The 245,387-nt window shown below is 56.7% G+C and overlaps 13 protein-coding genes and 1 non-coding gene across 24 annotated transcripts; 5 read left to right on the forward strand and 9 right to left on the reverse strand.

Annotated features, from left to right (window-relative positions):
- Window positions 1-200: 200 nt before the first annotated feature.
- Window positions 201-29,722, forward strand: MARK4 (microtubule affinity regulating kinase 4). Of its 3 annotated transcripts, XM_037516779.2 has the most exons (18): window positions 201-561; window positions 4,730-4,930; window positions 7,500-7,553; window positions 7,642-7,690; window positions 8,386-8,451; window positions 8,538-8,608; window positions 9,958-10,014; window positions 12,017-12,253; window positions 15,199-15,318; window positions 15,765-15,864; window positions 17,120-17,229; window positions 17,336-17,495; window positions 20,427-20,644; window positions 22,668-22,771; window positions 24,245-24,523; window positions 24,705-24,784; window positions 25,669-25,713; window positions 27,111-29,722. In XM_037516779.2, the coding sequence occupies exons 1-18, from the start codon at window positions 511-513 to the stop codon at window positions 27,173-27,175; spliced, it is 2,067 nt and encodes a 688-aa protein (XP_037372676.1). In that variant the 5' UTR covers window positions 201-510; the 3' UTR covers window positions 27,176-29,722. The 3 variants fall into 3 exon arrangements, with proteins under 3 accessions (XP_037372676.1, XP_037372675.1, XP_037372677.1); XM_037516778.2 differs by lacking the exon at window positions 24,705-24,784 and having other exon boundaries at window positions 27,111-29,721; XM_037516780.2 differs by lacking the exons at window positions 201-561; window positions 24,705-24,784 and adding an exon at window positions 5,066-5,153 and having other exon boundaries at window positions 4,892-4,930.
- Window positions 29,723-31,231: 1,509 nt separating this feature from the next.
- On the reverse strand, window positions 31,232-39,924 carry CKM (creatine kinase, M-type). Its single transcript, XM_037516783.2, has 8 exons — window positions 39,893-39,924; window positions 37,868-38,079; window positions 36,631-36,785; window positions 36,111-36,243; window positions 33,951-34,122; window positions 32,643-32,766; window positions 32,080-32,269; window positions 31,232-31,655 (listed from the first exon to the last, which is right to left on the reverse strand). Exons 2-8 carry the CDS (start codon window positions 38,058-38,060, stop codon window positions 31,477-31,479), a joined length of 1,146 nt encoding a protein of 381 aa, XP_037372680.1. The 5' UTR covers window positions 38,061-38,079; window positions 39,893-39,924; the 3' UTR covers window positions 31,232-31,476.
- On the forward strand, window positions 32,126-53,655 carry KLC3 (kinesin light chain 3). Its single transcript, XM_054697245.1, has 13 exons — window positions 32,126-32,274; window positions 49,773-50,038; window positions 50,449-50,688; window positions 50,878-50,953; window positions 51,159-51,378; window positions 51,604-51,691; window positions 51,766-51,867; window positions 52,177-52,350; window positions 52,865-52,955; window positions 53,029-53,066; window positions 53,149-53,267; window positions 53,397-53,460; window positions 53,562-53,655. The coding sequence occupies exons 2-13, from the start codon at window positions 49,781-49,783 to the stop codon at window positions 53,631-53,633; spliced, it is 1,542 nt and encodes a 513-aa protein (XP_054553220.1). The 5' UTR covers window positions 32,126-32,274; window positions 49,773-49,780; the 3' UTR covers window positions 53,634-53,655.
- Window positions 53,424-66,773, reverse strand: ERCC2 (ERCC excision repair 2, TFIIH core complex helicase subunit). The gene is made up of 23 exons (XM_037516781.2): window positions 66,653-66,773; window positions 66,158-66,257; window positions 65,137-65,214; window positions 65,003-65,065; window positions 64,736-64,849; window positions 62,259-62,375; window positions 62,059-62,175; window positions 61,682-61,805; window positions 61,502-61,598; window positions 61,287-61,420; window positions 61,045-61,213; window positions 59,676-59,794; window positions 58,086-58,155; window positions 57,937-58,006; window positions 57,752-57,853; window positions 56,761-56,824; window positions 56,340-56,461; window positions 55,134-55,226; window positions 54,991-55,063; window positions 54,747-54,817; window positions 54,516-54,659; window positions 54,247-54,390; window positions 53,424-53,917 (listed from the first exon to the last, which is right to left on the reverse strand). Exons 1-23 carry the CDS (start codon window positions 66,655-66,657, stop codon window positions 53,825-53,827), a joined length of 2,283 nt encoding a protein of 760 aa, XP_037372678.1. The 5' UTR covers window positions 66,658-66,773; the 3' UTR covers window positions 53,424-53,824.
- An 8,102-nt stretch (window positions 66,774-74,875) lies between these two features.
- On the reverse strand, window positions 74,876-89,362 carry PPP1R13L (protein phosphatase 1 regulatory subunit 13 like). Its single transcript, XM_054697246.1, is given in 15 exon segments — window positions 74,876-75,442; window positions 76,239-76,438; window positions 77,710-77,876; window positions 77,965-78,098; window positions 78,194-78,325; window positions 80,453-80,907; window positions 82,080-82,578; window positions 82,850-82,941; window positions 83,017-83,115; window positions 83,199-83,249; window positions 83,252-83,353; window positions 83,356-83,701; window positions 83,945-84,087; window positions 84,193-84,269; window positions 89,334-89,362. Coding segments are annotated over 14 exon segments (2,514 nt in total). The 5' UTR covers window positions 84,248-84,269; window positions 89,334-89,362; the 3' UTR covers window positions 74,876-75,403.
- Window positions 89,363-90,054: 692 nt separating this feature from the next.
- POLR1G (RNA polymerase I subunit G) lies at window positions 90,055-94,386 on the forward strand. 2 transcript variants are annotated; one of them, XR_005126139.2, is made up of 4 exons: window positions 90,055-90,107; window positions 90,441-90,582; window positions 90,754-93,426; window positions 94,319-94,382. XR_005126139.2 is itself a non-coding variant. In XM_037516785.2 (3 exons), the coding sequence occupies exons 1-3, from the start codon at window positions 90,074-90,076 to the stop codon at window positions 92,168-92,170; spliced, it is 1,593 nt and encodes a 530-aa protein (XP_037372682.1). In that variant the 5' UTR covers window positions 90,055-90,073; the 3' UTR covers window positions 92,171-94,386. The 2 variants fall into 2 exon arrangements, 1 of the variants encoding a protein (XP_037372682.1); XM_037516785.2 differs by having other exon boundaries at window positions 90,754-94,386.
- On the reverse strand, window positions 92,251-137,193 carry ERCC1 (ERCC excision repair 1, endonuclease non-catalytic subunit). Of its 6 annotated transcripts, XM_054697247.1 has the most exons (11): window positions 137,151-137,193; window positions 134,954-135,062; window positions 103,837-103,948; window positions 102,572-102,787; window positions 98,919-99,022; window positions 97,999-98,098; window positions 96,985-97,061; window positions 94,364-94,463; window positions 92,933-93,004; window positions 92,646-92,714; window positions 92,251-92,365 (listed from the first exon to the last, which is right to left on the reverse strand). In XM_054697247.1, exons 3-11 carry the CDS (start codon window positions 103,927-103,929, stop codon window positions 92,312-92,314), a joined length of 885 nt encoding a protein of 294 aa, XP_054553222.1. In that variant the 5' UTR covers window positions 103,930-103,948; window positions 134,954-135,062; window positions 137,151-137,193; the 3' UTR covers window positions 92,251-92,311. The 6 variants fall into 6 exon arrangements, with proteins under 6 accessions (XP_054553222.1, XP_037372683.1, XP_037372685.1 ...); XM_037516786.2 differs by lacking the exons at window positions 134,954-135,062; window positions 137,151-137,193 and adding an exon at window positions 117,790-117,827; XM_037516788.1 differs by lacking the exons at window positions 134,954-135,062; window positions 137,151-137,193 and adding an exon at window positions 104,318-104,432.
- Window positions 137,194-138,136: 943 nt separating this feature from the next.
- FOSB (FosB proto-oncogene, AP-1 transcription factor subunit) lies at window positions 138,137-142,729 on the forward strand. Its single transcript, XM_037518180.1, has 4 exons — window positions 138,137-138,426; window positions 140,312-140,632; window positions 140,879-140,986; window positions 141,990-142,729. Exons 1-4 carry the CDS (start codon window positions 138,301-138,303, stop codon window positions 142,446-142,448), a joined length of 1,014 nt encoding a protein of 337 aa, XP_037374077.1. The 5' UTR covers window positions 138,137-138,300; the 3' UTR covers window positions 142,449-142,729.
- A 3,808-nt stretch (window positions 142,730-146,537) lies between these two features.
- On the reverse strand, window positions 146,538-146,624 carry TRNASTOP-UCA (transfer RNA opal suppressor (anticodon UCA)). The gene has a single exon. It is a non-coding gene; the product is annotated as a tRNA-Sec (tRNA).
- Window positions 146,625-150,622: 3,998 nt separating this feature from the next.
- On the reverse strand, window positions 150,623-169,911 carry RTN2 (reticulon 2). 2 transcript variants are annotated; one of them, XM_037516792.2, is made up of 11 exons: window positions 169,900-169,911; window positions 165,369-165,453; window positions 157,151-157,195; window positions 156,291-156,761; window positions 155,930-156,187; window positions 153,226-153,433; window positions 152,753-152,891; window positions 152,541-152,610; window positions 152,368-152,414; window positions 151,386-151,444; window positions 150,623-151,121 (listed from the first exon to the last, which is right to left on the reverse strand). In XM_037516792.2, exons 2-11 carry the CDS (start codon window positions 165,391-165,393, stop codon window positions 151,040-151,042), a joined length of 1,404 nt encoding a protein of 467 aa, XP_037372689.1. In that variant the 5' UTR covers window positions 165,394-165,453; window positions 169,900-169,911; the 3' UTR covers window positions 150,623-151,039. The 2 variants fall into 2 exon arrangements, with proteins under 2 accessions (XP_037372689.1, XP_037372688.1); XM_037516791.2 differs by lacking the exons at window positions 165,369-165,453; window positions 169,900-169,911 and adding an exon at window positions 158,819-158,882.
- Window positions 168,796-180,444, forward strand: VASP (vasodilator stimulated phosphoprotein). Its single transcript, XM_037516794.2, has 13 exons — window positions 168,796-169,141; window positions 175,282-175,453; window positions 175,546-175,711; window positions 176,737-176,818; window positions 177,271-177,336; window positions 177,445-177,676; window positions 177,815-177,912; window positions 178,453-178,504; window positions 178,671-178,707; window positions 178,929-178,974; window positions 179,130-179,217; window positions 179,776-179,833; window positions 179,958-180,444. The coding sequence occupies exons 1-13, from the start codon at window positions 169,137-169,139 to the stop codon at window positions 179,993-179,995; spliced, it is 1,140 nt and encodes a 379-aa protein (XP_037372691.1). The 5' UTR covers window positions 168,796-169,136; the 3' UTR covers window positions 179,996-180,444.
- Window positions 180,445-182,401: 1,957 nt separating this feature from the next.
- On the reverse strand, window positions 182,402-187,508 carry LOC119248660 (optic atrophy 3 protein homolog). Its single transcript, XM_037515533.1, has 2 exons — window positions 187,440-187,508; window positions 182,402-182,950 (listed from the first exon to the last, which is right to left on the reverse strand). The coding sequence occupies exons 1-2, from the start codon at window positions 187,506-187,508 to the stop codon at window positions 182,402-182,404; spliced, it is 618 nt and encodes a 205-aa protein (XP_037371430.1).
- Window positions 187,509-201,525: 14,017 nt separating this feature from the next.
- GPR4 (G protein-coupled receptor 4) lies at window positions 201,526-244,209 on the reverse strand. 2 transcript variants are annotated; one of them, XM_037516795.2, is made up of 3 exons: window positions 244,179-244,209; window positions 237,970-238,003; window positions 235,025-237,301 (listed from the first exon to the last, which is right to left on the reverse strand). In XM_037516795.2, the coding sequence occupies exon 3, from the start codon at window positions 237,118-237,120 to the stop codon at window positions 236,023-236,025; it is 1,098 nt and encodes a 365-aa protein (XP_037372692.1). In that variant the 5' UTR covers window positions 237,121-237,301; window positions 237,970-238,003; window positions 244,179-244,209; the 3' UTR covers window positions 235,025-236,022. The 2 variants fall into 2 exon arrangements, 1 of the variants encoding a protein (XP_037372692.1); XR_008552543.1 differs by lacking the exons at window positions 237,970-238,003; window positions 244,179-244,209 and adding an exon at window positions 201,526-201,538 and having other exon boundaries at window positions 235,209-237,295.
- Window positions 204,362-231,897, reverse strand: LOC119249447 (optic atrophy 3 protein-like). The gene is made up of 2 exons (XM_037516793.2): window positions 231,687-231,897; window positions 204,362-207,976 (listed from the first exon to the last, which is right to left on the reverse strand). Exons 1-2 carry the CDS (start codon window positions 231,826-231,828, stop codon window positions 207,579-207,581), a joined length of 540 nt encoding a protein of 179 aa, XP_037372690.1. The 5' UTR covers window positions 231,829-231,897; the 3' UTR covers window positions 204,362-207,578.
- Window positions 244,210-245,387: the final 1,178 nt, after the last annotated feature.

The raw sequence follows: 245,387 nt of genomic DNA on the forward strand, positions 1-245,387 counted from the left end.
GGCACCCTGCCGCGGCGTTTCTCTCGCTTCTCCTTTCCGGTGAGTCGCCCCTCGCCTGTGGGAACTTGCACCCGACGGCGCGCCCGGACCTGCCTCCGCCCCCGGAGCCCCCGGCGCGCCCGGACCTGCGCCTTTAAGGGCCGGCGGCGGGGGGCGGGGCCTCCCCCTGCCCCGCCCCCGCGCCCCACCCCCTGACGTCCCTTCCTCCCGGTCCCCCCGCCGCCTCCCTCCGCCGCCGCCCCGGCCGGCTCCGCGCCCCCTCCCCGGCCCCCGCCCGCCGCCGCCGCCCGCCCCCCCATGGAGCCCCGGGCCCGCGCCGCGCGGGGCCACTAGGACCGCGGCGCGCCCGCCCTCCCCGCCCGGCCCCGCTCCCGCGGCGCGAACCCCGGCGTCCACGGCGCCCCGCTTTTCAGCTCGCGGCCCCAGGCCGGCGGGGGGGAGGGGGAGCGAGGGGACCCCGGGAACCCCGCCCCCCCCACCCGGCCGCCGCGTCCCCGGGGCCCCGAGAAAATGTCTTCGCGGACGGCGCTGGCCCCGGGCAACGATCGGAACTCGGACACGGTGAGTGGGGCCCGGCCCCTGGGGAGCTCCGGCCGGGTCCGGCCGCCAACCCGGCGCCGGCTGCGACCCCGCGCGCGAGCCCCGCGCCGCCCCCCGGCCTGGGCCGCTCGCCCCGCCCGCCCCCCGCCCGGCCCCGGGCCCGCCGACCCTCCCCCACGCCTCGGCGCAGCCCGACCCCGGGGCGCCCCTCTCTCGGGACCCCCTCGGCCCTCGGCGGACCGCGTCCGCCGGTCGCTCCCTCCAGGAAGCCCCCTCCCCGCCGGCCGGCGCCCTCCCTTCCCCGGCGGGTGCCGAGCCCCTGCCCTTCTCGGCCCGCCGCATCCCACAACGGCCCCCTCCCGCTCTGCTGGGCTTCTGACCCCGAGGCCCGGCCCTGGCCCTCGCCCAGGAAGGCCCGGCCCCGTCCTGCCTCTGGCTTCGGCCTTCTCCGTCCGGCTCCGGGTGCCAGGCTCCCCAAAGGCCCCCTCCTCTCATTCCCAGCCCTCCCAGCCTCAGGGATCCTCCCAGCCCCTGTGGGCACCCCCCACCGGAGCCAGTTTCCACCTTTCCTGGGCCCAGAGCCCTTTCGGGCTTGTTCAAGGTCTCTGCACTCCCAGGCCTTGGTCCCCATCTTCTAGGCAGTCCTGCCCCTGGATTCCCAGCCCTCCCCCACATGCTGCAGGGGGACCCTCTCTGGTCGCTTCCTCTCCCCTAAGTCTTGGCTTCCAACTTCCAGGGCCCCAGGCCAGTCTCCGTTTTCTAGGCCCTGGACCATTCTGACTCCAGGCCTTAGGCTCCCTTATGCCCAGCTCAGGCAGCCCCCCTCCCCAAGCCCCCAGCCTCTGGATCCCCACCTTGGCCAGGCCCCTCCTCACAGGACATCATTTCTTCTAGCTCTCCAGATCCCCATCCCTTCTCCTGTTCCAAGACCTCCCTTTTTCTTTTCAGGGGGAGGGTAATCTGGCCTCTCTGGGAAACCCCCTCCTCAGCTTCAGCCGACCTCCCAGCTCACAAGGGCTGGCTCCAGATCCTTCTTCCAGAGGACTTCTGCACTCAAAAGCTCTGGTCTAACCCTTTTCTCCTGGGGACTGTCTGCTGGATGGCTTCTCCCCAAGTTCCTAGGCCTCTTAACCCCCACAAGGCCCAGCCTTTATTCCCTGGGAAACTCCTTCTAGGTGTTACAGGCCCCAGGCTTCTTTCTGGTTCCCAGGATTGTGCTAGAAACCCTCTCCTGTGACATCTAAGCATTTCCTCAAGACCAGACCCCTTGCCCAGCACCCCTGGCCCCTGACTTCTACTAACCCATGGGTATTGCCAGCTACCCCTCCCCACTCTGACACCACAGCCCAGAACAGTTTCAGCGATCCCCTCATTTCCCTTGCTCTGCTTACTCTCAGCGCTTCTAAAGATCCTACCACTACCATGGGCAGCCAGCGCCAGACTCCTCCACAGCTGGGATCCCGGCCCCTTCCCCTCGAGACCTTCCACTGGGTCCCTCCCCTACCCCACCCCTACCTTAGATCCCCGCAGGGAAGCTGCATCTCCAGCCCTTCACCCTGTAGAACCCTCCTACATGGAGATGCCCACCCTATCCCCAACCCAGCCACTGCCCATCATACTAAAGCCAGGCTAACTGGGTCTCTGGTGACACCTTCCAGTTATTATAGGAAGTGCCAGGGAGCCCCCAGCCTGGGTTCAGATCCTGGCTCTGCCGGCCCATTTGATTCTCGTCAGACTTCTGGTTCTCCCTTTACAAGCCTCAGTTTCCTGCCCTGGGAAATGGGGGCGATTACCTCTGAGTCCCCCAGAGGTTTACTGGAGACCGTGCTGGTGAAGCCTGGCACCCAGGAAGTGCCCGCACACTGGCTGTGAGTCAGCCGGCCTGGGTTCCCAGCCCAGGGCTGTCTGTCATTAGTTGTTGCTGGAGCTTGCAGATCCACTCCCTGCTGGGAGCCTCAGTTTCTTTATCTCTCTCTGAGTTTGATGATCGCGCCTCCCTGTTAGGGATGTTTTAAGGAGCGAGGAGCTGGTGTGAGTCAGATGCATACACGGGGCCAGGCGTGTTAGCTGCTGGTGTCACTGTTATTATTCCTTTGATTATTCAGATAAACTTGGGTTCAGATCTAGTTTCTGCCTCTCCCAAGCTGTGTGACCTCAGGCGAGTGACCTCACCTTTCTGAGCCTTGGTTTCCTCATCTGTAAAGTGGAGTGCATGCAAGGACTTCATCCTCCTTTTGTTCAGATTTGTGCTTGGTTGGGGACTCCAGGCCATCCCTGTCTCTCGCCTCCCAACACTATTTTGGAGGGACAGCTCTCCCTCTGGAGTTAGAGGTTGCAGTCCCTTCCGCCTGGATGCTATCATGGTGGCCTTGTGGAGTCGCATTCCCCCAGCCCAAGTTCCAGACCCCCTTCCGTCCAGCCTCTCTGGAAGTTCCCTAACAACAGGCCTGGTGTTGGGGCGCCAGCCAGTCGGGCGGGCGGGCGGGCGGGAGGGAGCTGGGCCAGCTGGTGGTGCTGGCCAATTTTAGCTCCCGCCCCCGGCCCCTGGGGGCTTTGCCACCCGCTGCCCCTTGCAGGGGTCCCTCAGCCTGCAGCCTTCGGTGGGGTGCCAACCCACCCCCAGTTGGCTCCTCTGGTGCCACCTGATGGGGATTCTTTTCCAAGCCCTCATCTCGGTGGGGGTCAGAGGCCTTATCAGCCAGCATGTCCACCTCCCTGCGGTCCCCTGGGGGGAAGCCTGGAGTAGTGAGCGGCCCTGGGTTGCGGGAAGGCCCTGGGCTGCGGGAGGCAGCAGACCCAGGTTAGACTCCCTCCACTGCCCTGTGACCTTGGGTGAGGTACCTGGCCTGCCTTGGCCTTGGGGTCGCCGCCATCACTGGGCCTCCGTGGGCGGCCAGGGTGAGGGCACGGTGGGCAGCAGGCGCATGGGTAGGGCCCCCGCGGCGGCAGTTCTCTGTCCACCCTTGTGAGTGAATGTGTGACCTTGACCCGCCAACTCCTTCCTCCCAGCCTCGGTTTCCTCTCTGGAACGTGAGGGTTCCGGCGCGACGGACTCTGGTGGGAACTCAGTGTCCATGAGGCCCCTCGCAGGCGGGACCCGGGGTGAGCCCGCTTCACACAGTGTGGGGCAGGATGGGGCAGAGACGGGGAAGAGCATCAGCTCTGGGGTCAAGGATCTGGGTTTAGCTCCAGACCCCAAAATGGAGGCTTTGGGCCTCAGTTTCCCTTCCTATGAATTGGGGCTGATAGAACATCATGAGGTTCAGCGGCCTGGCAGGTCCCCTGCCAGGTGCACATCTGGGCCCTCCTCGTTACCCACCCGCCTCCTCTCTTCCACAGCTCCCTCTGTCCCCTCGCTCCCCACCCCCAGCCCTGGGAAGAGCCCCGGGATTGGCTCGCAGGGTCTGAGCAGAGCTGACTTGGCCGGAGCCCATGACTCCCTTTGTCACCTGCAGCACCCTGGGCCCCGGCCCTGAAAGGGAGGCCCTGTCCCCGCGGCTGACAACCAGGGCAGGGCGTCAGGAGCGGGCAGGTGACCTTCGGGGGAGAGAGGCCCAGCAGGGACAGGGTGGCAGGAACGTGGAGGACAGTAGGGCCGAAGGCGTGGGAGCTGGGGGTGGCGTCTCCAGTGTCTCCTGGGTGTGGGGGGTTGTGCTCAGGCAACAGTGTTTCCCACAGAAGGCAGGAAACAATGTCAGGGCCACGGGACAGACCGTTGGCTGCAGGTTTGGGGGCAAAGAGACTGGGATGGGCTCAAGGGGGGGCACCCCAGGAGGACGGCATCGGCGTCTGGGTTTGGAATAGGGCTCGGGGGCAGCGCGGGGACAATGATGGAGGAAACAGAATGTTGGGAGCCACGAGGGTCCAGGTGTTGCCCCCGGAGGCTGTTTGCTGGGGTCCAGATCGAGGTCAACAGCGACTGGGGGTGGGGGCTGCAGTATTTGGAATAACTGTTGGGGCGCCAGTGGAGGTATAGTCATTAGAAGAGGAAGCTGGGGTGGGCTGAAGAAGAGGCTGATTGGGGATAGGGCGCCCAGAGTGTCTCTTTATTAGAGAGATGGGAGCCCAATCGCAGCCTCTCCCTGGCCTGGGGCCGCTGACCGTGGCCAGAGCTACCCACCCTGCCCACAGTGCCCTCAGGTGGGCCTGGCCCAGCGCTCCCCACTGCTCACGCTCCGTCTCCCCTTAGCATGGCACCTTGGGCAGTGGCCGCTCCTCGGACAAAGGGCCTTCCTGGTCCAGCCGCTCCCTGGGTGCCCGCTGCCGGAACTCCATCGCCTCCTGTCCCGAGGAGCAGCCCCACGTGGGTAACTACCGCCTGCTGAGGACCATCGGGAAGGGCAACTTCGCCAAAGTCAAGCTGGCCCGGCACATCCTCACGGGCCGGGAGGTGAGCAAGGGCGGGGTGGGCTGCGGCTGGGACAGGATCCAGCAGCAGGTGCATTCTGGGAGGTGGGGAGAGGCTAGGCTTGGCCCTCACTGTGCTGTGTGACCTCAGGTAAGTCCCTGACTTTCTCCGGGGCAGGTCACAGCGGCTTGGATTTTTCCGGAACAGCGCTAGTTGGGAGGAGAGAACCAATTTCAGGCAACCCTGAAATGGTCGGAAATCTCAGGTAACAGGTGGAGCCACGCGAGGTATTCCTAAGAGGAATTCCCGGGGCTTTGTGTCTCAACCTGGGCCGCCTCTCGATGCATGATAGACTTTGGGTCCACCAAACCTTCCGGTGACCGTGAGGTGAGAACAGACTGTTCCTTGCTCTCCCCACCTCTGGGGACATACTAAGGATTATTGCGACACTGTTGCAAAAAGACCTCATAACCTAGATTGACTGGCGAGATGGCCCCTGCCGGGCTCCCTGCCCTCACGCCGTCTACACCACACGCCAAAGATGCCTGGCCCCAGTGGTTTTTATGGGCAAATCCTGGCCACACATTCCACTGTTATGCCAACACCTCCAGAGACTAAAGAAAGGAGGTTCCCTGCCCAGCTCATGACAAGTGCGAGTTCAGAGATGAGAGCAAAACCAGACCCAAAGCGAAATGATGGGCTAGTGTGACTCAAGAACTTGACCGTAGTGAGCGCTGATGCAGAAATCTTCCACACAATATTAGCAAATAGACTCTGGCAAGTCAGTTAAAGGAAGCTGCGGGATGACAAAGCGGGGTTTGTCCCGGGAATGCACAGTTCTTTTCAAATTGACAATTTATTCATGTTCTTCGCCACATTTGCAGATTCAAGGAGAGAAACCATATGATCGTCTCAATACTGGCATAAAAAGTGCTTGACAGAATTAAAAACCCATTTGTGAGAATATGAGGGAAGGGAAGGGTCCCTCTCCCCCACAAAGAACACGTCAGCCCTTATGTGGATCTTGGACATGATTCTGGGGGGGTTTGAGAGGACCAGCTTCTAAGCAAACAAAGCCTCCTAGTGGAAGAATTGAAGAGGGAGGGTGGACAAGGAGGTTGGTGAATGAGGGGTCCCCCAGCCCCTTGGTGAAGCTGTAGACCTAGGTCTAGATGAAGACCTTTTGGGTTTTTTTGTTTTTAAAGAGTTATTTATTTATTTATACAAGCACTGGGGTACAGTCAGAAGCGCGGGAGGGTGAGAGAATTCACCAGAGCCAGAGCGGGGAGCAGAACAGGCAGAAGGACCGAAGTATACTGCTGAGGGGAGCAGCGGGCGCGGCAGGAGAGGTCTGTGCGCCATGTGGGACCCTTGCTGGCGCCCGGGGATTGAACCAGCACTGCAGAGGCTGCGGGCAGCTTCACAGCCCAGCGCTCAACCGCTGTGCCACCGGGGAGGCCCTAGACGAAGACCTTTTGAAAGCCCCTCACTCATGATAAACTCAAGGCCCTACTGTACAACAGGGGATAGTGGTGGACATGTGGAAACAGCATATGCAAAGGTCCTGAGACCCACATGTGCAGTCCACTAGTTTATCATTGGGGTAAAACTCAATTTTAACACCAAGGTGAAATTGAAATTAGGGGGGAAAAATTACCGAACTACAGGCTAAAGAGTATATAAAGAGAATTCAGTAACATTCTGATTTTCCACGATGAAAGTTCTTTCAAAATCGTGTGTGGGGGGCCTCCCTGCTCAGGGGTTTAAGACAGCACTATCAGACTGTCACCGGCCACTGAAGCACAAATTCGATCCCTGCCTGGCCAGGAACAACCCACTCGGTGCGGAGGACCTCTCCTGCCTCGCGTGCAGCTCCCTTCAGCAGAGTATTTCAGTGGATCCGCCTTTTCTGCTCCCCACTCTGTCTCTGGTGAATCCTCACACCTACCACCCCTACCCTACACCTCTGGCCTACACCCCAGTTCTTGTATGCATAAATACATACATCATTTTTTTAAAAATTGTGTGTATGTGCACATGCACATGCACATTTTCTTTTAATCAAGCTGCATGAGTTCAAATCCCAGCCCACAAACTTATTGGCCACATAACCTTGGCCAAATGGCTCTATGTCTCAGTTTCCAGAAAACATTTATAAAATGAGGTTAACCCTAACATTTACAGGGTTGTTAAGAGGTTTTAAAGAGTTCTCATGTGTAAAGCACACAGACTGTGATATATTGCACATATGTCCAGCTGGTAAATGTTACCTACAATTATTATTTATTTCCCATAGTTCAGCTATGGATAATTAATCTGAGATCGCAAAGGGCTCCCTTCAAAGTCTCAGTGACCCTCACACACAGGTCCTGGTGCAGCCCCACCCAGGCCCTACTGTACAATAGGGAAAAGTGCTGGACACATGGAAACAGCACGTTCAAAGGTCCTGAGGCCCGCACCTGCAGTCCACTAGGAATCGCCCAGAGTGGGGGTGGGGGACAGAGGGGAGGCAAAGGATGGCCATCCGAGGGTGATCTGAATCAGGGCACCTTTCCCAGCTCCAGAGCCTGTGGTACCTTGACCTTTTCCCTCTTCCTTCTTCCACTTGTAGGTTGCTATCAAGATCATCGACAAAACCCAACTAAATCCCAGCAGCCTCCAGAAGGTAATGCCCAGGGAGAGGACCAGGGTGGGACTGTGGCTGGGAAGAGGGTCCTGGAAACCACCAACCCTCATCTTTCTCTTCCTTCTAGCTATTCCGAGAAGTTCGTATCATGAAGGGCCTAAACCACCCCAACATCGGTGAGGAGAGGAAGGGCGTGAGCGTGGGGGTACCAGCCACAGCACTTGGGAAGGGGTGGGGAGAGATGGGCAGGAGAACTAGTGGTTATGATAGTTAGAGAGGCCTGTTTTCTCAGAGCCGCTTCGCTGCTCACTTGCTGTGTGACCCTGGGCAAGTCACTGAACCTCTCTGAACCTCAATCTTCTCTGGGACAGGGGTGATAAGAGGGCCTGCCTCAAGGGCCTTGTGAGGATTGGGTAAGATTGTGGGTGCAGAATAATGCAGAGCCTGGTGATGGGGCCTGGGCAGGAGCAGCGTTTATCATCTTTGTCACGCTCGCTAAGGCAGAGGGGAAGAGAGGAGGGTCTTGACCAAGAGAAGCGGAATTTAGCCTGGTCCGGATGTGAAGCCCTTATTTATTCATCGGGTAGTTCACTTACTCAGTAAGTGCACGTCGAATGGCTGATACATGCTAGACGCTGGAGACACAGAGGCGAAGAAAACAGATCCAAATCCCTGGCCATTTTTGTGAGAAAGTGGAAAAGGTGGTAAACTGGGCTTGAGGGGTTTGGGAAATCTTGCCTTCGGGAGGGAGCCATAGAGTGTTCTCAAGTGAGGGGTGTTAGGGTCGGTACAGCCACATAGTTCCAGACTCTGGGTAGGTGGGGGGTCTCTTCCTGTGTAAACCCCCAACCACCGCCTCCCACCATTGCAGTGAAGCTCTTTGAGGTGATCGAGACCGAGAAGACGCTGTACCTGGTGATGGAATATGCAAGTGCCGGTGAGGACCCCGCCCCGCCCCGCCCCACCCTGTGCCCTTGGCCCCTGGCATCTCACCCTGACCCCCGCTCGGCCTCTGCCCTGCAGGAGAAGTGTTTGACTACCTCGTGTCACATGGCCGCATGAAGGAGAAGGAAGCGCGAGCCAAGTTTCGACAGGTCAGGGTCAAGACTGTGGGCAAGTCTGGGAGGGGCGCCTCTGTCTCTGGACACTGGGCTTTGCGAGGTGGGGGTCAGTCTGGGGTGTTCCGGACTGAAGTCACTGGAGAGTTGGGCATGCAGGTGTGCAGATGCCCAGGTGTGAGAATGTCCAGCTGTCAGGTGTGGGTGCCAGGGTGTGCCCGTTTGTAGGAGGCGGCTGAGAGGACCTGCAGCTGCAGGTGTGCTGGTGTAGGAGTGCAGATTAGAAGGTGTATGGGAAATAGGTGTGGGTGCCTAGGTATTCAGGTGTGTCGATGTATGGGTGAAAGCGTGTGGCAACCTGGGTGAAGCAATGAGGGGACCCAGAGGTGGGGATGTAAGTTGGGAGGCAAGTTTGTACCATGTGTGGACATCGGGGATGTGGCAGTGCGGGGGTCCAGGTGTGTGGGGACCCAAGTACTGTAGGTTACAGGAGGAATATGGGTGTGAGGGTGCCCAGGTATGTGGGTGAGAGGAGGAATATAGATGTGAGGGGTGTCCAGGGGTGAGGGTGTCCAGGGTGAGGGTGCCCAGGTGTGAAGGTGTCCAGGGTGAGGGTGCCCAGGTGTGAAGGTGTCCAGGGGTGAGGGTGCCCAGGTGTGAAGGTGTCCAGGGGTGAGGGTGCCCAGGTGTGAAGGTGTCCAGGGGTGAGGGTGCCCAGGTGTGAAGTTGTCTAGGGGTGAGGGTGCCCAGGTGTGAAGGTGTCCAGGGGTGAAGGTGTCCATGTATGAAGTTGTAGGTGTAAGGGTGCCCAGTTATGAAGGTGCAGGTGTGAGGGTCCCCAGGGGTGAGGGTGTTCAAGTGTGAGGGTGCAGGTGTGAAGGTGCCCAGGTGTGAGGGTGTTCAGGGTGAGGGTGCCCAGGGATGAGGGTGCCTGTGTTTGAAGGTATAGGTGTGAGGGTGGCAGGTTCGAGGCTAAAAAGACAAGCAGGCATGAGGTGCTGGGTGTGAGGCTCTGCTTAGGTGAAGGGTTCCCATTGAGCGTGTCCATCTGGGACTCTCCAGCTGTGCTGAGTGTGGGGTGCTTAAGCCCTGGTACATTGGGGCACCATCCGCCTAGGGTATATGGTGTGCTCTGATGTGTTTGCAGGTGTGGAAGTCGGGGTGGGGGCGTCTTGGTTCTGATGTCCCTGCTGTGTGTGTCCTGACGTCCGGTGTCCGGGAGGGCATGTGTCTCTGCAGATCCTGTGGTATTTCCTGCTGTGACCAACTTGGAGTGGGAGGCCTGGCATCTGGGGGATCAGTTGTGAGTGGGTTCACAGGGTCTCTGCCAAAGGGTGAAGGATTTGGGGGCCACAAGTAACTGACTTTCCCTTCCATCCCCCTAGATTGTATCGGCTGTACACTATTGTCACCAGAAAAACATTGTGCACAGAGACCTGAAGGTGAGCCCCCACCCTGCTGTGCACTCTGCAGCTGAACCATAGTCCCCCACATCGTGGTTTCCCTGTACCCTCCACCACGTTCCTCCCTTTCTTCCCCGAGCTCTTTTCTTGGCATCCAGGTTCCCTTGATTTTTTTCCCCCAACTTTTGTAGCCAAAGCAGGCCTCCAGATGGGGGAGCAATTGGGAGGGGGTGGGGGTAGGAGGAGTTGGGAACCACAGGGAACGCAACAGAGTTTCTAGAACACCTGGCTGTCCAAGCATGCTTGACAAGGGCTCAGGAGCACATGAAGAGTCAGTCCTCTCCCAGCCTCCAGAGCTTTGGCATCTCTCAAACTTTCAAACATTCAGGAATCTTCAAGAAATGAGATATTAGAGCCTCAGAGCTGCGCTGTCTCATAGGTCTTAGAGTCACAGGCATCTTAGAACTAGACAAGGACCTTGGAGAGAGAACCCCAGAGGTGAGTGGCAGGTAGGGGAGAGACTGTCTCCCACACTACCTGTTGGAGCTCGTGGGGCACCCCCAGCCAGCAACTCTAGGTCCCCCAGGGCCCCTTTCCACATCTCACACCCAGAGAGAGCCGCACATCGAAGGAGTTCTCATCTCAGATGAGAGAAAAACATCCACCTGATTCGATCCAGTTGTCCTCATTGCCATTTCTTGAGCACCTACTATGTGCCACTTGCTATGTCCTTGTGTTAAGTAACTGCTTCTTAGGAGACCTATAGCAATAAACCAGGTTTCACTGTTTTTAATTTCAAATCTTTTGGAATTCTTAGATTTAAAACAATATAGAACTCCACTGGTCAATTGCTGTGGAGGGTTCTGAACACTCCCCCTGAACTCCCCTGACGGGCACACACCCTTCCCCAAGCCGGCACCTTAGAGGTTCTATTTTATCCATTTTAGCATGAAGAGTAACATGGAGAGGCTCGCCCCCTGGTGGAAGGTGCTGGAAAGGACAAAGGGAGTTTTGGTTTGTGGCCCTTGGACCCAGACTTGAGGCTGAGCTTGGGGCTGGCCTATAGAACCTCCTAGAGCCTCCAGTGCCTCAGAGAGAAATAAGCCAGGGTGTAGGGAGACTGTGAGGAAGGGGAGGCAGTGTTTTGAAGGGTGGATCCACGCCTTGATTTGTCGTGAAAAAGCTGGAAGAAGGACACAGGAGGCTCCTTTCTTGCGAGACCGTGGAGAAGGCAGCCTTTTGGGTTCCAGCACTGCCTCTTTCTTGCTTTGCGCAAGGGAGGGGGGCCTCTCCAGCCTCAGTTTCCTCGCCTGTGACATGGCGGTTTCACGCGGAAACAGCAGACTTCCTCTTTGTGCTTGCTGATGGGGTGCTGCCCAATTCATGAATCACTTGGCAAAGCCAGTTAGGGCGCTAAAAAATTAAAGTAGGCAAAACCTGATACCAATAATGTGTGACTTGAGTGCTAACAACATCCCAGGTGCCATGGCAGGCGCCGTGCGCCTTCCCCCATGGCCTAGGTGCACACACGGGGAGACTGAGGCACAGAGGTGTCTGGAAACCCATCCACAGTCACATAGCAAGTGAGTGGTGTTGCTGGGGATCCCCCCAGGGTCTTTCCTCTCAACCCCACATTGTGCAACCACTCACATGAATCAGCCCACCAAGTCCTCGTGCCGACATGCACAGTAAGTACTAGCGAAAAGGATTGTTTTCATCCTTACGGGTCTTGACTGGTCAGTTCTTTGTTGTTTTCTGCTTGGTCAACAAGTTCAGAGAGGGTGAGAGATTGCTGAGGACCCTCAGCTCTGCAGCCCACGTTGGGGGTGAGAGCGACGACGGATCGCCCTTCCTGGGCGTGAACTCTTGTTCTAAGCCTCTTTGGTAACTCATTTAAGTGACGTCACTGCCAAGGTCACGCAGAAGGGAAGGGGCAAGCTGCCGTCCTGGTGGGCCTCAGAGCCTGTGCTCCCGTCAGCTGCACAGGTCCGCTAGGGCCTTGGCCGCGAGTCCTACCCTCTGCCCGCTTCTTCCCTCGCAGGCCGAGAACCTCCTACTGGATGCCGAGGCCAACATCAAGATTGCCGACTTCGGCTTCAGCAACGAGTTCACGCTGGGCTCGAAGCTGGACACGTTCTGCGGGAGTCCCCCGTACGCTGCCCCGGAACTGTTCCAGGGCAAGAAGTACGACGGGCCGGAGGTGGACATCTGGAGCCTCGGCGTCATCCTGTACACCCTCGTCAGCGGCTCCCTGCCCTTCGATGGGCACAACCTCAAGGTGCTGGGCGGGGCTGGGTGGGACTGCCAGGCGGGGGTGTTACTCTCCTGGGGTCTTCTCCCCAGCCCCCACAGTTGGCCCCCTACTCTCCCCTCCACCACCTCTTCTGCAGAGGGACGGGGTTGGCCTGAGGTCACATGACAGGGCGGGGCCCAATGGGCACAAGCCTTGTGTCTGGCAGCCTTGGGTTCAGGCCCTGACTCCTTCGCTCACTCAGTACGTACTTGGCATCACCCAATCACATGCCCCTATGATAGTGGCCCCTGGAGGCTGCACCCTCCAGCGCAGGTGTCTAGGAGGCCGTCCATCCAGGTTTGCGTGATGGTGGGCCCCCCTCAAAAGACGTGTGGCTGCTCCCAGACCGCCTCCATTGAGGATGCGTGACTGTGGTTGTTGCCCACTGTTGATGGGTTCGCCCATTTTAGGCTTTGCGTGAACAAAAGAGGAAAAAGAGGCCCTGCCCTCACGCACGCTGCGAGCCTCATAAACACACCGAGTGAGAAAACAGTCACCAAAGGCCACTCACATAGGATCCCATTTCTGTGACGGTCTAGAACAGGCAGCGCCATCAAGACGGCTGATTCGAGGAGGCCCTGAGGGTGGGGCTCTGTTCAGGCTCTCTTGGAGTGACGAGAGTTAATCTAAAAGCGATTGTGCTGGTGCTCGCACAACCCAGGGGTGAGATGAGACGGAGCCCTCCTGAGCTGTACGCTTCAGACAGGAAAACTCCGGCCCTCGCAGACGCACGTTCCAGCACAGAGCCAGGCAGAAAGCAAAATAAGGAACGCAGCGTCGGTTCTGTCAGAAACTGGCCAGTGTGACGGGGGAGCAGCCCCAGAGGGACCTGGGAAATGCAGGGTGGGCTACGCGTGTTTTTTTCCCTTTGAACTTCTATGCTGCAATGATGGCCGCCTCCAGAAGGTCACAAGACTCGAAGAGCTGGCGGTTCCCTTCCCAGCAGCCCCAGCTGCTAGCCTTTGCCGCAACTGCGTGTCTGTCTGTACACGCTTCGTCGTCATTGCCGTCAGGACGTTGGGAGTTAGTTGCGTACGCCGCGTCCCTCTGTCCCTAAAGGCTCCGGTCGGCAAGCGTCTCCGGGGACTGGGCATTTCGTCCATGGCTTTGCGCTTGGGAAACAGCATGGATGAGGCCCTGGCCTCTAACCCACGGCCCGTACTCAGATTTCAGCGGCAGTTGCCCGGTCTCTTTAGTCTCCTTTCACCCAGAATGGGCGTCGGCCTTCCCCTCTTCCCGACGAGGCCTGGCTGGCGAGTTCGGGCCAGTTACCTTGCAGGCCCTCCCTTGTTCTGGGTCGTCCGCCTTTCCTCGGGTTCAGGGGGGGAATGGTGCCACAGGAGCTCAGTCCTGCTCCCTGTGGCCTAGAGGCCGGAGAAGTCCGTGGGGCTGGGCCCTCAGAGCCGAGACCCAAGCCTTGAGGAGGAGGGAGCCCCACCTTCACCGTGGTCTTGGCGGAGGAGCCGACCCCTGGGTGCCCGGCCGGACCCCTGTTCGGTGAGGTCTGGCCGTTGCCATCCTGGTAGCAGCTATTCAGAGATATGCTGAGATCAGACTTGCCCAGTGTGGCCTCTCACAAAAATAAGCTCTCCCAGCCCCACGCATGAAGCCAGGAGGCCAATTCAAAGGGCTGCCTGGCGTCTCACCTCCCCCAGGCCCTTGTCACCTCCTGCTGCCCTGGTTTGCCCTCCAGGTTCTCCAGGCCCGCTGGGGCAGGTCCCCAGCTGTCATTTCCTTGCTGAGCGACCTCATCCAAGGCCCTTCTTGGCCTCTGTCCCCACCTCTCTATGGGGACATCAAGGTGTGTGTTAAGTTGCACGCCTGAAATTTATATGTTGCTCTCAGACAATGTTACTTCAATAAATACTAAAAAAAATGAGAGCCCAGGTCCAGCCAGTCTGGGGGTAGAAAGCCCTCAGCCTCACCGACCCGGTTCGGGGGCCAGGTCGCCCTGGTGGCGTTGGTGGCCTGAGGACTTCTCACCACCGTGAGACGGGGGTGGGGGGTTGCTAGGGGTTCCCAGTGCAGCCCTGAGACCCTCTCGCCTGGCTTAGAGCCCTGGCTCTGCCTTTGCACAGTCCCAGCAGAAGTGACTTTGCTGCTCTAGGCCTTAGTTTCCTCTTCAGAAAAATGGGCCTCTCGCCCCAGCCTTCCGGCACCAGGAGCACAGATGTGATGATGGGTAAAGCCGGAGAACGCGGCCTGTCTGGGGCGTGCGCTCTGAACACGATGCCCGTCATTCTTCAATATTCATGACCCTTTGGCATCAGCTGCGGGCCCACAGGCTCCCAGGCGCAGGCCTCTTCCTGCCCTTGCAGGAGAGAGCCCCAGTGGGGCGCTCCTGGCACCCCCCACCCCCGCCTGTGCTCCCTCAGCCTCTATTCAGGATGGAGGGGCTCTCCAGGGCTGCCACACCATGGGGCATGCAGTTTATTTTCTCTTCTGCGGCCTTGGCAGGCTCCTCATCAAAGACCCTTTACAAAACGCAAAGGTCAGCAGTCATCCTTGCTTCCTCTGAGGCCGCCAGCACCGCCTGGCTCTTCAGAAGGGGGGCTCGTCTGGGAGAGGATGGGAAGGTTCGAGGGGTGTGGGAGGAGCCCCACTTTCTTCCCTCCATAAACCTAAGGTCTGCTCTGGGCAGACACGAGCTCAGCCTCTGATCCAGCACTCGCCCCGCCAGCCTGCATGTGAGGGGCATGTCGTGCTCCTGGTGAGGGGACTGAGGCCTCTATCTCCTGTGCCAAAGTTAATGTAGCTTCAAAAACTTCTTTTTTAATTGCTGCGTCTAGGTGGGGGGAAGCTGACCTGCTCAGGGCCGGGATGAGGAGCTCCTGTTGCCCTCGGGGGTTGGGCAAGAGGAAAGTGTGTGTGTGTAAAATGGGTGGGGAGCCGGGGCAGGAGAACCCCCCCCAGTAACCCTGTTCCTCCAGGAGCTGCGGGAGCGAGTCCTCAGAGGGAAGTACCGGGTCCCTTTCTACATGTCGACAGACTGTGAGAGCATCCTGCGGAGATTTTTGGTGCTGAACCCAGCTAAACGCTGTACTCTCGAGGTGAGCCCCGCGCCCTCCCGCCTCAGCCTTCTGGCCCTGCCCTTGTCCCCTCCCTTGTCCTGCCTCCCATCTCCTGCTGGAAGGTGGGGGGAGACAGGCAGCCCAGAAAAAGACTCCCAGCCCCCCTCCCTCCAGCAGCCTCGCCCACTCCCCGCCATGCCAGTAATTAGCTAATGAGCTCCTAGGATGATTACAGGGTGCCAGGGACCCAGATGATGCGGAGGAGGTAGGGTGGCCTCAGGAGGCTCCAGCAGGGGGGTGCAGGAGCGGGGAGGAGGTGCTGCCTGTGAGGCAGCCCTCAGCTCTGGGGTGTTAGCCCTTGAGGTGGGGTGCAGGCCCTGTAGCCCCACTCGAGGGCCCTCCTGGGAAGTGGGGAGCTGGGTTTTTCCCAGTTTCTTCTGACATCCGTCTTGCTCCTTTCACTGTCTTGCTCCCTGTTCCTGCAGCAAATCATGAAAGACAAATGGATCAACATCGGCTATGAGGGTGAGGAGCTGAAGCCATACACAGAGCCTGAGGAAGACTTTGGGGACACTAAGCGAATAGGTGAGGATTGCGGAGAGGGGGCCACAGAGGCGGGGGTAGGTGCTTCCCGGCACCTACCCACTTGGCAAGAGAGGCCTGCAAGGCCATGAGGGAGAGCAGACAAATCTGGGCTGTGACACCTGCACTGCTGCTTTCTAGCTGTGTGACCCTGGGCAAGTGGCTTCCCCTCTCTGTGCAACTCATGCTTCAGCTGCAAAATGGGATAGTCATAGAACCCATTTCATGGGGTTGTTGGGACCATTCAGTTGGTCTACATAGTGCACTTACGTCAGGCATAGGTGCTGACGTGTATTAGTTGTGATTTATTAAGACACAAAAATCACAGATCTCTTCTGGAAGAGTTTTGGCACAAGTCATCGGCAATCTGCTTGTTTGGGGAAACCCCCCCACACCGTGGCATGTGTGTCACCCACCACCCCCTTTCGTCCTGATCCCTCCTACCTGGAATCCTCAAACCCTTGGCTTTTAAAGCATTAAACTCTAGAAGAGTACCTTAGAAACCATCCAGTAATCCTCCATTTTATAACTGAGGAAACTGGGGCCTCAGAGCTGGTTATGTTAATCAGGACGTTCTTGGTTGCTACTAACAGAAAAGCCAAGCCACTCTGGTCTCATATACCTGGTAATAATAATAGGTTAAACCATATGAAGCTGCCATTTTTATAAGTCAGAAATTGTCAGCACCAGCAATTTCAGAGTTTACCTAATAATGTTGTTAGTCAGTCACACAGTTAAAAAGACCAGAGCATGTTCGCCTTCAGGTACAGCTGGATCCAGGTGCTCCCAGATGGCTACTGGGAATCTTCTCAGTGGTGGTGGCTTTCCCAGGCAAGCTGGCACAGCGTAGCCTAGTGACCTGGACACCCCCTCAGGAAGAGAAACCACTTTCCTAATGTTTCATTACAAGTTTCAGGTTGGTGCCCATTGGCTACCCCTGAACCCATCAGTGTGGCCTTAAGGGTAGAATGCTCTGATGGGTCAGAATAAAGGCATGTGCCCACACTGACCCAATCAGTGCGGCTTTGGGTATGGAGCACTCTGGTGGCCCAGACCTGAGGCCAGGGCTCGTCGCAGGCAGGAGTCTGCCAGGTGTTCTGTGTGATAGGGAATGTTCTTCTGGAAGAATCAGGGCGCTGCTGACCAAAGAGGGCATGACCAGCAGACCAAAGAGCAGGCGTTGCTGTGGGACATGCAGAAAGGTATAGAAGGGAAGGGTTTGGGGAGACTGAACCTCTTCTTCATCCCCTGGCCACAGAGGTGATGGTGGGTATGGGCTACACGCGGGAAGAAATCAAAGAGGCCTTGACCAGCCAGAAATACAACGAAGTGACCGCCACCTACCTCCTGCTGGGCAGGAAGACTGAGGTCAGAAGGCGCCAGGGATATTGGGATGCGTGATACCCAGGGTTGGGGGACTCCTGGGGCAGAGAGATCATAAGAGTGGGGATCCTTATCTGTCATCCTCCTTCAGGAGGGTGGGGACCGGGGCGCCCCTGGGCTGGCCCTGGCACGGGTGCGGGCGCCCAGCGACACCACCAATGGAACAAGCTCCAGCAAAGGCACCAGCCACAGCAAAGGGCAGCGGAGTTCTTCCTCCACCTACCACCGCCAGCGCAGGCACAGCGACTTCTGTGAGTGTTGGGCCATGCCCTCCCATGCCACCCCAGCCCCCATCCATGTTAGGGCAGGCTGGCGGGCAACAGGAACCTGCTCAAGCTAAGATGCATGGGCAGGAATGCACAGACGGGCTGGGGAAGGGATCAGAAACCAGAAGAGCAGCCAGATCCAGAGCAGACAATCTCCGTGTCTTACCTCCTCCCTGCTCCTCTTGTCTTCTTGCTTCCTCTCACTTATCTCACATTACCTTTTCTCCCCATCCGGATCTCAGCGCCTTCCTCGCTGGTTTGAGAGATCAGCCCAAATGGTAACTGGAATCTCTTTGGTCCACTTGTGAGGGATGAAACTTTGATACCAGGGCCCAGTGGGATTATTCCACTGTGACTGGGACACAGAAGGACACATTGTACAAAGTAGCTGCTGAGAGCTTGCCCTCTGGCCTCACTCTTCCACTCTGAGATGAGGGAAGACTTACTGGTAGAAAGGGACTTGGGCCCCTGATTGGAACCCCTGTTCTGCAACTGACAGCTAACTGCAGAAAATGAAAGGATCCCATCAACACCACCACCACCATAGATTAGGCCTGGAAATTTCTAATTTCTACACCCTCATCAAGTGTTAACCCTCTTCACTATTTTTGGATAGCTTTATTGAGACATACTTCACATACCATACAATTCACCCCTTGAAAGTATGCAATCCAGTGGTATTTCCAGAGCTGTGCCACCATCACTACATTCAATTTTAGAACATTTTTTTTATCCCAGAAAGAAACTGTACAATCCTTAGCCACTGGCCTCTGATCCCCCATGCACCCCACTCCCAGCCCCTGCTGACTATTAATCTACTTTCTGTCTCTACAGATCTCGCCCTGTGAGACATTTCATATAATGGAATCCTACACTACGTGTGTCTTGCTCTTTCCGCTTAGGTTAATGTTTTGCAGGTCTGGTTTTGTGTGGACTAGCTAGCTCAGTACTTCATCCCTTTTGATTGGCCAAAACTTCATTATGTGGCTGGACCACAATGGTGTATTCATTCAGCAGCCGATGGACAAAAGACAGCATCTGCCTTTGGCTGTCACAGATAACGCTGCTATGACATTCATGTACAAGTTTCCATGTGGACATATGTTTTCCTTTCTCCTGGGCACATGCCTGGGAGCGGAATTGCTGGGTCACATGGTAACAATATGTTGAATGGTTTGAGGAGCTGCCAAAGCGTTTTCTGACTCTCCTTTATTTCTGCCTGCTCCTCTCTAGCAGAACAGGCCTTTATTCTGGGGTGGGCACTGGCCTGGGGAGTGGGGTGTCAGGGAAACTCGGCATCAGCCCTGAGTAAGAAGTTCAGGGGTCCGGATGGTCAAGTCCTTCTCCTTCCCTGGGTACCCTTTTCCTATCGGGAAAGTAACAACACTGGGCCAGAAAATGCCTAAGAAGGGACTCCAACATCCTGTGTTTAGAACATGGTAAACTTTAACTCCCCTGCACACACACAGACCTCTGAGAGTTGGGGTTCTCAAGGTAAAACACTGTTGACGGGTGAGTGTCCATCAACAGAGCTGTCAGCTTTTGTGTTTGGGGAACTTTGAACATTAAGGCTTTAATATTCTAGAACACATTTAATTTGCTTGTTCTAAAACCGTCAATCCCTCAGTCTAAGGGACCAGATTTGTTTTGTTCTGTTTTTGAAATGAATACAGTCACACACTTCAAATTTTGAAAGTAGGAAAAGGGTAGAGATTAAAAAAAAGTCTCCGCCCTACACATCTCCCGGTACCCAGTTCGCCACTGAGCAGCCACTGTGACCAGCTTTATGTGTATTCTTTTGTTTTGGCTTCTTTCTCTTCTTTCTTTTTACTTTATATACCTTGGAGAGATTTTTATTCATAAAAAGGTAGATAGTTATCTGTGTAGGAGCAAAAAAGAGCTATATGAATATACTATTAATATGTTAATGCACTAGAAGTAGATTAGCTTCTCCCCTTGTAATGCAAGTGGTGGTGTTTTGAAGAAACATTATAAACATGTAGATTCAGATAAATCGATACACTGTTCCCCCGCTTTTAAAAAGATTTATTTATTTATGCATATAAGAGCTAGGGTACAGTTCAGAGTGCGGGGGCGGGTGAGAGGATTCACCAGACACAGAGTGGGAAGCAGAACAGGCAGATTGACCAAAGTACACTGCAAAGGGGAGCAGCGGGCAAGTCAGTAGAGGTCTGCTGTGCCATGTGGGTAGCTCCCTGGCCAGGGATCGAATTCGTGCTGCAGTGGCTGCAGATAGCTTCATAGTGTTGCGTCTTAACCCCTTGTGCCACCAGGGAGGCCCTGTCCCCCTTTTTTATACAAATCATAGCCTCTTATCTGACTTCATCTTTTGAGATGTACATTATATCTTGAAGATCATTCTGTATTGATACAGAAAGAACTACCTTTTTCTTCTTTATAGCTACATAGTATTCCACTGAGTGGAAATACCCTGGCTTATAGTCAGGTGTCACTTAGCAGCAGAGATACATTCTGAGAATGTGTCCTTAGCAGTTTGTCCTTGTGCCATCATAAGGCATAATTACCCAGACTGAGGTGGACAGGCCTGCCACAAACCTGCGCTGGAGGGTAGAGCCTCTCAGGACCCCCATCATGCATGCACTGCATTGTGGACTAAAACATTGTTAAGGGGTGCATGGCTGTATTTAACTATTCCTCTACTGGGGGCCTTTTGGGTGTTCCCAGTCTTTTGGCCTTTAAAAGTACAATGCAAGAATAACCCATATGTGTATCGTGTCATTTGTGTGCCATTTCTCGGTCATTGTCTGTTGTTCAGATATTGTCAGAAAGGCCTTTATAGCCAATGCAAGGAATTCTAAGGTTCCCGGGGTCCGCTGGAGTAGGTTTTGGCTTTTGCAGAGGATACCAGCTCTGATCATGTCCTCCCTTTACCAGGTGGCCCCTCCCCTGCACCCCTGCATCCCAAGCGCAGCCCGACCAGCACAGGGGAGACAGAGCTGAAGGAGGAACGGCTGCCAGGCCGGAAGGCGAGCTGCAGTGCTGCTGGCAGTGGGAGCCGAGGGCTACCCCCCTCGAGCCCCATGGTCAGTAGTGCCCACAACCCCAACAAGGCAGAGATCCCAGAGCGGCGGAAGGACAGCACGAGCACGCCTGTGAGTGGCCAAGGCTGGGGGCCCAGCCCCCAGGTCCCACCTGGTTGTCATTTTCACCCCCTGTCATTTCACATCTGCTCCTTAGACCTCCACAGGGGACCCCTGTCATATCTGCTCATTCATTCGACATTTTTTAAATTCTCTCTGCCTGAACTTAAGCTTAATGCTAGTATATAACTTAATAGTCAGTGTCTAAAAGAAGCATTAGCCTTGCTTCTGGGAGGAAGGATTTAATATAGGGAGTTAGGTGTGGTGCTTACCAAATTGTAGGATGGCCTGGAGGAGCAGCCAGTGGCTAGACCACAGGAATGACACATACACACAGCAGAACTGACCTGCCAAGGGAGCTGCCACCTCTGAAGCCACTTCCGCCACTGCTGAATTCAAGAACTCACAGTCGCAGCTGCAGTCCGAGAATCAGAAACCCCATCCTCTACCAGGAGGATCCCAGAGCTCTAGAGAACAGGCACTGGCGGCCAGCTCTAGCAAAGACTGTGATCTCAGCACCTTGCCTTATAAGCGGAAAGGAAAAGAGGGCAGCTGACACCCTATTTCCACCTTCTACATACTTGTGAGTGCAGAGACTGGCAGAACCCTTTTAGGTGCAGAAACTGAGCTGCAGAAGAGTCTGGGGAATGTGGGTTGGTTCTCCTGCTTCTGCAGCTTCCTGGAAATGTACAGTACAGGTTGTGGGAACCCAAATAGCCTCTACATTGGGAGACAGGGGTGGGAGCAGGTGATAGAGAGGTGGTCAGGACTTTGAAGTCGCACAGACCAGAGTCTGAATAACATTGATGAGCCGTGTAACCTTGAGTAGGGGACGTCACCTCTCTTCGCATCACTGTCCTACCCTGTGAAATGGGCCTGTCAAAGCACTTGGGTCACTGACAGGATCTTGGACAGAAAGTACTTCCCCCAGTGTTGGCTCAGTGGGCACTTGATGGATAGGAGCGATTATTCTTATTTAGGTAAACCACACCCGAAGATGCTAAGAAACAGTTAATTAGCACCCCCAAAAGTAGAAGGAAGGAAATAACAGAGACAAAGTCAATAATAAGAGGACATAGCTGTACGCTGAAGAAAATCACCAGAGTTACAAAATTGTTCTTTGAAAAGATGGATAAGAGCAGACCCCTAGCATGACCGATTAGGCCAAAGACAGCCAACACAAATGACCAGTATCAGAATTGAAAAAGAATTTTTTTCCTAATGTAAAAAGATGGGGAAAAGATATTAGGATGACATGTTTGACTACGTAGATGAAATAGACCAACCTTTAGATACAGTTTAACCAAAACTAACATGAGAAGAAATCGAAGACCTGAACAGACTTATATCCTTGTTAAAGGGATTGAATCTGTAATTTAAAACTTGCCCATAAAGAAAATTCTAGAGTCAGGTGGTTCCAACTGGTGGGATTCTTCCAAACTCTGAAAAAAGCAGTAATACCCATTTTAGGCAAACTTAGGAGGATGGAAAGAGAGGGAACCCTTCCTGATATCTTACTCCCCATCCTCAGAGTCCAGTGTGGGGTGGAGATGGATATGTGAACAGATGCCAACAATACAAAGTGCCCAGCCTGCAGTGGGCAGCCCTTGGGGGGCCCCTGGGGGTGATGAGTGGCAATGAGTTGGGGGGAGGTGATCACGCAGTTGAGACCGCCTGCACAGAGCCTAAGAGCTGCGTGAACACACACGTAGTCAAGTCTGATGTGACTGGGTGGTGCTGTAGGGCTGGGAGAGGGGTCCACCAGCCTGCCCCTGGGAACCTTCACTGACCTGCGACCTCTCGGTACCTGGCTCCCCTCAGCCCCAGTGGCCCCCGTGACCCTTAGCCTAGATCCCTGGGATGGCCTTTTAAGCCTTCCTGTGTTTGGGTGCTGTAGCCTCGAGCAACCATCGGTCTGCTCTGACTCAGTTCACACAGGCCCCTGTTGTTGCTAACAAGGGAGCCCAGAGAGGGTGAGGGGGCAGTAGGGTATCCCTTTGCCCCTTCACTCCTCTCCTGGCCCTGTCTCCCACAGAACAACCTCCCCCCCAGCATGATGACCCGCAGGAACACTTACGTCTGCACAGAACGCCCAGGGGCTGAGCGCCCGTCCCTGTTGCCAAATGGCAAAGAAAACAGGTACGTGGGGGGCAGCTGTAGGGAGTAGGGTGTGGGGGAGCAGGCCCTCCACCTACAATGAGAGACACTGGGGATGGGGTGGCACAGAGCCTAGAAAAGAGCTATGTCTGCCCCTCCCCTGGCAGAATCTACCCATGCCCCTCCAGCCCCCCTGAGTTCCTCCCCCCTTAATTAATTAGTCATCAGCTCCAGGAAAGCAGTACCCCTCCCCCACCCGCACCCCCTTATTCTCCGCCTACAAACCTTGGGAACCTGAGTTGATTTTCTTGAATGATCCATTTTTAGAACCTGAGAGAAGCCCCAGAATGTCGCAGCCTCAGCCTCCTCTGGTTGGCTGCCTGGCAGGCCTGCTTGCCTGGGTCTCAGCTGCCAAGGGAGGGAGCTCGTGCTGACTGGCTGGAGTTAAAAAGGGAATGAGTTGGTTCACATCATAGCTCAAGTCCAGGAGTGGGGAGCTCAAGTCCAGTAACAGAGGTGTTACTGCTTGGCAGTGGCGGGGCGGGGGGGCGGGGGCAGAGCAGGCGGGTGACTGGACCGTGACTGGCTGTACAGGTCAGAGTTCGACTCCTGCCTCTGCGCTCTGCTGGCAGGATGACCCCCGGCCAGTCCCTGAGCCTCCCCTGTAATCCGGGACTGATTCTCTTTGCCCCCGGCTTCCACTGGGGGCACCCAGTGTCTGTTGTGTCCCTAGCACTCTGTGAAGTAGATCCTCCATTTCACAGCTGAGGAAACGAGGCACAGAGAAGTTAAGTAACTTGTCCAAGGTCACACCTCTGATGGTTCAAGGAGCAGAGGCTGCAGACTGACCCAGAGTCTGTATTTGTCACCACTATAGTGCACGGCCTTCCAGGTCTGCTCAAGAACTGTAGCAGTTAGAGCATAGACTCAGCTCCTGGGAAAAAGAGACCCCAAAGTACGGTGGTTAAGTGAGGTGAGGCTTCGTCCTCGGTGACAGCCAGCCACCTCTCAGGCTGAAATGCCTGTTTCCTCTTGAGGCTGCAGCTCTGGGTCTGAGGCCACCGCCCTAGTCACCACCATTTCCCAACCAACAGAAAGGGTGGAAAAAGGATGAAGGACAAACCGCAGTCTTTTGGGGAGCGTGACCTAGAAATGGCACAAAACAATTCCACGTTGTCTGGTTGGGCAGAGCGTAGTCACATGACTCTTCAGAGTTGCAGGGGAGGCTGGGAAATGTAGTCCCTGGCTGGGTGGCCGTGTTCAACGCTCTTGTTTGTAGCGTTTGGGGTTACCAGGAGTAAAACAGGGAAGATGGGCGCCAGGGGGGCAGTTTGGTAGACAAATGGCCCGGGAGGGGAGAAGAGTTGGTAAACTCTTGTCGCAGGAGGGGAAGGGAGTCGTGCAGGGCGCAGCCTGCCTCTGAGCGCCAGGTGCTTGCATCTGCGGGCTCAGTACAAGGAGGGACCGGGGCCCTGACCTGCCTTGAGATTCTGATTTCTCCCTCTCTGCCCACAGCTCGGGTACCCCACGGGTACCCCCCGCCTCCCCCTCCAGTCACAGCCTGGCTCCCCCATCAGGGGAGCGGAGCCGCCTGGCCCGCGGCTCCACCATCCGCAGCACCTTCCACGGTGGTCAGGTCCGGGACCGGCGGGCAGGGGGCGGGGGAGGCGGGGGTGTACAGAACGGGCCCCCCGCCTCTCCCACACTGGCCCATGAGGCCGCACCCCTGCCCGCCGGGAGACCCCGCCCCACCACCAACCTCTTCACCAAGCTGACCTCCAAACTGACCCGAAGGTGAGCCCCAGGGAACATGGGGGGATGAGGAGGTGGGGTGGGGTGGGCGGGTGGGCCTAACCTGTCTCCTGCTCTGCTCCGCCTCCTGCACCTGACATCTGCCCTCCTCCTCCTCTTTCTCGCCCTCCTCCCCGTCGTCCTCGCCTCCGCCACACCCCTGGCCTCCCTCCTCACACTGCAGGGTTACCCTCGATCCCTCTAAACGGCAGAACTCTAACCGCTGCGTTTCGGGCGCCTCTCTGCCCCAGGGATCCAAGATCAGTAAGTTCCCGTCCACCCTCTGTGCTCCCTGGCTCTGCCTCCGGTCGCATGCCTGGTCTGTATGTGCGGAAGGTGGGGGGCTCTGTGAGTGGAGTAGGGGGTGTGTAAGTGGGTCTGTTGTTCATGTAATAATCAGTGATCTGGCCTCTGGGCCTGGGCTGCCCAGTTCAGACGTCCAGCTCTGCTGAGTGGCCATTAGCGTCACTCAGCCTCTCTGGGCCTCAGTTTCTTCTTCTGAAAAATGGGGCTGTACCTTCCCCATGGGGTTTTTGTGTGAACTAAAAATGGACTAAGCTTAGAAATTTGCCTTGGAAAATGCTTTCTAAGTGTTTGCTCTTATTATTAATATTCATTGAACACCTACTGTGTGCCTGGCACCATCCTAGACCCTAGAGTAGAGAGTGAACTAAATGCGTAAGGCCCTGCCCAGGCACAGCCAATTTTCTACCGAGGGACTAGATAGTAAACAAGTGACATATACCGGAGGTCAGGGAGTGACAGGTACTAAGGAGGTGCACAGAGCGGGGAAAGGGGAGTCGGGAGCCTGGGGAAGGGAGGGGCAGGTCTCACCGAGGAGGTGTCCTGTGAGCAGAGCCTGAAGGGGGCTGCGTGTGTGTCTCCTGCACGGAGGTGTGTGTCTCTGCCCGCTCCCCTTTCTCTCTTGCCTTCCAAATTCCTCCGTACCTTTCCTATCACCTGCACTAACCATTCCAGAAGGGGCTCCCTTTCTGGAACAGAGTGAGATCGGGTCCCGACTCAGCCCTCCCCAGCCAGCGGGGAGGGACCCAGGATGGAGACGGGCTGCCCAGAGTCCTGAAGGCAGCGGGAAGGGGAGGAGGAGCCCCTCGCCCCAACTAGACACTGCCCCCTCTCCCCTGCCCTAGGGTCGCAGACGAACCTGAGAGAATCGGGGGACCTGAGGTCACAAGGTGAGTGCACATGCCTACCCCTGGCTCCAGACAAGCCCCTCCTGCTGCTCAGACCCGTCCCACCAGGTCCTTGGCACCTGAGCCTCATCCCACAAGACCCACCCCTCTGCACCAGCTCTTACACTCAGCCCCCTGCCATGAATACCATCCTTTGACCATCTTTAACTTGAGCCAGTTCCGTCCACCACCACTGCCCGCCCTGTTGAGTCCACACCGCCTCTGTCTTCTCATCCGTGTGGCAGAACAGTTGCCAGCAGCTCCGGGCCAGTGGGTGGCAGGCATCTGCTCAGCCCCAGATGGCAAACAGTTTAGACTATCATAGCCGTTCGGCTGTACAGTTGCAGGGCAAAAGCAGACATAGTCAACACAGAAACAACCGGGCGTTCCAGAAGAGTTTGTTTACAAAAGCAGGCAGCACTGAATCTTGCCAAATCTGCCTGAGTTTGAGGCAACACGAGTTAGAGACAGACCCCAGTGGAAAGAGTCTCCCCAGCAGTGATGCCAAAGTCCCAGGACTGACTCTCATTGGCTGGGGCTGGTCACATGCCCACACCAGAACCAAGGCCGGTGGCCTGAAGAGTGCTCTGATTGGCTAGACCTAGTCATGTGGTCATCCGTGACCCAATCACGGTGGTCAGGGAGGCGGCAGGCGCTCACTGGCCAGAGCGAGTCCTGTGCTCACCCTTGGCGTTGAGAGGCAGAGGCAGCCCCCCCTAAACCGGAAGGACTGCGGAGCCTCGAAGAGGAACCGTTTCCGCACAGGATGCCTCTTTGTTGTGCCGGGCCCTCCTGGGCATTGCAGAACATGCGTCACCCTTGACCTCCCTCCCAGCGCCAGCCGTGCTCTCCACCCCAGACAGTGACACAGAGTCCCCAGAAACTTCCCGAGACCCCCGAGGGGCACTGCTGCTTGTCAGCGAGAACCGCTTGCCTAGCGTGGGGGGCGCTGGGCCCTGGGGGGTGGGGGTGGTCGTTGCCAGGAGAAGGTGGCGTTCGATAGGAAACAGAGCACCGACGGGAATACGTTTCTCGCAAACAAACCAAGTAGCAGCCAGGCCAGCCCGGCAGGGCCTTTGTTCTCACTTCCAGTCACGGCGAGCTGCTGGCAGCCGGACGCACAGGATGGGGGCCGCGGTTCCGGGGCGGGCAGCTCCCTTTGAAGGAGGCGATTCGGTTGCCCTTGCCACTTCCACGCGCATCCAGGATCTGGAGACCAGGCCGCGCCCCCTCGCGGGGGAGGGGCAGGGCAGGAGGGACACGCCTCCCGGGCAGGTGTGCCCCTCTGAAGTGGCTTGGCGCGACGGCTCTCGCGGGGACATCTAGGCGAGCATCCCAAGCCCGGCCGTGGGCTCCCGCCCCCTCTGTGCCGCCGCTGACCCTCCATCTGTCCACTGCAGTTGCCATCTACCTTGGGATCAAACGGAAACCGCCCCCCGGCTGCTCCGATTCCCCTGGAGTGTGAAACTGACCAGCTCGCGCCCTCCCGAGGCCCTGATGGCAGCTCTGCGCCAGGCCACGGCGGCCGCCCGCTGCCGCTGCCGCCAGCCACAGCCGTTCCTGCTGGCCTGCCTGCACGGGGGTGCGGGCGGGCCCGAGCCCCTGTCCCACTTCGAAGTGGAGGTCTGCCAGCTGCCCCGGCCCGGCCTGCGGGGCGTTCTGTTCCGCCGCGTGGCGGGCACCGCCCTGGCCTTCCGCACCCTCGTCACCCGCATCTCCAACGACCTCGAGCTCTGAGCCGCCACGCCCCGGGTCCCTCCTCGGCCGCCTCCTCGGCCCCCTGCTTCTACGGGCGGGAGAGGGGTCAGGGAAGGGGTCTCTTTGTCATCACTTCAGTTTTTTCCCGAATTCGATTTGGGGGCAGAGAGCATCCCTCCGCTGTTCTCCGGGGTCACTGGGCAGGAGACAAGAGTTGGGCGGCTCAGCAGGGGGAACTGGCACCCTCCTGGAGCCTCCAGCCCCTCCTGTCCCCCCTCGCCCTGCCGTGGCACACCTGAGGAGACTTTGGGGACAGGGTGGAGCAGAAAGGGAAACCGAGGAAACTCTCCTGTTCCTCCCAACAGCTCAAGAAGTAAGCCTCGAGCCTGGGCAGGAAGAGCTGCTGAGCCTAAAGCCTGGAGAATTGGGGGGGAGGGGCTGGAAGTGGGGGTCAGAGAGACAGATTCCTTCCCCTCCACCTTCCTCATGCTCGAACTCCCCTTCCTGCCCCAGGCTGGCGCGGGCCCCTTTGTACAAATCCCTGTGAATACCCCACTCCTGCCCCTCTGCAGAGATCTCCTGAGGAGCTGCCGCTGTCACCTCCGGTTTTTAAGTTATTACACCCCACCCTCCTCCTGTCAGCCTCCCGCCCCCTCACAGCCTGTTGCCCAATAAACTTAGGCGAGTCCCTCCCCGCCCCCCCACGCTGATCCTGGGGTTTCCTTCCCTGCCCTCACCTGCCATCCGACAGAGAGGAGGTGTGTGACCCGAGGCCAGCGGCCTCTCCTTTCTGAGCCTCAGTTTTCTCATCTGCAGAATGGGAGCAGTGGGGGTGTGAGGGTCAAGGGCGACTGTGGAAGAGGGCAGGACAGAACTCGGCCTCATCCATGAGGCCCCCAGTTCCTATCTCGGACCCCCCCATTCATCCGATCACAAGCCCGCCCACATGTTATACTGGACTCTAAGCCACTTCTTACTCCAGTAGTACATTTATTCAATAAACAGTCATTGACCGGTGCCTACTCCCTGCCAGGCCCAGCACTGGACTCGGAGACGCGGGGAGCCCCTGTTTGCGGGGGATCTGTGTTCCGACACAAATACTAGGGCAGCCGGTGCTTTGGGAAGCCCAGAAGGTGGGGGGAGGGGGGGAGCAGGTGTGGAGTCGGGTTGCGAAGGATGAGAAGGAGTTGGCCAGGCATTGGGTATGCCCAGGGCTAGAGTGTGCAAGTGTGGGGTGCATGGTGTGTCTTCACTGTGAGGCTCCTCAGTGTGGCTATTTTAGGGGTGTGGGGAGAACTGGGTGAGAAGCGCTGCGTTAGGACTACTAATCCAGCTACGGAAACAAAAGACATTAGCTTATGTTACACAATAGTCCAGGGGTGGCCTGTTTCAGGGGTGGCTGGATCCAGGGGGCAAACCATCCCGCCTGTACTTTGCGCAGTGTGTGTTTCGTTCTAGTAGTTGAACGCCATAGGCACTCCCTGGTGGGAATGAGGACCCCAGCGGTTCCAAGCTGCAGCTTTGTGTCTCAGCAGAAAGTTCCTCATGCCAACTTGCAGCTGGAGACTGTGGCCCAGATAAGTCCAGTGGCCCTCGTGGAGCCAATCACTGCAACTCTCAAGTGGCCTCATTCCTAGGGCTGGACTTAGGGGAGTTCCCCAAGGCAAGGTGTCGTGAGCAGGGGAAATGGACTGCGTGGACTGAAGCAGGAGGCTGTCGTACAGGAAGGCAGGGTGTGCTCACCCAGGATGGTGTAGGCCACAGTGAGCAAGCTGAGCTTTCATCTGCGGACACTAGGGACTCACGGAGGGTTGTGTGCAGGGAAGAGGTTTAGTCAAAGGTGTTCCTTGGTTGCCTGTTTGGGGCTTGGAAGGGTCAGCCCTTGTGTTCTTTGAGGGCTGATGGGAAAATCAAATGAGGAATGAAGGCCGGTAAAGATAAAGAGTGGTCAGTGTTGACAGCAGAACCACATGCTTGTCTTCTGAGATCAGAACGGGGGTCTGCAGAGACATGTAGTTGGGAGGGCAGAAAACGGGGTGCAGAGGTGGGACAGAAGCGCTAACCTGGTCTCCAATCTCAATTCTTAGGGCTGCCTCTGTGCCCAGCCCTGTGCAGGCGACATTGTGGCGATCAGAAGGCCCCAGCCCTGCCCCTCACCCCCAGGGCGCACAGTCTGGTGGAGAAGGCCACTGTGTCTTTAGTGATGACCCAGAGTGGTCAGGGCTGGTTATAGGGGAGACTGAAAGCTCAGGAAGTGCAAGGGGAAGGCTTCCTGGAGGAGGAGGGAGAGAATAACGGGCAGTGGCCAGCTTTGGGGTGGGGGGGAGTGGCTCAAAGGGGACTAAAGAGAACACGAGTCCCTCACATGGCTTACGATTCAAGGTGAGTGTAGAGTCTGCTATGAGAGACAAACCTGGAGATGCTGGCCGGGCCTTGACGGGCCTGCAAAGGGGCCTGGAAAGGGGCCTGGCCTTGCTTACTGGGGCACTGGGAACCAAGGCCAAATTGTGAGCAAGGGAGAGGCAGGGGCAGGTTGGTGCTGTCAAGAGTGAAAGAAGCACAAGAGGGAGGAGGCCGAGGTGGGACAGAAGGAGAGGCGCGGGGGGTGGGTTTAAAGTTTAGGAGGCGGTGGGACCAGGACTGTGGGTTTGGCTGGCACAAACCATCCCCTCTGGGTGTGTGTGGGCCTGTGAGCGTGCAGCGGGGATGAGGGATGGGGTCTTCAGTTGGGACAACACTGTAAAGGTCACCCAGCATCCGACCGGTCCGCACGCCTTCGCCTTTGGGGCCTCACCCTAGTTCAGTAATCTCTGGGCCTCAGTTTCCCTTCCGTAAACTGAGCAAAAAAAAAAAAAATCTCTAGGGACCTTTACACATGTGACCTAAGGTTTGGAAAAGTGCGTCCTGCAGGTCCCAGGGCTCTGCCCTCTGCGCCGCCTCATACCCTCCAGGAACCCCTCTTTGGAACTCACCTGCCGGCCATCATGGAGCGCTCAGCCTATTGGACTAAGTCGGGATGATTGACGTGACCGACAGCCAATAGATGTTCAGCTGCTTCTTAGGGTGCGTTCTCTGCCCCTCCCACTCCCCCCAGGCCTCCTCCTGCGCCTGCGTAGACCAAGCTCCCCCCCCCGCCCCCCCCCCCCCCCGGCCGACAGCACCGTACTCATGGGGGTGCTCGGGCCCGAGCCCCAGTCTAACGGTGGGCACAGCACGGGCAAGGACACTCAGGTGGGAGCCGCTGGCTGTGAGGACGAAGAGAGGAAGGAGCCGTGGGAAAGGAATTGGAAGATGAGCCTCGGCAAACAACACGCATTTCAGCTCGACCTCGAAGAACCAGGACTAGGAGGCCGCGCCCGGGAGGTGGAGGGGCGCGCAGGTGCCTGCGAAGAGGGAGGGGAGCTGGGGAGACGGGTCGCAGCTCCAGAGGGTGAAGGCGGACGGCACCGTCGGGAGCATAAAGGTGTCTGAGGTGAGGGGCCCTGGGAGGCCTCAGCCTGGGGGCCCCGGAACCAAATTCAAGGCCTCGACGTTTTGTTCCGTCCCCTCGCGGGCCCCGAGCTTGCATCTGCGCGCGACGCGTGGGGAGCTGGCGTCGGCGAGGCCCAGCGTGGCGATGTGACACTGATCGGTTCACTCTGGATCTCAGGTCCCCCTTATAATCTGGGGGCTACACTCCAACGTTGCTCCTTTTAGAGTGGGATGGAGCTCACCTGGCCCTGCCTGGAGAGGACACCCACCCCTTGAGGGCCCGAGGGCCCGATTGCAAAGTCGCTTCTCTGCCTCCTCCCGTAATAACCCCTGTGCACAACGCTAAGGCCACCATTGCTTTTATTTGTTGCTTTGAGTGGAGAAAAAGCTGGGGCCCCAGATGTGCCCCGCGTCCGCTCTCGGAGCTGGAGCTCCCGGTGGTGGGCGGAGCTCTGGAAAAGGAGAGGCAGGTGCGAGGGAGCCCATTGGTTGGAGCCAGTGTGACTCCCGGGAAAGGGGCGGGGCGAGAGGCGAGGGGGCGGTCCTCGCTGGAGCCACGCCCCCTTGGCGGCCGTCTGGGCGGGGCCGTCGGGACGCCTACTTCTGGGCGGGGATCATGTCGTCGATGGACTGGCCCTTCTCCAGCTTCTTCTCCATCTCCACCATGAGCTTCACGCCGTCCACCACCAGCTGCACCTGCTCTACCTCGGACGAGCCCAGCCTGTCGGCGTTGGACACGTCGAACACCGAGCCCACGGCCGCCGTGTCCACACCGCCTGCGGGAGCGGGAGGCGGGGCGTGAGGTGCGCGCGGGGCGGGGCCCGGGACAGCCCCGCGCGGGCCGTGCGTCCTGCTGGGCACCGCTCAGGGCACGCGGAGCCTCTGAAATGGCTACTTCAGGGACCTTCCCCTCGGGTAACCCACATGAGGGCGCCGCGGGACGGGCGAGAGTGAGCCCCGGAGCCGGGTGGCAGGGGCGCCCGACCACCCATCCCGCCCCGACGGCCCCGGCGGCCCGGGACAGACAGCGCCCGCCGCCCCGCCGGGCTGAGACTACGTGGGCTCCCGTGAGCGAAGCGTGCTGATGCCCACGTGGAGAGCAAGAAGCTGAGGCTCACCGAGGGGCCCCCCTCCGGACCTCAGAACGCGCGGGGGTGCCCCACCTCCCCCGGACGCCGCGGGCGGGGATGCGGGCCATACCTGTGCCTCGCTTCTGCAGGCGCAGGCGGGTGAGAATCTCCTCGAACTTGGGGTGCTTGCTCAGGTGCTCCAGCTTCACGTGCACACCGCCGCGCAGCCCCGTGCCCAGGTTGGACGGGCAGGTGAGCACGTAGCCCAGGTGCTCGTTCCACATGAAGGGGTGGCCGGCTTTCTTGAAGATCTCCTCGATCTAAGGTAGGTGGAGAGGGCCAGGGTCAGCGCCGCGCGCTCACCAATACTCCCGCAAACCAGACGGGGTTCCGAGCGAGGACGGGGTGAGGGCGGAGTTCCAAGGGGGCGGGTCTGGAATACTGGGCGGGATGACATGGGGGGGTTGCATCTGCGTCAGCGGTCACTTTGGAGCGGGCTCTAAGTGGGCGGGGCTTGGGTGTGGGGTGAGGCGGGGTGCCCGGGGGCGGGGCCTTGGAAAGCGGGTGTGGCTTGTCTTGAGGGGCGGAGCTGAAGCACATGCAGGGGCGGGACTCCGGGGGACGCGCCCCAGAAGGCTGCTGGGGGGTGCTGGGTGGAGTCGTCGGAAATCATCCGCACAGGCAGGCCCTCACCTTCTGCAGCCCCACGCAGAAGCGGCGGAAAACCTCCTTCATGTTGCCCCCCTTCTGCATGGAGATGACGCGGAGGTGGTCCTCCTCGTTCACCCACACCAGGAAGCTCTTGTTGTCATTGTGCCTAGAGCGGGGCGCGGCCGCAGGCCGGGGAAACGCTCAGCGGATACGCCCTGTCCCCGCTTGCTCACGGGCCCACCGCTAGGGGATGGCAGGCCTGCGGCGCAGGGGCGGGGCACGAGGTGACACCGGCTTCCTCAAAATCTGTTTACACCGGGCCTCCCTGGTAGCGCAAGGGGGTGGGACGCAGCCTAAGAGGCTGGCCGCGGCCTCTGCAGCGCGTGTTCGATCCCCGCCTGGCCAGGGAGCAACCCACAAGGTGCAGCAGACCTCTCTTGGTTCACCCGCTGCTCCCCTCAGCAGTGTATTTCAGTAGATCTGCCTGTTCTGCTCCCCACTCTGTCTCTGGTGAATCCTCTCACCCTCCACCCCCTCTGGCCTGTACCCCAGTTCTTGTGTGCGTAAATAGATCATAAAAAAAAAAATCTGTTTACACCTGCAGACGCTAAGATCACAGGACCTAAGTAATCTGGAATCCTGGGATGCAGACTTTGTTAGGGTCTAAGTCTTTGAGCAGCGTCATAGACTTAGAATGTCAGACTCTTTGGGGAAAAGATGCTTGATAGATTCTGGAACCCTACATCTGGTCCAGAGGGTCTCCATGACATTGTGACATCTCAGAACCAGGCAGTGAACCAGAAAACTTTAAGATCTAAAGATGTTTGAAACATATAATCATAGACTATGAAACTGGCAGAATCCTAGAACCTAAAAATATTTCACGTCTTGAAATCTGAAACTCACATATCTGCAAATCTCAGAATCTGGGCTCTCTAATTTCTTGGGAATCTAGGAGGCTCTTCACCCCTTTTTAAATCTCCGGCTGTCGGAGTCAGGGATTCAAAGATTCCGGGCAAGTCTAACCGGCAGCAATAGTTAGTAACCAAGATCCTCCCAAGGCCCGGCTGTGCCTGGCACCTGCTATGTAGGTACTGCCCTTAAATCAACTCATTGAATCCTCCCAACCACCCCAAAAGCTACGAGTTATTGGATCCCAGTTTATAGATGGGGGAGCTGCGCCCAAGGCCACACGGCTAGTCAGCAGCGGCCTAGGATCTGAACCCAGAGAGTCGGCTTCAGATGAGACCAAAGTGGAGCCCCGAGACCCCACAGTAGGTGCAGGGTGAGGGGGCGGGCACGGGGGAAGTGGAGCAGGCTGAGGGGAGGGGAGGGGAGGGGAGGGCTCACCAGATGCCACGGGCGTCGGGCCAGTCCCGGGCCATGCCCGAGGCCAGCAGCAGGGGAGACACGGGCTTGTCGAACAGGAAGTGGTCGTCGATGAGCTGCTGCTGCTCCTTCTCCGTCATGCTCTTCAGGGGGTAGTACTTGCCCTTGAACTCGCCCGTCAGGCTGTTGAGGGCTGAGGGCCACAGGGCCAGTGAGCAGCGGCTCCGCGCCCCCCACGCGCCCATTCCTAACGGTGCCCAAACACTCTCCCCCAGCACAGGTTCCTGACCTCGCCCCAAAACATATGGGGTGCTGAAACCAGAACCCCCACGCAGGCGCAGCTCGCCCCGGCTGGCGAGACAGGCAAAGCTTAGGAATATTGTTCTAGAATAAAATTATTCTGGAATAATTATCATAAATAATGTAAACAAATCATCTATTTATATGTAATATAGAGATTCATATAGTATATTGCATTATATACCATATAAATTTATATGTATACATTCTAATAAATAATAATAATAAAATTGTTATATAATATAGAATACATTTGTTGTCTATATCCATAGGTCTCATAAATATTATATGTATTATGTCTATAATAAAGACAGTTGTAGCGGTGCATAATACACATTTCTATAATCTGTACATATGTATGCATCTCATATGTTACATCCTCTGCTACATGATATGTTATATATCATGTGCTATAGACTATATTAAGTTGCTGAAAATAAATTTCATTCTTTATTACATTATGTGCATAAATTACATACTTAGAATTAAAGTGCACTTCAGGGGCCTCCCCTGTGGCGCAGCGGTTGACCGCTGGGCTGCGAAGCTGCCTGCAGCCTCTGCAGTGCTGGTTCAATCCCCAGCCACCGGCAAGGGTCCCACATAGCGCGCAGACCTGTCCTGCTTCGCCTGCTGCTCCCCTCAGCAGTGTACTTCATCAGTCTGCCTGCTCTGTTCCCCGCTCTGGCTCTGGTGAATCCTCTCACCCTCCCGCGCTTCTGACTGTGCCCAGTGCTTGTATAAATAAATAAATAAATCTTTTTTTTTTTTAAGTAAATTACACTTCAAACAAGGGCAATCCGTTCTCAAAACCATCACCTCTATTTTAGGTCTAGGGTTATCTGTGCTGTTGCAGTGGTTCCCAAGCATGCAGCTGCGTGTGGACAGAGCCTCTGGCCATCTCCTCCCACCTCTGTGACCTCCACCGTAAGCTAGAAACTGGCTGAGGTGGAATTTACACTGCAGAAATAGGCAGTTGCTGCCAACCAGGTTTTGTTGTTATTGTTGTTGTTGTGGTTGTGTGTTCGTTTTTGAGTGTGGTTGTTAAACCATGCCTCAGACAACACTAACGGTGAGCCTCGGACGCACCCACCCTCTCCCAGGTCGCCCCTCAGTCTCTCTGCCCCGACCTGGGCTGGAGTCTGGTCCCCACTCAGCAGTCAGAGGGCTGCATGCGCCTGTGTCTCCTCTGCCCAGCGCCCTCCGTGGCTTCTGTGTCCCTCAGGCCTAATGCCAGCCCACAGGTCTGAACACCCCGGGCACCCCACCCCGTCAGCCCTCACCACCCGCCCTCCTCCCCTCCCCCACCCTGGCCGTGCTGTGCCTCTGACTGGCTCGGGGCCTGGCATCTGCTGCTCCACCTGCCTGGAATTCTTCCCACTGGGCCCCACTGGGCTCCGTGTTCTCGGTGAGGTCTCAACCCCTCCTTTCTAAGGTGCCCCCACCATTCTCTGCCACCTTCCTCCCTCATTTCCTGGCTTCGTGGAACTTTGGCCTTATCTTGTCCTTTCCCGGGTTTCTCTATTTCCCATTCATCTTGGGAGCCCCAGCTGCTCCCCCAGGACCAGGGTCACATCCGTGTCTGCTGAGGGGAGGGATCCCTGAGTGGGTGGAGGGGGGAGGCCAGGAGAGAGGGTGGCGGGGTGGGGGACGCAAGGGGGGGAGCAGTGGGTGGATGGAGGGGGCAGGAGGGAGGGTGGTGCGGGTAGCCAGCGTGGATCTGTGCACGGCCCCTCAAGTCTTGGCAGCCCCCGGACCTCGCCCGGCTGAAGCTGCCGCTCCCCAAGCACCTGTGCCTGCCATCAAGCGCCTTTTGTGTTTTGGAAAGCCGGGGGCCGAGACCTGCCCGCAGAGGCTCAGAGTGGGGGGCGGTGGGGGGCTCACCTTCCACGGAGAGCTTCTCCACAGCCCTGCGCTCCCCGCGGGAGCAGTGGGGGGGCAGCGTGTAGCCCTTGATGCTGCGGCCTGTGCGGACGCGGCTGCTGAACACGTAGTTGGGGTCCAGGTCGTCTCCACCCTGGAGGGCGGTGGGGGGTTAGGATTCTGGAACCTTCCTGGGGGTTCCTGACCCCAACCCAGCCTCCCCCAGACTCTCTCAGCACTCCCTGACCTCAGTTCATCCCGCCCTCTCCCCTCAGCCGGGGTCTCTCTCTGCATCTCTCCATTCCCCCAAGTGTCCCAGCTTGTTCTCCCTCCCCCTCCCCCTCCCACTCTCCCCCTCCCCTCCCCTGCTCCTCCCCCTCCCACCCTCCCTTCCCTCCCCTTCCCTCCCCCTCCTACCCTCCCCCTCCCTCCCCCTCCCCGCCTCTGTCCTCTGTGTCTCTCAGCCCCTCTCTCCCCCATCTCCCGCCTCCTGTTTCTCCCCATCTCTGAGATTCTGGGTGACCCCGCCCCCCACAGCCACCTTGAGGTTCTCGTGGTTGAGGTCGGTCTTGTGCTTGTCGGTGGGCTTGTAGCCCCCGTGGCGGTCCTGGATGATGGGGTCAAAGAGGTCCTTGAAAACCTCGTAGGACTCCTCGTCACCGGCCACACAGCCCACGGTCATGATGAAGGGGTGACCTGGGGAGTCGGGCAGAGGGCAGAGGGGCAGTCACCAGCACAGAAGGCCTGGGCTCCGGGCGCCCGCGGAGGCAGTGAGTGTGTTTGTGGGGAGACACGGGGCTCAGCGCACCCGCTGGGCCAGAGGGGAGAAGGCTGAGGTTTGCCAGGATGGGGAGGGGGGCTGTTAAGGTGGCATCTGGGGCCTGGGGAGAACGGTGCCATGGGGGGGGGTAAGGTGAGAAGGGCCTCTGGGGGGCAGCACAAGGCACTAAAAGTATTAGCACTTCAGGGCCTCCCTGGTGGCACAAGCGTCAGCACTAAGCTGTCGCAGCCTCTGCAGCACGAGTTCCAGCCCCGGCCAGGGGGCTACCCACAGGGCGCGCCAGACCTCTCCTACTCACCCGCTGCTCCCCTCAGCAGTGTGTTTCAGTGGATCTGCCTGTTCTGCTCCCCACTCTGTCTCTGGTGAATCCTCTCACCCCCCACACCTCTGGCCTGCACCCCAGCTCTTGTATGCATACATAAATACATCTCTAAAAAAATTAAATAAAAATATTACCACTTCAGAGACCCCCCCAAATCATGGGGTCTGTGCCTAAAGATTTTCCGAACCCGAGACAGTCAGCCCCCACAGATAATAAGACTTAGAAGACTGGCTTATTGTCCAGATAGGGAAAAGGCGACCTTGAGAGAGGGGGCGGCTCCCCTCAGCCACATGGGTCTGGTTAGACCTGGAGCCTGGTTCTGCCCCCCAAGTTCTGCTCGCCCTGGGGGAGCCTCCTGTGCCCTGACCTTGCTGTCAGGGGCCCTCCCAGGCTGGCACTGTGCACCGTGTGCGCCTCCGCTGTCCTCACCGGGTGGGTCCCCATCTTCTGGGTGAGGGAGCTGCGGCCCAGGGAAGCTCGCCTTGAATAGCCTCCTCTGTGGAGTGTCTCCCCCTGCAGCCAGGCCCGGCACACATGCGCCCGAATGTGCCACGGTGTCCCGTGAGGAAGGTGCCCATGTGCAGACGGGGAGGCTGAGGTCCAGGCAGGTGGGGTTCCCTGGCAGGTGGAGCGCCCCAGCCCCAGCCCGTCCCTGCGGGGCTCCAAGGGGCTTACCTGGGTTGTCCACACCTGTCTGGATGACGTCATCCAGAGTGAAGCCCGAAGGGGTCTCCTTGTCCCGCAGCTTCTTGTAGAGGTCGGGGGTCAGCACCTTGGCCATGTGGTTGTTGTGCTTGGTGAGGTCCGGGTACTCCTCCTCCGGCTTGTAGTTCAGCTTGAACTTGTTGTGGGTGTTGCCGAAAGGCATGGCGGCGGCGTGGGGGGGCCTGGGGCGCAGGGGGGAGGGGGAACTGGCTCACACCCCGCAGAGACCAGCCAGGGAATGGAGCGACCTCCGCGGAGGGGTCCCCTCCCTGAACCCCTGCGTCTTGATGGGGTATCCAGCCTCTCGGGTGAGGGTCCCGGCTCTGCCGCTCCCCGCCAGGGGACCCTGGACTCGGAACCTGGCAAGGGGCTCATTTTCTCGGGCTGGAAATGGAGCGCGGGGGCCCTGGGGCCTGCGCAGTACGGGGGGCGTGCATGAGAGTGTGGCTTCTGGCACCAGACAGCCCGGGTTCGAATCCAGCTGTGCTGCCAGCACTAGCTGTGTGAGCTCGAGTGAGCTGCTGCACCTCTCTGTGCTTCCCATGTCTCCTCTGCGAAACAGGGGCCACCCTGGCCTCCCCCTGGGGCACACAGCGGGGCTTATCGAGCCTGGAGCATGACGGTCATTCCTTTGCTGAGCTCTTACTGTCCCTGTTGTTCAGGCTGCTTTATGCGCCAGGAGCTGGGAGCAGAGCAGCTGTTGCCCGGAAGGAGTGAGCGAGCGCAGAGGAGACTTTCTCTCCATCAAAGCTCCCGGGGCTCAGTCAAGGGCTGAGGGCCTGGTGGGAGGGCTCACTGGCTACCCCCACCCCTGATTGCTGACAGGGCTCCCCAGGACTCAGTTGGGAAGAAAAGCTCAGCCTCTGAGATCTACAGAGTGCGCTTCAGATCCCACCATTGCCACCTCCCTGCTGCGTGACCCCCGGATCAGTGTGTCAGCCTCTCTGAGCCTCTGTCTTCTAGAAACTGGGTCTTCTCCAGGAAGTGTGTTCGAGCTCAGGCAAGTGGCTGACTGAGCACAGAGCCTGGTGTGGAGCTGGGGCCGGGTACTGTGGGGTGGCTGCTGTTATCATCACATGTGTTCCCAGGACCCAGAAAAGAGGGGTCGCTCTCAGTGTGGGGGGCCACTCACTCCCAGTTGCAGCAGCGTGGGAAGCGGTTAAGATGGTCGAAAGGAAATCAGGACCCGGGCAAGCTGAAGATTGGGGGGGGCCCACAAGAATCTTTGGAGTTGCTGTCCAGGGTTGGGGAGTATTTATAGAGTCTGGCAAACTCTCCTCCCCGCTCCAGCTGCCACCTCACAGCCACCCCCCACATTCCAGAGGCTCGGTTTGCACCAAGTCAGCAGGCCCAGGACAGGTGGGCCAGGGTAGCCGGGAGGACACGCATCCAGGACTCGGGTTCAAGGGCTTCCAGCGCAGACACCCCTCTTCAGAGGCCGCCCCCCCCAGCCCTGCTAGGGACGTGCCAGCAGAGGACCTGAGATTCGGTGGGCGAGAGGGAGGCGCACACAGAAACACCCCGGGGGACACGCCACCCCAGTTCCCACGGCGTCCACCGCAAACACAGCCGCAGCTCAGGGACCCCCCCCCCAGGGCTCAGCACCCACGCAGGAGCCACACACAGTCGGACACAAGGGCGCACGGCTGGGGGCCGCGGCGGGACCCAGAGGGCCCCCGACCTGCAGCCCCTGACACTCCCAGCGCCCCTGGAGCTTAGACTGGGAGGGCCCCCCGAAGGCAGCCCCTGGCAGGGCTGACAGCTGACAGCTGGCAAGACCCCTTTTGTCGTGGGGGTCCCTAGACCCTGCGCCTCAGGTAACTCGAGTCTCAGCGGGGTCAGGGGCTCACAGTGGAGGGGGCGCCCGGGCTGGGGTCGACCTCCCAGCACAGTGACCAGCCGCACGCCCCAGGGGTGGGGGTGCGTGCAGAGCCCCCCAGCCCCGCACCCGTGGGCACCCGCGGGGACCCTCCCCGGCTCCCCCCGCGGAGGTACCTGGCTGGGCTGTGGCGAAGGGGCCTGTCTGTATCCGGAGGCGACACTGACCCAAAGGGCGGGCCTGGCGCCCCGGCCTTATATAGGGGGCGGTTGGCTCTCGGCTGGGCGGGGCCGCGGGGGCCCGGGGGGCAGCTGGGCGCTCACCTCTGCCCTGAACCCAGGCAGCCCGTGCGCCCAGCCCATGACCTTGTATGGGCCGCCCCAGAGGCCGAGGCCGGCCCCCCCACCCCAGGCCAGAGCAAGTGCTGAGTCGGGCTGGCAGGGGCAGCTGGCCCCCCGCCGGGGACACGAGCCGGGCCAGGCGGCCGCCCTACCTGGCCTCCTCGAGGCTGCCAGCCCCCCTTGGGCCCGGCCCCCCTCAGCCCGCGGCCCGGAAGCCCTGGGAGCAGCGGGCCCCGCGCCCTGACTCTGCGGGAGCCCCAGCGGCCCGGCCGGGGCCTGACAACCGGTTCCCAGAAGAAGAAACAGGACGGACACTCGGACCCTCGGACTCTGGCTGCTGTGCCCAGCTCCGGGGCAGCCGATCGATGCCAGGGGGCGCTGGGGAGTGAGCGGGGAGCGCAGGCCGGGCTCGAAGGAGATTCAAACCCAAGCTCCAGGCCAGGGGGGCAGCAGGGGAAGCCTTGGGGGCTGGGGTGACCCTGGGAGGTTTCCGGGGTGGGGGCACAGGGGCAGCCCGGCCAGCAAGGGAGTCTATTTTTAGAGCGAGCCGTGCCGTTGCTCCGCAGAGACCCGAGGCGCTGGGAGGAGAGGCGCTGGGGGGGCGCGGGGGCAGGTGCTGGGGGTGGGGTCGCCACGTGTCCGGGTTAATTATAACCGGGCATCTCGGGTGTCCCTGCCTCGCCTCCTTACAAGGGCAGCCAGGAAGCAGTGTCCACCGCGGGGGGAGGGGGCTGGGCAGAGGCAGCGTTCAGGGCGCCAGCCCCAGACTTGGCAGATGGGACTAGGGCCTCCATCGCAGCCCAGACCTCAAGGACTGATTTTGTGGAGGGCGGGGGGGCATCGCCCACTGTCTGTCTGACGCCAAGGCCCAGAGGGACAGCTCCTCCAGGGAGCACCCGGGATTGCAACAAAGAAAATAACATTCCCCCTTCTCTCTGGGCTTCCTCCCTCCCCGGGTCTCCATGGTCCGATCTCTAGATCCACCTGTCTGAGTGCTGTCCTTCACAGTGAGGGAAACTGAGGCCCGGTGAACTGAAAGGAACGGGCCTGGAACGGACGTCATTCTGGAGAGGTGTGGGATCCGGTGCGAGGGGAACTTGGGTTCCCTCTGAGAAGAGTTTCACCAGCGCTCCCCTTTCAGCGGCCCAGGACGAGTTTCCCCAGGAGGCAGCGATGTTTCGTTACAGCCCAAAGGACAGGTTTATTATAGAAAAAAGGAAAGACAAGAAAAACACGCCTGTGTAGACGGGAACTGCCTTTTGCCAGGGCAGAAATTGCCCTGATGAGGGTCCTTCTTCGGGGAGGGCTGCGTCCTTTGCAGGGTTGTTATCTGCTGTCAAAGTCCTGACTTCTGGGGTGGGGCTAGGTTGATTGGCTAGGACAGGACGGGGACCTCTATAAAGGCCTCAGTCTGTACCTCCCACCTCTGGTCTGTCCCTCCAGATCCTTTCTCCTGCAGTGTGACACCTGCTAGATTGGCGCCTAAGGAGTTGTCTTTTCTAGAGCTGGGTCAACCACTACATCTGTCCTTTCTACCCCCACCTCCAGCTTCTGGTCTTGTGACGCCTCTAGCCCAGATTTTCTCCGCTCCGTCTTCGTGGGAACCCTGCCTGTCATTGCAACAGTGTTTACTGAACTCACAGTGAAGTGGCAGCCCCAACCCCTGCCCTCCCGGAGGTGACATCCAAGTGCGAGTGAGCAAGGGATATGCTGTCGTGAGGGGAGCTGCAGCGGAATAAGAGTCGAGAGTGACAGCCCAGCCGGGGAGGTCAGGTCAGGCCTCTCTGGGGAGGTGACATCTGAGCAGAGACCCGAGAGCGAGGACGGAGCCAGCCTAGTGGAATCTGGAAGGGGAACAGCAGGTGCAAAGGCCCTGAGGTGGGCGTGGCTTGGCCTATCTGAGAGACTGGGCTGGGGCTGGGACCAGGGCAGGAGAGGCAGAGGAGACATTGGGAGGGAAAAATGAAGTGGAGATCTGGTGCTAAATGGGAAAAAAAAAAAAAAAGATACCTAAATGCACAGCCTTTGCCACCCAAATGCTGTGAGTGCACCACCTGCAAATGCAGTTGCTTGGGTCTCCCCTGGTGGCGCAGCAGTTGAGCCCTGGCCTGTGAGGCTGCCCGCAGCCTCTGCAGCGCCAGTTCGATCCACGGCCGCCAGCGAGGGTCCCACATGGCGCGCAGACCTCTCCTGCCGCGCCCGCTGCTCCCCTCAGCAGTGTATTTCATTGGTCTGCCTGTTCTGTTCCCCACTCTGGTCTGGAGAATTCACTCATCCTCCCGCGCTTCTGACTGTGCCCAGTGCTTGTATAAATAAGTGAATAAATCTTTAAAAACAAAAATGCAGTAGCTTAAAGGTGGGTGGCGCGCTGGGCTCGCCGGGGAAGCTCTGCTCCAGACCGCCAAGAACAAGAGCGCAAAACCAGAGTGCAGTCCCTCACGCTGAGGCCCACGCCACTGAACTGAGACTTAGCACCATGACAGCTGGGCTCTCCCAGAAATGGGACCTTAAAGCAGCCCCCCAGGAGTGCCCCGGGAGCTCGCGGAGCAGCCCTAGTTAGGAAATCTGCCCCCTGGGCTCCTGGCTCCCCTAAAGGACAAAGGCTGTCGCCCACCCGCTATTTCCCCTGCCGTGGCTTCAGCCCGTTCAAGTCTTTCATGTCTGCAGCTCCTCAGAGCTCCCTTTGACCTGCTAGATGGGGTCCCGCCCCACTGGAATCCAGTTTCACCCAACCAGACTCTGCAAAATTGTAATAACTCAGTTTCTCGTTTAAGTTGCCGTGGTGGGTTGTGGGCTGAAGGGGGCATCCAGGCGGGGGCTGCCTCTCCCAGGATGGTGCCAGATGCCAAAGGAGATGTTCAAAGCCTCTTGAGGGTCAAAGCCGAGGGCTGGCGAGACTGTCAGCGGTGGTCCTTGGCCAGAGCAAGTCACGTGACCACGCCCAAGGTCAGGGTCATCATCCCGTTGCCTCGGTGGCTGAGGGCTTTTTTTTCCTGCTCGCTCTCCCACCTGCCCTCCTACATTCACGCAGAATCCGTGTCCACGGACAGTCTCGGCAAGGATGTTAGAAAATGGTGATCATGTGTGCTTTGGGGAAGGACATCTGGGGACTGGGGAGAGACACAAACCTACTTTTCACTCTATAGTGTTTTTGGTCAACCTTTCTCTGATGGTGTTTCCTTTTTAAATTTAAAGGGAGGCTTTGAAAAAAATGTGGCCAAAGAGGGAAATAGAAAATTATTATTTTTGGAAAGATGTATTTACTTATGCCTACAAGAACTGGGGTGCAGGCCAGAGGTGCGGGGTGGGGGGGAATGAGGGGATTCACCAGAGACAGAGTGGGGAACAGAATAGGCAGACTGACCAAAATGCACTGCTGAGGGGAGCAGCGGGGAGACAGGAGAGGTCTGCTGCGCCATGTGGGTAGCTCCCTGGCCAGGGATCGAACTCGTGCTGCAGAGGCTGCGGATAGCTTCATAGTGCTGACACTTAACCCCTTGCACCACCCGGGAGGCCCTGGGAATAACTGTTAAGGTGGGTGTGAGGATTAACAGTTCAGGAGCAGGGGCCTGGTGTCAGGCCGTCCTGAGTAAAGACTCAGAAGCTCAGCCCTGTGGGATGCAGTCAGCACCAAGTCAGCCTAAGGAAGCAGACACCGTCCTTCAGGCTTGCTTCGTTGTCTCATTTCATCCTCAGGACCGTGCTGTGTGCTGAGGGTGATCATGATCACCCCGTTGTGGAGATGAGGAAGCAGGCAGGCGCCTATTAGCTCCTGCCCCAGGTTACTCAAAAAGGAAATGGCAAGACTAGGATTTGAACCCGGCTCCACCCCCCACCCCCACACATGTTCTAATCCTTCCGTGAGGATTACTCACTCATCCCACAGCGGCCTCACAGAGTAAGCTGGTCTTGGGGATCCCATTCCACAGACCAGGCACCCGAGGCCCAGAGAAGTGACTTCCTGGCGCAGGGTCGCACAGCCAGCACATGGCGGAGCCGGGATTCTCAGGTGAGCTGCGTGGAGGCAGCTGCGTGGTGGCAGATCCAGAATCAATGTCCTGGGTCCTGAGGTCAAAACAATGGTGGGGGGGCCTCCCTGGTGGCGCAGCAGTTGAGCGCTGGGCTGCGAAGCTGTCCGCAGCCTCTGCAGCGCCAGTTTGATCCCCGGCCACTGGGCGAGGGTCCCACATGGCGTGCAGACCTCTCCTGCTGCTCCCGCTGCTCCCCTCAGCAGTGTACTTCGTCAGTCTGCCTGTTCTGTTCCCCGCTCTGGCTCTGGTGAATCCTCTCACCCCCCGCACTTCTGACTATACCCAGTGCTTGTGTAAATAAATAAACAAATCTTTAAAAAAAAAAAAAAAAGACTACATGGCAGGTGGCAGATTGGCATCCTGTCTGACAGAGCGGGAGAGGCACCGAATCTGGGGCCCAGCACGTGGACCCGCGGCGCCCTCTGCTGGAAACATCCTGTAGTGCTGGGGACTGGGGCTGGGAAAGCTCCTGTTGGGCCAAGTTCTGTGATCCTGGAATCCTGGGAGCCAGGCTTGGGCCAACTTAGGTTTTAGAATCTAGCCAGCTGGTCACTCATCAAATATTTTTACTAATGTAATGTTATGTTAAAACACAGGTTTGTTTGAAGGATTTATTTATTTATGCATACAAGACCTGGGGTGTAAGCCCAGTTGCAGGAGTGAGAGGACTCACCAGAGACAGAGTGGGGAACAGAACAAGCAGACGCACTGAAACACACTGCTGAGGGGAGCAGCAGGGAGACAGGAGGGAGGGGTCTGCTGCACTATGTAGGTTGCTTCCTGGCCGGCCGGGAATCAAACGTGTTGCAGCATCTGGCGATAGCTTGATAGCACTGTCTTTAACCCTTGCGCCACCAGCGAGGCCCCTTAAAACACAGTTTTGGGGGTGCATCATTAACAATCAACGTGTGTCCACTACATTGAGCTCACCATTAAAAGTGCAATCCTATCCTTCACCACACAGTTGACCCAACTTCCTTACCCCCTCCCCCTCTGGTAAGCACCAATGGTCTGATAACCTAAAAGTTTATTTTTGTCTATTTAGTTCATCCGTTGTTTATTTTCTCTATCTACCGCCCATGAGTAAAATCACATGGTTTTGTTTCTCTGTCTGACTTCACCAAGCAGGACTTTCTCCGAGTCAATCCACGCTGCTGTTGCAAATGGCAGAATTATATCTCTTTTTCTAGCTGAGTATCAACAAATATTTATTAAGCACCTCACTGCTCTGTTCTATTACTGATTCTAGTGGAGGAGAAAAAGAAACCAATCATATATTATCATATGATCAGTAGTACCCCCTTATCCACCGTTGCCGTCAGCCACCTTCCAAAAATACGACATACGATGCATTTTGAGAGAAATGTATATGCAAGAGAGACCACATTCACATAACTTTTATTGCAGAGTATTGCTATAATTATTCTATTTTATTATTTGTTTTTTAAAAAGATTTATTTAATTACTTATGCATACTAGAACTGGGGTACAGGCCAGAGGTGCAGGAGGGTGAAAGGATTCACCAGAGACAGAGTGGGGAGCAGAACAGGCAGACTGACTGAAATGCACTGCTGAGAAGAGCAGCGGGCGAGACAGGAGAGGTCTGCCGCGCCATGTGGGTAGCTCCCTGGCTGGGGATCAAACGTGCTGCGGTGGCTGCGGACAGCTTCATAGGTTGCGTCTTAACCCCTTGCGCCACCAGAGAGGCCCTATTTTATTATTTGTTATGGTTCTCAATCTCCTAGTGTGCCTAAGGTATAAATTAAGCTTTATCGGTATACATGTGTAGGAACACACAGTGCATAAGGGTGAGTATTGTCTGAGGTTTCCGGCATCTGCTGGGACTGCTGGAATGTACCCCCTGCAGATGTAGGGGGGCTATAGGAACCATTAGCGAATATAGGCGAAATGCTTCCTGTCCACTAGCGCATCTAGTCTTCTCAGTCCTTGACTATACCCATGTAAAGATTGGGCTAACTGAGGCACAGAGAGGCCAGTTACTTAGCCCAGGCTTGCACAGCCAGTCAGTGCTGGAATCAAATCTGAACCACAGTGCAGTGCTCAGCCCCGCGCCACCTGGCCAGTAAAGCAGCCCCCAGAGCACAGCCGGGACATGTGTGCCATAAAGTAATGTCAGGCTCTGAGGTTCCCTGAAGGAAATCGAGCACGGAGATGAGGCAATGTGTTGGTGGGAGGGTGTAATTAAGAAGGGGGCTATGAATTTAGAGGGGAGACCTCTCTGGGAGGAAGCGCCCCTGCGAAGAGAGACCAAAGCACCCCGGGGGGCAGGACAGGGCCCAGCGCGGGACGCGGGGGGGGGGGGGGGGGGGGGGGGGGGGGGGGGGGAGGGGCGCAGACAAAGGCGAGGCCGGCCTCAGGCCCCCGTCTGGGATCCGACGTTGCCGTTTCCTCGATTCCCGCTGCGCTGAGGCCGCGGCCTCCAGGCCCCGACGTGCCCCGGAGCTCTGCCCGGGAGCGCGGGCCCGCGGGGCGGCGCGGCGGCGGCCTCGCGGCGGCGGTGGGCGGGGCCGGCTCACCTGCGGGGGCGGGGCCCCGGGAAGCCCCGCCCCCGGGAGCGTCCCGCGGCGCGTCCTGGGCGGCCCCGGGAGCCGCGAGACGGGCGCAGCGCGCACAGGGCCGGGCGCGGCGGGCGGAGCGGGCCGGGAGCCGTCGGCGGCCAGGTGGGTGCCGGGAGCGCGGCGGGGGCTCGGGGGCCGCGACGGTGGGGCGCGGGCGCGGGATGAGCGCCGGACCTGGCGCACGCGTGGGTCCGGCGTCCCGGCGACGGGGGCCAAGCCCGGGACCCCTGGACGCCACCCGCCCCGCCCCGGGGCTCCCCGGGGTCTGGCGGCCCGGCGGGGACCGCGCCCCCTCCCCCGGGCGCAGGTAAACAGGCGCGAGCCCGGGGGCGGGGCCTCGGGGGAGGGGGGGCGCTTGTGACGGCCGGCCGGGCGGGGAAGCCGGGTGCGCGGGCGGAGCCGGCCGGCCAGGGGCAGGTCGTGTGGTTTGGGGGGGCTGGCCGCGGGGGTCTCCCGGCAGGGGGTGTGCGCGAGCGCGCGGGCGGAGGGAGGGCCGCGGCATGGGGCGCTCAGGTGTGCGCGAGGCGGCGCGCGGGGCAGGTGAGCGAGGCGGGGCGCGCGGGCGGGCCGGGGCGGGGGGCTGCGCGCGGGCGGGGCGGGAGCCACTTCGCGCCGCCGCTTCCCGGGCGGGGAGCGCGGCGGCCTCCTGGGCGGCCGTCGGGAAGGCGCGAGCCGCGGGGTGGCTGGTGACGGCGAGGGCGGCGGCCGTGGTGGTCTTTTTGGCCTGTAAGATGCGGGGGGGCCCCGCGGCGGGGGTGTGCCAGGGTGGGGGACGGGTGGACGGGCGTGTGGGACGACTCTCGGCGTCCGCGTGTGGGGGTGCACGTCGGGGGAGCCCAGGGGAGGCGTTCGCTGCCAGGGCTGTCACGCGTGGGGAGCTGGGGTGTGTGGAGGACTCGGCCCGGCCCGAGGGACTCGCGGCTGCCGCCGGCTCTGCGCGTGCGGCCGGGCAGTGGCTGGGGGGCCGTGGCTCGTGGCCGGGGGCCAGGCTGCAGGCGGGGCGGGCCAGGCTGCCTCGGAGCGGCGGGCTCAGCTGTCTGAGACCACGCTGATGCTGTGGGAGGTCGCGTGAACGATGTTTGTGATCCGGCTGACTCCTGAGTTCACATGGGCGTGAGTGTGTGAGGCGCAGAACATCACAAATAGTGTGGTGGAGACATGGACCCAGTTAGATGTAGAGGTCGATGACGACAGAGAGCCCCAGCGTGTGAATCCAGGGGGTGACACACTGTATGTCAGAGTGGGCAGTCGGACCTCATCTTAGTGCATTTTGTTTATTGCGCTTTGCAGATAATCCTTTTTTTTATCCTTTTTTTTTTTTAAAAGATTTATTTACTTATGCATACAAGACAAGAGCTGGGGTACAGGCCAGAGATGCAGGGGGTGAGAGGATTCACCAGAGCCAGAGTGGGGAGCAGAACAGTCAGACTGACCGAAGTACACTGCTGAGGGGAGCAGCGGGGAGACAGGAGAGGTCTGCTGTGCCATGGGGGTAGCTCCCTGGCCGGGAAGGGCACTCGTGCTGCAGAGGCTGCGGGTAGTTCATAGGTTGTGTCTTAACCCCTTGCGCCCCCAGGGAGGCCCTAGATAATGCATTTTTTACAGGCCCCTACACAGCACAAAGATGACAGCTTGATGGCATTTCTTAGGGGCAAAGCCTCTGTGAGTAAGGTGTGTACATTTGTTGGGACATCCGGCGGCGGCACAGCGAGCAGACTGCGGCCCAGCGTGAGCATCATTTCACATGCACTGGCAACGCCCAGAATTCGCTGATGCACTTTACGGTGATACTCGCTGGACCGCGGCGACCTGGCCCTGGGGTGTGTCTGACGCCGACTGTGTGCATTGCAGCAGCTGCAGAAACCGCTGGGCAGGGGCGAGGTATGCCTGAGAGGGGGTGCAGCACCCCCTCTGCGTGTCTGCACAGCTGTCTGTGCCACGGGCACCCAGCGGGGAGTCCGAGGTCAGAGGTCATGTGTGTGTGTGTGTGTGTTTGGGACTCAAGTGTCTGGCAGGGCGCCTCATGCCAGGGAGACTCGCTGGCTGGCAGGCGGGCAGGAGAAGGCTGGAGGCGGTGGGCAGAGGGGGGCAGGCCACGGGGCGGGGCCGTCCTACTGGGAGGGGCGGGCAGAGTGGGACTTGGTCCCGTTTTCCAGGCGAGGGGAGATAACCCACCCGTGGTGGCTGCCCCTCTGGGAGGGGAGTGCGAAGGCTGTTGTGGAAGGACGTGTGGAAGAGCGAGTCTGTTGTGCGGGACTGCCAGGAGGGGGTGTGAGCGGGGGTGCCCTGCGGGGCCGCGGGCGCGTGAGCACGTGCATCGGGAGGAGGGCGAGCGCCGTGTTTCCCACAGGGCGGGCCGCGGGCCTGTTTCTCGGGGCGTGGGTCCGGCGTGCGCTCCCCAGAGGCACCCCCAGCGGGCCCTGGGCCCTGTCGCCCACACACAAGCGTGCGAAGTGACGCGGGAGACCCCACCCATTCCCGTCCGGGGCGCAGACCCCCGCCGTCCCCACGCTGCCGCACGTGTGTCCCGGCACGCCCGGGCGGGGGCCTGTCCGCGGCGAGGGCGGCGCCCCGTTCCCCCCGGGTCTGTCGACTCCTCGGGCCCCGGCGGACACCTGGGCCCCGGCCGGGCCCACCCCGCGCTGGCACCGCAGCCCCTCGGCCCTCGGCCGCCCCACCCCGCCTCCAGTGGCCCGACTGGTTCCCAACAAAAACAGCCGAGAATGAGCTCACGGCGAGGCCGCCGCCTCCACACGCCCCGCCTCGCGCCGGCAGACGAGGGCGCCTCCTGGCCCGGGTCACAGCTGGAGCTCGGGGCCGGGGGGAGGCGGGCCAGGTGGGCTGACTGAGACAGCTCCGGGCCTCTTGGGGTTCGCGGCCCACGGTCGGGGTGGAGTTGCCAAGCACGGGCGGGGGCGTGTCGCTTCCAGGCGGGGCCGGGCTGTGAAGGGTGGGGGGCGGCCCACCTCCCCAGAAGGCTGATGGGCGGGTGTCGGGGGAGACGGCTGGGGGGGGGGTCCCGCTGCTCAGAATGGGCATGAAGGCGAGGGGGCCGGCCTGCCTGGCGCGGCGGTTTCCCCGACCCTGGTCTCCCCCCGCCCCCAGGAGCAGCCATGTCGGTGCAGGTGGCAGCGCCCACAGGCGCGGGGCTGGGCCCAGAGCGCCTGAGCCCCGAGGAGCTGGTGCGGCAGACGCGGCAAGTGGTGCAGGGGCTGGAGGCGCTGCGGGCAGAGCACCACGGCCTGGCCGGGCACCTGGCAGAGGCCCTGGCAGGGCCCGGCCCAGGGATTGGCTTGGAGCTGCTGGAAGAAAAGCAACAAGTGGTGACCCACTCCCTGGAGGCCATCGAGCTGGGCCTGGGAGAGGCCCAGGTACGGAGGGGCAGCGATGGGGGGAGGACGGGGAACCTGGGGGCCGGGTAGGCGAGCGGGGACGTGGGGAGGCCTAGGGCAGGCCTAGGAGGGGGCAGGCTCTCGGCCAGAGAGGGAGTGCCCTGGGCAGCATTTGGGGGGTCGTTGTGTGTGACAAGGCCCCCTGCACTGGGCGGGATCCTTTGCGGAACTGTGGGTCCAAGGGTGGAATGTGCCACAGCCTTGTCCTCATTTCTGAGCTGGTGCAAACGGGAACCCTGGGCAGGCTGTGGGCACGTGTCTGGGAGCCACTGAGCACCCCTGGAGCCACTTTGTAGGGGTCTCTGAAGGACCTGGGGGACCCTGGGCAGGACGGGGCGCGCTGGTCTGAATGAGCCCCGGGCTGAGCGGGCCCCGCCCCCCACCCGCAGGTGCTGCTGGCCCTGTCGGCGCACGTGGGCGCGCTGGAAGCCGAGAAGCAGCGGCTGCGGGCGCAGGCCCGGCGCCTGGCGCAGGAGAACGCGTGGCTGCGGGAGGAGCTGGAGGAGACGCAGCGGCGGCTGCGGGCCAGCGAGGAGGCCGTGGCCCAGCTGGAGGAGGAGAAGCGCCACCTGGAGTTCCTGGGCCAGCTGCGGCAGTACGACGCCCCCGCGGAGAGCCAGGAGAGCCAGGTGCCCGGCCGGCCGCGAGCCCGCGTCCCCGTCCCTCCGCAGAGCCCCGCGAGCCCGCCCGCGGCTCCCCTCAGCCCAGAGGAGGACCCGGGCTCCCGCCCACAGCCGCCCTCAGACCCTGAGCTCCAGCTCCCGGTGTGTCGGCGGCGCGCCCGGCCCTGACCTCTGCCTCTCCCGCGCCCTCCGCAGCAGCCCGAGTCCCCCCCTCGCCGCGACAGCCTGGCCTCCCTGTTCCCCAGTGAGGAGGAGGAGCGGAAAGGTGGGCGTCGGCCCTGGTCTCCGCAGGGGGTGCGCAGGGCGGGCAGGGCAGCAGTAGGGGGAAGCCCGTGATGGGGGGCGGTGACAGGCAGGCCCCCCCAGGCGCGCCCCGCGTCCCAAGCCAGAGGAGGGCGGCGAGGCAGCCATGTCCTGGCTGTGCGGCCCCCCGAGGCAGGCTGGAGGCCGGGGGTGACCGCACCCTCCCGTCCCAGGCCCCGAGGCGGCGGGGGCGGCGGCAGCGCAGCAGGGCGGCTACGAGATCCCGGCCCGCCTGCGCACCCTGCACAACCTGGTCATCCAGTACGCCGGGCAGGGCCGCTACGAGGTGGCCGTGCCGCTGTGCCGCCAGGCGCTCGAGGACCTGGAGCGGAGCTCGGGCCACTGCCACCCCGACGTGGCCACCATGCTCAACATCCTGGCGCTGGTGTACCGGTGAGGGGCCGGGGAAAGGAGCTGGGGGGGCTCCTCCGCTCGGGCGAGGTTTTGGAGATCCTAGGAGAGTGGGGCCGAGGTCTGGGGGTACGGGGGCCCCATGCTAGACTCGGGCAGTGTGAGACCCAGAAGAGACCTGCCCCTCCAAAGGGAGCCGCCCATGCTGGGGTGAGCCTGCCCTGGCACCTCAGCCTGGCTGACCCTGCACCCCGGGCCGCCCCACAGGGACCAGAACAAGTACAAAGAGGCCACAGACCTTCTGCACGACGCCCTGCAGATCCGGGAGCAGACGCTGGGCCCCGAGCACCCCGCGGTGAGTGAAGGCCCGGGCGGGCCGGGGCGAGGGGAGCTGAGCCTCCCACGTCTGACCTGCGCCCCACCCCGCAGGTGGCCGCCACCCTCAACAACCTGGCGGTCCTCTACGGGAAGCGGGGGCGCTACCGGGAGGCGGAGCCCCTGTGCCAGCGCGCCCTGGAGATCCGGGAGAAGGTACCCCCCGCCCGTCTGTCTCGCTGGGCCCTGCTCACTGGGCCCTGAAGCGCCAATTCCATGACCCGCGTCCTGTGGTGCCCCGTCCCCGTGACCTTTACCCCCCTCCCCCACGTTTGGTGCGAGCCCTGCTCCCAGCCTCATGCCAGGCCCTCGCCCGCAGCGGCTTTGCCCGCGCCCGCCGACCACTCCTCACTCAGCTCGGCGGCCCTTCAACCCCTCCCGCCCCCCGGGACCGCCGTGACCCCAATAATCCTGCTCGCTGATGCCTTTCTACCCCCCACCCCATCTCCCTACTTCAATCCCTAGGTCCTGGGCGCCGACCACCCCGATGTGGCCAAGCAGCTCAACAACCTGGCCCTGCTGTGCCAGAACCAGGGCAAGTTCGAGGAGGTGGAGCGGCACTACGCCCGCGCCCTGAGCATCTACGAGGCCCTGGGGGGCCCCCACGACCCGAACGTGGCCAAGACCAAGAACAACCTGGTGAGGGCGCTGCGGGGCGCAGCTGGCACTCAGGCCTGGGACCTGTTCCTTCCCACCCTGGGGAGGCGCCCACTGGCTGCACCCCGGCATAGGAACCCCATGTGTGCCTGGCACTGAAGCAGGTGTCCCCCAAGACTCGGCTTCCACGCCGGGTCCCGTAGACAGCCCGAGTGAGGGGAGGCAGACGCTAGCTGGGAGCAGATGGCATCGCAGCCCTTTATTGAGTCCCCTCCATAGTATTCTCGTTCCTGTTTCTCAAAGGACCCTGGGAGGCAGGCGTTACCCCAGTTTGCACACGAGCAAAGCGAGGCCCAGAAAGGTGGTGTCACCACCCCGAGGCGGGCCAGGCTCCGAGCCACCTGCCCCGCGCAGGGAGTGGGCCCGGGCCTCAGCCCCGCCGCTGGCTGAGCCCCGTCTTGGGCAGGGTGCCGCACTGGTCCAGTTCGCCCTGCAGAGGAGGTCCCGGGGGGCTCCTCCAACTTAACAAGGTCACCCAGGCCACCCCCTCCCGCAGGCCTCAGCCTACCTGAAGCAGAACAAGTACCAGCAGGCAGAAGAGCTGTACAAAGAGATCCTCCGCAGGGAAGACCTGCCCGCCCCTCTGGGTGAGTCCCGGCCCTCGGCCCCCGCGGGCGCGCCACGTCTGCCGTGCCCTGACCGCGCTCGTTTCTTCCCCAGGAGCCCCCCGGGCAGGCAGAGCTGGGGATTCGGAACAGGTAGGAAGGGCGGCGGGCTCGCGGGGGCGGGGGGTGCCCTGGACGGGATGGGAGCCCTGAGCGCTGTCCCGGGACCCTGCAGGGCCTCCGGAGGAGCAGCTCCTTCTCGAAGCTCCGCGAGTCGCTCCGTGAGTCCATCCGGCGCGGCAGCGAGAAGCTGGTGTCGCGGCTCCGAGGCGAGGTGGCGGCGGGGCCAGGCGGGTGAGTGGGGCCTCGAGCTGTGACGGCCTCGGCGTCTGCGACCTCCGGCCCCCACTGCCCACTAACGCCCCAGCTCCCCCCTCCCTGGGGCGCGCCGACGCCCTGACTCCCGGCCCCCCGCGCCCGCAGGATGAAGAGAGCCGTGTCCCTCAGCACGCTGAGCGTGGACGGGCCCAGGGCCGCCGGCACCCAGGTGAGGGGCGGCCGGGCTGCGGGCTGGGGCGGGAGGACTGCGGCCTGGCGGTGTGGGGTGTCCCCTGCCACGCGCACCGAGACCATCCCGTGTGTCCCCAGTTCCCCAGCCGCCACCTGAGCGAGGCGTCGCGGACCCTCAGTGCCAGCACCCAGGACCTGGGCCCCCGCTAAAGCGCACAGGACCTCGTGGCCGCAGCTGCGCGGGGAGGGCGGGCGCGGGCACCCAGCTGTGGGCTCCGGGTGCCCGCATGTCCTCCGGGGCAAGGCTGATTAAAGCGGCAGAGTCACAGCAGTCGCGTCGTCTACCTGGGGCCTGCGAGGCCCTCCACACCCCGCGCGCACCGGCGGCGGCCACCCGGGGGCTAGAGCTGCTGCGCAATCTGCTCTATCCTCCGCAGCGTCTCCTCCGACTCCAGCTGCTCCAGGCTGAGCAGGGACAGGCCCAGCTGGTCCTCCTGGAGGGAGAGGGAGGAGGAGGCGGCGTCAGACCGGGCAGGAGGGGGCCGGGGGCAGGACGTCAGTTTGTAGGATGTAAGGAGGTGACTCTGCAGACAGCACAGGCCCGAGGGAGGGAGGCAGCGGCCGGAGAGCTGCTGGTGCCCTGGCTAAAGGAGGGTCTGCTTTCCAGGGCACCGTCGCCCCCACATCCCTGTCCCTGACTCCCTGGGGCTCCCCCATCTGGCATCTGTGGCCATCTTCGGGGCTGCAGAGAGAAGCAAGGGGCCTCCCTGGAGGAAGAGCTTATGGGGGGCGGGGCGGGGGCGCTGTGTGGCCTTGTGCTCACCCGGTGGAACGGCTGTGCCATCTGCCTCAGGAAGTACTTGGCCACCTGCACCCCCTCATCGACAGTGAGGTTGAGGTTGGCGTCTGTGAGGTGCTCCTGGATCCAGCGGGGCAACTTACCCCGCTTGTCAGCCCGGGCAAAGCGCTTTGAGCAGGAGAGAGAGGGTGAGGACCTGGTGGGGAGCCGCCCCTGCGCCCACATCGGGAAGAGGTCTGTGGGGGGCCCACCTGCGGGGGGGGGGGGGGGGGAGGGCAGTGCAGTGCACACACCTTGTCAGCAAAGACCATGAGGCCGTAGTCAGTCTTGCCCCGGATGGCCCGGCCCACGCACTGGGCGGCGTGGCGCATGGCGTCGAAGGTGAGGAAGTCATTCTCACGGATCTGGAACTGGTCTCGCAGGTACTCCAGCCGTGCCTGTGGGTGCGAGGGGTGATACGGGGTGATGAGGGCACCCACCTGCCCTCCAGCACGCCCCACCGCAGCCTGCACCTGCGCCCTCACCTTGAGGATGCGGCTCTGGGTGTAGACGTAGGGGACGCCGAACATGATGACGGCCCGTCCGTAGTGGTGCACTGCGTGGGCGGGGAGCAGCAGGCGTGAGCGCGGGGCCAACCTCAGCTGGCCCAGGAGGCGCAGATGTTCGGCGTGAGGAGTGCTGGGTCGGGCACCAGGGGACAGAGAGCACAGGCGGCCGGGAGCTGCCCCGTGGCGGGGGTGATGGCACCCAGGGGCCCTTCCCACTCACCAAAGTCGATTCCCTCTGACACTTTGCCTCGGGCTACGGAAAGCAGGATGGCGCCTCGGCCGTTCTCGCAGGCCTGCAGAGAGCCTGCGCGTGAGCCTCCCGCACCTGCGGGGCCTCTCGGCCCTAGGCCCGGCGGTACCCACCTCCTGGTACTTCTCCAGAGCCACACTGGTCTCCGCGCCGTCTTGGGTCTCAATAAACAGCAGCTTGTTGCGCTGGATGTTCTCCAGGATCCCCTGCAGAGGGCGGCAGGGGAGGAGACTCAGGCGAGGCGGAAGCAGGCAGAGGCACACAGTGAGACCGACACTCAAACATGGAGACCGGCACGTTGTGGTTTTTTGTTTTTCTTAATATTACATTTTTATTGAGGTATCTTTGGCTGACAACAGTGCATATTTTAGGGTGATAGATTCATTCATGGGGGCTCCCTCCACCTCCTACTCATTGTTGTGTGCAAAGAGCATGTTTGCTGTGGCATTTTAAAGTGGTGTCTCAGAGTCACTGAAAATACTTTGTGGGACGTAGTGACCGTCTTTCCCAAGCCGGGCCCAGGCCCACAGGGGGTATTTAGAAAGCGTGATGCACACAGGGTTGATTTCCATCCTGAAACAGGAGTGAAGGGTTAGCGAAGTGCGTTGATGGGTCCTGTAGCTGATTAGGGACCGGTGGGCTGAAGGAGCTTGTTTCACAGGGCCTGCCGGGCTTACGCCTCTTGCGTCAGTCTCAAGCTCCTTAATAGGTGGGCTAGAGCACTGCAGGCTGGAGGCCTCCCCGGTGGCGTAGGGGTTTAAGGCTCAGTGCTGTCAAGGCGAAACGGCCTGAGTTCGAGCCCCGGCCGGGGAACCTCACGCAGGTAGGGTGCGGCGGACCTGTTTCTGTTTGTCCGCTGCCGTGTAGAGTGTGCGTGTAGAGTGTGCGTGTAGAGTGTGCGTGTAGAGTGTGCGTGTAGAGTGTGCGTGTAGAGTGTGCGTGTAGAGTGTGCGTGTAGAGTGTGCGTGTAGAGTGTGCGTGTAGAGTGTGCGTGTAGAGTGTGCGTGTGTGTGCGTGTAGAGTGTGCGTGTAGAGTGTGCGTGTAGAGTGTGCGTGTAGAGTGTGCGTGTAGAGTGTGCGTGTAGAGTGTGCGTGTAGAGTGTGCGTGTAGAGTGTGCGTGTAGAGTGTGCGTGTAGAGTGTGCGTGTAGAGTGTGCGTGTAGAGTGTGCGTGTAGAGTGTGCGTGTAGAGTGTGCGTGTAGAGTGTGCGTGTAGAGTGTGCGTGTGTGGCTTATCTTCTTCCCTTCCTCCGCCTCATTGCACTGCTCCCCCTGCCATCTAAACACTTCCCTGGGGCATTCCGCGTACACCAGACATACCTGCTCGTACCAGGACGCCACGGTGCTCTCCATGTACTGGTAGCTGGTGAAGAAGGCCACGATGCCATCCGGGACCACAGCAGACATCTCCAGCAGGAGGTTGCCATAGTTCCGAATCACCGCTGCAGGGACGCGGGCCTTGGCGACGTGCTCCCGTGTCCCCACAGCTGTGCTGCCTCAGCCACCCTGGGACCTCCCGCTTCCCCGTGACTGTGTAGGCTCCTTCAACCACGAGCCCCACTGACCTCCCTCACGCTCATCCTCCCCAGGTGGAAACATGGCCCAGATTCCCCCCCCCCCCCCCCCACACACACACACACACACACACACTGCAACTCTGCCTTCACCCACTTCATTTTGTGTCCACTACTGCAGCTGCTCCCCACCCACCCCACCGACACAAGCCGCCGGGCCCGCATACCAATATCCTCCCGGGTCTCAAACTTGGAGCTGATGGCCACCTGGTCGTTGCCGCGGCCAATGATCTGCGGTGGGGGTGGGGGGGCGGTCAAGACAGCAGCGCTGTGACGCAAGTGCCCGCGCCACCGCGCTTCCCCAGACCCACAACACTGACGTCCCCTCCACTCCCCACTCCTGGGCCACGAAGATAGAGGACCCGAGGCTGGGAGGAGAGTAGCCAGCCCAAGGCCACCCACGAAATAAATGCTAGGGATGAAGGGACCCCACATCCATGTTCTTGTCCGGGAATTCCCACCCCGCCCCAGCCTGTCGCTTACAAGGTTCCAAAGTAAACCCTCTTCCCACCCTCAACTCTGCACCCCGGCCGATGGCAACCTCACAAAACCAGGGTGCAGCATCAGGTCATCACTGGACACCCCCCTCCCCAACCCCAGCCGCCAAGCCATCATGATCAATTTCAATGCCCAAAAACTACGGTTTTAAGTCTGGCACTAACAGCAGCAAAACCAGCTATGCCTGCTGCTCCCTGGGAGTGTCCCTACTGTGGTGCACACGCCTTGCTGGAATATCTGGAATATTCTCAATCCTAAACCACCTCTGGCCCAAGGGCTTTGGCCAGGGCACTGAAGGCCTGTGCTATGATACCCATTTTATAGATAAGGAGGCCAAGGTAGAGCGCCAGGGTCAGCTACCAAGACCACAGCTCAAAGGGGACGCGGGAAAAGCCATGTTGCCCAAAATTTTGACTCCCAGAGCATCTCCCTAGGGCAGGGCCCGGGGCCACATAAGCATTTCAGCCCCTTTATCGCACTAAATCCCCTCCGTCACCCCAGGAGATCGGGGAGGACACGGTTCACATCACAGAGCAGACGCCAGGTGCCGCGAACGCCCACCCGCCCACCCCAGCTCGCCGCACCCAGCCCAGACCCCAGAGCTCTCCGGCCTGAGCGGCGGAGGCCCCTTCCCTCTCCCGCACCCCCGCCCTTGCGCACCATGGGGCAGAGGCAGACCCGGGCCAGCGTCATGGTGAAGGTGGCCATGGTGACGGGGTGGAAGTCCAGGATCTTGGGGTAGATATCCAGCGGGGACAGCGTCTGCAGGAGGGACAGCAGCGGGCTCAGCAGGAGTGAGAGCCAGGAGCCCGCCGGGCTGGGCTGGGCGGGGGCCGGGGCCTCACCCCAGACGTTATGATGACAGACTGGAAGCGCTCGAACACGGGCTTGATGGCCAGCGAGGCATCCATGCAGCTGCAGAGAGCAGGGAGGGGGTGAGCCGGGCGGGGCCTGGGCCCCTGGGTCCCTCGCACCCTGCCGGGGCTGGTCTCACCTGAAGTGCAGGATGGGGTTGGCTATGGTGGGGGTCCGGTCGTCAAAGGGCTCAATGATGATGGTGAAACCTGCAACCCCGGGGAGATGCTGGCATCACCCATAACCACACCCGCCAGGCCACACCCAACTGCACCCTCCCTGCACCCCAGCCTCTCCTGCGGGCCCCCAGCTCCCACCCCTGCTCCCTTCATGGCCAGAGGGGCTGTGAAGTCAGGTCCCATCCCTCCCGTACAAGAAGCTCCTCCGACAGTCCCGCGTCACACCACAGAGTCCAGCAGGGTCTGGACCCCGCCCCACCGAACCCATGTCCTCCCTCCTCTCAGCCCACGCCGGGGCCTGTACTTGCAGGCCCCGCCACCAGGGCGCCTAAGTTCTGGTAAACCAGGAACAAGGCATTTCTGGGTCCCTGTCCCTCCCCTTGCGCTGGATGTACGCAGTGACTGACTGGAGTCATATGCTAGGTTTCACCGGGTTAACAACACTGTCGGGTCCTCTGTGCCCAGCCCTGTGCTGGGGACACTGCCCGGACAGCCCTGGCCTCACCCTGACGGCTTGCCGTCCAGTGACAGCGACACGATGCCTGGGCAGGGCTGCGGTAGGAGCCCAGAGGAGGGGTCCTAACCCCACCTAGGGCCAACACAGCTTCCTGGAGAAGAGCATCTCTCTACAGAGGAGAGAAATGATGGTAGCTGGGGAACACGGGCAGTGAGGAAGTCAGGGAACGGTGCTCAGGCCAAAGGAAGTGGTACTGGGGGGCAGGGAGGCGGGGAGCACTGTTCCAACAGCCAACCAAGGGAAGAGGGTGGGACGGGATGTACTCAGAAGGAAGCTTCCAGCAGCACTTGGTGGCTATCTAGCCTTGGGGAGGGGGCTGGACTCTGTGCTGTTGCCAAGGCCAGTCCAGGCCACAGGACGCCAAGCAGGCCTGACCTGCCTTCCTGAACAGAAGAGTAATCCCTGGGATCACACTGTGCCCTCAGCCAGCTCCAGGCCGAAGCCTGGACAGGATAACTGACCAGCACGCCCCGTCTCCTCAGCAAGCCACGCCCCTCTCCTCAGCAAGCCACGCCCCTCTCCTCAGCAAGCCACGCCCCTCTCCTCAGCAAGCCACGCCCCTCTCCTCAGCAAGCCCGCATCTGAGCGTAATCCTCTACTCCTCCCCACCCCCTAGGCCCCCACACCAGGCATCTCGCTCCCATACCTCTCCACCCCCTCCCTTCTCTCCTGCTCCAAGTCCCTGCCAGAAGAATCTTTCTACAGCACAAATATAGCCCTGCCTTCCCTTGCGCAGAACCTGCTGTGGCTTCCTAGTGCCACTGAAGCACAGCAACCGAGTCTACCCCTGCACATTGGCGGGACAGGAACATGGGCTGACCCCACATCTCTGGACTTATTTCAGATGAACCCCACCCTTCTCAACTCTGCAGCCAGAAGGGGCCTTTGAAAAGACCATCCCAGCCACAAGATTTGCTCCCCACTGCCCTACAGATAAAGCCCAAACTCCTGAGCCCAGCCCTACAAGGTCCCACATGTCCAGCCCTCTAGACGCTTCTGGAGGACCGGCCCAGGCAGGAGGAGGCAAGCATACCCTTGGCATAGGTGCTGACAAGGGTGGCAAAGTTAGCCAGGAGGGTGAGTGGGGAGAAGTCGGCCAGGTCGGAGATCTCCAGCGTGTGCAGCAGGGAGCGCAGGCGCTCAGCACAGAACCTGGGGAGAGGAGGCAAAATGGGGTCAAGGGAGGAAGCTGGAGCAGGAGGACCCCTCCTACCCCTGGCAGAGCACTGGGCACGTGTCTGTGCCAGGTAGTTGGATGCTCTGGGAGGGCAGGGCCTGCGTCTGTGCTGGTCACGTGTGCCCATGAGGTAAATGCCTTCAGCACAGGGCCTGGGCTGTGTGGCAGCACAAGACCCACCTAGCCGGAGGTCACACATCACACCACCCCACACACAGGATGGTTCTCCGTCATCACAGAGACCCACGTCCACACCCAGAATCCCACGCGAAGGGATGAAGTGACATGAGTCCTGGGAGCCACCAGCCAGCACACACTCGCTCGCACCCAGCCCGTCACTCCATGCGCCACACTCAGGCGCTCTCCATGACGCGCTCCCAGGGAAAGCCTCACACCAACATAATGCTCAGGCTTGGGGCGCACTCCCCAGGAACAGGTCACAGGGCGGAGCACCCGGCTTTGCAGCCAGGCAGATACTCAAGCTTAAAACCCTCCTCCCCAAAGCATTTCTTCAATCTCATTGTCTCTATGCCCATGCTGAACTGGGTGCCAGTTCTGGATGCCCCCAGCCTCCAGGCCTCCCCCATCTCAGCCCTGTCCACCCAGGTCAGCCCTGCCTGGGGGCAGGTCCCTCTGTCCTGCTGGACTGAACCCCATTTCTGCCACTGCTGGGTCCTGGCATCGCCCGCCACAGGGCCTGACGATAAAGACATGCTAACATGTGTGTACAGATGAAGAAACATGAAAAGGAAGGACAGCGGCCAGGGGCTCCTAGCCGGCTACTTAATCCCTCTCCCAGCAAGCCCCCTCCTCCAGGGAGCCCCCCATAATCTCAGTCTCAATCACTCACTGTCTCTTCTCCCAACAGTCACAATGTTGGTGAGTTGGGATCACCTCTCATTCCCAATGCATCCCCTCCTCCAGGAAGTCCTCCTGGTCCTCAGACTGAAAAGGTGCTCCCTTCATGTCCCCCCTACCCCATCCCAGCCCTACCCATTCTGGGTCATCCCGGCCAGGACAGGTCTGTCAAAGCCACTGACAGGTGAACCCGGGAGGGCAGGGAGGGTCAGAGCTGCCTAGGTCACCATGGTGTCCCAGCACAGACTGGGCTCAATCCCAGACTGGGCTCAACCTGTCAACCCCAGGCCACAGGGAAGACAAGAATCAGTAGGTGCTGGGCCCACACCCATCCATGGGGACCCCCAGCCGGCTGTGGGGGCAGCACCTGAGGGGCTTGCGCTGGATGCACACGCGCTGGGCCAGGCCGCTGAGGAAGGCGGGGGGGCTCTCCTGCACCACGTGCTGCACGCGCAGCCGCCACTTGACGTACTCCAGCAGGCGCCGCAGGAAGCCCAGGAAGTGCTCCGCCGTGCGAATGGAGCCGGGCACCGCCTCTGCGTGTGGGAGAAGGGTCAGCCGGGCACGGCCGGGCCGGGCCAAGCACAGGCACAGCAGGCAGCGGCTCACCCTGCAACACCTCGTCGGGCAGCACGGGGTTGGCCAGGTGGGCGTCGGTCTCTCGGGCCGCGCTGGCCTCCCGCAGCCCCTCCACCAGGCGCCGGTACTCTTCCCGCAGACGCTGCTCGTCCGTCTCCTTGATCCTGCGGGAGAGAGTGTGTGTGAGGAGAGCGGGGACCCCCGGAAGGCCCCTGGAACGAAGCCCGGGAGAGACCGGGCCGCACCTGAGCACGGTCTTCTGCAGCGTCTCCAAGTTGCTCTGGCACCGGTCGAGGGTCCGGCGGGTGAGGTTGACGCTCATGGAATCGATGCAGACATTGTCTAGGGGGAGGCAGGAAGGCGGGCGCGGTCAGGCAATCCCCCAAGCCCGGGGAGACTGCCTGCCCACCTGGTAGCCTCCTCACCGATGTTGTGGGCCTCATCGAAGACCACCACGGCCTTGCGGGCCAGTTCCTTGGACACGAGGTCGGCGATCTTGGGGTCCAGGAGATAGTGGTAGCTGTAAACCACCACGTTGGCGTGCAGGATCTGGGAGGAAGGAGGGCAGGGTCACCAGCTCCCCATGGAGCCAGGCCCCCCGCACCCCCACATCACTCCCGCACAGACCCAGAGCAGCGAGGTGAGGAAGGACAGATGTGAGCAGATGGATGCACAGACAGGCAGGCATAGACAAAGTGAAGACAGACGGGGTGGGCAGACAGAGGGAGATACAGACAGACCAGCAGAGACAGCAGGCAGCCCGCATGCCTCACACAGTCCCCCGCGCCCTGCAGCCTCTCACCGAGTAGCGGGCAAGGAAGTACGGACACCAGCCCTGGCGCTGCCCCAGGGCCTTCAGGTCGTCCAGGTTGTAGATGCCCGCAGGGAGGGGCACCTGGCGCCCATGAGCATCAAATTCCTGGGGTGGGATGAGAAGGAGTAGGGGGTCAGGGAGGCTGGCGTCCCAAGTGGCCCTCCCTCAGCAGCCCAGCCCGCAGGCACCTCGTAGAAACGGCAGTGGGGCAGGCTGGAGTCCTGCTGGAACTGCGCCCGCACGTACGAGGCCGTAAGGCTATGGCACTTCCCGTCCACATCCTTCCCAAAGCGCAGGGGCGTCACCTGAGGGCCAGACAAGGGGTGATAGTGCTGAGGGGCCCCATCAGTTCTGGAACCCAGGGCTCTGCTCTGCGCCTCACCAGGTGGCCAGGAGCCCATCCTGTCAGGGACCAGACTCTGGGATTTCCAGGAAACTCAAACCTCAAGCAGTTTCATTACTGAACGGTTAAGATACTTGGGAACCTTGGCCTCCCTGGTGGCGCAAGAGGTTAAGCACCACACTGTGAAGCAATCCGCAGTCTCTGCAGCATGAGTTCGATGCCCGGCCGGCCAGGAAGCAACCCACATGGCACAGCAGACCTCTCCTGTCTCGCCCACTGCTCCCCTCAGCAGTGTATTTCAGTCAGTCTGCCTGTTCTGTTCCCCACTCTGTCTCTGGTGAATCCTCTCACCCCCCGCATCTCTGTCCTGTTCCCCAGCTCCTGTATGCATAAATAAATAAATCTTTTAAAAAAAAAGGTACTTGGGAACCTAACTGCAGAGATACAAAAGCAGTGAGATCAAACAATGTTAAAAGAAATAAAAGAAGACAAAAAGAAATGGAAAGACATCCCCTGCTCATGGATTAGAAGAATTAACATTATCAAAATTACCCTCCTACCAAAAACAATTTACAGATTCAATACTATTCCAATAAAAATTTCAGTGACATTCTTCAAAGAAATAGAGTAAATATCGATGAAATTCACATGGAGCCACCAAAAACCCCAAATAGCCAAAGCTCTCCCGAAAAAAAAAAAAGAAGGGAATGGAGGTATCACACTCCTGGACTTCAAACTATACTACAAAGCCATAATACTAAAGACTGCATGGTATTGAAACAAGAACAGGCACACAGGCCAATGGAACCGAATAGAAAATTCAGAAATAAGCCCATAGATTTACAGTCAACTAATCTTTGACAAAGAAGCAAAGACTATGCAATGGAGCAAAGGACGTTTGTTCAATAAATGGTGCTGGGAAAACTGGGTCACTACGTGCAAAAAAATGAAGCTTGACTACTCCTCACACCATGCACAAAAACTAACTCAAAATGGATAAATGGATTAAAGAACTAGACATAAGACCTGAAACCATAAAATATATAGAAGGAAATATAGGCGAAATACTACATGACATACACCTCAAAAACATCTTTATAGACACATCACCTGAAGCAGTGATAGTGAAGGCAAAGATAAAGAGCTGGGACTACATCAAATTAAAGAGCTTCTGCACAGCAAAAGAGACAGTAACCAAAGCAAAGAGACACACCACGAATTAGGAGAAAAAATTTTGCACACAACACTAACGATAAAGGACTGATCACAAAAACCTACAAAGAGCTGACGAGACTCAACAAAAACAAAGTAAATAACCCAGTCAAAAAATGGGCAGAAGAGGGGCCTCCCCTGGTGGCGCAGGCGGTTAAAGTGCGGCGCTGTGAAGCTGTCAGCAGTCTCTACAGTGCTGGTTCGATCCCGGCTGGCCGGCAAGGGTCCCACATGGTGTGGCAGACCTCTCCTGTCTCGCCTGCTGCTCCCCTCTGCAGCGTATTTCAGTCATCTGCCTGTTCTGTTCCCCGCTCTGTCTCTGGTGAATCCTCTCACCCTCCCGTGTACCCCAGTTCTTGTATAAATAAAATAAATCTTAAAAAAAAAAATGGGCAGAAGAGTTAAAAAGAAACTTCTCCCAAGAGGACGAGCAAATGGCCAACAGGCATATGAAAAATGTTCAGCATCACTTGTCATCAGGGAAATGCAAATCAAAACTACCATGAGGTACCATCTTACACCAGTGAGAATGGCACATATTAAAAAAACTAGCAACAACAAATGTTGGCGAGGGTGTGGAGAAAAAGGAACTCTCCTGCACTGCTGGTGGGAGTGCAAACTGGGCCAACCACTGTGGAGAGCTGTGTGGAGGTTCCTCTTTTAACTCTTTGTATATGCTCAGGACTGTACACACCGTCTCTCACCTAAACACCTATATAAAGCAAGTAATTATCCCCATTTTACAGAAAGTCAACTGAGGCCCATTGAAGAAATCACCCACTCAAGAGTGTATACCTGGGGCCTCCCTGGTATGCAATAATAAAAATCGAAAAGAAAAAAAAAAAGTGCACAGTTGTAAGTTTCAGAGGCAAGAACCCAAGCCTGCACTCCAGAAACTGCCTCTTTAACTTTCCCTAGCCTGGGGGAAAGAAGGAAGGCTTCCTGGGGGAGGGTGCCAGCCTGGGCCCTGAGCAATGCACTGGAATTCAGCAAGTGAGAATTTGCTGCAATTTTGTGCGAGGCACCCGCCCACTGCCGTGAGGTCTGGTCTAGGGAATCTGGGCTTCCTGGATGCAAGACCTTAGGGTGAGGGACGGCCTGGGTACTCACCTCAGGATGGATACACAGGTTCTTCCGGGAGCTCAGAGCCAGCCCCAAAAATGGGAGCTTCTCACCCTCCTGCTTCTCGTAGAAGTTGAGCAGTTTACGGAGCTCTTCAATCACCTGTTCCAGTCAAGGATGGGTCTCAGCCTCATCGCAAGCACAAGCCGCTGCCCAGCCAGTCTTCCTCCAACTTCCCAAACACCCCCCCAATCTCTGAGGGGGGCCAACAAGGATGGAGAGGCGCGGGGGAGCACCAGGACGGGCCCGGCTCACCTTCTCAATCTCTGGCACAGTCCGTGAGCAGTAGATGAGCTTAGTGACCTCCAGGGGATGTGCCTGCCAACGACAGTGGCTCAGTCCCTGCTGGAGCCTTCCGCCTCCCACCCTGGGCCCGGCGGGTCCCTTACCCGCTGGTAGGCCATGATCAGGGCCAACAGGGACACCGTCTTCCCGGTGCCTGAGGGCATCTCCAGGACTCCATGACCCTGCCGGCAAGGGGCACAAGGCACACTCAGGGGCACAAACTCTGGGGACCCCTGCCCCTTTCCAGAACATCCCCATCTTGGAATAGGGCAGCATAACTAACTGTGGGCGCCAGGACATTGGTGCCCCACAGCTGCCATCCCTTTGCTGAGCGGTCTTCACCCCAGGCCTCAGCATCCTCCTCTGAACCCGGCCTAGCAGGCGGCTGCTGTTTCTCATCATTTTTTCCCTTTGCAAAGCAGCGGTGGCGGCTCTTTCTGCAAATCCTTGCATCTGTGCTTTCCCTAATGCACCTATCCTAAAACCAACAAGACCCAAGCCTCACAAACTCCTCCTCAGGGCCTGACTATGCGCACACTGGGGATTCCACACTCAGCCTCGTATCTGACATGCAGTGAGCGCTGCTTTTCTTAGCCAAAGGCCGTCCAAAGCACCAGCTCTGAGGCTGGTACTACTTTCAAGAGTCTCTCAGAAGAGTTTCTGAACCTCGCTCTAGGGACCACATCGTGGGGGGTGGGCTGACACTGGGGCTCGGGCTGTCCTGTTCAGCAGCAGCCGGCCAGGCCCGCCATCCACTGGAGCAGGACCACCAGGAAAATCTCCAGACCTGGAGGAGGCGGGGCGGGGATCCGAGTGGTCCCGGTGGCGAAGGGCCGAGTCTTCCCCAGTGAGCTATCGCCTGGAACCCTCCCGTTAACCGATGTGGGCGAGCGCCTTTGGCCGGGTGAACACGGGAACAGGGCGAGGAAGGGATGCACCCACAGTGCTGTTGTGGGTCCAGGACGCCCACCCAAGTGGCCGACTCCGAAGTTCACCCCTAACGACGGGCCACTGCGCTCCGGAGAACACGCTGGCTGCCTCGGGGGCGAGCGTTTCCCAATGTGCCATCGGAGACGCGCCGGGGCCGCCCCCGGACAGCTGGACAGCGGCGGGCCCGCCACCCACCTTGGCGTCCAGCGTGCGCTTGAGCTCCAGCATGTAGGAGAACTGCTCGGGGTAGATGTAGTCGTAGGGGAAGTGCACCAGCAGCCCGTCCACGTTGAGCCTGGCGGCGGGGAAGGCGGTCAGGCCCTGGTCAGCCCGCGGTCAGGCCCTGGTCAGCCCCTGGCCAGCCCCTGGTCGGCCCCTGGCCGGCCCCTGGCCAGCCCCTGCCAGCCCCTGCTGACCAGGGCGGAGGTCAGGCCCCGCCCCCACCCCCTCGCCGCGATCCGGCCGAGCGGCCACCGCACCCGCCCGCACCGCGGCTCCCCCCGCCCCCCAGGAGCCTCCGGCCCCCTCGGCATCCCCCGGCCGACCCTCCCCCGACCGCCCCGCGGCTCCCGGCGCCATCCCCACCTCGCCCACGCCTCCAGCCGCCCCCCGCGCGGCGCGGGCCCCGGGCACGCCCCTCGGCCCGCCCGTCTCCCAGGCCCCCGGCCGCTCCCCCGGGCCCCCGCTCACTTCATGGCGCCCGCCGCGCCGTGCGGAGTCCGCCGCCTCCTACATGAACACTCTCCGGGAGGCGCCGGCCGGCGGCTTCGAAGTTGGGGGTCCCGCCTCCGTCACGACGCCATTGGCTGACCCTGCCTGTCAGTCCACTGGGCGACGCCAGTAAGAGTAATGCGCGTGCGCGCCGCAATGCGGGGGCGGCGCCCGCGGGAGGCGTCACTGAGGATCGCCGAGAACGAGGAACTGACCACGGAAGAGACGGGAGAGGGTCGAGCCATTCACAGGATTCGGTCTTCCTGCCCCGGGTTTTCTGAGTAGCGCGGAGAGTTTCGGGGGAAATAAATGACAGGGGAACGGGGGCGGGGAGGGGGGGGAGAATAAATGACAGGGGAGCTGGAGGGGGGCGGGGCCCCACGAATTAGGAATGGCGTCGCAGCACATAGGCATTATTTAGAAAATGCCTACTGTGTGCTAGACTTCTTCGGGACAAGGCGCACTTGAAGGGGAGCAACACCTAGTGGTTTGGGGCCAGTTTTCCCCTAAGCCCCAGTTTTCTCAGTTCTCGAGTGGGGATCCCGGTACTGCTGGGGAGGCAGCTCATCTTTTTCTGCCGGAAAGGTTCGGCAGGGAAAGACGAGGAGGGCAAGACGAGGACGACAGAATAAGTTTAAAGGAGGCTTTATTGCGATCCCCGGCGAACTTCACGGACACAAGCTGGGGGTCGGGGAAGCCGCGCCTACTGTCAGAGGGAGTGAGGTTTTCATAGGATGGGAAGAGGGAAACCCGGCTTGCAGGTCAGGAGGACCAGTTGTTTTCTGATGGTATCAGCAGGTCCTCATTCTCGCCCTTAGGTGGGCTTCCCACCAGATGTCTTTTCGTCCCAGTCACTCTGGTCCCCGCCAGACCTTTCGCTGCCCTTTTAGGACCATTGATGCAGCAATTAAATCCATAGCCCTCCCTGCCTTGGAGATACAAGGCCTTCCCCTCTAAGTTGAGCAAGCCTTGCTTAACATGCTTAACGTTTTGCTTTTTTCTTCTTGCACACCAAGGACAAGGTGAAACAGTGCTAAACAAGGCCATATTGGGACTACTCTGTGACAAAGAGAGTGACCTTTAGAGGACAAGCCGCTGTCTGTAGGTTCTCTCTCTCACCCACACAAAATTGCAAGATCTCTCAGGTGTCGGGAATCAAAAATGGGAAACAGAGAATCTTTAAGGCCACAATGGCCAGCTTTCTCACCCCAGCTAGGGTTCAGTCCAGAAGTCCAAAACCAAATGCCACTAGTTCAAGATGGCACTGTCCTGTTGATGAGAGTCTGGAACGCGTGCACACTGGGAGGCAGTGCCGCATGGCCAGAAGCAGTGAATAGCTCTCAGGTGACCTGGACACAGAGTGCTGGACAGGACTGGCCAGTAGTGCCAGTAACCAGGAGGCAGCGTCAGAGATACCAAGGGTGAACCGCACTTTGAGTTGTTGGGCTACACCAACAAGCAGCAGTTCTTTTTTTGTTTTTAAGAATATTGGAGGGCCTCCCCGGTGGTGCAGCGGTTGAACGCTGGGTTGCGAAGCTGCCCGCAGCCTCTGCAGTGCTGGTTCGATCCCCAGCTGCTCCCCGGCCACTGGAGGAGGGTCCCTCAGGGCGCGCAGACCTCTCCTGCCGCCCGCTGCTCCCCTCAGCAGTGTACTTCGGTCCTTCTGCCTGCTCTGCTCCCCGCTCTGGCTCTGGTGAATTCTCTCACCCTCCTGTGCTTCTGACTCTACCCAGTGCTTGCATAAATAAACAAATAAATAAATCTTAAAAAAAATTGGTATTTATTTATTTAAAAAAGATTTATTTATTTATAAAAGCACTGGGTACAGTCAGAAGCGCAGGAGGGTGAGAGACAGAGAGGGGTACAGAACAGGCAAACCGACAAAATACACTGCTGAGGGGAGCAGCGGCCCGCAGGAGAGGTCTGCGCGCCATGTGGGACCCTCACCCGGCAGCCGGGGATCAAACCGGTGCTGCAGAGGCTGTGAGCAGCTTTGCAGCCTAGCGCTCAACTGCTGCGCCACCGGGGGAGGCCCTATTTTATTTATTTTTTTAAAGATTGATTTATTTATACAAGAACGGGGGTACAGGCCAGAGGCACAGGAGGGTGAGAGGATTCACCAGAGACAGAGCGGGGAGCAGAATAGGTAGACTGACCGAAAACACTGCTGAGGGAAGCAGCAGGCAAGACAGGAGAGGTTTGCCGCGCCATGTGGGTTGCTCCGCAGCCAGCGGGAATCCAACCAGCACTGCAGAGGCTGCAGACAGTTTCACAGCACTGCGCTCAACCACCTGCGCCACCAGGGAGGCCCTAAAGATTTATTTTATTTATACAAGAGCTGGGGTACAGACCAGAGGTGCGGGAGGGTGAGAGAATTCACCAGAGACAGAGTGGGGAGCAGAACAGGCAGATGGACAGAAAACACTGCTGAGGGGAGCAGTGGGGAAGACAGGAGAGGTCTGCCATGCCATGTGCATATCTCCCTGGCAGGCCGGGATTCGAACCGGCGCCACAAAGGCTGCGGACCACTTCTCAGCACTGTGCTCAACTCGCTGTGCCACTGGGGAGGCCCTCCTCTTTCATTTTTTACACTTTCTTTTCTTTTTTTTAATTTTATATATTATATATAAATTTTACACTTTATTTTCTTTTAAAGATTTATTTATTTTTATACAAGAGCTGGGGTACAGGCCAGAGGTGCAGGAGGGTGAGAGGATTCACCAGAGACAGAGCAGGGAGCAGAACAGGCAGACAATAGAAACACACTGCTGAGAGGAGCAGCGGGCAGGACTGGAGAGGTCTGCTGTGCCATGTGGGATTCTCACCAGCCAACGGTGATGGAACCGGCACTGCAGAGGCTGAGGACAGTTTCACAGCGTGGCACTCAACCTGCTGCGCCACCAGGGAGGCCCCCATTTTTTTACACTTTAAATGGGCAGGTTTATAGGAAAGGAGAGGCACCTGCACTCCCAGGCAGGCAGGAGGGCAGCCTACCTTCCTTTTTTGCCAGCCAGCAAATAAATGAGGCCACTTTCTTTCTCCTCAAAACTCTGTTCTTGGGTCTCCCTGGTGGCACAGGGGTTAACATCTCAGCGCTGTCAAGCTATCACCAGCCGCTGCAGCACGAGTTCGATCCCCAGCCAGGTAACTGTAGGGGTAAGTAAATGATATCAGGCTTTTCTGCCCTCCCGCCATTAGGATGGATCCCTGCGGTCCTGAATGCATGCCTGATGGCGGCACCTGGAGGAGGCTGTGGGCATGCGTGGGTGGATACACCTGTGCTGAGAGACTGGGCTTATGAGGGCGGCTCACGGGGATGCCAGCAGAGAGTGGAACCAAGAGAGGAGCAGAGAACAAAAGACAGAACGAGAGCGAAAGAGAAGCAGAGACCACCAGAGAAGGCCTGCCAGCCTCCCGGCCCCCCAGCACCCCTGCCTGCTGTGTACCCAGTAAAATCCCAATAAAAGCCTGAAAAGCCACTGAGGGCTCCAGGACTCCTCCTTTAGCCCATCCTCTTGGATCATAGAGATCCTACTCCGTCCCCTCCTGCCACTCCAGAGCTCACCCACATGGCGCAGCAGACCTCACCTGTCTCCCCCCTGCTCCCCTCAGCAGTGTGTTTCAGTAGACCCACCTGTTCTGCTCCCCACTCTGTCTCTGGGGAACCCTCTCACCCCGCACCTCTGGCCTGCACCCCAGTTCTTGTAGGCATAAATAAATCTTTAAAAAAAATAGCCAGCATGTCACTCGTGCGCATCCCAGGGCCCCACCACCCTTCCAGCAATAAATAAATGCCATTCCTGCCGTCACACAAACGAGAATGTCCTTTCAGAGTTAGGCAAGCAGGTCCCGAAAATTGGCCCCACATTTCTGAAAACAGGTCCCAGGGAACTAGCCGAACTGATCATGGCCGCTAGGTGGGGGCTGCGCCAGCCAAGAAGTTTGCTGCCCCAGCCCTGAGCCTTAACCAAGAAGCCTGGTGGGAAAAGCTCCACATGCACAGCTGCTCTCTGCAGCACCCCGTAGGAGAACCGACCAGAAGAGCAAACACGTGACACAGATGGTCAAGAGTCAATCCCAGGATGCCTTGTTTTGGAGACACTCATGCTCTCCAGGCCACGTTGCAACCCGTCTTGCTGCTTACACTCTGCTTTCTACTTGCCTGCAGCGTCACCTCCCCACCTTGTCCTGCCTCGCTTCTGCTCCTTACCTGCCAACGGCAGACGTGTTCCTCCTCCAGGAAGCCCTCCCTGACTCCTCAGATAACCTCCCTGGGCTCATCCATCCCAGTCTTGGTTACTCTATTAAAGTAGGGGGGAGGGAGGGAGGACCCCTTCAAACCATTATCATGGCACTGAGTACCTGACCCACCTCTGCCAGGCATTGCTCCGCACACTGCCTGGAGCCCCCCCACTCTTGTCCCCCAGCCACATCTGGCCTCCCGGTTCTTCTGCCAGGTACTGGCCTGCACTAGTCAGGTAACCTGCATAACAAATGAGCTGGAAGCCGAAGAACAACAACACGGATTATCTCCAGTGCAGCTGAAGTCATTTCGGCTTCATCTGCCAGCTCATCTGGCAAACGACCCACAGCTAAGCTCACCAGGTGGTGCCTGGCGGGATTCATTTCCTGTCTGACTGCAGGCAGGGGAGCCACCCTCAGTCCCTGCCAGGTGGGCATCTCTGGGGGTTAACTGGCTTCATCAAAGCCAGAAAGCAAGAAGAACCAGAAAAAGATTCAAACAATGGCAGCCACTGTCCTGTATAACCTGGCGTCAGCAGGGACAGTCCCTTCTTTGCTGTCTTCCATGTTGGAGAATGCACCCCTCATCCAGCCTGTCCTCAGGCCAGGGGTTGTGCCAGGGTGGAGACCAGGAGGCAGAAATGATTGGGGGTCACTACATGACCAACCCCAGCCTCCTTTGTAGTCTCTGCTCTGTCTGGAAGGTTCTTCTCCCAGATCTCTGTGTGGCTTCCTCCCTTACGTCCCTCGCCTCCTCCAAGGTCCTTTCCTCTGTGAGGCCTTCCCTCACCACCTTATTTAAATTGCAGCACTCTCTGGGCAGGCTGAATAGCGACCCCCAGAGATCTCCAGGCCATGCCACTGCCAGCTGTGCCACTGCCCTTCTGTGGCAACAGGGATTTGGCAGGTGTGGTGAAGTTAAAATCTTGAGCTAGGCAGGTGCAGAAGGAAACCCAACAGGGGCACAGAAACCCAGGCAAATAAGACCAGGAAGCATCATGCAGGCGGAAGGCCTTAAATATGGAGGGAGGGGGCTTGAGCCAGGAGCACAAGGAATGTGGTTGCAGAGCTGGGAGAGGCAAAGAAACAGACGTTCCCCTAGAGCCTCCAGAGGGAACACAGCCCAGGCCTACGACTGACACAATGACTTCGTCCAGGGACATTGACTTTGGCCTTCAGGCCTCCCGAACTGTAAGAAGATACAGCGACACAGTGTTTAAAGACGTTTCAATGACAGAACACAAATAGGATGGCGGTGGCAACAGGCCCTGTAGATGTGGCTCGGCCACCTGTTTGTCGTTACACTTCACAATTCACACAACGGTGAAGTTGCTGAACGATGCATTTCTCAGCAGGTATCTGTGCCATTAAACCAGGTGTGACTGACTGTAAATGTGTCCTTTTAAGCCACTGAGTCTGTGCCAGGTGTTACAATAGCCGTGGAGAATCATTAACTTACCAGCCTGGCCCCAGGATCCACGCCCCTGCTTTCATTCTCCCCATCTTCGCAGTCACCATCTGCTAGAACAGATTTTTTCCTCTTTTTTTTTTTTTTTTTTTAAGATTTGTTTACACAAGGACTGGGGTACAGGCCAGACGTATGGGGCGGGTGAGAACATTCACCAGAGACAGAGTGGGGAGCAGAACAGGCAGATTTACTGAAATACGGTGCTGAGGGGAGAGGCGGTAAGGTAGAAGAGGTCTGCTGTACCATGTGGGTAGCTCCCTGGCCAGGGATCGAACTCGTGCTGCAGTGGCTGCCGCGAGCTTCATAGCTTGTGTCTTTTTTTTTTAATACAAGAACTGGGGTACAGGCCAGATGTGTGGGAGGGTGAGAGGATTCACCAGAGACAGAGCGGGAAACGGAACAGCCAGATGGACCCAAGACACTGCTAAGGGGAGCAGCGAGCGAGGCAGGAGAGGTCTGCCAAGCCATGTGGGTTTCTCCCCGGCCAGCCAGGAATCAAACCAGCGCTGTAGAGGCTACGGACAGCTTCACAGCGCTGCGCTCAACCGGCTGAGGCACTGGGGAAGCCCATTGTGTCTTAACCCCTTGTGCCACCAGGGAGGCCTCTTCTTAGCCAACTTGCATCCCAACTCAGGAAGCAGAGGCTTGAATCCCAAATGATACTTACATTTTCAGCACAGTCAAATTATAATAAAGTGTGGGGGAGGTGAATGGAGATATTTAGTTGTGCAAGAACTCAAAAATATTTACCTCCTCTTCACCCTTTAAAGGGGACAACAGGAGAGGATAGTCTGCAAGATGAAGAATCCAAGAAAGAAAACAAAGACATAAGAGGCAGGAAATAATATCCAGCTTGAGGAAGCCCCAAGCATCAGCCTGGAGAGCAGCAAATACAGATTCAAATAGAAGAAAAAACACTGGGGCGGTGGAGGGGACTCCCTGTTGGCCTAGGAGTTAAATCTCAGAACTATCACCTCTACGGTGTGAGTTCGATCCCCGGCCAGGGAGCTTCCCACATGGCGCAGCAGACCTCTCCTGTCTCCCCGCTGCTCCCCTCAGCAGTGTATTTCAGTTGGTCCACCCGTTCTGCTCCCCACTCTGTCGCTGGTGATTCCTCACCCCTGCACCTCTGGCCTACACCCCAGTTCTTCCACATACACACAAAACACAAAACACTGGGGCGTAATGTCAGGTGAATGGAACATCAATGGAACATTTGAAAAATATAAAATGCAAGTGCATGTCAAGTGACAAAGGTAATTATTCATTCTCAAAAATGTTAGTCTGTGTATATGAGAAAATGTTGGTACGTTACATTGCAAAAATATTCACATAATCACACTGTGAAAATGATTGCTGACTGCAAAAACTATGATATGACTTCACTGGGGATAGGGGACTAGGCTCAGCACCCATCGTACCAGGAAATCATAGAGCGTGCCTACACCGGACTGGTCGAGGAGTAGCAACATCAACATGTTATTTAGAAACATGGTATTCCCTCAGCTAAAAATCAATTTACAAAGAAAACACGGAAGAAAATACCAGAAGAGGTGATCTCTGAAAGCAAAGGGCAGTGGGGAGAGAAGGCACAAAGATGGCTTTATTTTTTCCTGTGATAAAGATGTTAGTACCGTTATGGTTTTTAAAGTATATTCGTGAAATCACACAAAAATAAAAAATTACAGACAAAATATAATCAAGTATATTCATGAAAAGTGATCAAAAGTGGTAGAGGTCAGAGCTGTAGTTACCCTTTATTGGGGCAGGAGGGCACTTGTGTGTGGATGGGAAGAGGCACAGTGGAGCTCCTGGAAGATGGAAATGGGTATCAGTCCATCCCATAGAACTTTCTGGAATGACGGACATGGTCTCTATTTGCACCATCCAATATGATAGCCACTTGTCGCTACTGAGTCCTTGAGAAGGAGCTAGTGCGACCGAGGAACTAATTCTTGATTTTTATTGAATTAAAATGTAAAAGTCAATAGTCACGAGATGTGAGATGTTGGCGGCTACTGTATCCGACACCCCAGTCGAGAGGACGCTGCTGCCTGATGATGTGTCAAACGATACCAGAAAGAGAGGCACAACTGTACTTTGTCCAAAATCTTCCAGGAGCAGTTTACGACAAAGAAGTGGGCAGAAGCAAAGGGAAATCACGCTTCAGGGTCATGTGAGGCCGGGGGCCCTCCCTGCCACCCACCTGTGGGAGCCACACTCGAGACAACCAGCAAGCCCTGCGCCCCCACCTCAGATGACAGGATTATCGGACGTACATTTTAAGATGCTTAAAGACATAAATGAAGACTCCAAATCATGACCAAAAAGATCAGGATGCTTAAAAACCACCACCCCCACCATCAAGGAGGCCTCTTTGAAAGAGGACATTGGGACGTGCACAGGGAGGTGCCCTGATGAGTGCTTTGCCAAAGAGTAACCACGCGACGCCTTACTAAGCAGGAACGCAATCCAAGCAGAAGGACGTCAAATCCTGTGCAAACTACCTTTATTTATAAAGAAAAATCACTTCGTTATAAAACCAGCCCCGTGTGAAGGCACTTGATTGGAGAGGGGGTCAGGGACCCTAGAGAGACCAAGGCTCTCCCCTGGCCCCCAGGCTGCTGGAGAGATGGGGGCAGAGGGGACTTCCAGGGAAATCCAGGGGAGGTGACCCATCTGAGGCCCAGCTGGGATGCTGCTGGTGACTTGCTTTGTGGGGGTGGGGTCCGGAGAGGGTTCCCAGTAGGTGCGAGGCACTTTGGACAGGATCTGATTTGGCAAATGGGGGTGTCTCCTGACACCGAGCCCCACTAACACCTCCCCACAGCTAAGGCAGATTTCTAAACTTAAGGCTGGGGTCCTCTTTCTACCCTGGCTTCCAGGGGACCAGAGAACTGGTGGCTAGGACCGCGCCCCTGCAGGGCTTGGGGTGCAGGGGATGCAGCTGTAGCTGGAACATCTGGAGCAAAGGCAGGGCTGCTTCCTCCTGTCTCCCTTGGAGACGGGCCTCTCTCCAGCTACACCTTATTCCTCTGAGGCTTCACCCTGGGGAAGAGCTGAGGGAAGGCAGGAGCTTCAGATACTGGGGGCTCGCATCCTTTCATTCCACCCCCCAATCTCATGGGGCCACATAATCCCTCCCCAGACACATGGACTGTGTCCGCTCTCCCATCCCTGCCTAATGGACTCTCTCAGCCTCTCCCCAAAAAACCGGAACCCCCCCAAATCCTCATCGCCTCCGAGCACCAGACGGGACTGGGTGGATGAAATGGAATATTCCGGGGCCATCATAAAGGCCACGCCTCCCCTCCCTACCACCTCGACTGTCCCCAAACTAAAAGAATCCTCTCCTGGGAATAGCGGTGAGTCCTCCTGGTCTCCTCCACTAACCCCAGGGGAACCTCCCTCAATTCTACCATCATTTTATTAAAGAATCCGTCCTCCCGCTGCCCACCGGTACAGCTGGCTGGGCATCGGGCCTGCTCCCTGATTCCGAAACCCCCCATCACTGAAATGGGATCCTTCCTGGCCCCTCTAGCCTGAACCCGCCCCTCCCTACTGCCTGCCACCAACGTAACCTGGGGGCATGAGCCAATCACATGGCCAGTTATGCAGCAGTGGTGAGCACCCCACAAAGCACCACCAGCAAGGGACTCTCCCTTCCCTGCTCCCCCTCTTACCACAGCGGGTGTTTCCTCACCTTCCCGCCATCAACGCGGGGCTCCTTCCTTCCAACTCCCCTCCCCCAATACAACGGCCTCTTCCTCCCTCCCGCCTCAGTTGGTTCGTTGGTTCCTTCCCCCCCCCCCCCCCCCCCGGGGCTCAGGAGGCCGCGTGCACCCTGTGGCTCACCCCGAAGTAGTTGCGGGGCACGTAGCCCTCCTGGCCGTGCAGCGCGGCCCACCACCAGTCGGTCTCCTCCGGCCCGTCCCGCCGCAGCACGGTCACCGACTCGCCCTCGCGGAAGGACAGCTCGTCCCCGAACTCGGCGCTGTAGTCCCACAGCGCGTACACCGCGCCGCCGTGCATCAGCCCCATGCTCTGCTCCACGTCTGCAAGGACCGCGCGCCGTGACCCCGGGCCCGGGGCAGGGAGCCCGGGATTTGGCGCGACCCCGCCTGGAGCGCCCCGGGGGGCCGTGGCCGGGGAGGGGCGTCTCCAACACTGGAGCCCCCGGGGGCCCGTGGAGCTGACGCGAGTCCGTCACCGCCCCGTTCACACGGTGACAGCTCAGCGTCACCCCAGACGTGCTTCCGGCTGCCCCCGCGGCTGAGAGGGCCGTTTCCGGAGGACTCAGCCCCTCTTCTCGACGGCACAGCCGGCGCCCCGCGCCCCCGCGCCCCAGGGCGCATCCCGTCCCCAGGAGAGGCTGTTTCCGCAGAGGGGGGCGGCGTCTCCAGAGCGCGGGGCTCCCCAGCCTCCCCGCCGCCACGCTACCGTTTCCGTCGAGGATTTAGCCCCTTGTCCAAAGGGTATAGCACACCCGGCTCCCCCCACCCTCTTTCTCGGCTCCGTCCACCGTGTTCTAGACGCTTCTCTGCCCGCGAGCTGCGCTGTCCCCTCTGAACTCACCCTCACACACGCGCGCGCGCGGAGGCCGCAGACGCAGCTCCAGCGAGGAGGCGACCCGGCTCTGCCCCCGCCCCGAGGCTGACGGCCTCCCCCAGGGCACCCGAGTCCCGCTCACCTGGGGGGCAGGTCCGGGAGCGCTCGCCTAGCACCTGGGTGGCACCGCGGGCTGGCTCGCCCCCCTAGCGCCCCTCCCAAGCACACTGCCCCCCCCCATCTCCCGACCTCCCAGGCCCCAAGGCCCGCCTCGCTCCTGCTCTGCGCACTTAGCTCCTCAGCGGCGTGGACTCTGCACAGCGCCGCCCCCGGGCCAGCACCAGCTCCTCTCCCTCCAGGAGCAGGCCTGCCCCCCCCCACCCCAGCAGCCCCTTCTGCCCACCTGGCCACCTGCCCGGCCCCACGCCAGGTAGATGGGCCGGTTGGGACGTCCCACTCCCCACACCCGCAGGTGAGAAAGCACCTGAGCCACGCAGCTGAGGCCACTCTTCCCCCCACGGTGTCCAGCTGGCAGGCACAGTGCCCAGACGGGGGCGCGGGATGCTCCCCCGCACCCTGCTGGCACCTGCCAGGTGGGAGACCCAGGTGCTGGCGCGCTGGCGGTGCATCCGCCCCGCACCCCTTCTCTGCGATCCTGCCCCGCGGCTGCTACAGCCCTCGCCTCCTGCCCGCGGAGGGTGGCAGCCTGCGGCCGCCCCGCTCCCAACTGGGGCCTCCAGTCCCCGCGACCCCCGGGGCGCCCCAGCCCCGCCCGCACCTGCCAGGTAGGTGGCGCAGTCGTTGTACCCCTCGCGGTAGGGGTCGCACTTCTCGATGGCGGTGGCGCCGTCGCTGATGGTGGTGGCGAAGATGGCCGCGCCGTGCTGCACCAGGGCGGTGCAGATGGCCGTGTCGTTGCACGACGCCGCGCAGTGCAGAGGGGTCCTGCGGGCGGGGGCGAGGTGAGCGGCCGCCCCCCGGGGCGCCCGGCCCGCAGCGCGATGCCCGCCCGCCCGGCCGCGCCGTGGCTCACCAGCCGTGGCTGTCGGGGGAGTTGACGTTGGCGCCGGCCGCGATGAGGAAGTCCACGATGGGGTAGTTGGCGCCGCAGATGGCGTTGTGCAGGGCGGTGATGCCCTCCTCGTTGGGCTGGCTCGGGTCGTTCATCTGGGGGGCGGGGGGGAGGGACGGGGTCAGACCCGATCCTCGGCCCCCCCCCCCCCCCCCCCCCCGTCCCGGCCGGCCGGCTGGGGCGCCCTCACCTCCTTCACCGCCTGCTGCACCACGTCCAGCTCCCCGGTCAGCGCCGCGTCCAGCAGCAGCACCAGCGGGTTGAGGCGCGCGCGGCGGGCTTTGCGCGGGGAGCCCGCCTTCCGCAGCACCGAGCGCATCTCCTGGGGGGCAGGACGGGTGGGGGCGTCAGTGGTTTGGGGGACTGCTCATCTACCCACTACTTAGAGGGGGAAGCGGAGGTCCAGGGGACAGGCGGTGGCCACCTAGGGCGTCCCCCGGGACTGGAACCCCGGCGCCCTGGCGGGCAGCGGTTCAGTTCCACAGTCCTTGCTCCTCTAACGGGCAGAGCATCTGGGGATGCTGCGATCTTGGGCCCTGACACCTGACAGGAAGCTGGGAGACCGCGGAGCTGATGATTGTGGAAGCCAGATGGTCAATTCATCATGTTTCTTTAGGGGAAAAAAAAAAAAAAAAAGCCATGCCCCCACCCCCCCAAACGTCATCAAATGTTAGTTCCAGATGTTTGAAAGCAAAATATTGATCATATTCTTCCCTGGCCTTTCTTATTTTTGATTTTGTTTTCCTCCAAGATTCATTTTATTTTGAGCATGGCGCGTTGGTGATGCTGGGCTTTGCTGTCAGTGATTTCAAGATTCTGGAATTCTGAGGTCCCAGGAGCCACTGATTTCCCAAACTCTCTGATACTCGGTTATTTCAAGGTTCCAATACAGAGTGAGTCCAGAAATGCTAAGTTGTGCCATTTCAAATTGCTGAGGACCCAGGATGGGGCAGTCCCAAGATTCTATGATTTTGGACTTTGCTATTTTACAGGTAGGGCTTCATTCCATGCGGTTGGAAGGGATGGCCCCGGGTGTTCACTGGGGTTCTCTCTGGGGGCTGTGGTTTTATTCTACTTTATTCTACTCATCTCCATTTCCTCCGAGCTGCCTGTGGGGTTCTGTATTCCTTTCTAACTGAAAATATTAATATTTAATATAATTTAACCTAAATGTATTATCATGATAAATTACAATTTAAAACATAATTCAGTATTACAACCTGAGTGCCCTAAGCTGTGATTTACTGGTTTCATTTTCAGTGGGGGTGACTTCAAGATTCAGGAGTAGCTGGGGTCTGTGAGACGAGCCTTTTAACTCACGATCCTGTTCTTCAGACCCTCCATGCTCCGGGAGTCTGGGGAGTCCTTCCGCAAGTTCCTCCACAGCCAGGACTCTGAGGTTCCACATCGAGGCAACTACCACCTCAAACACAGTCATTCTTCCGCTCCTGATTTCAAGATCTTGAGCCTCAACATTTCTTGGCTCCATCTTCAGGAGGGCCTGGGAGTGGGCATTTTGGGGCGCCCTCCTGGCTCCCACTTTTTCTGCCTACTCTCATGGAATGATCAGGACTGTTCCATGTAAACACACACAGCGTCTACCAAGACGCAGGGATTGAACCAAGAACAGCAGGACGCCACTCCTGGTCAAATGATAACAGCAGTGGCTAAGAGCTGAGCACCAGGCACGTTCCTCATTACTAAGATGTTAACCCTCACAGTAACCTATATGTGCATACTATTATTCTCACCCCCGTCTCACAGGTGAGAAAACTGAGGCCCAGACAGGCTAAGAGCCCTAGGTTACACAGCTAAGAGTGGTGGAGTCGGGATTCGAACCCAGCAGCCTTGCTCTATAGCTGATGCACCCCACAGTAACACCCCAGCCTCAGAAACCAGGGATTTGCTCCTCAAAGTGGGAAGGAAAGAAGCTCTGAGTAGCGTCTGAGGACACCCTGGGCTTACACTGGGAGGACATTTGACTGGGTCACCTGAAGCCATGGCAGAGTCAGAGGCTCGCTGAGGTGGAAGAGGAGCGAGCAGACCCCCAGAGAGGCGCTCCCGTGAGCAGCAATGGTGCGGCTCCGGGGACAGAAATGGTGACTGCCTTGATTCAGGCTTTTCAGGTGCCCGAATAGATACGCTGTGGGGTGGAGACCCAGTCATTTCCAGGTTGAGACGAGTTCCTGAAGGGCTGCCCAGGAGCAGGATGTAGAAGTGCAGAGAAAGGCTCTGCGTGGCCAAGGTTCCTCTCGACTCGTCACCCCTGTCTCTGGAAGCAGGCACACCTACACTAAAGACTCCACTTCCCAGCCTGCTTTGCAGCTGGGTTCCAGGTGAGCCAGAAGCAGCAGAAGAGACAGGTATAATTTCCAGGCTGTGACCTCAAAAGGAAAGGACACATCCATATCCTAACGCATTCACCCCAGGTTCCTCCTGTGCTACTCACCATGCTCTGTGGCTGCTCTGGCGGGCTGCTCTGGGGTGGGGCCGGGGGTGGTATGGGAGCTGGCGGGGCAGGAGCAGGGGGCCCTGCCCTGGCCTCGGACCCCTCAGTGATGGCGGACAGCTCAGGCTCAGGCCCCCCGGGCCCTCCATGACGATGGAAGAGGCGGCTGATGATCTGCTGGTACTGCTTCTTGTGGGTGGGGGGCAGGGCTACGGCCGGGCTCTGCTCCATGGAGCCCCTGCGTTTGAGGGGCCGTGGGATCTCTGCCAGCACCCGTGCCACTTCCTCCAGCTCGGGCACCGACTGGGCCTCGGGAGGCAGCGCTGGCTGCAGCCGGGTGGGGCTGAGAGGCCGAGTCACAGCACCTTCATCGGCATCCCCAGCCTCCAGCACCGGCGTCAGCAGACTCTCCAGCTCTGGCTCTGGCTCTAGTTCAGTGATGGGCTTGGGGGCGCCTAGAAAGAACAAGAGCCTCGTCAGTTGAGGGTACCTTGGGAGCTCCCCCAAATTCCCTCCCTATCACTTCTAGGACCTGCAACCAGCACCTGATTTGCTGTGTGATCTCAAGGTAGTTCTTTGCCCTCTCTGAGCTACAGTCTCTGGCCCATGAATAATATACACTTATGCCATCTTCCATTTATCAAACACATAGCATGTACCTGGCACGTTATCTGCCCGTCTTATAGAGCTCTCATCACTACCTTGTGAAGTAGACATGGCTATCGTCTCCTTATTACAGAAAGGGAAACTGAGTCTCGGAGGGGGCGAGTCAGTTGCCCAAGGCCACCAAGTTGGTATTTGAACTCAGCTCTAACACCAAAATCTGTGCTCCTGCCATCAGGTTAGACTTGACATCTGAGATTCTAAAGATTTCTTCCAGCTCCTTCTGGAACTAGAATCCTGATGCTCAAGCAGCCCTCTCTCTCTTTAGTCCTAGCAGAGGGCCATTAACACAGGTAGAATCAGTAATGATTGGGCCTCCCCAGTGGCACAGCAGGTTGAGCGCCGCGCTGTGAAGCTGTCCGCAGCCCCTGCAGCGCAGGTTCGATTCCCAGACGGCCAGGGAGATTCCCACATGACATGGCAGATCTCTCCTACCTCGTCTGCTGCTGCCCTCAGCAGTGCCTTCGGTCTGTCCGCCTGTTCTGCTCCCCACTCTGTCTTTGGTGAATCCTCTCACCCCCCACCTCTAGCCTGTACCCCAACTCTTGTGTGCATAATAAATAATCTTTAAGAAAATTAACAAAAAACAAAGGTGAGAGGGGAAGCCTAGCTCTTGAGGGCTTACTCTGATTCAAACCCTAATTTAAGGACTTCGTGTGGCTGAAATAATGCAAACCATACCCCATCGAGAGGTTTCATCATTATTTACCTCACACAAGACAGGAAGGTGTGTTCTAGGGAGAGGAAGCGACGAGCCTGGGACCAGCAGCGTGGAGTTGGCCAGTCCGACTCCAGGCCACCACCACCCCCACCCCACAAGCTCCCCCTGGTGCCTGAGCAAACTCCCAAGCTCCTGTGGCCTGGCTCCCTGAGGTGGCAGTGTCTGGAAACAAGAACCTCCCCAGCAGGTCCCCAACCACGTGTCCTCCCTCCACCCACCTCAGAACCCCCATTGTGGACTCACCTTCGCTCACAGCGGGCCATGTCATTTGGGGGGTCTGGGGGATTAGGGCCGGGGGTGGAGGCTGGGCTGGAGGCTGGGGTTGTGGTTGCTGCTGGGGCTGGGGCTGTGGGGGTGGCTGGGGCTGGGGCTGTAGCTGGGGCTGGGGGGGCAACTGGGGCTGGGGAGTTGCTTGGGGCTGGGGTGGCAGCTTGGGCGGGGGAGCTCGGGGGAAGCCAGGGGCTCCAGGGAACATAGCCCTGCTGCCGCCATGCTCCCAGAAGGCATTCTGTAGCTTGAAAATCATGCTGAGGGGGATGGGGCGCTGGCGGGGGGCACCTCGGGGCTGGGGGCTGGAAGGAGGCATGGGGATGCGGCTGACAGGCTGCCAGCTGCGGGGCAAAGTGCCTGATGGCCCCGGAGCGCCCAGAGATCGGCGGTAGCTGCCCACATCTGAACGCCTGTCATTGGCCAGAGGGGAGACCTTGTAATTTCGGGGCAGAGTGGCGCTGGTGAGGTTGTCCTGGGGAGAAAAAGAGGGGCAGGGGGAGGAAGAAGGGGCTCAGGTGGGAGGAAGAGGGCGTCAGGGAAGGAAAGGTGAGAAGCGAGAGGGAGGTGAGAGGAGCCAGAACAAGTGGGGCGGGGGCGGGAATCCCCGGTGAAGAACTTGGGGAGGGTGAGGGAACTGGGGGTACAGCCAGGAGAGGGAGACCGGTCCTCGCGGCTCCACGCCCTCACCCTCCAGCCTCTCCCCAGCAGTCTCATCCAGCTTCTCCCCCGCACCTGCCCCTCACCTTGCCGCTGGCCCCCATCGCGTCCAGGCTGCTCTCTCTCCAGGGTAACAGCTGCAAGCCCGGGGAGACGGGCCGCGTGAAGGTATCCAGGCCTGAGAGGCGGAACCATTAGGGTCTGAGGGTGCCTTTCTTCCCGCTCCCCCACAGCCCTGGACCCCACGGCTCACGTTCATAGCTCGCCGCCTGCGACGACTTCTTCTCGTAAGCCACGTCCAGATCAGACTCGTTCCAGGCTTTGGGGGGCCGCCGGCGCAGCGTGAGGTCGTCTGGAGGGAGGCGGCCGGTGAGCGCGAGGAGGCTGGGCGCGGCCGAGCCCCCCTCCCTCCGCCGGCCCTGCGGGGAGCCTCACCTTGAGCGCGCAGCGGCGCGAAGGCGCTGCCGCCCGCGCCCATCAGGGGCCCCCGAAGGCCGCGGGCGCGTCGTAGGCCGCGGGCGGGCGCGGGGAGGGCCCGCGCTCGGGGAAGAAGGCCTGGGGGCCCTCGGCCAGGGGGCTGCCGCGGGGGAGCCCGCGCGCGCCAGGAAGTCGAAGGGCGTGGGGGGGCCCTGCTGGCGGAGCGGGCCGGCTCCGGGCCGCGGGGAGGGCGCGCGGCCCAGGGCGCTGCCCGCGCCGTCGTAGGCGCGGGGCCGGGGCGAGGGCGCGCGGTCCAGGCTGCCGTAGGCGTCCGGCTGCAGGTAGAGCGGGGTGCGCGGTGAGGACGGCCGGCCCTTGGGAGACAGCGGGCTGTAGGGGTGCAGAGCCGGGGCGCTCTCGGAGCGGCCAAATGTAGCGTCTGCGCCGTCGGCGGCCGCTTTCCTGGGGGACCCGCGGCTTGGGAAGAGTTCGGGGACCGGGCTGGAGCTGTAGCGGGTGAACTGTGGGGAGCCGGGACGGGACGTGAAGGGGTCAAAGGAGACATTAGTAGAGGGTCGGTGAAGGGGTTAAATGGGGTCATGGAAAATGAAGCCAGGGGCGCTGGGTCGGGGCTGGAGGTTCGGATACGGGGAGCCCAGACGAGGGGGTGCAGGGAGAGCGGCAGCAGACAGTGCTGAGGCTAGCCCACTCGGCCCGGCGCCCCTTAGAGAAAGGCCACTGTCCTTCTGAGGGCCCTGGCTCACCCGAGTGGTGACCGTGTGCTGCGACCCCGGAGGCGCCGGCGAGTCTGACCACAGCGACTCCAGCTGCTTGGTCAGTTCGTCCACCTTGGCCGCCGCCGTGTCCAGCTCCATCTGCTTGAGGTCCATGTGCTTCATGGCCAGAGCTGGGCGTGCGGGAACGGCAGTAAGGACTGGGGGGCCGGCTAGCAGGCCCCGCTTCAGCCCCCGACGCCCCACCCCGGCAAGGCCCGCCCCCTACCCCAGCTCACACTGGAAGTTCAGGTCCAGCAGGTCACGTGCACTCTGGAAAGCCTCGCTGTCCATGGTGCCGGCCGGAGCGGGGTGCCTGTTGGGGGGTTGGAGAGGTGAGAGGGCGTTCTGGGACCCCATCCCCAGCCCGGTAAGGGGCAGCAGGATGGAGACTCTCCTCTTCTCGTTCCCTCCACTGGAAGACGCCCCCCCCCCAACAAGCCTTTCCACTTACTCTAATGCCTGCTCCTTCAAAGCCCTCCTGAAAGCTCAAACCCTTCGTGGGACGTTTTGTCTAGGTCTATCTCAGCCCTAGTAAGATTTGAATCTTTCCTTCCAAAATTACCCACTGATCACCTACTGTGAGCCAGGCCTGGGTGTGACTACAACATGCATTAGTGAGAATGATCAGTTCCTGCGTGGCTAGCTAGGGACACTGCTAGATGCTTCGGATATTTTTTAAAATAACAATTGTGTTGCAGGACCTGGGCAATCGCCAGTTGCTTGAGGGCATCATGAAATAAAACAACCAGCATTTATTGAGGGGCCACTGGCCCCTAGACTTGTACCAAGAGCTTTGCACCCAGTACCTCATTCCGGGGTCAAAACCCCCATTCCAGGCAAGAAAGTGGGGCTCAGAAACACATGTTCAACACACCCTGCAAGAAGCTGGCATGCTAGGCTGTCTCTGGGACTGGAGTGTTCCCAGAGGGCAGGGCAACTCAGTTTCCTCTTCCCAGAGTCCCCACCAGAGGAGATGTGGCTCACAAGGCCCCAGTATTAAGAGGAAGAACAGGGAGGTGGCCAGTTGTAGCTGGGAGGCTGTGGTCACTGGCCCAGTGGGAGGGAGCCAGGCCACCGGGAACCGGTCAGGCCAGCACCATCCCCATCCCCATGGCAGCCGCCACGCCCAGCAGTTCAGTTTTGCCTCGACTGCTTAGCTTTGACTTGGTGGTACAGGCGTGGGCAGCAGGGCGGGCTGGGACATGCTGATCCCGACCTCTGTCTGGAAAGACTCAGAACAGAACCTGTTGGAGCTGGTGGCTCCTTTGGGTGTGTTGGGAGTGTGTGACCTTGGGCAACGAGTACCCGCCACTCCTTGGCCTGCAGTTTCCCCAACAGTGAAAGGAGGAGGCAAATCAGCCCTTCGAGAGGTCGCTTCAATCTCTCTCTGAAAGAGTAAGAACCTTAAGATTGGAGTTGAGGTTCTAGAAAGTCTAAAGTCCTCAGCTGGGGAGTCGACGCTCAAGATTTCACCCTTGGAACATTCTAGAATCCTCCAATCTGGCCAGTCTAGATTTCCCAGTCATCCTGGAACGGAACACAGATGTTGTTCTATTTGTCCCAGGAGTCCACTGTCCTGAAAGTCTAGGTGAATGTGTAGTAGAGGGCAGGAAAGAACACGAGCAAAAGGCCAGACTTCAGGGTTTGAGCCACAGATTCAGGCACCACCGTCTGACCTTCACAAGAGAGCCTCAGTGTCCCAATCTGTAAAATAAGGGTAAAGAACAGCCTCTCTCAGAGGACTGTTGTAAAGATGCAACGGGCCAGAAGTGCAAGAGGAATGAAGAAATGAACACTCTGAGAATTGAGGTCTCAGAAAGGAAGGAGCTAGGGACCCAAACTTGAGACTTTTGGAAGCTCAGAGATACACCGGAAACATTCCGCCTGTTAAAATATAAAAATGAACAATACTCTACAGCCTCCAGGGCCAGCATCCTAGCAGCGATCGCTTCTTTGGGGGATTTCACGATTCCCAATATTCTGAGACTCTGACATCCTCTGACTCTCAGGAAATGCCAAGCCTGGGCGTGGGGCCATCCCGGGGCTGGTGCGGGCTGAGGGGGGTCTCGGGGCCGCCAGGGGGCGCTGCGGGTCAGGGTCCGACCCCGGCCCGGCGGGCGGACAGCGCCTGAGCTCAGGCCCGGGGAATGCGCGGCGGGCCCGGACAGGTGCTGAACCTCGCGGCAGGGGAGTGGGGGCCGGGCGGGGCGCGAGGAGGCCGGGCGGGGCGCGAGGGCGGCGCGGACCGCGCCTCTGCTCCCAGACTCTGGCCCTCCGCCCCCAGGTCCTCTCCCTTCCAACCCCAGCTCCCGCCCCCACGGTCTCCCTTCCACTCCCGCGGTGTCTCTCCCACCCCCAGGCTGCCCTCCAACCCCTGCTCCCCCTTTTCCCTCCAGCCCTAGCTCTCCTTGCCGGCCCTCCCCTGCGCCCTAGCCAGTTCTTCTGCCGAGAGGATCCCACAGGGCTCCCTGGAGGGATCGGTCCTCAATAGAAACCAGGTCAGAGGGCCAGAAGGGGCTGTGAGACCCAGTTTAGAGTCCTCCAGCCCCGCAAACCCCCTCCCACTGACCGCGGGAGAACCCCATCCTCTGAGCCTCAACCTTGGGCTACTTATTCCCCTTCTCTGTGCCTCCGTTTCTTCCTGTGCAAGGGAAGAATGACTACCTTCACCGGGAAGCGGCGTGAGGTTTGAATGACAATTCATACACAGTGCCAGAGAATAGTACGGGCACGAAATAAAGCTCACACGTCCGGGATCCCTAATTACCAGTCTCCCTCGGTTGTTCATTAAGATAGCACAAGAGCTGAGGGCTCAAAACCCAAAGTAATTCCCCCCTAAGGGCCCTTTCAACTCCGAGCAGGTAAAAGCCCTTCGTTTTGTCCCCCAGCGATCCTGAGTTCTGCTGAGCCCCAGTAACTCGGGGACAGGGGCATGGGAACCCTGGATTTCACAGGAGGTGGCAAAAAGTCCAGGGTGTGTGCTGTGCCTGCTCACCAGCCTCAGTTTCCCCACTGGAGGAAGGAGACGTCATTCCCTGGGGTCAGCAAACTTCATGGGAGGAGACCTTTGGGTAGTTGCCTGAGACTTGTGTGGCCAAGGCGAACCCTCCCGTCTACCTGCCAGCCCTGAGCCTGGCATGCTCTGAGCTCTTGGCAGACAGTTACTATTTTGACTTTCGTCTCAGGCTATCACCAAATGCCCTTCAAGCACAAACATTAGGAAATTCTTCTCTCTTGTCAGAACCCCCTGTCTTCCCCACCCCCTCCTTTAATCCCCTCTCGCGATGCAGGGGGGCGGAGAGCAGGGGGAGACAGAGGGAGGGGCCAGACCCTGCCCTCCCCCAGCTTCAAGGACAGACACACACCTCCAGAATTAGCCTCTATTCCTGCCTTATCTCCCACACTACCTCAGGTCAGACAGATGGGGGTGGAGGTGACATTTCTCACCTCAGGGTCAGGGCGAGGAGCCCTAGGAAGGAGGTTAGTCAGAAAATCTGGCAGCAGCGGACGGAATCTGGTCCCCCAGAATACTGCAGAGGAAGGGGGAGGCCAAGTCCCGATCCCTAGCTCTGCTGTCTGTGTGACCTCTAAGCCTCAGTTTACCCCTCTCCTCTCTGTGTAAGGACTGTGTAGTAGCCACGCCACACAAACCTCCTAGAATCCAGCCCTGTCTCCCGAAATTCGGCCCTGGGTTCTAGAACTCCTACAAACCCCGGGTATTTCCCACCTCCAATGGGGCAATAGGGGTGCCCCGCCCCCGCCAGGGGGCGCCCTGGGACAGAGTTCCCTCTCCTGGTTAGGCAGGTCTGACGCCCGGGTTAATGACATGTTGGGCATCGCACAGCGGCACAGAGAAGGTTGGAGAATTGCCCGGGTTCCCCCTCCTTCGCCCCCACCCCAAAGGCGAAAAGTGGGGGAAAGGCTGGGTCTCAGCCTCTGGAAGGACCCCGGGTGCTTGTCCCACTCCATTTCAGGAACCCAGGTTCCCCTACCCGCCTCGCCACCCCTAACTCTGACCTAGGCTGGTGGAGAAGGCAGCAGGCGGCAGCAGGATGGCCTCCCACTCCAGAGCCTCAGAAGTTCAGAGCCCCTGCCTGACCCAGGGATCCAACACCTTAATTCTCAAGGACTCGGGCTTCTGGGAGCTCCCAAATCCAGAGATTCAGGAGTCCCAGCTCCAAATCCTCCCCGGGACCAAGGCGTCCGAAGCCTCCATTCCACGAACTCAAGAGCCCCTTTCCTTCTGCCCATAAGCCAAGTACCCAAGTCCTCTCCTTCCAAGAACCCTGGCTTCTGCGCACCCCCATCTCCGCCTTGGGACCCGATGTCCGGGTCCCCTCCCAGCCCTCCCAGGGACGCGGGTGTCGGGTTCCTCCAAAGCCGCTGGCCCCGAGGGGGGTGGAACTCACGGATCCGGGGCAGATCCTGGCACCGGGGGGCTTACTCCGGCTCCGGCTCCGGCTTCGGGGAGCCGAGGACGGGGCGGGGCAGGCGCCGAGAACAGGTTAGACGACGTGACTCGGGCTGGAGGGAGGCGGGTCCCGCGCGGGAGGGGGAGCTGGGGTCGCCTCGAGCACATTGGGACTTGTAGTCCGGGAGGAGCAGGGCGCAGGCTGAGCCCTTCCCATCCGGATTCCCTCAGCCTGCGTCCCAGGGAGAAGGGCCGAGTCCGGAAACTGACCGCGACACAGTCACAGAGACCAGAGTCCGGGCGCCCGCCGCCCTGACCCACGCCTCCAGGTCAACAGTCCCCATGGAAGGATGTTTTGGAGTAGAAGATCGGAGTCTGGGGGGGAGACGCTCGTGTTCCCCCACAGAGGGCTTTGCTACATCCAGAGTCTGGCGGGTCTCCAAGCCCCAACCACGCCGTCTGGGAAAAGGGCGGTTTGGCTCTTTACAGGACTTCCCCAGCAACAGCGCGCAACATCGGAGGCTGGAACTACAACCCCCAGCAGCTTCCGCGACAGACACCAGGCACCTCCCCGCCTCGGGTCTTCTGGGAATTGTAGTCCGAGCGCCCACAGGGGCTGCGCCCGGCTGTCTCGCCCCCGCGCGGAACTGTCTGGAGATCCCCGGCGGAGAGAACGTTCGCCCCCTTCCCCGACCCTCTCCCCGCTCTGGGATGGGGGGGCGCCCCAAATCTGGAGCGGGATCCGAAGTCTCCAGAGAGGGGGAGGGAAGGGACGCTGACACACCGACTAGGAATGCAGTCGGGTCACCCTGTCTAGCCGCGGTCCCGCGGCTCCGCCCGCCGCCCCACTCGGTGCGGTCCTTGTGGGGAGCCGCCTGGGCGCGTCCCCCAAAACTGCGGCCACGTGCCGCTGTTTACGCGCTCCCCGCGGCAGGTGAGGGGCGCCGGTCACGTCCTCGGTCTTACTCAAAGCCATCAGGGAGGTCCCCGACGCCGAAGACTGAAGCCTCGGGGACGTCAACACGCCTGAATGGATGCGCAGCCCCGCCCCCTGCCCGCCACGCCCCGCCCCCTGCCCGCCACGCCCCGCGTCGCCCTCTGGATGCCCCGCCCCTGATCTCTAGGCTCCTCCCCCCGCGTTTCCCGCGGTGTCCGGAGGCGCCTCCTCTGGCTGGCTCGTCACGCCCTCGGGGAGAATTACCCCAGTCCTCCTTTTAACCACTTTGCCCACTCAAATTCTGATTTTCCGAGGTATCTGGGCCTCCCTAGGTAGAATTCTAACCCCGACAGTACAGGGCTGCCGGCAAGACACTTACCTGTCTCTTTAAGAACTTCGGGCCCCTCGATCCTCCTGTCCCTTTAAGAGTTAGGGCCGCTCGGTGGGGCTGCCCCTTTAAGGCGACGTCGGAGCAAAGGATGTCCGAGAGGTGCGGGGGGCGCTCGCGGGACCCGGCGCGGTTCTAGTTCCCGCCAAGCCGCCAATCAGTTGCTTTCGGGAGCAGATTTTCTGGAAAAGACTTCCTCCTCGGTCGTCTGCTCGGCGCGAGTGGAAATGTTTCCCAGCTCTACTCAGAGAGCGCGCGGATCCGAGCGACACCCCCCGCGGCCCCGCGTCACATGGGCGCTCCCGGGCGAAGCCCCGCCCCCTCGGTCCACGTGGTCGGCGGCGGAGCTGGAGCGGCTCTGGCCGCCGGGTCTGCGCAGGCATGGGCCCCGGGATGGCGGGGACCCCGTCGGCCGGTGAGTTGCTTCGGGACGGGCCGACGGGGCCAGGGGGGTGGCTGGCGAGAGAAGGGGCGTCCAAGAATGTTTGGACGGAAAAGGAGCCCCCCAGACACAGGAACGGCGGAGAGAGTGTCCCCCAGGGGGATGGTGCGGAAGCGCGGGAGAGGGTGCTCCGGGAGCCTGCGGGGCAGAGGAGCGCGCCCCCAGGGAGGCTGAGCCAGTGGACGCAGGGACGCCTGGGGGGACAAGCGGGCAGAGAGGGGAAACCAGGTGAAAGCTCGGGCCGAAAGGCGCCCTGGGGGGCTAGGTTGGCAGGAGAACGTCAACGGACCCGCTCTCTTCCCGCAGGTGCTGCTCGCTTCTCTTGCCCCCCCAACTTTACAGAGATGCCTCCAGCCTCAGAGTCCACTCGTTTCTCCTTGGAAGTGTTGACGGGCCCGGATACGGAGCTCTGGCTTATCCAGGCCCCCGTAGACTTCGCCCCAGACTGGTGAGTGGCCCCAGGCCCCCTTCCGAGAATACTGCCCATCCCAGTGGCTGAACCGAGGGAAATGGGGGGGGGGGGCATTCCTAGGTATCCAGAAATGCTGCTTCTCAACTCCAGTCCCTTCATGCCTAAAGAATCTGATCAAGTTTCTGCCCTCCCCCTTTCTCCCTTCAGCCTCAATGGCCGACTGGTGCCTCTTTCTGGCTCCCAGATCGTGAAGGGCAAGTTGGAAGGCAAGCGGCACCGCTATCGGGTCCTCAGCAGCAGTGGCCCCCGGGATGGAGAAGCAACGCTGCTGGCCCCCTCAGCAGAGGCAGAAGGGGGACTCACCTGTGCCCCAGCCGCCCAGGGCAACCTAAGGATCTTTGAGGGTCCCCAAGACTCCCGATCTGGGACTGCCCTGCAGCCCATCCCAGCCAGCCCTGCACCACAGATTCCCCCTGGCCTGAGGCCCCGATTCTGTGCCTTTGGAGGTAGCCCACCAGTCACAGGGCCTGGATCAGCCTTGGCCCTGAAGTCGCTGTCCTCGAGGAAGAAGAAAAAGAAGAGGCACACGCCAGAGGCCTCAGTTCCTCAGGAGACAGTGAATGGACATGGGGACCCAGAGGTAGATATGGCTTTGGGGTCCTTGGAGAGAAATGTGGGAAAGAAGAAGAAAAAGCAACAGCTGAATGAACTGGAAGTGGTGGAGCCAGTGGCAACAGAGCCTGCATCTGAGATGCTGGAGCCGGTGGGGGTCCTGTGCCCATCCACCACCAAGAAGAGGAAAAAGAAACCCAAAGAGGCAGAAATGGGGATGCTGGAGCGAGAAGAAAAGGCAGAGCTGGAACTTGTGGTTAAAACAGAGCCTCTGGAAGAGACACTCCTCTCCCCACGCAAGAAGAAGAAGAAGCAGAAGAGGACAGAAGGGGCAAAGCCAGAGGAGGGGGCGGGCATTGAGGCTCAGCTGCAGGTGGAGGTGAAGCCAGAGGAGGAAACCCTTCCAGTGCCATCCTCCAAGAAGAAGAAGAAAGAAAAGGGGCACAACGTGATGATGGGGCCCAGGACTGAGACTCCGGAGCCGGAGATTCAGCCTCTGGAGCTCCATGGGGAGATGATGGCGCCTGACCTGCCGCTTGGGGTTGAGCCTCAGGCTGGGGCAACACCAGCATCGGCGAAGAAGAGGAAGAAGAAAGAAAAATGGCAAGACGCAACGACACAGTCCGGGGCAGAGGAGGTAGCATCACAAGCAGTGGGGGCGCCAGATGGCCTGGAGCCTCACATGGCGCTAGCATCCCCCAAAAAGAAGAAGAAAGACAGAGGACACAAAGTGACAGAGCCAGGGACTGAGATGACTAACTCCCCAGGGGAGATGGTGGCGCTTGAGCTGCCAGGTAAGGGTGAAGCTAAAGCCAGCGTACATCCGGCATCCACCAAGAGGAAGAAGCAGCGGGGCCAGGAAAGCGGGGTGTCAGAGGCAGTACCCCAGGGGGACACACCAGAGCCACTGCTGGATCTGGAGCCTGGGGAAATGGTTCCCACAGGACGGGAGAAAAAGCGGAAAAAGAAGCTGCAGCCGAATCCTATGTTGCTGCCTCTGGAGACCCCATGATGCAACTAAGAAAAGCTGCAGGTGCGCGCACACACCCAGCCATCAGAAGGCGAGCACCCCCTCGGGTGACTGTGCCAGCACAGCAGCCAGAGCCTGGGCCTGGAAAGCGCTTTATTCCATGAGGGTGTCCTGGCAGCGGGGTCATCTGGGAGCTTTCAGGAAGGGCTCGTGTAGGACATCGAACAGCCGCCGGGCCTGGGGGAGGGGAGAAACCTGACATTAAATGACCACTTGTGTGCCAGGTCTGGAGTGCACGTTTCCTTCTCCGGGTTTGGAGGGGCACCAGGAACTGAGAAGTAGCCTAATCTGGACCCCGCCCCACACTGGCTTGAGGTCGAGCTGGTCCCCGCCCTCTCTGGGCCTCAGTTTTCCCCATTGGTAAGGAAGACATGCAGACTTTCTAGAGCTGTAGAGCTTTGGGACCTGTGGTTCCATTGATGGACTCATGCCTCAAGTCCATTCCCAGAGCTCTTACCTTCTGGGGCCCCAGGCCAGGACACAAGGCCAGATCTTCCCTCGATGCCGCGATGAGCTGTTCCAGAGACTGAGAAAGGGAGGGAGGGTCAGCACAGGTGAGCAGGAAACAGCCCACCCAGCTGATCGGGGTCTGCGCCATCAGAGGTGAGGCCAGGTGGGGGGCCAGGAGAAGCAGGAAGGGTGGGAGGAGGCATGGAGGTGGGAGGAAATGGGTGGAGGGCTTCCTAGAAAAGGCAAGGGGGCAGAAATGCTTGATCAGGAATAGGGAGGGGGGGTGTTCCTTACCCCAAAAGTGGTCAGGAGGGTCTGACTGTCCGTCTTGTTGACCGACTTCACCGTGGTGAGACACTCACTCACCTGGAGTGGGGAGGAGGCAGAGGTGTTCGATGAGGACCTTTGTTTTTTTGACTAGAAGGTCACCTCAGAGTGACCCCCAACTAGCCAGGTGGTGTGGGTCACGTGGTGAGAAGACAAATACCTTCCATCTTGAGCAGGTTCTGCCCAGAGGAAGACTAGGCCCTGGCTCAGATACACTGCTTGCTCCCGGTGCATCTCTGGTCAGTGGCCTCACTACCCGGGACCTCTGCTTCAGGCACTTGGAGAATATGTTCTAAGACCCTCCCTCAGCAGATCACCCCATGGATACTCTTCCTGTGTGTCAACTGTGATGAAGGTTTATAAATTCATAAAGTAGGCACAGCCTGCGAATGTGCTCATTCGCTCAAACCATCTTTTTTCTTGCAGCATTTTTGGACCTTGGGTAACTGGAGGCACAGAAGGTGAGCCCGTTAGGGGGGACTACTGTATCCACCTCAGGGTGGCTGTGGGCACTGCCAGCACAGTGGGTGACCGTAAATCTCTGAATGACACCAAGTGGCCTGGGGATTGGCCGGCTCCGTTCAGATCCCAGTGCTGCTAGATCCCAGTTGAAGGGCGGTGGGCAAGCCCTTCCTTCCCCATCTCATGGGAGTTATCAGAATTGGGGGAGCAGGGGATAATGTGAACTAGGTTGTTGAGCTGATGTACCCAGCAGGGAGTTAGTTTCACACTTGGGAGCTGCTGACACAAGGCCTTGACTGTCCAGCAGGCCCAGCTATGTGACCTGACCTTAGAAGCCCCAGGAAATGCATCAAAGGCAGGGGCCATTGCTCTCCTGGGACCCCAGAGTACACCATTCAGTCAGCAGCTGCTCCCTGAGCACCCACTGAGTGATGGGTGGGGCTGGGGACCAGCAGAGACAGAGGCTGCCCCAGCCCTGCCTCCGGGGGCACCCAGTCCAGCGGGAGAGACAAGTCTCCTGGAGTGGGGGAGCCCAGTAGGGGCACTTGACCCAGCCTGGGGGTCAAAAAGAACTCCCAGGTTGAGAGCATCAGAGCTGAGATGTGAAAGATGGGGTTCCAGGAGAGGGAGCAGAACACACAGCAGGAGGGGGCTGGGCCTGCAAGGAGCAACAGTGCAAGGGCAGGGTGGGATGCAATTGGGCAGCATGTGGTGAGAGGACAGGGCTCCCCCTGAGGACGCTAAGAGCCCTGGGAAGACTTGGAGCTGGAGAGCAGGAGCAGCTTTGCTTAGGAAGACCCCCTGCTGCCCTGTGGGTGGAAGAGGGGAGACAGGAAGCTGAGGGTGGGCTGGGGTATGACCTGAGATCAGAACTGACTCAAGCCCCCCCAGGAAGGAAGTGGGGAGCAGCACGGACAGCGAGACGAGGTGGCTCACCCGGGAGACGAAGTCCTGTTCCAGCTTCTCCATCAGGAGGTCTGCTGGCTTCTGCTCATAGGCCTTGTAGGTCTCCAGGTAGTGCCCGGCCTCCTCGGGGCTGGGGTGAGAGGGCATTCGGTCAGCGGGGTGAGGGGGTCACGTTTTCCATTCACTTCATTACGGCAGCAATAATTGCTGACACTCGGGCCTCCCTGGTGGCGCAGGAGGTAAAGACAGCGCTATCAAACTATCGACGGCAGCCACTGCAGCATGAGTTCCAGCCCTGCTGGCCAGAGAGCAACCCACATGGCACAGCAGACCTCTCCTACCTCGCCCGCTGCTCCCCGCAGCAGTGAATTTCAGTAGATCTGCCTGTTCTATTTCTCACTCTGTCTCTGGGGAAACCTCTCAACCCCCAAATCTCTGGCCTATACCCCAGTTCTACACAAAAAAATATAGCTCAACTTCAAAAGAAAAGCAAAGGGCACTGATTATTGAATCTAACAGACATGACAGGATTTACTAATGGCCGGTAATTTTCACATCGGGCACTATTTTTTTGGACATGTCATTAGCTGTCTCAAAGGCAGCTGAAACAACTAACTTATTAAAAGGGCCTGTGCGGGGTGCAGGGCAAAGGAACTCAAGTTCATTGGCATTGGAAACTGTGGACCTTTTTTCTCTTCGGAATTTGAGAATAATGAGTGAAGTCAAAATAAATAAAGTATTTGTATTGAGGCATTTTTTGAGCCTTTGAGATCCAGCTAGTAAGTCATGCTGGCTGATGAAATGACAATTTCTAGTCTTGAAAGATAGACTCATCTTCCTAAGTTTACTTTTTTCCATGAGACAGACCTCGGTACTGTTGCCCGCTGCAGCTGACATGCAAGGATGGAGCTGTTGTGTTCTGGACACCCCAAGTTAGCACCCCACGGCCAGCTCCATGATCTGCTTTGATTTTTGCCCTCTACGCTATAACCAGGATATCTTTCCACATCAGCTGACACTCCCCGACCTCCTTTACTTAATGATTGCAAACTGTGCCACAGTTTGTAGGAAGACACAGAATTCCCCGGGTACGGGCCTGGCTCTGCGTTAGCCATTGTCCTAAATCCATGTGCAGAAGACTCCAAACTGCCCAAGAGATCCCATAAGGCAGCTATTATACAGAAGACCAGAGGGGTTGAGGCACGTGCTCAAGATCACAAAGCCAGAGGGTTGGAAGGGTAAGGAAACAGCAGCCTATGTGGATCTGACCCCCAGGGCTCTATCCACTGTGCTGCTTCCCATAAAATACAAGTGATTTACACCTGCTTTTGCTTCACCATACAAGTAATGAATAAATATGTTTCCAAGTTGTCAAAGAGTATAGAGATACACACCCTTAAGGAGGACAGAGATTACAAATACATTTTTCCTTGGGCCTAAAACTCCATTCCTGGGGTCCAGGGCAGAGGCAGACATGTTGCTGGTAAAAGAAAAAGACTAAAAACTCCCAAGTGATCACCCACTAGGGGGTCCTGACCTGGTCCATCCAGAGTGGATGGCGGATCCAGAAAATGGACTATTAAAACAATGAATGACCAAGTCACAAAAAGACATGGAGCCACCTTAAAGCACACCGCTAAGTGAAAGAAGCCAATCTGAAAAGGCCGCATACTGCATAGTGGTCTCCACGGGTAACCCCGCCTAGCCAAGGTGTGTGGTGGGTGGTACTATGTAGATTTGTGCAGTTATACTCTATGGCATTCACGTCTCCCTAAGTGACATGTGATTGTACACACACACACACACATGCTGTGTGTGGATAGCATCTTTAATTTGCTTTTGACTTGTGAACGCCTTATGAACACATCACCTGTTCTTCAGCAAAAGAAAATCTGACCATTATAGTCAGGCATCATTTAACAACGGAAAAATGTGTGGACCTCCCTGGTGGCGCAGGGGGTTAAGTCGCGCCACTATGAAGCTATTCGCAGCCACTGCAGCACAAGTTCGATCCCCACCCAGGGAGCTGACCCATCTGGCGCAGCAGACCTCTCCTGTCTCCCCGCTGCTCCCCTCAGCAGTATATTTCAGTAGATGCGCCTATCCTGCTCCCCACTCTGTCTCTGGTGAGTCCTTTCACCCACCATATCTCTGACCTGCACCCCAGCTCTTGTATACATAAGTAAATCAATCTTAAAAAAAGAAAAGAAAAATGCAGGTCAGGCAGCTTTATCGTGTGATCATCTTACTGCGGAAGTCTATTCCTACCCCAGGACAATAAAAATCTTTTCCCATTAGACTTCTTAACTCTTTCATTGCAGTTTTTCTTCTCATCTCTAGAATTCATCAGGATTTATGTGTGGTTTGTGGTGTGAGGAAGGGATGTCTTTTTTTTTCCCAGCTGGGAAGCCAATCTAAATGGTCTTTAGAAACCTAACCATGGGGAATGAATTAGTCAGCCAGATTGGATGTCTAACTCCTTAGTGCCTACCATGGTCCAGGGAATTCGAGCTACATTACCCTATAAGATATTACGACCCTACTTTACAGCTGAAGACACTGAGGCAGAGAGAGGCTGTGCCCCGAGCAGGCTCACATAGGGAGTCTGTGGGAGAAGGGAAGGGCTAGGATGGGAGACACCTCCCTCTCACCTCCAGGCAAGGATAAGGGTGCACTCGGCCAGGATGCACATCTTAGCCAGTTCCTTGAGGGCCTGCTGAGGATCTTTCTGGGTAGAGAAGAAAATCAGAATAAGAGATCGGGGCGAAAACAAGGAATTATAGCCTTAAAAATATATTAGTATAGAACTCCAAGAGCTCTTCACTTAAACAATACTCCCTAAAGCCCTGTGGGTGCCCAGCCTACACAGAATGGAGACCTAGATTGTCAGGTGCCTTCCCAGGGCTCAGTCTGATGAGAGAGACAGACCCACCCCCAGACAATGATGACCCGGAGTGGCAGGGTTGAAGTGAGGGAGCCAGAGGAGTGTCTACCCTTCTTGGAGTGGGGAGGGAGAGCTTCCTGGAGGAGGAGACATTGAGCTGGGACCTGAAGGAGGATGAGAAGTGAAGGTAGCAAAAGAGAGCAGAAAATTCCAGACAGAGGAAACAGCATGAACAAAGGATGGGAGGAAAAAGAGGGCTGGAGGAATTGCAATTCTCTGGAGGATGGGAAATGAAAGCATGGTCACATGGAAGCCAAGAGGTGAGTCTGGAAAGCTGGGTGGGGTCGGACCATGGTCGCACAGGGCCTCATGGACCGTGGAGGGCACCGGGGAGCTGTGGAGGGGTTTTGACATCAGATCTGGGCCTTAGAAGGCCCCTCTGGCTGCTGCAGGGATGGGAAAGGTAGAGGCCGGAGGCCAAGAGACAAGGGAAGAGGCTGGGGCAGAGACCCAGAAGAGGGAGGAGAGAGGATGAAACACGCAAGGCAATTCAAGAAACATGTAGGTGGCAGAAGGCGGGAATAGCTGAGGGGGTGGAGAAGGAAGTGTTGGGAAATTTTGCAAACGCAGGGTGTTAGCCTCCTGTGTGACAAATGGTTCCCCACTGTTGTTTCAACCTGCGTTTCTCCTGGGAAGGGAATCCCCAGCCCATTTGGCTCCCTCCAGGCCATTTCACAGACGGGGCCAAGGAGCACAGGGGCAGTGACCCCTCCCTGCTTACCACGTCCACCTGCACAAGCAGGACCCGCAGGCTGAAGTTCTTCCCCAGGCTCTGCAGCCGCTCATGGATGTAGTCTGGGTGGAGGTGGTGGTAGCGGAGGCTGTGGGAGGGGGGCAGGGGAGAGCCGGGATGGAGGGGGTCTCAGTCTCCCCAAGGCCCCACGAGCCCTTTATCACTCTCTGGAAGAGAGAGAGTGTGGACAGCACAGGTGCGCAGGCCAGCCAGGGTCTGAGGCTCGGAGAGGTTAAGTGACTTGCCCAAGGTCACCCGTCAAGGAGGGGGCGCAGCAGGCACCAGCGCAAGGGCTGCCTGGCTCCGGCTCCCTGGTGGGTGGACCTGGCTTCTTTGCTGAGGAAGAGAAGAGATTTGGGCTTCGGGAATGAGAACCCTAGAGAGCGTGGAGCAGGCAATGCTATGCAATTTGGTCTCGGGGAGCAAGGCCCTTCCCTTGCCTCTGCTGTGGCCTCACAGGGTGCTGGCTAGAGAGGCGTGAGGCGGCATCTCCACCTGGGAACACCTCTCTAGCAGCGGCCAGCTCTCATGCCCAGGAAGGACAGAACTTAGGTGTTTCCTAAGTTCCCTCTTCGACTGTCTAGAGAGGGCCCGGCCCCCAAGTGTGGAGGGGGCCCTCACTCAAGTGGTGGAGTGTGAAGTTTCCATGGTTCATGTCAACTCTAGTGCCGGATGCCTGGGATATGAGAGACCAAGCCCCTCCTCCCTCAGACCCAGGCCTAGCCCTTCTGCTCTGCGCTCCCCCAGCCAGGCCCACCCCCTCCCACACAGGGTCAGACCCAGCCCTGGAGCCAGCAGGACCAGGCCCCAGCAGGCCTCCTCCCATAGAAAGGCCCACAGCATGGTGAATGCCACACCTGGGTCTCTTGGGATGCCCTGGCTGGTGGGTGGGCGGCCCCTGAGCTCACCTGAGGAAGAGGGCACAGGTGCTCTGGCCCAACACGTAGTCAGGAAGCACGTCCCCAAACTCCCAGGGCACGCTGCGCACGAACTTCAGCACAGGGTTGCCCCTCTGGGGAGGGAAAAAGGGGAACAATGCTGACTGTGGAGCTACCGCCACCCCAGGGTCGCCTCCACCCCTTCTCACACCCTTTGCCCTCCTCCTGCCTTGCGCCTGGGTCTTCTCGAGCTTCACTCTGCGCCTGGGAAGGCTGGAATGTCCTCCCCATGGAGGACTGTGACCTAGGCCCTCCCCGCTCCAGGCCTGGATGGAAGACAGACCCTCCTGGTTCCTGGCACAGAGCGCCCGAGACGCTCGTCTCCTCCCATGTGGTGAGAGCACCGGCAGCACCCCGGGTTCTGACATCTGTCTGACCCCCCATCCTGACGCCGGGCTCCCTTGTAAGCCCCTGATAAGCACACTAGGAGCAACGTCTGTTCACTGACAACGCTGGGCAGGCTCCTGGGTGGGGGCTGGTCACCAGAAAGACCAATTCATGATTAGGAGCTTGGAATTTTCCAGCCCTGCCCACCATCCTCCAGGGAAGAATGGGGGATGGAGTTAGGACGTGACCATGCCTACGTGAGGCAGCCTCCACAAAATCCCAACAGTGGGGCCTCCCTGGTGGCGCAAGGAGTTAAGCATCAGCACTATGAAGCAATCCGCAGCCACTGCAGCATGAGTTCGAACCCCGTCCAGGGAGCTACCCACATGGCGCAGCAGACCTCTCCTGTCTCCCCGCTACTCCCCTCAGCAGTGGATTTCAGTCTGTCTGCCTGTTCTGCTCCCCACTCTGTCTCTGGTGAATCCTCTCACCCCCTGCACCTCTGGCCTGTACCCCAGCTCTTGTACGCATAAATAAATTAAAAATCCCAAAAGTAGGGGATTCAGAGAGCTTCCAGATGGTTGAACACATCCCCAGCAGGAGGGTGCTGCACCCCAACTCCGTGGAGACACAAGTCCCTGCATTTGGGAGTCTCCCAGACCTCACCCTATGAATCTCTTCATCTGGTTGATTGATATTCTGTGTCACGTCCCTTAACAAGCTGTGAAGTTAAGGAAGAATTTCTGGGTCCTGTGAACAGCTCTGGCAAATTAATGGGACCCAAGGAGGGGGTGGCAAGAACTTCCAGTCTGTAGCTGGTTGGCTGTATAGGCCTGGGAAGTGTGTATTTTGGGGGAGGAGTTTTGTGGGACCGAGGCCGGAGCCCGTGGCCTCTGACCTGATCCCAAGAAGACAGGGTCAGAATCAAGTACAACTGCAGGACACCGGCTGGTGTCACAGAGAATTGCCTGGTGTGGAGAAAACCCTCCACATGTCTGGTGACAGAAGTGGAAATGACACGGGACACACACACACAGTGGGAGGAGCTGGGTTTTCCCTACACAGACAAAGGAAAAAAACTGGGCTTTCTTCCCTTTACAAAGACACAGATGGGTTCACTCGCCTGAGAGCTCATGGCAACTCCGCTGCTCGGCAGAGGTCAACCCCAGGCCTGAGTTCAACAGCTTTGCAATGAACAAATGAACCTGGGGACAAGAAATAGCCCCCTGGGCCTCCCTGGTGGTGCAGGGGTTGGAGACACAGCGCTATCAAGCAATTGCCAGCCACTGCAACAAGAGTTCAGTCCCCAGGCAGGGAGCTACCCACATGGCACAGCAGACCTCTCCTGTCTCCCCACTGCTCCCCTCAGCAGTGTATTTCAGTGGATCCGCCTGTTCTGCTCCCTACTCTGTCTCTGGTGAATCCTCTCACCCCCCACACCTCTGGCCTGTACCCCAGTTCTTGTATGCATAGATAATCTTCAAAAAAAAAAAAAAAGAAATAGCCCCTTACTAGTGGTCTCATCCCCAGCCTGAAGAGTTGGGGTGTGATGGATTGAACGTGTCCTAAAAATTTGTGTGTTGAAATCCTAACCCAGATGTGATGGCCCTGGGAGGGGCAGGGAGGGGATTCATTGTGAGGGCAGGGCCCGTGTGGGTGGGATGAGTGTCTTTGTGCAAGAGGCCCCGAGGCGCCCCCCTTCCACCAGGTGGGCACACACGGAAGACAGGCCCCTGAGCCAGGAAGTGAGTTCTCACTAGATCTAAATTTGCAAATGTGCAGGTGCCTTGGTCTTCGATTTTCCAGCCTCAGGAACTGAGAGAAATAAACTTCTTCAGCAAGGATATGGGGAAAGAGGAGCCCGGAAATGCCCCTGGAAGGAATGTAAATCGATGCAGACATTCTGAAAAGTGGCCTGGACCTTCCTTAACATACTGAAAAGTAAGAACCACCATGCAACCAGGACTCCCACTCCTGGGCCTCCCTCCTAAGAATCTAAACCATTACCTGGAAGAATCGGAAGCTCTAGATGTTTGCTGCGGCATTACTTACGCCAACAGAGAAACGGAAGCAACCTATGTGCCCACTGAGAACTGGGTGGGTCAAGAAGATGTGGCCCATCCACACCATGGGATGAAATCCAGCTACAAGGAAAGATTAATGTTGCCATTTACAGTAAAACTTGAGGGGAATATAGGGCCTCCCCTGTGGCGCAGTGGGTTGAGCACAGTGCTGTGAAGCTGTCTGCAACCTCTGCAGCATGGGTTCGATTTCTGGTCGGCCAGGGAGATACCCACATGGCACGGCAGACCTCGTCTGCCTTGTCTGCTGCTCCCCTCAGCAGTGTCTTCGGTTCGTCTACCTGTTCTGCTCCCCACTCTGTTTCTGGTGAATCCTCTCACCCCCCACACACACCTCTGGCCTGTATCCCAGTTCTTGTATAAATAAAAATAAACCTTTAAAAAAAAATTGAGGGGAATATAGGAAGGGCAATTAGAAAGATGGGGCCCCCCCTGGTGGCGCAAGGGGTTAAGTCTCAGCACTGTGAAGCTGTCTGCAGCCTCTGCAGCAGAAGTTCGATCCCCAGCCAGCCAGGGAGCTGACCCACATGGCGCAGCAGACCTCTCCTGTCTCCCTGCTGCTCCCCTCAGCAGTGTATTTCAGTAGATCTGCTTGTTCTGTTCCCCCGCTCTGTCTCTGGTGAATCCTCTCACACACACACCCCCGCCCTGTACCTCTGGCCTATATCCCAGTTGTATGCATATATAAATCTTCAAAAAAAAAAAAAAAAAAGAAAAAGAAAGTCAGATAACAGATTATCTCACGTATATGTGCAATATGAGGAAGTAAAACATAAATGAAGCAAACGAAACACAAACAAATGTGTGGACATTGATAATGAAACTGAGGTTATCAGAGCCGAAGGGGTTAGGGAGTAGGAGTAAGGGTGTAATGGATGGTGGTGGGAGTTTTGATTTGTTTTTGATGTTTTGTATTTTCCCTTCTTTGCTTTTTCTTTCTAATAAAAAAAAAGTAAAAGTAACTAAGAAAGAAATTTCTGTTGTGTAAGACACCTAGTCCACGGGATGTTTGTTACAGCAGCTCAACAGGACTGAGACACAGGCCTGTGCAACCCCCGCATAGTAGCTGAATGTGTGACTGGATGAACGGAGGAGTAAACGTGCTGCCAAGAGCATGACAGCCAGAACCCCCTGCCCACCGCCAAGTCATCCCTAAACACTCTTTCCCATCACAAGGCTCAAAGTCCCCATTCTCTACCTGTACCCCCACCTCACCTGCCGAGGGCTCACAATGATGCTGGTGGATTTTGCCCCCACTTTGGGGGCCTGTTTGGGGGTCTCTTCTGCCAGGGGTTCTGGCCCCGTGGGTCGGGTGGCTACAGCCCCTCCAGGAGGCCCCGAGATGGCGTACTCAGCATAGCTCTGAGGGGCTGGCTGCGGCAAGCTGTCCGTGGTGGGAAGGCTGCGTGTGGATTTGAATAAGGGCTTGGCCTGTGGGGAGAGATAAGAGGGAGGGAAACATTCAAAATGTGAATCGAGCCCCTTCTCCCCACCTCCTGGATCCCTATCCTGGTACAGCCAGCCCCTCCCTCCCTCTCTCTCTGGCCACAGCCATCACCTTCCCAGTCTGTCCTTCACCCCAAGTGCCCTGAGTTGGCTCCTGCCTCAGAGTAAACAGAGCAGTCACCTTAGCAGGAGACTCTTGAAAAATCTGTCTCTGGCCCCTTGCCTCAGGGACCTCACCTCCCACTCACCCTCTACTCCACCCCTGCTTTCTCCATTCCCACTGGTCTTGCTCAAGCATGCAGGCACTCTCAGACCTCAGGGCCTTTGCCCTCTCCTCCCAGATGTCACCAGATCATCCTACACCTCATCCTACACATCCTACACCTATCCCTCTATTTGTGCCAAGATTTCACCTCCTCAGAGAGGTCCTCCCTTGACCCCACGAGCAAAGGTAAGGCTTCTCCCCACCACACCCAGTTGGTGGCAGCTGGTATAGACGTGTGATGCTTAATGACAAGAACAAGTCTGAGAACTGCATCTCTGGGTGATTTCATCATTGTGCCAACGTCACTGAGTGCAGTTATGCAAATGTAGATAGCACAGCCTGCCACACAGCTAGGCTACATGGGTCAGCCTGTTGGGACTCTGTCACATAATACGGTCTGCGGGTGACTGCAAGGTGGCAAGGGAAGCGTGACTACTCAGCAGCCGCCAACTGTATTCCTGTGGGACGAGACCTCGGTGCTGCCCGAGCCTCTCCAATTTACGGAAAAATGGCAAAAGTGCAGACTTCTTTTTAATTGCAAAATCTTCTAATTCTTAAATGTCAGCAACAAATTCTTTTCTTGCAAAGACCAAGGTTCTGCCACATCAACTACATCCCAGCCACTCACTGGCTGCCACTTCGCAGCCTTAGCCTTCTGAGAACCACCCTGACATTTTATAGACAAGGAACTCGGCCGCTGTTACCCCAAGGTGACCCTGGCCTAACATTTCCTAACCCACATTGTGGGCTCCCCATCTCGCAGCCCTACCCCGGGAGGAGGGGCCTCATCCTCGTCCAGGGGGATGATGAATTTCTTCCTTGTGGGTGGCCCTGCGGGCTGGGGAACTCCATCTCTATCCATGCCGAGGTTCTTCTGGGACCTGAAAATAAAATGTGGCGGCAGGGAATGAGTTCGGTGTCTGCATCCCCATTCCTCTCAAAGGAAACCCCTTTCTTACATCCACTCCCCCCTCCGCCCCCCAAAATGCCGTGCTTCCACAGCGTCCCTCGCAAACACCCAGCACACTTGGTTGCATAAAGCCCCGCCCCAGTCGCACCTGCACCTACGGCTCGCCCCGCCCTTTACCGGTCCTCAGGTTCCATCCCCCCAACTTCGGTTTGCCGGCCCAGCGGGGTCCCCAGTCCCCGAACCTCCGTCCACTCAGCCCCCAGGGCGCGCACCTGGAAGCCCACCCCCCCCCCGCGTCTCGCGCCAGCTCGAGACACTGCAACGTGATTGGCTTCCGCACCTGCCAATCGCCACACGGTCAACTGCCCCTCTCGCCCCGGCCCTGCGGTCTCCGCGCCGCGGCCAAGTAGCGGCCTCCTGGGCCCTCCGACGCCGGGACGACCGGTCGGGGAATCGAGGCGCCCACCGCCAGCGCGGCCAGCGCGGCCCCAGACCTGCCGCACTTCCGGCCTCTCTAGCTCTCCCGCCCTCACCGTTTCCCAGCAGGGTAGAGCATAGAGAGGGGCGGTCTCCGCGCAGCGCTCTATGGTCCTGGAGGACCGCCGAGGTTTGCGTTGGAGACAGCGGCGGGTCTAGCCACCTGCTTCTCTACCTGCTACCCGGGCCAGTGCCAAGGCCATTACTGAGCACGGTTTGCCAACCCTGACTCCGGGCAGGGCTCCGTGAAGAAGAGAGGCTCCACTAGGTCCCTTTTGTTTGGGGTCTGAATCCCAGTTGGGCCAGACTTAGCCTTGGTTTCCCCATGACTCATCCATGCCCTGTATAGACCCCAAGTGCCCCCTTGTTCCCGGGCCGGGGCCGGTCAACGGGAACCAGCGACAGCCCCGCGCTGCCCTCCTGGACCTCACAGCCCAAAGGGCCAGAGGGACCCCTTCTCACGCAGTGACGGCCCAGAACGGGCGATGCCCTCCGGGGTTTCTATCCGAGCACCGAGGGCAGGGGGCGGGGTGGGGCAGGATAGGGACAGGGCGACCTCACAGCCCGAGGGCTGGGAAGGGCTTCCTGGAGGAATGGACATCGCCGAGACCCGGGTGATGAGTTAGTATTAGTCATTTCCTGAAAGGATAGTATCACACTGTTCTAACTTGGAACTCCGATTACTAAAGAGAGAGAACATATTTTTGTGAGTTTATTGGTCTTATATATTTTGTCTTCTGTGAATTGCTTGCTCATATCCTTTGCTCATTTATTTTTAAATAGGGCTGTATGCCTTTTTGATTACTATTAATTTGTGGAAGTCCTTTATGAATTCCGATTCTAATTCTTGGCTATATATATTCCAAATATTTCCTCCTAGCTTGTATTTGTATTAGCTTTGTTTACGCTCTCTCTACGTGTAACAACCCACCTTCGTGTTCCAAATTTCCATATGTACACAGGTCAATTTCTGACATTTCTATTGTTTCCTGGGTCTCCACACGACTGTTTCTTGCCTCCCCACCATACTGCTTATTCTGATATATTTTGTTATCAGACAAATCTCCCCTGTTCTGTTTCAAAACATTCTTTTGTTTGTTTGTTTGTTTGTTTCAAAACATTCTTGTACATTTTCTCTTCTAGATGGATTTTAGCAACTGTTTTCCAGTTCCATGAAAAATCCTAGTGGGACTGAGACTGGAATTGCGTGGAGCTGATGAATTCATTACAAAAATATTGACATCTTTTTCATACCCATGTTGTCTCTCTCCATGGATTCTGGCTTTCTTTAGGGAACACTGTGGAAGATTTTTTTGGAATTAATCTTTATTTATACGATTGATTCATGAATACATTTCTGTATTATTCTCCTAGAGATGCTATAACAAAGGAACAGACGCTGAGAGGCTTAAACAACAGAAATGTATTGTCTCGCTGTTCTGGAAGCTGACAATTCAATCAAGGTGCTGGCAGGGCCGCATTGCTGTGAGGACAGCAGGGAAGGCGTTGTTCCAGGACCCGCTCCCAGCCGCTGGCACGCTCAGGCACTCTTGGCTAGTACAGTGCTTCCTCTGTGTCCAATTCCCCATTTCACAAGGACGTCTGTGTTCTGGATAAGGGCCGGCACTAAAGACCTCACATTAACCTGGCAATCTCTGTAAAGACTTTATTCCCCATCACCTTCTGAAGTACTGGGACTCATGACATCAGCCTATCTTTTTGGGGGGAACAAGATTCAAGCCATAATAATTTCTGCTTCTTTTTATAACCCTCCTTCTGAGTTCATTTTACGTCTCACTAGTGTGTACTGTCTTCTAATTCTGTCCAAGACCACTGAAGATTGAAATTTTGTGAGTCTTGCTCATTTTGAAAAGAGCTTTATGTCACCCTTTTAATTGGAATCTCAAATTCTGGGATCTTAGATATCTTTCTTGCAAAGTTCGACGAGATCGGTCTGGTCTCCCTGACTTCTGGTGGCTAATAAGAAGTCTACCGCCACCCCACCCACCTCCAATTCTCCTTCCTTCACAAGCATTCTCATAACTGGGCCTAATTTTTCCCAGCTCACTTCTAATCTGGGCAGTGGGCCTTGCCAGCAACTCAGCTTCCCTGTGTCCATCAGTTCACTTGTCTCAAATGGGTTTAATAACTGTATAATCTTTAGGGGAAGAAATGACCATATAAAGTGCCTAAATTGTATATGGCCCATGGTAGGTGCTATATATAAGCAAAACATCCCTTGATGGAGTCCTGAACTGAGTCTGGAAGACTCGACCTGTGGTGGCCACAGCTGTGTCAGAGGACCTAGCCACCAGAAGGGACTGAAGGACGGTGTGGTCTGTGAAGGAACAAAGACACAGACACCCAGCCCTACACTGGGAGCCTCAGCTTCCCCATCTGTAAGTGCCAAAGTTGTGAGGATTCAATCGGAACAGAAAGATCTGCCTTATGAGGGTGGGGGTTCACTCATTCATTCCTTCATTCCTTACAGACCGTGCCAGGCACTGTGAGCAAATCAGACCAGACAGCTGGGGAGCTGAAGGAGTTCTGGGGAGACAGACCATAAGGAAGAAACATATGACTTGACCCCTAGAGCAAGGGGTGACCTGGGATGCCCACAAGTTAAAAGGCTACACAGAGAAAGAAATTACAAGATTAAAAAGATGTCCTAGTGAATGGTAGGAAATATTCACATAGTACTAGCAGGAGTTGGTTGTCAAGATATATAAAAACTCACACAGTTCAACCATTGAAAAAACAAAAAACACAATAAATGGGCAGCAGATCTGAACAGACAATTCAGATTGGAGATCCAGAGACCAGTAGACATATCGCAAATGTTCATTATTTATTTTATTTAAAGGTTTATTTTATTTACTTATGCATACAAGAACTGGGGTACAGGCCAGAAGTGCAGGAGGTGAGAGGATTCACTAGAGACAGAGCGGGGAACAGAACAGGCGGATCCACTGAAATACACTGCCGAGGGGAGCAGCAGCAAGACAGGAGAGGTCTGCTGCGCCAAATGGGTCAGCTCCCTGGCCAGGGGATCGAACTCAGGCCATAGCGATGACAGCACTGAGACTTAACCCTTAGGCCACCAGAGAGGCCCCTCATCATTTATTTTAATAAGAGAGGTGGCAAGTTAAAACCACAAGCAGATACCATCACACACCCCTGAGGAGAACGGCACGTATTAAAAAGAACTCTAACAAGTGCTGGAGAAGGCGAGGAAACAAGAACCCATCACATGTTGGTGGGAATGTAAACTAGCTCAACCATCGTGGAAAGTCATCTGGATTTGCCTTTGCTCAAAATGGAAAGATTGTGCCCCTCACAATCCCACTCTTGGACATTATCTTTGACTAGATGGATGTGAAACCATCAATGCCAAAAAGAACTGCACCATATTCCCAGTAGCCTTGTTTATAATGGGGGGGAGGGTAGCCTCAATGCCTATCAGCAGATGATTGGGTCCACACCATGGGGTGCTATTCATAAGGAAAGAGCGATGCCGGCATTTTCCACAAAATGGAGTTTGAGAGAATGGTGTCCAGTCAAGCAAGTCAGAACAATTAAAAAAAAAAAATCTAGGGCCATCCTGGTGGCACATGGGTTAAGTCTCAGCGCTATCAACCTATCACCAGCCACTGCAGCATGAGTTCGATGCCTGGCCAGGGAGCTACCCACACGGCGCAGCAGACCTCTCCTGCTTCACCCGCTGCTCCCCTCAGCAGTGTATTTTGTCAGTCTGCCTGTTCTGTTCCCCGCTCTGTCTCTGGTGGATCCTATCACCCCCCCACACCACTGGCCTGCACCCCAGCTCTTGTATGCATACATAAATAAAATAAAAATTTTAATAATAATAAATATTACCATTAACTGGAGAACTATCAAAATAGACTGGGGACTTACTAGGAGCTAAGATCTCACAATAACCCTCCCCTTGGGTCCCAAGAGTTCATATGGCAGATGAGGGTACAGAGATCACAGCCAAAGACGCAAATGGAAAAGAGTCTCTGACCGCAAGCGAGGAGCTTTTCGAGGCGGCCAACCTAGGCGGACTCAGTTTCTCCACAGGGAACGAAATTGCCATCGAGCCTGCGACACAGGCCCTTTCCGCCAGGGGGCGGTGGCGCACCACGAGAGGATCGGGGCGCCCAGGGCTGCTCAGTCTGAAGTTCCCGGCGCCACACGCCGGGGCGGCCCCGCCCCCTTCGCGCACCCCAACCCGGCTCTGCAAAGGCCCCGCCGCCCGCGGGGAGGGTAGCGCTGAGGCTGGGACGCGGGGCGAGGAGGTGCCCTCGCGTCTCCACTTCCCAAGTTGAATGTCTAACTCGGTTCCAAACTGGCACTTCGAGGCTCCGGATTCAAACTTCGACTCCCAGAGTGGCGAGTTCGAATCCCCGGGTCTCCGCACTCCGGCCCGCGTCCAGCTCGCAAGCCCCGGCCGCGACTCCCCGGGGCCCCGGCCCCGCCCCGCGCTGCCGCCCTCGGCCTGACCCCGCTCGGGGCCGGGCGGGTGGACCCGGGGGCGCGTCCCAGTCCCGCCGGGGGGCGGCGGGGCGCGGCGGGCCGGGGCCGCGGTGACCCGGCCGGCGTCCCCACCCGCCTCTAAACTTAGCTGCGGTGACGCGCGGCCGGCGAGGGCTGCGGGCTGGGGACGCAGGGGGGCCGGGGCGCAGGGGAGGCGGCTCCGCTCGCCGAGCCTCTATTTATAGCGCCCCGCGCCCGAAATAGCGCGGAGCGAGCGGCCGGGATGACGCGGGAGCCGCCGGGGGCTGACTCACCCGGCCCCGAGCACGGCCCCCGGATGGGGCCGAGCAGGCCCCGCGCCCGGCCCGCGCCCTCCGGACACCCCGTCGCTGGACGGCCCAGGGGCGCGGCGGCCCCGCGGGCGGAGGCGGAGCACAGAGAAGGGGCTGCAGCAGGAGAGACGCGGCCGGATCCCCGCGGGACTTCCCCGCGGCCAGCCCGGAGACACTAACTTCGTGCGCGAGGCCTCGGGAAGGAGGGGGCCGGGCCGGGCGCCTCGGGCTCCAGCTACAGGGCTGGGGCGTTTTTAGGGCCCCGGGATGGACCCCATAACCCGGACACTGCATGCGCCTCTCTCCGGGCCTCTTGACTGCTCCAGGCAGTTCCCACCCCCCTGAGTGCCTTTTTCTGCCTCCTCCGGCTGCAGAACTCCCACTTGCAGGAGACTTGCTCGGTGCTAAGCACAACTGCTCACATGTACACTCTGACTCACTGGACTCCCTGGGAGCCCCGGGTGGGCAGAGCCAGGGCCCGCGCAGTCATCAGCATGTCCGGCCAGCACAAGTCAGGCCTCAGGAGGAATTTACTGCTCGATATATTGATACATTGGTGATTAAATGCAATGACGTGGCCCAAAGGAACCCGGAGAGGAAGGTGCTTTTATTTCAGTCATCAGTCAGAAATGAAGAAAGCCAGCCTGAGAAGGATCACAACTAGTGGTCTGCTCTGGCTCTGGAACTAGGTCACCTGACCCCAAAGGCATTCAGGTCCCAGAGCACCCAAAGGGCGCGAGGGATTCACAGAGTGCAGTCCACAGAACTCCAAGGCGCTCCCAGCACTCTTGCAAGCAATCAGTGAGGTCACAATTCTCATAGTAACACGCAGACACGCACCTGCATTTTTCATTCTCACTCTCTCCTGACAGCTTGCACACTCAGCACACCCAACACAGAAACAGGTGTGAGAATGGAGTTACCCACTGTTGAGCCAGCTATCAACGGGATTCGCTCCTCTTCTCACCACATTTTCTTTGTTTTGGAAAATATGATTCCTTCTTATTAAAAATACATGACTGCGGGGCCTCCCTGGTGGCGCAAGAGGTTAAGCACCACACTATGAAGCAATCCGCAACCTCTGCAGCAAGAGTTTTCAATCCCCGATCCGCCAGGGAGCTACCCACATGGCACAGCAGACCTCTCCTGACTCACCCGCTGCTGCCCTCAGCAGTGTATTTCAGTCAGTCTGCCTGTTCTGCTCCCCACTCTGTCTCTGGTGAATCCTCTCACCCCCCCTTCTCTGGCCTGTACCCCAGCTCTTGTCTGCATAAATAAATAAATATTTAAAAAAGAAACACATGACTTCTGTGACCATGGAATTGGCTTGTTTGGTTTTTTTTTAGTGTAGAAGAACTGGGGTGTAGGCCAGAGGTGGGGGGTGAGAGGATTCACCAGAGACAGAGTGGGGAGCAGAACAGGCGGATCTACTGAATTACAGGAGAAGTCTGCTGTGCTATGTGGGTCAGCTCCCTGGCCCAGGATCGAACTCATGTCATATGGTGATAGCACTGAGACTTAACCCCTAGGCCACCAGCATAGCCCCGTTGCTATTTTATTTATTTATTTATTTATTTATTTATTTATTAAGATTTATTTATTTATTTATACAAGCACTGGGTACAGTCAGAAGCGCGGGAGGGTGAGAGAATTCACCAGAGCCAGAGCGGGGAGCAGAGCAGGCAGAAGGACCGAAGGACACTGCTGAGGGGAGCAGCGGGGGGCAGGAGAGGTCTGCACGCCATGTGGGACCCTCGCTGGCAGCCAGGGATCGAACCGGTGTTGCAGAGGCTGCAGGCAGCTTCGCAGCCCAGTGCTCAACCGCTGCGCCACCAGGGGAGGCCCTCTGTTACTATTTTAAATGCAGCAAAAATATTTCTTAAATTTCCTGGTTTTAATTTTGAATACTGATAGATACAATACACATCAACAGCAACTCTGGGGACCTCAATATTTTTTATTTTTAATTGTTTTTCTCCATAATTTTTAAGAGTATAAGGTGTCCTTACACCAAAAAAAATTTGAGAGCCACTGAACTAACAGTCACAACCTGAAGGAGGAGAGTGTGGGGCACCATTTTAATTGGGGATGGAGAACAGGAGGGCAGGGGACTTTTTTCTGTCAAAGGAGCATCTGAGAGCCCAAAATGTAAACTTCGTAAAAAAGTTACTTGCTTGTAGTCCAGGGCCTCCCTAGTGGCACAAGGTATTAAGTCTCAGTATTATGAAGCTATCAGCAGCCACTGCAGAATGAGTTTCATCCCTGGCCAGAGGGCTGACCCACATGGCGCAGCAGACCTCTCCTGTCTTGCCCACTGCTCCCCTCAGCAGTGTATTTCAGTGGATCCGCCTGTTCTGCAACCCATTCTGTCTCTCACTCCCACACACACACACCCCCGCCCTGGCACCTCTTGCATACACCCCAGCTTTTGTGTACATAAATAAATAATTTTTTTCTAAAGTGTCTTGCTTTCTATATGGTAGAACTTCCACAAATAATTATTGAACAAATGAACTAAGGAACCAAAAGTTTTTAATTGCCATTGGAATTGACTCATTGTGTCCTAGAATAAGAGCAGTATTTAAAATATCACCTAGGGCCTCCTTGGTGGCGCAGCAGTTGAGCACTGGGCTGAGAAGCTGCTCCCAGCCTCTGCAGCACCAGTTCGATCCCCGGCCCCCGGCAAGGGTCCCACATGGCATGACAGACCTCTCCTGCCGCGCCCGCTGCTCCCCTCAGCAATGTACTTCATCAGTCTGCCTGTTCTGTTCCCCACTCTGGCTCTGGTGAATCCTCTCACCCTCCCACACCTCTGACTGTACTCAGTGCTTGTATAAATAAATAAAAATAAATCTTAAAAAAAAAATAAAATATCACCTAAAAGATAATAACATTCAGAATACTCCTGTAAGTTAGATAGCAAAAAGACCATATCATAAGCACAAAATAAATAACAGGCCTCAGGTTAAGCTTTATTATCAAATCATATCTATGACTGATAGCAGCAAATAACTAGATGTGCCTCAGGAAGAAATTTGTTACCAAGAGTCTAATTCATATACGTTCTAAAGAAATTGTGCCCTCTAGAAGTCTCCTCCTTCAAAAATTATTTTTTTGAAGATTTTTTTTAAAGATTTTTTATTTATTTATGCAAGAGATGGGGCACAGGCCAGCAGCATGGGAGGGTGTGAGGATTCACCAGAAACAGAGCAGGGAACAGAACAGGCAGACTGACTGAAATACACTGCTGAGGGGAGCAGCAGGGAGACAGGAGAGGTCTGCCGTGCCATGTGGGTCTCTCCCTGACCGGGGATCTAACTCTCGCTGCAACGGCTGAGGATAGCTTCATAGTGCTGAGACTTAACCCCTTGTGCCACCAGGGAGGCCCTTCAAAAATTATTTTTAAAAAGAACAGGCCCAATGAATGACTGGGAATCTGCTAGGGGAAGGGAGAGGGAACAGACTGTGCAAAGGCCCTGTGGTCAGAAATAGCTAGGTGAGTTTAAGAAGAGGAAAGACCCATATAGCTGGAACAGAGAGAGCTAGAGAGGGTGGCAAAAAAAAAAGAGGCTTGGCAATCAAGGGACCAGATCATGAAAGGCCTTGAAGGTTGTGGTAAACATTTGATTTTTTTCTGAGTGAAGAATGGACTATACCGGATAAGGAGGGAAGCAGCAATCCCAGAGAGGAAGCAACTGCAGTTGTCCAGGGATGATCAGATGGTGGTTTGGGTAAGGGTGACAGGGCTCAAGAAGAATGCTTAGGTTTAATGAACAGTCACATGAATATAAAGAACAGACGGGGGAAGAAGGTTGAGAATTCTGACTGAGGCACTTAGAGTTAAGTTAAAAATCAGTGAACTAGGGCCTCCCCGGTGGCGCAGCGGTTGAGCGCTGGGTTGCGAAGCTGCGCGCGGCCTCTGCGGTGCGGTGCCGGTTCGATCCCCGGCTGCTCCCCGGCCACCGGAGGAGGGTCCCACATGGCGCGCAGACCTCTCCTGCCGCCCGCTGCTCCCCTCAGCAGTGTCCTTCGGTCCTTCTGCCTGCTCTGCTCCCCGCTCTGGCTCTGGTGAATTCTCTCACCCTCCCGCGCTTCTGACTGTACCCAGTGCATGTATAAACAAAACAAACAAACCAGCAAACAAATAAATAAAGCATGCCTCTATAAAAAAAAAAAATAGTTTTAAAAAATCAGTGAACTAATAATCACATCAGCCTGGAGGAGGAGACTGTGGAACACCATTTTAAGTGGGAATGGAGTTTTCTTTGAGACATCTCAGTGGGAATGTCAAGTAGGCAGGAGAAAGCTCTGGGCTCAAGATTGAAATCTGAACATCACCAATCTTTCTAGTTTGTTAACTCCTTATTTCTGTTGCAATTTCCATCAGATCAATAGTATTAAATATTGGTGGAGGGCCTCCCTGGTGACACAAGGGTTTAAGTACCGCACTATGAAGCAATCCACAGCCTCTGCAGCATGGGTTCGATCCTCAGCCGGCAAGGGAGGAACCCACATGGCGCAGCAGACCTCTCCTGTCTCGCCCACTGCTCCCCTCAGCAGTGTACTTTGGTCAATCTGCCTGTTCTGTTCCCTACTGTCTCTGGTGAATCCTCTCACCCCCCACACCTCTAGTCTGTACCCCAGCTCTTGTATGCATAAATAAATAAATCTTTAAAAAAATACATGAATAAACAAACAAATAAATAAATAAATATTGGTGGACCTCCTAATAGGCAATATTCTCTTGTTTATAAGAATTTGCTGTTTTAGTCTTTTCTTCAAAAACAATCCAAATGGAAATTTCTTCTGTGCCTTCTGATTTGTACATCTTACTTCTTTTTCTTGTCTTATTGCATTTGCAAATACTGTAAGGACTAAAATTTTAGAAAATAGTAATAATAAGGAGGGGGCCTCCCTGGTGGCGCAAGGCATTAACTCTCAGCACCATGAAGCTATCTGCAGCCACTGCAGCATGAGCTCCATCCCTGGCTCTCCTCAGCAGTGTATTTCAGTAGATACAGCTGTTCTGTTCCCAACTGTCTCTGGTGCGTCCTCTCACCTCCCACATCGCTGGCTCACACCCCAGTTCTTGTAGGCATAAATAAATCTTTAAAAAAACAAAACCAAAACCAAAACCCGGGCCTCCCTGGTGGCACAGGGGTTAAAGACAGCACTATCAAGCTACTGCCAGCCACTGCAGCAGGAGTTCGATCCCAGGCCAGCCAGGGAGCTGACCCACATGGCGCAGCAGACCTCTCCCATCTCACCCACTGCTACCCTCAGCAGTGTATTTCAGTGGATCTGCCTGTTCTGCTCCCCACTCTGTCTCTGGTGAATCCTCTCACTCCCCATACCTCTGTCGTATACCCCACTTCTTGTATGCATAAATAAATATTTAAAAAAAAAACAAAAACCCAGGTGGCAGATTTCTCTCTGGCCTTCTGAATATACATCTCATTTTTTTCTTATCACATTTGCAAAGATGTCGAGGACGCTGTCAAAGGACAAAGTTGATTGATTCTCACAGACTGCACATCACGGCCCTGGAGAGGACTTATCTCACTATCCCCATCCATGAAGGGAGAGACAGAGGCACAGTTCCTCTTGGAGTTCCTTGATGACCTAGCCACAAGGTCCTTACCTTGACTGCATCACAAAGACCCTGTTGCCAGCAGCTCAGATTCACAGGTCTTAGGAGGACCTGGGGTAGGTAGAGGGGTGGCAGGAGGGGTGCTCCATTCAATCCATGACAGAGATTGGAACAGGAAAATACGAGGGAGGGGTCCGAAGCTCTGTGATCGCATACCCCAATTCCAGCATAGAATGTTGGGGCACTCTCCTGTGAGAACCCAGAGCAGTCTGTAGGTGCTGTTAGGAGAAGATGCTCCCCACCTTCTCCTGGGCCCCTTTCACGGTGAGGGAGAGAAATCTTAAGGGAGTCTCTTTATTCTTCAGCTGTTTGTGTGAAAAGTTCTCTTTCATGAAACTCCAAATGATAACAAAAGCCAACGGTCACGCAGCGCTTAACCATGCCAGGCCCTGTTCAAGTTGCATGTCTCTTAACTCATTTAAATCCTCACAAAATCCTGATGATTTTGAAAGGGGTGATTCTCCTTTTCAGAGCAATAAACCAAGGTGCAGAGAAGCTGGAGCTGCAGCTGAGAAGTTTCAGAGGCGACATTTGAACCCCTCTGAGTTTGGCGTTGGGTATGGGGTCTCGACCACAACCCTGTTGTCTCCTGGTGACTCCCTGTTACGTGAGGTTAGGTGAGGACTCTGGGGAAGTCACTGCCAGATCCAGGGTCGGCCTCTCAACCACTGCTGTGGCTGTCCTGGCCAATATGGCAGCTGTGGGCTGCACATGGTTCTTGAGAACTTAAAACACGGCAAGTCCAAATGAGATGTGCCTTGAGTATGAAAGCCACAAGGCAGGGCCTCCCTGGAGGCTCAGCACTATGAAGCTATCGCCAGCCACTGCAGCATGAGTTCGATCCCCAGCCAGGCAGCTGACCCACATGGCACAGCAGACCTCTCCTGTCTCCCTGCTGCTCCCCTCAGCAGTGTATTTCAGTAGATCCACCTGTTCTGCTCCCCACTCTGTCTCTGGTGAATCCTCTCACCACCCACCCCCCACCTCTGGCCTACAGCCCAGCTCTTGTATGCATAAAATTCATCTTTTAAAAAAAACCCACAAGGGGGCCTCCCCGGTAGAACAGCGGTTGAGCACTGGGTTGCGAAGCTGCCTGCAGCCTCTGCAGTGCTGGTTCGATCCCCGGCCACCGGTGAGGGTCCCACATGGCGCGACAGACCTCTCCTGCTGGGCCCGCTGCTCCCCTCAGCAGTGTATTTTGTCAGTCTGCCTGTTCTGCTCTCCGCTCTGGCTCTGGTGAATCCTCTCACCCTCCCGCGCTTCTGACTGTACCCAGTGCTTATATAAATAAATAAATAAAATCTTAAAAAAAAAAAAAAAAAACCCACAAGGCATTTCGAAGACATAGTGCAACAAAAAATCATGTGACATTGCTCATCACTCATTAATAACTGCTGATCCTGAAGATGTGTTAAAATAATATTTTGTATACAGCTGGTTAAATAAAAGATATAAACAGAGCCTCCCTGGTAGCCTAAGGGTTAAGTCTCAGTGTTGCCACCCCTATGGCCTGAGTTGGATCCCCAGCCAGGGAGCTACCCACATAGCGCAGCAGACCTCTCCTGTCTCCCCGCTGCTCCCCTCATTAGTGTATTTCAGTCAATCCACCTATTCTGCTCCCCACTCTGTCTCTGGTGAATCCTCTCACCCCCAGCACTTCAGACCTACATTCCAGTTCTTCTATGCCAAAAAAACAGTGGGGAGCATGAGTTTAAGACAGAAAAGATCAAAGGTGAATCCCAGAGGAAAATAAGAGAAAGGCACTCGAGGTGGGAGATGCAGGCAACAAGCGTTTCCATCTCTAACTGGGGTCCCAGGGGGAGGGAAGGAAAAAAAAAAGGGCAGAAATAAGGAATCTTTTAAGGGAGAAAGGGGGAGAAATAAATAATGAAAGAAAAAAAAGACTGAACATTATTATTTTTATAGTATTTCTTTTTTTTTTTTTTTTTTTTTTTTTAAGGCATGTTTTATTTATTTATTTATTTGTTTGTTTGTTTGTTCGTTTATACATGCACTGGGTACAGTCAGAAGCGCGGGAGGGTGAGAGAATTCACCAGAGCCAGAGCAGGGGCAGAGCAGGCAGAAGGACCGAAGTACACTGCTGAGGGGAGCAGCGGGCGGCAGGAGAGGTCTGCGCGCCATGTGGGACCCTCCTCCGGTGGCCGGGGAGCAGCCGGGGATCGAACCGGCGCGGCAGAGGCCGCGGGCAGCTTCGCAACCCAGCGCTCAACCGCTGCGCCACCGGGGAAGCCCTATAGTATTTCTTGAGTCTCAATTAGTCTGAAGTTTTCAATGATGACATTATTCAGATAGCTTAGAAGAGGTTCTTATAAAAAATTTAATAATTAACCGTGGGAAACAAAGGCAGTTCCTAAATGCCCCCACTGTGTCAAATGAAAACTGAGACTTAACTGGGAGGCCATGGTGCCACACGGGACTTGAGGTCACTCTAAAGTTTATTTTATTCATAAATTATATCCCTGTCTCTACTGAGAATGTTATAGAATGGAAACTTACAGGGTTTCCCTGGAGGCGCAAGAGATTGGGATATAACCTATGAAGCTGTCTGCAGCCTCTGCAGCATGAGTTCGATCCCTGGCTGTCCAGGGAGCTACCCACATGGCGCAGCAGACCTCTCCTGCCGCCCCCTGCTCCCCTCAGCAGTGTCCTTAGGTCCTTCTGCCTGCTCTGCTCCCCGCTCTGGCTCTCGTGAATTCTCTCGCCCTCCCGTGCTTCTGACTGTACCCAGTGCTTGTATAAATAATAAATAAATAAATCTTTAAAAAAAAATAAAGTGGGCTTTCTTACTGTTGAGTTTTAAAAATAATAATAATAAATAAATAAATCTCTAAAAAAAAAAAAAGAATGGAAACTTACAGAGCTGAGGTGGATATTCTCATCCTCAGAGGAGCCAGGTTGCCTGAGGTCCTGGGTCGAATCCTGACTGCCCCCTCACCAGTTTCAGGGAGGCCCTGGGCCTCCAGGAGCCTGGATGTCTGCACCCGGAGCTGGGGCTGTTTATTCCACTGCCTTCAAGGTTTCGGGAGAACTCAAGGAGGTGGAGCCACAAAGATCTCAGCCCACAGTCCCCACCGGGTTCAGCCCCACCCACCAGGCTTCCTGGAGATGAGCTGGGCTGAAGGGGAGGAAGACAGCAAGGTTTCTCAAGGAGGGGATGGCACACTTGGGCCCTGAAGGACTAGGGAATGTTTTACTGGGTGGTGGAAGAAAGGTATTCCCGGCAGAAGGAACCAGAAGCTCAAGGTCACTATGGAAAGTTCAAGTTTGCAATGACTTTGGAAAAAGGCAAGCAGCTGGGTTCTGAGGGCAGACCCAGCATGCCTGTGTGGAGAGGTGGGAAGGTAGGAGATGGGGCTGAAGGCAGCAATGCTCTGGCTAAGAGGTTCTTGTGGGTCACAGGACTGGCCACTGGAGAGCCATAGCAGGCTCTGAGCCGGGGAAGAGCTGACAGGGGCAGGTTTGTGGTGTAGCAAGATCCTCCCGACAGGAAGGGCAGGACTGAGGCAGGAGGCCAGGAAGGAGTGCAGAGTGGGATAAAGTGGGAGGGGGGACTAGTCGTGAGCATGACCCTGCCCAGGGGAGCAGCCTCAGTACCCAGGCTCTTACCTGGATCTACACCTGGGGACCAGGAGATGCGCAGACCTGGACCCACCCCACCCCTGCAGGAATGCCTGCCTAGTGGGGGGCGCCCAGCACCACCCCCATGAGCAATCCAAGCCCCCGTGGGGAGCAGTATGTGGGGAGCAGGGGCTTTAGGGGAGTAGTCACTTATTCCCAAGGACTGAGGCAGTGGAAAGTGTCAGGACCAGTTCCGGCACAAATTCCTGCAGGGATTGGAAAGCAAATTCATCAGGAGTCTCTGGGATTCAAATGCAAACTAGTGGGCCTCCCTGGTGGCGCAGCGTTTGAGCGCTGGGTTGCGAAGCTGCCCGAAGCTGCCCGAAGCTGCCCGCAGCCTCTGCAGCGCCGGTTCAATCCCCGGCTGCTCCCCGGCCACCGGAGGAGGCTCCTGCTCTGCTCCCAGCTCTGGCTCTGGTGAATTCTCTCACCCTCTGGCACTTCTGACTGTACCCAGTGCTTGTATAAATAAATAAATAAATAAATAAATAAATAAATAAATAAATAAATGCCAACATCTAAAAAAAAAAAAAACCAACAAATGCAAACTAGTTCAGGGAGATATATTGGCTCAGGTTGCTAAAGGGTCAAGGGGTATCCTGCCTTCAGTCACAGCTTGATCCAGGAGCTAAAATGATGTGAAGTCGCTGTTCCACAGTTCTGAGTTTTTTTCCTCAAGAAGACTTTCCTTGAGGTAGTAAATATGACCCCAGAAATTCCAGGCCACCTCCCACCCTCGGAGAAGACAGGTCTGTCCACAGTCCTATCATTCACTGACCCAACCAGGTCTCATGCCCACCTCTGAACAATGACTGTCCTGAGTGGACAGAGGACGGGAATGCTCTGGATGGCTGGGCCCCTGTCATGTGCCCTTCTCTGGAGGAGGGTGGGGTGAACCCTAAGACAACCAAGTAAACCAAAATTTCTAAAGGTTTCCCAAAAAACAAGCTGAAGACAAACAAAGCCACAGATGCCCCGTGGCTGGGCGGTAAGGGAGCTGGGAAACAGGTCTCCTCATCTGTCGATGGGGTGTGGGATTGGCACCTCACTTCCTAAGACCTGGGTGGTGAGGATTCAGCTGGAATATGCAGATAAAGCATTTACCAGACTTCCCGGCAAAGAGTGGAGCTGGATAGATGGCAGCTGTTCGCTCTCAAATAGTGATCAGGTGTTACCACTGCAAATGATGAAGGGCACCTACAGGCTGCAGAGAGTGAGCCCCCCAGCTGGGGAGGGGACCAAATCCAAAGCTCAATAATCTACACAGTAGAAGCTCCTGCCACCTACACACTCTGCAAACTCAGCCCCCAACTGGGTCCTCTTTTGGCCTCTGTCTCTAGGCCTATGAAACGGCATCAGGCCTTGAATCAAAGGAGAAGGTCATTGTTCTCATCATTCCGGTTGCACGGAAGGATCACCTCCCAGGAGAGAGGTCTTCCCGACTGCCTTCCCAAAGCACCCCCTTTATTTTAATATACCACCCCACTTTTTCTTCCAGTGCTTACCACTATCTGAAATCATCTTCCTTAGTGTCCGTCTCCCCCACCAGGACGTCACGCCATGAGGGCAGGGGCCTCTGTCTCGTTGACTGCCGTGTCCCGTCACCTGGCACTCAGCCTGACCCACGCAGGCCCTGCATAAATATTTGCTGAATGACTCATTACACGCCACTGATAACACACCAGCAGCGCCCGGCTTCCTGACAGGTCATGAGCTCTCCACGGAGGGAGGTGTGCAAGCCGGCGCTGACCGATCATACCTGCGGTTCACGACCGGAGGCCCCGGCGGGGCTGCTCTCCGGGCCTCAGTGTCCTCGTCCGGGAAATGGGTGTGGGGGGCCGGGGGGGGGGGGGGGGGGGGGGGGCTCGGGGCCGGCGATCCCCGCGCGGGCCACCAGGGGGCGCGGCGCCCCTGCCCCAAAGTCCGCCATCTGCGCGCGTAAAGTCCACCGCGCGCGCGTCAAACCCGGAGCCGGAGCCCGGCGGACGCTCCCCGCCGCCGCTGGAATGTTCTGCGCCCCGAGGGCTCCCAGGCGCAGCCGGAACCCGGGAGGCTCCGGCGGGCGCGGGGCGTCGGGGCGCGCGGCCCAGGGCCCCCCGCGGGGCGCGGCGGGCGGGCGGTGACTCAGGCGCGCGCCCCGGGCCCCGGCGCTCGCGCGGGGCGCGCACGGCCTCGGGAGCTCGCGCGGCGCCGCGTCCATTTTTACCCGAGCGTGGCTAAAAATAGGCGCCGCGCTCGGGAGCCCGGCCCGAAATAGCGGCCCCCAGATAAGGCAGGACGACTCAGCGCTTCCGGGGAGCGGAAGGGGGCGTCGGGGGGGCCGGGGGATGGGGCTGGGCCTCGCCGCGAAGCCCCGCCGGCCTCCGCCCGCCCCACCCCGGCCCCGGGCTCGCCAGGCACCAGGCTGCGACCCCACGCGCACCCCCGAACCCATCGTCAGCCCCCCTCCGCTGCCCCGCCCCCCCCCCCGTCTCCTGTCCCCCACCCGGCCGGCCTCTGCCTCCCCAGCATCCCCACCCCGGGTCACTATCCCCTCTCCCCGCTCCACGCTTCATCCCCAGCCCTGCCCGCCTCGGCTGTGCCCCCAGCCCCCCGCCAAATTCATCCTCGTGCCCTGACCGACCGGCCCCTGTTCTCCCTTCCCGCCCAGCAGCATCTGCCTTTCCGACTCTGCTCGGCCATCCCGTCCTCAGAGCAACCTCTAAGAAGGTCACGAGAAGTCAGTCACAAGACCAGCAAGCGGGGAGGGGGTGAGGATGTGACTCCTCGGTTTCTGCAGCGCACGAGGTGGGCTTAGATCTGGGTTTGGGCCCAGTTTCAGGACTGAGGTGAGGCGGGGCTGTTTGGGGCGCATCCTGTGCCCGGTGTCGGGGTTCAGGCTGCGGCAGGCTAGGTCTAGAGCCAAGGTTGGGGTCTGCGTGTCGCCAGGGCAGGCCCAGCCTGGCACGCACTAGTCCACTGCGATTGTTTCCTCCCTGGCCAGTCCTGCAGGACTTGGCAGCTCCAGGCAGCGGAGCCAGAACCTGCTCTCTGGGCCTCCCCTGCCAGGCCCTCCACGGTGCAGGCCCAACCTGACAGCGCGGCGCCTACTCCGGACTTGGAAAGGTCTTACACAGCATTTCCCTGGGGTTCAGAGGCAGTGCTGTCTGCATCTTCCCGTGTCCCTGAAACATCACAGGGCAGAGGAGCTGCCCTGTCCTGTGTGGCCCCAGGGCAGGGTGTGGCCCTAGGGCAGGGTCGACTGACGTTTGTTCTGGGAAAATTCAGGTTGAACTACTTGACTGGGGGTGGGACGCAAGTTCAAGCTGCCACAGGTGCCTGGGCCCTAGTGGACGCAAGCTCCAGCCAGGTACCCCCCGGGGCTTTGTTGTCTGCACGGTGGCTGCCAACCACCAGGGAAAAGCATTGAGCTGGAGGATCCTCTGAGGCAAGAAGAATCATGGAGGGGCCTCCCTGGTGGCACAGGGGCTAAAGTCTCAGCGTTATCAAGCTACTAGCCGCTGCAGCCCAAGTTCCATTCCTGGGTGCTGACCCATATGGCATAGCAGACCCCTCCTGTCTCCCTGCTGCTCCCCTCAGCAGTGTATTTCAGTACATCTGCCTGTTCTGCTCCCCACTCTGTCTCTGGTGGATCCTCTCACTGCCCCCCACCTCTGTTCTTGAATGCATACATAAATAAAATAAATCTTAAAAAAGAAGAATCATGGGGTTGAATTAGGCTGGAAAAACAGCAAGGATCAGATCCAACTGGGCACCACAGGTGGTAGTGAGGTGAACTATCCTAAGGGTACCGGGGAGCTACAGCAGGTTCTGAGCAGGGGAGAGCAAGGGCAGGTGTATGCTTTACTTAGACTTCTTTGGCTGCCTGCTGGAGGTAGACTAAAGAGAGGAGGGGAGGAGCAAAAGGAGGAGGAGATGGCAGGTATGACAGTCAGGAGGCAGGATGGCCCACATTTTGTTAGCGAGGGACTGTGGAGGGAGGCAAGTAAATGGGTTGAGGCCCAGGTCTCCACCCAGGTAGCAGGGTAGATGGGGTGTCCCTGAGAGGCTCAGGAGGAGGAAGAAACAGGTGTGGGTGAGGATGCTCAGATAAGTTTCAAAGTCCAAAGAGGGTAACTTGTAAATAATTTTTTTTGAAGATTTATTTATACAAGAACCGGGGTACAGGCCAGATGTGCGGGAGGGTGAGAAGATTCACCGGAGACAGAGCGGGGAACAGAACAGGCAGCCTGATGGAATACACTGCTGAGGGGAGCAGCGGGCGGGACAGGAGAGGTCGCTGGGATCGAATTCACACTGCAGAGGCTGTGGACAGCTTCACAGTGCCAGTGCAGCGCTCAACCGCCTGTGCCACCATGGCGGCCCTGTAAATAATTTTCATATAGTGTTGTAAACCAGTGTTAATTAAATAATTATAAAAATAAACTTTAAAAATGTTTAAATAAAAAATATTTTTTAATCTTAGGGAAATGTATTGGCAAACACAGTAGGGAATACCTTGAAGAGGGATTCCTCTCCTCCCTCTGGTCCCCCTCCCCCTTCTCACTGCTGGCCTATCCTTGTGTCCAGGCCTATGGGATTTACTGAGCTCCTACAATGTCCTGTGCTAAGCCCATCACAGAAGTGACTCTCAAACCACCCAGCATCTGAGCCAAGCACACGGCCGTGCCCATTTTAGAGAAGTGAAAGCTGAGGCTTTGGAAGGTGCAGGCATGCGTCCTGCAAAGAGCCAGGCTTTGAAAGCTTTTCAGAACTGAAGGTACAGGAGTGGGTGAGCTCAAAGAGGGGAGGCTTAAAAGACCAGAGTACAGGGAACTGGGGGTTAGGGGGGAGTTCAAGGAAGGCTGCCTGGAGGAGGAGTGAGGGTAGCCAGAAAGGTGCCTTCCAGTGCTTTCTGATGAAGGTTCTGATGGAAGTAAATCACCCCCTTGGAGAGGCTGAGATACTACTGGTATCAGGGCTGCACCCCTGCTCGGCTGGCAGGAACCCCAGTGGTGGTTACTGGAGGATATGGGGCTGCTTGATGACATCCCAGGGACACCATGATAGCACAGCCTGCTGTTATGACGTCTGAATGATTCGCCAACAGCCCAGTTCCACCAGCATCTCTAGTCATGCCCTGTGGGGGGGCTGAGAATAGGAGGAAGTGACAGGCTATGGGGCGGGTGGGGGCCTCAGAGCCATTCAGACACCAGGGACTGCAGCTGCGATGTGGATTCTGCCCCCATCGCTAGGGAAGGGTCTCCCAGAGGTAGATCTCTATCTTTGGGGGCTGTGTCTGGTGACAAAGTTCCCCCTTCAAGGAAGTGTGGGTGGAGCCAGTCAGTTTGGGGACTGGGGCCTGATTCAGACAGACCCTGGGTTCAGATTCAGTCTCCTCAGGTGATCAGGAACGTATTTAGTTTTCTGCTGGCTCCCCGTTCCCTCCGATGGTTATAGGCACACAGTAGGGGCTCAATACATTTTTGTTGAATGAATGAATCAGATGAAAGGGGTCAGCTCCCCCTGAAACTCAGTTGACTCTCCTGGTCACAGCCATCACACCCCCTCGGCCAGTGGTCTCGCTAGAGATACCCCACCCCACGCCACCCCGGGGCGCCCACCCCGATTCTCCAGTGGGAGGGGGGTGGACTTGAACCGGGGTTCGCCCCTCCCGTGGGCCACGCCCACACGTGACGAGACCAGCAGTTCGGGGATGCGACCCGGGGCAGGGCTGGTGGCGGGGCGTGGAGAGCGGCCCCGGCTCCTCCCCCGGCCTGGCCGAGTTACATAACCTGACCGCGAGTCCCCCGGGAAGTCACCGGACGTCCTGGGCAGCCTGGGGACAATGGCCAGGGAGCGCCCCTCCCGCCAGGAGCCTGGAAGTGGCAAGGGCGCCCCCTCTTCTGATTCACCGTGGTTTCCGGCCCGGTTCAGCCTCCCCCTTGTCAAGGATCCTTATCTCCCCGAAACTCTCTACCCTCACTGTCTCGTATCCCCCCAACAATTGGGCTTTTTCCAGTCCAGGCAAATACCTCTCACGCCTCCTCCCCTGAACCCCCTGCCCTCACGCATCACTTTCCTTCCCTGAGCCCCGAAACTCTCGGGTGCCCCAGCCTCCTCCACTCACCCATCCCGGGGAGTCTCTTCCGGCTCCCTAAAACTACCTCCCACCCTCCTGCCCCGGCCCTCCCAATCTCCCCCCTAGGTCTCCCCAAGATCTGTCAGGCAAACCCCCTTTCTGAAATTGACTCCGAATACTTTTCTCCTAATCCCAGTCTCCCCCCCATTCCCTTCTGGTCTCCCCAAACTGTCGGAATATCCCCTCTTCCTCCCGCCCAGCCCTGTCCCTCCGGCCCCCAAGCCCGCCGCCCGCCCGGCCCCTTGGCCCCTCCCCACCCCCAGGCCCCGGCCCGCCCGCGCCCCTCCCCGGCCGCTCCCACGCCCCGGCGCGGCTTCCCAGGCCGCCCCCGCCGTGGCCCAGAGACCCAGTTTGCGGCGGCAAAACATTGGTCTCCGGGCAACAGGCCCCGCCCGCCCCAGGGCGCCCGGAGCCGGCACGTGGAGGCTGGGCGGCCGCCCGGGGCGGGCCTCCCTGCTGCGGCCTCGGGACCCGGAGCCCCGAGACCCGCAGACAGCTCGGAAGCGGAGATTCGGGGGCCCGCAGCAAACCCCGCGTGGAGGCCGAGGCCCGCGGGAGCTGTCGGGGCGCGGCGGCGAGGTCAGCAAGGAGGGAAGCCCCGACATACACAGAGGTAGTGAGAGTCAACACGGCCCACCCAGGGACTGCCCTCCCTGGCCCTCAGTTTCCCAGTCTGTGAAAGGGGGAGCCCTGCGCTGAGAGGGCTGTCGTGACACCCGCAGTTAATTCGCAGACCTAGAGCCCCCAGAGCAATTGCTAGTACAGACCATTCATCATTCATTCGCCCAACAGATATTTACTGAGCACCTACTATGTGCCAGACAGGGTGGCAAGTGCTGGTGTGTAAGTGTGGACAGGTGGGAGATGTGGCCTCCACCCTGAGAGTTTACACTTTGGGAGTGGGAAGGCGGGCAGTGACGAACAGGACTTAGGCATAAATAAGCAAATTAGCCAGCCCACTGGGACACAGTAAGTGCTGGGAGGTGGAGAGGCCGGGAGGGCTACGGTTTTCAACAGGGTGGGCAGGGCAGGCCCAAAGGAGAAGGTGATGCTTGAGCACAGACTGGGAGTGGGTGAAGGAGACTCAGACGTCTGGACTGAGAGTCTCCAGGTCAGAGAGAGCAGCCAGTGCAAAGGTCCGAAGGTGGAAGCCTGTCTGCAGAGACAGGGAGGAGGCCAGGGCGGGAGCAGAGTGGCAAAGCCGAGGTCAGAGACCACAGGACAGATTGCAGGACCTCACGGGCTGTGGGGAGGCCTTTGACTCTGAGTCAGGAGCCATGAGCAAAAGAGGAGGTGCATGAACTGATTTAGATTCCAACAGCACCCTCTGGTTGCAGAGGGGGACAGGCTTCGAGAGGCCAGGGTACAGGCAGAGAGACCCCTGGGAGCTGCAGCACTGGTCCAGGCAAGAGGAGAGGGTGACTGGGACGATCAGGGTGGCAGAGACGAGATTCGGGAGGTGTTTCAACTCAAAGCTGCAGCGTCTGCTGGCAGGCACCTGGTGGCAAGCCCTCAGTAGATGGCAGCAGTCACCGCAGCCGTCATGATCACCCCCATTTTACAGATGCAGAAACGGAGGCACAGACAGGTCATCAGCTTGCCCAAAGATTCACAAAGCTCCAGGGCCTCCCCGGTGGCGCAGCGGTTGAGCGCTGGGTTGCGAAGCCGCCCGCGGCCTCTGCGGCGCCCTGGCTGCTCCCTGGCCACTGGAGGAGGGTCCCACATGGCGCTCAGACCTCTCCTGCCGCCCGCTGCTTCCCTCAGCAGTGTACTTCGGTCCTTCTGCCTGCTCTGCTCCCCGCTCTGGCTCTGGTGAATTCTCTCACCCTCCCGCGCTTCTGACTGTACCCAGTGCATGTATAAACAAAACAAACAAATAAATAAATAAAGCATGCCTCTATTAAAAATTAAAAAAAAGCATTAAAAAAAAAAAAGATTCACAAAGCTCCATCCGGCTCCACTAGTCATGGCTCCTGAGTCCACACACCCAGACACACGCCTTCAGTGCCTAGAAATCCGCACACACTCCTCCCGGTGGGCTCATGCCACCTAAGGTGACCTCCTCATCAGCCACACTCAGAGGCCTGTTGGGGAGAATGCTGTCCAACTGGTGTTCCGGTTGTGAGCCGTCACCTAGGCTGCCCCAGGACACTGCTTGGAGGCAGGCAGGTACATGCAAAAAGGTTCCACCCAGAACCTTCCATGTTCAAGCACGGGACCGACCGGCACACCCCAGGGCTGCCTGCAGCGACCTGTTAAACATAGTCACACCTTCGCAAGCAGACAAGCACCTGCCCCTCCACCGTGGCGGCCGTTGTCAGTGTCATGCACAAAATGAGCGATTTCTCTAGTTCTCTGTGTCTCTGCATCTCTCTGAAGTGGTATCTGTGTCTCCCTCATCTTCCCCTGTGTCTCTATGTGGCTACCTTTGTCTCTTCCCCTCTGACCCCACTTTACCACCAGCTCTGTCTCTCTCACTCAGCGGTGGCCACGTGTCTTTGTCTCACCTATTTTGTGGCATCAAAAAATGGCCCAGGGCAAGTGTGTGAAAACCCCAAGTCAACCGTTCGAGCCAGCTGCCGAGTCACCCGGCAGAAGGTGTCACATGTCATAACCCCTGCCACCTCCTTCTCTGAGAATCTGACCCACAGCTCTCGCATGTGGGTCTGGAGACATCTACCTTTAAAAAGCTCTTCCAGGGATTGGGATCCCTGGGGACTTGCACTGGTTACTCCACCTAATTTTGCAGTCAGGGAAGTGCAGAGGCCCAGTAAGGCGGGGCCTTCCCAGCATAACAGTGGGCCATGTGTCCAGATCCTCCTTGGAATCCTTTTAGGAGCAAGTTTGGAAGTTAATAAAAGCAAATCACAGAGAGAGATGGTGAAGGGTCAGGATGTGGGGGGTGGGAGAGGGAGCACAAACACCCAGAAAGAAACTGGGGAACAGAAGAACAGAGGTCCACAGAGATTGTGAGACAGGGCCTCCCTGGTGACGCAAAGAGTTAAGTCTCAGCACTATGAAGCTATCTGCAGCCACTGCAGCATGAGTTTGATCCCCGGCCAGGGAGCTACCCACATGGCACAGCAGACCTCTCCTGTCTCCCTGTTGCTCCCCTCAGCAGTGTATTTCCGTCAATCCGCTTGTTCTGCTCCCCACTCTGTCTCTGGTGAATCCTCTCACCCCCCTGCACCTCTGGCCTACAGCCCAGCTGTTGTATGCATAAATAAATAAATCTTAAAAAAAAAAAAAAAAGATGGTGAGACAGAGATAGCAAGATATCAGAAAGATGCAGAGCTGACAGAGGCCAACGCTGGTGAGGTAGTCATTTATGGCAATACAGAGACCCCAAGAGGGTCACATTTTCTTTCAAATGTCTACCTGTGGTCCACATTTTATAAGTCCTAATTCCTAGAAGCAGTTGGTGCCAGAGTTTGGCAATTGCAAGCTTACCAAGCCAGGTCCCCTCCCAGGCCTGATATGTCAGGTGCACATTAAACACGTTTATATAACCTGCCCTCTGTGCAGAATCTAGGAGTTTTATATAACACAGTCCCGTGAGTCATACAGCAGACCTGGGGCCCTGGCCCAACACGCCCAGTCAGAGGGGACCCCTCACCCAGGACTTTTACCTGGAAATGACTCCGTGATATGTGAGAGATCAAGAGTTCCACTGAAGAGGAAGCAGAGGGCCAGAGAGGGCAAGATACTTGCATGGGGTCACACAGCCAGGGCACAGCAGGTCAAGGACTCTAACCACATCTGCCTACTCCAATAGTCTTTGCACCGGAGACCAGAGAAAAACCACTGCCGGGCCTCTAAGAGCCCTGTTGTGTCCTTTACAGAGTAGAGTATATAACAATAATAAAGAACAGCAGAAATAACACAACAGTCCCCATACACCGGGAGCACTGCGCTGCAGTAAGTACAAACACCATCTCATTTACTCCAAAACCCAGTGAGGTGGGGGCTGAGGTTATTAGATAACATAGTTATGCCTGTTATGCACAGGGCACTTACAGTGTGCTAAGTGCTTAGCAGGGTTTCATACACTCAATTCTGGAGGTGGGTGAAGTGTTGGCCCCGATTATCGGAAGAAAGGGGGAAGGAAGTCACAAGTGAAGGTCACAGAGCGGATAGCTGAACCCATGCGTCTCTAGCCTTTCATCTCTGCCACCGTTTCCAGGAGGATGTGCCCGCAAGAGCACCAAGACACACGTGCAATCAATCTAACATTCACCCCTAAAGTCTCCAATACTGCAGCTCAAATATCAACAGCTCCAGCCGCCTCGTCTCACCTCCGGGGGCCCTAATTCAGCCTCCCATGCCCTATATGTCCACGACGCCTGGGAGCGACCCTCTGCTCTCCCGCTCCTGCTCTGCCCGGGTCGCCTCCAGTTAAAAAAAAAAAAGTTCCGGCCCCTTTAAGAGAGCGAACAGTCGGCCGGCGTTGCCCGGCAGCGCCGCAGTGGTTGCCGGGCAACGTCAACAAACGACGCGGCGGCCGTCTCCGTGCGCCCCCCTCCCCCGCCCGCACAGACGCGGTGACGCGACAGGCTGTGGAACGCCGTCGCCCAGCAACAGAAAGGCTGTTTGTCCCGGGCCCGGCCGCGCGGCCGGGTAGGGTGCAACCGGGACCGGCCCCGGCGGACAGACGGGACGCCTGGGAGCCCGGGGTGGGGGGGCTGCGGTGATGGGAGCGGGGGAGACCCGGGTTCCCAAATTGCCGGTTTCCCTTTAGGCAGCCGCCGTCTGCTTGTTCCCCGCTCCTCCCGTCTGACCTACGACCGCCTCCGCTCGGGTATCTGTCCGTCTGCGCCCCCTCCTCCCAGACGTGTGTGTCTGTCCAGCTTCTCCCGCGCCGGGACTGTCTCATATTCCCCCAAACAGTGACAACCAAAATAGACACACGCTCGCCTCTCTGGTCTGCCTTTTGCCTCAGGCTCCGGGGTATCTGAGGGCACTGTTGCCACGGGGGTCCCAACCGGTGGAGACAAGCACGGTGGACGATCTGGACACACACACATACACACACACACTCGGACCCGCATCCAGAAATGCCCCCTCCCGTTCCTTTTCCTGCTCCCCTCGGATTCTCTTGCCTGTCTCGAGTCTCCTTCATCTGACAGGCAGCCCCGCCGTCCTTTCCTCCTGTGTCCGGGAAGCTGTCCACAGCTGGGAGGTTCTAATTACTCACCCCCAACACCCCCCATCCTGTAGCTTCATGTGACCAGGGCTGGGGCGAATCTCCAAGCAGAGAGAAGGAACTGGGTATGCGACAGTAAATGGATGTGACTGGAGGTGAGTGGCTCGGCCAGTCACACTGTGCACATCTGGTTTTTCCTGTGTGAGAGTGAGCATGAGGTGTGGGAGAGCAGCTGGCCACTGAGCAAGCTGTTCCCCTGGTTTGCACTGGTGTAGCTGACTGTGTGGGTATTTGCAGTCCTGCTGGCTGGAAATGTGTGTGTGTGTGTGTGTGTGTGTGCATGCGAGCGTGCGTGCACGCAGTCCTATGTGAACCACGAGTGTGTAAGGACCGATGCAGCAGGCGGTGACCTTGCCTCTAGCTTGCATTTCCATGTTTGTGTGATTCTGAATCTGTGCATGGATATCTGGATGTAACTACACAATTTTCTGTTTGTGTGCAATTATCCCTGAGAGTTCTCTCTACAGCACTTATCACAATTTCTAATTATAGATTTGTCTGTTTGTCTATTGTCTGTCTCCCCACTGGACTGGGCACCCTGTGAGGGCAGGGCCCTGGTCTGTTGTGGTCACGGCTGGGTCCCCAGCACGGACAAGCACATAGTAGGTGTTTCCATCAGTAACTGAATCCATGGCTCACATGTGTCCCTGGCAGGAGCACATGTCTGCGTAACTGTGTGAGTGGTTCTGGGTGGGTGACCCTGTGTGTGCTTTGTGTGTCCAGTGGAACATACATAGATGGGTCTCAGTAGCAGTGTAGCCCTGGTTTTCAGCACCTACCACCCTACGTGACGCACAGCAGGGCTTCTGCCAGCACTTACGGGCTGCAACTGTGTGATTCTCACAGTATTAGCACTAGGACCTCCATGCCCTTCAGTTTTCTCATCTGTCAATGGGGACAATCATCGTGCCCACTCCTGGAACTGTTGTGGGGAGTAAATGAGGTCTTAGAACGTGCCTGGTACAAAATAAATGTTTATAAAATGCAGAGAGTGATATTATTACTTCCTCTTTGTGTGCCCCTGTACCCTGAGTCCAGAATCCGAGTTAAGGACACTGTGGTCCTGAGTTGGTAAAAACCATAATATTCTGAGTCCGTTCCCCTCCTATAAAATGAGCCACCTCCAGGTGGCTGTGGTCAAGTGAAGCTGTGTCTATAAGTGGTGACCCTGGGGCAGTGAGCACATAGTGTGTCCAAGATCCACCAGGATCAGATGGCAGACATGGGTGGGCTGGGGAAAAGAGGTCCAACTATTGAATGGGTTGTGATGTAGAAAGACCAGGAAGGAAGAAAGAGCATCATCTGCTGAAGTCAATGAGTAGAAGGTTCTAGAATCTTCCTTTCTGGAAGATCCCTGAAAATAGTTCCTCCAAAGATTGAGGGATAAAAGAAGCTGGAACTGCTTGGAGGAACTGAAACCAGCCTGAGTCTTGCAGGCCAAGGGAGAATGAGGAGGGGTAACAATAGCAATTCCAGTAACTTCCGACCTGGCCATTGTGTTGGGCCTTTGTTATTCCTAGCTCAGCCCCCAGCACCAAGGGTTCTTGCCTACCCTACACTGCTGATTAACTGTGTGAAAACTCGATTAAATGAATGAATAAATTCATCCCACATCAGTCTGTGAGTCCTGGCCTTGAGGCAGGTGGGGCAGGCTGGTGAGTGGCCAGAGCTGGCCTGGGGCCCTAGCTTCTGGGCATCTATCCCCTGGCCCCTCTGCTCCCACTATGCAGGGCAGCCAGGAGTGTGGAGGGGGCGGGAGGGAGCAGCCGGCCTGGGCCCTGGACAAATGCCCAGTGTGTCTGCAGGAGGGATAGGGTAGCCCAGGCGCCTGAGTCACCTCAGAGAAACCCAGGCCGCATACCTGGCCGCTGACATCACCCGGCCAGGGTACCCCCAGCCGCCTAGACAAGTGGATTGAATCACAGGCGGAATTCAGCCACCTCGGGCTAGGGCACGTGGCCCCTAGTGACCCCGCAGTCCACGCCCGCGTGGCCGTCTGGCTGCGGGGGCAGCAGGCCGCATTGGGGTCAGTGAGGGGGCATGGGCCTGAGTCAGGGACAGAGTGGCTGCAGCCAGAGACCACCCAGCCACAGGCGGCTTCAAGGTGCAGGAAGGAGAATGTGGGGACGCTCCTGGGCGGCAAAGAGGAAGCCCGAGTGGGCGTGACTGTGAGGCTGTGGGTTGTGGGCAGCGACTGGACGACCCACAGGGGGTGGGAACCTTCTGCATGTTTGCGCAAGAATCATGGGGTCAATGAACAATGGAATTGCCACACCTTGCGTGCACACACGCACACACGCACACGCAAGCACACCCATCCAGAACCTCAGCTTGGGGAAGCTCTGGCTCAAAGCACCCCAGGACCTTGGGACCTCATTCTGCACAACCTACAGGTTAGATGAGTTCCCTAAGGAGACAGGCCTCAGTTTCCTTATCTGTCAAGTGGGAGTGATAATAATCATTGTTGTAACAGCCCACATTTACAGGGAGCATGCTTTCTCCCAGGCACTGTTCTAGACATGTACTCCTCCGAACAAAGCTAGGAGAGACAGCCCACCGTACAGAGGAGCTTAGCTCTGATTCTACATGCCCACAAATGTGAAACTGTGTGTTATTGTGCGCGTGCGTGGTGCGTGGGAGAGAGTCTGCATAGTGATGGGAGCTGGGTGTGTGATTCTGTGTGTCTTTGTGCCTATAGATGCCTGGTTCTGTAGGTTTTGATGCAAATCTGAGCAAGTCTGTGGAAGCTCTTTGTGCCCCTGGGACTGTGGGTGGCCTCTGACAAGTCAGGATAGCTAAGAAATTTCCTGAGTCCACAGTGCTGGGAGATGCCTGGTGGGGGTGCCTTGGCCCTGCAGGTTTGTGCCTATCTGTATCTGTGGTTCAGTGTGTACAAAATTCTGTGATGTGTGCGTGCAACTGTGTGTGTTTAGCTCTCTGTGTGCGACTGCGTGCTTGCTTACTTATCTGGGTGTCTGTGCAGACAGGGGTCAAAGGTATGAGCACATATACTGTATTGTCTCCCTGTGAGTCTTTCGGTTTCTTCCATTTGGATTCTGGAAACCAAGCCTCCTCCTTCCCATGCCAATAAGTCTGGACACCCACTCCCCTTTCTGAAAAGTCCCAGCTCAGTTCTGCCCTAGGAACAGGCAGGAAGGACAGACAGGTGAGTCATTCACTAACACCTGGACAGCCATGTACAGTCTCCCTGCTTGTCCACAGGTCTAGGCCCTCTCCCTCCATCAACACAATTCCGTCCATGTTTCTGCCAGAGACAATCTGTCAGAGGTCGTGGATGTGAACGTTCATGTAATCAACATACATTTATTGAGCAACTACTAGGTGACTGGCACTGTGCTGAGGATATGGCAGTGCCTAGGCCTCACAGGGCTCCCAATGGGGGAGACAGACCAGACAGTGATGAATCCAGATTGGGGTCCTAGGCGAGGGGCAACAGCCCAGGGAGGGCTTCTTGGAAGAGGGGATATGGGAACTGAGACCTACAGGAAGAGACCTTGAGGCCGAGGAAGCAAGGGGAAGAGACTTTCTTAGGAAGACAGCAGAGCATATAGTAAGACCCTATAATCAGGGAGAGATCATAGCCTCAGGACATGAAAGGGAGGAGGGAGAAGTGAGTAGGAAAAAGGGAGGGTTAGCCCGGGTGAGGTCATGCTCAGCCTCTTGGGTCATGGTGAGTCTGCAGTTTGAAAGCAGAATGTAGGTCAAGATCAGAGTCACCAGGCTGGACCACTCTGATTCTCTGAAACACCAGGACACTTCCTTCAGGAAGCCTCCGGGACTGCTCCGAGGGGAGCTGGTCCAGCCAGTTACCCTCTGTCTTCAATGCTGGGCACCCAGGAGGCAACATTTACTAACCAGCCAGGCCCTACCCTTAGGGAGGTCACAGTCCCAGCACAGGGCACACCTACACACCTACACACACACACACACACGTGCGCACATGCTAACCCCCCTCCTTGCAGGCCTCAGAAACGCTGACAGACCTTTCTTTTGGAGCTGAAGCTGAGGCATTGGCATTGCTGGAGGGCTTCTTGGAAATGCAGAAGATGGGGCCACATCTGTATTATAAGTGATCCCCAGGGGCTTCTGGATCATATTACAGCCAGAAGCACTGCTCTCAGGCTTTACCTCCCCCTGGCCTCATTTCCTTCCCTGTACAATGGGCTAATAACAGAACCTACTTATGGGGTTGGTGTTGTGTGAGAATAACTGAGATATTGTGAGTGGAAGCATGGAGTATAGCATCCGCCTCCTTTTTTTTTTTTATTAAGTTGCCGAGCCTGAATTTCTCTCAAACCTACGGTCATCCAACCTTCTTGCTTGCTCGGTGGATGGGAAAATGGTAGGGGAGGAGAGTGGCAGGGGTTTTACCAAAGGAAGGACGTGCTGAGATTTGTTTCTGGCAAAGCCAGACCTGGACTGTTTAGAGGGTGCTTTGAACCACCTCATCTCTCATCTATGGGGCCAGAAAGCCAAGGCCCCATCCCACCTACCCAAGCACAGCCAAGGCCTCAGGAGCCAGGGCAGGCGGCCTGCCTTCTCCCCTACACTGAGGTCCTCCTCCTCCAGGAAGGCCCCTAGGATTAAACCTCAGAGAAAGAGACTGGTCTTGACCACCCCATGCTCTGTAGGCCCATGTAAAAGAGTGTATGTGTGTGTGTGTGTCTGTCTGTCTGTCCGTCTGTCCCAAGGGCCAACTCTCCCCTTAGGCACAGAGGGTGCTGTACTAGACCCTTCTAAGAAAATGCTTTGAGCTATATAACATCGTCTTTAGGTTAACACAGTCATTTAGGTAACACATACCATTTTAAAGATGCCCTTTTTGAAGGAAGAGGCCCAGGAAGGCAAAAGTGCTTAGGGCCCACAAAAATTATATTAATCATAATATTATAATTATTATATTAATAATTCAACTTTGCATGTCTCTGCTTCCAGCTGACATCTCTAGGATGTTTACACCTGCAAACTTTGGCTTTGTTTCAATGACAAAATCAGCCCCTACAATGTGCCAGGCAGTCTTGCAATCCTTCCACCAGCCCCAGAAGCTGAGCACCTACCTTCCCAGGTGAGGAAACCGAGGCTCCAGGTATCACTAGTTCAAGTTCACCCACTTACTAAGTGGTGAGGTCAGAATGTAAGCTCAGGCCATCTAGATCCTAGGTCTCCCTGTTAGGGGGCAAATGCATGGTGTGACCACCTGCGTGTGGTTACAGTGACATACACAACTCATTTACTAAGAGTTAAAAGCACATGCTCTGAAGTTCCATATGCTGCCTTCTTATCCCAGTTCTGCTGTAAATTTCCTGTGTGACTCTGAGGAACTAGCTGTACCTCTCTGGGCCTCCACTTTCTTGCCTATAAAATGATACTTCTGGGTCCTCCCCAGTGGCAAAAGGAGTTAAGCATCAGCACTATGAAACTATCCGCAGCCACTGCAGCACGAGTTCGATCCCCAGCCAGGGAGCTACCCACAGGGAGCAGCAGACCTCTCCTGACGTGTATTTCCGTCAGTCTGCCTGTTCTGCTCCCCACTCTGTCTCTGGTGAATCCTCTCACCCCCCCCCCATACTTCTGGCCTGTACCCCAGCTGTTGTACGCATAAATAAATAAATCTTTAAAAAACAAAATAAAATGATACTTCTTACTTCAGAGGAGGTGGCGAGAATAAAGTAAGTAAATATAAGTGCTCTGGGAGAATTCACTCTTGTGACTGGTGTGCAGAGCATGTGTGACGCGCACGTGTAGTGAAGGTGTTTGCATCAGTGTGTCTGTCTGTGCTGCTGCTGAGAGGTGAATGCCTGCATGACCATGTGTTAGGGCTTATGAGTAATTGCCAGTGACTGTGTGGGTGTTTGTGCCCTTGTGTGGGGTGTGAAGGTCTTTGGCCCCCAGGGTAGGTACTTGTGTTTTTCCCTTGTTCCACCAGAGAGGAGATGAGGGGCTTGGATGAGACAGGGGAGTGAGGGGTCCCTCCCCTGTCTGATGTTGGACCGAGTCACTGCCGGTGGTGGTTGCTGTGTCATCTCCTAGTCCCTCTCTGACTTCCAGACAGGTGACAGACAGAGGGGTGTGGGAGAACAAGGTACAGTGTGGGTTTGAGACGGGCTTTCGTCTGGAAACCTTAACCTCCACTCCATGCCCACCCTCATCTTCCACATCTCCCGACTCTTCCCTCTCCTGTTCTACCTCAGACCTGCTGTGTGACACTGAGCCAGGCCCTCCCTCCCTGGACCACTGGGATTCACCAACTTTCAAAACTTCTCCCTCGGGGGATGGGGCTGGGCCAGCCTCCCAGGCTCTACACTAGGAAGGAAGTGCTCAGTGATCTCTGAGATTTGTGAAGCAGCTGTTGGGACCCTTCCCAAAGGGTGTTGGGGGCTGTGACCAACCAAATACCCGGATTAGACACTTCAACCCCATTTCCTAACTGGGTGTCCCTAGGCAAGCAGTGTTCCCTCCGTGTCTGGGTCACAGCTGTGTGCGCTGTGAGCAGACAGGGCTAGGTCTGCAAGATTCACAGCGCCTGAAGAGTGGAAGCTACTGTGACCCCCACCGTCATGTAAACACTTCCAAGTTTTAGGTTTTCCAGGGAGTTTCTCTGAACCAGGCAGCTCTTAGAAATCAGAAAGAGTAGGAGCTGTGAGTCTGACAATTCCGAGTTTGAATTTCTCCGGATGGGCTGTTGGCCAAGTCACTTCATCTCTCCAAGTATCGTTTTCCTCTTTAATCAAATGCAGAGTTTTCTCCCTTACCCTTCCAACGTGGACTTAAGGATTACAAATTTTGTATTGAAAGGCTTAGTACAGGAGCTGGCAGGTGATAAGTGCTAAATACACAGCATCCAAACGATGATGATAAAGATCATCACATTATTATTATTAGTATTATCAATAATAGTCACTCCCCTCCCCACCTGCTTTCTGTCTACTGGTAGGATTACAAAGCGGGAAGGAGGGGTCACCAACACCATCAGCGGGGTGGCTTCACCCTGTGCCAGTGCCCATCCCGTCCAAATCCGCACCTCTCCCAGACGCCAGAAAGGGGGCACAGCGAGGCTCAAGACCCACCATCCTGTGTCCAGCTGGGAAAACCGAAGCAGCAGCTCAGCGAGGGAAAAACCAACTCACTGAGCAAATCAGGTCAAAAGCTAGTTCGAGCCTAGGGACTCCACTTCCACTTCCACCTGGGGCGTCACAGCCCCTCCCGCCCCGCTCGGGACTCAGTTTCCCCGCCTACGTGCAACCGTGCACTGACCAGGGGCTCTTTTCGGGGATCCGACCTTCCTCTCGAGCGGGGGCGCTGCACCATTGGGAGAATTGGAAAAAGTGGCCAGCCGTGAGGGGGACCCGCCGGCTGGGGTCTTCCCCGCCGGGGTCCTTCCCCCGGCCTTCCCCGGGCGGGTCTGAACACCTATTATTACCAGCCCCCGGGGCGGCGCGGCACTGCGCAGGCGCGGGCGGGTTCCGCAGGCTCACAGGGTTAGCAGCAAGCGAGCGAGGGATTCCCTCTGACGTAATTGCTAGGATACCAAACAAACACTCAGCCGCGCGGGCCGAGCTCCTTATATGGCTAATTGCGTCACAGGAACTCCGGGGAGGCGGGGCCGGGATCCCCTCCCGCCGAGGGCCCCGGAACGCAGCCCCCGAGACCCCCGGGGCCGCGAGGGTGACACAGGGGGCCAGAGGGAGGCCGGAGCTGCCCTCGTGCCGGACGGCGCGGGATTCGGTTCGGCGGGGCCGGAGATTTGGGGAAGTTTGTGGAGCGCGGGACGATGACGTAAGCAGGGGGGCGGGTCCCGGGCATAAATACGGGCTGGCGGCTTGGGGCTTCATTCATAAGCCCGAGAGCCACGGCCACGGCAGAGGCACGCGGAGCTGGGACTTGGGGACTTGATTGTTGTGGTTCTTCTTCGTGGGGACTGTGAGCTTCGGCTTGTTATTTTTTTTTTCCGGAGAGAAAGTTTTTGGACGGATTCTTCTAGATAATTCTACCTTTGTTTTGGAGGACCGACTTACTTTCTCCGTCTTCTGCATTACTCCCCTCCCCCTGCGGGGCCCGCCGGACGCGTGGACGAGACCGCACCCGAAGCAGATTCGGCCCCGCAGGACAGTGCCGTCCACCTCTGGGGGAGCGATCCCCCCACGCCCGTGGGTCCCGGGGAGTCTGGACTTTGAGGAGGCGGCGCGGCGTCCCCGTGGAGCCTGAGCGCCGCAGAGGAATTGCACAGAAACTTAGCCATTGTTTGGAGCGGGACGCTTCCCTCTCCCTGAGCTTCCCCGGACAGCGCGCTTTGGGGACGCGCTCGGCTCACTCCGGACTCGCACCTCTCTTCTCCCACCCGGCCATAGCCTTGGCTTCCCGGCGACCGCAGCGTGGTCACAGGGGCCCCCCTGTGCCCAGGGAAATGTTTCAGGCTTTCCCCGGAGACTACGACTCCGGCTCCCGGTGCAGCTCCTCGCCCTCCGCCGAGTCTCAGTATCTGTCTTCAGTGGACTCCTTCGGCAGCCCACCCACCGCCGCCGCCTCCCAGGTAAGCTCTAGAGGGTCGGGGCGCTGCTCTGTGGGTTTTCATTTTTGAACGCAAGTGCGGAGCGAGCAGCCAGTCCCCTTACTCCAAGCAAAGTCGCGTCTAAACTCGGGATCCGAGAGGGAACAGGCTTCCGTGCACTTTGCAAACTGCAGAACCGGGACGCGTCTGCAATTGGCTGTGTGCGCGCGGCGCAGGGAGGGCGCCCGGAGGGGCAAGCCTGGGGGCGGGGAGCCTGCGCCGACCCGTGCAACGTGTATGCGGCAGCGGGGCTGAGAACTTCCAGCCGGCGCCGGGACTGCCCCGGACCCCGGTCTCCAGCCTGGAGCCGGCGGGCTTAGGCAGGCAGGGGAAACCCCGGGGACGCTTCCAGCAGCCTCCGCCCTCCCCCTGCTCCCGCCGAGCGCCCACTCCCGCGCCGGGCGCCCGCTCTCCCGCGGAAAAGCGGGCCTCGAACCCTCTCTTGGAGGCGCAGCGTCCGCCTACTGCGCGGAGACGTAACGGGGTCCCGTGCGTAACGGCTGACGCGCTGGAATCCTCCGTCTGACGCGGGGCACGCACAGCGCGCGGCGCCCCCTTCGTCCGCCCCGCCCCTGACGTCCCGGGAGCTTTCTATTTTGGAACGCCGGGGCCACGTTGCTAAGGGAGGGGGCAGCCCGGCGCTCCGATTGGTCGCTGCGGCGCGGGCTTCGGCCAATCAACTTTCCCTTCCTATTTGTAGGGTGCCGAGCCCTTCCCCCGCTGTGTCCCCGGAACTCGTAGTTCCTCGGCGCCGCGCTCTCTCTGGCGGCTCGCTCAGAGGCAGAGCGAGGGGGTTCCTGGCGCCAAAGGGGCCCAGTGGGTCCACGAAGACCTTGCGGGACCCGGGCCCTCGGCTCTCAGCGCCGGGGGGGGTCTGCGTGCGGCTTCTCCGCGGGAGGCCTGGGGCCGCCACCCTGTCCTCCGGGCGCGCTCCCACCGCCCCGGCCCGGCCCCCGGCCCTGCCCAGGGCCCGAACCCCCGGCTGGAGCCGCGCACCCTGGGGGAGCCAGCCAGGTGCTCCCGGGGAGCACCGCCCCCTCTGGGTTTCCAGGCCGCTGATTGGCCTGCGCGCCAGCCCGTCCCTCACCACGCCCCCTGGGAGAGTAGTTCGGCCCGAGCAGTTCTAGGATTCCATTTGGGGGTGGGGGTGACGAGAGCCGCTTGGGACGGGGGGCCCAGGCCCTACACCTTCCCCCTTCCGCGCCGTTTGAGGGAGCCCCGAGCGTCACTTTATTCCACCTGTCCGCCGCGCTAACTTGTCATCTGCCACTCTCCCTCTGGGGAGAGACAATTACTTCCATCGTTCTGACACCTAGGTCCGTCCCCCCAAAACCCTTGTGACCGAGACCCCGCCCCTGCGAGGAGGTCTCATGGACCCTCCCATCCCTCACCCCCTCGCCCAGAGGGTGTGTGTGTGTGCGTGTGAGTGTAGAGCAAGCCGTGGCCTGAGGTCTCTCCTCCCTCCCCTTGCTTCTGGGGTGGGGGTGGGGTGTTGTGTGACTGTGTGTGTGGCTGTGACTCCGTCCCGGGGGTTCTGTTACCCGGCTGTGTCCGGCCTCCTCCCCACCCCCCCACACCTAAGAGTCACCAACCCAGGGTGTGATTCACCACCCGCTGGAACCGTTCAACCTTTCCCCGAGGAAGAAGGAGGAGGTAGAAGGCAGTTGAGAGAAATCCTCTCATTAACCACTGCGTCACGGTGTAGTGGAAGGGTGGGTGTTGTGGCTTTTTGCCTGTGACACACACATCCACACCCGCTCGCCCTGTGCTCACTCACGGGGTCGGTGTGTGTATGTGTGTCGGGGGGGTGTGTGTTGGTGTCTCTGTTTGTGTGTCTACGCCTGTGTGTGTATGTGTCACCCCGTAGGAGTGCGCCGGTCTCGGGGAAATGCCCGGTTCCTTCGTGCCCACGGTCACAGCGATCACAACCAGCCAGGACCTCCAGTGGCTGGTGCAACCCACCCTCATCTCTTCCATGGCCCAGTCCCAGGGGCAGCCACTGGCCTCCCAGCCCCCGGCTGTCGACCCCTACGACATGCCGGGCACCAGTTACTCCACCCCGGGCATGAGTGGCTACAGCAGCGGTGCAGCTAGTAGCAGTGGTGGGCCTTCCACCAGCGGAACCCCCAGTGGACCTGGGCCTGTTCGCCCAGCCCGAGCCCGGCCTCGGAGACCTCGAGAGGAGACGGTGAGTAACGGGTCTCAGAAGTTGGGGGGGTGGGGGGCTGTTGGAAGCAAGAGAGACAGGAACTTTCTCACTAGTGGGGTGAGGGTCCGCTGTGCGATGAAGAAATCCTGGTGTCCCTGCACCACCAGTGGGGACCAGAGGGTCCCTTCCGGGATCCTGGGGGTTTGGGGAAGAGGAGCAGGTAAAAATGGCTGGAGGACATGCACCTCGGCCCCCACACTCATGGCCTCTGTCTCTCCTGTTCAGCTTACGCCAGAGGAAGAGGAGAAGCGAAGAGTTCGCCGGGAACGAAACAAACTCGCCGCCGCGAAGTGCAGGAACCGCCGGAGGGAGCTGACTGACCGGCTCCAGGCGGTGAGGATGGTCCCCAGGGGTGGGGTGAAGGGATGCTGCAGGGGACTTGCGCCCCGTGTTCCCCCCACACCTGTGCCCTTATCCTGGGCTGAGCACCAGAGGTTCCGTGTATGGAAGCAGGGTACAGATGTGGTCAGATGGGGTGACTGAGCATGCGTGTGCACGCGCACACGCACACACTCCCTCTCACACACTTCTGTCCACTGTTGGCTACTCTCTACCCTGTTTTATGACACGCCCCCCCCCCATGCACACACACCACTCTCCTGGCCTCACTTCACCCTAGAGTGTCACATGAGGGACCTTTAATATATAGAACAATTTGGTCTACTTTGGTCCTCGGCCAGTGAGAATCCATTTTTGCCTCAGTTTCTCCATCTCTTCCATCCCTTACCAAACCTCCCGGGTTTCCCCAAACCTAAACAATCTGGAGGGTCTGTGGAATGAAACCCTCTTATCTTGTGTCCATTCACCACCACCTACCGCCTGTATTCTCAGACCTGGGGCTGGTGTAGCCACCAAGCTCCCCGCCCCCATTTTAACCCCTGCCTGGGTCTGAGAGTTTCCTGGCACTACTGCCCCTAGAAGTCAGGGAAATCCTCCACTCTCCTGCTTTACTTGGTCTCTTTCCTGGGAGGCAGGGGGCGGGAGGCTGGGGGAGTCACAGAGGGGAGCAGGAGACATTAAAAAGGCATCATAATCAGTTATTCATTCAACAAACTCTGCCTGCCTCCTGCAACCAGAGACTTCGGTAGCAAACCGCCCTTTCTCAGCCCTACCCTGAACAGATGGGGATACAGAGTCCCCCCAACGCCCTTGCCACGAGTCCACGCCCCCAGGACTCCCCCAGGGGTCTCTTCTCTCAAGGCGGAGCTGCCTTCCAGCCCCCCAGCCTCGGCAGCAGCTCTAGGGGAGATGGTTGGGCCGTGACTCACCTTCTGTAGTGGCTCATCTTTTTCTCCTTCCTCCCTGTCCTCCGTGGTGACCTGGCCTCGGGCCTCAGGAGACAGATCAGCTGGAGGAAGAAAAGGCAGAGCTGGAGTCGGAGATTGCCGAGCTCCAAAAGGAGAAGGAGCGTCTGGAGTTTGTGCTGGTGGCCCACAAACCGGGCTGCAAGATCCCCTACGAAGAGGGGCCGGGGCCCGGCCCGCTGGCGGAGGTGAGAGATTTGCCGGGGTCAGCATCCGCTAAGGAAGACGGTTTCGGCTGGCTGCTGTCGCCCCCGCCACCGCCGCCCCTGCCCTTCCAGACCAGCCAAGACGCACCCCCCAACCTGACAGCTTCTCTCTTTACACACAGTGAAGTTCAAGTCCTCGGCGACCCCTTCCCCGTTGTTAACCCTTCGTACACTTCCTCGTTTGTCCTCACCTGCCCGGAGGTCTCCGCGTTCGCCGGCCAACGCCCCAGCGGCAGTGACCAGCCTTCCGACCCCCTGACCTCGCCCTCCCTTCTCGCTCTGTGAACTCTTTAGACACAAAACAAACACACACAAGGGAGAGAGATTTGGAAGAGGAGAGGAGGAGGACGAGGGGAAGAGACAAAGCGGGCTGCCAGGCCTCTGCTGTCCGCCCCTCTGCCGCCACTGCCAGCCACAGGAGGACCCCTGGGGTTTTGTGCCGCCTCTTGTTTCTGCGGCCCCGCGAGGCCAGAGAGCTGGTGACTCTGGGGACAGGGGGTGGGGAGGGGAAGGAGGCCCCGGGCTGCCTGTGGGCCGTCTGACCGCCACCCAACCTCTGGGGATGGGTGGGTGGGGGGTGGGTGATGCCCACCTTTGGGCTGGAGGGAACGGGGTGCCGGCGCGGGAGGTGGGGGGCTGCGGGGTGGGCTGGAGCCCTCTCCAGAGAGGCCCAACAAGGAAATAGCACAGACCCTTGACGCCCCGCCATCTCTCCGCAGCCACCCTTGGGGGGTGTGCCCCGGCTGGTTCTCCCAGCTCCCCCACCGCCTTCGCTTATTGATCCCACATCTCCACGTGGTGAGGGCCTCCTCTGAAATGAGCCTCCCTTTAAAGGGAAGTCAAGACTCCTATGACAATATCCTTTGCCCCCCACCCCTTAATCAGAAATGTGAACCTCCCTTCCTGACTGTCCGGCTGCTTCCCGCCCCAGCAAAACCGGCTCTGATCTGAATTTCGCACCTCCTGAGGATCCCCCAGTTCAGCCCCCCAGGCCTCCTTCCCATGACAGTATTATTCTAAGCCCCCACCCCACCCCAACTCCCCCAGCCTCCCCAGCCACCCCCGCAGCCGCCTTCCTTGTTGGGCCTCTCTGATCCAGGCAGCAGGGGGTGCTGCGATGCCTGTCGTGTTGGGGTGTTTTATACTGTGAAATGAGTTGGCCGGATGGTGGGGTAAACCAGACCCCTTCCAGAGGGATTGCGCCCCCCCCCCCAAAGCCTCTCCTTGAGCGCCGCCCCTCCCTTCCCTTCAATGGTGAATTAGATTCCAGGGGGTGAGAGAATCCAGAGGGGATGAGAGAGGCGTCCACGCGGCCTCTCTCCTCAGGACCCCCAAGCCCTGGCCTTCTTATTAAGGCCTCCCCGCCCCGGCCTAGGACGCCAGCTTCTCCCTCCCCTCGGCCTCCCCACAACCTTCCTACAAAGGCAGCCGGGGGAGACAGCCAGGGGACTCGCCATTTTGATGGAGAAGATTTCAAGGCTGAGGCTTCCCAACCCCCCACCCCAAACTTTTTTGGACTGGCAAACCCGAAGGTGCTGGGTTCCTGTGACCCAGCTTCCTCCCTGCCACGCCTTCTCCCTGCCCACCAGCCCCAAATCTTGGTTTGGACTCCCCCATCCTACCTTTCCTTGTGCTCCACCTCATGAGGGTTTTATCATGAGGCAAAATGATATTTTTTCACAAACTGGAGGGCCCCCCACCCCCGCCCTCCGAGCTGCATGGAAGACATTCCACTGCCCATCCCTGCCCCCTGCCCGACTCAGACCCCTCCCTCCCGTCGCTATTTATCCCTTTCCTGGTTTCCGAAAGGCACTTATATCTATTATGTATAAATAAATATATTATATATGGGTGTGTGTGCGCGCGTGTGAGTGTGTGAACGCTTTGCCACCTCCGCCTAGGTCCAGTTGGCCCTCAAAGCGTGTCAATGAATTGGAAATATTGCTCTGGAAACTTCGTCCGCCTGTCTTTTCTCTGGCTGTCTTTCTCCGAGAGTCTCTCTCCCTCTGTCTTTTCTCTGACTCTTTGTACCTATTTCCCTCCGTCTCCTTTCTGACTGTCCTTGGGCCTCTCGCTGTGTCCAGACTCTGGCTTCGTGGGGGACATGAGATTTTATTTTCTGTGAGTAAGCCTGAGGGATCGTTGATTTTTTTTACAACCTATATTTTTGAGAATTTGGGGTGCGAGTGTGAGACTGTGAGCAGGGCCTGCCCCTGCCAACCACAATGTATTGACCCCTCACCCCATCCCCACTCCCTGCTGTATTTGTGATTCTTTTTGTATTTTGCACTTGACCCTGAGGGGCTGGGGGCTGCCTGGCACCGGGCTGCCACCCTCCCCCCTATGGTTCTGCACTGTCGCCAATAAAAAGCTCTTTAAAATGCACCCACCACGCCTTAGCATCTATTTTCTCCTGATGCCCATCACTGGGCTTTCCTTTCGGCAGGAAGGAATAGGGTGAAATTTCTGGAACTCCTACTGGTGGATCAGCCTCCAAGTGGAAGGATGGGACCGAGACTGTGCAGGTCCCCTTAAGAAAAGTAAGGAGACAGAACATTACCTGTGAGGTGTGTTGTCCAGAGATGCTGGAGGCTTCCAGGTGAGGGAGGAACTTAGGCAAGACTCAGGAGGTGTGAGTGAGAACCAGCAGATTACTCACACCGAGCAGCTGGAGGCCACTTAAGTGACGGTGGGGCTTATACAAAATGTGAATCACTTTGCACTAAAGATGAATTTCCTTTGCTTTTCACATGACTACTTCTTTCGTGCTATGAACACATTGGGGCCAATCCAAGATTGACTAAACCAAAAATATTGCCTCTTTTTTCAACCCAAAGAGACAGCTGAGCCTTTGGAAAAATTCAAGCCCTCTCATATTTGCATGGCCAAAAAGCACTCTGGGAATTAAAGTTATGCTCTAGAAATCATTCAGATGCCTTAGTCAGTGAATAAGCAGGGGAAGTGGACACGATAGTCAGTTACTTTATGAACTATTTTTCACAACTTGCTAAATACCTACTGTGTGCCCAGCCTTGTTCTGGGCAGCGCTGGGCACACCAGGGATTAGCCAGCTGGAGGCACTTGGCTCCTAGCTGCCACTGTCCAATGGGAGACATGACCTGTTCTCAATCAGGAATGATCCAAAGTGGATAGGGTTGGGGGAGTCCATAGGGACTGGGGGAGCCAGTAGGGGTGCCTAACCTAGGCCTGGGAGTCAGGAAAGACTTCCCGGAGGAGGGGACAGCTAAGCTGAATCCCACATGATAAGTAGTGGCTATAGAAGACAGTGGAAGAGGTCTGAGGGTGATGAGCAACACAAAGCTGTTGGAGAGAGGACTTGCTAAACTGAACGAAGGAAAGGTGTGGAGACAGATTAGCAGGCACTGGGTGCTGAAGGCTTAAATTCCGGGGAGTTCAGAGCTTGAAGGCACCAGGCTGGGGGCGCCACCTGGGCAGGGGCAGGGCTGCCAGTGGAGAAGGAAGGACTCAAAAGACATTTAGGAGGTTGAACAGAAGGCACTGGGGAAAGCAAGCCCAGGGCAGGGGTAAGTAGCATGCATGAAGGGGCCGACAGCCCTGGGCCGGAGGCTTACCAAAACGGGGTGACTTTGGACGAAATACTTCAACTGTCCCGATCTCAAGTTTCCTCAGCTCCAGAGTGGGGCTGAGGGAGTGTGCGCGTGCGCGGAGCCCGCCAGGTGAAGGCGCAGTTAATCCTCCTCCTTTGCAGCACCTGGTCCCGGTTACCCTCCCTCTCCGCACCTTTTATACCAGCGGCTCCCCCCCTGGAATAGACCCCCCTTCACTCTTCCTTCAGGTGTCTGCGCACATGTTGCCCTGACACCCCATGTCAAACTCCTCTCTCCTCATTTGATAGCCTCAAATGTTCTGTGCTTGCCTTCCCACTAGGCTTCACCCCCGTCGCTGCTGATTAAATGTGTAATTAGTGATTGTTTAATGTTCGTTCCTTCCACTGGCCTGGGGGCAGTGCAAAGTCAGGGCTGGGGTTGTGCTCCCTCCCCAGCGCCGCCCAGCGCAGGGCAGGGCGACAAACAAACGCTCAGCAAATACTTGCTGAATGAGTGAGTGAATGAATGAATGAATGAACAGATATTTGTCGGATTAATAAGTGCACACGCTGTTAAATGCACGACGGAGCAGATGACTGGCAGCGTGAGTAAGCAAGGGAAGGGGAGAAACCCAGAATAATTCTCATTACCCCAGAACCGGAGTGCAGGCCAGTCGTTCTTTTGGAGTCGTGCTTGATATTCCCGGGGAAAAAGGGGTCACCCCTGGGAAACTCTTGCTGCCGAGGGCTCTGCAGACGGCGTTGCTCGCTGCACTGTCCGGGTCCTGAAGAAAAGAGCGAGGCTCCGCCCGAAAGGTGGAATTGAACCACTCTGTCGCTAGACAGCTACAGGTTTGAAGCCTGCACCCCAGACCACTGAGGATCATTCGGGCAAGTTTTGCTTTCTGCCGAGCAAGTATATAAAGCCCAAATATGCAAATTCTTTTAAGTTATGGTCATATAGTATGGCTAGGTGTGACATTGTTGCTGACAATATATTTCGATTCCTTCCAGGATTTATTCTGAAGGTTATTCTCTAACGTGTTGTCTTTGCCTCTCCTGGCGTGAATCATCGTCCTGCTGGAAACCGTCTTCATTTGCATAACGCCGCGCATTCTGGGAAGAGCATCCCGAAGACTAGGTCCGCTGGCCTCTCCTGTTAAAGGACCAAGAGCCACTTTTCTAAATGAGATCTTAGTTTTTTAAGAGACGGGTCCTATAAGTCGGCATACGTTTCCCCGAAAAATCTGAATCCGAGTGAGCAAGTTTCCTGCTAGAGTCCAATTTATAACGTGCCCAAGACCTAGCAGGTCTCCTGCTAGAATCTAATGGACCGCGCAGCGGCCATGGGGCTGGCGCGCCACCTGCTGTTCTTTTGTGGAACTTCAGCGACCTACGAGCCCTGTGTTCATTGAAAAGTTCAGCCCAGGCCCACTGATGCCCGGGCACTGTCCTAGGTGCTGGGAATGACAGCGCTGCTGTCCCCATTCGGCTTAGGCAGGAGAGATGATCAATTTCCATACCTCCATTGTATGACCGGGTAATCTGAGGCATAGAAACGGACAGCACCTGCCCAAGTTCACCCAGCCTATCCACCTATGGGGACCAAATCTGTGCCATCATAATTATTATTACCAAAAAAATGTTATCCTTTTATCACCTAAGTCGGAGATCCTTTCACAATATCTTCCCCTTATAGCGAACCTTCCTGTGACTCTCATTCCCGAGTAAAAGTCAAAGTTCTCACCACCGCCTTAAAAATTCCTATGGCCTAATTCCTTTCATGCCTCTGACTCCATCTCTTCTGTCTCGTCACACACTTGGCCTCAGGCATTCAAATCTGCTGCACACACCAGGCAAGCTCCTTTCTTAAGGTCCTTGAGTTGGCTGAGCATCCTTCCTTGAATGTCCTTTCCTCCACCTGGTCACATAACCATGTCCCTTCACTCTGGCTTCTGCTCAAATATCCACCAATGGAACAGGCACCCTGACCACCCTAAACAGTCTTTCCTGATCACCTAGTTTTAAATAACAAGCTGTGGCATCCCTGGTGGCCCAAGAGGTTAAGTTGCACCACTGTGAAGCTATCCGCAGCCACTGCAGCACAAGTTCGATCTCCTGCCAGGGAGGTGACCCACATGGAGCAGCAGACCTCTCCTGACTAACCTGCTGCTACTCTCAGCAGTGTATTTTAGTGGATCTGCCTGTTCTGCTCCCCACTCTGTCTCTGATGAATCCTCTCACCCTCCACATCTCTGGCCTACACCCCAGCTCTTGTATGCATAAGTAAATCTCTAAAAAAAAAAAAAAAAAAAAAAAAAAAAAAAGCCTCCCCCGTGGCACAGAGGTTGAGCGCTGGGTTGCAAAGCTGCTCGCAGCCTCTGCAGCACCGGTTCGATCCCTGGCTGCCAGGCGAGGGTCCCACATGGTGCGCAGACCTCTCCTGCTGCCAGCTGCTCCCCCCCAGCAGTGTACTTCGTCAGTCTGCCTGTTCTGCTCCCCACTCTGGCTCTGGTGAATTCTCTCACCCTCCCAAGCTTCTGACTGTACCCAGTGCTTGTATAAATAAATAAATAAATTTAAAAAAAAAAAAAAACAAAACAGGGCCTCCCTGATGGCGCAAGGGGTTAAGATGCAACCTGTGAAGCCACTGCAGCACGAGTTCGAGCCCCTGCCAGCCAGGGGGATACCTACATAGCGCAGCTGACCTCTCCTGTCTCGCCCACTGCTCCTCTCAACAGTGTATTCAGTCAATCTGCTTGTTCTGCTCCCCACTCTGTCTCTGGTGAATCCTCTCACACACACATGCCCACACCTCTGGCCTGTGCCCCAGTTCTTGTATGCATAAATAAATAAATATTTGAGAAAAATAAAAAATATAAAAAACAAACAAACAAGGACCTCCCTGGTGGTGCAGGGGGTTGAGCGCTGTGCTGTGAAGTTGTCTGCAGCCTCTGTCTTGCCCGCTGCTCCCCTCAGCAGTGCTTTCGGTCTGTCTGCCTGTTCTCCTCCCTGCTCTGTCTCTGGTGAATCCTTTCATCCTCCTGTGCCTCTGACTTGTACCCCAGTTCTTGTATAAAAATAAATAAATCTTTAAAAACAAACAACCATGCTGTGTCATCAGTCTATCCCTTGCCCTGCTGGACCTTTCTCCTTTACCCTGATTGCTGCCTACCATGTGTTGTGCCTGTTTGTTTATTTTTTTTATTGTCTGCTGTGGCTAGAATGTCAGCTCCATGAAGCCATAGATTTTTTTAGGGTTCATTTCTGAGTCCTGGGTGTGTGAGCAAATATTGTCCCTCTCCTTCTCTGAGCCTCCATTTTATCAACTGGAAAACAAGACAACTGATATCAATGAACAAATTATAACGAACAGATACTCACAAAAGCCTGACATGGAGCCAGGTGATTGGGGGGGCACTTAATAAGGTGTTTCCATCTCCAACATGTTTCTTGCCTCCAGAGGGAGTGTCAAAGATGGGCTTGGGGAGTTTAGCTGTTCCTAGACCCATAGAAAGTATAGAAAGTATGAATAAAAGATTGAGGAAATGTTGCCACATTTTTATTTGGAAATTTAAAACACTGTGCCTGTTTTGGCAAATCCATTTTCAAGTGAACACCCCCTAAGTCCTATTTTTTTCAGCTGGATAACTGCCATGAGGCAAATTCTGGGGCTGTAACTACTACTACAGTAACATCATGATCCATCTCTGAAAGTGTGATGTGTGTCGCCTGAGGCAAGAGAGACGATTTTAGGTGATGCACAAACAATTTCAAGTTAATAGTTGTGTGCTTATTTTTACTGTCATCTTCTATTTCTGGCAAGTGACACTGACTTTTCTTGGTGATACAGTACCATTTCTTTTGAAAAGACATTCTTTCCATTTTTTCTTCCTTGAGAAATTTTGTTTCTTTTCTTTGTATTTTATTTTCTCCAGGTGTTAAAAAATAAGTCAATTTAAAGAAAAGTGTTAGGTGAGTAGGAGAATGGTTGCTATACAGATCACGAAGCTCTCCATGGAATGGCTGAAATAGTAAGAGCAGCTTCTGTCCACCGGGCACGTATAGTACGCTAGGTCCTGCGCCAAGGCCTTTCCATGGGGGTATGGTTAGGGCAACAGTTTTCCATGTGAGCAAACGGAGGCGTCAATAGGTGAGTCGCTTACTCAGTGTAATGCGGCAAGAGGTTGTGAAGCTCGGAGTCATCCACCGGGTCTTTAGATCCCAGACTCCTGCTTCCTCCTCCTCTGGGTCACAGGTTTGCAATGAGGCCCAGAGAGGTCAGGAGGCCGTGTAGTTAGACCCAAAGCAGTTGGAGTGGAGAGAAGCGTGTGGGTGAGACATCTGGGCGATGGAGGGTCTCCCTGTGCCCAGCTCCGTGGCGCGGCCCTCTCCGCCCCCCAGCAAGAGGCAGTCACAGGCCCCGCGCCGGCACACCCAGATTTAGAATAGCCTGGGCATCCCGACAGATTATATGGGAGGGGGTGGCTGAGAAGTAGTTTAGGCCCTACCTGGGTCTCTGGTGACACCGTGGGCAGAGGACGTCCCTACGTTGGAAATCAAGTAGGACAAGGACATGTTGGGGTGAGGCAGGGCGGCGTCTTCCAGAAGGAAGCGTGGGTCTGGGTCTGGGGCGCAGGTGAGACAGCTGCTCGACGGGCAGAGAGCGGGGATCGACTCGTGATGTCTGCTCTGACCACAGGCATCAAAACTGGAGCCAAGATTGGCGAGCCCTGGGGTGTGGGGGGTTTCCCCTCAATCATTTCAAAATTTAAAGACATGGTAGAAGAGGCTCTGCACACGTGGGGAAGGTTCCTTTCTGCGTGCCAGGTGCTTTCTCATGCAGGAAGGTGGAAGTTGGAGGGACTGGAAGCACAGGAGGCCTTGGGTTTTCCACAGAAGTCTTTATTACAGTGTAAATCCAAGCTCAGGCCTACCCTGGGCCCCATGCAAAGCCCCAGCCTTGGGGCTACAGGCGTCCAGAAGACACCAGCCCCTCAGGGCGCCTCCAGCGGCAGGGTCTTGGGAGTGCAGGGCAGGGGTGGCCCTTATGTAGGCGACTACAAGTCCCAGCGGGCCCCGCGACTAAGGTGCCTCGCCTTTCCTCGACTCCTAAAGCAGAGCCTCTTGGGAAATGTAGTCCTCGCCGCTGAGACAATTTGTGCAAACTCCCTGGTGTGAACGAGCCTGACACCCACCTGGAAACAGCTCGGGCAGAGGCTGGGGAGGATGGGGATGGAAGGGAGATGGAGGCGGGCAGAGGGCAGCAGGGGGTGGGGCAGGCGTCCCGCAGACAGAGACACCCTTGTCATTCGGCTTTGGCTTTGGATCCGGAGACTGCGGCTGCTGCTGAGGCAAGGGCTCCGGTCCCTGGGATCTTAGCTCGGATCCTGAGGGAGAAGTAGATGGGGTCACCGGGTGGGACGAGCGATGGAGCAGGGGAACTAAGGGGAAAGCTGGGTAGAGGAACTAGATGAGTGCCCAAAGCCAGCCCCAGCTCTCCACCTAATGCACTTCTTTGGGATTATCGCTCACCCTTCTTTGAGAAGGGGACTTTCAGCCCCAAGAGATTTATGGGTAGGGGTGGTGCGGTGGGAGGGGGGTCCACAGGCTTCCCTTTCCCCGTCCCTTCCATGTCCACGCGATGCCCTTACTTAGCTTTGATGTGGCTCAACTGATTGGTCACCAATCCCACATACTGGTCAATCTGAGCCTGGGGAGACAAGTAGTGAAAGGAGAGATTGGAAGTGGGAAGTGGTCAGCCCTAAGTCCTACAAAATACCCTTGGAAGTCAGAAGTTCAAGCTGAAGGGGAAGTGCATTGGAACCGACTCTAGGTTTGGAGAGATGTCAAGTGGAAACAGGAGAACTGGCCAGCGAACGTGTGTGCTGGGCACAACTGTTAATCTTCGAGTGAAGGGTGTGTGTGCTTAGGGCTAGGCTGCGAGTAGAGGGTGGGCCCTGGTAGGATTTGCAGAATTCTGGACTGAGTTGATTTAAGTATCAGTTTAATTCATGTGCTAGTTGACTTTGTGACTCCGGCCTGTGACAGGTTACTTAGGACGAGCATCCTTTGGATCCCAGCTGTACTGGAGAAGGGAGTCTCAACCCATCGGCTCGATAGCATATAGTCAGTCAGCCTCGGTTATGTCAGTGTTCTGGGCAACAGTCACCCCACCCCGTTTCGACTTGATATCTGTCCCTGGCTGCTTCCGGAAGTGGGCACCCACTTCCGGTGGGGGGTGTCCATCAGACCCAGACTCTGCACAGTGGTAGATGGCCATCTGTCTGGATGTCTCCAAGGAATATGTTTGTCAGTGTCCAGAGGCATCTGGAGGAGGTGTTCATCTGTCTGCCTGCTTCGGTTGGGAGGCGTATTATTCACCCTCAGGTGGGTCAGGCTGCCTCTCTGTACCTGGGACACGTCCGATGGCCCGAATGTCAGGTGGGATTGTCACTGAGCCTACCTGCCTTGGTTTGGGGCATGCCAGTCAGAACCTGATTCTGCCAGGGGTGGGGACTGACACCCCTGTCTCTGGCTGGGACCTCTGTCAGGGGGACCCTGGCTTTGGCAGGGAGGACAGTCAGGTCACCCGGGTTTGGCTGGCCTCCTGCCAGCTGAGCCTGTTGCTCTCACCTGGTGTTGCCGGTACAGCAAGGGGATGGTGAACAAACCAATCACTCCTGCGGGCACAGAGATGGGGGGTCAGGCTTCTCCCAGGAGATGACCAGCTCCATCCTTAGCCCTGTTCCCCACCAAACCCTAATGTCTCATATCTCCACCCCATCCCCACAGCCTTCCCAGCTCACCCAGAATGAGAAGAGTCAAACCATTGAAGACGGCACCCACGAAGGTCAAGATGTAGAAGAGAAAGGCCAGCTGGGGGTGAGGGTCAGGGTCAGAAGCTGACAGGGCACTTCCCAGGCTGCGACCTTAGCCGGCAATGGCCCTCCTACCCCCCCTCCCGGGGGGCAGGAGGTGAATGCTGGGAACCCAGGAGGAAGTGGGCATTTGGGGGCACCTTGAGGGAGTCCACCAGATCTTCTACCAGGAAGAAATGCCGCAGCTGTGTGGCCGCGTTGACCATGCGGGAGGCAATTTGCTGGGACAGACGCTCCGTCTGCTCCCGAGTCAGGGTCAGGTCCACGTCCAAGTAGGCCCTGAGGGGAGAGAGGGGTGGAAGGTGACTCTTTGGGAGGATGCGACCCAAGCTGAGAGGTGTGTCTGCGACAAGGGCAAGAAATGGGGCCGGGGGAGGCGACCACCTCAAAGTCAGGAGGTAGAATCCAGGCTTAGGGTGAGAGGTCAGGATCAGAGGTTAGGGCTGAGGTGAAGGGTCAGAATCTGGGTTAAAGTCAGGTGCAAGGTCAGGCCGGAGCCAGAAAAGGAAAGAGGATGGATTAGCGTAAGAGTCTGTGGCAGACTGGAGGTCAGGGTGATGACCTGGGGTCAGGGGCAGAAGGTGGGGTGGGGGCCGGGGGCTGGGGTTCTCACTGGAAGGGGTTGGCACCGTCCCCCCGGTGCACAGCCTGCAGCACTTTGCGGTAAACCCTGAGAGAGATGGTGCCGCAGAGCAGCAACAGGGCCACGTGGGCGGCCACCGACACGATGCTAAAGTGCAGGAGGCAGAGCAGGGACACCATGAGGCCTGTGAAGACCCCGCCAGACGTCTTCGTGTCCTTCCAGTACAGCAGGTCCACCACTAAAGGAGGGAGGAGGCCATGAGACCGGGGCCGAGACCGCCCGGCCGCGCTGATTCTCCCAGGCCCCGGCCCGGCACCGACTTCTGGACGCGCAAGTCTGAGCCTCAACCCAACTTCCAAACTTTCAGTGTCTTCTTTTGTTCCCTGCCTGCCTCGCCTCCCCTCCTCCTCCTGAAAAGCCCAGCGAACCAGCTAGCAAAGTCCCTTTGATCTGGACCCTGCCCATTGATTAGGTGTGGCCGGATTGGGGTGGTCAGGCATGAAAAGCAGGCCCTAAGAGGCACTTCTCCGCATCATGCGTGACTCACTCTTCTTTGCCGCCTACAATTCCCTACTGGGCAACTGGAAAAGCTTAGTTCACTCTTCTGGAGAGCCCCGAGACACCCCACAGTGCGTCTGCATCACGGCTCACTTCATTCCTCCATGTACCTGTTGCTGGGTCATTGGCCATGCCTCCCCTCCCTGCCCAGCAGAGCTGCCCGCCTCCTTCCGCAGATACCCTTCCCTCCTGGAGGTTCTATTTCTGCCGTCTGGGGTGGGGGGGTAGTGGGGGAAGAGCAGCGTGGACTAGTTCGGTATCTTGAATGTCATGAATATAATCAGTTGCTTACTGGCAAGACTAACAATTCTCATTTCCACAAGCAACATCAGAGCCATCTTTCCCCAGCGACCGGGCCAGCACTAGGTGTTACTGTTGTTTGGAACCTTTGCCAACCCGACAGGTGTAAGCGGATAGCTGCGTGACACCCCTGCCGCCGCTCCTCTGAGTCCTAACTATGAACACCACCAGGCTCCCTGTGAATTGCACAGGCCAAATCACCCTTTCTGTGACCCCAACGCACCTCCAAGTCCAGACCCCAGCACTTCATCCCACCCATATAAATTGGAACAGCCCTCACACAATCTGCTCCTAGTAGAAACCTGACCTAGGAGCCCAGACCCTTCCATTTCCGTGCAGACCCCCCACTTCCTTCAATCAAACCCTGATTCACCAGCGACCTGCCCCCTTCAGCGGGGCTCCCCTCACTTCTGGATCATCCTAATACACTCGCTCCAAGTAGGACAGGTCGCCTCCTCTCCCCGCACCGAGCCCCCTCCACGCCCCCCAACACTCCTCTGCGGGCTCCCCAGGCCCAGGCCGGCGCCAGTGGGTGGGGGGAAGGGCCGGGTCGCCTGAGGCGGGGGCTAAGTTTAGGCTCGCGGGGGGAGGGGGCCCAGCCCGCAGCTGTGCCGGCCCGTCCAGCTCCTGAGTGACAGCGCCTCCTGGGCCTGCGGCTGGGGGAGGAGGGGCTCCCTGCTCTTGGGGCCTAAAGCCCAGGCTCGGCGAAGAGGGGACCCCACGCGCGCTGCACACCCGCCCTGCACACCCCGTTACCCCAGCCCCAGGCCTAGCCTGCAGCTCTGGGGAACCCGAGACCAACAGGGAAGATTCCCCCCAGACTTTTGGGAAACAGGAGCCAATGTGCGCCCTTTTCCACTGACCCCCCGCCTGCGTCCCAGCCCCCTCCCCCCCAAAGCCCACCTTTACTCCCCATCTCTGCTCCGACTGAGAGGCTGCGGACGCCGCGGCTGCTGGGGGATTTGGCCCACTCCTGGGGAACCCGAGGGAGGGAGCAGAGGGGCGGCCCCTCCGCCCCCAGCCAATGGCTCTCCGCAGAGGTGGGGACAGGTCCAAAAAGGGGCGGCTTTCTCAGTAAACAGCCGAGGCCACTGGTGTCAATAACCAACCGCAGGGCTGTACCTGGAGGCCGAGCAAATTTGAAAGCAAGGGATCCGTTTGCCGCGGGCCGACAGATGTGATCAGAGAAGGGACTTTTTGAAAGGTGTAAGTTTACTGGTCAGTGTCCCGCGGCCAGAGGAGACAACCCGACTCCTGGCGGAGGCCTGGCCTTTCCAAAAGCAGCCTCTAGGGGGCGACTGCCAACAGAATTTTTTTTTGTTTGTTTGGTTTTTGTTTTTGTTTTGGGTTAACTTCTCAAAGGAGAGGGAGAACTATTAAAAAAAAAAAAGCCAATGGCAATCTTAACGAGAAAAAAATTTAAGGGCGACGTTTATAATGTTTAGTCAAGCGTAGGATTCTCCCCCCTTCGCCACTCTGCAATGGTCTTTCCGGGGCTGGTCTCTAAACTCCCATCCCCGCGGACCTCCCTGGAGGCAAAAGGCGTTGAGACGCAACCTATGAGGATGTTGGCAACCACTGCAGCACGAGTTCGACCCCCGGCCAGGGATCAACCCACATGGCGCAGCAGATCTCTCCCATCTTGCCCGCTGCTCCCCTCAGCAGTGTATTTCAGTCAGTCTGCCTGTTCTGCTCCCCACTCTGTCTCTGGTGGATCCTCTCACCCCCTGCATCTCCGGCCTGTACCCCAGCCCTTGTATAAACAAACAAACAAACAAACAAACAAACAAACAAACAAACAAACAAACAAACAAAGAAACTCCAATCCCGGAGCCTCGCTCCAGACTAAAGCAGCCCTGTCACTCTCGCCGCTTACCTAGAAGGTGTGGTTCCAATGTGAATTCTGATTGGTCTGTGATATCGAGGCACTGCCCCGTGATTGGTTCCCACTCCAGCGGCCCCCACTGCTCTTCCTCCTTCTCCTCCGGGGAGGGCTCATCAGGCCAAGAGTTCGAATCCCGAGACCCAGGAGGGGACGGGGTACAGGCTTGGGGGGTCCCACAGCCCGGGCTGAGCTGTGGAGCCAAGACTTCGGGCAGCGAAGAGGGAGCGAGTCCGAGTTGTAGGTCCAGTTCTGGCACGTTAGAGAGAGAAGGCTGTGAGCGTTCACCTTGGAAGGGCCCCACGGAAAGACCACCCGCCCCTGTGACTTCAGTCTCGGCTCTTGGCAGGCTCACCTTTGCCCGCCTCTCTAGCTTCTGGTCCTTCGGGCTCCTCGTCTTCCAGCGGGGTGGAGCTACTGGTGGCTGAGTCCTCCCCGGACCCGGACCCCCGAGCCCCCCAGCCCAACTGGTCCAGCTGGAGCCGCAGATCCTCCAGGGGACGCTCGGTCGGAGGCGCAGCGTCGGGGTCCCCACAGCGCCCGGGCTCCGGGGACTGGCTCAGGCTGGGGATGCTCTCCAAGCTGTCGCCCAGGCCAGGCTGAGGAGGCGGATCTCGAGGTTCCGACACTGAACGGCCCTGAGGCCGGGGGCGGCGTGCAGCTGAATCCCGGCGACCCCCAGAACCCACCACGCCGTCGAAGGCGATGTAGGAGAAGGTCAGCTCCCGGGGGGTGCCCCAGTCCTGCGACGTGGTCTCTTCCTCGTCGTCCTCTGAGAATTCTCGGGCTGTGTGAAGCTCCCGAAAATCTGAGTCGTCGTTCCCTCCTGTCGTGAGCAAAGGAGGCCCGTGAGTGCCTCTGAGAGGAGCTCTGGCCTACTCTCCTCAGCCGTGCCCAAGACCCACTCTTTTTTTTTTTTAAAGATTGATTTATTTATACAAGAACCGGGGTACAGGCCAGAGGTGCGGGAGGGTGAGAGGATTCACCAGAGACAGAGTGGGGAACAGAACAGGCAGACTGACTGAAATACACTGCTGAGGGGAGCAGCGGGCAAGACAGGAGAGGTCAGCTGCACCATGTGGGTATCTCCATGGCCGGCTGGGAATCGAACCTGTGCTGCAGAGGCTGCAGATAGCTTCACTGTGTGGTGCTCAATCGCCTGTGCCACCAGGGAGGCCCCCAAGACCCACTCTTAAATCCTCCCACTCCACTTACCTTCTGTGGAGTCAGGGGTAGAGGAGGCTGTAGACGGAGCTTCTTCTGCGAGAAGGAAAGAATCGAAGGCTCTTAGACCGTCAAATCACAGAAGGGTGCCAGTCCTGGAAACTTGGATGGTCCGAATTAAGGAATCTTAGAATATTTGAACTACAGGACCTTTAGAACATTCTGCATACAGACAGTAAACCTTACTAGCACTGCTAGAAGTACAAATCCAAGATTCTTAATCTTAGAATCTTCACTGAAGATGTTAGGAGAGTTCAATTCATCCAACAACCATTTATTTAAAAAGCACCTACTACATGGCACGGTTTTATTCCCTGAGGATACAACTGTGGACAAAACAGATAAAATCAGTGACCTCACATAGCTTCCACTCCATGCGGCAGACAGCGATGAACAATTAAATGTAAGATGTGAGTGCTAAATGTGTGGAGAAAAATAAAGCAGGATGAGGGAAGATAAGGTGAGGGGTGCTATTTCAGACAGGCTGGCGGGAGGGACTTCTCTGATCAGATGCCATTTGAGCAGAGAGTAAGTGAGTGAGTGAATGAGGAAGCCATGAAGATATTTAGGGGAGACTCTTACAGGGAAAGCAAGAAATCAGTGCAAAGGCCCTGAGTTAGGGACAGTGCGTGGCATATATGGGGAACAGACAGGTGTGAAGGTGTGACTTAGAGTGACCGAGGGGGAGAAGGGTGGGAGATGAGGGCAGAGAACTAAGGCTGGGGAGGGCATGTAGAGTCTTCCTGGGTAAGCTGAGGTAAGGACAGGACCTTAGACTATTATGATGAGCCTCTAAAATGCTGAAATAACAAATTCTTAGAATTTTGGCACCTGCACTCCCAAGGCATCAAGTGGTTGGGTGAAACCCCTGGCCGGTAGAAGCACGAGGGTGTGGGACAGAAAATGCCAGGCAAGGACTGTTAGCTTCAATGAGCTCAGTGCTGGGGAGGGTCAGATAGGGGTTTTCAATGTGGGATCGCGGGCCTCAGCGCTGGCTTGAGGCTTTGCCTACAGGAGATGTTCAATGGCATTTGGAAATTGAAATTGGATGCCCCCAGCCCCCACCTGGTTTCCTCAGCTGGGGAAGCAAAGGCCCACAGTGGAGTGGGTCTCCCCCAGGGTTGCTACTGATCAGGGTGCAGCCTGCTAAGGATGCAGGACTCCAAGCCTGGGATGGCTGTTTCCCGTGGACAGGGGACTGGACAATTCGGGCGAGGTTGGGGCCGCCTGTGTCTCGGCAGAGAACGGAGGTGGGATGCGAGGATGCGCGGTGGGGGAGGGTCAGACGCCCCTTCTCCAAGCTGGCTCTCCCCCTCCATGCAACTCTCCTCCCTGCCAGCCGCGGCCAGGACCCGGGCGAAGGGACAGCGCCCGGCGAGCGTCCTCAGCCTCTAGGGACCCGGCCACACATCCCGGCCCCTGGGCGACTCCGAGCCCCGCCAGGTATCTCAGCGCCCCCCAGCGCTGCCCTGCCTCACTCAGGCTCTCCGGGCAGGTCGCCCCCGACGTCGCCAGAGCGCGGGGGGAGGGGAGCGCGTCCTTTGTCTCTCGCCTCCTCCCCCATCCCGGCTCGCCTGAAGCTCGGCTCCGAGGGGATACCGGAGAGGAGCGCCCCAGGGCTCCGGTCTCCACCCCAGGCCCGAGCCTCCCCCTACTCACTGCAGTGGGCGAAGACCGGCAGGACCTGCCCCATGGCCCCCCTCGGGCCTGCATCGGGACCCCCGCCCACTCCGGCCGCGCCGCCCTGGGCCCGGGGCCGCGGGCGCTCATCTCCGCCGCGCCCAGGACGCCGCCGCCATCCTCGCCGCCGCCTCCTCCCGGGCCGCTCCAGCAGCCACCGCCGTTGCCGCCGCCCTGTGCTCGGCTCGGCGGAGGCGGGCGGGGCGCCGTGGGGAGCACTGCGGCGCGGGGCGGGGCGGGCCGGAGGCGGGCGGGGCCGAGCCTGGGGGAGGGGGGGGCGGGGCAACCCGTGGCGCTGGGAGGGCGTGGCTTTCCCACTCGAGGGCGTGGCTTTCCCACTAGGGGGCGTGGCCGCGCGAACCGGCTACCGGGCCGCGGCCGGGGAGGCGGCCCAGGGGCGGAGTCGAGCGGAGGGAGGCCCGCCCGCTAGGGAAAGGGGCGGGGCCTGGGGTGGGCCGAGGACGGGGCCAGGATCTTAGAGCTGGTTGGGGCGGAGCTGGGGATGGCGTTGAGGAGAAGGTGTAAAAATTCTACTTCGCCGAAGCAGGACCGAGCTTAGGTTCAGAGAGAGTGGAAAGGGGGCACAGAAGGAAACTGCAGTCCTCAGAAATTTTTTTAATTTTTAATTAATTAATTATTTTATTTATTTATACATGCACTGGGTACAGTCAGCAGCGGGCGGCAGGAGAGGTCTGCGCGCCATGTGGGACCCTCACCCAGTGGCCGGGGAGCAGCCGGGGATCGAACCGGCGCTGCAGAGGCCGCGGGCAGCTTCGCAACCCAGCGCTCAACCGCTGCGCCACCGGGGAGGCCCGTCCTCAGAAAGTCTTGAGGCAAGGGGAGAAACACAGACCTGAGAGGAGCTTGGGCTGGTCTAGAACTGTTCGGACAGTTGGGCAGGATCTGGCCGAGATGGAGGGGCCAGAGGCGCGGCCTGGAGGGATCGCCCGGAACTGGGAGGGAGGAGGCGCGGCCTGCAGGGGGGTAACCCGGGGCGGGCGGAGTAGGGCTGGGGCCTCGAAGCCAGGGGTTGTGTTGAGAACACAGATTCCAGAGTTCGTTTCTCTGCAACGCTGTTCACTGCCGTGATTAAGTTTCTTCTTCGGAAAATTGGAGATGACAGAAAATAAGAGTGCACCACATAGTGTCACTATTATTTATGTGTCACTATTACATGTCACTATTATTTTCCCCGACAGTATCCCAAACCTCACTTTGAAGGCGCAAGAGAGAGGAGACCCAGGAATCTAATCCGTCTAGTGATTCGACTTTTGTGCAGGTCAAGGGCATAGGAAGTAGATTTAGGGGTTTTAAGACCTCACAGTGGAGAAGATGAAAGGGCCGGGGGCGGGGGGCGCAGGCTCAGAGAGAGGAGCCTTCCAGATCCCAGGACCAAAGGCTGGCGGCCCTCGCCGGTCCGGTCTGCTGGCGCCCCCTCTGGCCTGCTCTCCAGGAGGAGGAGGCGCAGGAAGAAGGGCTCGGGACTCACCAGGTCCCTCCGTCCCTTCTGCACGCGCCGCGATGCGCCCAGCGGCCGCACGAGGGGGCGGCGGCATCCTCGGGATGCGTTTCGCGGCGAGCGCAGCGCAGGGCTGGCGCGCGGATGCGGAGGACGCGCACAGCGCGCGGCTCCCGGTACCCGCCTGCCCGGAGCTGGGCTGTCTTCGCGGTCCTTGACGGCTACCGGGGAGGCGAGCCGCTCCTGCCAGGACACGCGCTGGGGGACCGAGGCCCGGAGCCCGAGAGCCGGCGGGCGTGCGCCGGGCGCTGCGCAGCGCCTCCCCGAGCGCAGACGCCAGGCGAGCCCGGCGGCCCCACCGCGGTGGCCTCGCTCGTGCGCCGCGATCTCTGTACCTGGCGCGCTGCGGGCCTGAGCCGCGCTGGAGCCGCGGCCTTCAGCGCCAGCACCGTCGGCCCCTCCGGCCGCGGGAACGAGAGCGCACCACGCCGCGGGCGGCACCTTCGCCGCAGGCGACTCGAGGGCTCCGGGCAGTGTCTTGAGTGTTGGGCGGCTTTGCCTGCAAAGAGGCCCCGAGGGCCCCCCGAGCTTCAGCTCGTGCCGGGAAGCCGGGGGTGACCGCCCTGGCTCGCCGGGCTGAGGACGCGGCCACGCTCCCGGCTTCCCGCGGCCTGTGGGACGCGACGTCCCGCGCTGCCTGGAGGGAGGAGCGGCGCGCGTCCCAGCCCGGGTTTGGCCCCGGAGCTTCTCTGCGCCCGGATGTTGGCCACGTGTCTGTGCAAGGCCCTGGGATGGGGCTGTGACCTCGGAGGGAAACCCGACTCTGGGGTAAAAGGGGCGTCGAAGGAGAGACCTGAAAAAGCTACGGGATGCGGTGCCTTCCCTGGGGGCGTGGCCTACGGAGGGCGTGGTCTGCGGGAGGGCGTGGCCTGCTGGAAGTGGGCGGAGCCCAGAGGGCAGAGCCTGAGGATGCCATGAGGCAGGATATGTTAGATGGAGAAATTTATTTAAGAGAAAGGGCGTGGCCTTTTAGAATGGGGTGGCACTGAGACTTAAAAGTGGGTGTCGAGGTATAGTTTGTGCCAGAAAGGAAAAGGGTAGAGGGGGAGGAGCTTCGGGGAAGGGCGTGGTTCTCTGATCTTAGGCAGGTAGGACAGTGGCCTAAGGGATTGCGCTGAGTGAGAGGACTTAGACCAGCAGAGGGGCAGGACTTGAGAAATGTGCACAGCCAGACTGGCGAGGAGGGCACTAGAACACGGGAATTGTTGGTAAGTTCTGCTTCCTTGGCCCTGCAGCCCCTGCTGGGCCTTCCTCCGTGTGCCACGGGGCTCCCTTTCTCCATCTTCAGGACAGCCAGGACAACACGACCTGCGTCCTAGTCTGCTTCCCAGGGGTGCCCAGGCCTTTCGAGAAGGCAATTAGGAAGGAGCTAGGCCTGGACACAGCCCTGGGGTGCAGGGTGGCGGGTGAGCAGGCGCCAGAAGGGCAGGATGAGGGTGGGAAGCAGGGTCTCCAGGATAACTCGTCTCCTCAGAGCTTTGTGCCTCTGCCCAGGTATCCCCCAGCCTGAACATGGTTTTCAGAACTCTGGCCTCCTGACTTTACCTCCTGGGGGAGGGCTCTACTGCCAGTGAATCTGGATAGGGTGGGATGGAATGGGGTGGTGGGAGAAGGGTCATCCCCTGAGGGTCTTTCTCTGTTCTCCAGAGCCATGGTCATCGCTGAAGTTTATTCTCAGTTCTACCAGACCTCTGCAGTGTGTTGGGAGGTGAGGACCATGTGATCTTCCATGTTTCCCTTAGAAGTATGTGATCTGGGGCTTCCCTGATGACACAAGGGGTTAAGCATCAGCACTATGGAGCAATTCCCAGCCACTGCAGCATGAGTTCGATCCCCCGGCCAGGGAGCTGACCCACATGGCACAGCAGACCTCTCCTGACTCCCCATTGCTCCCCTCAGCAGTGTATTTCAGTCAATCAGCTTGTTCTGCTCCCCCACTCTGTCTCTGGTGAATCCTCTCACTGCCCCCCCAACCTCTGGCCTGTACCCCAGTTGTTGTATGCATAAATAAACAAATCTTAAAAAAAAAAAGAAGTATGTGATCCAATCCCTCCCCACCCTCCTCTTTAATGATGAGAAAACTGAGGCTGGAGGGGACAAGGGACATGCCTGATATATTAATAAATTCTCACTCTTGGTCTTGAAGCTTTTTGTGAGGCATAATAGGGTGGTGCAGAAACAGAGGAGAGACTGTTTCTTCACCAAGAAATGTGCCCCCTGTGATGCTCTGTAAAGCCTCATCACCCCTGGAACCACCCGCTCCATCCAGGAATAAGGCAGAAAAATGCAAGGAATGTGGACGACCAGCTCCAAGGCCTGAATACCCCACAGATGGCATGAGGGCCTATCTGAGGATGAGAGAGCTTGTGAATTGAACCCAGACAGTCTAGAAAAATCTGGAAGTGTCCAAAGAGGTGGTAGGCAGAAGAACCTTGTAAACTAAGGCATGAGGTTGGGGTCAGGGAGGAAAGGTAAAGAAGGAAGCGGGCCCGCATTCGAAGTCCTTTGCATGGCAGAAAAGGAAGTTAGGTCGTTACCACTCCGAGGAGGGGGGGTTGTGATTTTCTCGCTGCAGAAGGAGGTGTCTGTCAGGATTCCTGGAGTTGTGTGACAAAAAGCTAACTGTACAGGGGGAAGTAAAACAGGGAATTTTCTAGGCGGTTTCATTAAAGAGGTTGAAGGCAGGACTGCGGACAACCGTCATATAATAACATCAAGGTCTGGTCCGTAGTTTCATTTTCTCTGAGTTGGTTTCATTCCCAGGCAGGGTCTCTGTAGGAGACGGCAGAGATGGGGTTCTGGGTTGCCAATCTAAGAACTTAATTTCCCATTCTCATTGGCCACACGCCTGCTGAGGGACTGTATCCCTGATTGGCCAGACAAAGGGTCACATTGTAAGGGGGAAAAGGATGTCCTAAAGCTAAGTCCATACAGGCTTTGTGGACTCCACCCCCACCCCAGGCCAAAGCCAAAGCCACTGGGAACTCCAAATCCCATCCCCACCCAAGGGAAGGTGGCTGGGACCTGAGGGTGGGGTTCAGCAGCCGGGTTGGTATAAAGCCAGACACGTGGGCTTTGGGGGGATTCCCCCATTTTGACTCTCCGCCAGCTCGCAGCGTCCGGCCAGCTCTGAGAGTGCCTTTGGGTTTCCAGGTCGGTGGATAGGGTAGGACGCATTAAAGACTTTATTTCCCTATTTTCTCCCTGAGTTGTACATTTTCCTTATTTCCTTTTCCCTTGTAAATAAACCTTGTATTAACCTTTTGTGTGTGCCTGTAGTGGAGTATTCATAAGTCCCTTTTAAGCGTGCGGGTGAGGACCCACAGCCAGGCAACCTGTTCAATATCGGGGCTGCCCTATAACAGCATGACCACAGGCTTGGGACTGGGGTCCACTCCACCCAAACCTGATGGATTGAGAGACTGGTCAAAGAGGAAGAGGGGCAGTGGTCTCGGAATGTGGGTGGGGAGCACAGATGCCAAGAGGCAAGGAGGGGTTGCTATTCATGTCTCCCCCATTTTGTGTTACAGAAGGGGCAGGATGGGGCTGGGAAGCCCACTGCCACCCACTCCCCCTTGGACCTGGAGACCTGACATCTGTCATTCTTTGGGGACCCTCTCCCCAACTTGGGCCTCAAATGCACTAAGGAGGAACCCTTCCTTTCTCCAGCTACACAGACCAGCGGAAGGAAGACGAGCTGATGGAGGAACCCCAAAATGCTTATTTCCCCTTCTCCTACTTCCCTCTCACACATAGATTCATGAGGGGAAATTCCACCCATCATCTAGACCAAAACAAAACAAGGGCCTCCCTGGTGGCGCAGGGGTTAAAGTCTCAGCACTATGAAGCTATCAGTAGCCACTGCAGCGGTTCGATCCCCAGCCAGGGAGCTGCCCACATGGCACAGCAGACCTCTCCTGACTCGCCCACTGCTCCCCTCAGCAGTGTATTTCAGTCAATCCACCTGCTGTTCCCCACTCTGTCTCTGGTGAATCCTCTTACCCCCTGCACCTCTGGCCTCCTCCCAGTTCTTGTATGCATAAATAAATAAAAAATAAATCTTTAAAAAAAAAAAAAAGCCTCAAAACCCAAATTTTTTTTTTAGATTTATTTATTTATTTATACAAGCCCTGGGTACAGTCAGAAGCCCGGGAGGGAGAGAGGATTCACCAGAGCCAGAACGGGGGAACAGAACAGGCAGACTGACGAAGAGCACTGCTGAGGGGAGCAGCGGGCACGGCAAGAGAGGTCTGAGTGCCATGTGGGACCCTCAGGGATCGAACCGGCACTGCAGGGGCTGCGGGGGCTGCGGGCAGCCTCGCAACGCAGCGCTCAACTGCTGCACCAATGGGCCCTGAGGATTATTACCTTGTTCAGGAACCTTCAATCGTTTGGAGGGAAGTTCAAAAAATCCTTTCCTTGGGCCTCCCTGGTGGCGCAAGGGGTTAAGGCGCAGCACTATGAAGCTATCCATGGCCACTGCAGCACAAGTTCGATCCCTGCCCAGGGAGCTGACCCACATAGCACACAGCAGACCTCTCCTGTCTCACCACGCACTGCTCCCCTCAGCAGTGTATTTCAGTAGATCTGCCTGTTCTGCTCCGCAGTCTGTCTCTGGTGAATCCTCTCACCCCTCCACACCTCTGGCCTGTACCCAGTTCTTGTATGCATAAATAAATAAATCTTTAAAAGAAAATCTTTTTCTTATTGAAGAAAAATCCAAACATTTTTTGGCCGATCTGTCAACAAATGTGTGATATTTGTTTTCCCTGAATGTCCAAGGGGGCTGGGTTCCAGGACCCCCCCAGCCTCCACACTCCATGGACTCTCAAGTCCCTTATATAAAATGGCACAGTATTTTGGGTGTAACTTGCACATACCTTCAGTGTTCTTTAAATCATCTCCAGACTTATACTGACTACAGTGTAAAGGATACATAAATAATTGTTTTACTGTGTGTAAATAGTTGTTAAACTGTGTTGGTATAAGAACAAAGAAAAGTGTCTGTACCTGTTTCATATACACTTGCAACCATCACAGGCCTAACTTCACGCTTCCCACCAGCAGGCAGTTGCTTAAATCCAGGATTTGGAACCTGAGGGGATACAGAGTTGTCTGTATTGAGCACCTCCTGTATACAAGGGCCTGCTCACAACCAGGAACCAGCCAGACCCTCTGAGATTCCTGCACTCCCCACACCCATGGTGTGTGTGTGTGCATGCGTGAGTGCATGTGTGTGATAGCAAACAAGGAAACCAATACCGGAGGTCAGCTCATACACTGACAAGTGTCAAGGAAAATAAAAGGGGCCTCCCTGGTGGCACAAGGGGTTAAGGCACAGCACTGTGAAGCTATCTGCAGCCACTGCAGCACAAGTTCGATCCCCTGCCAGGGAGCTGACCCACATGACGCAGCAGACCTCTCATGTCTACCCGCTGCTCCCCTCAGCAGTGTATTTCACTACATCTGCCTGTTCTGTTCCCCACTCTCTCTGGTGAATCCGCTCACCAACCCCAACCACACCTTTGGCCTACACCCCAGTTCTTGTATGCATAAATAGACAAATAAATCTTTAAAAAGGAAAATAAAAGAAGGACAGGATAAGAAAAGGACCTGGAAGCTACTTTTAAAAAATTGTTACTCATGATTTCTTGGGTGGGTACTATACATTTACTAGGTTGAAAATTCAAAGATGGAGAAAAGTCTCTGTCGCTTGCCCCTCAGGGTGATGGATGATTTAGACAGGGGGGTCAGGGAAGTTCTCCAAGGAGAGGGGTCAATTGAGCAAAGATGGGACAGAGAAGCAGCCAGCCATGCAAGTACCCGAGGGAAGAACATTCCAAGGCAGAGGAAACAGCCATTTCGAAAGTCTGGAGGCAGGATCAAACTTGGCATTTTCAAAATGAGGGGTGAGAGCTCTAGGTAAGTATGGCGATGACTTTGGAGTGGACTTTCCCAGACCTCTTGTTTTGTATGTTCATGCATGTATAGGGCACCTTAGATGATTTTCTTCATAGCCCAGACATCATTGGGCAATATTGGGTTTGTTTTTGCCAAATAATCCATTGGTGACTTCTTTCATGCCATTTACACATCTCATTCTTTGTTGCTGCCTTTGTGCATTAGTTTTGTTTTCCATCATCCCCATGATGGACATTCAGGCTATTTGCAATTTCTTGCTCTCAAACCATTGCTGTCCTTGATCAGCCTCCTTGTGAGCATCTGCAAGAGTTTCTCCAGCTTGGGAGCCTTGCTACCCGCTTCATACAGTATTTGAGCTAAGATTTATTTACTTACATTTTTTTTTAAAAGATTTATTTATTTATTTATTTATAGTTTTATTTTTATATTCCCCATACAATTGCAACCCCCTTATTTTGACCCAATCCCTCCTTTCCCCTCCCTCCCCCCCATAGTGAGTCTCGAGTTCATAGTTGTTTATTTATTTTATATAGGAACTGGGGTACAGGTCAAAAGCGTGGGAGGGTGAGAGAATTCACCAGAGCCTGAGCGGGAAGCAGAGCAGGCAGATGGAACGAAGACACTGCTGAGGGGAGCAGCAGGTGAGGCAGGAGAAGTCTGCTGCCCCATGTGGGAATCTCCCTGGCTGGTGGGGAATCGAACCAGGCACTGCAGAGGCTGCGGAAAGCTTCCCAGCGCCGTGTTCAACCGCTGTGCCACCGGGGAGACCCTATTTATGTACATTTTTAAAAGATAGTAAAAAGGAAAGAATAATAGGGGAAAGAGATTCTATGTCCATGCCTAGGATATTTCATACTAGGACCTTTACATAAAAAGTTTGCTGACCGGAGCTTCCCTGGTGGCACAGGGGTTAAAGTCTCAGTGCTATCAAACTATCGCCAGCCACTGCTGCACAAGTTTAATCCCAGCCGGGGAGCTACCCACATGGCGCAGCAGACCTCTCCTGTCTCACCCACTGCTCCCCTCAGCAGTGTATTTCAGTCAATCTGCCTGTTCTGCTCCCCACTCTGTCTCTGGTGAATCCTCTCACCCTCCTGCACCTCTGGCTACACCCCAGCTCTTGTATGCATAAATAGATAAATCTTTTTTAAAAAAAGTTTTCTGACTGTAGTGCAAGTGGCATACAGAAATGCACTCCTCCCATTTCACAGATGGGAAAACTGATACCCAGAGCAGAGCAAGGACTTGTCCAAGGTCACACAGAACAAGGGTTTTCATTCAGTTGGTTGTTGCCCCTGGTCAGTTTGGGTTGAGGGAGACCTGGAATTGATCAGGTCTGCCCCTGATCCCAAACAACAGCGAAGACACACAGAGAAGCAATTATAACCTTGGCAGATCAGAGTCTGCGAGAGGAGAGTGCAGGATGGGCGATTACTCAGTTCTTCCGAGAAGAGTTAAAGTCCGAGCCTGGTGTGAGGATGAGGTGAACAAAGTCAGGAGACCTCCGGGCAGGGGCCCGCCCTGGGCAACGGCTGGGAAGGCTGGTTCTCCCTCCTAGTCAGCGGGGTCTTGAGAACTGTTGACTTTGCACCCAAGAACCACCGGAGCTCTGGGGGGCTCGGACGAGAGGGCCATCGCCCAGATTTCTTTCCTGCCTCCAGGTCTCAGTTTCCCCATCCGTGAGCGACCTGCCGATTTCCCAGGCTCCGCCCCAGCCCCGGGGGCCTCACCCCGGCCAGGTGGCGCTCGGCGGGGGCGTGGCCGCGCGTGACGTCACCGGGCGGGGCCTGCGGGCCCCGCGGCGGAAGCCCGGGAGGGTGTCGGGCTGGGCCGAGGACCGCGCGTGGGGCGGGGCCGGGGGCCAGGCGGGGTCCGCCCCGGCGCCCCCCGACGGCCGACGACCCCGCATCCACCGTGGGCGGGGCTGCGCGGCCGGGGCTTCACCCGCACGGGACCCCGCAGGCCCATCCCCACCCGGCCCAGCCGCGCCCCCGCCCCCGCCCCCCGGGGCGTGAGTCAGCGGCGGCCACGCCCCCCCGGCCGCTTCCTCCTCACCTTCCCGGGGGGCCGGGGGCGGCGGGGGGCCGGGCCCCCCCACCCGCGCCCCGGGGAGGAGGAGGAGGCGAGGAGTCGCCCGCCCGTAACCCCTCTTTAACTGAAGGAGACGCCGGCGGGAGGGGTACGAAGGCGGGATTTCAGGCACAGAAGTGGGGAGCACCTACACTTACCCGGGGGCCGCCTGGGCCCCCCAAACTGAGCAGGGTGTAAAGAAATGGAGAAGGCGATGAGGAGGGGGAAGAAATTGTGCCCCCATGGAGGGTCCTCCAAGAGTATCGTGGGAGAGAACCGGGGATCGCGGGAGAGCTCGCTTCCCCTTAATTTGGGGGTGCGCCCCGTGCAGCAGCGCCGGGCGCGCGAGATAGCGGAAGTGCGGAGCCCCGCCCCGCCCCGCCCCGCCCCCGCCCCGGCCCCGCCGCCGGGAGGTGCGCGCGGCCCCTTTAAGGCGCAGGGCATTGTGGGTGCGGGGAGTGGAATTTTGGAACCAAATGTAGCTCCGAGAAGTACAGTAGTAAGAGTAACATTGTAGCCGCCGCCGGCCGAGGGGGCGCGCCGGGACGGGGACGCCGCACCCCCTTTCTGCCGCAGGGATCCCCGATCAAGCCCCCACAAGGAGGAGGCGCCCGAGGACCCGCCCCGGCCCGGTCCACGTTCCCCCCAGGAAGCCGGACTCTATGGGGCGGGACCCTGGGGGAGACTGAGCAGAAGCTGGAGCCAGCCCCGAACCCCTGAACCTCGAAGCAGGGGCGCCCCGGGAGCAGCCACCCGGTGGGCGCGCCGCCCGCCCGCCCAGCAGCCATGAGGTGAGCCTCGAACTGCCGCCAGACCCTTCCCCTCCCGCGCGGCTCCGGCCCCGCCTTTGTCCCCCTCCCCCCAGCTCTTCGCGGCTGGAATTTGGGGACAGGCCCCTGGGAGCCTCGAATTTGAGGCCGAATCCCCTTGGACGAGTTCCAAATATTGACCGCTTCTCCATGACTCCCAAGGCTCGGGGTGGTGCCAGTGAAATTTTCCTGGGAGTCCTCGGATTTGGGGGCGCTCCGAGGACTCCCGGTTTTTTAAGACTTTCCAGGGGACCTCCAAGTTGGCAGACATTGCCCGCTGACAGGCCAGGATTCAGGAGAGGCTCATACCCCCCAAATATCAACTCTGGCTCTTGGAAGGATTGGGGAGGGCGTTGGGGGGGGTGTCCCTGGGAGACCTTGGTTTGCGGGGTCCCCTTTTACGTGGCGCTGGAAAGTCTCCCCAAGTGGGACCTTGCTCCTTAACTTTGGGGGCACTTAATCCCCCAAATTCGTGGGGCTCTCTTCCTCCTGTGGAGGAGGCTGTAGCGGACGGACCGGCGGCAGCCTCGAGGGGCTGGTGGGGACTCCCCTCCCCCGCCGCTCCGCACCCCCAATCTGCCTCGAGCGGCCTGTGCCTAGGACCGAGCGAGCGCTCTGCGCGGAGGGCGGCGCCCCGGCCGCGGGCCAGAAGGGCGGCCCCGCTCCCCCACCTGCGCGGCCCTGGGGGAGGAGGGGGCGCGGCAGCTGGGGGAAGGGGTGCCTTTGTCTTCCTGACTCACCTGTCGAGACAGCTGGCGAGGGGGGCGGGCGCGGAGCGCGGTGGGCCGGCTGCCTTCCCCACCGCGGCGCCTCCCCCTTCTCGGAGCGCCCTCCCCCGGCCCTCCGGAGCTGCGGGGCGGGAGGAGGGGGCGCTGGCAAGCTTCAAGGTCACAGCCCTCTCTCCCCCTGGGACCCAGGCTGCCCGGATAGCTCCTACTGTCTGCCCAGGAATTTAATCCCGGGGTTGGGGGGCCAAGGGGCCCCGGGATTGTGCTTTACCCCGGCCTCTCTCAAAACTCCTGGGCTCACCTGAGGGCGGGGCCAGTGTGGACTGGGGCACTGGACTAGCCCCCCTTTCTCCTCTCCTGGCCCCCCATAATCTCTCCCCTGGGGCCTGAGCCTGACAATACTATCTCCCTTCCTCCACTCTCTCAGGGACTTCCTGCCCCAAAGCCCCCAGCTTGAGGGGGAGGCCCCTGGGGACTGCTGGGGATTAACCCCCTGGAGCCCACATCCTCCCCCTCCCCCACACTCCCCGCACCCCTGGCCTCTGACTTAAGGGTGGCAGGCCTTTTTATGACTCCCTGAGAATCTCTCTCCGGCGTTGCTTCCTTCTGAGTTAAAAGGGATGGCTGGAAAATTTGGAGCCGGGGGGCACCCACACACCGCCGCTGGGCTTCCGGCTGCCCCTTCCCCCCCGGAGCAGTGTCTCCTCCAGGTCTGCCCGGGAAAGGGGCAGTTTTTGAGAGCCAGGCTGTGCGCCTTCACCCCGTCCCCCGAGGGGAAAAGGGGGCCGCCCCTCTCCCACCGCCCCCAGCCGCGCCCCCCCCCCCCGCGTTTCCGGCCCAGGCGCTGGGGAAGGCGGATGGCGGATGTCCGAGTTAGTGCTGCCTCACTCTCCGCGAGACCGTAAAAGGGCAGGAGCGGTGTCTGGGCCGGCCTCTTCCCGCCCCCACCCCCAGCCTGGGAGGCCGGGTCCTCCCGCAGGGTGCCTCTGCGCGGACTGTGGCCGGACCTCACACCTCCTGGGGGGTGGACTGAAGTGGGGCGCTGCCTGGGCCGCCAGGGCATTACTCACACCTCCTGAGGGGTCTCCTCCGCCCGACTGGCCACACCCGACACCCTGGGCCGGGCCCCTTCTCCAGGGTACAGCGAGCCTTCAACATGACGCTCGCCCCTGCATCCTGCTGGGGAAACTGAGGTTCAAAGAGAGGACCTGGCTCAGGAGCCCTCAGAAATTCCTAGGCAGGAGAGGGGAGGAGACCCAGAGCCTCTGGGTTTCTGGTTGGGCCGGGGACAGTCATGGGGCGGTTGGAAGACAGAATGTCAAGATGGAAAATTACAAGATATAGTTCCTTTTCTCCCACTTTGACAAATATTTGTTGAGTGTGTGTTTGTCCCAGAGCTGGGATCCGGGGAAGGACAGGAAGCAGGCCAGAGGCCTGCGGATCTCGGGGCAGAAAGGACTCAAGAAAAATTTGCGCTTATTTCCCGCCTCTTCCAATAGTAGTAATTGTTGCCTCCCGCCCCCCAATAATAAGAGACCGCACATTTGATCGGGCATCTGCTGTGCACCCTGCACTGTACGATTGAGATGTCTGATTCCGTTGCAACCCTCGCAGCAATTCTAAGAGATTGTTACTATCACCCCCGCCCTTCCTCCCCCACCCCCCAAGTTTACAGATGGGAAAACAGAAGCTCAGAGAAATTAAGCAACTTGCCAATTAAAGTCAGGTGAGAAGTAGGCAAACTTCACTTTGAACCCAGGTCTCCCCGGGTCAGATCTAGACTATCATGCTGCTAAAGCAAACCTTTAATGATCTTTTACAATTTTTTTCAAATGCAGGTAACCTGCTTTCCTCATAGGAACCCTTAGATAATGCAGATAAGCAAAAAGAAACCCAAGTGGGGCCTTCTACCTGCCTCTTCACTTGTGGGAAACTGAGGCCCATGGGGAGAAGGCACAACAGTGAGCCTGGGGGAGGCCCACGGACCTTAGATTAGATTCGCTCTCCAGGGGTATTGCAAAGATTTGTAGTTCGGGTAAGTTTAGGGAGGCTGTGGGGGGTACAAGTTTTATGGTTTAAGGAGGCTATGGGGCGAGCGTGATGGGGAGGGAATGGATGGGCGAGAGGACAGCGAGCCTCTAGTCTGCAGGGCTTGCATCAGTCAGGGTGAAGGAACTTGATTACCTCCCCCGATGAGCAGCTCTCTCCCACCTGTTTTGACTTTCAGCTTCCTGGTTTGAAGCCTTTGCCAAATTCCAGGTCCTAATCTTAGGGCCTCTTTAAAGAAATCTCTTTGAATTCTTACATGAAACCCGGCGGGTTCTGGGTCCTTGGGCTGGAAACGGGCTCTGACAGGTAGAGCCGCCCAGCAAAGGGATGACTTAGACCCCTCTTTCTTCCACCACATGCCAGAGTTTTCCAGAAGGTGGGGGCTCCTGGAGAGGGCCGCGTCCAGGGCTGGCCTGGGATGAAGGCTCTCGCATGTCAAAACAAGGGTGAGAGAGCACTGGAATCAGGCGGACCCCGTTTCAATCTCCCTGGCAGCTTCCTGGCTCCAGGATTTTCCGTTCCCGCTTTTGCCTGGTTTATAGTTTTATTTTTTTAACTTAACTAATAAGTTTGTTTTTTTATAGGCAGTACTAGCCCATGGTTAAAGGAAAGGAAGGATAAGCAAGCCGCTCAGAAGGGTAAACAGTTCGGTAGGCCCATCCCCACCTTCCCTCCTCAGAGGCAGCTCGGCCGGTCTCCTGAGAAGGAGAATATATCACCCCTCTGTGTGAGGATGTATTTATATCCTCCCCACCTTTTTTAAAAACCCTCTGATACACACAGCTTTATACCTTTTTAAAGCTTCGGCTTAGCTATTTCCTCCTCTTTGAGGTTAAGACCTTGGGTGGACATAGGCTCACATATGAGCCCCTGGGCTGACGGGGTGTGTGACCTGGACAAGTGTCTTCACAGCTCTGCGCCCACAGTGCCTTCTCTGTCAAAAGGGTGGGCACCAGGGTTCACCTCACGAGATCACCTCCAGGTTCAGTGAAAACTGGAGCTTAGTTCCTAGAACAGTGTCTGGGATACAGGGTAACCCATCAGTGCCAGCTGCCGTGGCTGAGTTTTCCTTTTTTTACATGTTGAATTTAAAAACTATTGGGTCCGTACCGTGTGCTGGGCACCATTCTAGGTTCTGGGGACACGGCAGAAGATGGAAAGGACAAAAATCCCTGCCCTCAAGTTCTTGACATTTTTGCTGCTATGAAATGTGGGACATGGGCTGAGGGGGTAGTCAGGGAGGGTTTCCTGGAAGAGGTGACCTTTAAACAGACCTGAAGGAGGTGAAAATCCCGGTTGAGGAAGAGCAAGTGCATAGGCCCCAGGCAGGCCTGTGTCCGGCTTGAAGGAGTATCAGGGGAGGCAGGGGCGGGAGGGATGAGATACAGATCACTAAGGCTGTGGAGAGAATCGGGCTGTTACTCTGTGGAAGCCACGGGACCTTGCAAGAAGAGGAGGGATCCGGAGGGACATGATCTGACTTGTGCTTAACCAGATTTTGCTGTGGATACCGTGGCTGGAGAGGGGCTGGATCACCTTGGGGTCACTCAGCAGGCTCCCAGCTCTGGCCAGGCAGGGCAGGGCTGCCTGAGAGAGCAAAGTGCAGCCAGGGTGGGGTAGCAACAACCCTGGGCATCTGGCCAGAGTCTGCCCTGGGTGTGGGTGGCAGGTGTGGGCGAGGCCTTAACCTTGCCCTCCAGAGGGAGCCAGAAACAGTCCCCCAGGCCTTGCTTGTCTGGAAATAAATAGCACCTGGTTATGGGTAGAGCCCACACAGTCCAGGGTGGTTAAGACTTGGGAGCCAAGTGACCTGGTTCAAATCCTCATTCTAGCTACTTCCCAGCTGTGCCTGCGGGCAGGCCCCTCAACCTGCCTGGGCCTCTATTTGTAGTCTTTGCAAAGTGAGGATGAAATAGTGCATGTGTCGAAGGGCTGCAGTGAGAATAAGGGTGCCTAACCAGCTGAAATGAGGTGGCACAGTTATGTAAACTGGGGGGGGGGTCAGGGGCTCAGCCTCCTGGTCTAAAAACTAGGAGCCTGGTCTGCTCTGGGGCTTTCCCGAAGGTCCTGTGTTTCACAGCGTCATGCCCCAGTCCCCAGCCCGGGTAGAGACAGCCATTGTATGGGGTATAATTTTGCTCCCCGGAAATCCCTGAGCACCAACTTCCTCTTTTCAGGAAAAAGTCTGGTGGGGGTGGGGTGGAGAGTAGCACTTCCCCCTGGTCTGTGTGCACTTGAGCAAGTCACTTCCCATCTGGGAGCCCCAGTTTCCTCATTGGGCATGGGGACATTGAAACTGACTATCCAGGCTCCCCCATGGTTACGTTTTCTGGGTGCCGATGAAAAGGATGCTGACAGCTACCAAGTACGCAGTATGTGCCAGGCACTGTGCCAAGTGCTTTAAGTACCCGAACTCACTCACTCCTCCTACCGCCCTGGGAAGTGGTGGGACTGTCATTTAGTGCCCGAGTGGGAAGGTCGCTTGCCTGAGTCACATGGAGTAGGTGGCTCAGCGGGAATTTGAACCTCCAGGTCTGTGGATCAGATCCTAAGCACTGAACCAATTTGCCAACCTGTCCCCCAAGGTTGAGTTAGCTGTCACCTCCACCAGGAAGTCCTCCCTGGCGCTGGCCCTGGGTAGCCATCGGGATGGGACGGTCTCCTGCACTTGAGGGCGGGGTGGCAGCATTGCTGCTGGACTTGGGCCTGACACAGGGCGAGTCTGCAATAGCCCTTGGTTCACTGCGGGGGCGGGGGGGCGGCGGAGGTGGGGGGCAGCAGGAAGTGGGGAGCTGGCTCTAGCATCAGTCCCCAACTGGCCGCAGGCCTCACACTGCCCCTCCCCTCCAGCCTCAGCTTCCTCCTCTGACCAAGTGGGGAAATAGGGGACCCAAGCACCTGGTAGAGACAGGGGGGTGCAGCGGGCCGGGGCTGGTTCTCAGTGCCACCCTGAGCTTCTGCCTGCCCCCACTCATCTGTCTGATCCCCTCCTCCTGTCTGATCCCAGCTTCCTGCATCTTTGTCTCCATCTCCCTCCCCCACCTGTCCCCTGGTCTGCCTTTGTGGGTCTGACTCTTCGTCCTGCGTCTGTCTGTTTGTCTCTCCCGCCCCATCTGTCTCTTTCCTGGTCTGTGTCACCTCCCGACTATCTCTTTCTCTGTCTCTCCCGGCTGGCTGACGTCCTCCCAGTCTCTGCCCTGCCCCAGGGCTTGCCTCCCCGGGTGCTGCTCTGCCGGTCACACTTTGTCACCTCCATTCTCCCGGGGGCACCCGGAGGGTCGGGCCCCCGGGGAGGCTGCAGGCTCCCTGGGCTGACCGCCGCTCTCCTCTCCCTGTTCCTGGCAGCGAGACCGTGGTCTGCTCCAGCCGGGCCACTGTGATGCTCTATGATGACAGCAACAAGCGGTGGCTGCCCGCCGGCACGGGCCCCCAGGCCTTCAGCCGCGTCCAGATCTACCACAACCCCACGGCCAACTCCTTCCGGGTGGTCGGCCGGAAGATGCAGCCAGACCAGCAGGTGAAGGCCCTCTCCCTTCCCCCACCTCGGGCTGAGCTGGCTCTCCACTGCTACGACTGTCACCCCTCATCTCCCTTTTCCCCTGCTCCCAGGTGGTCATCAACTGTGCCATCATCCGGGGTGTCAAGTACAACCAGGCCACCCCCAACTTCCATCAGTGGCGCGATGCCCGGCAAGTCTGGGGCCTCAACTTTGGCAGCAAGGAGGATGCGGCCCAGTTCGCTGCTGGCATGGCCAGTGCCCTAGAGGCCCTGGAAGGTGAGAGCCAGCGGGCAGTAGGCACTGCAGAGCCCTGCCGAGTGGCTGGGCAATGGTTTACCACGCGGCCTCAGTGTGCTCATCTGTAAAATGGGCTAATTCGTTATTGTGAGGATTTTGTGGGTTCCTGTGTTCCCCGCGTGTGCACCCACACAGAAAATGCATGATCCCGAAGGGCGCTGTCTGCTCCATCCATTTCCACACGTGCTCACTCGCGTGGGGCGCCTCCCAGATCCAGCTATAGATATCTCCAACCCCCACAAGGCTCCCTGTGCCCTTGGATTACGTAACTGATGACATGTCATCAGTCGTTTTCAGGCATTGATGTTAAGGAAAAAAACCTGCAGTTGGTATTTCTTAAACACGCTCATCCTTCATCTGCGTAAAACGCAGGTGCTGGTTCTGTTGGGCTGGGGCCCGGGCCTCTGCATTTCTAACCTCCCCTGGTGATGCCCCTGCCAGCCTCTGAGGAGCCAGGCTGTAGGTGTCCTCAGCAGCCGAGCTGGGTGAGGCTGCGGAACTTCACCGTGCCCAATGGCAGCGGTGTTTGTTTCCTGGGGGGAGGAGCTGGGCTGTCTGGGGAGGCACAGAGAAAAGAGGAAGGTGGGGTTGGGTCCCAGGGCCTTGAAGCTGGGGCAGTGAGGAGGAGCCACTCAGCCTTCCCTGGGCCGTGCCCGGGGGGGAAAACCTGGATGTTGAAGTAGCCCCAATCCCAGGCTTGCTCCCGTAAAGCCCAGACTTTTGGCTTTGGGGCAAGTGACAGCCCCTTCTGGGTCTTCGCTGTCTCACCTGCCATGTGGGCATCGTCACCCAGCCCAACCCTCGGCCGCTCGGTCAGGGGAAGCTGGTGCTGGCCCTCAGCCCAGCTTTCATCCAGGTGCTCACGTCAGCCTGGTGTCAGGTCCCCCAGGCAGGAGGAAGTGAGCGCCTGGATTCTTGGGAGGCCAGGGAGAGTGAGGGAATGTTCCAGGGCAGGGCAGCATCCTGGGGTTGACTCATTACCCTTTTCTACTCTCACCTTCCAGGAGGTGGGCCTCTGCCACCTGCCCCTCCCACCTGGCCTGTCCAGAACGGCCCCTCCCCGGAGGAGGTGGAGCAGCAGAAAAGGTGGGGCCAGTCCCTGGATGGGAGGAACCTTGCCTGGGCCAGAGTTCTAGGATATTCCAGAACCCCTGACCCTGAAGTTCAGTACTCCCCCACTTCCAGCCTCTAGAATGTTCCATCTCCCTCAGGGCTAGAAACGGACAGGTTCCAGACACCACCCCCTCTTGGCATTTGAGAAACACCCAGAGTTTGAGTCCTTCCTCACCTCCCAAGTCCTGGGCCCCCAAACCCCAGAATCTGGCTATTTAAGGATCCTAGGCTTTTGCGACTCGGTGCTCTTGACCGTCTGGTGGCCAGAATGCTGCCATCCTGGCAGCCATCCCGCTGTCCCTGCCCGCCTCCACACCCCTTTCCCTGCCCCGGCACGGGTGGGGGTTAGGAGCAGCCTCAGTGGCACCTCTGAGAGAAGCCATCCTGGGAACCCCAAGTGATGGCTGTTCCACCGCTCTCCTCAGGCAGCAGCCGGGGCAGCCGGAGCAAGTGGAGCGTGAGCGCCGGGTCTCCAATGCAGGTGATTACCCCAGTGGCAAGGGTGGTGGGGCACTCCCCTGAGGGGTAGGCCAGCCCGATTGCAAAGAATGAGGCTTGTCTCTCAGCACCCCGCCTTTTCTGTTTCACAGGCCCACCTGCTCCCCAAGTGGTGGGGGACCACCTCCACCTCCAGGACCTCCTCCTCCCCCGGGGCCCCCTCCACCTCCAGGTCTGCCCTCCTCGGGAGCCCCAGCTGCAGGCCATGCAGCAGGGGGAGGTCCACCCCCTGCACCCCCTCTCCCCACAGCACAAGGCCCCAGTGCGGGAGGGGCTGGAGCCCCTGGCCTGGCCGCCGCCATTGCTGGAGCCAAACTCAGGAAAGTTAGCAAGGTGAGGGGTCAGGTGTGTCAGGTGGCTGGGCCTGGTGGAATAATGGGAGGAGGCTGGAGATGCCTGAGGGCATTGGAAGGGGGCTGGGGGCCAGGAGGCCAGCCTATAAAGCCCCTTCTTCTGTAATTTCTCCAACAGGAGGAGGCCTCAGGAGGGCCCTCAGCCCCCAAAGCTGAGAGCAGTCGAAGCACTGGGGGGGGGCTCATGGAAGAGATGAACGCCATGCTGGCCCGGAGGTGAGCCCACGCCCTTGGGAGACTCAGAAAACCCCCCCTCTGACCAGCACTTCTGACCTGGAGATTCCGGTTCTGTAGGGCCAGGTGGGGGAGGAGATTCCCAGTTTGTTTCTGAAGGTGAAAGTTCCCCCTGTGGTAGCCAGGGTTGGGACAGAGTGCTGAGGATTGCATTCTCCTGAGATCACGAAGATTTGAGTCACCTAGGTCACCTCTAGAATGTTCTAAGACCCCCTGCACTCTAGGTTCCTAAGAGATGCTGCCTCTGAATCTGGAAACTCAGATTCTGAGAACATTTATGTCATGGCCCTGTGCCCTTGGGATGTTGTGATCCCAAATGTGTGAGTGCATGGGGGGGGATCACCCCAAATAGAGGGAGAACAGCCCTCTCTTTAACTTCTAAAACACAGAACTTTCTGTAGCCTCCACAAATTCCACAAGTCAACATCCTAGCATTCACCTTTCTAGAATTCTGGGTAAGGAAACTGCCAAGCAGCTAAGGAGGGCTGAAAGCCATCCATTTTTGCCTTTTTCTTCCTGCAGAAGGAAAGCCACACAGGTCGGGGAGAAACCCCCCAAGGATGAGTCTGCCAATGTGAGTTTGGGGCTCTTCCTATCATATATACTTCAGGCCCTACCATGGCAGTGGGGATATTGGGGCGGGGATATGATAGGGATGGAGGCTGGGTTTGAGCCTGGACATGAGAATGGACTAGAGTTGTAGCAGTTTCTTGGCTTCTGACAGTTTTATTTCGCACCAGCAGGAGGAGCCAGAGGCCAGAGTCCCAGTGCAGAGTGGTGAGTGACAGCTGGTCTTAGCCGTAGGAACTGCAAGTCCCAAGATGCCCTGTTCTCACACATTTAAAGCACTTTATGGGGGAAATCTGTGCACATAACACTAGGGCTTATACTCTGCTGATAGGGGTCTTTGAACAGGGGCAAAGTGAGCTGGGGAGGGGGAGAGATGGAGACCAGGCATACCTGGTCCCTGATCTTTCCAATCTGTTGCCGTCCCCCAGAATCTGTGCGGAGACCCTGGGAGAAGAACAGCACAACTTTGCCAAGGTGGGCCATCAGTACTGGGACCCCAACCTCCCCAAAGGAGTTGGATCTGCCCGATTTGTAGGAGAGAACACAAAGAGGCTTTTGGAATGGGAAGTGGGTGGGGGAGGGGCAGGCCCGCTAACCCCATTTCTGTTCCAATTCACACCATCTCCCAGGATGAAGTCCTCTTCAGTGACCACTTCCGAGGCCCACCCCTCTACGCCAAGCTCCAATGATGAGTCAGACCTGGAGAGGGTGAAGCAGGTAGTTTCCGTGGGGGTTTGGGCTGTGCGGCTGGAGACTAGAACGAAGCTAGAGGAAGAAAGGCAACGGGTTCTAGACTCAACCACTGGTCAGCTGGCCTTGCCAAACGTCAGTTTGCCAGTCTGAGAATGGGAGCAAATGGGTCAGGTCAGCAATGACGCAGCCACCACAACCAATTTTTCCAGTGACCATGACAGACATTATTAATCTACCACCATTCACATTCCTGCTGAGTACCCAGAATCCCTTGGGACCAGCAAACTGGTCCCAAGCATCCATCACCAATTGGCAGGAGACAGGAATGTATTTGCCAACCCTGGTACTGGATGTTCTCCAGTCCTTTTCTTCTGACAACAACATTCCAGAATTCTCCTCTAGAACTGTCCAGTCACTCTGGGGCCTTGTCATTGATGTCATGAAGTGTGTGTGTGTGTGTGTGTGTGTGTGTGTGTGTTTTGGGGTCTTGAACCTGCTTCCTCTGCCTCTGCAGCCATTAAGGGGGGTTTGTTGCTGCAAGTCCAGGCCCCTTCCTGGTTGGTTACAACCCATTATTTTCAGGAGCTTCTGGAAGAGGTGAGGAAGGAATTGCAGAAAATGAAAGAGGAAATAATTGAAGGTGAGGTTGCTTTTTATTTTAAACATTTATTTCCGAGGCATGATGTCCCTCGGAAAGAGTCCTGTTTTGGAATGGAAGGGGGGAGAGGCTCTGCCCTTGACCCCTGCCCCTTGTTTCCTTCCAGCCTTTGTCCAAGAGTTGAGGAAGCGGGGCGCCCCCTGACCACAGGGTCCTGGAAGATCCCGTTTCTCCTTTCTGCACCCGGCCTGTCACCCTGCTTTCCCTGCTTCCACTTGACTTGGAATTGGCTGAAGACAGCACCGGAATACAGGAATGCATCTTTCCCACTCCCCATCCCACTTGGAAAATGCCAGGGGGTGTGGCTTCCCTGGCACCAGGCCTACACCCATATTGGCTGCTGATTGGCTGGGGAGGCCCCCACCCTGTGCTCCCTTTGGTGTCCCCCCCCCTACCATCCCCTTGGGGCTGGTTCCTCTGCTGGGGATGTACCAATTAACCCCACAGTAAGGGGGAAGAAAGGAGGGAATTTCTCATTCCCTTGTTCTAGATTCACTTTAACGCTTATGCCTTCGATTTTTTTTTTTTTTTTAAGAAAATATATATATATATATTTGGGTTTGGGGGGGAAAGGGAAATTTTTTTCCTCTTTGGTTTTGATAAAATGGGGTGGGGTGTGGGGGGGTTTAAATGCTATAGGCCCAAGCTTGTCCTATTGAGGACGGCTATTTAAAGGGGGGATGTCCCACTAGGCTGGGGGTGCCTCCCCCTACCGGGACTTCCCTTCCAGCTGGCTCCTTCCCCTTTTCTATAAGGAATTAAGATGCTGTAACTTTTGGAACCTCAGTTTTTTTGGGTTTTTTTTTTTTTTTAATTTGGCTAGATTTTGGGTCCAGACCATTTTTACCCCTAGGGAAAATAAGAAGAGGGGAAAAAGGAAAAGTGGGGAGAATGCACCCCTCAACCACCTTCACCATTAGCTTCTTGAAAATGGGCCCCTGCGGAATAAATCTGGCAGTTTTTATAAATGCTAAGATTTCTGGAGTGATTTGGAGGACTGTGCAGCTGGGGGGGGGGTCCCTCACTCCCTCCATCTAACCCTCATCTTCTTCCTTCCACCCTACACCTCTACTGGTTTCCTCAAGCTGCTCCCTGTAGCCAGATGGTCTCTGCCCCTCTCCCTCTCCAAACCCTCTCCAGGCATTTCCCTCCCTCCTCCCCACCCTGCCTCCCCAGGTGAGAAAGCCAAGCCTGGGCAGCCCCTTCTTCAGCCTCTGGGTCTCTTTCTCCATCTAGGAAAGGGCTCATAAGAGGACTGTGCACTTTTCAGCTTCTCTCCTGACTTTAATGAGCCCTGTGCCCACTTTGCAGATGTACACCATGGTGCTGAGACACTTTCTTAGTGACTTGTTTACCTCAGAGCTCCTTTAATTATAAAACATTTACAGGCTAAAAAAAAAAATAAAAGAAAGAATAGAATTCAGAAGTCACGGAGCTCGCACACCCCCCTCAGCAGTTCAGTGGCTTTGCAGGGGGTGGTTGGGGTGGGGAACTTTGCCTGGTGGAATGTTCCACTTGGATGAGGCTGGGAAACTTCCAGGCGGAGGGGCAGGTGGTCCCACAAGAAGAAGGCTGCGTGGAGCAGGAGCTGGGGGACCGATCCGGAGGCATGAAGGGCAGGGAACCCCCGAGTGTCCCGAGGAGCAGGTCTGGGTGGAAGATGGTGGGCGTGACAGTGACCCATGCAGTAGGGGAACGGGTGGGTGCCCATGAGCAGCCAGTGGGAAAGGCAACAAGATGTCCAGCACTTCTGGACAGGTGAGCTGGCCAATACTGGAGTCAGAATGAGGCAGCCCCAGGCGGGACTGCGTTTTCTTCCTCAGGCACCCACCACCTGCAGGACACAGGAGGCGGGGGAGGGTGGGTTCTGGTGGCACCCAGAAGCCTGCACAGCCTGTGGCTCAGAGGGTTGTGCAAGAACTAATGTGTGTTGGGGGTGGGAGGCTTGTCTGGGCACCATCCTTTCCAAGAGGGGAGGGCCCGAGTTGAGGGACCAACGCTGGAGTGAAGGCAGGAGCCCCTGGTGCCTAATGCTCTCCTATCGCCCCCCCACCTTCTGCACGGGCAGAGTGAGGTAGACCATGGGGGGCGGGGTGCTCTGCCAGTGTCTGCGTTTTCACTGCAATAGCCTTACTACCAATGAGGGGGCACGGGGTGTTCTGCTGTGATGGATGAGGGTCCCTAGGTAAGGACCACGCCTCAGGTGGGCGGGGGTGAGTGACTGAAGAGGGGAGACAGGTGTGCTGCTGCCCGCCCTTGGAGCAGTGGGCGACCGGCAGACCCTGCCTGTCTCGTCCCAGGGGCTACACCCACGGCCAGGGCCGGAAGCTGGGGCGGGGCTCCCGTCCAGGGCTCCACCCGCGAGGGGGTTCGGTGGAAGCGCTGCGGGGCGCGAGGGTAGGGAGGGGACCGAAAGCCTGGCCGGATCAGCCCCAGGCCAGGACCCGGGGGGCCTCGGCCTGGCCAGCTAGGAAGGGCCTGTGGACAGAGGCCGCGTCGGGGCCGTCGCAGCCCAGACCACAGTCTCGTGGGCGCCGGGCCCGCGGGCTCCTACTCCTCCGGCTTGGGTGCAGCCTGCGGCGCCGACGGCGCGCTCAGGGCGCGGAGCTGGGCGCGCACGTCGCGCATCTGCGCCTGCAGCTCCTCCAGCGAGCCGGGCGCGGGCGGCGGCGGCAGCGCCTGCAGCTGATCCCGCAGCGCCTCGAGCGCCAGCCCCAGGTGGTCCACCTCGTCCCGCAGCGAGCTCCAGGCGGCGCGCCGCTCGGTCACCTTGCGCCGGTGGTTGGCCTGCTGGCGCCAGTACTCCAGCATCAGGCAGCTGCAGGCCACCACGAAGATGGTGAGCTCGCCCAGCAGCTCCGCGCCCAGCTCGGCCGCCGCGTCCTCGTTCAGCGGCTTCACGGCGTCCCCCTTGAAGCCCAGGAGGCGCATCTTGGCGCGCATCTCCGCCCAGTGGTACACTGCGGGGGACACACAGTCAGCGCCGCCGCGGGGGGGGGGGGGGGGGGTCCGCGACTGTCCGCGTGGGAACCGCAGGCGCCGCAGAGGGGGGGCCTCGAACAGAACGGGACGGCAGCTCGCCACGGCGTCCAGAAAACTCTGGCGAGTGGAGAGTGAGAAATGCCCGGGACGGGAGGTCCCGCGGGAGGTGCACTTCTGGGGGCGCAGGTCGGGGCAGGTGTCCGTCTTGCTGCCTTTGCTCCTCCACCGCCCACGGAAAGGCCAGGGGCTCCCTCCTCCTGGTGAGTCCGCTCACCACCCCCCACCCCTGGCCCTGGCCAGCTCTGGTATGCAGACGTAAAGCTTCAACACCACCAACGGCAGCTTTTAATCTTGATTCTGACTTTGCTCTTTCCCTCCCAGACTTGTCCATTCCTGGCCCCTTTCTGTGGGGGGTCCCCTCCCGAAGGTGCTTCAGACCTGGGGCAGGCTTTCCGGCCTTGCTTGGGGCCAATTCCGTTTGGGTGGACTTTTACCCACGAGGGGATGGGTGACTTCGGGTGCTCAATTTGGAAACTATATCCTTTGTCTCTTCTGTATTGCACACTAATGGTATTAAATTAAAGATATCTAGCCCACTAAAGGTCTATATATTTTGTCTTGCTGCGGCGGATGTCAGAACCTATTCAGAGCAGACACTTTTGGGGGTTCTGGGGTATAACAAAATTACTATATACATCCAGAAGTGGCTGCAATGAAAACCCTGGACATCCTAATTGTTGAAACACATCCAGGCTGCAATAGGTATTGGGGGACACCCACTCTCGAAACTGGTTGCCAGCAACTACTGAAGCTCAATGCTGAAACAACTGATGAGTCAGCTGCTGGGTGGAACACAGAAGTCTGACCTGCGTGCTACCTTGTGCTATGAACAAATGATGAAGAAACTGACGCACCGTGGTTTAAACAAAGGCACACATTAAAACAGCAGCAGTGAGAACAAACGAACCACACCCATAACAGTCACTTGTATAACAGGCAAACACACAGGCGAGTCCATTCATAGGAAGCCCCCCAAGAGGCACATAATCCGTATACGCATCAGGGAGGTGGTTACCCTTTGGGGATACAGTTACTATAAGGGGGAAAGTGAGATTTCTGGGGTGTGCGAAACTGCTCAGTGACAGCACCAACTTACATTTCCACCAGCCCTCCCAGCGGAGACACAAAGCCCAAGAATGCAAGTTACACGCATGTTCATCCACCACTAATCACAATAGCCAAAGGTGGAAATGGCCCCAGTGGTTCATCAAAAGACCAGTAGATAGGGCCTCCTCTGGTGGCGCAGCGGTTGAGCACTGGGTTGCGAAGCTGCCCGCAGCCTCTGCAGTGCCGGTTCGATCCCCGGCTGCTCCCCGACCACCGGAGGAGGGTCCCACATGGCACGCAGACCTCTCCTGCCGCCCGCTGCTCCCCTCAGCTGTGTACTTCGGTCCTTCTGCCTGCTCTGTTCCCTGCTCTGGCTCTGATTAATTCTCTCACCCTCCCACGCTTCTGACTGTACCCAGTGCTTGTATAAATAAATAAATAAATAAACAAATAAATCTTTAAAAAAAAAAAAAAAAAAAGACCAGTAGATAAACACAGAGTCTTTAGGCCTCCCTGGTGGTGCAAGGGGTTAAGACGCAGCGCTATGAAGCTATCCACAACCACTGCCACAGGAGTTTGATCCCTAGCCAGCCAGGTGACCCACATAGCGCAGTAGACCTCTCCTGTCTCACCATCAGCAGTGTATTTCAGTAGATCCACCTGTGCTGTTCCCCACTCTGGTGAATCCGCTCACCCCCCACACTCCAGTTCCTGTATGCATAAATAAATCTTTAAAAAAACCAACAACACAGGGCCTCCCTGGTGGTGCAAGGGGTTAAGACGCAACCTATGAAGCTGTCCACAGCCTCTGCAGCACAAGTTTGATCCCCGGCTGGCCAGGGAGCAACCCACATGGTGCAGCAGACCTCTCCTGACTCACCCACTGCTCCCCTCAGCAGTGCATTTCAGTCTGTCTGCCTGTTCTGTTCCCCACTCTGTCTCTGGTGAATCCTCTCACCCCACCACATCTCTGGCCTGTACCCCAGCTATTGTATGCATAAATGAATAAATCTTTAAAAAAATAAACACAGTTTGTCTGCACAATGGAATATTATACAGCCAAAAAAAGGAGGCAAGGGTCCCACATGGCGCACAGACCTCTCCTGCCGCCTGCTGCTCCCCTCAGCAGTATATTTTGTCACTCTGCCTGTTCTGTTCCCTGCTCCAGCTCTGGTGAATTCTCTCACCCTCCCACGATTCTGACTGTACCCAGTGCTTGTATAAATAAATAAATAAATCTTTTTTTAAAAAAGGAATAAAATACTAACATCAGCATCTATCTCAAAAACATTATGTTGAGCGAGAAAAGGCCACGTACCATCTGATTTCCATTTATCTGAAATGTCCAGAATACTTAGGTAAGTTCACAAAGACAGAAAGCAGATTGGTGGGAATGGGGAGTGGTGACTTAATGGGAACTAAGTTGCTCTTTGGGGTGATGAAAATGTTTTGGAACTAGATACACAGTGAATGACTTAAATGCTTGGAACTCTTCACTATCAAATGATTGTGTATGATGTGAATTTCACATCAAAAATCAAAGAAAGCTACAAGACCTTGTTCAAGACAGAAAAACGCCCCCGCTGGAATGGGAGGGGACTCTGGAGTCAGGGCAGAGAGCCAGCCCCATCCATGCCTGCCCCAGCTGGCAGGGCACCCTAAATCAAGCTTCCTCCCACCCCAAGCTACATGTGCCACAAGAAGCCTCGTGTGCGGGCCTGCAACCTGGCATCTGTGATGGCTACTGAGAGAAGCTAGCCGGTGGCTCCTTGGGGCTGAGGAGCAGTGGCTGGAGCAAACTTTGGGGGCGATGAGATGTGTTCACTATTTTTGCTACAGTGGTGATTTCACAGGTGTATACATGTCAACACAGCAACCTTACATATCAATGTGCTTTATAGTGACTGTCATTATAGCTCAGGAAGCTGCTGCTTGAAAAGAAACTGAGGCCGGGCCTCCCCTGGTGGTGCAGCAGTTGAGCGCTGGGCTGCGAAGCTGCCCACAGCCTCTGCAGCGCCGGTTTGATCCCCAGTCGCCGGCAAGTGTCCCACATGGCGAGCAGACCTCTCCTGCCACGCCCGCTGCTCCCCTCAGCAGTGTGTTTCATCAGTCTGCCTGTTCTGTTCCCTGCTCTGGCTCTGGTGACTTCTCTCACCCTCCCACGCTTCTCACTGTACCCAGTGCTTGTATAAATAAATCAATAAATCTTAAAAAAAAAAAAAAGAAACTGAGGCAGAGAGGATAAGTGCCTGTCAGAAAAATATGACCCAAAAGGGTCCAGGGCAGGAAGCGAGGGGCTGAGAACTGCTGTTTGTTATGCTAAACCTTACAGAATGGTTTCATTCTTTAAACTGAGAATACAAAAAACATTTGCGTGCAAGAACTCATGCATACACATAAAATGCATGTAAGAGTTGGGATTATCACCTTGGAATGTTTTGATAGCGACCTGATTAGTTATCTGATTATTCATCTGGTCTGTCACATGCCAGGTGATCCCCTAGCCTGTGCCAGCCCAGTTTGTCTTTCTCTAGTCCTTCCCTTCCCTTTCCCAGCCCTACCCTTCAATACTCACGCACACCACGGAGTTATGGGTCAAGCAAATAAAAAGGCACCAAAGCCAAGGTCCTGTCCTGCAGAAAACCACAGGGTGCTCTCTACTTGTTCACAGAGAAAGTCCTAACTCTTTAAAATAACCCCGAGATGGGGCCTCCCTGGTGGCGCAAGGGGTTAAGATGCAACCTTTGAAGATCTCCACAGCCTCTGCAGCACGAGTTCGATCCCCAGCCTGCCCAGGGAGCAACCCACTGGCACAGCAGACCTCTCCTGACTCGCCCGCTGCTCCCCTCAGCAGTGTACTTCAGTCAATTTGCCTGTTCTGCTCCCCACTCTGTCTCTGATGAATCCTCTCACCCTCCACACCTCTGGATAAAATAGGGCCTCCCCTGGTGGTGCAGCAGTTGAGCGCTGGGCTGCGAAGCTGCCCGCAGCCTCTGCAGGGCCGGTTTGATCCCCAGCCACCAGTGAGGGTCTCACATGACGAGTAGACCCCTCCTGCTGCGCCCGCTGCTCCCCTCAGCAATATATTTCATCGGTCTGCCTGTTCTGTTCCCCGCTCTGGTGAATTCTCTCACCCTCCCGTGCTTCTGACTATACCCAGTGCTTGTATAAATAAATAAATCTTTGAAAAAATAAAAATAAAAAATAAAATAAAATAACCCTGAGGCCCGACATGATGCATCCCATCACTGACTCTCTGGCTGTTTGAAATCAACCTCATTCAGTGCTCACAACTCTTTAATCTCTGGCCACTGGGCCTCTGCATATGCTGTTTCCTCTGCCTGCAATACTTGCTCTTCTCCATGCTCACCCTGAGTTTTCAGGTCCTGAGTAAGATGCCTCCTCTGGCAGAAAGTCCTTCCTGACTGCCTCGGCTGGGTCCCATCACCCTTCTCCCTAGGCTCCCCCAGCTCATCTCTAACCACTCTAGGATCAGCACCATCTGGAAGCAGGTCGCCTCTATGAACTGGGGGTCCCGAAAAGGCAGGGCCAGCAATGTCTCGGTCATGCCGACCGTATCCCAATGTGACCTAGCAGGGGGCTGGGTACACAGCAGATGTTTGAGGGTATTTGCTAAAAACATACATAAATGAGTGAATCAGGACTCCACCCACAACATGGCAGACTCGAGAGGCTGGAATCAGGACCTCCCTGGTGGCGAAAGGGGTTAAGTACCATACTATGAAGCAATCTGCAGTCTCTGCAGCATGAGTTCGATCCCTGCCCGGCCAGGGAGAAACCCACATGGCGATGCAGACCTCTCCTGTCTCACCCGCTGCTCCCCTCAGCAGTGTGTTTCAGTCAGTCTGCCTGTTCTGTTCCCCACTCTGTCTCTGGTGAATCCTCTCACCCCCCGCGTCTCTGGCCTGTGCCCCAGCTCTTGTATGCATAAATAAATAAATCTTTAAAAAAAAAAAAAGAGGCTGGAATCACCCTCTTCCTCGAAAACAACTACCAACAAAACACTGAAATGGGCTCCTAGTAGAAATCCAGAAGCTTCGCACCAACTATACAGCTCCAAGACATCCCCAAGATGCTCAAGACCTAAGGCTGGTGGCCACTGAAGGGGTATAGGAGGAGGCGACGGGGAGCATGCCAGGGCTGGGGGCCGGGAGTCAACTTCCCAAGCCACACCAAGGGAACCCCAGGACATGGTGGAACTCCTTGGAGAAATTTCCCTGATACAACAGTGGGCCTGGGCCCAACCCGGGGCAGTGGGAGCTCGGTCGACTCTGACCTGGGAAGTTGGGAAACAGGCAATTAGGGCGTCGTGCCCACCGAACGCTCCCATCCCCCCCTCCAGCTGGAAATCAAAGAAAAGCCAGGTGGAGCCAGGCCTGACTCCATATAAAGCTCTACACCAGAAAGAAGAACTTTAGATTGAACTCACAAATCCTTCTGGAAGGCAAACCAACGACTTGGCTACTTCCCAGCCCTGGAGAAGTGGCAGAAGAAGCAACGCGGAGCAGTGACGACACTGTGGGCGCCCATTGTGATAATTGGGCACACGTGCACCTGCTACACACCCAGCACCACCTGCGAGCAAAATGCAAATTAGCCCCAGAGTGTGAGCCTGGAGGTCCGGATAGTGCCCTTCCCACTGGGAGGCTCAAGCTTCGTAGATCACGACCCCAAAAGAAAGGAGGTGAGGAGGGGAGTGGAGACAACTAAGCACAGAATACAGCTTATTGCGGGGGCCTCCCTGGTAGCACAGGGGGTAGGCCTCAGCACTATCAAGGGTCACCAGCCACTACAGCATGAGTTCGATCCCCGGCCAAGTTGCTGACCCACATGGCGCGCAGACCTCTCCTGTCTCCCCGCTGCTCCCCTCAGCAGTGTCCTTCGTCCTTCTGCCTGCTCTGCTCCCCGCTCTGGCTCTGGTGAATTCTCTCACCCTCCCGCGCTTCTGACTGTACCCAGTGCTTGTATAAATAAATAAATATGGGGCCTCCCCGGTGGTGCAGCGGTTGAGCGCTGGGTTGCGAAGCTGCCCGCAGCCTCTGCAGCGCTGGTTCGATCCCCGGCTGCTCCCCGGCCACCGGAGGAGGGTCCCACATGGCTGCAGACCTCTCCTGCCGCCCGCTGCTCCCCTCAGCAGTGTGCTTCAGTCCTTCTGCCTGCTCTGCTCCCCGCTCTGGCTCTGGTGAATTCTCTCACCCTCCCGCGCTTCTGACTGTACCCAGTGCTTGTATAAATAAATAAATAAATAAATAAAAAAAAAATAAATAAAATAAATAATAAATAAATAAATAAAAAATAATAAAAAATAAAACAAGCAATTTTATGGTATGCCCGCCTTGCCACAATTTAAGAAGAAAAGATCACTTGGTCACGAGGTACTGGCCTGGGCATTGCTGTGGGTTTCACCTGGACCGGTCAACACCAGCTGAGTGTGCCCAGGGCGATTATTTTATTTTTTTAAAGATTTATTTATTTATTTATTTATACAAGCACTGGGTACAGTCAGAAGCGCGGGAGGGTGAGAGAATTCACCAGAGCCAGAGCGGGGAGCAGAGCAGGCAGAAGGACCGAAGTACACTGCTGAGGGGAGCAGCGGGCAGCAGGAGAGGTCTGCGCTCCATGTGGGACCCTCCTCTGGTGGCCGGGGAGCAGCCGGGATCAAACCGGCGCCACAGAGGCTGCGGGCAGCTTCACAACCCAGCCCTCAACCGCTGCGCCAGGGAGGCCCCCAGGGGCGATTCTGATGCTCATCGCCTGAGTTAGTGCAGACCCCTCCAGGCCAGAGTGCAGTCCTGCAGACAGCCCCCCTCTCCCTATGCCAGCCACAAGGGGGGTGCACTTCATGCTTACAGTTGCAGTTTCAGTGTAAAAGAGACCCCGATAGGGCGGTCTCCGAGGGAGCACAAGTTCCTGTCTGGATGTCCTGGGGGATCTGACTGCCACCCAATGGTGCGGATTTTAGGGAGCAGGCCAGAGGGATGTGGTCAGGGGAAAGCGCTCCTCCCCAAAATACTTTCGATTTTCAGTGGTTTTCAGGTGGCCTGCGTGTCCCTGGGTCCCCTCATTCGCAAAGGAAATACATGGCACTTAGAAATTCACCTATGAACATGACAAATCGCAATGACATCTGAGTTGCTTCATACTGAAGCATGTGTCTGGGCCAGATGACTTCCGGAAGGTGCAGGTGCCGCAGACAAGGGAATGCGGGTCAGGCTGCAGCAGCTGGGGGTCCATGCTGTCTCAGGTACTTGCTCCCCACCATCCGCCTTGCCTTCTCCGTGGGCTCCCCCACACTCACACCTTTCTCCCCTGCAGCTGTCTTCCTGCTCCTGCTCCTGCTCCTGCTCGGGTTTCCGCAGGGAGGATGGCCCCTTCCTTCCAAAGGTGAGTATGGGAGTAGGGGGACAGGGATAAGCTGATTTTTTTTTTTTTTTGATAAGCTGATTTTTTTTTTTTTTTTGGTAGAAGAACTGGGGTGTAGGCCAGCGGTATGGGGTTGGGGGAGAGACGGTGAGAGGATCCACCAGAGACACAGAGGGGAGCAGAACAGGTAGATCCACCGAAATCCACTGCTGAGGGGAGCAGCGGGGAGACAGGAGGGGTCTGCTGTGCCATATGTGTCACCTCCCTGGCCCGGGATAGATCTCAGGGTGTAGCAGTGAGAGCGCTGAGACTTAACCTCTAGGCTACCACGTAGGCCCAGGGATAGGCTGAATAAGCTGAATTCTGACTCATGTCCCACCCCTGGGGGAGAGTGTTCTGGTGGAATCTCGGAGGGGATCCCCCTAATCCTGGCCCTCATGCAGAAGTGTGTGCTGTGGGATAGTGAGTGCTTCTGGGGAGGGAGCAGAAACCAGGTGTCTGCTGGCGCGGCATGGAGATCAGTAGCACTGAGAGTCAAAAGAGAGTCCATGGCCCAGGCCCAGACCGCCCAGCTTCTCTATGAAAACTCTCTTAACACCAACTCCACACGCACCCACAATCTCACAGCGGTTTCTGTGGATACCTCCTGGAAGCAGAGACCCCATGAGTTGCAGAGACACAGGTATCTGCACACCCACGTCTAGACCCACTGCAGCTGCCCTTGTCCCCTCCCGACCTCCGCGGAGGCTCTGGATTGCCCTCCCCCCCAGCAGTGGTTCTGTTCCCCAACCAGCAGAGTGTGAGGGCAGGCCCGGTGGGGTCTGAGCCCAGGGGTCCCAGGACCCCTGAGTATCCACACCAGCCTTCCTTTTTCGGTTCAGCACACCGAGGTTTGGCTCGGGGAGAGAGGCCATCTCCCCAAGGCGGGCAAAGTGGGGAAGCTGTCAGAAGTGAGCTCTGAACTCAACTCCACTAATCACTAGTCTTTTTTGGGGGGCGGGGGGGGGGGAGGAGCGGGGAGCATACTGAGAGTGAACGATCCCTCACAGAAGAGGGGTGACTGAGGCCGATTGTGGAAAGCGTTGTGCAGCGCCTACCAGAGAATAAGTGTCCAACAAATACCCTGTGGCTGCTGAAAATTTTTTATTATGTTTCCCTTAATCACCGTATCACACCTTTCTAAATATTCCATTTATTTTTTTACTCCCCGCCCCCACCCCTCTATCTCCTGGCCTTAGTCCCACCCCACCCGCGCAGCGCCCTGCCTGCCCTCTTACCTCAGAATCTCAGTTCGGGCATCTCTGTCCACTCCTTTGCATTCTGCTTGGTCAGTTCCTCCAGTCTGCTTCCTTATCTCGTGTGTATAAGTGAAATCGTCCACTCTTTGCCTTTATCCTTATCTTTGCGGCTCACTTTGCATCACAAAATCCCCGGAGTTCCTTCCACTCTGCTGTAAAGGGCACATTTCCACCCTCCGGGTAGGCCCGGCCTCAGGCGCCAGGCGGGTTAGTGTCCAGGCGAAGGTCCAGGCGCTGCAATAAACTCATGCTTCTCCGAGCTGATGATGTCGTGCTCTTCGGGGACCCCAAAGCGGGATGTCTGGCTCACAGGGTGTTTCTACTTCACCCTCTCCAGGTAACTCCAGGCCGGCTTCCAAAATGGCCGCACCCACTTAAGGAGGTCAGGGCGCCTCTTTCTCCTGGATCTCTCCTGCACTTGCTGGGTGTCTCTTGACTTGTTGGGTGTCTTTCTACCACATGCCATTCCCACAGGCAGGAAATGGTTTTGGAAAACCCCATTTTAGAGCTGGAACATGTATGGCCCAGAGGAGCTGCCTGGGCCCACACAGCCGGGCTGGAGGCGGGACCTTGACTCAGTCCACTCTCTTCTACTTTCCTTTTTTGATTTTGATTTTTTTTAATTGGTTTATAACATCATCTTGCCCCCCCCCCTTTTTACCCAGTATACCCTCTGTCTCCCTAAACCCCGTTTGCTAAGCAAATCCTAACATGAGGTGAGGCTGGGTAGTTTCGGTCAAGGAGGAACCCAGGGCCCAGATACATGCACTGAGGCGCACGATGAAAGGAGCCGAGGCATGAGCCAATAGGAGGTGAAAATAATTGCCAATGCTCAAAGGCTGGCAGGACAAGGCAGCTGTGAGTCACCCAGGAGGAGCGAGGCCAGCCTGGAGCAGAGCAGGCTGCCAGCTGCTCTGCAGCCCTGCCCTGCCCCCTCCGTGAAAACAGTTTGCTTGTTGAAGGATGCAGACCTCAGGCCAGCCTGTCCTCTGGACGCTCTGCCCAGGGCATGGGAGGGTGCTGACCCACTGCCTCAGACCAGCATCGCCTTTGGTCATTTTGTCCAGTCTGGTGGACAGGGCTATCTTGCTGCCCTATTCTCTCTCTGGAATCCAAGAGAAGATGATCATCCTGTTTTGTTTTTTTTTTTTGCATACAAGAACAGGGGTACAGGTCAAAGGTGCAGAGGTGGGGGCAGAAGATTCACCAGGGACAGAGTGGGGAGCAGAACAGGCAGACTGACTGAAATACGGCTGAGGGGAGGAGCGGGGAGACAGGAGAGGTCTGCTGCGCCATGTGGGTAGCTCCCTGGCAGGGGATTGAATGAAGGCCAGTAGTGACAGCGTTGAATCTTAACCCCTAGGCCAGCAGGGAGGCCCCATCATCCCTTTGTGTGACTTTGGCTGGGCCCAGGGCTGGGAGGTGAGAGGTCAGTAGCCCTGCCCATAGGCCAGCAGCTGGCTGAGGGCCTGAGAGCTGAGTGCAGTGCCTGCCCTTGGGCCAGGGAGAGGGCGGATGAGAAGGGCAGCAGGAAGAAAGGGGCAGGGCTCAGGGGACCTCAGGGAACCGGGCCTCGGACAGATGCAGGGGTGTGGGGAATGTCATTCAGAGCTGCTGGGAGATACCACCACTAGGATCCAAGTCAACTAACAAGAGTTGGTGACGATGCAGAGACCCAGCAGCCTTGTTCTAACGCTGCTGTGCACCTGGTACCCAGATCATGCAAAACCATAGAGACAGGAAAGCGGGGAGGGTGACTGCTAATGGATATGGACTTTTTGGTAGGTTTGTTTTTTAATTTCCCCCCATTTTTGCTTTCAGTCTTCATTAAAAAAGAGGTAAAAGTAAAAAAATTAAAGATAAAAAATGCAAATCGGCTGTGATCATGATTGGAACAGGGGAATATACTAAAAACCGCTGAATTTTGTGCTTGAAGTGGGTAGAGGAGGGCTCCTTGGTGGCGCAGAGGTTGAGGTCACGGCGCTGTCAAGCTATCACCAGCCACTAAGGCCTGAGTTCGATCCCCGGCCAGGGAGCTGACCCACATGGCGCAGCAGATCTCTCCTGTCTCCCCGCCTCTCCCCCCAGCAGTGTATTTCAGTGGATCCACTCTGTTCCCCACTCTGTCCCTGGTGAATCCTCTCACCCACCCCACACCTCTGGCCTGTACCCCAGTTCTTGGATGCATACATAAATAAAAAAATCTTAAAACAAAAAAAGGAAAGAAACGGGCAGAGGTGCTTGCCGTCTGTGAAGTCTATCTTAATCAAGATCATTAAGGGGAAAAGAAGGTGAATGGATGCCAGGCTGGTGAGGGCAGATCCCTCCCTCCGCGGCCTCACCCTGAGCCTCTGTCCCAGGCAAGGTGCTGATGGTGAGAAAGGAGCACTGGCGCCTCTGTGGCAGCGTGGCCCTAGACCCCCGGGACCACAGGTGGAGCTGCTGCAGAAACTTCTACCCCTTCCACCGACCCACGCAGAGGTGCTGCCAAACCTGGACAAAGTTCACTGTCATCCCCAAGAACCCCAAGAAGTCAGAGGCTGAAGACTGCAGGTCCTACACCCTGGAAACTCCAGGTGGGTCCTTTCTTTCTTTTTTTTTTTTTTAATTTAATTTTTTTTTTTAAAGAGGCATGTTTTATTTATTATACATGCACTGGGTACAGTCAGAGCCTGGAGTGCAGCGGGGAGCCCAGAAGGACTGAAGTGTGGAGAGGTGAGCCAGGATTCAGCCAGAAGGCAGAGCGGCAGGCAACCCAGCGCTCAAACCAGGCCCATTTTATTTTTTAAAGACTTATTTATTTATGCACAGAAGACCTGGGGTGCAGGCCCAGAGGTGTGGAGGGTGAGAGGATTCACCAGAGACAGAGCGGGGAACAGAACAGGCAGATTGAAATACACTGCTGAGGGCCTCCCCGGTGGCGCAGCGGTTGAGCGCTGGGTTGCGAAGCTGCCGCAGCCTCTGCGGCGCCAGTTCGATCCCAGCTGCTCCCCGGCCACAGGAGGAGGGTCCCACATGGCGCCCAGACCTCTCCTGACTCGCCCGCTGCTCCCCTCAGCAGTGTATTTCGTCGGTCTGCCTGCTCTGCTCCCTGCTCTGGCTCTGGTGAATTCTCTCACCCTCCCGCGCTTCTGACTGTACCCAGTGCATGTATAAACAAAACAAACAAACAGATAGATAAATAAAACATGCCTGTATAAAAAAAAATTAAAAAAAAAAGAAAAAAAAAAGAAATACACTGCTGAGGGGAGCAGCGGGCGAGGCAGGAGAGGTCTGCCGCACCATGTAGGTAGCTCCGTGGCCGGTCGGGCATGGAACTCATGCTGCAGAGGCTGCGGACAGCTTCACAGTGGTGCGCTTAACCTCTTGCGCCACCAGGGAGGCCCTGGGTCCTTTCTGATCCTCCTGCTCCGGGGGCCACAGATGCCCTTTCATCTCTCCATCCTTCCTGGGAGCTCTGGCCTCCACGGAGGGGCTTGTCTGTCCCTGGACAGGGGGGTTCTGTGCCAACACTTAGCTGTGGCCCAGCTTCCCACTGTGTGACCTCGCACCAGTGCCGTGTCTGGGCCCAGTCTACCTGTCACCAGGTGAGCGATTTCATATCCAAACAGGGCTGGAGCTTCCCTGCCCCTTGCCACAGCTCCCACCATGTGAGGGGTTGGGGTTCGCTGTTTGCAAACATCAGAGGTAGCCTCTCTTCTGAGGTGCTGCCTGCTGCTGGACCCCAGGACTCTGACTCATGGTCGCTAACTCAGAGTCACAAGCAGCACCTTCCTTGCAGCTCAGGCAGGCCCTCTTCACTCTCCAAGAAGCCTGCAGTCTGTGCAGCCCCTGGCCGGGGGAGGCAGAACCTTTGGAGGGAGTGAAGTCCCGCCTTAGCTCCTGAAATGCGAGCTAGCAGAGGTAAGTGGGTGGAGGCTGGGCTTGTCCACACCTCCTGCCTTTGATCTGAGGCTGCAGCTCCTGCACCTGCCCATCTGGGAGGGGCTCCTGGTGCTCCTGGAAGACCTGGGGGTGGTATCCGCTCTGCTGTGCCCAGTCCCAGGGGCCTCAGCTTTGCTTCTCTCATCTTACCTGTCCTTACTGCAGCCTGCACAGAACTCTCTTCAATAAACAAAACCGACAAAACAAGCAAGAAGAAAATCGCACTTCCCTGATTCTTAAGGTCGTGTACAAATCTGCCGTCTGCAGTTCATCTCAGCCCCTCCCGGCCCACTTCAACCACTGGGACCACTCCTTGGGGCCACAGGACCTTTGGGGCCCATGCAGCGCTTTTTACCAGAACAGCTTCCCCTCCAAATCTACTGCTTCCGCTGAAGCACCTCGGGAGAGGGGCTCATAAAGACCCCTTCCCCTGGCGAAGGGGGACACCTTTTCCTCCACGATGCCTTACTGGTCATGTAAAAGATGGATCCCAAACACTTGATGCTGTGATTTCCATTTTATAGATATGTGTGTATCTACCAGCTCACGCGTGCACACACACGTGTACATGTATACACAACATACAACTTTTTCCCCCTCTAACATTCACACACACACAAATTTAGGACATGAAACACAACCGTAAGTTTCAACAGTCATCTTTGGGGAGTGGGGTTCCAGTTCTTCCTTCCATTTTATGTTTTCCAGTGTTTGCTGGGCTTTCTGTAAGTGAACCCATGTACCCTGAAATGTGGAAAAAGTGATTCCGAAGCAAAGAAACGATGGGGCAGAATTCCTTCTCTGCTGGCTTCTCCCCCTCCAGGCTGTTCAGTGCCCTGGGCCCTCAGGTCCCTGCCCCCCCTGTGCTGCACACGCTAAGCACCAGGACTGGGACATCATTAAAGCCACCTTGGCACATTGCCTTCTCGCGCTCACCTCTGGGCCTTTGCACCTGCTGTTCCCTCTGCACCTGGTGTTTCACTGTAATAAACTAATGTGGGTCATAGCTTTGCTGAGTCCTGTGAATCCTTCTTGCAAATCATCAAGGCTGAGGGTGGGTTGGGCCTCCCTAACACAAGGACATTCAAGGATTCAAACATAGAATAGATTTCCTCTGTGCCTCAGTTTCTTTCTCTGAAAAATGGGGGTGATAATCATCCTGCACTCTTAAGGTGGTGATGCATGTAATTAGGGTGAAGAAGCTCTCCCCAAACAAGAGAGGAAGAGCAAGAGGCATAAAGGAAAAGATGAGACATCAGATTTATTACAGTTGAAAACTCATCACACAGACACCATTTCTCACAGAAAATTCAAATGTCCAATAAACAGCAGAAAACAGACTGGCCCACTGAGGGCCTCCGGGAGGCACAGGCCACAGCCACATACCCCCACACCAATCTTCTCACCCTGGGACTCCTGTGAGAGTTTTGTATCATTGTACCCCCCCTGAAACTCAGGGTAGTCTGAGATTCTGTGCATAGCCCCTGAGGATTGCTAGGAGAGAGATTGAACAGCCTAGAAAAAGTAGATGTGATCATCAAAAAACAACCCCCCAAAGGTATCCACTCATGACCCCCCCCAAAACCTATGATTCTTTTTTTTTTTCAAAAGATTTATTTATTTATGCTTACAATAATAGGCCAGAGGTGTGGGGGGTGAGAGAACTCACCAGAGACAGAGTAGGGAACAGAACAGGCAGACTGACAAAATACACTGCTGAGGGGAGCAGAGGGTGAGTCAGGAGAGGTCTGCTGCACCATGTGGGTAGCTCCCTGGCCGGGGATCGAACTCGTGCTGCACTGGCTGCAAAGAGCTTCATAGGTTGCGTCTTATCCCCTGCACCACCAGGGAGGCCCTGTGACTCATATGGCAAAAGGGATGCGGCAGATGTGATTGAGTTGATGTTGAGGTGGGGAAAGAAACTGGCCAGGGTTATCCAGGTGGACCTAAATGCAATGACAATGTCCTTCTTAGGAGAAGACAGGGGGTGGTCTGATAGCTGCGTAGGTTGAAGGGCGCCCCCCCCCACCCGCAAGGGAAATGCCCACATAAAATCCCAGAACCATGTGAAAGTGTCCTCAAGATGAGATCATCCTGGATGACCCAGATGGATCCTGACCACGGTGGAAGTGAAAGTCCTTGTGACAGATGAGGGGGTGAAAGTGAAAGTCCTGGTGAGAGACAGAGGGGGCAGCTGGGCTCAGAAGCCATGTGGGTGGCAGCAGAGATGGGCCTTGTGGCAGGAGTCATAGGAAGCTGGAGGAGGGGCAGCCAGGCCCCCCCAGCCTTTGGGAGGAGCACAGCCCTGACTACGCTCTGATTTCGGCTCAGGCAATACTGATTTCATTTCCTGGCATCCAGAACCCTAAACAGAAGAATGACTATGTCTTATTTGAAGCCACCAAGTTTGGGGTGACTTGTTTCAGCAGCTACAGACAGCTACTGGCACGGACAAAAGACTCGAAATGATACTTCATGGAAGAAGCAAACAAGAGGGCCGGGAAGCAGGTTACAGGAAGGCCACAATGAGACCCCCTGCAGATTTACCTGGAGGGTTTGATTTAAAAGGAAGAAAAGGTGGGGCAAGGGGTTAAGCTTTAGCACTAAGAAGCAATCTGCAGTCAGATCCCAGCCCTGGGAGGTGACCTCTCCTGCCTTGCCAGCAGCTCCCCATGCATTTCAGTAGATCCGCCTGTTCTGCTCCCCACTCTGTCTCTGGTGAGTCCTCTTACCCCCCACACCTCTGGCCTGCACCCCGGCTCTTCTGTGGTCTCCCTCACATGAGATGTCATATGAGCACTGTGATGGCATTTAGGGCCCAGTTGGACACTAGAGAAAAATCACTGCATCTCAAGATCTTTCTCTTTATCCTACCTGCAAAAGCGTCGTCAAGTGAGGTGACATTCACAAGTTCTGAGGATTAGGATTTGAATTCTTTGGGGTCCACCATTCAGCCCAATACAAGGCGGCAGGCCCTGGTGGCTATGGGCTGGCTGGGGCTTGGCCAAGTATCCTGAGACTCTCCTGGATTCACTGACTCAAAAAATGCCAAGCGAAAGCAGAGGGTGTGGGGGCCGACGCCAGAGAGGTGCCTGCGGGGAGAAACTGAGCCTCCCTTGCCAGCTACATGAGTGAGGTTCACCTTTACCTTCATGGAACCGAGCCTGCATCCTGCGGAGTCTTGAAGCCTAGAGCCAGAACCACCCAAAATCAATCTGCTTCCAACATCCTGAGCCTTAGCAACCGTGTGAGATAACAAACGTTTACTGTTGTTCTAAGCTGTAAAGTTTCCAAGTGACGTGAGCAACAGCTAATATATGTGGCGTGAGGGGAAGGCACTGGGCGGGGCCAGACGCCCTGCAGGTCCTTATCTGACAAATTCCCATTTCGCAGGGACACAGTGTGAGTACACAACTGGGACTTGCTTAGGGGAACCGCAGAGAGCCGAGCTTTCCTCACCCACTACTGTCCCTGCTCTTTGCTTGACTGGCCCTGGCACCACCCTCCTAGGTGGGCCGCAGAGGCAGGGTGTGACCCAAGCTCTGGCTCCAGGGCTCCCAGAAGCAGCTCACGCACATGCCCAGGTCAGACAGATAATTCTGGCAGTGCCAGGGTCTGGAAGACAAAGCGAGCTCTGCTTAGAGGGCCCCAGTGCCCAGCTGGAAGGTTCTTCACTGTGAAGGTAATCCGAGACATTCATCTGCCAGATGGATGGACTGACACTGGCTCTCAGTCCCTTCCGAGAAACCCTCTGCTTTTTTTTTTAAAAGATTTATTTTGGGCCTCCCCGGTGGCGCAGTGGGTTGAGCGCAGCGTTGAGAAGCTGTCCGCAGCCTCTGCAGCACGGGTTTGACTCTCGGCCGGCCAGGGAGATTCCCACATGACGCGCAGACCTCTCATGTCTCGCCTGCTGCTCTCCTCAGAATGTTTTTGGTCTGTTCTGCTCCCTGCTCTGTCTCTGGTGAATTCTCTCACCCTCGCATGCCTCTAGCCTGTACCCCAGTTCTTGTAAAAATAAATAAATCTTTAAAAAAAAAAAGGGCCTCCCCGGTGGCGCTGCGGTTGAGCGCTGGGTTGCGAAGCTGCCCGTGGCCTCTGAGGCGCCGGTTCGTTCCCCGGCTGCTCCCCGGCCACCGGAGGAGGGTCCCACATGGCGCGCAGACCTCTCCTGCCGCCCACTGCTCCCCTCAGCAGTGTCCTTCGGTCCTTCTGCCTGCTCTGCTCCCCGCTCTGGCTCTGGTGAATTCTCACACCCTCCCGCGCTTCTGACTGTACCCAGTGCTTGTGTAAAAACAAACAAACAAACAAACAAATAAACATGCCTCTATTAAAAAAAAAAAAAATTAAAGTTAAAAAAAAAAAAAATTAAAGTTAAAAAAAAAGAGGGGGCCTCCAGGTGGCGCAAGGGGTTAAACACCCCACTATGAAGCAATCTACAGCCTCTGCAGCACAAGTTCGATCCCCGGCTGGCCAGGGAGCAACCCACATGGCACAGCAGACCTCTCCTGTCTCGCCCGCTGCTCCCCTCAACAGTGTATTTCGTCAGTCTGCCTGTTCTGCTCCCCACTCTGTCTCTGGTGAATCCTCTTACCCCACCCGGCACCTCTGGCCTGTACCCCAGTTCTTGTATGCATAAATGAATAAAAATAAATCTAAAATGTATGAAGTCTACTCTACACACTGCAAGAAGTAAAGGAAAGGCCCGAGAATAATGAAATAAGTTTGAGAAAAAAAAACAACAAAACTGCCACGTTGCCTAGCAGAGACCAATGTGTTTTCTCAAGTTCCCGCGGTGCGGAGGCGGTGTTACTGGCACAGGACAGGGCGAGATGAGACAGGGCCTGAGTGCAAGGAACAGTGAAGGCCGTGCTGGGTGCAGGTGAGCAGGGGAGGCGTGAGGGCGCAGGGAACCCTGCGCTTGCTGAGCGGCCAATCCGGCCATTGGGACACTGGAGAAGGCAGAACCCGACTTGACACTCAAAAGAACGACACGCGGGGCTGGCTGTGCTTAGTCCGTGACCTAAACACAAGGAGAACGAAGAGAAACATGAGGTGGACGTGGACCCGAGGGCAGACGTCCCTGAGGTGGAGGCGGCGTGCTTCTCAAATAACTGCGGAGAAAGCAAAGGCCTGAAGGGAAGAGACTAATAGGTTTGGTGATTTTTACAGTGAAAAACCTCCTGCAGGCCCACACACTCCAGAGACAGGCAAATGTCTGACCCCGGACCCCAAACCTCTCCCTACCGGTTCCCCCCAATCCCACCGCAGGTTTGAAAATGTTTAGTTTCAGATTTGCAAGTGCTGCAAGCTCTGCTGCCCCTCCCAGCGCCTTTGGGGGGGCATTTTCATATTAGCTATAAATATTTTTAATGCATTCAATTCTTTCAGCTTTTGGTATCTCCCCGGCTCATGCCAGCCTGAGAGGCTCGTGCAGAAGACTCGCTGTGGAAAGAGGAAAGAAGCCACGGCGCCCGCCTGAGCCCCCAAGGGGGATGGGAAGCGAGCCTGACGCGGCCAAAGGGGGCCGGTAAGGAGCCTGCCAAAGGCGCCCCTAACTGCACACAGGATTCCTTTTAAGGAGGGGGCTTTGGTTTCTTTGGAACAGTTGAACTTTTATGAAGAGAACGTGCAGTCTATAAAAAGTAAATATCAAGGCTCAGGGAAGGTGCGGAGCAGAGTCCATGGTGCCTCCAGGGTGTTTATCAGCCCTTACCTGGTGGAGGCACCTCTGGGTAGCCTGGCCTGGGCACCGCCACTCCAGGGCTGAGGGGAGCCCCAAAGCCGGGGTCCCCCAGTCCAAGCAAGGCCTCCTCTTCCATTTGCCATCTTCCTCCAGGACATCCCACATTGGCACCGGGAGGGTCCCCTGATGGAGGAGTCCATGAGATGAAGAATGTCAACGATCCGGCGTGGGAATGAGCTTAGTGACATCAGGCATCAGCGTCCATGCATTCTTTCCCCTTCTCAGGTGACCAGTCAGAACAGCAAAAGCCTGCCAGAGGCCAGATGGGTGGGGGGGAGGGCCTTGGTATCTGCCCATCCCTGCTTCTGCTGTAGCCTCGCCGTAGGCCCCAGAACAGACCAACATTTCCTGTCTGGATGCTAAACCTCGCAGCTGTACTATTTACAATAGCTAAGCTTTGGAAACAACCCAAAAGCCCAAAAACAGATGACTAGATCAAGAAGATGTGGTACATATACACCATGGAATATTACTCAGCATTCAAAAAAGATAAACACATGCAATTTGCAGCAACATGGATGGAGCGGGAAGGGATCATGCTCAGCGAAATAAGCCAGAAAGAAAAAGAAAAATACCAGATGGTCTCACTCATAGCAGGAATCTAGAAAACTTAAATAAGGGACCAGGAAAAAGAATAACTGTAAGAGAGCCTCCCCTGGTGGTGCAGCGGTTGAGTGCTGGGCTGCAAAGCTGCCCACAACCTCTGCAGCACCGGTTCGATCCTCGGCCACCGGCGAGTGTCCCACATGGCGCGCAGACCTCTCCTGACTCGCCCGCTGCTCCCCTCAGCAGTGTACTTCGTCAGTCTGCCTGTTCTGTTCCCCGCTCTGGCTCTGGTGAATTCCTCTCACCCTCCCGCGCTTCTGACTATACCCAGTGCTTGTATAAATAAATAAATAAATCTAAAAAAAATTAAAAAAAAAAAAGAATAACTATAAGAAAATATCAAAATCAACAAACAACTATGAACCAGAGACACTCTATGGGATGTGGGGGGCGGGGAAAGAAGGGCTTGGGGTCAAAATAAGGGGGTTGTAATTGTATGGGGAATATAAAAATAAAATTTAAATAAATTGTGAAAAAAAAAATATCGCAGCTGTGATTTCCTACATCCTGTCGCTCAGAAAACCCTACCTTTGAAATTTTAATGTGCCCAGAATCCCTCCCCCTCTAGCCTGGCCGGTCATGTGGGTCAGCTCCCTGGCCAGGGATCGAACTCGTGCTGCAATGGCTGCCGATAGCTTCACAGTGCTGTGTCTTAACTCTTTCTGCCACCAAGGAGGCCCTTATGTTTATAATACTTATGAGGTATATATGATACATATGTATGTAGGTTTCTCTTCATTATGGAATAAATAAGACGTACTGTGTAGTCTGAAGAATATTTAGTGAAACTTTCAATCCATTGTTTATATACAGTGAGCCTCCCTGGGTGGCCTAGGGGTTATGTCTCAGCGTTATCACGGCTGCAGCCTGAATTCAATCTCTGGCCAGGGAGCTACCCACATGGCGCAGCAGGCCTCTCCTGTCTCCCTGCTGCTCCCCTCAGCAGTGTATTTCAGTTGATCCACCTGTTCTGCTCCCCACTCTGTCTCTAGTGAATCCTCTCACCACCCCCCACACCTCTGGCCTACGCCCCAGTTCTTCTAGGCAAAAATAAATAAAATCTTTATACACACACACACACACACACACACACACAAGACTGAGAGAATACACTGCAACGTTACATTTTATGGCAAAAATACTGCACAAATATATATGCTATACTGCACAAATTATGCGATATCTATATAGGTAGTGGGAGCTGTGAATTATATAAATATGACTAAGGCGGGTTATATAAACTATGCTTTTTATTGTGGCTTCCTGCCATACAGGGAAATGGAGGCTGAGCTCAGGGTGCGGTAGGTTATGGGGGCGTCTCCAGGAATGGCTCCCGTGGGTGAGAGGAAGGAAGCAGGACCAGGCTGGGAGGAGCTGAAGTGAGATGCAGCAGCAAAGGTCAGGTCAGGGTAGGGGAGCACACAACCTCCAGAGGGACCAGTTTTTGTTCTCCACATCCCTCTCCCCCGCTCATGCTGTTCCAGGGCTACAGAGTGAAGTTGGGCATCTCTGAAAGCCGTGCTATGTAGTGCCAATGTCAGTGCCAAAGCAGCCACAGAAAACACATAAGCGGGGCCTCCCTGGTTACGCAAGGGGTTAAGTCTCAGCACTATGAAGCTGTCCGCAGCCACTGCAGCACGAGTTCGATCCCCGGCCAGGGAGCTACCCACATGGCACAGCAGACCTCTCCTGACTCCCCCGCTGCTCCCCTCAGCAGTGTATTTCAGTGGATCCACCTGTTCTGCTCCCCACTCTGTCTCTGGTGAGTCCACTCACGCCCCTGCACCTAGTTTTTGTACACATCAAAAAATAAAAATAAATGTTAAAAAAAAAACCAAAAAACACATAAGCAGACGAGCGCACTGTATTCCAGTAAATCTTCATTTCCAGAGTCAGGTGGCGGGCAGCTGGATTTGGCCCTGAAGCCCCAGCTCCATTCAGACAGTAGAACCCCAGGCGGAGCCCACTGCCCTTCCTCGCTCCCTGGCGGCAGCCTCTAGGTGGCCTGGACCCCCCTCCTTCCCATTACCTGACCTTAGCCAGCCAGCAAGGCCTGCTCCCGGAGCCCGCCTGCACCCGGACGCCAGCTCCACAAAGGCCGTCTTCTGGGCGGGTGGGCCCGGTGCGCAGACAGCAGACCACGCTCTTTCCTTTGGTCAGTGTCCTCTCCCTTTGTCCACGGGGCCGGGGGAGCCCGGCCTGGCCATTCAGCATCCAGGGGGGCAGCACATGGCCCTGTGGGTGCTCTCGGCATCCTGGCCCTCTCCAGGCAAGGGCCTGCCCAACTGGGGAACTGATGGTCAGAGAAACCGGGGTGAATGGCGCAACTGGTCTCAAGAGACAGACTTGTCTGCACTTTTTTTGGAGACTTGCTCTTACGGACACGGCCAGGGTGGGATGTCCGTCGACAGCAAGAAAAGCCCCTTCTCCGCTCCTGTAGGAACGACCCCATGACAAGCCAGGGACTTCATCCAGGTCCATGTTTCCTTGCCCCTGAGCTGCTCGTCGGCCCTTAAGTTGGCTCCTCTGTTCTTAAGCCTGGTCCCCCAGACCCACATGACCTCATTACCTTCCTTAATCGTGGAGGCAGATTTAACTTGATCTCCTGCTTTCTTGCCCAGAGGCTCACAAGTAAAGCTGGTGTCTCTTCTGGAATGCCCGAAGTGGGCATCTGCGCGATGCAGGGCACCCCACTGCTGTTGGGTCCCCGAGGCCCCTGGCAGAGCCCGGGAGCACTGTCTGAGGTTTCCAGAGTGTGAATGGGGTTCTGTCCTTGGCACAGTGAAAGGCCGGAGATTCTCAGGAGGGGAGCTGCTTCCAGCCCAGCCTCTCCCCAAACCACCCCTCACAGGCAGGTGACTTGGGGAATGTGAATTGTTTGTCCTTCTGTCCCTGCCCCACCCCTCTCCTTCCCACTAGACCAGAGGCCCCGTGAGGGCAGGGCGGGGCTGTCTTGGCCACTACTGTGACCCTAACATGGCACAGGGCAGGGCAGAGAGTGGGCACCACTGGCTCTTGAGTGAAAGAATAAATGAAGGTCATTTCTTCCAAGGGTCCCAGGAATTTCTTAAATACGCGGGGGCGGAAATCACAGCAACTTGAAGACAACCGACCTGAATTACAAATTTATTCAAGCCCTCTCCCCAAGTCGCAAATGTGCACAGGGTTTTAGCCTGTAAGACACTAGGACTGTGAAGCGTCTTTGGGTCTCTCCCGTCCCACACCCCCCGATCCCGCCCACGCAGCGGTGAAGCAGGGACTGGCCGCGGGTCAGGACACGGCAGGGCTGAGGTCCGAGTCTGGGAGGCTCGAGGGCAGCGTCGGGTCAGGGTCGGGATGGCACCGGGTCAGGAGCCCGCGCTCGGGCCCGTCCCACGGTCCATGTTCACACCCCACCTCAGCCTCCGCTGTGTGCCCTGGAGCAGGCGACTGACCTCTCTGCGCCTCGGTTTCCTCAGCAATGAACCCCAGCAAATGCTCTGGGATTACGTAGAGCACTTATAACAGTGCCCAGCACCTAACTAGAGCTCAACAAACTCGCTCTGCTACAAGAACTGCTAACGATTGACGTGATGGGGCCCTGGCCGCCAGCTACCTGTGCTCCAGAGAAACCTGTCAGTGCCACAGTGGGTGCCCAGCCAGCAACCCAGGGGCAGGGAGGCCGGCTTCCCCTCACGCAGAGGTCTCTGTGTCTTTTGCCTTCTACCCCTCGAAACTGAGTCCACTCAGGTCACCTCCAATTTTAAAGACACCCCCACCCAGGGCCCACCTCCTCAGCGCCCTTTGCCAGCTTCCCCCCCTCTTCTAGAAGGAACTGAGATGCCGTTTCAGAGCCCAGTTTCCTCATTTTCCATTTGGGCAGGCCTTGGGATGCTGAGGGGCGGGGGGTGAGAGGAGCTGGGAGCAGCGAGAGAAGCCGGGCGCTCCCACTTCACCTGCTGACTCCCGGAGGGGCCCAGGTGCAGTGAATCACTAAGTGCTAACCCCTTGGGTATGATCTGGGCAGCTGTCATGGGAGTGAGCCTCCCCCTACCCCCACTGCGCCCCCTTAGCTTGCCCCTGGGATGCTTTGGCCTCCGTGGGGACAGCCCTCCATGTGAGTCTCCCTCTCACCGGCTTCCTCCTCACCCAGCCCCTGGGCAGTTCCCGCTCCCCGCCCGCGCCCTACTACTTCACCACCTGGAGAGTCCCTCACTGGACTTGCCCTGGGCAAGTCCCTTGGCTTCTCCTGGGCCTCAGTTTCCCCATCTGGGAAAGAACTAGGGGTGGGGAGACGTAGTGGTTGAATGGTACTCCCTCCCCACAAAAAATCCAAAACTAGGTCAGCCCACATCCTAAGCCCTGGGACCAGCGAGGAGTTTATTTGGAAAAAGGGTCTTTGCAGATGTAATGAAGGTGAGGACTCCTAACTGAAGCCATCCCAGACTTAGGGAGGTCCTAATTCAGGGATTAGGATTTAGGACTTTGATTAGGATTAAAGATTCTGTGTCTTTCTAAGAGACGGAAGAGAAGGCCATGAGAAGACCCCGAAGAGACTCAGTCAAACAAGTGAAGGGCCCCTGGGCACCCCCAGAAACTGAAAGAGGGCAGGAGGGCTCTCCCTGTTCCAAGGCCCTGTGGACACCTTGATTTTGGATCTCTGGCCTCCAGAACAGAGAGAATAAATCCCTGTGTTCTAAGCCACCAAGTCTGCGGTGACTGTGATGGCGGCCTAGGAAACTACCGAAGGAAGCAGACCACTGAGCGGCCTTGACCAGCGGGAGGGAGGCAGGTCTTGGGACAACGGAGCCGAAAGGGTACCACTGCGTGAAGGGGGGCTGTGCATCCACCGAGAGCCCTGAGGGGCACAAGAGCACAGAGATGGCTAGATTTGGAACACGGGGTCGTGCTCCCCTGGCCGTGGCAGTGTCCCCCTAGACAGGCCACTGAAGGAGACAGCGGGGTGGGTGGGAACGGGTACAACAGGCCCAGGGGTGCTGGGGACCGACGCAGGGCCGAGGCTGGAAGACAGCTGGGGGAGTCCTCCCTAGGCAGGTTCAATTTGTCCACCACAGAAGGGGGCGGGGAGAGCAACACCCCAGAAGACCCTGCACAGCAATTCCGGCAGGCGGCACCACAGACAGGCTGAGGGGTGCTGCTGCGTACCCCGCTTAAGGAAGGTACCACAGATCCAGTTAAGGGGAAAGATATACAGGCCAGGGTCCCTTCTTCCTCCCTCAAAAAGCAACATCCCCTGTCGAGCCACCTGAGGGGGGGCCAGAAGTCCACCGAAGGGCCTTGTACCCGACGAGAAAGGAAGGGGGATCTGAGGGTCGAGTGTTCCAGGGAAAGGTAACACTGATCAAGTAAGGGGGGCTCGGCAGGCGGATTCGGCTCAAGTCAGGCTCTCTTGCTTTCTGTCAGAAGACAGCTGTGTTGTCCTGCCCGCTGGGGTCTGCGTGGCTTGGGGTGAGGGGTGGAGAGATGAGCTCTGTGGACTGCACCCACCGGCGAGGGGCTGGGAGCTGGGCTGGCAAGCTCCCCCTGCTGGGGCTGGTCCGGGCCCGCGGGCCGCAGAGGTGACAGGAAGCCAGTGCCATCGAGGTCCCAGTGGTTTCCGCGAGGCCAGCACCAGCAGGGGTGGTGTGGGGAGAAGGCCACGCTGGCTCACAGGGCCACGTCCGAGTTCAGGCTCCGGTGCCTCCTATTTCTTGGCTGCAGACGCCGCCTGGGACGCCCCGGATGCATCCTGGCCGCTGATCCGGGCACGCACCTCCCGCATCTGTGCCTGCAGCTCCTCCAGGGCGCCCCTCGGTGTGGCCTGCACCTGCACCTGCAGCGCCTCCACCGCCTGCGCCAGGCGGCCCACCTCGTCCTGCAAGGCGTCCCAGGCGGCACGCTGCTCCTCCTCCTTGTTGCGCTGCTGCACCTGGTGGCGCCAGTACTCCAGCACCAGGCAGCCGCCGCCCACCACGAAGATGGTGGCCTCGCCCAGCAGCTCGGCGCCCAGGTCCGCGGCTGCGGCCTCGTTCAGCGGCTTGATGGCTGTGCCCCGGAAGCCCATGATGCGCATCTTGGTCCGCATCTCCACCCAGTGGTACACTGCAGGGGAAGAGAGGGGTCAGCTGGTGTCTGGGATCCCTGCCCGCCCGCCATCTGCAGCAAGCTGCCCAGATCAGAGAGGAATGGCCCAGCCTTGGGTGACCCCGAGGTCACTTTTAATATCATCCAGAAGATTCTGGAATGCACCCAGATAAGAGAAACCCAGCCTTGCAAGGCAGGTCCTCAGATAGGTGTGTGGGGGTGTCCTGGGGAGGTCACAAGTTGCTCCTGGTGTGGACATCCAGGAGAGGGGAGGGCTCCACTGCCAGAGGCTTAGCTCCCTCGACACCCCGACCCTTGCCTGTTTCTCCAGAGAAAGGCCGGCCTCCTTTCTGAGTGTTCCCCAAATGCAGCATTAGACCCGAGGGGCACCTCCTGGTGCAGGGCAGCTGAGATGGGGGCATCGGGAAATGCAAGGCTCATAATCTCTGCGCAAATCGGGTGGCTCCCGTCCTGAATTCTCACCAACCCAAGGGGCATGAGCTCTTTCCCACGAGGCGTGGGACATGTACTTGGAAGAAGCTCAAGAGTTGGCCTGTGCAGCCAAAATGAAAACCTCCTGGCCCAGGTGCTGCCCTGTGAAGGTCTCGGCGGCCTCGTAGCCACCAGGCCGAATGGCTGCTGAGCCCCGCTCTCCCCTGCAATGTCCACATTTGCTCAAGGATGCAGGAATTCCGGCGGAGTGGGGCATCTAGCTCCTCTGGAGATTCAGTTCCAACATATTTTACTTTCAACATTTCGTAACTATCCAGGGGGACAGAGAATGAATGAAATGGTTCCAGCCCGTGGCGCTCAGCTGTCAGCCCATGTCCACGAGACACCGAGGAAGGAGCCCCAGGGGTGGAAGAGCGCAGGCACAGGGAGCACCGTGGCCGGAGCATGGGGAGCGCCTCCTACCTCAGTGTGGCTCCCGTGGCTGGGGGGCCATGGAGCTGGGGGCTCTTCTCGGGGTATGAAGAACGCCATGGCCAGGTGTCCATCCTCAGTGGACTCTCTCCCTGGTGCCTCCCAGGTTAAGTTCTAGAGGCCCAGGGGACCACTTTCAACAAGTGGGGTGCATGCGTGCACGCACGTGCATTTTTATCTTTTCAACTGAGAAATGATATATCTAAAAAAGCATCAGCAAGCTCAGCTCAGCTGTATGACACTGTAAATTTGTAGGCATCCATGGCTCTCTGCTCCCTGCTTCCTGCTGGTCACGCCCCACACGTTTTGATGACTGAAACTGTCTCCAGCCATCGCCATGTCCCCAAGTCAGTGAGCTGTGGGGCTTTTTCCCAACCGGATTCACAAGGTGCCGTTTATTCAAATGCGGTGGGAACCGCACGCACGCACGCGTGGGTGTAGTTCAGACTCTTCCTTCCCGCTGGCCTTTCTGTCTGTCCTGGCACCAACGCTGCCCTGGCTTTACAGTAAGTCCTGACACCCGAGGGTGTCTTCGTGTCTGGTCCTTCCTCAACATCTTCTAAGAATTGCATTTCCATATAAACTTGAGCGTCCACTTCTTTCTAACACTGAAAAGCTCACCAGATGCTTCCTGGACGGCACTGAGCTCCTGTGGGGAGAGCCTCAGCGCTGACACCGCGGCCTCCAGGCCCTGAGTAGGGCGCAGTCCCCCCTCTGCAGAGGGGTTTAGTTTCTCAGTGCATTCTACGGTTTTCAGAATCAGGCTCGCTTGTCAAATTTACTCCTACCTGTCTGAAGGGATCTGATGCAATGGGAACGGGATCTTAAACTTCATTTTCCGCTTACTGCTAACATTAGAAATACAACTGGAGGGCCTCCCCGGTGGTGCAGTGGTTGAGCACTGGGTTGCGAAGCTGCCCGCGGCTGCTCCCCGGCCACCAGAGGAGGGTCCCACATGGCGCGCAGACCTCTCCTGCCGCCCGCTGCTCCCCTCAGCAGTGTACTTCGGTCCTTCTGCCTGTTCTGCTCCCCGCTCTGGCTCTGGTGAATTCTCTCACCCTCCTGTGTTTCTGACTGTACCCAGTGCTTGAAGAAAGAAAGAGAGAGAGAGAGAGAGAGAGAGAGAGAGAGAGAGAGAGAGAAGGAAAGAAGGAAGGAAGGAAAGACAGACAGACAACTGGATCCCGCCACACTCACCGGGCACCCAGCACCCTCGCTGGCACCCCTTTCTGCACTCTCACGGGCGGTTTCAGCCTCCGGCTTCTTTATACACACAGTCAGGGCATCCGTCAACAGTTTCCCATCTTTTCCAGTCTTTAGACTTTCAATTATTTAGTTGGGTTTGTTTTTTTTTTCCTGTGTGTTCTCACCTCACTGTACTGGCCAGAGCTCCAATACGCTTAGTAGGGAAGGGACGACCCTTATCTTATTCCAGAATGAGAGGGAAAGTGTCCACTCTGCCTTTACGTGTAACTATGACGCTAACTCCTTTGGAGAGATGCCCTTTGCCAGGTTCAAGCAGCTCCTTGCTACTTCTGCCCAGGCGTTACTGCGAACAGGTACTGGATTTCAGCAACTGCTTTTCCAGCCTAACAGGAGCACCTGGCCGTCTCCTCTTCCCACGCCTGCGCCAGCTGACGGCTCCGCGGGTGTTACACCGACCTGTCGTCTCGGCACTGATCCCACTAGGCCATGATTTATTCTTCTCCTCCTGCACTGCCGGGTTCTATTTGCTAATATTTTTTTTTTTTAAAGATTTTTTATTTATTTATTTATACATACATACATACAAGCACTGGGTACAGTCAGTGGCGCGGGAGCGTGAGAGAATTCACCAGAGCCAGAGCGGGGAGCAGAGCAGGCAGAAGGACCGAAGTACACTGCTGAGGGGAGCAGCGGGCGGCAGGAGAGGTCTGCGCGCCATGTGGGACCCTTGCCCGGCGGCCGGGGATCGAACCGGTGCTGCAGAGGCTGCGGGCAGCTCCGCAACCCAGCGCTCAACTGCTGCGCCCCCGGGGAGGCCCTATTTGCTAATATTTTCCGTTTCGGATATCTGGACCCACATTCACGAGAGTGCCTGGCCTCACACCTCACATTTTCCTTTCTTGGAATGACGCTGCTGGTCTCAGCATTCTATGGGGCTCATAAAATATTGAGGACGGACGTGTTCCCGCTTTCTCTATTATTTAAAAGAGTTTGGGTGATGGAATGCTTTCTTTCTTAAATGTCTGGAAAAATATGTCACAGAAGCCAACGGAATCTGCAGTTTTCTTTATGGGAAGGTTTTCGATTACAGATTCAATATCTCTAGCAGGCCCCTATAGGGTTCCAGATTTTCTATTTCTTCGTGTCAATTTATTAAGTTGTGTCTTTCCAAGGAAATTTCTGCTTCCTCTGCAAGCCACAGGCATCGTAATGCCCTCATCATCTCTCGCTCCCCCGCATCAGGACCAGCATCTCCGTGTCTGCTGCCCCAGTCCCCAAGCAGCTTAGGCGTCTCCTCCTCCAGGACTGAGTCGGGAGCCCCCCGGGCTTCTTCCTGGGCTCCCCAGTTCTGGCCGACCTAGGGTGTCCCTGGTGACAGACTCCGCACTGATCATGAGCTCTGGCAAGCAGGGCCCGGGGCAGACTTTCTTGACCTTCCTCTCACCCACATTCACCCATGCCTGGGACACCACCCCTGCCTCTTTTCCTGCCACGCCCCAACACGCCCTCTCTGATCCTCTGTCTGGAGCAGATACATCCTCTAGGTCCCCAGAGCTCCCTGGTATCCTTTGTGGCAACACTGTTTATTTTCTGGGTTGAGTTACTTTTAAAATATGGATACAGAATCTCCCTGTATATAAAATGGTCACTGAAATAGGCTTCAGCTGGCCCGAGTCCCCTGCCAGCCACAGGGCTGGTTTCGCTGGTTTCCAGTCCCCCGGCCTCTGGCAAGCTCTCCATGCCTGAGACAGGCTGTGGCTCCCTAAGGGCAGGTTCCCAGAACCGGCTGGTGTGGAGAAGGCCCCAGGGGATGTTCAACAGAAGCATAAAGGGCTCCTTGTTCCTTGAGGCGGCCCCCAGTTTACTGTATTGAAGGCCGCTGTCCACATCCAAAGTCTGTCATGACATTCCTGGCTGTTACTAATTTTACATCTCTGCTAAAATCGGATGTTTACTGTCTCTCAAGAGTCAAAAACGCGCTTTTCCTAAGATGGGGAGAGACAGGAACAGAATTCCCTAACAGAGGAAAAACCGGCTGGTCTCTACGGCCCAGCCCGAGGTGTCACGGCTGCTACCTCCCCTCCTGCCCCTGCCTCTGTGTGTGTGTGTGGGGGGGGGGGGGAGGCTTTGGGCCAGCTGTCTGTGGGCTCCAACCTGCTCTCCCCAGCCTGAGTCCCCTTCAATAAGGGCCACCAAGTCACTAAGAGGGACACAGGGAGCAGCTTTAAACACAAAGAAGGGAAAGTGAAATCACTTAGTCCTTATCTCCCGTTATCAGCAAGTCAGCTGGGGGGAGGGGGCACACAAATAAGATGAAAGTGGTTACCTGGCAGCCAGAACTGAGGTGGAAGAGGAGAGGAACGGGGTTTTTTTTTCCCCTTCATTTTATTGCAAATCATAGACATACCGGACTCTTCAACACTGTGCTCCTTTGCCAAAATTAGTCATTCATGATATTGTAAAAATATACAAACGTTTTTAAAATCTGTCCACAGCAGAACTGTTAGGCACTGCCTCTGGGTCTCCTGCCCCAGCCCGGTGGCTCCCCACGCCCCTCTCACACCTGAGGTCACGGTATTAGGTCAAGGAAGCCCCTACTCGTTCTTCCCTGGCTTCTATTGACTCCCCCACAAAGCTCAGATTCCTCAAAAAGGCCTAAAGGCCCCATCAGGTCAGTAAGTCTGTTACCACGAGTCCTCCAGTGTTCAAAATATCTTGCACTCCACCGATCTGCTTCCATGGCATAGGGCTCAGCTCAGCAGTCCCTCCTCCAGGAAGCCTTCCCTGACCATTAGTCTAAGTAGGTGCTCCAGCCACTCTCTACCCTCCCGAATCCACGCCCACGAAGGGACAGGTTCACCTCTACTACAGACGCTGGAACATGGCTGTCTCGGTCACTGCTGTCCCCATCACTGTCCAGCACCCTGAGTGGAGGGAGGGTTTGGTAAATGAAAAAAATAAATGAATAAAACACCACAAATTAACTTTTGCTTATTAGCAAGCACTGGGCTATGGGATGCTCTCTTTTCCTCTTATCTGTATTAAACATTTTTTCTACAACAAACACAGATTGTTTCTATTTTAAAAAACAAGGTGGAAAAGTGAGTTGCACAGTCTTGGAACCACAGTTCTGATTCTAGGAATTTATCGCCTTGTCCAAGAAAGGAAGTATGGATTTATGAGAGCCAGATACCAGAGAGGCGGACCCTTGGCCCCCTCAGGCCTTGTCCATTTACAGGGGCTTCAACTCTAGGTCAGGGATCCACCCTGCATTAGCCACATTGGGGTGTACCCTGAGGAGCAGACCCACAGGACCAACAGGGTCCCCAAGGACAGGGGTTCAGGGATGACTTCTAGGGCAGGCGGCACGTGAGCAATACAAGACACCATTTGGTGGCAAGCAAAGGTTTGACTGCCATGGACAGGTCACTCTGAGTAATTCTCAAGGGGGACGACGGTGCCTGGGAAGTCCATCAGGAGGTGTCTTAGCTGGGATGTGAGAGGCCCCTGGACCTTTCTCGAGGAGCTTCACAACTGCCGAGCAGGCAGTACCAGGTGGGAGAGCCCCCAGGAAAGTGGTCTTGCCCTCAGCCATGTATGGGGTCCAGGGGGTCCCAACTGGAGGGGCCGGAACCTTTCTCAGGTACTGGCGCCCCACCTCACCCAGGGCCCCTGCACCTAGTCCATGTGCGTCTCTGCCTTCTGTGGTGTCCAAAGGGCTGCCCGGCCCTGTTGCCACATGATCCTGAGCCAAGAACTCAGGGGTGAGTACGGAGTGTGGAGGTGCAAGACGGAATCTTCTTTGGGGAGCCCACCCAAGTGAGGTGGGCTGGGTAGACAGCTTCAAGCGGCAGTTTCTAAACTGCTGGACTGGGCCTAAGCTGCAGGGTGAATCCGGTGTGATGACCGGCACATCTTTCATGGAAAAACATTAAAAACATGGGTGTAATTCACACATAAAAATTCTAGGTTGTAAACTACTCTCCAGCAGATCAGTGGTCCCCTGGGGTTGTGAGTGGGGGAGGAGCAGGATGATAAACAGCAGAGGATCCTTTGGGGTGATGGTTATGTCCGCTCTAGATTGTGGGGACCATGTTACTGGGGCATGTGCGTCTATCAAAACGCATCAAGGGCCTTCCCTGGCGGCACAGGCAGTTGAGCGCAGCGCTGTGAAGCTGTCGGCAGCCTCTGCAGTGCTGGTTCAATCCAGGCCGGCCGGCGAGGGTCCCACATGGCACGGCAGACCTTTCTTGTTGTGCCCACTGCTCTTCTCAGCAGTGTATTTCTTCAGTCTGCCTGTTCTGCTCCCTGCTCTGTCTCTGGTGAATCCTCTCACCTTCCTGCGAATCTGGCCTGTACCCCGGTTTTTGTATAAATAAATAAATAAATCTTTAAAAAAAAATGCATCAAGGTGGCGCAGCGGTTGAGCGCTGGGTTGCGAAGCTGCCCGCAGCCTCTGCAGCACCGGCTCGATCCCTGGCTGCTCCCCGGCCACCGGAGGAGGGTCCCACATGGCGCGCAGACCTCTCCTGCCGCCCGCTGCTCCCCTCAGCAGTGGACTTCGGTCCTTCTGCCTGCTCTGCTCCCCGCTCTGGCTCTGGTGAATTCTCTCACCCCCCCCCCCCGTGCTTCTGACTGTACCCAGTGCTTGTATAAATACATAAATAAATAAACAAATAAAATAATAAATCTTTAAATAAAAAAAAAATGCATCAAGTTGAACACTTCGAATAATGCGCCGCTGCCCTCAATCATACCTCAATAAAGCCATAAAAAGAAAGAACTGGAAGAGAATGAAACAGCACAGGGCAGACGAAGCCAGCCAGGAGAAGGAAGGGCCTCCACTGGGCAAAGGGACACAAGCAGGGAAGCAGAGGGGTCGAGAGCTGAGCTGAGGTCAGAGGGAGGGAACCCAAGGCACCCCACGTGGGAGCCCCACTTGCCAGCCCTGCCCTGCCCGGCTGAGCCACTTGTGGCCCCAGTGGAGGCGCTGGTGGTCCAAGTGGAGGTCTGGACCCAGGGCTGGAGCCTGGGGAGCACTGCAGCTCTGTACCCCTTCAATCTGGCGACCAGAGGTGCTGCTCAGCCAATAGGAAGGAATTTCTGGTCATCCCCAAGGACAGTAGAACGTCAGAAAATGACGAGCGCAGGAAACTCAACGGGAAGGACGTTGAGGCTCCAGGAAGGCATCCTCCCCGGCCCGACTCCCCCCATTTCCCTCCTAAACCTTCGCCTGGAGGACTGGGAAGTCACCCAGTGGCTGCCTCCGTCCAGGAATCTAAGTTAGAGGCCACAGGTTCCTTGGGTAAGTCACCGCCTATCTGTGGGCCTTACGCTCCTTGACGGCAAAGCGGACCTGACTGGAGAAGGTGCCAGCTCGGCAGGGAAGGGCGGGGGATCCGCTGTTCAGGGAGCATGAGCACGCAGATCCGCCAGCCCTTACCCAGAGCCCTCCCTGGCTGTCTGTTAGCAGGCACAGGCTGAGCTGAAGGCCCCAGGCTGTGGCATTCACCATAAATGGTGCAGGAACTTCGCTGTGTTTTCCTGAGCTACAGGCCTCCCCGACAGTCCTCCCAGCACCTGAGAGGCAACAGTTCTAAGCGGGGAAAGAGGAGCGCTCGCAGCAGTGAGGTTGGGAGTGGTGAGAAGACACTCCCCCACACTTCGCCCAGGGGACTGGCAAGGCCGGAGGGAATGAGCTGGGGCCTCCCAACGCAGCGCTGGCTGGGTTCTGCTGACAAGGGTCAGTTGGGATGCTGGGGTTTCCAAAATGAACCTCTAGTGTCCTACCATCCATGTCATGGGAGTCGTGGCTTCCTGCCCCCACCCAGCCCCGAGCACCACGGCGATGTGTTCTTCAACGTGTCACGGACAGCGGCTCCCCAGTGGGTCAGCTCTGTGGCACTGTCCCCAAACACCCAGTTAAGAGTTGGGTCCTCCAGCCCTTAACATGACTGTGTTAGCCTCACTCTATATTAAATCACTTTATACCTAGTTGACTTTGAAATGCATCAAAAACAAGATGGCTGGAGTTTCATCCCGGCCTGGAAGCTAACCCCCCACATACGGAGCATCAGACCTCAGCTCTCTCACCCGCTGCTCCCCTCAGCAGTGTGTTTCAGTAGATCCACCTATTCTGCTTCCCACTCTGTCTCTGGTCTGTCCTCTCACCTCCCCACACCTCTGACCTGTACCCCAGTTCTTGTATGCTTAAATAAAAAAATCTTTAAAGCAAAACAAAAACGTGATTGACTGCCTGCCACTGCCAGACCCCCAACCCCACCCCTGCGGTCAACTCCACTGTTCACAGCGGGCCCCTGAGTGGTGTCTCCTTTGAGCTGTTCGCAGACAAAGTTCCAAGACAGTAGAAAATTTGGGGCTGTGAGCACTGGGGAGAAGGATTAGGTTATAAAGGCTCCTGACTCAGAATTACTGCAGGGCGGTGACATCACACACCAAAAAGGTACGGGCGGCAAAGCCATCTCTGGGGAGAAACTTGATGATGCAAATTTCATCGTGAAGCACACAGGTGCCAGTATCTAGTCCGTGGCAAATGCTGGACCCAATACAAATGCTTCCCAGTTTGGGTGCCAAGATCAACTGGCTAGTTGGCAAGCAAGTGGTCTTTACCAAAGAAACACTGGTGTGAACATGGGATGCCAAGGAGGCGCTGGGTCCAGGAACGGCAAGAGTATCCAGATCACCACAGAAAGGCCTCTCCAGTGGCGCAGCAGGTTGAGCACCGCGCTGTGAAGCTGTCCGCAGCCTCTGCAACACGGGTTCGATTCCCAGCCGGCCAGGGAGCAACCCACATGGCGAGGCAGACCTCTCCAGTCTCGCCTGCTGCTCCCCTCAGCAGTGTACTTCAGTCAGTCTGCCTTTCTGCTCCCCACTGTCTCTGGTGAACCCTCTCACCCTCCAGCTCTTGTGTAAAAATAAATGAATCTTAAGGGGAAAAAAAAGATCACCACAGCTGACTGTGGGCAAATCTAACATGTTTAACTTGTGCTTCATCTTAACCTCCAGAACATTCCTTGTGTAGCTCAGGGGCACACCCCTTCACCTCCGTCCCATCATCTTCATGCTCTCCCTGCAGTTCTCTGGGCTCCACACTTTCCTCACCCTGTCTAAGTCTAGCTGGACCGCAGAGTTAAGTTTATGATTATGAAATTAAAATTCAACAACAACAAAATCAAGATAGGCTGACGGATGGACAGAAGGATGGACCAATGGAAGAAAAGGGGGTAACGGAAAATGTCGGCGGGAGACACTCCAAAGTGGGCATGTGGGTGTTCACTGTAACATTCTTTCAGCACTGACTTTCCATCCTAGACCACAGTCTGATTTGCCCGCGACCTCTTGGAAAAGGCCTAGGGCAGGAAAATGCCGTTGGGACTTACTAGAGGCCACTCGGGGCCGTGAGCTGGTACTATGCCAGGGCTGAACTGGCTCCTTCGGCTCCGCTGAGATGCCTGCAGCTATCAGAGCTTGAAAAAAGCAGCCAGTAGAGCTAAAGACGGGTAGCTTCATACAGCTCCTGGTCTAGGGAGGCCGCTGGGTGGTCTGGGGGCCGCTGAGGGGCGGACGTGTGTTAGGCCGGCCAGACCGTGGGCAAGTGCAGCGACACCGGCTGGAGGGTTTGAAGCCCGACCTTGAACATCTGACTCTGCCTGGTTACTGTGGCGTGTTCTCGCACCGCGTGTCATCAGACTGGTATTTGAATAAAATAAGATAATGCGTCAAAACACAAAATTCTTTCCATGTTGCTGCATATTTGAAAATATTTGCAATAAAGTGTTGAGGGAGGAAATGCCTTTCTCCTTAAAAGAGCAAGAGAATTTTCTCCTTCCTAGAGGTGAACCCTGGAGAGGCAGAGGACGCCAGGCGGGACACGGCTTCCTGTGGAGGCTGTGGAGAGGGGCTCTGCAGAGCGGTGGGCTGACTGGCGGTCTTGGCCTCGGCCAGCCGGGTGCCCAGTACAGGGGGGAAAATCCAGGATGGATGCCAAATTGGTGCAGTGGACACAGACCATTTCTGGGGCATCCCTGCCCCAGATGCAGAAGGCCCACCTGCCAGCTAACCAGTCCTCCCCAAAGGGCGAGATCATGCAAGACACACTGAGAGTGTCTCAGATTAAAGGAGACACGACAGCAAATGCAAAAAGGGGACTGGCGGAGACCCTGGGACAGACACGGGGCACTGGTGCAAAAGCTGGGGTCAGCGGAGTGGGGTGAGGGGCTGGGGTGGCTCCTGTTCAGAGTCTACAAGACACTCCCTCTGGGGTGGCAGCGCAAAGCAGGCAGGGGGTTCTCTGCCGCTTCACCCTTTTCCTGTGAATGTAAACTGACTGTGAGGACAGGGTGCTACCAGCACCCCCTCCCCCCACCAACCACTGCTCCTGAAGGCTGCACTAGTGCTCTGAGAGGACGGCCCCCGCCTATTAGGCCCACAGCTCTGTTTATAATAACAAGAAAGGCAGGAAAGACCTTCAGGACACCCTAGTCTCACCAGTGAGTTCTTGTCAGCAGCAGAGATAAAGGTAGAAGTTGTTTTAGGGGGTCTCCCTGGTGGTGCAAGGGGCTAAGTCTCAGTACTACGAAGCTATCAGCAGCCACTACAGCACAAGTTCTATCCCCGGCCAGGGAGCTGACCCACATGGTGCAGCAGACCTCTCCTGTCTCCCCGCTGCGCCACTTAGCAGTGTATTTCAGCCGATCTGCCTGTTCTGCTCCCCACTCTGTTTCTGGGGAGACACCCCGCACCTCTGGCCTACAGCCCAGTTCTTATATGCATAAATAAATCTTTTTAAAAATTTAAATATTGCCAAGGATGTGGAGCACTGGAACCCGCTGGAAAACCCTTTGGTAGTCTGTTATAAAATTAAATATACCTTTACCACTTAACCCAGAAATTTTACTCCTCTGTATTGACCGAGAGAAATGGAAACATATGTCTATGTGAAGACCTGGACAAGAATCTTTACAGAAATGTTACCAATAATAACCAAAAAACCTAGATACGCAGATGGCCACGGCTGAGAAAGGACAAGGCGTGGCGTGCCCGTACACCGCAGTGGAAGAACCAAACACAGGCTGAAAGTAATAAAAGAATGAGCTCCTGGACACGCAGCAACACGGAAAGGCCTCAAACACCTCCTAGGGGCCAAAGTAGACATAAAATTCATCCTCTACAAGTCCCTCTACAAGAAGAGTGAACGAGGTGACACAGGGCACCAGGCCGGGCCGCCACTTCTGCGGTGGCGGAAACTCTGTGCACCCAGATGTTGACACAGGTATGTGCATTTCTCAACACCCACTAGAGATACATGATAGATCTGCAAGATCTGCATGTCGCCCTGCGCTGATAGCGCACTTGATTAACAAACATGCAAAAACCCAAATGCTGCTAACTAAGCAGGAGGAGGCGGGTGGCTTGCTTTCTTACACTGTTGCCTTGGGGAACGTGCTTCTCTGAGATAATTCCCCACTCATAAAATCAGGACAATCATATAAACTCCCTAATAAGGTGGTTCACATTATGTGTTCAGGTCACACGGGGCATCATTTAAGAAATCATCACGCAGAGTAAACACCGCTTCAGCCTGTCCCTGTTTGCCCTTCCTGGGTGTGCTCCAGCCGACTGAAAGCAGGCCTGGGGGTGGCTCCAGGTGCTACCCGACCTGTGGTATCTGTGGGGGACACCCAGCAAGCAGGATGGGGCTCCCCACCTTCTGCTCCTGCTTTCAGAGAGCAGTGACCACAGTAAACCCATCACCAGAGGGGGACAAGACTGGTTCTGTGGGCCACAGAGCATCTCCCCTGCTCCAGCGGAGGAATCCCAGTTCAGTAGGACCCCACCCCTCAGACTGACCAATCAGAGCTCTGCATTCCAGGGCCACATGACTGCTCAGGGAAGGAGCTGTGACCCCAGCTGGACAAGCCCCCCACACACACCGCAAGTGCACCCTGCTGATGTGGGTGGAACCACAGGGAAGAATGACCCGTCTGTGTGGGCGCTGGAGACACTGGGCAGGTACCTGCCTTAAAAGTGAGCCCCAAGACAGCAGGGCTTTATGTCTATTTTGTTGACTCCTGCGTTAGTCAGAGCTGCTGGAACGGTTCCTGGCACTCTCTGAGTGAGCGAGCGACACAGCCCTCAATGGACTGAAGCACGTCCTTGGCCCAGAAAACAGCCCCACCGCCACCCCTGCCCAGGCCTGGAGGGACCAGCTCCATGTAGCACACACCATATTTGGATCTAAGAGGCACAAGGGAAGCAGTTATCAGAGAGACAGAGTTTAGGGCCCTAGAGTGAGGGGTCTAGGTTCAAATCCTGACTCTGCTACTTATTTACTGTGTGACCTGGGGCAAGTTTCTCAACCTCTCTGCATCTCCATTTTCCCTTTTTCAAAATGGGGACTGTCATCCCTGGCCTGCAGGGGTGAAGCATCCCAGGCTGCTTCAAGGCCAGTGCAGGAGGTGACGGGTGACTTTGAATGGGAGACTTGGCATGGAAGGGGGCGGGGCCGATCACTATGGGTGTCAATGGAGCCAATCCTGTTTGAATTCTACCTCTCAGGGCCTGTGTGTCCCCGGGCAGGTTACCAAACAGTTCTGCTCACTTCCTTCACCTGCTCCTGATGCTAATCTACCCCTCACTAACACAATAGCCTCAGTAAGTGTGACAATCTTTTTACACAGTTGGGTGAAGTCAAGGCCCCACTGCACTTATTAATAAGTAACTATTGTATTTGTCATAGCTTTTAGATCTTGCACCCAGTGTAAGTCTTTATTTGTCCATACTTTTGGAGTTGACTAATTTTAAACATTTAATTTTTAAATAACTAATATTTAATATTACCCAAGATGTGATGTTTTTATTTCAAACAATCCACATTAAACTTTTACTCTGTCATAACTTCTATAACTTTTTTTTAAAAAAAGATTTATTTGTTTATGCCTACAAGAACTGGGGTACAGGCCAGAGGTGCAGGGGTTGAGAGGATTCACCAGAGACAGAGTGGGGGGCAGAACAGGCGGATGGACTGAAATACGCTGCTGAGGGGAGCAGCGGGGAGTCAGGAGAGGTCTGCTGCGCCATGTGGGTCAGCTCCCTGGCCGGGGATCGAACTCGTGCTGCAGTGGCTGTGGACAGCTTCATAGTCCTGAGACTTAACCCCTTGCGCCACCAGGGAGGCCCCTTGCCATGATTTTCTACAACTAAAGAAAGTCCTGTTGAAATGTTACTATTTTACTATTTTAAATGGACACCACTATCCGTTCAAGTAGAAACAACCCGAATTGTTAGTAGGGTATGTTTTATTTAAATTTTTTCTAGTTCTCGCCCCACACAAAGGGGAGGGTGAGGCATGGGGATTCCGCTTTCCTAGGCACTCAGAGACACACGGCGCGACCGACCGCAGAGAGGAGCTGGCGTCAGCACCCGAGTCCAGGTGCCTCCCTCCCCAGGGAGCTGGAGCCGCCGCTGAAAGGCTGACACGGGCGCCCTCTCCTGGCCGCTCCGCACATCGCGGCTCTGCCAGAGAGACGGGGTATCCTCGGGCCTGCCTAGCGATCCCCCTCTCGCAGATTCCTTTCGCGGCTCCTACTGAGGAGCCCTGGGCTGCAGGTTTCAGCGCAAGAACCAGCAAATTCCCCAACTGCCTCCGCATATGAAGGGTGAGGGACACCGCAAGCAGCGGCGCCGGCCACTGGGCTCACTGGATTCGGATCTCGGGCTTTAGGATTGGTCTCTGCAGCGGTGACAGGTCACAAAGCACAGCGGGATCTGACTCACAGGCGGCTGCGCCAAGAGTTTCCAAATGCATTTCACAATGTATAAGAAAATATTTTTAGAGAAAACAAAAATAGTTGGATGGGGCCATAAATATACGAAATAAAAGTTTTGTTTTAAAAATATTCATCTTGGGCCTCCCCTGGTGGCGCAGCGGTTGAGCACTGGGTTGCGAAGCTGCCCGCAGCCTCTGCAGCACCGGTTCGATCCCCGACTGCTCCCCGGCCACCGGAGGAGGGTCCCACATGGCGCGCAGACCTCTCCTGCCGCCCGCTGCTCCCCTCAGCAGTGTACTTCGGTCCTTCTGCCTGCTCTGCTCCCCGCTCTGGCTCTGGTGAATCCTCTCACCCTCCCACGCTTCTGACTGTACCCAGTGCTTGTATGAATAAATGAATCTTTAAAATGAATAAATAAATAAAAATATTCATCTTGGGGCCTCCTTGGTGGCGCAAGGGATTAAGCACAGCACTATAAAGCTATCTGCAGCCTCTCCCGTTCCATCTCCAGCCACCCACATGGCGCAGCAGACCTCTCCTGCCTTGCCCGCTGCACCTCTCAGCAGTGTATTTCCGTAGATTTGCCTATTCTGCTCCCTACTCTGTCTCTGGTGAATTCTCTCACCCCACCCCACACCTCTGGCCAGTTCTTGTCTGCATAAATAAATATTTTTTTAAATAAAAAAATAAAAATATTCATCTCATTCCTTCTTAGTTTTGTGTTTGTAAATGCACTTAGCACATCCACAGTATTGCATGTCAGCACTATATATAAGTGCTAAATAGCACGCACACACACAGGGCAGAATATTTAAAATGTTTCTCTAACAGGAAAACATAATAAAAACTCTTTGGAGTCCCCAGTAGCAGCCTGTCTATCATGCAGCATTAGTGATGTGGTGCTCTGGAGATTATAAATAGACTCCAGGGAAGTGATTTTCAAATGTCTGCGCACATGAGAATTCTCTCTGGGGTGTGTCAAAAATAAAAATGTCCGGCCCTTCCCCAGAAAGATCTCATCAGCACCAGCCTGTGTACCCCAGGGCAGCTGAGGGGAGCATACCTCGCAGCTCACTCCTCTTTGGATGTGCTTTTGGGGTACCCACTCTCTGGATAGCTGTGCTTAATCTGAAGTTGCTTTAGTCCTTCACCTGAACTCTGAGCATTCACGGCTACCTTGGCCGTCTCTGGAAGTTCTATTTGGTTCTTTTTCCAACTTCTGGTCAAAGGACTCACATTTTCATGTCCCTGCCATTTTATCCTTGTCACATACAAATGCAGGGTCCCATTATCCAGAGGCTGAAGTACTGACGCCTCCACACAACAGGTGACCCCCACAGGAGACCAGGAAGGACTCCCTGAGAGGGAGTGCACTAGAAGCTTCAGCCTTAAGATGACGATGATAAAAATAACACTGACTGGCACTTCCACATGGTCCAGACATTTCCATAGCACTTTGGGGGTCAGAGGCCATTTCGTGCTTTCTGAATATTAACACATGGAATCAATGTAACAATCCAATGCACAGCCCACAAAACTGAGGCCCACAGAAGTGACATAACAGCCTGGGGTCACACAGAAAGTAGCAGACCTAGGGTTCACTGGCCAGCGGCCCAGCTTCAGGCCAGGCTCTTGAACAGTGGGCTGCACTGAGCTTGGAATATATACCATGCGGTCCTCGTGCCTGCCACAGAGCCCCTGTCAAACCTGTGAGGCGAGGACTCTGCCATACAGGGGAGGAAATAGGCCTCAAAAGGCACCGGACCTGCCAGGCCACACCCCAGGTCAAGGGGGAGCAGAGGTGTGGGAGCAGACAGCTGTTATCTGGAAGCAGAGTCTGCACCTCTGTGTGATGCCCACAGTTAATATCAGATGCTACGCATGCCAGTCGTCTGCACTACCAACCAGACACGTGCTCTGCGCCAGGCCGCGAAAGCCGCCGGCTCCTGCCTCTTCACAGGAATCCCGGGCGTGGAGTTCTAGCACAAACCTCATTTGATAGCTACGGAAACAGAGAAGCCAAGCTGCTTGTCCAAAGTCACACAGCTGGGCCTCCCCTGGTGGCGCAGCGGTTGAGCACTGGGCTGCAAAGCTGCCCGCAGCCTCTGCAGCGCCGGTTCAATCCCTGGCAGCCAGGCAAGAGTCCCACATGATGCACAGACCTTTCCTGCCGCGCCCGTTGCTCCTCTTAGCAGTGTATTTCGTCAGTCTGCCTGTTCTGTTCCCCGCTCTGGCTCTGGTGAATCCTCTCACCCTCCCGCGCTTCTGACTGTAACCAGTGCTTGTATAAATAAATAAATAAATAAATTCTTAAAAAAAAAAAAAGTCACACAGCTAAGTAATGGCACCAAGCTGTCAATCCCAGGGTGTGTACACTGTGGCCACTACCTTTGGGGACCCTCCCACCCTGTCATACTTCCTTGGTCTGTCCAGAGCCCCCTCAACAGCGGCGAGGCAGAAATGCCTCCACTCCAGGCCTGGCCCTCAGATGCTCTGCAGCTCCCAGGTCTTCCCTCCTGGAAATCTGGCTTTTGGGGGCCCTAAGTGGCCATGGGGAAATTGAGCCCCCCTCACCGGGGAGTCAGGGTGAGATGGGGTGAAGTAGGCAGCCTGAGGGCCAGCGCAGGCAGGGACTTCAGGTGAGTTGAAGAGGCTTCTGAGATAAGGCCAGAGAAATCCAGGAGGCTAATGAGGACAGTACATTTTAAGAGACCTTGGACAGGGGCCGTGAAAGACTAAGGTAAGGGCTGGGAAGCTGGGCACAGCTGCCCAGGGAAGTCCAGCCACTGGGAGAGAGCGAGGCGGTCACGCGGAGGATCACGGGACTTCAGCACAGAGGAGAAAGGTTTACACACGCGCTGGCCGAGGGCCCATGACGGCGTCCCCGCCCCTCCCTGGCATCGCCGCCTGGATGTCTCTTTTCCTTTTCCTCTACATAAATAAACTTCATCTTTACTCTCTAAATAAAGATTCGCTTCTCTCCACTTACTTATCTGAGGATCCGTCTACGAATTCCCTTTGGCAGCTTCGAGGGACAGGAATCTGCGTGATCCGGGGTTTACATTCCTGTCTTTTGCCGCCAGAGCCGGCTGAGAGCAACGCGGCTGTCAGCACCGCAGCAGCAGCAGCGCGCCCCTCGGGCCTGGACAGGAGAGGGGCAGCCCCCATGTCCCCCAGCTGGGTCCCCAGCAACTCTGACCCCAACCCCATGAGCGGACCGCCCAGCCAGACTGGCCGAAGCTACAACTGCAACCCCCACAGGGCTAAGGGCCTGCCTGAGAACATCAGGATGCCACGCAGGCCACGGCTCCCCGACAGCAGCCACCAAGGCAGTGGCTTCAGACAACACAGAGGTGTTATCCACAGTTCTTGGAGTCCAACGCTGGTCTCCCGGGCTGAGGTCAAGGTGTCAGCAGAGCGGGGAGCCAGCAAGGGGGCAACCTGCTTGCTGGTCTTTCCTGGCTTCGAGAGACCACCAGCATGGCTTGGTTCGTGGCGCCGCCTCCATCTTCAAGGCCAAATCGTCCCCTTTCCTGTCTCTTTCACTTATAAGCGCCGCCGTGATAATACTGTCCACTCCCCCAACCCCTGTCACCCAGGACAGTCTTCCTAAGCCCCCGAAATTTGATTTGATCACATCTGTAAAGTAAAGGTGGCTCTTTCAGCAGATTCCTGGGATTAGCAGTGGGCCTCTCTGGGGCTGTGGCTCTGCCTACTGTGAGTGGAAACTAGAAAAAAGGCCAGCACACTCCAAAGGAACAAGCAGAAATTAAGTGGAATCTTCCCACTACCTGGAGACATCCCGTAGCTCCCGGGCAGCTCCACAGGGCACTTGGCAAGAGTGGTCCCACCTGCCTGCACCACCGCAGCCCCCCCATTCTTGTATTTATTTTCTACCCCGGAAATCTTTGTTTAAAGAGATTTCGACCTCCCTAACCGCAGCATCACTGATGGATGCTACTGGCATTCACCATTCGACCTCAGGCAGACAAGCCAGCCACTCCAGCTCCCCTGCTGAGACCAAAGCCCTGGGCACTTGCCCTGGGGATTCTGAGCACAAGTAGGGCCGAGTGAATCCCGTTCACTCCACCACCTAAGAGCATCTCGACACGCTGTGTCTCCAGTGAGTTCCTGCTCCTTTCTGTGCAGCCTGCCCCTCCTCCAGTTGGCCAGGTCATACCCAAGCCAGGAAATCCTGCCAGCTCTACCTCAAACAAATCCGGGGCTTATTCATTACTAGGGGAAGAGGATGGGATCCGTGGCTACCACCTGAACCCAGGGATCCAAGGTATATCACAAATGCCGGAAGAGACACAGGGACCCCTGAAGAGATATCCTCAGGACACCCCCCCCTGCTGTGTTCCTGCCCAGGGAGTGAATCTAATCAGAGGGAGCCATCAGAGCTGCAGCTGGTGGGACTCTCTAGGGGACCACCTGGCTCAGCCTCTTCAGAATGCCAGTGTCATGCAGATCAAGGAAGGAACAGATACTGTGATACAGCAGGGGCAGCAGACATTTTCCGTAAAGTGCTAGAGAGTAAATACTTTAAATTTGTGCGCCATACAAATCCAATTCTGTGGCCACAGGCAACATGCAAACAAACGAGTGTGGCAGTGTCCCAATAAAACTTTATTTACAAAGCCAGGCAGCGGGGGCCATATTGCCTTGGTTTGATGGCCGATTAAAGGGTATTAGGGGCCTCCCTGGTGGCCTAGGTGTTAAGTCTCAGCATCATCATCTGTATGGCCAGGAAGCTGACCCACATGGCACAGCAGACCTCTCCTGTCTCACCCGCTGCCCCCCTCAGCATTTTATTTGGGTAGATCCTCCTGTTCTGCTCCCCACTCTGTCTCTGGTGAATCTTCTCACCCACTATACCTCTGGCCTGTACCCCAGTCCTTGTATGCACAAATAAATCTTTTTAAAAAAAGAAATTATAAAAAAAAAAAAGATGATGATGATGATGATGATAAACAGTATAAAGGACATTTAGAGGACAAATTTGGGGAAGGCAGAACATGAGCTGCATATTATATAACACTGTTATCAATGCTTTTTTTATCGATGGTGCCTGTCTCTGCGTTGAACAGAATGCTTCTGTTCTCGGGAGATGCGGGGATAACATATCTGGGGGTGAAGTGTTATGTCCACAACTTACTTTCAAATTGTTCCGGGAAGAAAAGGGAGTGTCTCTACATCTACAGATACGTATATGAGAAGGCAAAGCAAACCTGATGAACCAGGCAGGGAGGGCTCTGTAGCTGCCAACTCGTGTACAATTTCAACTTTCAGAGGATTTCACATTAAAAAATTTTAACCAAAAACACCTTCGTTTCAGTCTACAAAGAACAAACTGTTCTTTTCCCAAGATAATCATGATTAACTTACAAAAATGGGCACTTAGGCAGCATTTTCATTTCCCATTCATGGCAAACAGCTTCCTTCAGGAAATGCAAATGTTAAAAGGTTAAAAAAAATTGTCTATTTTGTTGTCATTACAAGAGGAGACAGAACGGAGCCGCAGTCGCATCAGCCCATTCACACGGCAGAGCCTTCTCCTCCAGGAACCAGCCTCGTTGGATGACTTCCCTTCAGCCAAATCTGATCTGAGTGATTCTTCCTTCTGCCATGATTCCAAACTCGGTGACACCTTTCAGTACCGTCCTGGCAAAGTCACCAAATGCCAGAGCACGCCCCTAGTTCCTCTGCCAGTCATTATCACAGGAGTCTGATAAAGCTCAGGTCCTGTCCCCTGCCCGGCCCGGGCCCTCCAGCGAGTCCACCCACCCAGTGTAAAGGAGGCTCCCGCAGCAGCCCACAGGCCCCGCGCCACCTGCCCGCGGCCTCCATGCAGTCTCTGCTCAGTCACATGGGTCTCCTCGGTGGCTGCCAAACATGTCAGGCTCTCTCTCACCTCACATGCAGAAAGCTCACCCCCCCATAAGTGCTTGCCTCCTCCTCTCCTTGTATTTTCAGCGAGATCTCCCTAATAATCCTATCTCAGCTTACAACTGGCCTCCAGATACTCCCTCGGCCCCCCTGATGTTCTGCCAGAGCTGTCGCTGCTATCTAACATACTTCATTTTTAACTTTATTTTGCTTGTCTGACTTTCTACACACACACCCCTAAGGATGTGAGGTCCTTTTGTTAGGGGGAAAAGGATGTCCCAAAGCAAATTCCATATAGGCTTTGTGGACTCCACCCCCACCCCAGGTCAAAGCCAAAGACACTGGGAACTCCAAATCCCATCACCACCCAAGGGAAGGTGTCTGGGACCTGAGGGTGGGGTTAAGCAGCCAGGTGGATACAAAAGGCAGACACGTGGGCTTTGGGGATCCCCCATTTTGGCTCTCCAGCCAGCTCGGAGAGTGACTTTGGGTTTCCAGGTCGGCGGATCGGGTAGGACGCATTAAAGACTTTATTTCCCTATTTTCTCCCTGAGTTGTACATTTTCCTTATTTCCTTTTCTCTTGTAAATAAACCTTTTATTAACCCTTTTGTGTGTGCCTGTAGTGGAGTATTCATAAGTCCCTTTTAAGCGCGCGGGTGAGGACCCACAGCCAGGAACCCGTTTAATATCGGGGTTGCTCTATAACACTTTCTTCTATGCTGTATCCACAACTTCTACACAACTGCCAGGCACAGACTTCACATGTCATGTCCATTTCCTCCTCGCACCAACACAGTTAAGCATCACTTACGGGCCAAGTGCATACACGGTGTACACACGAAGTGGGAATAAACAGCGTCTGTTAATATCTGGGGAGGATTTCACGGGGAGGCCTGTGAGGTGCTCAGCACACTGCCTGGCACAGTAAAGCTGCTGTTAGTGCCCGCTGCACAGACAGGAAAGGAAGCTCAGAGGGGCTAAGTGACTGCCCCAAGGCCATGGTGCTGGGGACTTGTCTGTAAGACTCAAGAAGCCACACTCCACTGGGCCTCCCTGGTGGTGCAAGGGGTTAACACGCAACCTATGAAGCAATCCGCAGCCTCTGCAGCACGAGTTCCATCCCGAACTGCAGCATGAGTTCAATCCCCGGCCGGCCAGGGAGCAATCCATATGGCGCAGCAGACCTCTCCTGTCTTGCCCGCTGCTCCCCTCAGCAGTGTATGTCAGTCAGTCTGCCTGTTCTGCTCCCCACTCTGTCTCTGGTGAATCCTCTCACCCACACACACACCTCTGCTCTGTACCCCAGTTCTGTATGCATAAATAAATAAAGCTTTAAAAAAAAAAAGCAGGGCCTCCCCGGTGGCGCAGCAGTTGAGCGCTGGGTTGAGAGGCTGCCAGCGGCTTCTGCAGCGCCAGTTCAATCCCCGGCTGCTCCCCGGCCACCAGAGGAGGGTCCCACATGGCGCACAGACCTCTCCTGCCTCCCGCTGCTCCCCTCAGCAGTGTACTTCGTCAGTCTGCCTGTTCTGCTCCCTGCTCTGGCTCTGGTGAATTCTCTCGCCCTCCCACGCTTCTGACTGTACCCAGTGCTTGTATAAATAAATAATTCTTTTTTTAAACTATAGAAAAATTTAATACATGCAACAGTCAGAAAAGAGAATTCACCAGAGCAGAGCAGCAGCAGGCAGAAGCGAAGCTGCTACACCATGTATCAGATTGCTTTCGCAACCCAGCGCTCAAGCTGCAAGGCCCAATAAATAATTCTTAAAAAAAAAGAAAAAGAAAAAGCAGCAGCAGCAGCCACGCTCTACACCATATCAGTGTTCGGGAGGAAGGCAGAAGCAGAGACAGGCTCTGGGAACCCACAGTCCAGGACTTATGTCTAACCTCCTTGTCTCACCTCAGCAGTTCTGCTCTCAAACCTCATTTTTCTTTTCTATAAACTCAGGAAAGTAATATTCCCTCCCCGACACGGTTGTAAAACAGAGGGCCAGCTGCAGCAGAGGCAGGGTCTTAGATTTCTAGGCTGCCAGGCCGGGCCTGGCCACAACTGGGCAGAGCACGTCCAGTGGCTCCCACATGAAGAGGGCACGGCTCTCAGGTGGAAGGCCTCCCCAACTTGATCACACTCCCTGGGAGGGAGGGAGCACGCTGTGTGTCTCCCTGAAGTGGAAATATGGAGAACAAAGACCCTAGTTCATCCCCTTCCCCACCTCCACATCAGGCTAAGCCTTCCACTGGGCAGATGGTAACCACACTCTAGTCCACCAGGCTCCTGTGAACCCACCGCCCATGGCAATGAAGTTGAGTATAGAGAACCTGGGCAGCCACCTAAGCACTGGGACCATAGCACTGGCTTGGCCCACGAGAGCACATGGACCACAAAAGTGTTCAGGACCTGAAACTCTCCTTCTTTACACCTACAAGTGCCGACCAGTAAGCTTGCCTCCCCGCTCACGGCAGGAAGTGGCTTAAATAAATGACTTGACTAGTCATAGGAAGGAAAAAAAACAGAGAGGGTCAAAGGATAGCTGCTATGAAAGCACTTTGCATTCAAACAGCTGCAGCTCTGGCAGAGGCCCCACCAAACACCAAAAGGCCAAGAATCTGTGACCCTGGAAAGCAAACTTTAACCACCCAAACTTATAAGGAAAAAAGTTGTGTTCACCTTGATTTGGCCCTGGCATACGCTTCTCTCCCTCAATATCATCCCTGTCTCTGTCGGTCTGTGAGGCTCCCTCACCCTTCAGCTCCCAGTCCTGAGGTTACCTTTGCCAGGAAGCCCTCCCTGAACCCCACACCAGGTCAGGCTTTCAGTGGACTCCCCCATCCCAGCTCTGTAAACTCTGGATCATCACTCTGGCAGGATGGGTCTGTCCCCTCTGAACTGTGAGTTCCCCGAGGGCACAGACTGGGGCTGGCTTGGTCCCTGCTGGTTCACCAGCACTGCCCAGAACAAGGTCAAGCACAGAGCAGCAGCTCAGAAAATACTAGCTAAACAAAATAGTAGATGGATGGAGAGATGGACGGGGGTTCCCAGACCCAGCAAATTATGTTAAATGTCCTTATTCTAAGCTCCCACAGACCTACAGCAAAAACAGCTCATCTTATTTATTTAATTTATTTTTTAAAAACAGCTCATCTTTTGAGTTTCCTGTGTCCTTCAGGACTGAGCTCGGGCGGCCTCCTCTAGACAGCCTTCCTGACCCGGGTCCCGGGGTGAGGCAGGGCAGGACCTCCACTCTGACTATTCTGGGTTAAAAATGCCCGGTCACATGGCAGGTCAAAACGGCCTGAATAAATGACCTAATAATGTGTGTGTGTGAGTGGATTAGTGAATGGATGAATGTCCAGCTAAAATTTAACTCGTTAAAATTACCCCTTTGCCAGATTCCCAGACTGTGTCCTGACCCCAGACTTTGCCCGAGTCACGCCCCTAAGTCAGGCCTATTTCCCGGAGTGAAACTGGAGCAAACCGACACCCTAAACAGATGATATACAAGGACCTCCCGTTTCCTGGGACAGGAGGGAAACTGAGGCCAGCGGTGGCGTCTCGAAAGCAAAGCCACCCACGCAAAGTCTGCCTACGGACCCCTTCTGGTCCTCGCAGTTCTGGAAAACCCCGCCCACATTGCGCCTGTCCCTCAACTTATAGGCTCAGCGAGACGTCAATCTCTACGCGCTCTTTTCCTTATTGGCTGATATTCTCAACTCGGGCGCCGGCGCCCTACCCCGCCCCTTACTCACGCCCGATCTCACCATTGGGCCATCCACATGCCCCTCTCCCAGGAGCCCTCCTTATTGGCTGCAGGCCTTGGCCGGTTCGGGCCTTGATTGGTCGAAAACAGGGTCCCCTCAGCAACCACCTGAGAGGGGTTGGAAGGAGGAAAGGTTGGAGGGACGTGGGGTCAGACTCACGCTGAGCCGGCGGGAGGCAGATATAGGTCTTGAAGAACTCGCTGCGGCGGGCGGCTTCCTTAATGCGGTTGGCAAGAGGCTTGCTGACCTGCCGGATGCCCAGGTATAGCAGCTTCGCCATAGGGAACGCGCCCACCACCATCTTGGCGGTCGCACGGGGGCACGCGCAACCTTGCTGACAGGGCGGGGCGCCGCCGAAGCTCCCTCCTCCCCCGACTGCCCGTCGCCTTGCGTGCGTGCGTGCGTGCGTACGTGCGTCCGCTGGGGCGGGGAAACTGTCGGGGCGCCCCTGACGTCACCGCGTCGACGCTGGCGCCTGGTCGCCCGTTTGCTGAATATGCAAATTATGGCGGAAGTGAGGCGGTCAGAGGGCGGAGCCGTTAAACGTCTGCTGGGGGACGGTGAATGGGTTCCCACGCCTGCCCCGGCTGATGTCACCGGCCCCTCCGTGACGTCACGTACCTAGGTGGCTGCTCCACCCATAAGAGGCTCTTAATTAGTCCTAATTAGGACAAATAAATCCCAAATACACTTCCCCCGCAGGTTAGAGCTTTGTAGTCACACAGGCCTGGTTGGGATCCCAGCAGCATTTACGTGCTGTGTGATATTAGCCAAGTGACGTAACTTCTCTGGTCACCAATATGTCCACCTACAAAATGGGACTCATAATAGCACCTACTATGAGGCATGTTGTGAGCTCGCATGCGAGTCTTGAATGTGAAACTGTGAATGAACCTTGTTCAGTGCTTAGAATGATGCCCGTCACATAGTAAACACTCAATTAAACAGTCCATTACTACATAGGGTATTAGCATGTTTATTGCTAACTCCAACATGAGGGTGCACGTCCCCTCCAGAAGCAGCTAATTCCAAGTAAATGACAAAGAAACGGGACGGGCTGTTAGTGACGGGACGGGCTGGCACAAGTTCCCTCAGCCAGCAAACACTGATCAGGCAGCATCTTAGCTAATAAAACTATACCCGTTCTCAAGCAGCCCCAATTCCACCACTAGGGGGGTGAGGGTCCCCAGGGAGCTGGCTCCCGAAGCAGTTTAAGGACACATCCCAGACTGTCCTCCTTTACCCAGCAGGGAGCAAAATCATATAAACAAAGTCCGGAAAGGGTTGAGAGAAATTCCTGGGTGGTGGAGTGCTGATGGGGAGAAAGGGAGAAAGGAAGACAATAGAGCAGAAGAGTGGTGTGGAGGAGGAAACAGATGCAGGGGACAGTCTGGGGACCCAAGCCTTTCCCCCCACATCCACTCCGACTCCCTGAGCATCCTCTCTCAAGTCCTGGGCACAGAGGGACCTCCGTTTCTCCACCATAATAATAATGGCACTGGCATGCTTGAACCCAGATACTCTCCATGACTGAGGATGCTAAGAGTCTATAACAACAATCCCTTCCCACTGCGGCTACCTGAGTTCAATCCCTGGCCGGGGAGCTGGCCCACATATGGCGCAGCAGACCTCTCCTCTCTCCCCCGCTGCAGTGTATTTCAGTAGATCTGCCTGTTCTGCTCCCCCCCATTCTGTCTCAGATGAATCCTCTCTCTCTCTCTCTCTCTCTCTCTCTCTCTCTCTCTCTCTCTCTCTCTTTCACACACACACACACACACACACACACACACAATCTCTGGCCTATACCTCAGTTCTTCTATGCAATAAATAAATAAAATCTTTGAAAAACAAAACAAAGCAAAACAATCCTTTCCAGCATCCCTATCCAGATGTGAGGGAGGAAGGAGCCTGGTGCCTTTCCAGGTCCATCATTTACTTGGGACCAACCCTCTCCCCACTGAACAGACTGGCCAAGGGTGAAAAGGATTCATCCAGAGTTCTAGAGAAAATCAGTATGGAGCTGAGGCCGAGATTTCTTGAGTCCTAACCTGGACTCTTCTCCTAAACCTGGGGGTTGTTAGTTTGGAGCCCAAGGACCTACTACAGGTTGGGGGTTGGGGGGAAGCTGCTGAGTTCCCCTATGATTATTTAGCAAACTTCAAACAACATGACTTATTTTCTATAGAATTCACTGTTGTTTCTTTAGCTCCTTGAACAGTGCCTGGAACACAGTAGGTGCTCAATAAATATTTATTGACTGACTGGGGATAAACTTTTGATGGAGAGGTAGTGTGCAGGCTTTGCTCTGATTCCCCGAGGGAGGGGGCTGATTCAAAAAGGGCCTGCTCCCCTACTTCTCCATCACTGTAGCTTTATGGTGGTGAGACAGGGAAGGGAAATTCCTAGAATTCCTAGATCTCAGGTGTCCCTCTTACCTTTCCCCCAACACCAAAACCCCAACTTCCTGTATCTCCATAACCACATCCCTATCCTGCAAAACTATTCTTATTACGTTCTTTTTTTTTTTTTTTCTTATTCCCCTTCTCCCTCCTCTTCCTTTCTCCGAAGGGTTTCCAGGAACTCTTCTGGGAACTTCGGGGGTAAGGGTGTGTCTGTGTGTTCTGGGAACTTCGGGGGCAAGGGTGTGTGTGTGTGTGTGTGTGTGTGTGTGTAGGGATCCTCATTAGCAAAGCTTGGAGTCTGTTAGACACTCCAGGGAGGAAATGAGGGAGGTGGCCTACCAGAAGGAGTGAGGTCTGTCCAGAACTGGCACTTCCTCCTACTCTCAAGCCTGCTTATGGAAAGATGGCCCTTCCTGGTGACCCTGAGGCTCCGGGGACGGAGGGGGACACCATTTGCCAGGGCAGGCTGCCTTGGCCATGTGGGCGTGGGAACGGAGGCAGACATGGGGAGGGAAGAGGGAGTCCAGGATGGCCCCAGTGCTGACTCACCGGCCGTGTGACCCTGACCCAGTCCCTTGGCCTCTCTGGTGACCCCCTGGAACAGGGCCTGGGATCATTCCCGAGGTCCTTCCAGTTTAGGCCCCCTGGTCACCCTTTTCCCAGGATGGGCGAGGGGCTCATGTTACACAATTCCACAGGCCCTTGTGCTTCTTCTATCATAACATCCCTTCCAGATAAATCCCCAAACTGCCCACCTCTCACTCAGGTCCAGCTGCCTGACTGTCCCCCAGCTGGACCACCGCAGTGGTTTCCTCACTGGGCTCCCAAGTTCTGCTCTTACTTCCCGTGTTCTGGTCCCCACTCAGCAGCCATCACTCAGGGTTCATCGAGCCAAATCACAACCCTCTGCTAAGAACACCTCCTTACTCCCATTTATCTCAACACTAAAGGCAAAGTCCTCGTCCAAGTTACACAGCCTCACCCCCTCCTCATCTCCCATCCCTCTGCCCACCCCCAGGCACTCTCTTACCCCAGGGCCTCTGCACTTGCTGTTCCTTCTGTCTTTCCCCTGACCCCCACAGTGCTGATCCCCTCACCTCCTCCAGGTCTTCACTCAGATGCCACCTCCTCGGTAAGCCCCCCTGCCCTGACCGTATCTAGATCAGACTCCATGTCACTCTCTGTCCCTCCTCGATTGGCTTTATTTTCCTGATGCATAAGTGTAATATTGATTATGCTTATCAATTCCAAACATTGTATTTTTTATTTACTCACTTACTGAGAGCTTCCTGAGGGTGGGGCCTGAGATGACTTGGCCACAACCCTTGTTTTTTGAGCTGGTCCCCAAGGTCTGGGAGAGAGTAGGTATAAATCAAAGGCTGCTGAGTGAATGAAGACCCTCCTCTTGTCCCAAGGCCCCTTCCCAAGCCTGCCCTGCTCACTGCTCCTCCTGCCAGTCTGCCCGACGCCCTTCCCTTGAGCTCTGACATCCTCCATTCTGACCTGGACAATGCTGTTTATTGAAAACTCAGAATTGCTCTCGTGTGCTTTCTCAGCCCTTGCATGATCAAGGGCAAAAATGATCACGCTACACTCTGAATTTCTCCTTCCACCTTCCCCTCGAATCAGATTTTCACCTCCTCACTGGAAATAACCTTAACTTTTTTCTTCTTGTCGATACCTTGGAAACCAAATGACTTCATTTGCTGGTCACCTCCACCAGGAAGCCCTCCCTGACTCCCAGGCTGAGCTAGATGCCCTCATGGGTTTCCCCAACTCCTGGGCTCCCCTGTGAGAGCTTTGCTCATTCTGGGTCATCACTGTCTGGGTCTAGCTCCTTCTCCTCCAAAGGAGTAGGAACCCATGAGGCTAGAGCTGTCATTGGTCACCACTATGTCACTACCACCACCCAGCACAGGACCAGTCACAGCTGAACTGGATTGTTAGGGGGTCACGGTCGAGGATGATGGCTGACCAACAACCACACACCATCCTCATGGTTGTCTTGTTTCTATTCTTATGAATATTAACATGGTCTTATTTATACACAATTTACATACACCAGACCAGGAGTGGTGGGGTAGAGCGGGGGTTCACTGTGCGGGTGGCAGCATCTTCAGCTGCACCTGGTCCCCCTGGGCGGGAGGGGCCGCCACCCAGGCGGCAGCCACGGCCTTGGCCACGCTGTTCCTCTTGGAAGTGAGCGGGGTCTCCAGGGTGAGGGAGGCGTTGGCCATCTCCTGGGGCTTGTCACTGGCCAGGAAGCGGAGGAGGTTGTGCAGGGCCTTGGCCACGTCGCTGCGCGCGCCCTCATTGACAAGACAGTAGAGGATGGGGTCCGCCACGCAGTTGAGGCTGGTGAAGGCCAGCGAGCTGTGGTAGGCTGAGAAGACCCGCTCCTCGAAGCCACAGTCCCAGGGCCGGCCCAGGTAGACGGCGCTGCGCCAGAGCAGGAGCACATGGTACGGAGCGAAGCAGACCAGCACGATGGCGATGAGGCTGAGGGCCAGCCGCTTGATCTTGGCCTTCTCCTGGCGCTCGGTGGACACGCTGCCGCGCACGGCGCGCAGGATGCCGCGGTAGGACAGCAGCATGAGCGCCCAGGGGAAGAGGAAGCCCACGAAGACCCGGTAGAGGTTCATCCAGGCCACCCAGCCCTCCATGGGGAACTTCTCGAAGCAGAAGGTGTGGTTGTAGCGGTCCAGGAAGAGCTCGTCGTGGAACAGGGGAGCCGAGTTAGCGCCCAGCTCCGTGGCCCAAACCACCGAGCTCACGGCCACGGCGGTCTTGACGCGGCGCAGGCGGGCGAAGCGCAGCGGGTGGGCCACGGCCAGGTAGCGGTCCACCGAGATGCAGCACAGGAAGGCGATGCTGATGTAGATGTTGGTGTAGAAGACGAAGCCGAAGAGCTTGCAGGCGCCGGGGCCGTGCGCCCAGTTGTCGTGGTGCAGGAAGTAGCCGGCCCACAGGGGCAGCGCGCAGATGTACAGCAGGTCCGCCACGCTCAGGTTCATCAGGTACACGCCCAGCTCGTTGCGCTGCCGCACCTGGCGGTAGGCGGCCCACAGCGCCAGGCAGTTGGCGGGCAGCCCCACGCCGATGACGAAGATGTAGAGGGAGGGCGGGAAGAGGTGGTCCACCCGAGAGTCCACGTGACAGCCCTCCCACGTGCGGTTGCCCATCCTCGGCATCTGGGCCTCGGAGGCTCTTCCCCTGGCCCACGGGGGCTGTGGGGCTGCAGGGCGCGGGAAGCCATCGGCCCCTGAGCCCCCAAGGGGGTGCTCAGGGGAACATGGTAGGAGGCGGTCGCAGAGCAGAGGTGACACTGACCTTGAGGCTGGGCGGGGAAGGGCAGAGCTCCAGAGGGGAGAGCTGGAGGAGGAATAAAGTTACAACAGGAGGGAGGGTTGGGGGGGGGGTGGGATTAACAAAGATATTTGTCAAGGGGGTTTTTATAGACCCAATCAATCAGATCAGAATGTAAATGAGAGAGCATTGGATAGCATGAAAATTGGCCAAACATTAACGGTGGAGAGCCTTAGAGAGGAGAGGACAGAGTCAGGGGGTGCTGGTGGGAGAGGTTTTGGTACAGGATGTAGGAAGTAAGTGTGGTTATGCTGAAATAACGGTGGGGTGGAATGTGCTAGAAGGCAGGAAATATATGGAAGGGACGTCCCTTGATGTCAATCTAGGGGTTGAGGGGGAACAGACTAGTTAGGGAGTGTTAAAAATATCAGGTAATGGGAATGGGGGTGCCGACATCCCTGCAGGAAATAAGGAAATAAGAAAGGTAACCCATGAGAAGATGGTAGAAAAGGAGGTGTCCTGGGGGCGGGGAGGGGGGTGGGCAGAGGGGAAGGGCTCAGTCTGGGAAATTCAGGAAAGGTTTCTAAGAAACAGGAAGGAGGTGAGCAAAGGCTGGATCAGGGAAGCATTATGGATGGAGGGGGAGTTTGAATGGGGGGGCGTTGAAGGGTCGGCAGAAGGGTTCTGACTTGGTTCTGTGGGGGAGCTGAGCAGTTGGGGTAAGGTAGCCCCACCTCACAGCACATTTCAAAGCTGACTTTGCCGTGCCTGTGGGGAGAGAGAACCTCAGTGAGGGGAGCCACAGACACCCCCTTCTCCCTACACCCCTGTCCATAATCCCTGGGATTGCAGAGGACTGACACCCCAATGATGCCTGAGACAACAGATCTAAACAACAGATCTCTGACAACACTGACTTGAGGTGCCAGATATGTTCTCACCCAGTAGATGTTAAAGATCCTGCCAGAATTCTAGAACTTTCTTCCGGAAACCAGGTAAAACTGATACAAAGTAAAATAAGGGGGTTGCAATTGTATGGGGAATATAAAAATAAAATTTATTATTAAAAAATAAAATAAAATAACCAGTTAAATAAAAAAAACTGATACAAAGTTCATGCTACAGAAAAAGCTGAACTAGTCTTTCACAGACACGGTTCAGCGAGGTTGGGTTACTCCCCTCGACGGCACCCAGCTAGCTAGGGGAGCATAGCTAGACCGAAGGGGGCCGGGACCCGCCTCCAAACGCAGGGGACCCGGCTCTAGGCAAGGAAGATGATGGCAGTAACAGCTGGAGAGTGAGTCTTACTTAAATAGCAGGTCCTGTTCTCGGCACTTTAACGAGTATTCAGTTATTAACTGTTCCCAAACTTCGCGCGTTCATCTCTGTTACTCTCCCCACCCGACAAACTGAGGCACAAGCAGGTTCGGAGACCTGTCCAAGGTCCTGATGATGGCAGCGGGGAAATCCTCGCTCTCACCCCTGTCCCCAGCCTGAGCTCCAGTTTCCACCCAGAAGCAACTAGAAAAACGGGCCCTGGGCTGATGGGGGTGAGAGTCTGGAAGGCTGCAGAGGGCTGGGGGAAAGGATGAGGAGGGGCGGGGAGGCTGGACTGGATCAAGGTCCGGGGAGAAAGGTGGAGCCCTGGGGTCAGTGTCTGCAGTCCCTGCCCTGGGGACCTCTTACTTCCTTGCTTCCTCCCACACCTCCAACTTGCAATGAGAGACTTGGGCTTGGCCCTCCTCCCCCAGTGCTGGGCGGACCTACAAGTGTGGGGCAAAGGACAGACCTGGGCAAAGCCCAGACAGAGAGGGCCTCCCCAGTGGCGCAGCAGGTTGAGCGCAGCGCTGTGAGGCTGTCCCTATACCCCAGGTCTTATTTTTTTAACATTTATTTATGCAGACAAGAACTGGGGTACAGGCCAGAGGTGTGGGGGGTGAGAGGATTCACCAGAGACAGAGCGGGGAACAGAACAGGCAGATCGACTGAAACACACTGCTGAGGGGAGCAGCGAGGAGACAGGAGAGGTCTGCTGCGCCATGTGGGTAGCTCCCTGGCTGGGGATCGAACTCGTGCTGCAGTGGCTGTGGACAGCTTCATAGGGTGTGTCTTAACCACTTGTGCCACCAGGGAGGCCCTCTACCCCAGTTGCTGTATGCATAAATAAATAAAATAAATCTTAAAAAAATAGTTGTGCCCTTAAAGTAGCCTCTACCTAGTTAGGATCAGCTCCCTCCTCAGGAGGACCGAGAGTCCGGCATCCCCCCCTTACATCAATTTATATTCTGTCCAGTTGTGTCTGTCTGTCTGCCTCGAATGAGCACTCCAGGAGAATCAAGTATTGCACAAAAATGAACAATGGTGTAGGAAAATAAATACATTTAAAATAAAAAAAAAAAAAAGAGCGCTCCAAAACAGGGGCTTTCTGCTATACCCCCAGCACCCAGGACAGCCCCAGCATACAACAGGCGCCCAATAAATGACTGTGGACTGTAGGAACACGTATTGGGCGGCCCATCCTAGCTGATGCTCCCTCACCTTGAGGTGGCACCACCCCCACTTCAAGTTCAAACAAGTCCCAGTGGGATCCCAGGAAAAGAGGTAGGGAGGGAAAAATCCAGAAGGGCAGGATCTCTCCGCTGCATAATTGACTTTGAAAGGTCAAGGCTCAGTCCTGCTTAGGAAGGCCTCCCCGCTGCGGCTCCTCAGTGAAGACTCCCAGACAGTCCCAGATCCTGGGGAGCTGGGATGGAGGAAGCTTGCTTCCTTGGAACCGTGGGGTCCAGGTACTCCCCACTTGGAACTGAAACCCCCACCCAGACCGAGTCATTCCAAACCCCTCTCACCCCTCCCCTCTGACCTGCAGTCTCTCCCTCTCTGCCCTACCCTGCTCTCCTTCCTTCTGGAACACTGGAATTACCTCCTCAGGAACCCCAGTTTTCCCTTCTGTATAAGGGGCGAGGGGTGGACGCAGCCTTGACACTAGTCACACCGTGGATGTGAAAATCCTCGGTGGAACATGAAATCATTTATAAAATATGCAGGATTTGAATAATTATTATTATTCCACAAGCACTGGGGAGCTAAGGCAGGAACGAACCAGTTCATCAGCCCATGTTACTTCAATAAAAATTTTAAAGAGAGAGAGAAAGAAAGGATCTAATGCCTACTGGGAGCTTGCCCCCCCCCCCAGCCCCCTTGGCTTCAGCGGAGGCTGGTACACAGACGTCCACTTATTTCTGGCAGCCAGAGGAAATACATTTCCCAAGGCTAATTTCCTGGAGGGGAACCAGTTGGGCGCTCACCATTGCCTCTGCCTCAATTCACCTATTTGGGGGGGAGTGTCTGAGCATGAGGGAGGGGTACCCAAACAAGCCTCTCTTCTCCCACACTGAGATCTGCTCACCATCCAACCCCAAAAGGCAGCAGGAATGTCAGCTTCTCAGAATTCCACAATGCAATAGGCCCATGGGTATGGGCAATGTCTGGGGGGTGCAACCCTCTCCTGGAAAAGATGGGGAAACTGAGGCTGGAAGAGGCAAGGCAGTTGTCTAAGTCACATGAGGAATCAAGACTGGGTAGATGTCCCAGTCATTTTTCATTTTTTTTTAGTAACTGTATCATGTCTCTTCCCCTGAATGCCCTCTCTCCTGCCTCCCTGCAGCCCACCCCCCCTTTTTAAAAAAGATTTATTTATTTATGCATACAAGAGCTGGAGTACAGGCTAAAGGTGGGGGATGTAAGAGGATTCACCAGAGACAGAATGGGGAACAGAACAGGCAGATTGACAAAATTACACTGCTGAGGGGAGCAGCAGGCGAGACAGGAGAGGTCTGCTGCACCATGTGGGTCACCTCCCTGGCCGGGGATCGAACTCGTGCTGCAGAGGCTGCTGCGGACAGCTTCATAGGTTGTGTCTTAACCCCTTGCGCCACTGGGGAGGCCCCCCTGCAGCCCCCTTTGAGAACATGCTGAGATCTACAGAGCCTTTTCTCCCCACAAAAGAGCAAGTGACCGAGGTGTCTGGCATGCCCCCCATCACCTGACCTCCTTATCCACTTCCCACCCCCATCAGGACCCTTACTCAGGCTTTGTTGGGAGGCAACCCCCAAATCTCACAATCCCAAGAAGTACCCCCTGTCCCACAGACCCCTCTCTTTGATCCTGCTGGCTCCTCCCAGAGGGCCAGAGAAGAGATAACCCCCAGAGTGGCGCTATAGGGGAGCAACAGGAAGGACCGGTGGGGTCCCAGCACCCACCCAAGGCCTCAGCTGCTCTGGCCAGGTAAGTCCCCAGGCCTGCTCGCCACCCTTAAACTCAAGGCTGAAGGATTTGGGGAGTTAAGAGGACACGAGGGAGAGTTCATGTAGCCCCCCACGCCCCCCACCACCTCGGCTCACTCACCAGCTTGGTCCTGGAAGCCCAGGGGCCGCCTCTCTCCCGCTCTTCCCTCCTCTGTGGGCTCCCACCCCCTCCTCCCAGGCAGCCCTGGGGACCAGCCAGCTCCGGTCTGCTCATTAGGGGACGAAATGTGATCACGCCTCGCTCCCCACCTGGTGCCCCGGCAGCAGCGGAAACCAGGGCCAGTCAGGACACAGCCGTCACCCCGCTGGGCCTCAGTTTCCCCTTTTCTACGGAAGGGATCCTCATCCGCCCCTGCCACCCCCACACCACTGGGAAGGGAGCCCATGTTCCTCCAGTTCTACCCTCTGCCTCTGCCTGGGCCCTTCTGGGAGGCGATGTCCAGCTCCCCGCACACTGTGCTATTCTGGAACACGCGGGCGCGCGCCTTTCTTCTTCCTATTATCATCATGGCGCGGCCCATGCCCTCAGCCGTCTAAGTTTCCAATATCCTCGGAGTGTCGCATTCCCAATCCTACAGTTCTATTGTTAGAAAGCTCTATGATGTTTTTTTAAAACATTCTGCGACTTTCCTAATCTATTATTAAACTGCCACTGATTATTCTTCTTTGCCCAGCAAACAGGAGTACCTATTTCCCTTTTCTTTGCCACAGAAATGGGGACATACTCTCCATAGGGTGAACCCCACGTCCCTTTGCCCCCCTTATCTATTCTGGGTTTTTTTTTTTTTTTTTTTAACATGGCAGCAGCCTGAAGTTATCAGATTGCCCCAGGACCCTGAGAACGCTCAGTGCCCACCTCCACCGGGTCCCTCACGCCTCCCACCTGGGAAGGACCCGCTGCTCAGCTGCCTCCTCACCCCGGGGGCCGGCAGGACTGAGCCTCCTCCCTCCAGGCTTGCTCACACCAGCTGAGTTATTATTTGTCTAGACACAAACCAAATTACAGGCCCGGTCCCCGGGGAGCAGTGGGCTTCTTGGGGGGAGGAGCCTGGACATCCCTGCCCCGCCTTCTCATCCCTCTGAAATTCCCCCTCTTCCACGCACACCAGCTCTCTCGGCCCCTCGGCCTCCCCACCACCATGGATTTGCGAAATATTTTCTCTTCTCTGCTCTTAAAAGGCTCCCTCCTGGATCCCGGCCATGCAGGCTCTCCCCGGCATGCGTCCCTCCTTCCTGCCAAAACCTCCCCCAAGTTAATCCCTCTGAGTGGCGGCAGCAGCGGTCAGGGCTCTGGATTTGGGCTTCTGGGGAACTAGAGTCGCAACCCTCAGCCTGGTGCGGACTCTCGGAGGGGGGCGCAGCTCTGGGATCTCAGTTTCTCCAGCTGTAAAATGGGGGCGTGGCCTCAGGGCCCCAGGAGCCCCTTTCGGGCTCCCAGCTGAAAACTGCCGAGATTCCGACACTCATCTTGCAGGATGGAAGGCGTCGAAGAGCCCAAGGGCCTTGGATTTGAATGCTCAGGTGTTGCCAGCTCGCCCTTCGGGTCACCGCCCACCTGGGTCCTCCCACCTGAGTCACATTTAGGGGTTCTTGATTATGAGAGCCTCAGGAGCCCCCACCTTCCGCTCCTGGGGGTCTCTCGCCTCTCCTACAGGGAACCCCCCACCAGAAAGGAAAACCTCCCCATCTTCAGCCAAACCTGGATTCAAGTTCCCTCACGCCCGCAGAGCTGGGTGGGGGGCCCTGCTGGTGGGTCCTGGGGGGCAGTAGCCAGAGGGGTGGCCCATGTCTCCACCTGCTTCCCTGGGCGCACCACGCGTGAGTGCACAACACCGACCCTGCGCCCAGCCCGCAGAAATTCCAGAACTGTCTCTCCGCCTGGTTGGGGGGGCTGGGGGGGGCAGGGGATGTCCAGGGCACGGCAGAGGGGTGAGGAGAGGCAGGGAGGAGTTAACAGCGACCCAGTCAGATCCTGGAAGGGAGGAAGTCGCGGAGGAAGTGCACCCCCCAGGCAGGAATTCCTGAAATTGGAGGGTGGGGTGGGTGCGACCTCGGGAGCAGCGGGGTGACTCCGTGAGGGGGCGCCGGGGTCACAGTGTCAGAGTCCACCTGCCGAGGCGGCCACGTACTGTGGGCACCCACTTCCCACACAGCGCCTTTGGGGGGGCAGCTCTGGGATGTGCCCGGATTGGGGATGCCATGGCGCGGGGCTGAGAGACAGGAAGGGAAAAGGCAGAGAGATGCCCAGAGACGGGAGGCGAGGCGGAGAGAGGCGCGGAGACCGAGACCAGGGCCGGATGGGGCAGGGAGACCGCGAGGGGCCGCGGGGCAGCGGCGGGGAGCCTCGGGCGGGCGCGGGGGAGAGGAGAGGGAGAGATGCAGAGGCGCGCGGGGATGTGGCAGAGGCGCGCCCGAGGGAGAGCGCCCCGGGGCGACCCTCCGAGACGGGTGGGGAGACGAGGCGGCCGCGGGGGCCGGGGCGCAGCGAGAGCCGGGCAGGCGAGGCGGGAACCGAGACGGCGCGGGAGGCTGAGGCAGGGCTGCGGGGGGCGCGCAGAGGAGAGGACCCCGCGCTGGCCGTGCGGGGCGCGGGCCGGGGCGGCGGGGGGCGGCGGGGGCCGGCGGGGGGCGGCGCCTACCTGCGCGGCGGCTGGACGGGGCGGGCGCAGGCGGCTCTCTCGGCGGCTGCAGGGTCTGCGCTCGACGGCGGCGCAGGGACCCGGCGGCGACTCCTCCCGGCCCCCCGGTGAGAGCCGCCAGCTGAGGCCCCGCCCAGGCCAGTCCCGCCCCCCATTAACCCCTTCATGGTCGCGCCCCCTTAACCCCTTTAGGCCTTCACACTACTGGACTCCCAGAGCCGGCGAGCGTCCCCCGCTGCTGGAACACTCCCCCCATCCTACCCAGCCCCTAGACGGGCGGCTGCATTTCACTAACCCCTCTGCTTACCCGATTTCCAACTTGATCAGGCCCTCAGCCTGGGGCAAACGAGGTCCCCCTTAGGCTCTCCTGGGACCGAGCCTGTCCTTTCTCAGACACCAACCTAAGTCCTTAACTTTTTTTTTATATTTATTTATTTATTTATGCACATATGAACGGGGTGCAGGCCAGAGGTGCGGGGAGGGTGAGAGGACTCATCAGAGACAGAGTGGGGAGCAGAACAGGCAGCTCTACGGAAATACCTTGCTGAGGGGAGCAGCGGGGAGACAGGAGAGGTCTGCTGCGCCATGTGGGTTGCTTCCTGGCGGGGGATCGACCTCCTGCTGCAGCGGCTGCGGACAGCTTCACTGGTTGTGTCTTAACCCCTTGCGCCGCCACCGGGGAGGCCCCACCTCGTTAACTTTCTGTCACTGCATTGGCTCCCTCCACCTCACCATCCCCCAGGTAGAGAACAAACTGGATCTGTTGAGTCCCCGCTCCCAGGGTCAGGACCACCCCAGGGAGGAGTCCGGGGCTGGGACTTCCAGCCCCACCTCTGGCTAGACCTTGGGCTGATGACCCCTGCGTGCCTCAGTTTCCTCTTCTGTCAATATCATCCCCCACTTTGTGGAGGGGATATTCCCCCACCTTGTCAATACTATCAAGTCTGAAAACCCCACCACGCTTCCTTTCCTCCCTGCTTTATTTCCTTTGCCCATTACAGGTCTCCCGTCGAGTATTTTTTTTTTTTTTAAGATTTATTTATTTATACAAGCACTGGGTACAGTCAGAAGCGCGGGAGGGTGAGAGAATTCACCAGAGCCAGAGCGGGGAGCAGAGCAGGCAGAAGGACCGAACCGGTGTCCCAGAGGCTGTGGGCAGCTTCGCAGGGTTGCTCAGCTGCTGAGCCACCGGGGAGGCCCCCCGTCGAG

Source organism: Talpa occidentalis, unplaced genomic scaffold (assembly GCF_014898055.3).
Source record: "Talpa occidentalis isolate TD23 unplaced genomic scaffold, MPIMG_talOcc4v2.1 talOcc4.17, whole genome shotgun sequence".
Taxonomy (NCBI): Eukaryota; Metazoa; Chordata; class Mammalia; order Eulipotyphla; family Talpidae; genus Talpa; species Talpa occidentalis.

Coding starts and splice junctions, on each gene's coding strand:
- POLR1G (XM_037516785.2), top strand. CDS start 90,074: ATGGGCCCCGGGATGGCGGGGACCCCGTCGGCCG. Junction 90,108..90,440: donor GGCGGGGACCCCGTCGGCCG/GTGAGTTGCTTC, acceptor CTCTTCCCGCAG/GTGCTGCTCGCTTCTCTTGC. Junction 90,583..90,753: donor GTAGACTTCGCCCCAGACTG/GTGAGTGGCCCC, acceptor TTCTCCCTTCAG/CCTCAATGGCCGACTGGTGC.
- KLC3 (XM_054697245.1), top strand. CDS start 49,781: ATGTCGGTGCAGGTGGCAGCGCCCACAGGCGCGGGGCTGGGCCCAGAG. Junction 50,954..51,158: donor GGAGGAGCGGAAAGGTGGGC/GTCGGCCCTGGT, acceptor CTCCCGTCCCAG/GCCCCGAGGCGGCGGGGGCG. Junction 51,692..51,765: donor TGGGCCCCGAGCACCCCGCG/GTGAGTGAAGGC, acceptor CCCACCCCGCAG/GTGGCCGCCACCCTCAACAA.
- FOSB (XM_037518180.1), top strand. CDS start 138,301: ATGTTTCAGGCTTTCCCCGGAGACTACGACTCCGGCTCCCGGTGCAGC. Junction 138,427..140,311: donor CCACCGCCGCCGCCTCCCAG/GTAAGCTCTAGA, acceptor GTCACCCCGTAG/GAGTGCGCCGGTCTCGGGGA. Junction 140,633..140,878: donor GGAGACCTCGAGAGGAGACG/GTGAGTAACGGG, acceptor TCTCCTGTTCAG/CTTACGCCAGAGGAAGAGGA.
- CKM (XM_037516783.2), bottom strand. CDS start 38,060: ATGCCTTTCGGCAACACCCACAACAAGTTCAAGCTGAACTACAAGCCG. Junction 32,270..32,642: donor TCTGCGTGGGGCTGCAGAAG/GTGAGGGCCTGC, acceptor CACCTACCTTAG/ATCGAGGAGATCTTCAAGAA. Junction 31,656..32,079: donor CCTGCAGAAGCGAGGCACAG/GTATGGCCCGCA, acceptor CCGCTCCCGCAG/GCGGTGTGGACACGGCGGCC.
- LOC119248660 (XM_037515533.1), bottom strand. CDS start 187,508: ATGACCGAGACATTGCTGGCCCTGCCTTTTCGGGACCCCCAGTTCATA. Junction 182,951..187,439: donor AGGCGACCTGCTTCCAGATG/GTGCTGATCCTA, acceptor TCCACTCGCCAG/AGTTTTCTGGACGCCGTGGC.
- LOC119249447 (XM_037516793.2), bottom strand. CDS start 231,828: ATGGTGGTGGGCGCGTTCCCTATGGCGAAGCTGCTATACCTGGGCATC. Junction 207,977..231,686: donor CTGCCTCCCGCCGGCTCAGC/GTGAGTCTGACC, acceptor CTTCCCCTGCAG/TGTACCACTGGGTGGAGATG.
- GPR4 (XM_037516795.2), bottom strand. CDS start 237,120: ATGCCGAGGATGGGCAACCGCACGTGGGAGGGCTGTCACGTGGACTCT.
- VASP (XM_037516794.2), top strand. Junction 177,913..178,452: donor AACGCCATGCTGGCCCGGAG/GTGAGCCCACGC, acceptor TTCTTCCTGCAG/AAGGAAAGCCACACAGGTCG. Junction 178,708..178,928: donor CAGAGTCCCAGTGCAGAGTG/GTGAGTGACAGC, acceptor GCCGTCCCCCAG/AATCTGTGCGGAGACCCTGG.
- RTN2 (XM_037516791.2), bottom strand. CDS start 158,852: ATGGGGCAGGTCCTGCCGGTCTTCGCCCACTGCA. Junction 157,196..158,818: donor GCCGGTCTTCGCCCACTGCA/GTGAGTAGGGGG, acceptor TCCTTCTCGCAG/AAGAAGCTCCGTCTACAGCC. Junction 151,445..152,367: donor TGCTGTACCGGCAACACCAG/GTGAGAGCAACA, acceptor TTGTCTCCCCAG/GCTCAGATTGACCAGTATGT.
- ERCC2 (XM_037516781.2), bottom strand. Junction 65,066..65,136: donor TGATCATGGCCTACCAGCGG/GTAAGGGACCCG, acceptor TGTCGTTGGCAG/GCACATCCCCTGGAGGTCAC. Junction 56,825..57,751: donor GGGTCTGCCTCTGCCCCATG/GTGCGCAAGGGC, acceptor CCCCCACCGCAG/ATCATTGGCCGCGGCAACGA.
- ERCC1 (XM_037516786.2), bottom strand. CDS start 117,812: ATGAGAATATCCACCTCAGCTCT. Junction 99,023..102,571: donor TCATTGTGAGCCCTCGGCAG/GTGAGGTGGGGG, acceptor TTCCCTCCCCAG/AGGGGCAACCCTGTGCTGAA. Junction 98,099..98,918: donor ACCTGTGCCCTCTTCCTCAG/GTGAGCTCAGGG, acceptor CCCCTCCCACAG/CCTCCGCTACCACCACCTCC.
- MARK4 (XM_037516778.2), top strand. CDS start 511: ATGTCTTCGCGGACGGCGCTGGCCCCGGGCAACGATCGGAACTCGGAC. Junction 12,254..15,198: donor TCGATGGGCACAACCTCAAG/GTGCTGGGCGGG, acceptor CTGTTCCTCCAG/GAGCTGCGGGAGCGAGTCCT. Junction 24,524..25,668: donor ACCTCCAAACTGACCCGAAG/GTGAGCCCCAGG, acceptor CCCCTGCCCTAG/GGTCGCAGACGAACCTGAGA.